The 247,736-nt window shown below is 49.6% G+C and overlaps 5 protein-coding genes and 1 long non-coding RNA gene across 8 annotated transcripts; 5 read left to right on the top strand and 1 right to left on the bottom strand.

The window, feature by feature from the left end:
- Positions 1 to 18,009: 18,009 nt before the first annotated feature.
- Positions 18,010 to 61,142, bottom strand: SPPL2B (signal peptide peptidase like 2B). 3 transcript variants are annotated; one of them, XM_053297029.1, is made up of 16 exons: positions 61,013 to 61,142; positions 54,415 to 54,534; positions 54,075 to 54,257; positions 47,110 to 47,199; positions 43,381 to 43,520; positions 41,231 to 41,373; positions 38,239 to 38,335; positions 35,669 to 35,785; positions 33,761 to 33,842; positions 31,877 to 31,951; positions 31,083 to 31,145; positions 29,946 to 30,045; positions 28,969 to 29,046; positions 27,059 to 27,219; positions 24,177 to 24,261; positions 18,010 to 20,580 (listed from the first exon to the last, which is right to left on the bottom strand). In XM_053297029.1, the coding sequence occupies exons 1-16, from the start codon at positions 61,079 to 61,081 to the stop codon at positions 20,369 to 20,371; spliced, it is 1,815 nt and encodes a 604-aa protein (XP_053153004.1). In that variant the 5' UTR covers positions 61,082 to 61,142; the 3' UTR covers positions 18,010 to 20,368. The 3 variants fall into 3 exon arrangements, 2 of the variants coding, with proteins under 2 accessions (XP_053153004.1, XP_053153003.1); XM_053297028.1 differs by lacking the exon at positions 24,177 to 24,261; XR_008316356.1 differs by lacking the exon at positions 24,177 to 24,261 and having other exon boundaries at positions 20,443 to 20,580; positions 26,988 to 27,219.
- LSM7 (LSM7 homolog, U6 small nuclear RNA and mRNA degradation associated) lies at positions 61,126 to 67,320 on the top strand. Its single transcript, XM_053297030.1, has 5 exons — positions 61,126 to 61,273; positions 61,811 to 61,950; positions 64,048 to 64,138; positions 66,363 to 66,434; positions 66,539 to 67,320. The coding sequence occupies exons 2-5, from the start codon at positions 61,927 to 61,929 to the stop codon at positions 66,679 to 66,681; spliced, it is 330 nt and encodes a 109-aa protein (XP_053153005.1). The 5' UTR covers positions 61,126 to 61,273; positions 61,811 to 61,926; the 3' UTR covers positions 66,682 to 67,320.
- A 5,405-nt stretch (positions 67,321 to 72,725) lies between these two features.
- LOC128346057 (kelch-like protein 23) lies at positions 72,726 to 79,331 on the top strand. Its single transcript, XM_053298934.1, has 2 exons — positions 72,726 to 73,794; positions 78,845 to 79,331. The coding sequence occupies exons 1-2, from the start codon at positions 72,876 to 72,878 to the stop codon at positions 79,258 to 79,260; spliced, it is 1,335 nt and encodes a 444-aa protein (XP_053154909.1). The 5' UTR covers positions 72,726 to 72,875; the 3' UTR covers positions 79,261 to 79,331.
- Positions 79,332 to 94,722: 15,391 nt separating this feature from the next.
- Positions 94,723 to 138,084, top strand: ADAMTSL5 (ADAMTS like 5). Its single transcript, XM_053287839.1, has 12 exons — positions 94,723 to 95,411; positions 103,486 to 103,552; positions 114,660 to 114,814; positions 118,649 to 118,709; positions 122,458 to 122,566; positions 124,353 to 124,480; positions 125,413 to 125,536; positions 127,728 to 127,811; positions 128,707 to 128,870; positions 130,281 to 130,539; positions 136,056 to 136,127; positions 136,929 to 138,084. Exons 1-12 carry the CDS (start codon positions 95,275 to 95,277, stop codon positions 137,231 to 137,233), a joined length of 1,665 nt encoding a protein of 554 aa, XP_053143814.1. The 5' UTR covers positions 94,723 to 95,274; the 3' UTR covers positions 137,234 to 138,084.
- Positions 138,085 to 158,778: 20,694 nt separating this feature from the next.
- Positions 158,779 to 161,477, top strand: GADD45B (growth arrest and DNA damage inducible beta). The gene is made up of 4 exons (XM_053288167.1): positions 158,779 to 159,039; positions 159,196 to 159,297; positions 159,527 to 159,743; positions 160,573 to 161,477. Exons 1-4 carry the CDS (start codon positions 158,996 to 158,998, stop codon positions 160,684 to 160,686), a joined length of 477 nt encoding a protein of 158 aa, XP_053144142.1. The 5' UTR covers positions 158,779 to 158,995; the 3' UTR covers positions 160,687 to 161,477.
- A 2,621-nt stretch (positions 161,478 to 164,098) lies between these two features.
- Positions 164,099 to 189,044, top strand: LOC128342273 (uncharacterized). The gene is made up of 3 exons (XR_008314882.1): positions 164,099 to 164,404; positions 169,604 to 169,724; positions 188,120 to 189,044. It is a non-coding gene; the product is annotated as an uncharacterized LOC128342273 (long non-coding RNA).
- The last annotated feature ends 58,692 nt before the right edge of the window (positions 189,045 to 247,736 follow it).

The following is a 247,736-nucleotide window of genomic DNA, read 5'->3' as shown; positions in this document are numbered from 1 at the left end:
TGGAATGCAGCTACAGCCCCATGGCAGACTCAGGGGAAAGGGCCCTCCTGCTGCCTTTTCTTTCACCTCAGCATCTTTACCAGCAATGGGGCAGCTTTTTTCTGCCTCCCAGAGAGCAGCAATGTGGAGAGTGATCATTTGCGCCCCCCCCCGCCAAAGGGGTTCTAGGGGCCTTTTCTGTTTTCCTGCTTTTTATTTTCCCTCGGCAGCATTCCTATCAATGCAGTGGCTTTTCCCTCAGCACCTCATCATTAAGATTGATGTGGTGTTTTGGGGTAATCCATTTCTTGGTCCAGCCCGGCTCTTGAATGGGGCTTTGGTTACTTGTATTCCCGTCCAGGAGTAGAGGCAGGGCTAACAAATAGCCCGCAGCAAGAGCATAGAAAAGCAGTCTGAACTTGCCTCTCCATACATAGTATCTGTTTCATTAAACTATTAGTATTCCTGATTCCACTCCACTGTCTTGTACCTTTCATACCACAACTTTCCCCCGTGGATTCTGCAATTGCTGTCAACCCTCCAGCACTAGCCTGGAGCCTCCAGGAACTGGCATTATTCTCAGGAGACTCTTGAAAGCAAGCCTGGAAGTTTGTGGAAATCTTTGTGCACAAAACTGGGAAATCCAGAAATGGCTTCAGTCAGGGTTGGCAATGGCACCCCTCACAGAGCCTGTTGGAGGCACAATAAGGCAAAGGAAGAGAAAGACACTCTCCTAAATGCCAGCCTCTCTCCTCCTCTCCCTTACAGGGCACAGGGTTGGAGCAGGGGTGCTTGAAGGCACTAAGAGGTCCTGGGCAAAGGGTCCATTGAGAAGAAAATAGTGTACCATTTGAACTACACGTTTGTGGGGTTTTTGGTTTTTTTTTAAGTGAGGGAATTTAAAACAATTGATTTTTATCCATAGATAATGAATCACAACTCCGGTTTGGCTTTTAGTGACTAAAAATCATGCCATAGCCCACAACCAGCAAAGCTCAACAGAAGACTGCCTCTGAACATGTGTAGAGTGCCTTTCTCTCACTGTGTGGAAATAATTAAGTGGGACACTTTATTTATCACAGAATGTTAAGAGTTGGAAGGATCTTGGAGGTCTTCTAGTCCAATCCCCTGCTGAGTGCAGGGAACTGCTACAGAAAAAACATCTATCTTCACGTCTAAATAATATAAGGTGCTGGGGTGTTGGGAATATGGCCAGAGCAAGATGGAGGAGGCAGGAGGAAGCTTCTCCACTTTCACTTCAGGACTGTGGCCTCCATAGTGGCAATTTCCCTCACTCAGTCATGGAGGACAGCTCTCTTTCCCTCATGAGGCGCAGGGTTTGGAGGCTACCAACTGCCCAAGGCAGCACATGCCCTTAAATTCATGGCTCCTGGGCTGACAGCTGTTCCCCCAAATGTTTCTCTTTGTGACTTCAAAAATGGCCCTGGCTGGACTCTCTTTTCACTCAGCTGCACTGGCAGGAAAAAAGCAGGCTGAGGAGACAGTTGCCAGTGGTGGCTCCTGTTGGCAGCCACAAAATGGCACCTAGTGGTCCATGGAGGCCCAGGCAGAGAGCAGCAAAGGGGAGTCAGAATCCCAGAATTTCAGAGTTAGAAGGGATCTTGGAGGTCTTTTGGTCCAACTCAGTGCAATGCAACTGCTATAGAATCTCTGACAACTGGCTGTCCAGACTCTAGAACAGGGTTGCTCACCTTTGGCGCTCTTGCAGATGATGGCCTACAACTCCCACAGTCCCTGGCTATTGGCCACTATTGCAGAAGATTATGGAAGTTGTAGTCCAAACAAAGCTGGGGGGAGGGCAAAGTTGAGCAGGCCTGCTCTAGAACAACAGCCCTGCTGGATCAGGCCCAAGGCCTATTGTACTGATCAGCCACCACTCCCACTAAAGAGTTAACAGAGAGTGAACCCTTGTCTTGACAGACATGCTGGTGAACTACAGGGCAGCCAATCAGTACACTAGGTGGGTGGGACCTAGAGAGCAGTTGCGGAGAATTCTGGGAACAAGACGACCCCTGCTAACTTGGCAAAGAGGCACCTTTTAACGTGGTGATTCTCTTTATTTAGCAGGGGGAGAGTAATTGGCCCTAGTCACCCCCAGCACAGTACCTCCAGTGACTGTTGGTAGTGTATAGCTTATGTTTCTTTTTAGATTGTGAGCCCTTTGGGGACAGGGATACGTCTTATTTATTTATTATTTCTCTCTGTAAACTGTCCTGAGCCATTTTTGGAAGCGCGGTATAGAAATCGAACAAACAAAGAAGAAGGGCAGGTTTTTGTTAGAGGAGATTACACCACATGTGACCATGGAGGATGGCTGCAGGAGAATGACTGTAGCTCTTGGAAGACAGAACTTCAGGGGCTTGAATCTCAATAGGAGTTTGATGAGTTCAAGGAAAAAGAAAGCCTGGGCTTTCAAGTTCCTTCTGCTGGTCATCCTCTTCTTTCCTTCAACTTTCCCCAGCAGTACCGACTTCTCAAGGGAGCTGGATCTTCGCATAATGTGTCCAAAGTATGATAGTTTGAGCCTGGTCATTTGTGCCTCGAGTGAAAATTCTGGATTGATTTGTTCTATGAGCCATTTGTTTGTTTTCCTGGCTGTCCATGGAATTCTTAAAAGTCTTCTCCAGCACCAACGTTCAAAAGCGTCAATGTATTTTCTATCTTGCTTCTTCAAAGTCCAGCTTTTGCATCCATAGAGTGTCACAGGAAAAACCATTGTCCAAATGATTCTCATCTTTGTAGGTATAGACACGTTACAGCACCCCTGCTAACTTGGCAAAGAGGCACCTTTTAACATGGTAATTCTCTTTATTTAGCAGGGGGAGAGTAACTGGCCCTATCCACCCCCAGCGCAGTACCTCCAGTGACTGTTGCTGGTGTCTATCTTATGTTTCTTTTTAGATTGTGAGCCCTTTGGGGACAGGGATCCATCTTATTTATTTTCTGTGTAAACCGCCCTGAGCCATATTTGGAAGGGCGGCATAGAAATCTATCAAATCAAATATCAAATCAAATCAAATATTTAAAAAATCCTTTCCAAGGCCTTCATTGCAACCCTGCCAAGTGCTAGTCTGTGCGTATTTCTTGACTGCTTTATCCTTTACTGTTGATGGTCGATCCTAAAAGGCAGAAGCTATCCAGCACTTCAGTGTCTTTATTATCAATTCTGAGGCTGGTTTCTGTACCCACTGTCATTAGTTTAGTCTTCTGACATTTAGTCATAGTCCCATTTTTTCACTGTGCTCCTTGACTTTCATTACTAGAGCTTGCAGATCATCCACATTTTCAGCTATCAGAGTGGTGTCATCAGTGTACTGCAGGTTATTGATGTTTCTTCCTCCAACTTTAAAAACATGCTTATCTTCTTCCAATCCAGCTTCTCTCAGTATATGCTCAGCATATAAATTGAATAAAGAGGGATATAGTATACAGCCTTGTCTTACTCCTTTGCCGATCTGGAACCAGTCTGTTTCACCATGTTCTGTCTGGACTGTGGCTTCTTGTCCTGTGTATAGGTTTCTCATGAGAACAATGAGATGTTCTGGGATGCCCATTTTCCTAAGGATATTCCACAATCTAACATGGTTTACACAATTGAAGGCTTTTCTGCAGTCAATAAAGCACATATTGACTTCTTTTTGGTATTCTTTGGCTTTCTCAATTATCTAGCGTGCATCAGCACTTATGTCTCTTGTTCCTCGGCCTTTTCTGGAACCAGCTTGAACATCTGGCATTTCCCTTTCCACGTAGGGCTGTAATCTGCGTTGGATGATCCTGAGCATTATTTTGCTAGCATGTGAAATTAAGGATATTGTGCGACGGTTTGCACATTCTGTTAAGTCTCCTTTCTTTGGTATGGGTATGTAGACTGACCTCTTCCAATCTGTTGGCCACTGTGTTGTTCTCCGAATTTGCTGGCATAGTTTGGTTAGATCCTTGACTGATTCTTCTTATGTTGCCTGCCATATTTCTGTAGCTATTCCATCAGTTCCTTTAGCAGTTCGACTTGGTAATGACTGGAGTGCTGATCTAACTTCATCTTCCCGTTCTAGAGGTTCTTGCAAGTAGGGAATATCTTCTAGAGTATCTTGGACTTTGACGTCCCTGCTGTACAGATTTTCAGTATACTCCTTCCATCTCTGTTTGAGCTTCTCTGAATCAGTTACTATCTGTCCTTTGGCATCCCTTAACATACCAATTAGAGGTTGGAACCTCCCTCTGAGCTCAGAGCTCTTTTGGAAAACTTTCCTTGTTTTTCCATGTCTATTTCCATCCTCAAGGTCTTTACAGATGTCATTGTAGTACTGCTCCTTGTCTCTTCTAATAGCTTTCTGAAATTCCCTAATAAGTTCCTTCCTGGGGGCTATCTTTCTTGACTTTGGCTTCTCTCCTCTTCTGGGCAAATTCCATTGTCTGTTCTGACATCCATTTTGCTTTCTTCTGTTTCTTGGTCTTTGGCAGTCTCTTTTCACATTCGTCCTTAACAACTTCTTTGATTTCATTCCACAGTTCCTCTGGTTCCCTATCAATGAGGTTCAGAACTTCAAAGCAGTTCCTGATGTTCTCCTTGAAAATGGTGGGTACATTCTCAAGATCATATCATGGAAGCTGGATAGCTTTGTTTTTCCGCTTTAGCTTAACTTGGAACGTGCACATGAGCAGTTCATGATCTGTTCCACAATTGACCCGCGGACATGTCTTTGCTGTTATAACTTAGCTCTTCCACCTCCTTGCACCAATAATGTAATCAGTTTGATTTCTGTGTACTCCATTTGGTGATGTCCATGTGCACATGCGTCGCTTTGGTTGTTTGAAGAATATGTCAGCAATGAAGAGATCATTGGCTTGGCAGAAAATAATAAGTCATTCTCCTGCTTCGTTTCTGTTTCCTAGGCCATATAGGCCAACTGTTTTTTCCTCCTTACTTTTTTCAACTTTAGCATTCTAGTCTCCAACCACCAGCATCACATCTTGCTTGCATGTTCTGTCAATTTCAGATTGAATTTGAGCATAAAACTCATCAACTTCCTCCTCTTCTGCATCAGTTATTGGGGCATAGGCTCGAAGAACTGTCATGTTAAAGGGTTGTCCACAAAATCTGATTGATATTAGTGTTGGGAATTCTCTCTGGTAGAGAAACCCTTTTTCATTATAGCAGAGTGCACAGAGGCACAACACAGCAGATTTAGTTAGGCATGCGTGTATGCTGAGAGTAAAGTAACTTAGAGCCAGTTCATAGTTTCAAATAAATATATATGGCATTTATTAAAGAACTCCATTCTAGATAGGAAAGTGAGGAGTTAGGATCTCTAATCTAGCTAGCTAGCTGGATGCAGATGGATTCTGCATCTCTGCACACATGGTGCAGGGGAGAGGAGCTTGCATGTTGCAAGGTAGAAGGAACAAGAAGAGAAGGGAGAGAGGAAGGAGGAAGTGTCCCTGAGATTCGCAATCTACGTTCCAAAGGGATAGTGTCAGAGCAGTAGAGAAGGGATGACCAATGTCTTGACCCTCTAGCCCTCTGACTCACTAGTCTGTCCTCCACTGTCATTGAGACAAGAGACAGCGCAAAGTCCTTAACTTCCAATACCCCCTCTCGATGTCTCGTGACTCAGTTCACAAGATTCATTTTCTCTCTCAGCTTTTCAAAGCAGGGTCTTGGTAGTGGCTTAGTGAGTAGATCTGCAAGCATTTCATTTGTTGGGCAGTAGATCAGCTTGATTAGTCCATCCTTTTGTAGATTTCTCACTACATGATACTTAAGAACATAAGAACAGCCCGGCAGGATCAGGCCCAAGGAGGCCCATTGAGTCCAGCATCCCGTTTCGCACAGTGGCCCACCAGATGCCGCTGGAAGCCACAGGCAGGAGTTGAGGGCATGCCTTCTCTCCTGCTGTTACTCCCCCGCAACTGGTACCCAGAGGCACCCCGCCCCCAAGGCTGGAGGTGGCCTAGAGCCCTCTGACTAGTAGCCGTCAATAGACCTCTTCTCCATAAAATTATCCAAACCCCTCATAAAGCCATTCAGGTTGTTGGCTGTTACCACATCTTGTGGCAGAGAATTCCACAAGTTGATTATGCCTTGTGTGAAAAAGTACTTCCATCTGCTGGTCCTAGATTTCCTGGCAATCAGTTTCATGGAATGACTCCTGGTTCTAGTGTTATGGGAGAGGGAGAAGAATTTATCTGTATCCACTTTCTCCACCCAATGCATGATTTTATAGACCTCTATCATGTCTCCCTGCAGTCGGAAAGGACTGCAAGACTGTGTTAAGCTTGAGGAATGGGGTACCGGTATTAATGTTGTTAAGGAGGCTGATGAAGCTTTGTTGGCGAAACGGCATATATCCGGAAGAGCTGTTCGACTTTGATTCATTAACGACTTTGATTCATGAAGTTTGTTTTTCTCCATATGGGCATGCAGTGGGCTTTATCTTTGATCCATGATATCTTATTTATGGAAGCCATGCTCGACGGGTTCTCTGCAATCAGCATGTTTGTGATTTGAAATCTTCACTCTTGTGTGGATGGTCTTGAGCGTCTCGCCTACAAGCCAGCACCCCCCCTTTCTTTTGCCCTTTTCTACTACATTTGTACATGTTCAGTTTGCATTCTCCTAAAGGGCATAAAGGGGTATGCTCGTTGACTGAGGACGTCCACACCTCTTTTTGAGATTATGTCTGATGCGGCGTTTTTGTCATTTGGTATTTCTATCATGACACTTGACTTCGCCCATTTCATCCAGCAGCCCTATTTTTGCCTGGCTAAGTTACACCTCCTTTCAATATTTCTGATTGTTATTGCACATGCTTATATTCATGTATTCTGTATCGTGAGAAGGCATTTTGTGTATTATGTGTTATGAGATGGCTTGAGTATCACTGCATACGTTATTTTTCTTGTTGAATTATTTAGCTTAGATTCATAATTTCTGCTTATTAATGTTATTGATTATTTATTACTGGCTAATTGTTTCTGAATATATATTTCCAGTGTTTATATAGATTTTCAGTGTTTGGCCATTATTTGCACATTTGTTGTGTGGTTTTTTGGTTTTTTTGGTGGGATTTCCCCTTCCCCTCTTTATTGCTTTTTTCATTCCGTGATTGCCCCTGTTTTTCGTTTTGGCCCAGCTAAAGAAAGCAGGCACCTATATTGGGCAGCAGCGATATAGGAAGGTTCTGGAGGCAGACGATCACTTCAGTGACAACGACAAAGGCATCATTAATTCTGCCCGGGAGAAGGCAATGGTAAACCATTCCTGTATTTTACCAAGAAAACCACATGGATAGACAAAATGGAATGATTGTCGATGTAGTGCTGGATGATGGGCCCCTCAGGTTGGATGGTACTCAACATGCTAAATGACTGTGCCCTAGAACAGTTGGTCTTGGAACCGGCCAGAGAGAAGGCAACCTTGGACTTAATTCTGAGTGGCACCCAGGACCTGGTGCGTGATGTCAGTGTCATTGACCCTTTAGGAAACAGTGACCATAGTGCCATCAAATTCAGCATACATGTGGGGAGAGAATCACCAAGGAAGTCTAACACAGACATTTTGAATTTCAGAAGAGGAAACTTCTCTAAAATGAGGAGTATGGTGAAAAGGAAGCTGAAAGGGAAAATCAGGAGAGTCACTTCGCTCCAGAGTGCATGGAGTTTACTCAAAACCACAATACTAGAAGCCCAGTTAGATTGTATACCCAAAAAGAGGAAAGGTACCACTAGGTCGAGGAAGATGCCTGCATGGCTAACAGGTACTGTCAAGGAAGCCATAAAAGGGAAGAAGAATTCCTTCCGAAATTGGATGGCCTGTCCAAATGAAGAAAACAGGAAGGAACACAAACTCTGGCAAAAGAAATGCAAGGCAACAATAAAGGAGGCGAAAAGAGAGTTTGAGGAACATTTAGCTAAAAGCATCAAGGGGAATAACAAAAACTTCTTTAAATACATCAGAAGCAGGAAACCTGCCAAGGAGGCAGTTGGACCATTAGACAATGAGGGAGTGAAAGGGATTATTGAGGATATGGAGGTTGCAGAGAAGCTAAATGAGTTCTTTGCGTCCGTCTTCACGGCAGAGGATACTGATCATATACCTGTTCCTGAACCAGGCTTTTCGGGGATGGCGGCTAAAGAAATGAGCCAGATTGAAGTGATGAGATAATGTTCTAAACTGTCTAGAAAAACTGAAAACTAACAAATCACCAGGGCCGGATGGCATACATCCAAGAGTCCTCAAGGAACTCAAATGTGAAATTGCCGACATCCTTGCTAAAATATATAACTTATCCGTGCAATCAGGTTCTGTACCAGAGGACTGGAGAGTTGCAAATGTAACACCGATTTTCAAGAAGGGATCCAGGGGTGATCCGTGAAATTACAGGCCGGTTAGCTTAACATCCGTTCCAGGCAAATTGATGGAAAGCATCCTCAAGGATAAAATTGTAAAGCACATAGAAGAACAGGCCCTGCTGGGAGTGAACCAGCATGGGTTCCGCAAAGGTAAATCTTTTGGAGTTTTTTGAGAGTGTCAACGAGTGTGTGGATCAAGGTGATCCAGTTGACATCGTATACCTGGACTTCCAAAAAGCTTTTGACAAAGTTCCTCATCAACGACTCCTGAAGAAACTTAGTGGTCATGGGATAAGGGGACAAGTACATGTGTGGATTGCTAACTGGTTGAAAGACAGGAAACAGAGGGTAGGTATAAATGGAGAGTTTTCGCAATGGAGGGAAGTAAGAAGTGGGGTCCCCCAGGGATCTGTACTGCGACCGGTGCTTTTTAATTTATTCAGAAATAATCAAGAAGTAGGGGTAAGCAGCGAGGTGGCCAAATTTGCAGATGATAAACTCTTTTGGGTAGTGAAATCCATAACTGGTTGTGAAGAGCTCCAAAAGGATCTCTCCAAACTGGGTGAGTGGGCAACAAAGTGGCAAATGCGGTTCAGTGTTGGCAAGTGTAAAGTGATGCACATTGGGACGAAGAACCCCAACTTCAAGTATATGATGATGGGATCTGAGCTGTCGGTGACTGACCAGGAGAGGGATCTTGGAGTGGTGGTGGACAGCTCGTTGAAAGTGTCGACTCAATGTGCGGCAGCTGTTAAAACGGCCAATTCCATGCTAGGGATCATTAGGAAGGGGATTGAAAATAAAACTGCTAATATTATAATGCCTTTATACAAAACTATGGTGCGGCCACACTTGGAGTACTGCATACAATTCTGGTCACCACAACTAAAAAAGGACATTGTAGAACTGGAAAAGGTGCAGAAGAGGGCAACCAAGATGATCAAGATGGTGCCTAGAGCACCTTTCTTATGAGGCAAGACTACAACACCTGGGGCTATTTAGTTTAGGAAAATAACGACTGTGGGGAGACATGATAGAGGTCTATAAAATCATGCATGGGGTGGAGAAAGTGGATAGAGAGAAATTCTTCTCCCTCTCCCATAACACTAGAACCAGGGGTCATCCCATGAAACTGATTGCCAGGAAATCTAGGACCAAAAAAACGGAAGTACTTTTTCACACAAGGCATAATCAACTTGTGGAATTCTCTGCCACGAGATGTGGTAACAGCCAACAACCTTGATGGCTTTAAGAGAGGTTTGGATAATTTCATGGAGGAGAGGTCTATTGACGGCTACTAGTCAGAGGGCTCTAGACCACCTCCAGCCTTGGGGGTGGGGTGCCTCTGGGTACCAGTTGCAGGGGAGTAACAGCAGGAGAGAAGGCATGCCCTCAACTCCTGCCTGTGGCTTCCAGTGGCATCTGGTGGGCCACTGTGCGAAACAGGATGCTGGACTAGATGGGCCTTGGGCCTGATGGGCCTTGGGCTGATCAGCAGGGCTGTTCTTATGTTCTTATGCTACTGAGGAAGAGCTGAGGATCTCTCAGAGTAGTACCAATGGTGTTTATGACATGGTTAAACTATGGACTCAATCACAACAGCAATGAATGCATCACTGAGAGACCTTAAAGGCCAAGTTGAAGACAGATCATTCTGGAGAGAATCTATCTATGTGGTCACTAGGAGTCGACACAGACTTGATGGCCCTTAATCAATCAATCAATCAATTGCACACAATATAATTTTAACTGAATGGCAGGGTGGAAACAAATTTATCCTTGGGGGTTGGAGCTGAGAAAGCAAATTATACCATTAGAAATGTGTAAGATGTCCTGCTGCTGCCCAGTGCTGGGTGAAGTCCTTCTCTACCATGCGCCCTGCCTCCACAGGTTGGCCCCTCAAACGGGCACCATGCAAGCACACAAGCCATCTGAGCAGTGGGAGCCGACTCCACACAGAGTACCACTCCTTGCAGTGGCAGGTATTATCCTTTATTTAAAAGGAATGTTTAAAGGTATAACCTGCTTCCCTGCATCACAGAGATTCACTGTGCAGGGGGGCAGCGGTCCCACATCTGTCCCTCCCAAGGTCTGGTGGCCTAGGTGACCGCCCTGGGACCACCTAGCGCAGAGACCGACCCTGCTTGGCTGGCTGAATCAGGCCGCAAGGCTGGAGCCCACTGTGGCTGGCTGCTTGGCTCCCTGCTCTGTCCTTCCTGTACTGATGCTGCTTAACAAGGCTGCTTCCACTCAGCCCCATTTCATCCCATGCTCCTCATTCACCAGTTGCCAGCCCACTGTATTCCTAGAGCTCAGGGTGAGTTATGGTCTAAAAATAACATCGTCAAAGGACTAGTGGCTGAGTGCAGCCAACAGCTGGTGGACAAGAGGGGCCAGAGGGACAGGCGCTGCCAACCTGAAGACAGAGCCAGCCTCTGTTGAGATTCAGGCCTGTTTATCATTATGGATGAGCACAAGAGAACATTGTAATTATCCAAGCCTTTGATTCCCGTCTGCAATGAGTCATATTCAGGTTACCCAACTGGAGCCTTTGAACTGACTGGGAAAGGAGAGCGGGCCCTTCTCTACCCCGCCAGCAGGCATCTGGCCAGGCCAGCTATTATCCACTCGTCCATCTCCGTTTCACAACCAGGGAGTGCCCTGAAAGGCCTCAGCAGAGGAGACTGGCCTGGAAGCCCAGAGGACCCCTGAAGACGGACGGCAACAACCACCATTTTTTTGCAGCATCAGCTGCAAGCTAAGCACCATGTACAACCCTGCCCGCCCCCCTTGGGTGACGCTACCCATGAACAAGTGAGATGTTCTGTTGGGGGTCCAGGAGACTTGGATCAATTCCCTGACCAGCCTATGGAGCAGCCTTCAGGCTATCTAGCTTAGCAGCGTCTCAGGATCTTGAGTGGAGAAAGGTCTTTCTGAAGCCTTTGAGCTGGAGATGCCAATGATTGAACCTGGAACTTTCTACATTCAAAGCAAGCACTCTGATGCTCAGCTATGGCTATTTCCTCACCTTGGAAGTTGTCTTATACAGAGTCAGACCCTTGGTCCATCTAGCTCAGTACTGCCTGCACAAACTGGCAGCAGCTTCTCCAAGGTTGCAGGCAGGCGACTCTCTCAGCCCTCTCTTGGAGATGCTGCCAGGGAGGAAACTTGGAACCTAGATGCTCTTCCCAGAGCGGCCCCATCCCCTGAGGGGAATATCTTACAGCACTCACATTCAAATGAAAATCAAAGTGGGCTCTGCTTAGCAAAGGGGACAATTCATGCCTGTCTTAGCCACAGAATCACCACAGCACCAGCAGGTGAACAAGGGTGAATCCCCAAATGGCACCTGGGAACAGATTCCCTTGACAATGCTTTACAGCACCTTTGTGGCCTCCTTGCTTGCTTTGCGCCCCGTATAATTGTGTGAGCTCCTTCACAAAGCACATGAGATTGGTCCCATGTGAGTAAAGGTGACCAACAGTCTTTCGAAGGGGGACAAGCAAGACTGTTTCTGCTCAATGCACATGATTCATGCAACTACCGGTAGTTACAGTACATAAGCCAGCTGGGGTGGTCAGTGCCAGCTGGGGGGGGGGGACGAATGCTCTCTGTGAGTTTAGACAAGGTCTACACTGCTAGAGATGGAAAAGAGGTGATATAGTATTGCAATATGTTCAGTGTGTGCTCATGCTTTTTGATTGTCCTGACCATCAGGCCTGCAGCAACCACATTTGCAATGGTGTTTTAAGAGCTTTAAAAAGTATAAAATACACAAAGAGGCTATTCTCATGATGGGGGGAAACTGGGCTAAAGAAGCCCAGCCCGGTTTCTCCCCATCGTGAGAACCAGCGGGCGAGCCCAATGGTTCTCTGGCGGCTAGCCCGCCCAAGTAGCCCTCTCCTTAGCCTAGGTTAGCGGAGCAAGCGCTCCGCTAACCCAGTTTCCAATCGTGTGCTCCCACGGCGCAGCTCCGTGCCATGGCGACACACAAGGAGACCCACCCCCCACCAGGAGGCTGCAAGCAGCCTCCTGGGCTTAGAGGGGTCTCTCCATGATGCCTCGCCTGCTCACGCAGGTGATCCTGGAACTTCCGGGGGCTGTGCAGCCCCTGATCCCTGCCACTCCCACTGGCTCTGTGATGGAGCCGGCAGTGGGGCAGGGCTGCCTGTTGATCAGCTAAGCTCGTTCTCTCCACCTAACCCCATCTGGTGCTTCACACCGATCGTGTGAAGCGCCTCAAAAACTACTACTACACTTTACGGATGTTTGTTTGTTTGTTTAAAATATTTATACCCCACTCCTCCATTGCAATACTGTCCGGGGCAGCTTACAACAATAATATAGACACAGATACTAAAGAACCTACCAGATATAACAAAATGATATTATTATATGTTGACAGAGGAATGGAAATGATAATTGGCAGGAATGTCCTCCAAAGATTACTGCATGGAGAGAATCCATCAATGTGTTAATTGTTAACCTAACCCTTTGCTGTAAGGGTAAAATGATTGCAATTTCACCTCAATAATAGGGGAGGGTGGGAGGGTTAAAGAAGTGGTGATAACACAGAGCAAGCTGTAAATGCGAGAATGCGATCACCTGCTTTCCATCTCTAGAGGGGGAGACATTGCCAAAATATCACTGAGCATCCTCCCGCTGAGATGGTACGGATGGCTCACATTTGTCAGCTAGACTCATTCCACAAGTGTGACAGAGGAAAAGGGTAACTCGTGAAAGCCCAAAGCATTCATTTCTCCTTCTCTGTTCACAGCCTTTGCAGCTTAATAATTCTGCCAGCCTTTCCCCACCAGAACTGGTCTTTCTGGTTCTGAGCGCCCTCTGTCCCTTAATGAGACTGTAACTATCCTCCACTCCCCACGAGAGTTTCAGCGAAGCCCTGGCGTCAGGGGTCACCCTGCCATCATTTTCAAAAGCAAGAGGTAACCCAAGAACATTTCCCAGTTGCAGAGTTATTGCTTTGCGCCGTGTTCGTGAGAAGAAAAGCACAGCGTGTACCAAGGAACTCAGGGCGTGAATGGGAGGGGTGCACACAGACACGTAGAGTGGCAGTTGCATCCAGCACCCAAAACGAGGGCAAATGCTGCAGCTTTGAAGACTTGGCATGTCCCAAAGGGGATGGGGCTGTAGCTCAGTGGAAAAGCATTTTTTTGACAGGCAGGAATTCCCAGGTTCAATTCCTGGCAGCATCTCCAGGTTGGGCTGGGAAACACTCCTGCCTGAAACCTTGGAGAAGCTGCTGCCAGTCTGGGTAGATAATACTGAGCTAGATGGACCAGGGTACAAGGCAGCTTTCTATGTTCCTTTGCTTCCTCCAGGAAGCCAGGAAAGTCAACTGAGATGAAGGCTACAATCTTACCTGGGAGGAAGCTCCACTGAACTCACTTTCTGAACAAGCAGGCATAGGATTGTGCTGTAAGCAAGAACCAGCCGCTGCCACCCTTGCTGAATCTCAGAAGCCCTCAACAAAAGGAGCCGCTTGCTTGCAAGACTCCACTGGGAAAGGGTTCAAATTGCCCTTAGAAAAAAGTCACTGTGCTGACCTGCATCTGTTTGCATAGGCAGTTGGGTGCAAAACTCCAAGATATATTGAAACATCTTTACATCATTTAAGCTGGAGTGGGTAAAAAAAAGTAAGCCATTTCTTTTGCTTTTGAAGTGGCAAACAACCAAACACCCTTCTAGCCAGGTGGGGTTTTTAGCTTTGGCAATCCCCCCAGCCTCATAGGATGTCCAATATTAGGCCTTCATGCATAAGAACAGCCCTGCTGGATCAGGCCCAAGATGCATCTAGTCCACCATCCTATTTCCCACCATGGGCCATCAGATGCCCCTGAGAAGCACACAGGCAAGAAAGGAAAGCAGGCCCCTTCTATTGCTGCTGTTCCTCTAAAACTGCTATTTGGAGGCATCCTGCCTCTGCACATGGTAAGGTAAAAGTAAAGTGTGTAATCAAGTCTATTTCAGCTCCTGGTGCCCATGGCCACAGAGCCCTGTGGTTGTCTTTGGTAGAATACAGGAGGGGTTTACCATTGCCTCCTCCCGCACAGAATGAGATACCGTAATGCCTTTCAGTATCTTCCTATATCGCTGCTGCCCGATATAGTACCAGCGGGGATTTGAACCGGCAACCTTCTGCTTGTTAGTCAAGCATTTCCCCGCTGCATATGGAGGAGGGCTATATTTATTTATTTAACATATTTGTATACCGCCCAAAATGCAAGTCTCTATAGCCATGAGGATTAGTAGCCATTGAAATATTTGTCCTCCATGAATTTGTCTAAGCCCCTTTTAAAGCCATCCAAGCTAGTGGCCATCACCCACATCCTGTGGCAGAGAATCCCATATATTTATTATGTGCTGCGTGAGAAAAGTCCTAAATTTTCTGGCAATCAGTTTCATGGTCTGACCCCTGGTTCTAACGTTGTGGAAGAGGGAGAAATTGTTCTCTCCACACCATGTATAAACCTCTGCAATGTCTCCCTTTAATCACCTTTTTGCTAATGAAAAAATCCCAAATAATTCTTTTAGAGTGCTCAGAAATATGGATGCTTCCAGTCAAAATACACAGTTCAGTGACTGACCATTCCCCAGATTAACCTGTCACAGAACTACAGTACTGGGGGATACTGAGGGAGGAGAGCTGGTCTTGTGGTAGCAAGCGTTAATCGTCCCTTTTGCTAAGCAGGGTCTGCCCTGGTATGCATTTGAATGGGAAACTATATTTGTGAGCACTGTAAGATCTTCCCCTTAGGGGATGGGGCCACTCTGGGAAGAGCATACTTGCATGCAGAAGGGTCCAGATTCCCTCCCTAGCATCTCCAGATAGGGCTGAGAGAGACTCCTGCCTGCAACCTTGGAGAAGCCGCTGCCAGTAGAAGTCTGATAGATAGATAGATAGATAGATAGATAAACTTGAAACCCCTTTACTAACTGCTGGTCCGGGAAACTGCGCATGAAGAATGTAGCGGTCCTTGAAATTCTGCACAAAGAATGTAGCGGTCCTTGACTCCAAAAAGGTTGAGAAACACTGCTGTAGACCATACTGAGCTAGATCGACCAATGGTCTGACTCGGTAGAAGGCAGCTTCCTATGTTCGTATGTACTTTTAAAAAGCTTTGCTGAGCAATCAAATACAAAAGCAGCTACTCTTATCACAGCACATCTGTGATGTCAAGCAATGGAAGGGGAAATGAAGCACCAAAAACATTCCTTGCTGCTGCATGGGTGGCAAACAAGGGTGGCAATCCAGGGTTTTCTATGGGCACACAGAGGGAGCCCCATGGCTATGGCAGGTGAGCTCAGGTAGGGCTCCAGAGATGCAGCACCATTTGGGTGCTGGAGTCTAACATTTAGAGCTTCACTGGTGGGTGACAGGGAGAGGGTGGCAGTAATTAAGCCGGAGTTTCAGTGTGCAGAGCATGGTGTAACTCTCTGCCTTGTCTCAGGATCAGCAGAAACAAAACCTGTGCAGAACTGTTTGTATGTGCATTTTTTCAGCTCCAGAGTCTAGCTTGCCTCAGTGCAGGAATTAGGAGGATTTCTTTTGGCATGTGCAGTATTTTCTTGTGCTGTAAGTGACAACGTTTGAAAGAGTCAAGAAGCAACTTTGGAGAGACAGGAGAAAACCTGGACGGTACAAAAAGGACATAACTGAGCGTACATGAACTGGGCCCTTTTGCTACCTCCAACTGCACAAAAAGCACCCTCAAGTCAGGTCAGATTTCTTCCTTACAAGCTGCTCAGTTTGCAGTGGGAACATTCTTATCACATCCCAACAATATCAAATTCAGCACGACCTGGGATGTGGTTGCATTCCCATAGATGTGGTTGCAGACGCATGGTCCAGAGCAACACATAGCCACAGTGGAATCCAGTGGCTGCATCTGGAGGCCCAATGCCAAGCAGCAACGCCAAGGAGGACAAATTCATCCCACATATGCAGTCCACTTTTACCAGGGTCGTTCTCTCCTGCTGATGCCCTCCCCCAGCAGCTTGTACTCAGAGGTAGACTTCTGCTGCTTATGGAGGTTCAATTTAGCCATCATGGCGCAGAGCTATTGAGGAACCTATCCTCTGGGCACATAAGGACTGCTTTGAGAATCCCACCGAAGGTCCACCTAGTCCAGCTTCCTGTTTCCCACAGTGGCCAATCAGACGCCCCTATAGGCAAGGCGCAAAGGCAACAACCAGAAGCGTAGGGAGGCCGACAGCGGCCTGTGTGCGGCCACCGCTGCGGCACCCTGCCCCTCCAGTGTCTGACATCAGATGCAGGCGGCCGGCTAGCCACACCCTGCCTGACATCAGAAGCGGGGGCATAGCCTCCCTCCCAAACAGGGCCACGCGATCCCATTTGGGAGGGAGATCAATTGGCCCTGCTGCATTGGCAGCGAGACCAGGAGTGGCAGGCAGCGAGACCTTTAAGGCAGGGAAAGTCACTCCGGCCTCAATGCCAACACAGCACAGGCCGATTTTGATTCCAAATGGGGCCCCATTTGGGACCAAAATAATGCCCCCCCCCATCTGATATCAGATGCGGGGGCGTGATTGGTGGTGGCCTGGGTTCTTTGAGCCCGTTCTCCCAATAGTGGCTATGCTCCTGGCAACAACCCTCCCCTGCCACCTGCTCATCTCACCATGGTATTCAGAGGTAGGCTGCCTCCAACAAGTTCCCTTTTAGCTTTCGTGGCTAATTGATAGGCTTCTTTCCTCCATGAATCTCTCTAATTCCCCTTCAAAGCTGTAACAGCTCGTGGCCATCAACACATCTTGTGGCAGCCAGTTCCACAAGTTAGCTATGCAGATCGTGAAGACTCTTGTCTGTCCTGAATCGCCAGGCATTTCCCCAAGTTTTGGTGTTTTATGAGAGGAGAGGGGGATACCTCTCTCTCCACAGTATGCATAATTGTATCCATCTCTATCATGTCCTCCCTTTGTCTCATTTTTCTAAACTAAAACTTGCAAACCCTTTCACCTTTTCATTTTGACTGTCCTTTCAGCCTCTTTTCCAGCTTTACAATACCATTTTAGAGATGAGGTGACTAGTACACCGCCACTCTCCAAATCTTGCTATGCCACAGATTCATAGAAGGACATTCCAACAACATATCGTATTTACCCAAACTGAAGGCAACTCTGAATTTAAAGTGACCCTCTTAAAAATAGAGGTTAACTATACATTATACCTGGCCCTGAATTTAAGATGACTCCCCTGATTTCTTATATCTAAAAACTTGGAAATAAAAACCTAGTCTTGGATTCAGATAAATATGGTATATGAAGCTGCTTTAAACTGAGTCAGACCTTGGCCCATCTCGGTTAGTACTGGCGGCTCTGACTGGCAACAGCTCTCTAGCAGAGAAGGGTCTCTCTCAGCCTTACCTAGAGATGGTGGGAAAATGAACCTGGAGCCGCCTGCATGCAACGCAGGTGCCTCTTCACCAAGCTAAGGCCCCATCAACAGGATATCAACCATTTTTATTTCCAGTTCCGCCCATCTCCCTCTGCCTTTACCCCAGGTGCACACCATCCATGATCCTCAAAAGGCTAAGAGAAGGGTGCCAAGATCTAAAAGACTCCAACAGGAACAGAACCAAGACACACCTTTGAAAAACGTGTACCACAACATTGGTCTCAGCTCTGAATGACCTGATGTTTCATCAAGTTTATTGTTTAACCTGCTTTTGTAAAACCAAAGTTCCATATACAGTATTTATAAAATGGCTTAAATTAAGGCATAATTCTGTAGTATCTAAGATAAGCATCCATCCTTCTGCACAAGTGAGCGCCAGGTCTGTTTACCGTCAATACATCCCGCCAAGGAGCCAGCCTGTCTCAAACCGGGGAAGCCTTGAGGCCTTTGTGACCCAGGGGACTTCCCCAGAATAGCGAGGGCCAGAGGCACCTTAGTAGGTGGGATCTGGCAGGATTGCCTGGGAACTCTGCAGAAGCTGGTAAACTTCCATACATGGATTGTAGAGCTACATTTTACAGTCTGGAAAAACAAAGATAACGTGATAAGGGAGGGACACACAAAACCCACAAAGGTTACACTCTTGGGATGCCCAGGGGCACCCTCTGTAATCCATCCAGAGGGGAGAGTCCTTGTTTGCCCAGCGTTAAGACTGGAGGGCCAGGCCAGGCTACGGGTAGGCATTCACTAAGCAAGAGATCCAAGGCCTTCCCCCGACTCCCAGGGTATAGCCACAGCCTCCCCAAACTGTTTGTTGAAGACACATTTCCAGTTCTTCCCACAGATACTTAGACTGGGGGTTGCTTTTTCAAATGGCTTGAAAGGTGCCCTCTTTTTTAAGAAGCACACAGATGTCTCTTAGAAAACCCAACATGTGGATTTCCAGTGGACCTCAAACAAGACAGTAAGCCTGAGATACTGAGAGAAAGAGAGAAGCAGGTCCACCCCAAAACGAGTCACCTCTTGGCAGAACACAGACATCCAGGGAGGGACACCTGGCCAGGGGAGATGATGCGAGAGGCCTCTCCCATTACTCATGGAAGAACAGCCTGGCAGGGCTGAATTCTGGCCTCCAGCAGTTTTTGGACTACAACTCCCATAATCCCCCACTAATGGCCAATAGTCAGGGATTTGGGAGTTGTAGTCCAACATCTGCAGGAGAGCCAAAGTTGTTTGTCCCTCACCTAAGGAAGTCTACTGGTCACCAGGAGTTGGGGGCACTAGACAGGATGGCGGCAGACAAGAACTTTGTCCGCAAAGTGGCCATCAAATTCCTAGAAAGCAGCTCGCGGGGGAGAGATTTATAGCATCGGATCAGCAGGTGGGAGACGCAGTACTGTCAGGTGCATAGTAAGGGCTGGCGATCCAGGCCAAATTAGTGCCCAGAGAGATGTCTCCCTGGAGTCTGTCTGTGTGCCCAGGCAACAGACTTAATCCAAGCCAGCGGATCTTGTCCCTGCCACCCACCCTCTTTGCTGTCGAAGGAGGAGAATCCAGCACACCAAACCATTTCTCCTGCCCAGGAAATAAAGTGACAGCCATAAAAACCCTCCTCTTAGCTTAGGGTTTTAAAGGGTAGCTGGATCAGCCTCCCAGCCTCACGGGTCTGCAGGTTTCTTGCAAACCGTTCTAAGACCATGAGGGCTGGGGAAGCTTCCCAGAAGAGATGCTCAGAAGACAGTGAGACGGGACAGGGCTCCAACGCCCACCGCGCCATGATTCTCCATCCAAACAAACACAAAGACAGAGCTGAAGCCCCTCACGAAGGATTCCAGCCTTCCTAGAGGCCAGTTCTTCTCTCAACAAATTTGTACCGAAATGGTTCAATAGAAGAAGGGGCGGGGGGGGGGTGGAGACGGACCCTACAACACACAAAACCTTCCAGGAGGAGGAGGAGGAGGAGGAGGAAGAAGCTCTTTTTCAAAAAGGAAAATGCCTTTAGTCAGAGACACCCAGGAGGTATGCTCTTCCCACCATGGCCCCAGGCTAAAGCAATAACAGCCACACAAGCGCAAAAAACTGTCTACTGTTTATAAAAAAAATCATCGTAATACTACCCCAGCATTATGAAACGGGGAAGGGGAAAGGCGTCCACTCACCACTTCCTTTAAAAACAAACTGAAATTCTACCAGAACCTTCATTAAGCACCATATTTGGGCGACCGGGGGAGGTGGGGGGGAATCGGGTATGAAATGTTATCTCTTGCGTGTGTTGCCCAGAACTCAGCAGCTGAGTTCTCTTTGCACTGAATGATCAGACAGGCGATGCGCTTCTGTGCCAAGCGCCGATATGCAACCAAACCGTTCCTGGGTTGCGCTTTGAGTTAGTCCGTGATGGTCAGGGGGTGGGAAGGGGGAGGGAGGGAGAGGGAGAAGTGGATGGTGGTCGGGGGAAGCTGCGCCTAGTCAGACGGGCTCGGCTCTGCTTGCTGGTCCTTGCTTTCTGGGGCATCGGCGTCCTTCTGAGTAGGCGGATCTTCTATATGGGGCGTGCTGGGGCCCGACTGGCCGGCCTGCTCCTCAGGAGACCCAATCTGCTGTTCTTCTGTCTCGAGGGAGGCGGCCTGCGACTCCCCGCTGCACAATGGGGTGCTGGTCAGCTCTTCGGGGTGGAGGGCCGGGCCGGTCATTGCTTTGTCTGCTTCTGGCTGAGATGTCGGGGAACTCTCGGCTTTCGGGGGCACCGGGCGGCTGACAGGGGAGATCACCAAGGGAGGATGAGGTAGGTCCTTCTGCATTGCAAAGGAAGAAGAAGAAGAAGAAAACTGTGTTTATGTGATGGGGAGGGTGACGGCCGCACACCAAGGACAAGGGGCATGTCCACACGACTGGTTTAAAACCAACCAAGGAGTCACGAGGCTTGTTCGCAGGACTGCGGGCAGGGTTGGGGGAGCAGCCAGCCTGGGTGGGAGAGTCGAGTACACTCCTGATTGTCGGTTGTCTGTTTGCAAACATTAGGACAGGAGGTGGGAGGAGCGATCGTGTGCCAGGCACCAGCTGGGTAGGATGGGTTCCCCTCCTACCTCAGTAAAAAGCTGGAGACGGAAGCTGGGCAGGGCCCACTCGTCCTACCCAGCCGGCAACTCGGACACGACTATTCTCCCGGTCTCCTGCCTTGAAGTTTGCGAGCACACGGCTGATGACTGGGAGATCACCTGGCTCTCCTACCCAGGCTGGAAACTTTGAATACTCTGCAGGCGGTCGTGTGAACAAGCCTATTCTCTCTTCCCAGGGAACACTGAGACAGAATTCTCAGCACCTCATTTGACTGCAACGCCCAGGATTCTTTGCATTAAAGAAGTACATAAACAAAGCACGTTTGCAATACAAGAAGAAAGCAAGAAGAAACATGAGGAAGCAACCAGACTGGAGCAAAAGACAGGAAGGAAGGAAGGAAGGAAGGAAGGAAGGAAGGAAGGAAGGAAGGAAGGAAGGAAGGAAGGAAGGAAGGAAGGAAACGCTAAAAGGATGCAAGATAAGATATATATGAAATGGTCTCTCTATAGACCCAATGCATTTTGGCAATCTGCCTTCTTCTGGGGCACAAGGACAACTTCTGCCAGAAATACAGATTCCCACAAGTTAGGATGATCCTGGTAATTCTGCTGCCAATAATCCATGTTACTGGAAGAAGCTGACTCTGTGCCCCAGGGGGAGGCAACTTGTTGTAACACCTAGAAAAATAGAATTTCATATTCAATTCCATATTTACATTTCCCCCCTCTGCACATTCTGAATCTGCCTCCTCTCTCTGTTTTTTAGGCAGGGCCAAGTGAAATGCAACTGATGGCAGGGACTGAATTTAATAGAAACTTTCCCAGCTTAGCACGTCCTGCCAGATGCTCCTGGGGGGAGGAGAAGGAGGAGCAACAGCAGCCTGAGATCCAAGCCAAAGGTGAAAGCAAGAGGGCCAACCAACTATCTAGAGGAAGAACAATATGACTGCAACTGCAAAACCACACCGCTGTCCATAAGTGGCTTTGGCTTCTTATGGTGCCGCATTCTGGCATGTTCAGAAACAATGTTCTAATATTTTAGAGGGAAGCTGTACAGAGCGAGGCTGCCACTACAGGCTGGAAAGTAGGCCAGAGCTGGGTGGTGGGCTTGCGGCAGATGACAGCTACAGGCAGTAACAGAAGCTGCTGCCAGCCAGGACCAGCCTCCTCACACCACCCAAGTCCTACACACACCAGTTCCCAGGAAAACAGCACGTGCAAGGAGGATGCTGGACATGAGGAAGAGGGAGGCGGCTAAGGGAGAGGGAGGGGGCAAGGAGCAGCCTGGCTGCACCAGATGCGCTGCACTCCACTCTGCTCTGCTCCCACCTTCAGCCACACCACCAAGCCATCTTGAGCACAGTCCAAGACATCCCACCCCAAGCAACTGGGTGTATGCAGGAACTCTTCCACTTTTGTTTCCCCACCTGGTGCCAGATTTTAAGCGGGGAGAATCAGTGAACCGAGAGAGAATGCAAAAGCATCGTGTATCTGCATCTCATTGGTGCACGTGAAGGATGCACCTTGGTTAACTGAGCTGGCCCAGAAGCCATGGCCCTGAGGAATGGGCTGGCACACAGCAATATTTTTTACCCAGAGCTACCTGCTGTACTGAGGTCTTGGTACAGTGAAGCAGTTTAGCCGGTGGAACTCCCTGCTGGAACATTTGAAGAAGGGCCTACGACAAATCAATTACCCAGAAAACAGGAGAAGCCCCTGAAGCCACAACGGAAAGCCCACGAGGCAAAAGAAGGGCTAAAACTTGTTGCAGAGGCTCCAAATGAAGAGTAGCCCTCATCTCATGAGAAGCTCCCATCTCTGTTGTGCAAGAGAACTGAAGGAGCAGAAAAACTTAGTGGTGAGGAACACAGAAAGCTGCCTTATACTGAGTCAGACCATTGGTCCATCTAGCTCAGCAGTGTCTACACTAACCTCTCCCAGCTCTACCTGAAGATACCGAACCTGGGACATTCTGCATGAGAAGCAGATGCTCTGCCACTAAACCATGCCCCCATCCCCTTAGGAAGCAGATGCAAGCCCTGAAGAAGAGCAGCCTCTCCTTTCACCTGGCAGTGGTGGAATCCCTCAAGTGGCTGCAGGGGGAGCTACAGGGGAAGATCCTTCAGCACCTACAGAAGGGAGAGGACCTGCTGAAGAAGAAGCAGCAGCCACCTAGAAGGACCCGGCTGTACAAGCAAGGCTTTCTAAGGAGGATGCCACCCATCCCACAGAACACCTCCCAACTTCTGGTCTTACCCTGTCAGTGGCAAGAAGTTTAAACCTCATGATCAAAACCAGACCTGTACTATTAGGAGTTGATCAACTGTTGTTAAGGGGGAGAGGAGAGCTGGTCTTGTGGTAGCAAGCAGGACTTGTCCCCTTAGCTAAGCAGGGTCTGCCTTGGTTGCATCTGAATGGGAGACCACATGTGTGAGCCCTGTAAGATATTCCCTTCAGGGGATGAAGCCGCTCTGGGAAGAGCAGAAGGTTTCAATTCCCTCCCTGGCAGCATCTCCAAGATAGGGCTGAGAGAGATTCCTGCCTGCAACCTTGGAGAAGCCGCTGCCAGTCTGTGAAGATAATGCTGAGCTAGATAGTCCAATGGTCTGACTCAGTATATGGCAGTTTCCTATGTTTCCTATGTTCCTAAGGGTCCGTGGTCTGGGCTATGTGTGGGTGGTTTTTTTCTCTCCCTTTCTTTTGGACTGTGGGCACGCACAAACTAATAAAATCTGACTGGCTTCCGATCCTGCAGCATTAGTGGATGGAAGCTGGCCTTTGCCAAATGGACAGGTGGCTCAGCCAGCATCTCAGTTTCTACTCCTGAGTACAAGGGCATCTTCAAGCATGCTACAGTGTGGACAGCCAGAAAAACCTACAGCTCAAGGGAATCCTCTTATACTTAAAGTCAACAGAATGTCTCCTAAAGAATAAAACTTTGTACGCTGCTTTGTAGACTATATTGACAGAACGGGAGCTCCTAAGCTGAAGGGTGACTTTAGTTAATCTTCAGCTGATTGTTATAAAACAGCGCTGCACAACTTTGGCCTTCCAGCTGCTGTTGGACTACAACTCCCATCACCCCCAGCTGCAGTGGCCAATAGTCAGGGATGATGGCAACTGCAGTCCAACCACTGCTGAAAGGCTGAAGTTGCGCAGTCCTGTTATAAAGTGTCCAGATCACCCTATGAAATACGAAGGAGCATTTTCCAGTGAATGTTTGCTTCAATTGATTCCATAAGTAGTCATCATTTGTGTGGAGAAATCATTTTGATTTTTTTTTTGGCAGAGGATTTTTTTTTTTAAATTGTTTTATTTTTGGTAATACTTGCTGATTTCTAGGTAGCTGCAAAAGTCTCCGACTCGGAGGTCACAAGGAGTGACCAAGAATCCATCAGGTGCCCGACTGCAGCTGACCTGGAGTGCAAAGCAAGGATTCCAGTGACCAAAGCAAATGCAGAAGCCGTGAAGCCATCGGAGACGTGACAAAGCAAGCAAGCTGGGAAAGGAAGCCATTTCTCCGTGACTAGCCTAGACGGGCTGCATAAGGGATGCCAAGGAATTTGGGGGACTGCAGTTTGCAAGGAGACTGAAGTCCTCTTCAGACGTTATACAAAAGGCACTCTATAGGCGTAGAGCATCTAAAGCGGGATTGGAAGTCCCACCCTGGCAGCGGTGTTCATCTGAAGAGGCCAATGCCAAACTCATGATGGTGGGCGCTTCTGTGTGGGGCCACATCTCCCAATCAACAAAGTGCCCACCATCAGGGGTGTCATCTTCAGATGAATGCCACTCTCACCACGAGCAGAGCACTGACAGGGCTAGGACTTCTCTCGCCCTGTCTTAGACGATGCTCTACTTCAGCAAATGCTCTGCTTAGATGCTCTACCTCAGCCTTTTGAAGCACATCTGAAGAGAGCTTGACAGTCCTCTGTTAGGGATTTGTAGCCGACTACTTCCAAGGACTACAGCAGTTCTCCAGGTTCTTGGGGGCGGGGCGGGGCGGTGTGCCTCCATGCTGCCCAATCATCCTCTTCGATCCTTAATTCACAGAGCTTGATAAAAAGCATCCAGCCCAGTTTTGCAATTGTTCAGGTGACAACTGCCCACTCTCAGAGACCACAAATGCCTCCCCTTCCCATTTGCCCAACAGGGAGAAGCTGGAAGTGCACCCCAGCACCCGCCAACATCTAGCCTCACTCAGGCCAGAAGAGTCAGCCTCTAGGCAGCATGGTCTTAAGCCCACTGCCAGTCCACCACACTCAATCTGGCTTCCCGGGAGAGAAAGAGAAGGCAGGAGGAGGCGACCACACAACCCCAATACGGCAGCAAAGGCAAGACTTGGTTCAAGACTATCTCCCAGGCAAACCTAGGCGGTCGCCTAGGGCGCCAATTCTAGGGGGTACAGAGGAGGTGCCCACTACCACCCCTTGCAGTATATAGCTGTCCTCTGTATTGCGCCTGGGGTAGTGGAGGCTGGGGGGGGGGGGCGGCAGGAAGGAAGGAAGATTATGCCTTTAAAAAAATCTGTCAGACTGCTGCTGCTCCCCGCCCCGCCCCGCCCTGCACTGCTGCTCAGTTCTGTGTGGAGTTCCGCCCTTGCTGCTCACCTGGCCAACGTGCATGTGCAGCGGCCACTTGACGGGACAGCCCAGTAAAAAACCTTGTTGGGCTGACCCTTTAAATAGCAGCCACACATACACAAGCGGTGGGGCGGGTCATCCGGTGGATGCAGACCCCTCACTGAGCTGAGGAGCAAGGCAGGTCACTGCAACCTTATGGATTTTTAAAGGTATAATCTGCTTTCCTCTCCACCCTGCCCCAGCTTCGCCTAGGGCACCAAAAACCCTAGGGCCAGCCGTGGGTGGCTACAGGCCAGGGCTTGGCTGCAGATTTCCTGTAGGATGTACACCTGGAGAAAGCAAGTCCTTGTTCTTCAACTTACGCTACTCTTCAAAGTGCCTTATACATATGGCATATTATTATTTTTGTTGTTTACACAGTCCGACAGGTGTTATTGACTGGTTTATTTTATCCAGACATCGAGTCCTTCCCAAGGACGGCTGAATTTTATTATCAACGTTGTTGCTGTTACTATTATTATAGATATCGTCGCAGAATATAGGCTGTTCCCAGTAATGTTGCTTTTTGTAATTGGCTGATAGTGATTTCTGTGGCCCCATATTATCATCATCATCATCATCATCATCATCAAGAACTTGAACACCATCTCAACATCTTGGGCATCAATAAAATTACAATACATCAACTACAGAAGGCCACACTACTCAGGACAGCGTGAATACTCCTTGGAAAAGGCCCGATAATTAAAGTACCAAATCCATTCAATAACATCTGGTAGACTGTGTGTAAATAGAATGACGACGACGACGACGATAGGGAAACTGCAAATTTCAGTGATCCACATTTTCAGTTATTTTTGTAGGGAAGGTCATAATATCATCCCCACCAACATGTTTTTGTGTTAACGCCCCGTGATATTCATTTTAGCAATTCACTTGCCACAACAACAAAAAGGGTAATAAACAGGGATGGGCCCGGACCAGTCCAGAGGCCATTGAAAAGGCTTCCGGAACGGTCCGGACCTGGGTGGTTTGGATTGGGGGTGGGGGGTCGCTTTAAGAGCGGCGGGAGGGTTTACGTACCACTCCTGCCGCTTTCCACTGTGGCGCCATAATTAGTAGAGTAATTGGGGCGGCAGGATACCTCCCTGCCGCCCCTTCCCCGCTGCGGCTCTGCAAAGCTCCCAGTGATGATTTGCGCGCGCTTCACGTCACTGACATGCGCGCGCGCAAATCATCACTGGGAGCTTTGCAGAGCCGCAGCAGGGAAGGGGCGGCAGGGAGGTATCCTGCCGCCCCAATTACTCTACTAATTACGGCGCCACAGTGGAAAGCAGCAGGAGGGGTAAGTAAACCCTCCCGCCGCTCTTAAAGCGACCCCCCACCCCAGTGCTGGACCGCAGTGTGGCGGTTCCGTGCACACCCCTAGTAATAAAGCAAACCATTTCCTGAAGACAAAAAGAGAGTGTTAGAGGAGAGGAGGAGAAAACACAACAAATAAAGTGTCCTCGACTATGACTGTTATTACTGTGGATAACACTAAGAATAATTTTACTCAACTTTAATTCTAGTTAGGGGTTTTTCTAACATAAGCATTTTCTCACGGATGCTCATATCAAACTGGTATTCACCGCAAAGCCGCTGCCCGTCCAGAACATGCTGAGCTCCTTGCGCCAAACAGCCACGAGGAAGCTGGTGAGGAGAGTGCAGGGCACGAGGTAGAGGAGCGCCGGCTGGCCCTTCTGCATCAAGGCCAGCGCCACGAAGGTCACCAGGAGGCCAATGCCGTAGGCTGCAGGGGGGGAGGGGGGGAGGAGACGACAAGATGTGGTGGGGAAAGCGGAACCGTTCGTGGGCTGGGGGGTCCTCAGCACAGGCAGTTTCACCGACGACCCCAACGGGTCCAGAAGTCAGCCCCCCCACCAGCAGGGCAGCCTTCAGCACAGAGGGGTTTCAGCACATTTCTATAGGAGTGGACTGTCACAGAAGCCACGGGCTGCAAAAGCGTGGCTGGAAAGCGAGCTCTGGCAAGTGAAACCTAAATGGCTCGGTCCATTTCCCTGGCCACAAGAGGCCCGAGAGCAGGCCTGCTCAACTTAGGCCCCCCGGCTGTTTCTGGACTACAGCTCCCATAATCCCCAGCCACAGTGGCCAATAGCCAGGGATTATGGGAGTTGTAGGCCAACATCTGCAGGAGGGCCCCGCAGATGAGCAGTCCTGCCTGAGAGGAAGGATTACCTACAGAAGGGCCCAAATACTCCACTGGGGCTAGACGAAGGGTGTGTGAGGGAGCTTTGTTTTATTAATTCACTGCCAATATCCAAACGGTGGAGAGAGGAACACACAGAGCTCTGTTCTCCAGAGCAAGCTCTCCCAAAATCTCCCAGTAGCCACTTCCTCTGAGAGATAAGAACATAAGAACATCCTTGCTGGATCAGGACTGAGGCCTACCTAGCCCAGCATCCTGTTGCCCAAAGAGGCCCACCAGATGCCTCGGAAGCCCACAGGCAAGAGGTGAGGGCCTGCCCTCTCTCTTGCTGTTGCTCCCCTGCAACTACAATTCAGAGGCCTCTTGCCTCTGAGCCAGGTGGTAGCCTAAAGCCATCAAGCCTGGTAGCCACTGATAGACCTGGTCCTTCAAGATGAGGGGAAGGGCAGCCGGAAGCATCACTCTGTTGCCCCTTTTCCTCTCCGGCTGAAAGCGGGAGGGCATTGCAGCCCCACTGGATCATGTCTGGAGACGGCCTAGGACCTTCCCCCTTCTCTCTCATACATGGGCATGTATCATCTAAAGACAAAGGGGGAGCATCTAGACTAATTCGTCATGACTGAGCACCATCGGTACGAATGGGACAAGTTTCTCAAGACTAACTTCATCGGGATGCTACCCAAAGGATCCACATGTAATCCACTGTCTGAAACCCGTGTACGGAATCAACCAACAGGCTTTCAGCCGAGTGCACAGCTGGACATAAGCAAACCTTTACAATGCATGATTTAGGAGATGCTTCCCAAAAGGAGGCAGTGCAAGTGCTGGGAGGGGGGGAGAGGGGGGGGCTCTGTGCCAAAACAGCAGTGAGCAAAATGCACCTGGACCAAACCCCAGGTGGGGCGGACTCAGCCCGAAGCAGTCTGGCCACAGAGAGGGAAGCCCCCGTTCCTTTGACTCCTTCCTCAGGGGACTCGCCTGAATCCAGGCCATTTCCTTCCCAGCCCCCCACCACCACCCCCATGTTGCGTTTTGTTTTGAAAGGGAGGGAGGGACCTGGGCACTCGCTCTCCGCACCTATACAAAGTGGCTGTAATTCAGTCAGTGTTCAAAGGGCTCCCACTCAGGATCCGAGAGACAAGGAACCTGTTTGACCAGAGGAAAGTGGGCGGCCGGGGGAGGAGGAGAGGAGAGCTGCTTCTCATGGCTCAATTGTTGGGAGGGAGATAAGAGCCGAAAAGCAACTAACTGATGCGATAAGAACGGTGCTCTTAGGGGCCCTGGCTATTAGCCAAGAGTGGTGGGTGGAAGGGGGGGTGGAGCCAAACCTACCAATAGTGCAGGCTACGAAGTAGACCCGGGAGGACTGGACTTGAATGTCAAACCTGTGGCAATAGGCGACCAGCAGACCTAAGGAAGGCAAGAGGCGGAAGGCGGTTTTGACACATCCAATCAAGGGCCTGTCTCAGAAGCCCACAGCACCAAACACATCTGCCTTCTGCTCAGGGGAGGGCTCCCTCGAGAACCCCAAATCTAGGTCAGCCCTGTCCTCCATTTCTCTCATTTCAGCTCGGCTGAATCAGGCCAAGATGCTCCCCCCTCTCCCATTTCCCAACCTCAGACAGTCAGAGGCCGAGCTGGGAATGGCTGGGGCCCGAGGTCTTTAAGGGAGCACCTTCTTCTTCTTCATGAACCCCACCACCTATTAAGATCATCGGTTGAAGTCTGGCTGCAGTTACCACCGGCTCATTTGGTGGCGACCCCAAACGGGGCCTTCTCATGGGTTGCCCCAGGACTCTGGAACACACACCCAAATGAAATCAGCATCTCCCTCTCTCTGGCTGTTTTTACGCAACCTTTAGATTGCACCTATTTTATCAGGCTTTTAGTCTATGATGTCCAAGTTCTATTGATGGTAATTTTAATTTGCTTTATATTATTTAAGGTTCTAACTGTTGGGTTTTAATCATAAACTGCCCAGAGAGTTTATATGGGGCAGTACACAAATCACTGATATAGATCTATGAGTTCCTCCTTATCTGCCTTCTTTCTAAATGAAGAAGGCCCAAACATTGTCACTGTTCCTTGTAAGGGAGTCGCTGCAACCCCCTGATCATCTTCCTGGGCCCACCTAACCCAGTATCATCTACTCGGACTGGCAGCAACTCTGCGGGGTCTCAGGGAGAGGGAGGCTGAGATCCTACTCAAGGAGATGGAGAGGCCTGCAGGGCAAGAGTTCCACCACTGAGCCGAGCCAACGTCCCTCAAGGCCTAAGAACACAGGCAGAAGAAGATGGCGGTGGCCATACCTGGAACCAAGATGTCCCCGAAGCCCAGAAGAGAGAAGGGTCTGTCACAGAGCGCCAGGGGCGAGAAGTTGAGCCGTGGGACCTTCAGCACCATGGGGAGCTTGGAACATATTCAAATATAAAACATCAGCTCAAACAGCCGCCACAACATGTTATTGCTCTGCCCTTCTTGAGACTTGGGGGCAGATACAGCTGCTGGTGGAATCAGTGAGGTCTCCTGTTGTTGCTATAATTCATGGCCCAGAACTCATTCTGACGTATGGAGGTACCTTTGGAGCAGCTTCTTGCTTTGCACCCATTTTGAGAGACAATTCTTACAAAAGGAAGACACAATGGGATATATTTCATTCTGTAGGATACACCCAGGGTTCACAACCTTCGTAGCTGGGGAAGATGGGAACTGTATACCAACAACAGGGAACCCAAGGATAGGAACCCCTGGGATACGCAAAACAACAGAAATGTCAGTTGTGCAATGCTCGAAATGCAAGGACCATGTGGGCACATTTTATCATTTGTGGTAGACGTAATTTATTTATATATTTGATTTGATTTATATACCACCCCTCCAAAAATGGCTCAGGGCAGTTTAGGTTCACAACAGCAGAGAAGGGTTGGAAACAGAACTGAACACTTCTTGCAAGCATAAATTCTGTGATATTTCTGTTAACCTACAAAAGTATCTCTGTGTGGAAGATTTTCACCTTAAGATCCAATAAAGCACAGCTTCTAAATGCTAAATGCCGGAAACTAAGAAGTGTTTCTTGTAGAGATGGCTAGGGAAATGAAACCTATTAATATGCCACCCTTACTGAATTAACTTATTACAACATCCCAGTTAAAATGATCATCTTTCTTTTAATACTGGGGACCTTTTATTGATTCCATTTGCATCCAAGTCTCTTGCACATGTCTGACTTGATTGAATGTATTTTAAGCAATATAATGAAAGTCTTTTTTTATTTTCTAGGAAGGGTTTCATACCACCTCTGAACTAATTATTGTTAGCCTTCTGTTAGCTCCTTTCAGGAAGTCTGCAAATCCCAGCAGCCCCACCCTCTCGCTTCCTTTGGAGTCCAGAGTGTCCACCGCACTCTTCCCCTCTTGCTCTGGAAAAGCCCCAAAGGTTCATCCTACCTTTTCATGAGTAGCAGAATCTGTGGGGCCAGCTGCCACCTCCACCATGATACTCTCCCCAGTCTGCAACGAAACAGCAGAAACGTCTGCAATTAATGCAATGCAAACACTTTTTGTATTTTTAAAACTATTTAATTTTCTAGATCCTTTCTTATTTGTGGGGTTAACTAAGAGCTTCAGTTCCTTGCCCAGAAGCCTCCCAGACAAAATCAGAAAGAAGGATCTGAGAGGAGGAGAGAAGATGCTGGGAGAAGATGTGACCACTGTGAGAGCAAGCAAAGAAAAGAAAAATCAAATGTGTTCTCTGGACACACTCCCACAACTCTGAACATGTACATACGTGTGTACATATATACACACACACCCCTCCCTTCCCAGACTCCTTGCGAGGGTGTTCCTCCCTTCCCAACTCCGCCCCACTTCAAGCCAGTAATATTCCCTGCCTTCCTCAGAGCAAGGAAGACAGTGGTGTGTGACAATCTCATGTTCCCTATATCTAAATTAAGAGGACAGCAGGGTGAGGTGCAGGAAACAGATTGCACTGGGTGTCTGCAATCCAGCATGGCTTCCCTCTGTGGGGAAGATCTTATAGCAGACAGTGCTCACATGTAGTCACCCATTCAAATATAAACCAGGTGGACCCCACTTAGCAAACGAGACTCATGCTGGCACCTTTATCTGCTCTAAGGCTCAGCATTTTGCCTTATGGGGTCCCGCCCCTTTCTTAATGCAAGCAACTCTCGTCGGCCAAAGAGCAAGGTAACGAGCGCTGCTAAAGAAATCAAGTCACGTACCTTAGTCAGATACGGTGTAATGAAAACAAAGAAGACGTCGTATACGAAGAGGACCAAGAGAAGCAAAGTACAGCCCTGGGCAAAGGGGAGAGAGAGGAGAGTTAACTGTGAGCAGAAAGAAAGCGGAAGTGGCCCTGCAGGAGGAAATCTGCAGGAGATCAGAACCCTCTTCCTCAGAGGAACTCCAAGTGGCAGGAAGCGGGTGGCAGCTCGGCCTCCTCCTGCACATCCCACCACAGGCTGACATCCCTCCGTTCCCACTCAGGGGACAACGCTGCCTTCCACTGAGCTGCTCCATCAAGCCCAGCCTCGGCCTCCTTGGGCAGGGGGAGAGAGTACGGAAGGGGCCTCTCTCAGGCGGGCAAAGGGAGAGCCTTTTTACAGTATTCTTGGAGGCCCCAAAGATGGAATTTGGGACCTGCCTGTCCGTGAGGCATCACTAATAAAAATCCCACCCCCCCCACCCCCCAAAATACAATTTTGGGCTGGCAGGGGCCAGTGGGAGCTCTCCGGAGCTCATTTCCAGGCAGCCCTCACTGCTGGATAACATTCATTTAACTTCCTTGAAATGAACATTATCCAGTGGAGAGGGCTGCCTGGAAATGAGCTCCGGAAAACTGCCTGAAATTGGTTTTTGGGAGGTGCCTGGGGGTGGGGGTGAGGGGGGCGACCTCCTCACTAACTGCTGGTCCAGGAAACTGTGCATGAATAATGTACTGGTCCATAACTCCAAAAACATTGAGAAGCACTAGTCTAGCCCAAGATGGATGCCTCTGCTTGAGACCTTGGGGAGCTGCTGCCGGTCAGAGCCAAGCTTTCCCCAGCACCCCTCTCTCCCTCCCCGAGTTGGTTTCCTCAAACGTCCGAGAGCCCTGGGATGCCCTGCATGCAAAGCAGGTGCCCTCCTGTTGACCCACGGCCCTCCTGGCACCGGGGCTGGCCTCACTGGGAGACTGCCAAGGGTCTCCCGCTGATCCCCGAGACCCCCTCTCTGCCCAGAGCCTGTGTGTGGAGGGGGCAAGGCAACTCTCTCAGGACCCAGTCAGGACACTTTGCTGAAGGTCCCTGAACCCTGCAGCCACCCCTGCTCTGGTCTCCTGGGCAAGGGGGACACCTTCCCAGTCTCCCCTCTGAGCCAGCGGCGGGGAGAGCTGGTCCCTGCTCAGCCATGCAGCCTGCTAGGGGCCTTGGGCCTGGCACCCCCTTCTCAGCTTCACCAACCTCACAGGGTTGCTGTGAGGACAATTAATTGACGGAACTGGCGGCCACGAGCCGTGTTCCCTGCAGCAGGGATTCCCAGCAGGATACTGACGACCCATCATCCCCAGCCAAAGACCCCTGAAGCTGGGAGGATGGGAGTTGTAGTCCACAACACCTGGGAATCCCTGTTACGGGGAACACTGGCCACAAGGTGTGGCGAAGGCACCACTGTGATGGCTTTGAAAGGGAATTAGACAAATGCACCGAGGAAGAGGAGTCTCACAATGGCTACTAGTCAGGATGGCTACAAGCCAACTCCAGGAGCGGGCTCCCCATGCAGGCTTCTGCTGGGCCATTGTGAGAAACAGGAAGCTGGAGTAGACCGGCTTGGCCTCATCCCACAAGGAGAATATTTTAAAAGGATGGAGCGTGGGCAGCAGTCAGGCCCCTGTTTCAAAATGGAGGGAGGGAGGCGAAACCACATGCACCTTCCTCAGCTCCTTAGAGGAAGCCATTCCCTTCATGGTCCCCTCGGCAAGGTCTCAGGATCTGGAGGGAATGCCTTCAGGCCACCCGAAGGCCGGTACTTGGGTCACCCCCTGCCCAGTGCTTTGCACATGCCTGGCACTCAGCACCACCAGCCCAGAGGTCAGCCAGCAATCCTGGGCTGCCCCACCTCCTTACCTTGAAGGTTGGCAAGCGGATGGTCTTCAGCATGTACAGGCAGAAGGCAATCCCCAGGGCATCTTGGAGCACCCAGGCCCACCTGGAGGGAGAACAGTCACCACTGAGCACACTGAGCGGGGCAGCAAACATCTGCACAAAGCCCCACTTGGGGGGCAGAGGCACTCCCTTGTCCTCCCCAGCCTCCCATGACCACCAACAAAACTGATGGACAACTGTCCAGGGGTGGCTAACCTGAGGTTCTCCAGCAGCTGCTGGACTACAAATCCCACCACCCAAATCCCACAGTGGCTGGGGACAATGGAATTTGTAGTCCAGCAATAGCTGGAGAGCCTCAAAACAGGGCGGCAGCCATTGGTTTAGGCCGCTTCAAAAGGCAATGAGAGAAATTCATAGAGGAGGTGGTCCAGCAAGAGCCGTGAGCCATGGGGGCCATATGGAGCCTCTCTGTTCAGAGGCAGTCTACCTCAGAATGTGAGGTGCCGGAGACCAACCAGAGGGGAAGGGCTGCTGGCTTCCTGCTCTGCTCATGGGCTTCCTAGAGGCCTTTGCCTGCCCCTGCCCAAGGGGCCTGATCCAGCAGGGCCCTTCTGATGCACTGAAGAGCAAACCCAGCATGTTCTGTATCCAGGGCAAGTGCTGCAGCCAGCCCGCCACCGTCACTAACTCGGAGGAGGTGGCCACTGCAACCCAGATCTTTAGGCCTGGTACCCCCCCAACCCTAATGCAGAACCTTCAGGGTGGGAGCCGTTGGACACAGCTGCCCCTCAGAAGAGCCCCGGAGTCCTGCCGTCCTGATGGGGCCCAGCAGGGCGCCTCCCGCTTCCACAAAGCCCCCATCTCCCCCACCCTCAAACCCGGGGAGCAGAGGCAATGCCACCAGGGTGGAGCACCAGCTCTGAAGGGGTGCGCCTGACTACACAGAGCCTCCCTTCCAAGGGGAGAGAGAGGCCAGCTCAGGTCTCTCCTCTGGAGCAGGGGTACAAGGAGGAGTGGGATCAGCTGCCTTAGACCACTGGTCTCTCCAGCTCAGTCTGGTCTGCACTGGCTGGCAGCAGCTCCCCAAGGTCTCGGGCAGGAGTTTTTCCCATCCCTGCCTGGAGATGCTGCCAGGAATTGAACCCGGGACCTTTTTCGGCATGCAAAGCAGATGCTCTGCCTCTGTGCTACAGCCCCATCCCGAGGGGAACATCTTACAGCACTCATGTGCAGTCTCCCATCCAAATGCAAACCAAGGCGGACCCTACACAGCAAAGGGGACAATTCGTGCTCACCACTGCAAGACCAGCCCTCCTTTCCTGGCCACCCTGCTGCCTCACCTGACCCGGGTTAGGAACATAGTAAACTGCCATATACTGAGTCAGACCATTGGTCTATCTAGCTCAGTATTGTCTTCACAGACTGGCAGCGGCTTCTCCAAGGTTGCAGGCAGGAATCTCTCTCAGCCCTATCTTGGAGAAGATGCCAAGGAGGGAACTTGAAACCTTCTGCTCTTCCCAGAGCGGCTTCATCCCCTGAGGGGAAGATCTTGCAATGTTCACACATCAGGTCTCCCATTCAGATGCAACCAGGGTAGACCCTGCTCAACTAAGGGGACAAGTCATGCTTGCTGCCAGGAGACCAGCTCTCCTCTCCTCCAACACTGGCCCTCCCCGTTGGTACAAGGGTGTGGCCTACCCCACCTGGTCCATGCAACAAAAGCTGCAAGCCCCACCCCCAGGTCCGAGGGAGAATCCCTGGGCTGCATGGACCCGACTGTGATCTGATGGTGATGGGGCCCTCTTGGGCATGGGAAGATCTGACAGGCACCAGGTGGAGGGGGGGAGAGGGGGGGATCGTAGTCCTCCTCAAGGGATACAGTGGTGGTGGAGGGAAGAGGAGGATGCAGAATACACAGCAGAGACTTACTGGTCTTCGTTTCGAAAGACTCCCCACACCACGCTGACAGCAATGCAGAATCCGGCCAGGAGAAGCATCCGGACCTGGGGGCGCTTGTGAAAGTATGGCAGGTTGTTATCAGGAACTCTGAAAGCAAGAAGGGTCATGTATTTATTTATTTATTTAAAATATGCCACCCCTCCAGCACACTGCTGCTCACGATGGCTTACAATAAAAGCATAAAATCCACAATAAGAGACAACAAAACAGAGTAAGTCATCAATAAAGAACAGTAACACAATAAAGACCAGAAGGAGATAATATAAAGGTGTACACCAGGTAAGACAGCAGTCAGGATTAAAACTAATTGACTCCAGAGACCCAATTACAGCCAGCTTTCAGCTGCTTCTTTTAAGAGGAAGGTTTTCGTGATCTCTTTAAAACTGGTCAAGGAGGGAGACTGATGACGCCCTTCTGGGAGGGCATTCCTCAATGGTGTCATTTGGAGAGTGTTCTTGAGGCATCTTCTATCCGTGTGGCAGATCTACGGAATCACAGAGCACATCTGCGGGCTGGAGCAAGTGCCCGGCCCGAGGCAGCAACACCCTGTACTAACGTGTGTGCACACATCCCTGGCCAGGAGGGAAACACAAGTGGAGCTCAAGACAAATCACCAGCCAACATCTCTTTTCCAAGAGGGACTTTGCACAGCCCCAACATGCCGTCTCTCATCACGAACTTTAACACCTCTCCCCACCTTACTCTGCAGGCTCAAGAAAAGTGTGGCATGTTTAAAAACATTTCCTCCACTGTTCCCTCTAAGGGAACACACATGTGCGCACGCTCACAGATTTTCTGATGTCTGCAAATTAATCTCACTTAATTTTAGATCCCACCCAGGTTGAATCAGGAAGGCCCCACTCTGAATGCATGTGCACACACTGTGCCTTGATATTGCTGCCCGGAACAAGACTCATTCTGCACAGAGATGAAAAAAACAAAATCAGAGGGACCACTGATCTCCTCCCTACCTCCCACAACTTTGAACCACCATTCAAAGCACTAAATGGACAGTTTTTCCAGCATCCTCCTGTTTAAGAATTTACATCCTGATTTTCAACTCCAAAAGTGGGTAACAGTAAAACAATATAATTCAACAAATAAATTATGTTTTATTTCAAATTTAATATATCAATATGTGGGGGGGGGGGGGAAGAGAAGGGAAGCATCCAATCAAAAGAATAAACTAGAGCACACACAGCTGCTCCCAAATAGAAAAGACAAAAAACTCACTAAAAGAACTTATTCACAATCCTGCCCTTCCTCTAGTGAGTGCAGGGAGGTGTGCATGGTTCTCCTCCGCCTTGTTATCCGCACAGCACCCCTGCGAGGTAGGCTGAGAGAGTGAGATTGGTCCAGGGTCACTCAGGGAACTCTGATGGCTGGACAGGGATTTGAACCCAGGTCCCCAACTGGTGTTGGACTGCAACGTCTATTATCCCCGGGATTCAGCCATCGTGGCTGGAGAAGATGGGAGCTGCCCTCCAGTCACCATCTGGGCACCCAAGGTTGAGAGCCACTGCATATATACATAAACACACACACACACGGCTTTCTCTTTTCTTGTGGAATTTGACAGGTGCCTCTCACTCAGAATCCACTTCTTCTTTCCATAGGAAGTGGGCTGATGGGAGTGCTGGGGAGAGAAGGGAGGCCACGCCCTGCTAGAAGGCCAATCAGGAAGCTGCACAGGTCTCTAGGCTTGAGCCCGAAATGGCTCAGCACCGTTTCAGTGGCAGCGGGGTTGGCTCCTTAAGGGCGGGGGAGGGAGCACTTACCCCTCCCACAGCTTTCCCCCGGTGGCACTCCGTTTGTACCGAATTTGATGGGGCGGCAGTGTACCTCCCTGCCGCCCCTTCCCCCTTTCGTCGCCGTAAGTACTGGCTGCATGTGTGCCCATCACGTGTGCGTGCATGCATGGCAGATGGGCATGCGCAGCCTGTACTTCCGGCGACTTATGGCGACAAAAGGGGGAAAGGGCGGCAGGGAGGTATGTTGCCACCCCATGGATTTCGGTACAAACAGAGCATCGGTGGGGGAAAAGTGGTGGGAGGGGTGAGTGCACCCTCCCCCGCCCTTAAAAGACACACCCCCCCGTCCCCGAAACGTTTCGGAGGCCTCTATAATGGCCTCTGAAACGTTTCAGGCTCAAGCCTACAGGTCTCCCAAATTTCAAGGCAGCAGCCTGGGCCCTGCATGTTGAATGGCTGAGGCGCATCGGAAGGAACATAGGAAACTGCCATATACTGAGTCAGACCATTGGTCTATCTAGCTCAGTATTGTCTTCACAGACTGGCAGCGGCTTCTCCAGGGTTGCAGGCAGGAATCTCTCTCAGCCCTGTCTTGGAGATGCCAGGGAGGGAACTTGAAACCTTCTGCTCTTCCCAGAATGGATTCATCCCCTGAGGGGAATCTCTTGCAGTGTTCACACATCAAGTCTCCCATTCATATGCAACCAGGGCAGACCCTGCTTAGCTATGGGGACAAGTCATGCTTGCTACCACAAGGAAACACACGCACAGACTAAAGCAGCCTCATACCTGCATTTGCCCAAAGGGAATCTCCTGACAAATGGAGACAGGCAGCTGTAGAGCCCGATGGAGGCAGCCAGGCAGAAGATCCCAATGATGGCATAAACTGGAAGACAAAGTGGGGGGTGGGGGAGAGGGAGGGACACTTACAGTGTCAGTTCTTGCTTGGTCCCTTCCTCAGCGAGACCACCCATTTCCCTTCTTAGACTTTGGGATTGTCAGTGATTTCTTTCAGCTGCACTTGACTCCCCTGTCAGTGAAAACTGGTTTGATTTGAATCTAGGCATTGCCTACTAGGCTAGACATTGCTGCAGGTTTGCCCTGGGGTGCTCCTTCGCAGCCCAGGGGTTGTATAATTTGAAAGGTACATGATTTATGTGCAATGTCCCAAGTATGTCCACTTCCTGTTCTCCAGGGAGATTGCTTTGGGTTCAGTCTAAACAATCCCTTACCTGAGGTCTCGACTGAGCTGTCCCTACAACTTCACAGGAACATAGGAAACTGCCATATACTGAGTCAGACCATTGGTCTATCTAGCTCAGTATTGTCTTCACAGACTGGCAGTGGCTTCTCCAAGGTTGCAGGCAGGAATCTCTCTCAGCCCTGTCTTGGAGATGCTGCCAGGGAGGGAACTTGGAACCTTCTGCTCTTCCCAGAGTGGCTGTTCCATCCCCTGAGGGGAATATCTTGCAGTGCTCACACTTCTAGTCTCCCATTCATATGCAACCAGGGTGGACCCTACTTAGCTAAGGAGACAAGTCATGCTTGCTACCACAAGACCAGCTCTCCTCCCATCCCTTCCCCAGTAACTGGAAGTTTGAAACTCTCATGGACTGGCCCAGGAATCTTCCTGACAATGGCTAGGTGAGGGTATGTCTTTAGCAACGGAAAAATCAGGCCATGAGGAGGAACTTTCCTCGGGCCAGCCACCTTGGAGAAACCTACCCAACAAATCCCTTGGTAATATTTCCTGAAGTTGTCACTGGCTGGGTCTCTCACGGGGGCCAAAAAGAGCCAGTTCAACAATGGAGGAAATGGAAAACGAAGGAGGAGCAGGCTCAGCTTGGAAGGAAAAGGGGAGACTGAACTTTCACCTCCCTGAAGAGTTGGCTATACAGTGCAGAACGGGAATTTAGTTGTTACAAAGAAGGAAAGAAAAAGAGTGAAGACAATAAAAGGGTGTCTAAATTCAAAGAAGATGAGAACACTGGATGAACGCATACCTAAGCATTTTGTAAGCTATGTAGAATTACAGGGTGAAATGGAGAATTCCTGCAATTGGGAGACACAGGATACTGAATGGATGAAATAGAAAAAGAGCATTTGAGGACGAGAGAAGAGGAGGGGTTTACTAGAATGACAAGAAATAATAATGTTGATGATGATGATGATGATTATAGAGCTCTAGACACTACACAAAGCAAAGCAGTAAGGTCCAATGGAGATTTAACAAAATGGATGCTGGAGAGAGAAGAGGCTAGAATATGGTAGAAAAGGAAGGAAGATAAATTTGTGTTAAAAAAAAAGAAACACAACACCCTCTAAGAGTCAAGACAACAGATCTCAAATGAAACAAGACAAAAATAAAACAGTCAATGCTTTTTGAACAGATGAGAATCCAAACAGTAGAAGAAAAGTAGGTGAGAAGCTGGATTTGTTCTGCATACAACCAAGTGAAGAACCATCTTGCTGAATGTGCAGATTTGTTGATTCGCCACAAGGTGTCAGTGTTCACCAGTGAACACCAGAAGCTACCTGTAGGGAGTGTTTCCCAACCTTCCTCTACCCACCCACCCACCCAGCACACTTGGATTGGGCGGCGGCGAGGGCGGGGGGAGGCGGAGATGCGTTTTGGGTGGTATTGATGCATTTGGGTGGGGTGGGCATGGCCACGGGGGCTGTCCTGGAGAGGGCCTGCACTTCTGAACTGGCAACTACATCACTGATTACGAGGCAAGTCACTTGAGAGTTTGAACTCCTGGCTCTGCAGGTGACTCGCTCCTTTATGCATCCCAGAGAAGGCACCTCCTTCCCTGTCTGTTATGGGGCCATTCCACTGCAAAGCCACAAGTTTAAATCCCCCACATTAAGAGCTTACTTGCCCCATAACGTTCTGGGAAGAAGGTGCCCTCTTCCTGGTGTACAAAGGTGCAAGTCAGCTGCAAAAACTAGGAGTTGACATTCTCGGCTTTTGCAGCCAACCTGCTCCTTTATGCATTGGGTAGGGGGTGCTTCCTTCCCAATGCATTATGGGGCAAGTCGGCTGCAAGGGCAGGCCATTCCCCACGTTTGCAGCTAACGGAGCCGGTCAGCACAGCACATCGGCCAAGGTCCCATGGCACACACTGGCTGGGAAATGCTTTGCTACGGAGCCAGCCCCGTGGTCCATCTAGCTCTCCAAGGGCTGGGGGGCAGGAGGAGAAGAGATGTTCCTTTCCCAGCCCTGCTAACAAGAGATGCCAGGGACTGAACCTGGGACCTTTGGCAAGCTAAGCGGCTGCTCCTGTGCACACGCAGCAAGAATAAGAGAAGGAAAAAAGGGATGCTGTCCTGAAGGCCCGAGCCTGGCCCTCCATAGGATGGCTGCAAAGAGGTGATCCCAACTCTCCTGGGTCTCCCTTATGAGAGTCAGCAAGGTGAGGAGGGGAAACAGTTTTTCTTCCTCACCAAGGGGATTGGAACCTGCCAATTCATGGCCCCTGAGGAGCAGACCTTGCGTCTCCCTTCCTGTGCAGGACCACAAAGAAACTTTTTTCTTTTCTAAGTGCAAGTGGCAGCAAACCCAACTCCCCCTGCTCTGCTTGCAATATTTTGTGAGCGGCTCATCCGATTCAACAATTATTATTAAGAAGCAAAAACAACAAGCAACAGCTGCAGAGGCCAAATAACACCCGCCATGCCTCCTACCCCTGGGGGACCTGACCCACTGGGAAGGCTAGGCCGGAGAGTTCTGGGGTTTCATGGGCCCCAGAGGATGGCAGTCGTGGCCAGATGATGGTACCTAGCTGGTCGTAGTAGAAATACAGAAGGATGAGCATTGAGCAACACATGACCACAAAGACGCAGATCATGATGGGGGTGACGTCCACCGTCTCGTCCTCGTGCTTCTCAGCCCCATCGTCGCGCTTGTGCTTCACGTATCGCCTGAAAGAGAGGAACGCCTTAGGCAGAGTCTGACCCAGCCCACACTGACTGGCAGCAGCTCCCCAGTCTCAGCCCAGTAGGCAGATCAGACAATCTCTCTCTCTCTCTCTTATTTATTTGTAGACCGTCCCAAACTTCTGTCTCTGGGAGGTTTACAACATAAATCAAATTAATAATGAGAATCTTTAAATAATTTAAAACCACAGCCATGTTAAAAGACTTGGGTGGGAGGGGGAAAAAAGAGTCTTCAGGGACTTTTTAAAAAGTTTTCAGAGATGGGGAAGCACTTATTTCAGCAGAAAGCACATTCCAGAGTCTCAGTGCTGCAACAGAGAAGGCTTGTTCCCGAGTAGCCACCCGGAGAGCTAGTGGCAACTGCAGATGAACCTCTGTGGATCTCAATGGGGGGCAGGGCTCATGGCAAAGAAGACCTTCTCCTAAATACCTTGGCCTAAGCTCTTTAGGGTTTTATAGGTTATAACCAGCACCTTGTATTTTACCCAGAAACTTACTGGTAGCCAGTGTAGCTCTTTCAATTCAGGAGTGGCAACTGCAGATATGGCCTTTCCAAGATGACACAGAGCCCAACCTGGCTGCCACATTTTGTACCAACTGCAATTTCCAGACTCTGTACAAAGGCAGCCCCATGGAGAGTGCATTGCAGTAGTCAAGTCTGGAGGTTATCAGCATATGTACCTCTGTTCTGAGGTTGTTCATCTCAAGAAATGGACACTGCTGGAGTATCACCTGAAGCTGATAGAAAGCACCTCTGGCCACTGCCTCAACCTGGGATACCAGGGAGAGGTCTGGATCCAGAAGCACCCCCAGACTGCGTACCTGCTCCTTCCAGGGAAGTGTGACCCCATCCAGAACTGAGTGGGAGAAAACTCCTACCCCAGTTCGGGAGCTGTGCCTGCTCCTGTTTGCCAGTCTGTCAGTGAAAACCAAGGTTGGAGGCGCCATCCATGATCTGTGCTCAGCAGCAGCTGGGAAAGAAAGCTTTCCCTCCTCCCTCATCCAGCAGCTCTGGGTAGGAGGGAGCCTGCTGACCCAGCTGCTGCTTAGCAGACGAGCAGGCGTCGCATCTCCGACCTTGGCTTTCACTCACACACAGTCAGCAAACACCCAACGCCCAAATCAGAGTAGGAGGCTTCTAGCCTCATCATGTGTGTGTGGACTGCCCGGGGGGCTTTCCTTGCCTTATCTGGAGGTGGTGCCAGGGACGGAAACTGGGGCCTTCTGTGTGCCATGCAGGGCCTCACCTGCTGAGTGGGGCCAGCTGAGGGCCGAGAAGGCCACCAAATCGGGTTCCAGGGCCTGGGGGAGACCCTGCTCACTGGGCACAGAGGCCCCTTTTCAATGTGGGGATTCTCGTCACTGAGCCGGGGGAGACCAACTGGCCCTCTCCGTCCCCAGCACAGCATCCTTCCAGCGGTTTGTCGCTGGTGTCTAGTGTTTAAGATTGGGAGCCCTTTGGGGACAGGGAGCCATTTTATTTGTTTGCTTGCTTGCTTATTTGCTTTATTTGTCTCTATGTAAACCGCTTTGGGAAACATTTGTCGAAAAACTGTATATAAATATTTGGCGTATTCGTATGTCAGTCCAAGTGGGCCAGATGCAGCAGATACATGAGCCAAAACAAATAGAGGCTGAAGGACAGAGTAGCAAGCAAGGACCGGCAGTCACGATCCCAGGCAACAGTAAGGACCAAGGAGCAGGCGCTTAGGCACTGCCCTGGCCAAGGGGGCAAGCCCCGAGGCTGGAGCCTGGTGGGCAGGAATTGGCCCCTGGGGGTCAGCTAATGAATGCCTAGGCAGGAGGGGACCACAGCCCCGAGAGTGCCCTCAAAGCATCGTGCTAGGCCTTCAGGGCAAAAGAGATCGTTGGGAGCCCCAGGTCAAGATCCTGCCCCATCCTGGCAGCGCGTTACGCCCACAAGAATCCAGAAGATGCTGTCGTCACCCGGCTAGCTACCTGACACACAGCTGGTCTGCTAGCCCAACTTACTTCTTCACATCTCGGCTTCCTGCCCAGTATCCACCAACGGCGACTGTGCCCACAGCCATCACAAATATGATCACCATGTTATAGTCCAAGACCGGCTCGTTGGGCGCGTACATCGCCACCTTGACTGAGGGGCCAAAACTCTGCAGCAGCGACAGTAGCATGGAGAGAGGGAAAGAAGAGGAGCCATTGAGTTGGCCTGCCATTCTGTCCCCCACAAGCAGGATTTCCCCTTCGCCCAGTGGCACTTGGGCAGTGCCGGCTTTCTGCTCCACAGTTGGTATGGAGCTCCAGGCATGGCAGGAGCTCACAAAAGGTGCACAAGCCATCAGCGAGTTGTTTTGGAAATCAGCAACAGCCCCGGTTCCAACAGTCCCTCCACCTAAACCAACTGGCACCTTCTGCACCAAGACATACCATATTTTACGGACTATAAGAGGCACTTTTTTCCTCAAAAAATATCCACCAAAATTCAGGTGCGTCTTATACTCGTAACTATGTGTCATACTCGTAAGCCTGCCCAACAGGCTCAAGGAAGGGGGGCTATTCCCCGGCAAAGCCTGTACCAATGCTAAAGGATGGGGTTGGGGGCGACCCTCTATTAACCCCGTGCCACCTGGGGACTGCCGCTCCAGCTCACCCTCTGCCGCTTGGGCCGTGGACTCCTCCTCCTCCCCGATCGTGCAAGTTTTACATCACCACCAGCAACACCATCGTTATCAGCTCTCCCTCCCGTTTTACTTTCTGCAAACATGTTCAGCTGCCTTTCTGCAAACATGTTCAGCTGAAGAAAGTGCAAAGAAGTTGGAGAGCCGAAGTGGTGGCCGCTCCCTCCTCTGGAAGTTCATATGACCCCTGCCCGCCCACCCCAAGTATGTGCATTCTGGTGAGGAGAAGGAAAGCTCGAAAACGAAAGAGGTTTTTTGGTTTTTTTTAATAGGGTCAGAAGCGAGGTTGAAGAGAAAACAAGGAGTGGAGTAGGAGCAATTGAAAGAGGACTTATCTGAGGCAAGAAGAAAGGAGAACAAACTGAAGCAAGGCTGAGAGTCCTTTCCTGGAGCTAGCAGGACTTTTTGGTACAGTTTTGATAACAGTTTAATATGTTAAAACTCTGAAAAACTGGATTAAAATTAAGGTGCGTCTTATAGTCTGTAGCGTCTTATAGTCCATAAAATACGGGTAAATATTCCTAGGACCCAGTTTTACAGAGAAATGTTACAAGACAGCTATAAGTTATAAGCACCTAGCTTTGGATATACCTGAATAGAAGACTCCTCCAAATGTAAGACAACACCCTTAAACACACAGGAAACGTAGAGATTATACCTGTATTTACCCGAAAGGAAGGGGAATTTAAGATGACCCCCACCCCCAATTTCTAACATCAAAGAACTTGGAAAAACCTGGTCTTTGATTCAGCTAAATATAGAACATTAATCTTCCATTTCCACATAATGCATTAAAACAAAACAAAAAACAGAGTCCAGCTCTCTTGTTTGTCTTTGCCTACCTGCCTCCTTTTCCCTCCCTCCCTCCCTCCCAGGGCAGGTGGGTGGCATATGAAAAAGGCTCCTGGAAAGCTAACTGTGTGGGGGGCAGGGGACACATAAGCTGATTCCCTGTGTGACATCCTTCTGGTCATCACACCTAGTTCTTACACTGTCACTCCACTGAGCTTCAAGACACCTGCGCTGTTTGTCACTTGGGGAGAAAGAGGGGTTACATAGGAAGCTGCTGCCTAATGAGTCAGACCCTTGGTCCCTCCAGGTCAGGACTGTCTACTTTGCCTGGCAGTGCAGAGGCCTCCTGGAACAACCCTTCCCAGCCAAACAAAAACTGCATAGCCAAACAATCAACTGCATTTCTCACCAAGCCCTTGGCAAGGTTAGATTTATGGAATGCAGGTCAGCTCTTTGGAATCTCTATCACCATCAACAAATAATACATTTGTTCATTTGGCTACATTATCCCAGTGAGGGACGCAGGATTAGGCTTTTCTTTGTTGAGGGTTACATGATGTCTTTATGTGTCTTTTCCAGGGTTGATAAAAATTGACTTTAAATAGCAATAAAATAATCATTTTATAATTTAAATTGGATTTTTTAAAAGAAAAAAAATTTCATAAAGAACCTAGATCAAAGATATCATCATGAATATTAACCATATCTTCTAATTATATCCTATGAACATGTTTTCAGCAGCATATGGGGATGAGAGATAATAGACCTGATCAGTTCTATTCTGCTGGTGGTGTACATGCAGCACAAACAGTCAAGCCCTTGCCCAGCCCCCTCAACCCGTGCAAAGACAAAGAAAGACAATGAATGAACAAAGGATTTGTGGGGATGGAGTAGATCTGAGTGAGGAGGAATCTGGATATAAATGCATGGGATAGGGGAGGGGAGGGGAGTAGAAAGTGTTACTAAAAGCGATTAGAACGTATTCATGACATCCTGAGGAAACTTTTTCTGAGAGAAACACCTATTATGGCAGCAGGCCAAAAGAGAGATCCCGTTTAGGAATATTTTGAAGACATTCCTGTACCTGTGGGTAAGAAAGGCATGCGTGCAAAATGCAAACAGTGCAATGACGAAATGCAAGGCCTGGTTGCCCAAAAGAAACAGCATTATGAGATGTGTGCACTTATTATAGTGTGTACCTACCTTCTAAAAATGAAAGCTACAGCTACCTCTGAATGTATTAAGGTTATATTAGACAACAAGAATATACTTTTATAGAAAATGATGATTAAATAGAATCTTCCTGACTAGTAATTTAAATCGTGAGTTAAATCATTAAAATTGAGTCCTTCTGTGAAGCGATTTAAATCATGGTTTAAATCAAATCAACCCTGGTGTTTTCTTTACATAGGAACATAGGAAGCTACCATATATTGAGCTAGACCATTGGTCTATCTAGCTCAGTATTGTCTTTACAGACTGGCAGCAGCTTGGAGCAGCAGCTCCAAGGTTGCAGGCAGGAATCTCTCTCAGCCCTATCTTGGAGATGCTGCCAGGGAGGGAACTTGAAACCTTCTGCTCTTCCCAGAGCGGCTCCATCCCCTGAGGGGAATATCTTGCAGTGCTCACACTTCTAGTCTCCCATTCAGATGCAACCAGGGCAGACCCTGCTTAGCTAAGGGGACAAGTCATGCTTGCTACCACAAGACCAGCTCTCCTCTCCTATACCCCTCACATGATCTGACCAATATTCCTTTTGATGCTGCAGATTCGCTCTTTGAGCACTCTTGTGTGTCAAGTGCAGTTACACTACTGAATGGGAGATTTTCTGGAGAGACTCCACCTATCTATGTGGTCGCTAAAGAGTCGACACCGACTTGACAGCACATAATCTATCAAACAAATACCTTTTAGGGGAGTACGAGTGAAATATTTAGGGAACTTAAATGACTTGTCTGCCCAATAAGTTGGGATGTGTTAGTGTTTGCCTCCCAACAAGCACGGAGGAAAATGAGAGGAAAATGTGAATGTATTCACCAAGTTTCTCATTACAAACCTCTGCCTGATACAGTCAAGTGGTTTTTTCCCTTATACATAAATTTAATCTGTCAACTGATTGACTCCAAAACAAGAATAACAACAACCCCTGCTAAGCTTTTTTTAAGTGGGAAAGAGCTCTGTTCTTGAGGTCGCCCCCTGCCACCGCCAACCCATCCCACTTGCAACAACTAGGCACACATTTCAAAAGCAGCTGGCGGGCCGGCCCGCTTACCTTGCCAATGTCCAACATGTCAGTGTAGCTCAGCAGGGCCACCGGGATGTCAATCTCTTCATACTGACTTCGGTTGCCGGCGGGGGGAACCTGGGGGGTAGATTTAAGGAGCAGGGAAAGTGAGGGCAGTCTTGGCAGGAAGTAGGGGTGTGCACCGGACCGCGGACCTGCGGCTCGGCACTGGGGTGGGGGATGTGTTAGTGTTCGCCTCCCAACAAGCACGGAGGCTCCCTGCACTTCGCGCGCGCAGAAGGCTCCCTGCACTTCGCAGGGAGGCGCGCGCAGAAGGCTCCCTGCACTTCGCAGAAGGCAGGGAAGGGGGCGGGCGGACGGACAGACATCTCCCCGCCGCCCGCCCGAGCGCTTTAGCACTCGGTCCGGGCGAGATTTCAAGAGCTCAAATGGCTTGAGGGGGCTTCGGGGGCGGCAGGGAAGTATCCTGCCGCCCGATTTTGAAGTCAAGAAGGAGCCCCGGAGCGGCAAGCAACGAGCAATTCTGCGGCGCATTTTTAAAAATAATTATGGCGCCAGAGCAGCAAAGCGCGGGAGGGGTGAGTAAAGCCCCCCCGCCCTTAATGGAACCCCCCACCCCAACCCTCCCGAACCAAAACCACCCCTTGTCCGGATCGGTTCGGAGGCCAGTGGAATGGCCTCCGAACCGATCCGTGCACACTACTAGCAGGAAGGGATGAGCTGCTGGGTGCACACGATATGCTGCTCATGGCCAAGACGACCCATACGCCACAGAACATCTAGCAGATATGAGGCTCTGTGTACACAGAAAAAAGCCCTGGTCAATGCATATGAGGGGAAAGCATGAAGGCAAACTAGTGTCTAACAAAATATCTATTTGGGGGATTGAAAGGAATGTACAAAAAATGAAAATGAAGGAAACATCTATATAATCTATATAATCAATTCTCCAAGATGTGCCACATGGGGATGTGTGGCAACCTCTCACAAGAATGGCGGCACCACTCACGAGAGTTCCAGGCTTTGGGCACAGAGGAGGAGTTAGGAGGCGGCGGGCGGGCAGGCGAATCCGCACCGGCCTGAGGAGGCAGCAGGCAGGAGGAGGTGGTGGCAGGCCAGCTGGAGGAGGCTGCCAGGCAGGCGGGGGGGGCGGGGGGAGAGTCAGGGAGAAGTCAGGGAGACCTAGGGGCGCAAATGCTCTGTGCCTGGTCAGCTAGTTATTTATATTTATAGAAAAACAGAGACCAGATGTCAATGCTTGAGAGGTATTGGCTGCTGCTATAAGATTCACTAGCCTGTGAGAAAAACCAGGTGATTCTGAGGCTGCGGGAGGGTCCGCGGAGGTCCCCCCTGCCCCCCGGCCTCCATTTCGGCAAAAACTGCCCAGTTCGGGCATCCCACACACACACGGTGGCCATTTTGGAGGCCGCTGTGCATGTGCAATGGGCCTCTGCGTGGCCTGGGACAAATGGAGGCTGGATGGGGAACTGCCATTGGACACCCCCCTCCCCCAAGAAGTCGAACCAGTTTGCACATCCCTAGCGTGTATGCTGAAACATTTGTATTGATGTTTACCAACTTTTATTTTTGAGCAATAAAGGGTCTTTTGAAGAGAACTGGTGTCAATATGTGCATGGCTTTGCTGACATATCAACTTATACCATACGCCATAGTACAAACCAGGCTCACAGGGAGGATACAACTCAGGTTTCTACAATGGTGTGTGGTGTGGAAAAACACTTTTGCTCCTTCGTCTCCCTTCACATTGGAGTTCCCTTCACACTGGAACGCCAATGAAACTGACTGGCAGGAAATCTGGGCCAGATTTTTTTTTAAAGGCCTTCGTCGCTTAGGAGAACTCAGAGGGAACTCAGTGCCACAAGATGTAGTGATGGCCATTAGCCTAAATGGCTTCAAAAGGCAATTAGAAAAATTGAAGGTGGAGAGAAGAAGCAGTCAATGGCTACTAGTTACAGTGGCTATAATGGAACCAGTATAGTTCAGGAGCCGTATGCCTCTAAATACCAGCTGCAGGGGAGCAATGGCAGGAAAAGAACTATTTGCCTACATGTCCCACTTCTTCGCTTCCCCGGGGCATCTGGCTAGGACCCATTTTGGTCTGAGTGACACACTTTGGTTTGATCTGGTGGGTCCCTGTTATATTCTCATTTATTCCAACTGCTTCCTTTTGCAACATTCTGCTCAACTTAGGAGCTTCATTACAAGTTCAGTACTTAGATTTAATTAATTACATGTATATCGAATATGGGAAACTCCTATATCAAGGCAGCATCAATATAGGAATATGCTGAAAGGCACCATCTCATACTGTGTGGGAGATGTAAATGGTAAACCCCTCCTGTATTCTACCAAGAAAACCACATGGCTCTGTGGTCGCCAGGAGCCAATACTGACTCGACGGGACAACCTTTCCTTTCCTATATCCTACTCTTGCTCCAGGGAGCCCAAAGGAGTGCACATGGTTATCTTTATCCTCATAACAACCCTGTGAGGTAGGTTAGGCTGAGAGAAAATGACTGGCCCAGAGTCACCCAGTGAGTTTCATGAATGGATTTGAACTTGGGTCTCTGCAGGACACACACATCTGGCAGCAACATGTACACAATGGCAGCAGGAGGTGTTGGAGATGAACTTCCAGTGCATCGACCTTTTACACCAACTGTCCTAATGACCACTAGGGGCATTGGGAGTAGAGACCGTGAGTCAGGGTCTCCCTATCTGTCCCTACTCTATGACCCCTGAACTGACTCTGCAGCACTTCCTGTGCTGAGTCACAATCCTTCCTTTCCTCCTAGAGAGCAGATGGAAACATCTCTCTCTCCTTTAGATTAGATATAGGTCTTTCCTGTCTAAGTGTATTTAACCAATAAATGTTTAGTGTTTAGTCACCCAAGGATCTCCATGTGTTTTCTCTAAATAGCTGCAATATCCAAACCATCCTCTGTAACTGGAGTGTGTGCTCATTCCTTAGTGCTCTGCTGTTTTACCTATTGTGGGTAAAAATCAACAACCTCTAACAGGAGGATGACGGAGAAGTAAGCAGGGGTGATGGGACACGGTTCATAGCCATGAAGAAGGCTACACACCGAAGTTACAAAGTGTTCCCTCTAACAGGGATTCCCAGATAATGTTGACTACAACTCCCAGAACCCCCAGCCAAAGGCCACTGCAGCTGGGGATGCTGGAAGTTGTAGTGAACAACATCTGGAAATCCCAGTGGTAAGGTGGCCCCTGCAAAGTGCAAGAGCAACGCCCCAGCCGGGGAACAGAAGGGGCTTTGGGCAGGCTGCTTCCAGACTTGGGAAAGAAAGCCCATACTCTGTTCTGGACACCAAAGTGGTGTGGAATCCCAGGAGATGAATATCTTCCAAATAATTCTAATTATTTAGAGAAGGCTTTGAAAGAGACATTAATGTTTTGTGGGAGGAAGGCATACGGGAAAAGAAACAAGTTAAAAGGAAAGTCATTCGAGTGGAACCATGCAGGGGCAGGGGGGAGAGCCCAGCACCTGACACAGAGCAAGCCCTGTGAGACCCACATCCAACTCAAAAACAAACCCACCCCACAACCACAAACTAAAGAATGCAAAGAGAGGAAAAAAAGCCCTCCATTTGGGGCTGTAGCATCTGTTTTGCATGCAGGTCCCAGGTTCAATTCCTGGCCTCAGCTCTGGGTAGGGCTGGAAGAAACTCCTGCCTGAAGCCTTAGAGAGCTGCTGCCAGTCAGTGTAAACAGTACTGAGCTAGATGGACTCAGTATACGGCAGCTTCCTCCATAAGGCTGACAGGCTACATAAGATTTGCTTTTTGGTTGGAGGGGGCAGGAAAAGCTAAGGCGTAGGGGTTGGGCGGGATTTGCATATATCGTGACTTTCGTCCACTTGAAAGGATTCAGTCCAAGTTTCTCAGGGCTATTTTTTCAACCTCCTGTTGTGTGTCAAATGTCAAGCTGTGATTGGAAGCTGGTTTGTTAAACGTGGAGTCCTCTGCCTGGATTTATATTTTCAGCTTCTGGCTGATATTGATTTCCCCTCCTTCTGGCTTAGCTCCCTTAATCTTTGAAGATGAACACCCCTCTGATTGGACCCACTTGATCACTGAAAAATTAACAGTATATGGACTTTCAATAGAATTTCTACTCCCCCTGGGCTATAATGCCAGAGTGATCCTTAAGCAGTGTATTATCAATATGGGACACCAGATAGATTTAGGTCAGGCATCAAGCTACAGGTGGCTTGGAGCAGTTAAGCCCTTGCAAAAACCAGCCATCTATCTGTATAATCTGACATATCCAACCCACAGAAGAGCCCTGACACTAGCGTTGAAACAGTAGGTCATGTGCTTTTGTATTGCTCATTTTATCATGATCCAAGTCTTAGATTTATTGCTTCTCTTATTTTTATATATCCAAATAATTCTGATGAGTTTCATATAAACTTCTTTCTTTCTGATACTTATACCGATGTCTTGCATCTGGTGGCCAAATTCTGTACAGCTGCAATTAAGAGCCACCCACGGTGTGTCAGAGATACAGGCTCTTTATTCATTTTGTTTTTATTTTGTCATCTTATTCCATTTTATATTTTATGTATAGTTCTTAATTGTATATTTTATGTGTATGTATATACATGCATGCATGTACAGGTGTCAATGTTCACTTTTGGGGACTCTTGTATCTGGATTTGAACTGCGTGTTGATCTTTGATTGTAATAAACTGAATTGAATTGTACAGTTGTGAATGCTTATGTGGGAGGAGATAGGAAAGTTGAAACACTCATGAAGGAGGTAGTTTATTGATGGCTACTTGAAGACCCCATGTTCAGAGGCAGTAATCTGTCATACAGCCCTGGGCATAGTTTAGGTTTGATAGCCATTGTGTATATTTTGATTTTTAGTGTAATTTTAAATGAAATTTCATTACAGCTATTGGTTGTTTTTAATTTGTTGTATATTGCCCGACAGTCCCTGGACTAGGGCTCATATATGAATGTAACTGAATGAGTGAAATGAAAAGGAAATGAAATTTTCTTTTTTAAAAAAATCCTGAATTTCCATTATATATTTTAAAAAAGAAAAATGTTTTTACAGCACAGGAAAACCGACATCTCTGCCTGCCAGGAAGGGGAGCCTGGAGTGGTTTGGTGAAGGTGCTGTTGAGGAGGCAGGTCTTGCATGGGAGAGAGAGGCACCAGTATCCCAAGTACCTCCAGCATCCGAAGACCATTCTACAACTCTCTGGTGTGGTTGCCTTTGAAATAGCCTGAAGAGTTCTAGCCACTGCATCTCAACAAGGATGACAGAGAGCTAGAAATGGGGCAGAGAAAGGCAACCCAAATGATCAGGGGGAACCACATTTGGAGCACCTTCATTTGGAAGGAGGAGGACTAACATTGGGAAGCAGAGGTTTATAAAACTATAGGCTGGTTAATTGAGTACTCCTACCCAATTAATGGACTGATAAATTAATTGGGTAAGAGAAGACTCCTACTCAGGTTTGGGAGCTGTGCAGGCTCCTGTTTTCCAATCATCTTGAGTGAAGAAAAAAGTAAGAGGGGTTGATTGTGATAGTCTGCTAAGCAGCAGCTGAGTCAGACGGTTCCGCCCTACCCAGCAGATGTACCCAGCTCTTTAACAAGGTAGGACAAAAAGCTCTCTGACAAGCAGACTTTCACTTCCTCCCACTCCTACCTTGTTTTCTATTCACTGGCAATCAGAAAATGGGAGCCCTCACAGCTCCTGAGCTTAGGCAGGAAGTTTCTCCTACGCAATTAATGATTGCAATAAACGGTCCTTATCTGTAGCATGGAGAAAGTGGTTTCCCTCCCTCTTCAAGAGACTAGAAATCAAGGGGCCACACAGTAAAATTGATAGGGAGGACAGACAAAAGAAAAGACTTCTTCAGACATTCTGGGATGAAATTATGGAACTCACTGCCAAAGGATGCGGCAACACTTGCTGGTTTACATGCCTTTAAGAGGGGCTGAGACAAATTCATTGAGCAGGAATGGCCTATCAATGGCTATTACTCATGATGGCTATGTGGAACCTCCACATACAAAGACAGTTGCTCTCTGAATGCCAGATGCTGGGGGACAAAGGACAGGAGGTGACCCTTCACTTTCACAGGTTTATTTCCTACCATTTTGCCCATTTGTGGGCAATTTCCTTGTATACCAATTTAGTTATCTCAGTTAGTTATCTTTCCTAACTTAGTTATCGCAGTTAGTATACAATTTCCTTGTATACCAATTTAGTTACCGCAAATGGTAGTTTCTGTTATTTGTGAGGTTTTCCCTCTCAGGAGACCCCTTTAACTATTCTCTGCCTGGAGCAGCCTGAACACTGGTGGTTTTTTTTAGACAGGAGCCACTTCAGCAAAAACCTTCAGTATGAGAGCCATTTCCCACTGTGCTTGCCCCTGCACAGCACTGCACTTTTCTCAGTGCTTGGGAGGGCCCTTCAAGAGAGACAGAGCCCTCCCTTAAGAGCTCTAGGAGAAAAGCATGACTAGGAAGGACTACACTTCCCAGCACTCTGTGCATGTCTTCCAAGGTGGTGCGGGAGCTCAAGAGGGCTCCGTTTCCCTTAAAGGGCTCCGTTTCCCTCTGACACTGGGCATGGTGCCAGAGGGACCCCACAGAGTATTCAGCTTTGGCCGAAGCTTCACACAGGCCCAATCCACAATGAGCCAGGAAGCCGCTCTTAGGGTTGACTGGCCCCCAGGCCTTACAATGAAGAACGCTGATCTACTCCGACTGGCAATGGCTCTTCAGGGTTTCAAGCAGGGGTCTCTCCCAGCCCTACCTGGCCATGCTGCCAGGGACTGAACCCAGGATCTGCTGCATGCAAAGCACACATTCCTCCACTGAGGCCTGATAAGAAGGGAGCACCAGGACAGAAGAGATGGAGAGGGAGGAGGACTGAGTCCCTCCCTCCCTCAGGCCTCCCTCGCAATGCCAGAACTGACTTACCAGCCTCTCCCGACTGACAATCAGCAGCCCCCGAGCCCCGTTGATCTGCGCCAGTCTGACTTTCTCATAGAAGGTGCAGTTGCCCCGCATCACCATAGGGATCATATTGCTGAAGCCCCCGTCGGGGACATCAGAAGGTGAGCACAAAACAGACACCGTCTGGTCCTGCAGCTGCAAGAGAGACTAGGGAGGAGAAGGAGAACGAGTGAGAGACATCTATCGGAGGGCGACAGAAGCCTTAAAAGCTTCTGTTGGGCCTGGGCCCAAGTTGGGTCCCCATCCTGGGGCCGCGGGAAAGGGCAGGCTAAGCACATGTCTCGGGAAGCAAGCAACAACTCACCGCTTTGCCCAGATCATGGGGGAGGTGGGCCCACAGGGAGTTGAAGAGGATACAGTAATCCTTGCCTTTGGTGCTCCCTTTCTCCGAGAAGACATGGACCATGCCAAATTCACAGGAGACCTGGAAACACGCAAGAAAGATTGGGTTGCTGTCACTCATGCCCTGCTCACATCCAGACTCGTCCACGGTCACATGTTCTACAGAGGAATGCCTCCAAAGTGGGTTTGGGAGCTGCGGCCAGTCCAGGACGCAGCCAGACAAGTGGGGACCAATCCTGCCACGTCACTTCACTGGCTGACAGTTGGTTTCCAGGCCTCATTCAAAGTGGAAGAGGTGAGCTCCAGAGTCCCAAATGCTCTCTGCAGCCATCTAGAAACTCACTTGCCACCCCCAGCTCTCTGGCAAGCAGGACACCCAGCAGCACACGTATCTCATCACCAGAGGTCTCATTTCCATCCCATTTTTGAGCAGGTGAGAAACAGCAAGAATCCTTTCTGAGCAGTAGGAAAGGGGTCCCCCTGTTTCTTACCATCTCTATCTCCCAGTGCAAAGGACAGAAGATCCCTTTCTTTCCTAAGACCTTTGACTACAAAAAATGCCAAAAAAGTATCTGTGGGAAGAGAGGGGATTGGTGGTGACCACAAATAACAGCTAGCTAGTGAGCTAAACCTTAATGTGTGGATCCCTTGCTCTCCTTAAGGCCTGTTCACAGCGACCAGAGCCTGTGATCTGAGACAGTCTACTGGGGCCAGCGTGGTGTAGTGGTTAGAGTGCTGGACTAAGACAAGGAAGACCCGAGTTCAAATCCCCATTCAGCTATGATACTTGCTGAGGACCTCTGGGCCAGTCACTTATCTCTCAACCTAACCTATTTCACAGGGTTGTTGTGAGGAGAAACATAAGTATGTAGTACGTGGCTCTGGGCAACTTGAAGGAAGAGCGGGATATAAAAAATGTAGATGATAATGATAATAATCATCATCTCTTCACTGAAGCCTCTGGGATATCCGCTCAGTTAATGCTGGGTATCTTCTTCAGATGGGTGTGGGGGGGTAGGGAGAAATGCAATTCTGCAAGCAATATGCAAAGGTGGAAATATGACTCTGTGACCAAACTGGGGTGCGGTGCAGTCCTGAGCATCTCAGTCGGGGGGGGGGGGGCGGAATCTTGCCCCTAGCCAGAGTCTTTGTTCTAAACCAGGAGCAATTGTTCTGAACAAGAGCAATTCTCCTCTTCAAGCAAGACCCTGCTTAGCACTTCTGCAAGTGGTTCTCCAGCTATTAAAGCAAATACAAATCCACTGGCCAGCTCACCAGTGGCAAGTGCCACCATCCCTCTGGCAAGCAGGACACCCCCTCACCACACAGATCTCCTCACCAAAGGTCTCGTTTCTACTGCCACTTCTGAGAAGGAATCCTTTCTGAGCAGCAGGAGAGGACTCCCAGCATTTCTTACCATCTCCACATCCCATTGCAAATGAGAGAAGACCTGCTTCTCTCCTAAGCTTTCTGCCTGTGTGCCAGAAAAGGATCAGGGAAGGGAGAGGATTGGTGGCAGCCACAAATAATGGCTGACTAGTGAACTCAGCCTAAATTTGTGAATATCTGTATTTAAACCAGACAAACTAAACAAGTGGTTGGGGAGGAGCATGTTTTCCATGCATTCAAATGTTCCCCTGATCTTGAGAGACAATTTTCTTTTATTTTTTAAAGGAAAGCTCTAGGGAGAAAGATTGTGTGTATATTTTGTGTGCAAATCTTGAGAGAAACAGAGCAGTCAAAGCTCATGCCTGAGATGCACGTCCGTTTCTCCCTCCCAAACTCCTCCGTTCACATCTAGACTCACCTTTATCTCCCCATCTCCCTAACTCTCAAGGGAGCAGCAGAACCCTGCCATTAGGGCTTACTGGTGGCTCACTAGTATAGCATCTGCTTTGCATGCAGAAGGTCCCAAGTTCAATCCCTAGCAGCTTCAGCTAAGGCTGGGAGAGATTCCTGCCTTAAACCCTGGAGAGCTACTACCAATCAGTGTAGACAGTGCTGAACTAGATGGACCAATGGCCTGACTCCAAATAACTCCTATGCTCCTATTTTATATACCCACCTGACTCCTATGTTCCTATGTTATTTGCCCCCCCACACAGCCACTGGGTAAAGGCTGCAGGGGTGGCATGCAACCCAGGGGGTGAAGAGCTTGAACCACCAAACAGGAAGCCATGGGTCTCACCAGAGCCATGAACTTTCTGTAAGGTGCTCTAAAAGTGAACCACACCCCAGGCTTGCAATGTACAGATCCTAGTTTCCCTGTATCTCAGGATTATGGAGATAACATTGTCTGTGAAGGACAAACATGAAGAAGGAAGTGAAACGTTTACAGGTGATAAACAAAGAACAACTGCTCAGCTCCTACGTCACCTTTGTCTTCTCTCCAAAGGGACTGTGTCCAACCCCACAGAAATAGCACAAATAGGGAGCAGGGGTCAGGATTGCAGTTCTAGCATGGTAAGGAGTTGATCACAACACACCTAGCTACCTTCAACAAGCTAAAGTCTTCAGGGCTGGATGAACAGAAAGCAGCTGACAGAATTCCCCAAGTTATTTTTGTTGGCAAACTGGTCAAATGTGGGCTAGGTATTACCATCAGGTAGATTCACAAGCGACTGGAAAATCATACTCCAGGAATGCCCATCAATGACTCCTCATTGAACCAGAGGGAGGATTCATGTGAGGTGCCTCTTGCTAAAGCTGGGATGTGAAGTCAAGACTCGACTCCAGACCAGTATTTCCTCTAACAGGGACTCCCAGATGCTGTTGACTACAACTCCCATAATCCCCAAGCAAAAGCCATTGCAGCTGGGGATTCTGGGAGTTCAACAACACCTGGGAATCCCAGCTAGAGGGAACACTGGGCCAGACCTATCACTGCAGGTGAGTGAGCAGACCATTCTGCAAGTGGGGCTGAGGAAGACTCTCTCTGCCCGAGCCTTGCCAGTCAGAGCAGCCTCTTTGCTTGGAGAGCAGCTGCCAGTCAGAATAGACAAGACAGGTGTTGACTGGATCCAGGAATCAACAACTAATGCAGAGAGGCAGCACATCCATTTCATACATGGGGGAAATCAAGACTGTGCCACCTCAAAGAGCCAGGCAGAGGTCTGGATCAGGACATGGGGCAGAACCCACTCCTTTCCTCAGGAATGACACATGGGGTGGGGGTTCCTGTCAACAGGGGCAAGAAGCCAGATTACCCCTCCGGGTTGACCCAAAGGAAAGCTACTCTTCCCTTTCCCTCCTGTTATGGAAGGTAATGGTGGTGGATTATAGAGATGAATCCAAGCCTGTGGGAAAACAAGGGGGAACTATGTGGAAATAAGGAGCTACTATCTCACTAATTAAGGCTGAAAGGCATTTAGTACAGGCACCCAATTAAATGCCTCCAAAGAACTTTGTGGCGGATTCAGGATTAGTTAGCATTAGAAAGTAAGAATGTCCAAAGAGCTGGGCTCCTAAATCACACCAAGGTGAGTCCACTGAGTCCAGCATTGTTTCCAACAGTGAACAATCAGATCCTTCCACAAGTAGGAAATGAAGGCAAGAACTCCTCCCCTGACACTTGCCTCTCAACTGGCACTTGGAAGGTAGGCTGCCTCGGACATGGAAGTACCATTTCACAATTGCAACGAATATCCAATGCTACACCTCTCGTAATCCCATTTTAGCAGCAGAAGAACCCTGCAGCATCCTACTTCCCACAGCAGCCAATCAGACACTTCCAAGAAGCCCACCAACGGGGCAAGAAGGCAAAAACTCCGGCCCTGCCATCTGCCTCCCACCGATTAGTACTGAGAAATAGACTGCTTCTGCACAAGGAGGCTCTAGATCACAGTTTCTCAACCACCGGTCCCTGGACCGCTGCCGGTCCGCAAAGGGTTGAGTGCCGGTCCCTGACTAGGAGTCAAACACACACACCTCCACAACTGTAAGCAAGGCACTCACTTCCTCAATTTTGCACATGGCACGGAAGAAGAAGAGGAGGAGTATCACGGAGGCGCGGGACCCTGCTTCCGCCTTGCCTCCCCATGCTGCTGAGATCTTCCTACAGCTATCTTATTCCCTATCTTTACAGCTTCAAACTGTATGCGGTGCGGGGGCATGGAGGAAAAGATATGGCAGTGGGCGCCACTTGAAGGGCTGCTGGTTCTTGCATGCTCATTGTCTGCAGCCAAAGATTGATTGATTGATTGAAACCCAGGTGCCTAGTGCGGCCAAGGTGCCTTGAGAGGGAACGCTGTTTCCCTCTTGCATCGGTGGGGTGTTGTGGTCCCTCGGCCCCCTGTAACCCCCTGGTCTGCACCGCCGGTGGAAGATGGCGGTCCCTTTTGTGACCATGCCAAGGGGTAGAATCTCTGGCTGGGATCATGCCGTGGTGAGGGCTAAGCGGCGGAGGGAGGGAGGAGGGCCGCCCTGGCTCCGGCTTTGCAGAAACCTTCCTCAGGGGAGGGGGAGCAAGCACGCGTACCAAGGAGGGCTAAGTGGCAGAGGGAGGCGGCATGGTGTGGGGCAGAGGCAAGAACTATTTTGTGCATTCATGCAAAAGGGTCATTGGATGAATGGCACTGGAATGAAGTGATCCTGGGGATTTGATGCCCAGCGTGGTTCATGTCTGATCCCAACCGATTTAAAACCAGCTGCCTGTTGTAGCCAAGGCACCTTGAGAGGAAACGCTGTTTTCTTCTTGCATTGTTGGAGCATTGTGGTCCCTCAGCTCCCAATAATCCTCTGGTCTGCACCGCCGGTAGAAGACGGCAGTCCCCTTTATGACCTCGCGGGGTCAGGAGGGGGACAGCCTCTGGCCGGGATCATGCCGCGGTGAGAGCTAAGTAGTGGAGGGAGGGAGGAGGGCTGCCTTGGCTCGCCTTGCAGCTACGCACGGTCAGCATGTGGGACCATGTGAGCTGCATGGCCCCCAAGGCAGGCTGGCGTGATTGGCGCATGCAGGGGAGTTGGGAAGGGGGCACAGAGGCACACACTGTGAGAGGATGGAGGAACACCTGCTATACTCTGGTGCGCAAGCACAGGGGCGGCAGCTCTTGGACACAGGCGACCTTCCAAGCGCGGTCTGGTGCACCATTGCCTCGCCCACCCTGAACAGTGCCTCGTCTCCCCACCGAGGAAGATAAGGCATCCACCACTACAACACCCCACGCCTCCGCCATCTCAGAATCGCCCCCTTCCCCTTAATGCCAGGTCCCCACCACTCTTCTTCACATTTTATTTCACCATTTTAAAAAACCCATTCCCAGCGCCTGCCACGTAACGGGTTTTAAGGAGTTTTGGAGTTGCTGTGCGGGTTTCATTAGGTCCACCTCACAAAGTGCACATCTAAGAGCAGGATCCAGATCAAGCCAGGTGATCATGACCAAGCAGCATTGACACAAATGAGAGATGACTAAATTAATTTCAGTGGGTGGTCCTGACTGATGTTGTCTTGATGCGGCCCTGCGACTACACAACTCCTGCTAAAACTCCACCTCCATTGTGAGAGGTTTAAACTGTAGACTTTGGGCTCTACAGACAACTTGCCCACTCTCCTCTCCTCACCTCCTTTTTGCTTTGCTTGACATCCAGCCTGATGAAGAGTTTTGGGGAATTCAAAAGCTTGCTTGTCTGTTGTTTTTGTTGGCCCCATGTAGCTTTTGAATTTTTCTAATGGCCCAACATCCCCTCTCCATTGAGTAATCACAAGCACCCCCTCCCTGCACACACTGAAGACATACTGGAGACATATTTGTTCACCCAGGCTTTTAGATTCAGGGGTTCTCAACCTTGAGTCCCCAGATGTTGGTGGACTTCAACTTCCATAATCCCCAGCCATAATGGCCAAATGCCATTGTGGTTGGGGGTTATGGGAATTTAAATCCACCAACATCTGGGGACCCAAGGTTGAGAACCCTTAATATTCCATGTTTGCAAAAGATTCCCAATTTAAATATTTTAATGCTTATATTATTTTAATTATAAACTGCCCAGAGATGCAAGTTCTGGGCAGTATAGAAGTCTGTTAGACAGACAGACAGACATACGGACATAAACTTGATACCCCTTTACTAACTTCTGGTCCGGGAAACTGTGCATGAAGAATATAGTGGTCCCTGAAACTCTGCTCGAAGAATTTAGTGTACTCCAAAAAAGTTGAGAAACACTGCTCTAGATGCACACTATGCCTAGGTGTAGCCACCGAACCGCCCCTTCTACAGACGTGTCTAATCTCATCTTAAGGCCATCTGCACTAGCTTCAAGACTACACGAGCAGGGCTTGCTTTATCTTTGAAACCCGTACCTTCGTGGTTTCAGGGCTGCGAATAATAATAAAAAAACTTTATTAACGTCTCATATAAATAAGAGAACGCTGCAGCCTTGAGCCCATTAAACAGATGGGGAAAACTGGGGGGGAGGGGGAGGAGCCAGGCTCCCCTCCTCCACCCGCCCCTCCCTTCCTCCCGTTCCGACTCGAAGGAAGACTGGAAACAACCCCAGCCCAGCCCAGCCCAGCCCAGCCCTCTCGTGCACACTTTCCCTCGGGGTGGGGCAGCCTGCATCACCTGGGCGATCAAGAGCGACACCAGCAACCACGACGCGAGCAGAACCAGCCGCCCCGAAGTAGCCGCCATCGCTGCTTCCACCTCTCGTCCTGGCTAGAGTCAGGAAGGAAGAAGAAGGAAAAAATAACTTCCGGTCCTGGCAGGAAGTGGGCCTCTGGTTACCCAGCAACACGACCCGGAAGCTGTTCCTGTCTCTTCCCCCCGCCTTCCGATTTGCTGTAGCGAGAGGACGAGGGACGGAGGTCTGGCAGGAGCTGCTAAGTAAAACAACCTCAAAACCACCCGTCCTGCGCCCTTCTCTCTATGCTCTCTTGCTCTCTCTCATAGGCTGATTCCCTTAAATATTTCTTTATGTGTATTTATTTGACATGTTTATATCGCACATTTCGACACATAAGAGAATACAATATATAAAGCGATAGACCGCCGCGGTTCCTCTGAGCGGTATATCACAGTCTCAGACAAAGCCACAGTCTCAGACAAAGCCTTCCAACGGCATCGGAGGGCAGCCTTGTACCACGGAGTTGCCGAGGCCTAGAGTGGCCTAGGCTTGACAGTTTAAGACCATAGAGATAAGAAAGGAGTAGAGTGACGCGCAGGGGTTCCTCCTGTCCGTCAATGGGAGTCGCCTCTGACACGGCTGCTCTCTGGGCTACTTCGAGGGTGCTGCCCCGTGTATGCACCGGGACCGGCTCGTTCCTTCTCTGCGTTTTTGCTTCTACTTCTGTTGGGAACTGGAAGACTTGATTGTGCCCGCGTCACTCTAGGCTTTCGTTTCTCTCTCCCCCTCGCTCTCAGGTGACAGGAGCGAAAGGGGCGGGACTGGTAGCGTAATCGCTGGACGCCGATTGGAGAAAAGGTGGCGGCAGGAAGCCGGAAGTAACGTTAGGGAGCGAGCGAGGCTAGAGGGTGGGATGCCGGTGGAAAGCAATATGGCGGTGAGTAGAAAGGCGGAGCGGGAGGTTGGAGGCACAGCAAAGTTACGATAAACGAGGCGCGGCTGCCACTCGTCTCCACATGCAAATATATTTACGTTTTTATTGCTCCATTAAGTAATGGTATTAAGTTTCTACTTATATGTAAGCGCAAGTTTAGTCAAATGAAGGAGGCATTGGTTCTTGTGTAAGTATCAGCGAGGCAGCCTCTCGCGCACTTATGCAAATTCACACGGGCGTGTCTGGAGCTGCGTAGCCAAACTTATTCCTGAGATGTTGCTTATCTTGTGTATATGCAAGTCTGTTCAGATAATAGTCGGTGTCTCTGGTCTGCAGATAACAGACTTATTTAGACAGTGCTAAGTGGGGGAGAGGTATTCTTTGCTCATATTTATTTAATTAATTTATTATACCTTTAAACTGCTTAACACAGAGATCTCAAGGCAGTGTATATATTCAGACGAAACATGGGTAGACTTATCTCCGTCCCCTCTCAGAGCTTCCTGGTAGGCATTTGAAGGGCTTCTCATGGGTGGCCTTTTCCTCAAGGGCATCACCAACTGGTGCTTGGTGCTGTACCCATGAGGGATGGAAGTGGCACAAACAGGCTGGTGAGTGGAATGAAAATCATCCTGGTGGGATCAAAGTATGTTGTGAGGCCTTGAAAAGGTGGCTGGTCTGTCACTACCCCACCCCCCACCCACATCTCCTGGTCTGATAGAAAATGGAAGGAAAATGGACACCCTATTATTATTATTATTTTATTATTGAGGTAATAATTCTTATGTTCCAGGGTTGTTGCAAAGATGATACCAAAACAATAAATGCAAAGCTCTTTCAACACTCAAAAATGCTATTCATATGGTATTTTTGTTTGTTTATATTTCACCTTTCTGTCAAAAAGAGTCTAGAAGATATCTGGCCATCCTGTTTCTCATGGAGGGATCCCAGTAGCCTGTTTATCTTAGGGTGCTGTTCTTCAGTGCAAGGCCCAGGAGCCAGTGGTGGCCTTCATTGACCCTGTCTTGTTTATTAGGCCTGTGCAAAGCTTCAGCTGAAGCCAAACACTCTGCACAACTCCCCTGATACAGAGGCGACTGTACCAACTGTTCAATCCTGCACTTTTCCCACCCTTTAAGGGAAATGGAATCCTCTCAGATCCTGGCGCCATCTTGGAAGGTGCACATGAAACAGTGGGAAGTGTAGTCCTCCTCCGCACTTGACGAATAGAGCTCTGTGTATAAAGCACTGGGAAGGACCACCCTTCCCAGAAATTCATGTGCGCTTCTGAGATAGTGTTTGGGCTTAACAGGACTCTTTTTCTCTTAAAGGCTAACCCTGCACTGGGAAAAGCTTCTGGTTAAAGAGGTCAGCACAGTGGGGCTCTCACAATGGGAGGTGTGTGTTTGTTTTTTTAAACCAAAGTGGTTCCTACTTGAAAAATAGTGCATATCACTGTCTTAGGCAGTGTCTAGGGTGAGGAAGGCAATATGCTATTTATTTTTCACCTGTCTTAAAGGGATCTGAGGTAAACAAGGTGGGGGGGGAATATCTCTGATCATCCTGGACCCTTTGGACAGGTGACTGTTGAAGAAACTTCATCAGTGGAATCTCCTGGCTCAAGGAGATTGAAATTGATTGCCGGGAAATCTAGGACCAACAAACGGAAGTACTTTTTCACACAACCCATAATCCACTTGTGGAATTCTCTGCCACAAGATGTGGTGACAGCCAACAACATGGATGGCTTTAAGAAGGGTTTGGATAGCTTCATGGAGGAGAGGTCTATCAGTGGCTACTAGTCTGGTGGCTCTAAGCCTTCTCCAGCCTCAGAGGCAGGATGCCTCTCAGTACCAGTTGCAGGAGAGTAACAGCAGGAGAGAGGGCATGCCCTCAACTCCTGCTTGTGGCTTCCAGCAGCATCTGGTGGACCACTATGCAAAACAGGATGCTGGACTAGATGGGCCTTGGGCTTGATCCAGCAGGGCTGTTCTTATGTAAGGAGCAGAGAGCGTTTTAGATAATCTTCTGAGTCTCTGAACTCTTTATAATGCAAGCTGGACGTTGGGCTCATGAGTCCCCTTTTTGCTTCTGCTCTAGGACAAAGAGAAGAAGAAGAAGGAGAGCATTTTGGATCTCTCCAAGTACATTGACAAAACCATCCGTGTCAAGTTCCAGGGTGGACGAGAAGGTAAGGCCAGCTTGAGCTGCTCTTCCTTTGCTGTTCACTTTGTGCGTGCTTGTGCCACTCTTTTCTCATAGAATCTCTTGATAAGAATGTCAGAAGAGCCCTGCTGGGTCAGGCCCTGATGGATTCGGGATGCTGGGCTAGGTGGCTCCAACATTTGCCAACCAGATGTCTCCAGGAAGCCCACAAGAAGGCATGAAGGCGATAGCCTCTCCCAAGCAACTTGTTTAGAGACAGATCGCCTCTAAACAAGGAGGTCCCAAACAGCTATCTTGACTTAGCCAGTGACTGGTCTCACTTCCATGAATTTGTATATCTCCTTTTAATGAGAGGCAATTCTCTTCTGGTGTCACAAAACATGTGTTCCAGACCTTTACAGTAGAAACACCTTTAACTGCAAGACATTCCCCCAAGGAATTGTTTTGCAAAGATGCTGAGAATGTTCTTTGCCCACCACTGGGGCAGAGGCAGAAAACAAGCTGCAGATGTGGTGCTTGCTGCTCCTGTTCCCCACCCCACCCCTGACCATCTATCCCACCACCACCTTGCCCAAGCCCAGAGGACTGTTAAATTGCCCAGTTGGGGGTTGAATTCTGCAACTTGGGGAGTTCAGTCCCCAGCCGGATGAATTATCTGCCTGCTGGGCTCACGGCAGGGAAGATGAGAATGGCAGCCAGGGTGAACTGTCCTTCCGTCCTGAAAGGTGCGCATGGAACGCTAGCAGGTGTACTGTTTTTAACACATTTTTATACTGCCCCATACACAAGTCCCAATAGCTCTGGAATGTGAGAAGCATTTTGGCTGATTATTCTTATGTGAGGTGAAATGCATGAGATAAGTACAGTGATAATTTATACCAGCAATAATGGGTTACAGTACAGTCTTTCCAGCTGAACTCAGTTACTTAATATACATAATGAGATGATAAATCCCAGCCTTGGTTCATGCCTGAATGAATAGAATCAAATTTCCAGATAAATTCTAGTTCAGTAGTTTCCAGCTGAAATCTCCTTTTGTAGTTTCTTTGCTGGAAAATTGTGAATTTCAGCTCAGCAGTAGAATTTATTATATTTCTATACAACCCCATCCAAAGGCTCTGAGCGGTGTACAAGTAAAAAAACAAAGGCAAACACTACTTAAAACAATGTAAAAACAAATTTTAAACAATTCAGAATCCTTTAAAACCAATTAAAATGCTTAAATAATTAAAAAACCTTGGAGGGCCCGGCCAAACAAGTAAATCTTTAGGGCTCTCTTAAAAGTCAATGACAAATCCAAACTACAGATATCTGTTGGGAGTGCATTCCACAAACCAGGAGCAGCTACAGAGAGGGCCTGGTTCCGAGTTGCCACAAGATGTGCCAGTGGCAACTGGAGATGTACCTCTCTGGAAGACCTCAGCGTGTGAAGGGGATCATACAAAAGAAGGCGCACTCTAAAGTAACCTGGACCTAAGCCATTCAGGCCTTTAAAGGTAATAACCAGCACTTTGTATTTTGCCTGGAAACATATTGGCAGCCAATGCAACTGCTTGAAAACAGGCATAATGTGATCTCTCTGGGTTACCCCAGAGACCAGTCTGGCTGCCTCATTTTGGACTAACTGAAGTTTCCAAACTATGTACAAAGGCAGCCCCATGTAGAGCGCATTGCAATAGTCAAGCCTGGAGGTTACCAGCTGATGCACCACTGTTTTGAGATCATTCTCTTCAAGGAATAGATGCAGCTGTCGAATCAACCAAAGCTGATGGGAAGCGGTCTTGGCCATAGCCTCCACCTGAGATACAAGGGTGAGGCCTGGATCCAAGAGCACTCCCAAGCTGTGTACCTGTTCCTTCTGCGGGAGTGTAACACCATCCAGCACAGGAAGTTCTAGCTCATCCGTCAAATTCCAATCTCCCACAATAAGCACCAAATTCCAATCTCCCACAATAAGCACCTCATTGTTTAGTCTTTCCCAGTGCTTTCCCCATAGAACTCTATGGAGAGAGAGTGCTGGGAAAGACCACACTTCCCAGCAATCCTTGCATACCTTCCCAGATGGCACAGCTTGAGAGGACTCCATTTCCCTTAAAGGAGTCCCACCAGTGCTCGGGAAAGTGAAGCATTGCACGGAAGGTACAGTTGCCTCTGCATGGTGCCAGGGGAGTTCTGCAAAATATTTGGCTTGGCCTAAAGCTTTGCTTAGGGTTCCTCAACTTTTGCCTTTTTTCTCCCTCTTTCAATAGCCAGTGGTGTCTTGAAAGGATTTGATCCGCTCCTAAACCTTGTGTTGGATGGTACCATTGAGTATATGAGAGGTATGTATAAGGTCACACGAGCAAGGAAATGGAATGAAGGGGGATCTTGAAACTTCCTGCCTCTGGAGCTGCTATTTAGGGCTTTTTTGGGCTTTCCCTTTCAGATCCAGATGACCAGTACAAGCTCACCGAGGACACTCGTCAGTTAGGACTGGTGGTTTGCAGGGGGACCTCTGTGGTTCTCATTTGCCCACAGGATGGCATGGAAGCTATTCCCAACCCCTTCATTCAGCAACAAGATGGATAGCTGGGACTTTCTGCTGCAAAATCTGGACTGGAAAGGCCGGAAAAGGCCACTCCCCACCCCCAGAAGAAGCTTCTTTACATGGGGAGTTATTTTTTTACATTTCTTTTATACAAGAGGAGGATTTGTTGTTTGCTTTGCTTTTGTTTTTTACTATTTGTGGTTTGGCACTGTGTGTGGCAAGAAAACAGGCTTGGGGCTTAGGAGTGTCTTGACTCTCCTTGAGCAAGTTCCCTCTCATGCTGCTGGAAACCTTTGACTCAACTCCTGTTCTGAGATCCATACTCTTGGTAACCAGTGAAATAGCACAAGTAAGTTCAATAAAAGGATTACATAGGAGATTCCTGAGAATTGTTGGCCAGGCCAGACCAGGAACAAGAACTCCCCCAAACCAGCTTGCTCTTCTCTTCCTGGCACTTGAAGGAAATGTCGATCTTTCTTTTGAGGGTCTGAATTACTTTCTCCAAGTAAGGACATGGGCTAGGAAGAGAGAGCAGAGGTTAGCCACTCCCCTCAAGCTCTAAACAAGATGTCTAGGATTATTCTGTGTGAAAACTTAATAGTGGTGAATATCTCTCCTGCTGCTTATGTCTGGAATAAAATAATCCATGTATTCATAAATAAAATTGGTCCAAAAATTCACCACCTGTTCATATGATTGTGCTGCTTTGAAACTGGAAAGCTATCAGATGGTCCACATCAGACATACAACTAGGAACATCATTATTATTCACATTTATATCCTGCTCTTCCTCCAAGGAGCCCAGAGCGGTGTACTACATACTTAGGTTTCTCCTCACAACAACCCTGTGAAGTAGGTTAGGCTGAGAGAGAAGTGACTGGCCCAGAGTCACCCAGCAAATGTCATGGCTGAATGGGGATTTGAACTCGGGTCTTCCTGGTCCTAGTCCAGCTCTTATGGGTGGTGGGGGGAGATAAGGAAATTAATCTGGGATAACTTTTTTCCCTTTAGTACCCATCGTAGGAATATGGGCAGCTGCTTTAGACTGAGTTGGACCATTGGTCCAGCTAGTTCGGTTTTGTTTACACAGACTGACAGAGACTCCAAAGTTTCAGGAAGGAGTCCCTCCCAGCCGTACCTTGCACATGCCAGGATTGAACCTTGGACTTTTTGCATGCAAAGCAGATGCTCTACCACTGAGCTACGACCCCAGCCACTAAGGAATATCTTAAAGCAGACAGTGTTTACCTGTAGTCACCCATGTAACACTACATAAACTACATACATTTTCCTATGTAAATCACTTTGGGTACATTTATTGAAAAGCGGTATATAAATATTAGTTGTCATTGTCACTCATCCAAATGCAAACTAGGACAGAGCCTGCTCATCAACGGGGACAATTCATACTCTCTATCATAAGACCAGCTGTGGGGATCTCCTCTCTGTACAAACCACCAAATCTTTTTTTGTACAAAGAATAAGTTCAGCTTCATGTGGCACAGCTGAAGTTTAGATTTTGTAGTTGGTGTCTTTAAAAAACTCTTGTTTCAAGGGGTAGAATCACATGCCCATCAGGTGTCCTAAAACACATGTTTAGAATGGAGCACAAGGCCCTATAGACGGAAAGAATATAAACCTTTTATCATATGATCTCCAACTCCAGTCACTTTCTCCATACACTAAAAGGCCCCAAGCTTTCCTTGTAGGGAAGGTGCTCTAGCCCCCTTCATTGTTTTGCTTGCCTTTTTCCAGCATTACAAATACCCTGTTCTGAGGTTGGACAGTAAGAACTCTATGCAGAATGTTTCCACATTCAGCCCCATCCTGAATGTATACAATGAACTTGTGAATTGGCTTTCTGTTTTAGTTTCCTCCCTTTTCCTAATGATTCCTAACCTTGAGTTTCTACTGCTGCTGCCACCACATGATTGCACGCCAAACTTCCTCTGCAATCCAGACCACCAAAAAAGAGGTGGCTGCAGAACAGGTGCTGATAGATGACTCAAGTGAGCAAGCCAACCCATGTCAGAAAGCAAGCTTAATTGCTCCTGCTCTTGCTTAGACCTTCTTGTCTGCCCCATAATACAGGTAGTATAGCTTGGGGGGAATGCAGGTTTTATGTGGGCTGAAGTCTAAGCAGCAAGACAAGAATAAAGCACTTGTAAATTGAGTGTGTGTTGAGTCCCAGATCCTCTGTATCCAGATAACTTGCTTTGTGCATAAGAATCCCACATTCTGCACACTTGTCTACTAGGTTCTTAATGCAGCATGCAAAGTAACAGTGTTGCTGTTCATAATTATATACTTTGAGTCCAGCATGTGCTTTGTGAATTGGGGCTATGCAAGACCCAATGTTGTTTATTTATTTCCCCAAATATTTATGTACCATAAGAACAGGCCTGCTGGCTCAGGCCATCTAGTCCAGCATCCTGTTTCTCACAGTGGCCCACCAGATGCCTCTGGGAAGCCCACAGGCAAGAGCTGAGGGCATGCTCTTCTGGCTTGCTGTTACTACCTTGCAACTGGTATTGAGAGGCATCTTGCCTCTGAAGCTGGAGGTGGCCTATTGCCCTCAGACTAGTAGCCATTGATAGATATGTCCTCCATGAATTTATCTAAAGCCCTCCAGGCTGTTGGGTGTCACCCCACTTTGAAAGTACTTCCTTTTGTCGCTCCTAAATCTCTTGGCAATCAGTTTCATGGGATGACTCCTGGTTCTTCTGTTATGAATGAGGGAGAAAAATGTCTATCCACTTTCTCCACACAATGCATGATTTTATAGACCTCTATCATGTCTCCCCTCAGTTGTCTTTTTTCTAAATTAAAAGCCCCAGGTGTTGTAGCCTTGCCTCATAAGGAAGGTGCTCTAGGCTCCTGATCATCTTAGTTGCCCTCTTCTGCACCTTTTCCAGTTCAACAATGTCCTTAAGATATGGTGATCAGAACTGCTCGCAGTACTCCAAATGTGAGAGCCAGCGTGGTGTAGTGGTTAGAGTGCTGGACTAGGACCGGGGAGACCCGAGTCCAAATCCCCATTCAGCCATAAAACTAGCTGGGTGACTCTGGGCCAGTCACTTCTCTCTCAGCCTAACCTACTTCACAGGGTTGTTGTGAAAGAGAAACTCAAGACTCTGGGCTCCTTGCAGGAAGAGTGGGATATAATAATAATAATAATAATTAATGTGACCACACCAACATTTTGTATAAGGGCATTATCTATATTTATTTATTTAATTTATATATTGCTCTTCCAAAATGGCTCAGGGTGGTTTACAACAAATAAAAACAAAGTCAATTCAACAGTTAAAATCAAAACTAAATCAAAAAATTAAAATCATGTAAACATTAAAAAAAACATTAACATTAAAATAATTTAAAACCAACATTAAAAATTAAAACCATAAATCGAATTAAAAGCCTGGGTGAATAAATGCGTCTTCAGTGCCTTTTTAAAAACTGCCAGAGATGGGGAGGCTCTTATTTCAACAGGGAGCGCATTCCAAAGTCCAGGGGCAGCAATGGAGAAGGCCCGTTCCCGAGTAGCCACCAGACGCGTTGGTGGCAACTGCAGGTGACCCTCTCTAAATGATCTCAACAGGTGGTGGGGCTTATGGTGAAGAAGACGTTCTCTTAGATACCCAGGGCCTAAACTGTTTAGGGCTTTATAGGTAATAAACAGCACCTTGTATTTTGCCTGGAAACGTATCAGCAACCAGTGTAATTCTTTCAACACAGGAGTGATATGGTCTCTCCTAGATGATCCAGAGACCAACCTGGCCACTGCATTCTGAACCAACTGCCGTTTCTGGACTATGTACAAAGGCAGACCCACGTAGAACTCATTGCAGTAATCCAGCCTAGAGGTTACCAGCATATGGACCACCGTTTTGAGGTCATTCATCTCAAGAAACGGACGAAACTGGCGTATCAGCCGAAACTGATAAAAAGCACCTCTGTCCACCGCCTCTACCTGGGACACCAGGGCTAGATGGCCCAAAGGTCTGACTTAGTATAAGTCAGCTTCCTATGTTCCATATGAGAAAAAGCAACCATGGGGTACCTTACAATTGTGCAACCATCTGAATCTCTGGGTCTTCTATGCACAAAGGGTGAGTGAGTGGGTGTCTGTCTGTCTGTGTGCACATGTGCACTAGGCTGATTTCTCTGATATGCTAGTTATACAGATATGGGGAAGATTTATGTTGGGAGGAGCCTTTTGTGATGTGAGCTTGCAGTGAGAGGTGACACAGCTGAAACAGTTTGGCCACCTCCCAGAGGCTAGTGTTTCTCATTTGGGCTCAGCGCCACCATCCCTCCCAACCCAGCACCCACCACAGTTCCACAGCAGAGCATACAGCCATGCATATGGAATCTGCTGTGGCATGCAAAGGTCTGTGGACTGCAGCAAGGATCCAATGCAGGCATGAGATGTCTCTGACTTTCTCCTAAGGCAGGGGAAGCCAACATAGGGATATATCCTTAGGAACATAGAGATATAGGAGGCTGCCTTATACCATTGGACCATTAGTCCATCTAGCTCAGTATTGTTTACACAAACATAAGAACAGCCCTGTTGGATCAGGCCCAAGGCCCATCTAGTCCAGCATCCTGTTTCGCACAGTGGCCCACCAGATGCCACTTGAAGCCCACAGCAGGAGTTGAGGGCATGCCCTCTTCTCCTGCTGTTACTCCCCTGCAACTGGTACTCAGAGGCATCCTGCCTTTGAGGCTGGAGGTGGCTTGTAGCCCTCCGACTAGTAGCCGATGATAGACCTCTCCTCCATCTAGTTATCCAAACCCCTCTTCAAGCCATCCAGGTAGCTGGCTGTCACCACATCTTGTAGCAGAGAATTCCACAAGTTGATTATGCGTTGTGTGAAAAAATACTTCTGTTTGCTGGTCCTAAATTTCCCGGCAATCAATTTCATGGGATGACCCCTGGTTCTCATGTTATGTACACTAACAGGCAACGAATTCCAAAAGGTTCCAGGCAGGAGTCTCTTCCAGCCCCTCCTGGAGATATATTTTTGTTAAATTTGTTAAATTTATACCCCACCTTTCATTAAGAAAATCCCAAGGTGGCTCACAATAAAATTTAAAAACAAGATTATTAAAAAGACACATTAAAACACTGAGCTAAAAAATATAAAACCAAATCTCATTTAAAAAAAATTAAAACACAAATTTGATTAAAAAAAAAAATTAAAACATGCCACCAGGGAGTGAGTGAACCTAGGACCTTTTGCATGCAAAACAGATGACCTACCATGCTCTGTCACTGAGCTATGGCCCCCATGCCCAATGCTCTACCCTTAAGCTGTGGTTCCTCCCCAATCCAGAGCTGGTCTTGTGATAGCAAGCATGACTTGTCCCCTTAGCTAAGCAGGGTCCACCCTGGTTGCTTATGAATGGGAGACTACATGTGTGAGCACTGTAAGATATTCCACCCGGGATGGAGCTGCTCTGGGAAGAGAATGTAGGTTCCAAGTTCCCTCCCTGGCATCTCCAAGACAGGGCTGAGAGAGATTCCTGCCTGCAACCTTGGAGAAGCCGCTGCCAGTCCTTGTAGACAATCCTGAGCCAGATGGACCAATGGTCTGACTCAGTAGAATGAACTTAGGCAGCTGTTTTCTGCCCAGTCAAACTCTTAGGAACATAGGAATCTGCCTTAGACTGTGTCAGACCCTTACTTAATCCATCTAGCCCAGTACTGTCTACACTGACTGGCAGTGGCTCTCCAAGGTTTCAGGCAGGAGTCTTTCCCAGCCCTACCTGGAGATGCTGCCAGGGATTGAACCTGGGACCTTCTGCATGCAAGGCAGATGCTCTGCCACTGTGCAATATCCCCATCCCCTAAGGGGCGTATCCTACAGCACTCACATGTCGTCACTCATCCAAATGCAAACCATGGCATATGCTGCTTAGCAAAGGGGACAATTCAGGCTCACTCCTGCAAGACCAGCTCTCCACCCCTGCAAGGAGCAGCTCTTCCCCACTCAGGTTGGGACAACGTTGCTGCAAACCAACCAGCCAGCTGCAATAGCAGCTGCTTGATGGGGGAAGTCCAAGCAAGCAGGCAGAGGATCAGGAGAGAGTGGGTCTATTTATAGGGTCAGACAGTCACTTCTATATTGGTCCCAGACTGCCAGCCACAATTCCGAGGCCTTTATGGGAACCAAGAGCACTGAACAGGGAGGACATAATCTGTGATCGGCCTGTTTGTGCAGGCAGCATGGCCAGCCAGGAGGAGTTTAAGGAAACAGCACTCCAGGCAAACCCAGAAGGTGACACCATCCTGGAGGTGGGAGGGAAGCTGTTTCCTGTCAACAGGTGGGCTCTGGCATGCCACAGCCGGTACTTTGAGGCCATGTTCTTTGGGGGCACCAAGGAGCGCACCGAACGGCATATTCAGATCAGAGGGGTTGAGGTGGAACCGTTCCAGGCCCTTCTGAGCTTCACACGGACGGGCACCATCCACATCACGCGGCACAACGTTACTGACCTCCTGGAGGCCGCTGACTTCCTCCAGTTTGAGCGTGCCAAGAAGCACTGCGAGAAGTTTCTAGAAAGGGAGCTCCATGTCTCCAACTGCCTCAGCCTGATGGCCTATGCCCAGCACTTTGCCTGTACAGAGCTCTGTCCGGCAGCCCTCTACGTGGCCCTCACTCACTGGGCCGAAGTGGCCACCCAGGAGGAGTTCGAGGAGCTCTCCAAAGAAAAGTTATTGGAGCTGCTGCACAGCGACGACCTCTTTGTGGCCCGCGAGGAAGTGGCCTTTGACACGGTGATACGGTGGGTGACCACGGACCTGGCGGGCCGGGAGAAGGACTTCCTGGAACTGGTTGGCCTTGTCCGGGTCCCTTTCCTGAGCCTCTCCTTCCTGGACCTCCTGGTGAAGCGCAGCAAGCGCTCTGGGGGGGACGCCTCGGCTCAGCTGGTGAAGAAGCTGGACAGCTGCCCGCCCCCCAGCTGGAGAGACGTGGCCCAGTTGCCCTGCAGCAGCCGGAGCTACGAGACTCTCTACGTGCTGGCTGGGAAGCATGACAAGGAGCAGCAGGAGCTCTTCCAGTTCCACCCCAAGACCGGCACGTGGCAGCCTTGTGCTCCCCTCCAGCGCAAGAACCTTACCCAGTGTGCTGTGGCTGCAGTAGGTAACTCCTTGGTGCTTGAGAGCAGCAGTGGGCGGGGGGGGGGGGGGCTGACTGGCAGCATCTGTCCTAGTTTCCACATCTTTATTGATTAGATTTACAAACCGCCTGATATGAGACCTCTTCAGGCAGCTTACATACAATTCAGACATTTAAAAACAGTCAACTATTAAAACAATGAAAAGCAATGAAAACAGTTAAAACAACACTATTAAAATGTTAATTGAAAGTGTGAAGAAACAGGTGTGTCTTAATTGCTTTCTTGCTTTTCACATTCCAAAGTCCTGGAGCGACCATGGGGGAAAGGCTGGTTTTGAGTCACCACCCAATGAGCCAGTCAGGGGCATAACTATCATAGGGCAAGGGGAGGCAGTTGTCTGGGGGCCCACTGCCTTGGGGGGCCCCCAGAGGCAAGTCTCATGACTGACTCCCCCAGCCGCACACCTGCCCAGGCTTCCTTCAGTTGTCTTTATCCTCCAGAATTGATGTGAGTGTTAAGACCTGGAGCTACCAGAACAGCATGTTTTTCTCTAGTACCATTAAATGCCTTGCATCGTCCACAATTTACAAAACCTTTGTAAAAATAATTTAGGATGATGTTCTATTGTGGCACATAGGATATATCTCTGTCTCTGTCTCTGTCTCTGTCACTGTCTCTCTATCTAAACTATAAATAAATGAATTTTACTATGCTTTTTGTTACCACTATTCAGCCTCATTTAAGATTTTTTTACTTCATGAGCTGAGCTTCAGTGAGGGGGGCCCATTTTAAAATCTTGTCTCTGGGCCCACTCCAACCTTGCTACACCCCTGGAGCCAGTGGCAACTGCAACCAGATCTCTCCTGGGTGCTTTCCAGGCTAGCTACTGGAACAGCAGCAAAATGCCTCTATTTGGGGGCAAGTCACATTCAGAATGTAAACAGCAGGGAGAGCAGTCTTGCAGCAACTAACAACCCGAAAAAACAGCAACTTTTCCACGCTGGATATATGACGTCCTTGCTCTATATCACAGCGATTAAATTCACAACAAGGCATAGGAAATGTGAACGGCACCCTGCTGTCTGTGTAGGGACTGGGGTGTCACGATGCAGGAAGTGTGGAAGCACACTTCCGAGATATGTCCTGACCCCATTGTAGGGTCTAGTCTGGAAAGCACCCAGATCTCAGTAGGTGGCAAGGGGCTGGGGTGGTGGGAGAGAGGTTCATGGTGCTTGCTTTCTTTCTTAAAAAATAATAATAATAACATACTTTTTATTTTTCACAACTATTAAATATCATGGCTTAGCCAAAAAAGAGAAAAGCGGGGGGGGGGAGCACAATTATAGGTCAACTATATTAAATTACTCCAAATGAAAAAGTTGATTGTCTTGTATCTTGTTATTCCAGAAATTGATAAGAAGGAGGCACTTTCTTAATACCATGGGTGCAAGCTGTTAAAAGCTTTATATGTAATAACCAGCACTTTGTATTTCACCCAGATAATAATTAAAATCAGGAACCAATTAAAAGCAGATTAAAATTACAATTAAAGCTAAATACCTTTGACAGCCGGGCTAAAACGATGGGTCTTGAAAGCTCTCCTGAAGGCCTCCAGGGAAGACAATCCTCTCATATCCATAGGGAGCGTGTTCCCCCACCTAGGGGCGACAACCGAGGGGTCTCTTTAGGTTGCCCCAAAGACCAACCTGGATTCTGCATTCTGCATCAGTTGCCATTTCTGGACGACATACAAAGGCAGCCTAACATCATAGAGTACACACCACAATAGCCAAACCTGAAGGTTACCAACTGTTTTAAGGCCTTGGCAACTGAGCCCAGGAAGTTGCCGTCTTCTGAGTCAGTGCTCGGTATTATCTGCTCTGACCAGCAGCTGCTCTCCAGCCAGCTCTCAGGCAGAGAGAAATACTCTTTTCCCAGTCCTGTCGCTCAGATGCTGGAGATGCTGGCGCTTGAATCTGGGGCCTTCTGCCTTAAACGTCTGTGCTCTGCCACTGAGCTGTGTCCCCACCAGCTAAAAGGAAAAGAGCAAAGTTGTAGGGTTTTGCTCATGGTGAATATCTGGTGCTATCATGTCTATACTGTCAGTTCCTTGGTCTGCCTCATCCCTTCCTATGGTCTCTCTGACTGGCAGCAGCTCTGCAGGGCCCCCAGTGGAGAGACCTTTTCTAGCCCTGTTGTCTTTTTCACCGGGGGTGGCTGGAGCTAGGATTTTCTGCATGGAGATGAACTGCTGTGCCCCAGAGCTATGGCCCACCCCCAAGAAGATATGGATCTGCCTTACGCTGAGTTGGACCCTCGCTCCTCTTGCTTGGCGCTGTGTCCTCTGACTGGCAGCTGCAGCAGGGGTGTAACTATGATAGGGCAAGGGGAGATAGTTGTCTGGGGGCCCACTGCCTTGGGGGGCCCCCCAGAGGCAAGTCACATGACTGACTCCCCCAGCCTCACACTCACCCGGGCTTCCTTCAGTTGTATTCATCCTCCGGAATTGATGTGAGTGTTAAGACCTAGAGCTACCAGAACAGCATGTCTTTCTCTGGTACCATTAAATGACTTGCATCGTCCACAATTTACAAAACCTTTAAAAAAATAATTTAGGATGATGTTCTATTGTGGCACATAGGTTATATGTGCCACAATTTTACTATGCCACTATTACCACTATTCAGTCTCATTTAAGATTTCTTTACTTCATGAGCTGAGCTTCAGTGAGGGTGGGGGCATTTTAAAATCTTGTCTCTAGGCCCACTCCAACCTTGCTACGCCCCTGAGCTGCAGCTCTCCAGATCTCAAAGAGGGAGCGGTCTCTCTCTTCCTCCGCCTTGCTGCCAGCCAGTCTTTGAAATGGAGGTGTCTATGCAGGATTTTATACACTCCAGGGTTTAAGGCATTTTGTGAAGGCTCGTCCCACACAAATACCCAGTGGGACACGCTGCAGTCTCCCCTGCTGCCACCCATTTGAGTACTCCTCAGATACTTCAGCGCCCTGAGGAATTTCCTCCCTTTCAATAGATGGAGTGTTGGCATTGGTGTGGTTCCACACAAAGGCGCTTTCCAGATTACACCCTACAACAGTGTCACTGTTAAGTGTGTCCGTACTGCCTGTGTTTCAACATTGCAGTTGCTGCGCTGTTAGCAAGGTGCCGTTCACATTTCCAATACCTTCTTTCGGATTAAACCTTTGTGTTACAGTACTACAACGTTGTAAAAATAAAGCTGTATGTTCCCTGTTGTGGGAGGTCTGCACAAGCTAGAAAAGACTGCTCCCTCGGTTGGTGGCTTTGCGCAACCCCCTTTATTTACAGTTTCAAGACAATCCTGCCAGGCCAAAGTAAACTACCGCTGAACAGTAGGAAAGCCCAAAGTGAGATTAGCTACTACTCAGGGGCGTAACTATAATAGGGCAAGGGGAGACAGTTGTCTGGGGGCCCAATGCCTTGCCCCCCCCCGAGGCAAGTCACATGACTGACTCCCCCAGCCACACATCTGCCCGGGCTTCCTTCAGTTGTATTCATCCTCTAAAACTGATATGAGTGTTAAGACCTGGAGCTACCAGAACAGCATGTCTTTCTGTAGTACCCTTAAATGACTTGCATTGTCCACAATTTACAAAAGCTTTTAAAATATAATTTAGGATGATGTTCTACTGTGGCACATAGGTGTTATATAAAAAAATAAATTTTACTATGCTTCTTGTTACCACTATTCAGCCTAATTTAAGATTTCTTTACTTCATGAGCTGAGCTTCGGGGCAGGGGGCATTTAAAAATCTTGTCTCTGGGCCCACTCCAACCTTGCCTCGCCCCTCTACTACTGTTGTAACAAGACAGTAAGTGGATAACTAGGTGTATTTAAGCAGGGAGATTTGAGTATATAAAGCTGAACGCGGTATGTTCTGTCTTAAAATGTGTTCAGGGTAGCTGGGCTTCATCCAGATCCCCATCAAAACTCTGCTCCGGGTTCCCTCTGTCCATCCCAATAACACTCACGCATGGCACTCCCTCCCTCACTGGGGAACCTTCTTGACGCAAGCCTCCAGATAAAAGGGAGCTTTTAAAATGTCCTTCGCTGGCCTCTGAGGGCAGGTAACATCAGCATGCTGTCCCCAGGGGCGTGGGGCCTGAGCACCTCACCAAAGGAGCTTTGCCAGCAGAGAAACCTTACCTTCAGGGAGCCTGGCAGTTAAAGGCCCCCACTAGAGGAGGATTAGACTGAAGTCTCCAGGGCTGAGGCAGCACGAAAGGCAAGGCCCAGGACAGCAGGTGGGCAGCTGTGGCAGAATTTTTTGGGCTCAACCAGTTGTGGGGGGAGCAGCAGTGCCATGCCCCCTGTGTCCATGTCAGATGCAGGCAGAGGTGTAACTATAGGGGGGCAGGGGGGGCACGTGCCCCGGGCGCCATCTTTTCTGGTCACATGGGGGGCGCCGCCATGACAAAATTTTTTTATTTTATTTTTTTAATTTTTTTGTTAATACAAATGTTTCCTGCTCAGTGCAGCAGCGCTGCAGCAGTCAAGGGAGCACGTCAGAGCCCCCTCCCCCACGAGCGGTCCCTTCCGCGCCGCCCACGCCCCCCCATTGCTTTGCTGGCGTCTGGCGGCCAGTCAGTGGCCTGGCATGGCGGCGGCAGCGGGCGCTTGTGAGGAAAAACCTAAGTATAATGTAGTATGTTGGGGGCGCGGGGGGGCGCCATTTCAGCGCTTGCCCCGGGTGCCGTTTTCCCTAGTTACACCTCTGGATGCAGGGGGAATGGTCTGTGCCGGGATGTGTCCATTCAGCCCCATTGGGAGCTCACACAGCTCCCAAACCTGGGTAGAAAACACTTTTTGATTGTGTGAATGACTTCAATGGATGTCTGAGATGGACCCTTCAGAGGACAGGTTGAACTATCCAAGACAGGAAGCGCCTCCTCGGTCATGTCTATGACTGAGAACGATGGTAGAAACCTGTGTCTTATAAAAAGAAACAAATAAAGGAAGACTGCTGTTTTGGGGGAAGCTTCAGTGGGCTATGACTCCAGCACAACACGCAGAACCCTTGTTTCCTTCTCTCACCAGGGAACTTCCTCTTCGTGACGGGTGGCTACTTCCTGGAGGAGTTTTTCTGGGCCACCGTGGACTGGGTGCTGATCTACAACAGCTGGGACGACAGCTGGCTGGAGGGACCAGCCATGAGGAAGGCTCGGAACAGCCACTGCGCGGTGGGGGTCGGCTTCCACCTGTACGTGATGGGGGGAAGCACCGAAGAGGGAATCGTCCCAGATGTAGAACGCCTGGCACCGACGGATTCCGCGTGGGAGACCAGGAGTCCCCTGGTCCACTCGGTGGAAAGAGCTGGGGCGGTCAGCGTGGGGACACGAATCTATGTCATCTGTGGCCTGGATGAGAATGGAGATGTCTGCCGGGCAGTGCAGAGACTGGACGTGGAGACTGATGTTTGGGATGTCATTTCTTTCTCGCCGCTGCCTAGGTGAGGCTCGACACAGCTTCCCCCATGGGATTCTAGGACAAGTCGGGACCTGCCACAAAACGTTGTGGTGCTTCTCCACCCCTTAAGGGGTCTGTTGCGCCTATTCAGAGTTCTGGCTAACCTGGAACAGGAGCCTTGTAGTGTGGTTTGTGGCTCGCAGAGGTTGGGGAAGGCTTCAGGAGTAGGGGAAAGGGGAAAACACAGCCTAGAGATGTCTATATCAGGAGGTATAGAAACATAGATAGCTGGATTAGATTAGATTAGATTAGATTAGATTAGATTAGATTAGATTAGATTAGATTAGATTAGATTGGATTGAAGGGAGACTTTTTTCCTTTCTTTCTCCTGAAACCTTCTCTAGCTGGCTGTGCTATGAAGTGCTGAAGGACTCAGGTTTGGGGCTGCCTGCTTTGTGGGTACAACACCTTTCAGGCCCATAGCCCCACTAAATGTTGGAGAGGGACAAAAAAGGGGAGAAGGAGCTTATCTGGTCCCCGTCAGTCATAAGTGTTAGCAGCAACGTTCAGTTATTTAAACAATATTTGTTAGTAAGACAATTAGAGGGGCAGGGAAAAATTGGGAGGGTAGGCCCTCTATCCCCCCTGGCTTCTGCACTTTATTGCCTATAGAGAGCAGCTTTGTAAGAGTTGAAAAGAAAAAGAAACTATCCTTTCCCCTTTCTTCCCTTCTAAAACTATCCCAAATGGTATGGAGAGGAGAACTTTACATGTGCATGTACTAATCCTTCCCTCCAGGACACTGTAAGCCAACAGGGGCTCAAGCAAGCCGGTCCTCCTTCCTTCCTAATATTCAGTTTTCCACCACCCGCTCCACCTTTTCAACTGTGACCTTCTGCATTCTACAGATCGTGGGAGCCCACAAGTCCCACAATTGTCCGGCTGAAGCTCTCAATTTGAGGTTTTTTAAGCATTTATTTTTCTTTTAGTTTACAACATAATATACTTCTGCATACCTGTAGTCTCCCATATTTTTGGACTGTGGTGTTTTGTTTCTAAACTAATAGGCACTGGACTGCCTGAGTTCAGAATTGGTGCAAAGGACCACAGTAATATGTTTCCAAAGATCTTCAATCACTTCTCCCACAACTGATGATGCTCCCCTTCCTCTTCCTGCCTTCTTCAGGTACGACCTGTGTGTCACAGCACTGAATGGCGCCATCTACACCATTGGAGGGGGTGCCCTTCGGTTTGACATGGACACAGGCGAATGGACCCCAGTGGAAGCGGAGTGCTTGACCCGCAAGTTCTTCAAGGGTTGCAGCACAGTGAATGGACGGATTTACCTCCTGGGGCAAAGGCAAGGGAACGCGGCCATCCCAAACATGGTGCTCTTGGACCCCTATCTGGATACATGTGAAGAGGTGGACAACAAGCTCCCCTGCCCTCTTCCCATTCACGGGACAGCCTCTATACGGAGATTTGACACGTGGGCATAAACGGACATACCCATTTCTCCCAAAAGGCACACAATAGCTTGGCAGGCTGGTTCAGATTGTGCACTTGTCCTGATCGGTCTTTTCTGCACTTCTCCTGTCCCCCACCCCCAATCCTAGAAGAGGGACGTGTTCTCTGAGGCCCTACCTTGGAAGCCCCAATTCAAAAGAGAGAGAAGAGACTGTTTGCCTGTGTACAGATGCACACCATGATGATTTCAGCAGTGAGCCTGCTATGGAAGCACCCTCCCCGCAGCTGTGACGCACCTAGGACATTCTCCCCGGATCAGATTCAAGGGAGGGACCTTTAGTCCCTGTCTGAGAAGCTAGATTTGCACAGCGTTGATTGGCTAGCCCTGGCATCAGTCACAAGAAGGTGTTGGAGAATGTCCCTGCATTGTGTCTGACACCCCCCTTTCCTCACATTTGGGTATACTGTACATCCTTTTTGGTTAGAAATCTTCAGAAACATTCTGTTACTTCTTCCTATGGATTTGCCCCTGAAATTGTCTTACATGCTCTCACATGCCTCTCTTCCTCCCTAGGTGGTCAGCGCAAATTTTCAGAGAGCAGTAGGCTTGTTGACATGATTATTAAAAGCAGTCGGCTCATTCACTCCAGTCCTACCCTAGTGCAGGAGCTGTGCACACTCCTGTTTTCTGATTGTCAGAGAGTGGAAAACAAGGTTAGAGGAGGGGAGTTTGATTATGCACTAAGCCCCAGTTGTGTAGGACGAGCACACCCTACCCAGACTCCGCCCCCAGCTTCAGAAGGAGGTAGGAGAAAAAACAGTCCTACCCAGCTGGGGCTTAGCGCACGATCACGCTCCCTGCCTCCGACCTTGATTTCAACTCATAGAGGATCAGGGAACATGCACAACTCCTGAATTCCACCCTGCCCAGGGGTGTTGTGCTGCAAGGACTGGCAAGGAAACAGTCCCAGCACTTTTTCTCTCCAGAGTCTCAGCAGGGATGTAAAGCCCTTTGCTTTCTCAATGGAAATAATCTGCTGCTCTTGCCATTCTAGGTATCTATTAGCATTCTTCCTGTCTTAGGGACATAAGAAGCTGCATTAGATTGAATCAGACCATTGTTCCATCTAGCTCAGTCTTGTCTGCACTGACTGGCAGTGGCTCTCCATGGTTTCAAGCGCAGGAGTCTTTCCCAGCCCTACCTGGAGATGCTGCCAAGGATTGAACCTGAGATTGTCAGTATGCACATCCTACGGTAGACCACTGTCAGGGCATCCTAAAACGAATGACAGGAAATGCCCACTGAAATGCATTGGTCCCTTCCAAAAGGCTATGGAATGCATGGAATTGCCAAATGGCCATTCCTATGGCATTCCTATGGCCATTTAGAAGGAACCAGTGCATTTCAGTGGGCACTTCCTGTCATTCATTCTAATACATACCCCTAGAGTCTACATGATCCTTGACATGATCCTTGAGCCTCCCAATTATTGTATTGAGTGGTGTGGCCATTAGGATGGGCATGATTGTCTTGGTGGGTGTGGCTATGGGGGCTTTCATGGAGAGCGCCTGCATTTCTGAATCTGAGACTACATCACTGGTCCTGCCCCATCAATCATTGTGTGAAAGAGTCTAGAGACTATTATTAGGGGTACATACAGTAGATGCCTTGTGGTTCTGAGACAGTTTGCTATGAGCTGAGAGGTGGCCCAAGGCAACATTCTCCCTGCCGTCTCCCTCCCCTCATCTTTGCACTGATGCCCTGACAGTGAGTTTTCTATGCAATGGGAATTTGTGGAACAGTGCTTGTGGTTCTTAGTTTAGACACTAGAGGGTATCCATGCTCTTAAGCCACAGGCTCTGGGAGCCAGTGTTCCCTGTAACAGGGATTCCCAGAGGTTGACTACAACTGCCATCAACCCCACCTGCAGTGGCATTTGGCTGGGGATGATAGGAGTTGTAGTCAACAACTTCTGGGAACTCTTGTTACAGGAAACACTACCTGGAAGTTTTTCACACCCAGCTTTTAGTTCACATCTCTTCTAGAATGAAAGTGTGTGTTCACATATTGGCCAAATTTACCCTGAAGTCAGTTCAGGTTTTTCATCGGGCGTTAGAGTGTAGCCCAATTTATATCTGCAGTTTTTAAAAAATCACTTTTTGCGTTGGTTTTTGGGGGCAACTTCGAACTCGCAGTGAAGCCTCTCAGAAAACCTGTGGTAAAGCCTGCTGTTTGGGAAAACTCCCAGGACTGACCTTCACTGAGAACTCATCCACTTCAGCACTAGGACACTCTTGGTGTGATCAGCACCTTCTGGAGAGAACGAATGCTCATTGTGACCTTTTTGACAAGGTTTACTCCCCAGAGAAGGAAAATAGGCATTGCGAGATTTTCTGTTTTCAGTGTGCTACGGTTTGATTGTCCTCACCATTGGATCTGTACTAGTGGCCGAGTTTGCAGTGATGTTTTGAAAGCTTTTTAAAAGTTTAAAAACACAAAAACGACTATAAACATTTATTGATGTCAGAGGAATGGAAATGAAAATTGATAGGAATGTCCACCAAAAATTACTCCATATAGAGAGTACACCAGTTTGTTCATTGTTACCCTACTCCTGATCCTAACTCTTTGCTCTGTGCAAAAATGACTGCAATTTTACCCTAATCGTTTGAGGGTGGAATAATGAAGAGGTTATAACACAGAGAAAGCTGTATCAATGCTATCACATAATCTCCATCTCGGGCTGTGGTGGGGGGCATTGCCAAAAATCACTATGAACATTTGTCCCCTGAGATTTATTTATTTATATAACAGATTTGTATACCACCCACTACCGAAGTCTCTAGGTTGATTGTCTTGTATCTTGTTATTCCAGAAATTGATAAGAAGGAGGCACTTTCTTAATACCATGGGTGCAAGCTGTTAAAAGCTTTATATGTAATAACCAGCACTTTGTATTTCACCCAGAAATATATCAGTAGCCCGTAAAGTTCTTTTAGAACAGAAATAATATCTATCTATCTATCTGTCTGTCTATCTGTCTGTCTGTCTGTCTAATTCATATATACACACACACACACAACCCCCCCCCCCCAAATTTAACAATTGAAACATAAAAAGATCAAATCAAAATACCCATAAAAACTACAAAATACCTTAAAAGCTTAGCGAAGAAATGTGTCTTTAAAGGTTGATTGATTGATTGATTGATTAAATGCCGTCAAGTCAATGTCTCCTCTTAGCACCCACATAGATAGATTCTCTCCTGGATGATCCGTCTTCAGCTTGGCCTTTTAGTTTTCTCAGTGGTGCATTCATTGCTGTCGTAATCGAGTCCATCCACCTTGCTGCTGGCCGTCCTCTTCTTCTCTTTCCATCAACTTTCCTCAGCATTATGGACTTCTCAAGGGAGCTGGATCTTTGCATAATGTGTCCGAAGTATGATAGTTTGAGCCTGGTTATTTGTGCCTGGAGTGAAAATTCTGGATTGATTTGTTCTATGAGCCATTGGTTTGTTTTCCTGGCTGTCCATGGTATTTTCAAAAGTCTTCTCCAGAACCAAAGTTCAAAAGCATCAATGCTTTTTCTGTCTTGCTTCTTCAAAGTCCAGCTTTTGCATCCATAGAGTGTCACAGGAAAAACCATTGTCCAAATGATTCTAATCTTTGTAGGTGTAGACTACGGCATTTAAATATCCTTTCCAAGGTCTTCATTGCAACCCTTCCAAGTGCTAGTCTGTGGCGTTTTTCTTGACTGCTGGATCCTTTACTGTTGACGGTCAATCCTAAAAGGCAAATGCTATCCATCACTTCAGTGTCTTCAGTGTCAATTCTGAGGCTGATTGCTGCACCCCACTGTCATTAGTTTCGTCTTCTTGACATTTAATCGTAGTCCCATTTTTTCACTGTGCTCCTTGACCTTAGTGGTTAGGGTGGTACTAATGGCCGAAATGCGTGGGCCTGGCTCATGGACTACAACTGCTTGCTCAGTTGCGGTCCAAAAATGCACGTTTCAGAGTTGGGTGAGGTGCCAGGCACTGTAATGTGGCCTTATGTGCAGGATACACTGTTGCTTCCTAGCAACTGATAACCAAGACTTATTGCCGCTTAACATGGCGGTTCCGTTGCACCAGCTATCATCATCTCTTCTCCTGCTGGATCAGAGGAAAGAACCATCTGGTACATAAGAACATAGATAGGAACAGCCCTGCTGGATCAGGCACAGGGAAGGGCCTGTTTAGTCCAGCATCCTGTTTCACACAGTGGCCCACCAGATGCCTCTGGAAGCCACAGGCAGGAGTTGAAGGCATGCCCTCTCTCCTGCTGTTACTCCCCTGCAACTGCTACTCGGAGGCATCCTGCCTTTGAGGCTGGAGATGGCCTATAGCCTTCCAACTAATAGACGTTCATAGGCCTCTCCTCCAAGAAGTTATCTTGGGGTCATGGTGGACAGCTCGTTGAAAATGTTGACTCGATGTGCAGCAGCTGTGAAAAAGGCCAATTCCAGGCTAGGGATCATTAGGAAGGGGCCTGAAAATAAAACTGCTAATATTATAAAGCCCTTATACAAAACTATGGTGCAGCCACACCTGGAGTACTGCGTACAATTCTAGTCACCACATCTAAAAAATGACATTGTAGGACTGGAAAAGGTGCAGAAGAGGGCAACCAAGATGATCAGGGGCCTAGAGCACCTTTCTAATGAGGCAAAGCTACAACACCTGGGACTATTTAGTTTAGAAAAAAGGCGACTGCGGGGAGACATGATAGAGGTCTATAAAATCATGCATGATGTAGAGAAAGTGGATAGAGAGAAATTCTTCTCCCTCTCCCATAACACTAGAACCAGGGGTCATCCCATGAAATTGATTGCCAGAAAATCTAGGACCAACAAACAGAAGTACTTCTCCACACAACGGATCATCAACTTGTGGAATTCTCTGCCACGAGATGTGATGACAGCTAACAACCTGGATGGCTTTAAGAGGGGTTTGGATAACTTCATGGAGGAGAGGTCTACCATTGGCTATTAGTTGGAGGACTATAGGCCACCTCCAGCCTCAAAGGCAGGATGCCTCTGAGTACCAGTTGCAGGGGAGCAACAGCAGGAGAGAGGGCATGCCCTCAACTCCTGCCTGTGGCTTCCAGCGGCATCTGGTGGGCCACTGTGTGAAACAGGATGCTGGACTAGATGGGCCTTGGGCCTGTTCCAGCAGGGCTGATCTTATGACTGTCTGGCTCAGGATAGAGCCTCTCCCACTCCATTTCCATCTCAGATGTTCTCAGCTTGAGGCTACAAAAAAGGCCTTTCATTTTGTGGCTGGTGGGCTATTTGCTCCTGCCCCACTTTCCCTCACAGTCCTGCAGCTGCCCACCCCCATCAGAGGCCTCTAAGGGGTCTTAGGTGAGGACTATATGGTGATATATGATGCCACATGTTCCCACATGTTCCAGCGGCCCCTATGTATCCCTCTCTAAATATATCCTGGCCAGTGGCCATAATCCCAGTTACGTAAATCTCTGTCCCATTTCCCCCCCCTCTGTTTGCCTTTTGGGGGAAAGGCAGGGGTGTCCTCCTTAAAAGGTGGGAGCCCTTGGGGGTCCAGCTCCCACAGCAGATTTCAAGAACATGATGTTTTCTGCCCCAAGACAACAAACACCTTCTTGGGTCTTTAAATCAGTGGGGAATGAGGTCTATCTTAGAGGAAAGGAATGCAGTAGGCAGAAGATTGAGGACCTTCAGCAAGGTGCAACTAAGGTAAAGTGTGCCATCAAGTCGATTTCAACTCCTGGCACCCGAAGAGCCCTGTGGCTCTCTTTTGGTAGAATACAGGAGGGGTTTACCATTGCTATCTTCTGCACAGTACGAGATGATGCCTTTCAGCACCTGCCCTATATAGGTGTTTCCCATAGTCTGGGAAACATACCAGCGGGGATTTGAACCATCAACCTTCTGCATATTAGTCAAGCATTTCCCCACTGCGCCACTTAAGGTGGTCTAAGGTGCAACTAGAAGGGAGTTAATTAGAAGAGAGGTGTTTCCAGAGGGTCCCTGTTTTCACCTGTAAAACCTTGGAGGGGCTGAGCTATCGGCACAGAGTGGTGGCATCTGGCCTGGAGCGCTCCCAGCCAATCCTTCAGAGGGGACACTGCCCACTCCCCTGACCCCTGAGCTAGCCGTCTTATCTAGTTGTCTGCCAACATCTGCCTTTTCCAGACAGATTCAAGTGTATCTTCCCAGCTGCAAAAACTCTTTTTAAAAATAGTTTCCCCAGAAAGCTGGAAGTTGTTTTGCACGCTCCAGCAGTCTGCGGTGCATGCTGTTCTTTGGAGTTCCTGAAGTTGCTCTTTGCCAGCCGCTTTGCTGCGTGTGTGTGTGTGTGTGTGTGTGTGTGTGTGTGTGTTCGTGCTCGTGCTCGTGCTCGTGCTCAGACTCATCTCACAAACTTCTCGGCTGTGTTTCAGCTAAAACCTGCCCATACCCTCAGACCTCAGCACAACTGGTTCTCAGGGTAGATGCTGTATCCAGCGCCCACTCGGGGCGCAATTGGGTGGATATGTTATGAGAAAATGGGTCATCCCAAGAAGAGGGGCCACCGAGGGCCCTTCGCCTGTCTCTGTCCCTCACCTGACTCATAAGAACATAAGAACAGCCCTGCTGGATCAGGCCCAAGGGAGCCCATGTAGTCCAGCATCCTGTTTCGCACAGTGGCCCACCAGATGCTGCTGGAAGCCGCAGGCAGGAGTTGAGGGCAGGCCCGCCCTCCTGCTGTTACTCCCCTGCAACTGGTACCCAGAGGCATCCTGCCTTTGAAGCTGGAGGTGGCCTGTAGCCATTGATAGACCTCTCCTCCATGAAGTTATCCAAATCCAGACTCTCCCGCCTGTCTGCCCTCCTCCTGCTCCTGTCCACAGCCACCACTTCTCAGCTCCCTTGCACAACAGTAACAGGCTGTGTGTCCTCTTTCCTCTCTTGTTCACTCAAGTCCTTACCATTTTACGAGCCAGCTGGGAGGTGGCAGTCGCAGCAGTGGGCAGGAGCAGGAGGAAAAGCGAGAGCAACCTAGAGTGGCCAGGTGCCACACTGCCCCATAGACAACGTTGTGCTAAGTGGGAGGTGTTGTTGGGGGCACTTTGTGGCCAGGGCAGGGGATTGCATTGGCAGCTGCCGGCACACACAAAAAGGTTTAAAATGTAGGGGGTGCCTATGGTGCTTCAAAGGGGTTGGGGAGCCAACATTGAACATGGGCCCCTGACCAGTGGCTGTGACCATCTCTGACCAGCGGGGATGGATAGGGCCAGTTGCTCCCCCCCCACACTAAATAAAGAGAATCATCACTTTTAAAAGGTGCCTGTTTGCTCAGTTAGCAGGGGGAATGGGATGTCTCTTAATATTTACAGGGGTCAAATCCTTAATGTTGGCATGGCAACAGCCTGGTTAAGGTGCTGCTCTTCCATGGATCCCAAAGTCTGGGGGTTGTGTGTCTGAACAGAACAAACAGAGCATGGGCTCCTGACCCTGCTATGCCGCTGCGCCCACTCTTCCATTCTGTGCTTTCCCCATTCAGACAGACCACTCTGGCAGCAGGTTGTCTGCACGTTTTTAGTGGTGCATCTATATTTATTTATTTTTAAATTAGATCCAGATGTTTTCTACCCGTCCAGGCAGCGAAAAACATACAAAAATACATAATAAAATAATCAAATGCCATTATCCAGGAACATCATGCGGTGCGAAGCAACTGGGCAAGAGAGCTCACAGCTGGATGGCGTTAAAAGAATTAGCTTCAGTTTGCATAAGTTGTTTGGGTAGCGTTGGCTGCATGTTTTGTTGTTTTGTTTAGGCATCCCCCCCCCACTACACCCACATGCACGCACACAGTTTTCCTGCAGCATAGGGCACACTTTGCCTTTGTAGGGAATATAAAAGGTATTCCCTTTATAGGGAATACGAATATGACGAATAGTTATATACTACAATGAATATTTATTTGCTGCTTTTCAACAAAAATTCCCAAAATGGTTTACATAGAAACAAACAAATAAAATGGCTCCCTGTCCCCAAAGGGCTCACAATCTTAAAACAAAAACAAAAAAAGACAACAGCAACAGTCACTGGAGGGATGCTGTGCTGGGGATGGATAGGGCCAGTTGCTCCCCCCCACTGCTAAAGAGAGAGTCACCACTTTTAACAGGTGCTAACTTTGCTCATTTAGCAGGGAATTAGGGATGTCTCTTAATATTTACAGGGGTCAAATCCTTTATGCTGGCATGGCAAGAGCCTGCTCTTCCATGGATCCCAAAGTCTGGTGGTTGTGTGTCAGAACAGAAGCCACTGAGAGAGCCTGGAGAATCCAACAGCCTTTGCCTTCCATGTGACCTTCCAGTGAACTGACACATTTTCAGGTATTTCCTCTACAATTCTGAGGACTTGGCAAAATGAAAGCCACAAGACATTACTGTGCCAGAGGAGATGCTCTGTAATTTCGAGCTTGTCCTATGCACAAGTCAATGATATTCCTCACTCTGCACAGGAGAAACACCTGACTGGGAGTGGAGAAAGTGTCCAAGGAATCGGAGGTCTCTTTCTCACCATGATGCACCTCCCAGGGGATTGTAGTGCCTGTCCCAGAGTGCAAGATTTTAAGGATTAGAAACATTCCAATGGAAATCTGGATCCTTCTGCTTAGAACCATCTGGAGGTGAGTGAATCCAGGGCCAGTTCTAGAGTTTTAGCTGGCAGCTGCCTTAGGCAAAATATGACTGTGGTGCTTTGGGTTAATCCATTCCTTGATCCAGGCCAGATTTTGAATGGGGCTTGTATTCCAGTCCTGGAGTAGAGGCGGAGATAACAAATAGCCAGCAGCAAGAGAACAGAAAAGCAGACTGCACTTGCCTCTCTGTACATAATATCTATTTCATTAAACTATTAATATTCCTGATCCCACTCCACTGCCTTGTCCTTGCATACCACAACTTTTTCTCTTGGATTCTACAATGACTGAGAAGTGTGGAGCCCTGTGTGTGCCCAGTGGGCTGTAGGGCAGAGACGGGACTCCACACTCCTTGTCTGGGGTGTTGGCGGGGTGCCAGGTGCGGAGGCAGGCTGGCTGGCTGCTGGCTGGCAGCAGCCTGTGTTTGGCCTCTGCCATGGCCCCCTTGGCCCCGCCCCCCACGTCAGACGTCAGACGCCAGAACTAGGGGACTGGCTAGCCACAGACCCGCATCTGACATCAAATGCAGAGACGTCGTCTCCCTCTCAAATGGGGCCACGCTGCGTTGGGCAGCGTGGGCTGGAAGGACTCTCCCTGCTGCCAATACAGGGTGGGCCAATTTTGGTCTCGAAGGGGGCTATGCAACCCCATTTGGGAGCAAAATAACGCGCGCGCCCCTGTCTGAAGCTGTGAGGCACGGCCCCTGGGGGCAGCAGCCCGGGTTCTTTGAACCTGCTCGCCCAACGGTGGCTCCGCCCCAGGGGTGCCCTCCCTGCCCCCAGTCAGTTGCTTGCTCTCCTCGTCTGCTTAGCAGCCCCCCACCCAAACACAGCCCCCCCCATCACTGCTGCTGTGCGCAGAAGAACTTTCTCCTTTGTTGCCAACTTCTTCTGTATCCTGCCCTACAACAGCTCAGGTAACAAAGTTCTTCTTCTCTGCATGGTGGGTGTGGTGTGGGCTTTGTTTGGACAGGGGGCTGCGAAGCAGGCTAGGAGAGCAAACAGCTGGCTGAGGATACATGTACCACCACCACCACCCAGTCAAGAAATGCAGAGTTTTAAGGGGAGCTGAACCTGGGGTACCCTTTAAAACCTGGCGGTCTAGGTGACTGCTGTTGGAGTTCCTTGGAGTTCCAGTGCATCGACCTTTTGCACTGACTATCCCGATGACCACTAGGGGCATTGGGAGTAGAGATAGTGAGTCAGGGTCTCTCCCTAGCTGTTCTACCTGTCTCCACTCTATGACCCCTGATATGACTCTTCAGATATTTCCTGTGGTGTGTCAGAGTCCCTTCCTTTCCTCTTAGAGAGCAGATGGAAACTCATTATGTAGTTCTTTAGATTAAAGATTAGGTCTTTCCTATCCAAAGGTGCCGGGGGCATAGCTAGGGGGGAGGGGGCACATGTTCACCCCTCTCCCCAGAGGCCCCTTGGAGTGAGGGAGATAATGAAGAAAATAGGGAAGGGTGGAGCTGGGGGCCCCTCAGGAGCTAGAGGGCCCAGGTTCTTTGAACCCATTTGATCAATTGTAGCTACACCCCTGCAAAGGAGTACTTCACCAATAAATCTACTTAGTATTTTATTCTACAAGAATCACCTTGTGTCTTCTCTAAATAGCTGCAACAACTAAACTCTGCATTCTACTCTGTAACTGGAGCGGGTGGCTTCTTTAGTGCTCTAATTAACTGAATAAAAATTACAACCCCCAACGACTGCCTAGATCACCTATACGGGCAGGCCAGCCCCGACCAAACCCTCTGCTGCAACTGGACAGCAACAGACAGACTCTGAATCTCCTCCTTGTGGCTTCCCTCTCCCTTCTCTTAGATCAAGCAGAATGGACCCCCCACACCCACCCAGTTTCCCCACTGCTCCCCTGATGAGGATGCTGGACAACCCGGGGTGTGTCACAAAGCCTACAGGTGCACCCCAGCCTGTTTCCCAGCATGCACTGGAAAGAGATCACTGCCTCCCTTTCCCCTTTCATCCCTCTTATCGCCTGGAAAAAAAAGTGTTATCTTATCTGGCAGCTGTTCTGTCAAGTTCCTGGACTCTTCCCCTAAGGGCTGGAATTAAACCAGGACGCTCCCATCTCCACCCTCCTCAGCCCTGCATGGCTGTTCTTGTTTTTCTGTCCTAAAAGTGAGTTCTTCTCTCACTGGAGGGGAAAAAGAGAAACTTGGAGTCTGAGAAACCGAGTCGAAACCAAGGTCCGTGAAGGTCTATGTTTGGAAATTCAGAAACGGAACCTACAGGCCTCTGCCCACGGACCCATGCTGAAACCAAAGCCCATTAATCTAGTGCAAATATTTTCAATTCAGATCCCATTTCTAAATTTGTCCAAAGGCCAAAAGCACTTTATCACCATGTGCCAAAGCTTAAAATAGTAAATTCTTCCTCTTCCCTGCCCCACCAGGCCCACATTCTGCTCAGTAAATTTTGGCCTTAACTGACTTGCAACTGAACTCTTGCCAAGTTGATGCTGCATTTCTAAGGAACAGGGTAGGGATGTGCAAAACTTTTCTACGTTGATGTGTCGACTCGAAATGGGCCGTTTCAAGCTCGAAACAAAACACCCTTTTAGAACAAAACAACCCCGTTTTGATTCTAAATCTTTCCAGTGCCATTGTGTGTGGGGGGTGTGTGTTTTCCCCATGCTGATTGGTTTTCTGGCACTGACTTCCGATTGGCTTGTGATCTCCTTGTTTTTTACAAAATTTTTAAAAATCGCCTGCTTGGTCATTTCTTTTGTGGGTTGGGTGGTAGCTCCCATCATGTCCTACCACCCAACCCGCTTTGGTGTTCCTAGGAACTACCCATAGGAAACAATGGGGTGTTTCGAGTTTCCCCTAAATGTTTCGAGTTTTGTCTTGTCAAAACAATCGAGTCGGCTGCTGTGAAACGTTTCAGCCGTCTGCGTTTTGTTTCGAGCTCAAAATAAAACACACAATCCATTTTGTGCACATCACCCATGGGTGGCCCTTCCCCGAGTGGAAGGCAGTTGCCACAGACAAAGGCGCACCTAGGCAATTTTGGAGCCTGGACCTACAGCCTTTGGAACCCCCACCCCCAACTGCATCACCCCCCTACACACACACACACCATGACACGCGCAGTATTTTTAACGCGCGGGTTCTTGAGGGCACCAACAGCAACGGCACCTTGGAGAGAAACCTTGGAGAGCTACTGCCAGTCAGTGTAGACAGAATATTGGGCTAGAAAATTCAAGCCTGCTCAACTTAGATCCCCCCCAGCTTTTTTTGAACTACAACTCCCATAATCCCCAGTCACAGTGACCAGTAGCCAGGGATGATGGGAACTGGGGTCTGACTCAGTATAAAGCAGCTTCCTTTGCTCCTGCGTTGTAAATCCACCTGCCAGGATAAGCCTCAATCTGTTTTAAAATCTTGATTCAGAAAGATTTTAAAATGCATCCCACACTCATGCAGTCACTGTGGGAGAGAAGCTCAAAAGTCCAGGGCAGAGGCATTATGACCCCTGGACCTTGGGGTCCTGGTCCGTGGCCTCTAAGGTCCGGGGGGGCTCCGAATGGCCAGGGGGGCCTCCTGCCGCCACCCCGTGCCTGCCCCATTGAGCTGAACCTCTGGTTTTTTTCTTCCATAATTTCAGCCACCATGTGTGCAGCCCGTGACATTACAGGCTTGCGACGATCTATTCCAACTGCACAGGCATGCTGGAGCACCTTGCAGTTCTCAAGAGTGCTGAGCCAGAAGGGAAGCCTGCTTGGCTCACCCCCGGGCCACCCCCCCCCCCATTTCAGCACATGGCAGCTGAAATTATGAAGAAGAAAAATTGGAGGTTGGGCACAGCGGGGCCGGGAGTGGTCTGGGCACCAAAATTACCTGGGTCCTGGGGCACATGGGGTTGGGTCTAAACAAGTACTATGACATGTCTCTGTTTCATCCTCCTGCTTCTGCCTCCACCTCAGAAGGACTCCCTCTTCTTCCATTCCCCCGCATGATCCTGGCCCACAACGTGGGAAAAGACGGCATCCAAGGTTTCTCTGGAAAGCAGAGGCCTCATTCTCTCCAGCGCCTGCGGCAGAACTGGGAACTCTGCCTTTTGCTATAACAAAACAAAGAAGAGGGTGGGGCTGTTGCTCAGTGGTAGAGAGCATCTGCCTCCCATGCAGAAGGCCCCCAGTCCAATCCTGGGATAGGAAACACCTCTAGGTAGGGCTGGGAGAGACTCCTGCCTGAAACCCTGGAGAGCTGCTGCCAGTCAGGGTAGACAATACTGAGCTAGATGGACCAAGGGTCTGACTCAGTATAAGGCAACTGCCTATGATCTTAAGACTGGGTAGAGAGCCGCTGAGCAGAGCTGCTTGTGTTTCAAAGCACACCTGCTGTGGGGAGAGACCATAGCACAAAGGGGATGGGGCCGCAACTCCGTGGCAGAGCATCTGCTTTGGATGCATAAAGTCCCTTGCAACATCTCCAGGTAGGGCTGGAGGAGACTCTTGCCAGAAACCTTGGAGAGCTGCTGCCAGCCAGTGTGGACAATCCTGAGCTAGATAGACCAAGGGTCTGACTCAGTATAAGGCAGCTTCCTAAGCGCCTATGGGACAAAGTTGTGCTTTTTGTATCTGGAAAGCCGGTTTGAAGACAGCAAGGGTTGGAATGAGACCAAATCCCGGAATCTTTCCGCCTTTCTCCCATGCCGATGCGCCTGGGCTTGCTGCTATAAACTCTGAGTTTTAAGTGGGTGTGATTATTTATACTTCCCCTAATGCACGCACACACACACACACACACACACACTGCCACTATCAGTTGTCAACACTTGCAAATTATACTGGAGACAAAACAAGGAGCCCCAGGGGCGGGGGCAATCATATTTTTTTCGTTATGATCGATGTCCATTGATTTATTTGGATCGCGCGCGGCTTCAAGTGACTGCGTTTTCTGAGTGTAAGAGGATTTGATTTCTCTTTGTTGTTCATGACAGCATATTAATGATAGTAATACTTTTTTAAAAAAATCTTCCTTCCACTTCCGGGACATTTCCACAAGCACCCCTGATCTCCCTCGCCCCACAAATGGGATATTTGCACTTTGGTGGAGTTCCGGCTCCGTCGCCTTCTTCAGCTCGGGAGTGAACCCTGGCTTGCCTTCTCCCCCCCCCCACTCCCCCCCTGCGATGCGGTGACATTTTCCACCTCTCCCCCTCCCCGGGCGTTTATTTATAGCGTCTCTTCCATGCACGTGTTTGGCAGAAAGCCTGGAAAATGATCTTGGGGACCGAGGGGTTAATATTAATCCCCTTCGTCCTTCCACTCTCCCAGAAATGAGCCGCAGCCTCATCTCGGCCAAGACTACAGGGAATGCGTTTGCCTTGCGCCCCTCGTGCCCCCCCCCCGCCTGCAAGGGGGGCAGAAAGGGGGTGGCCGCCGCCGCGCCGCTATTCGTTGCCACTGCATTGAGGGGAGCCCTGCCAAGGAGGCGGCGGCGGGTTAATGCGAGAGCCGCCTGTCTGCCCGCACCTTACTGAAGCAGGAATCTGAATAGTTGCTGCCTGCAGGGCTGGAACTGAAGGCTGAACACGGTCGGGAACATCGGCGGGCGGGGGAGAGAGGAGGCGGCGGCGGCGAAAAGCCAGCGGGGGATTCCACACAGAGCCCTTGCTGCTGCTTGCTGAGACCCCACCCTGCTCCCTCCCGCGGGACGCGCTCCAGCCCGGCCGGGACAGGCAGCTGCGCGCAGGCATGCGGGGCTTTCCGCGGTGCGGAGCTGGCGGCAGGAGCCTCCGCTACCAGGGCACCTGGGCTTGATCCGAGGCGGGGCAAACACGCACCCCTCGCCAGACTGATTCCTCCAGGCTCCCGGGATCAAAAGGGGCCCGGCTCCCCCTGGCAGAGACGATGCAGGTGGTGGAAGGCGGGCCCTCGAAGGAGGGGGGCGCCGGTCTTTGGCGGAGAGGCGGCCCCCCGTGGGGCAGCAGCAGCAGAAGAGGCTGGAAGCGGGAGCCACCTTGCCCGCAGCCCCTGAGCGCCTGCTGGTGAGTCGCTTTCCGCCTACCCGGCCCGGGCCACCTCTAAGCTCCGCCAACCGGGTGAGGGAGAGGGGGCAGGTTACAGCGGGGGGAACGGAGGCTCAGCAAAGGGCAGGAGCGCAGGGGAATGCGAGTCTGCCTCACATCTTGGGGCTTTTATTTTTAAGGAACACGCCCCCCCCCTTCCCGAAAAATTGCACCCGGCTGCTGCTCTCTTGTGCCAGAGCTGCAAGGGGCGCATCCGTCCTCCCTGTGGCTCCGGCTCCCTTGATGATGAGACGCTGGCTGCCTCCCGGTGCTCCTCGGGGAATATCTGCAAAAAGAACGCCACCAAGTGCCCTTTCAGAGGGGAATCCAGGACCCAGGTGTCCCCCGGCGGTGGCGGCTCACGCCCTCCTCACGCCTTGCTAGTGAGGAAGGGTCAGAGAGACCAGAATGGAGAACTTGGCTGGATGAGGCTGGGAAGGATCCCGGCCAGGCGGATAGCCAGAGAGGGGAAGAAGCCCTCATACAGGAAGGCAACAGCTCACCTCAACAGCTCGTATCCGGACGTAAGACTGCCTCTGAACACGGAGGCTCCATTCAGCTAGCCTAGGACTTGCAGCTCCATTTCACAGATTCTGTGAAATGGAAACGGAAGCGGACCCACTTAAGCGGAGGGCCCTTGTGAAAAAGCATGAGGTGTGCAAATTGCTTCCCACATTAAAAGTTGAGAGAGGGTGAATGTTACTGAGGAAATACCTAGAAAGGCAAGGCATGTTTTGAAAGAAAGGAGAGGCTTCCTCACTAAAAGGGAACCCCCCTCTCCTGGTGCCTGTTGCTCCTGCGCCCCTTTCCGAGCTGGTGGTAGTCGCACGGGGGACCCACCAAACTCTGCACCCGAGCGTCCTTTCTGAAAGCACCTTCGGGACACCTTGCCTGGGGTCCAGCTGAGCAGTCATCCCGCCGGAAATGTATAGAGGTCGTGGGTGACTCTTTAGGATTCCAATCCCCGGAGTGCGCTCCAAACCTTCCAGAAACAGCGGGGGGGGGGGAGGACTGGGCGCCGCGGTTGCAGAAGAAAGATGGATCAGAGTCTCACCTCTGTAAATCCGCGAAAGGAGGCTCTCGCCATGTCGTTTTGGGGCCTGGAAAGGCCGTGGGCCCGCCCCTTCTTTGAATCTGGAGCTCACTTCAACCGTGCCAAACTTGGCCCCTAGGTTGCTGCACTTGCCACTTGAGTATCCCGCCTTGTGTCCTTAGCGCCGCCTCCATTGGTGTCAATATTTGAACAAGTGCCCACAAAGAGAGGGCATAGAATCCTCCGCTCGAGTGACCTTGGAAGCCCTGCTCGGTTTCCAAGATATGCTGGAGATAACACCTGAGGAGGACGGAGGTAAAGGCATTTTGTTCGTGCTCAGAGGCCCGCTCTCCACCAGTTCCAGGAAAGGGCCAGAACGAGAAGCGAGTCTAGTTTTCCTGCTCCATAACCTGCTTCTGTTCTCTGCTCTGCAGACATCCGAGGAGTGTTTTCCACCCAGGGCCTACCACGGTCCGACTCCAGGCCAGGCCCCGTGCCCTCCCCTGGCGCATGATGAGCCACCCAAAGGGCAGGCAGCAGCAGCGCATGCCGGCTTCTCTTGGTGCGCAAGGGAAGGGACTGGAGCGCCTGCAGGGCCGTCTGGGCAGCTGCCTCCCGCCGGCCAGCCGCTGCCGCCCCGGGTGGGCTTTCTGGGGGAAGAGGATGAAAGGAGCTCCGCTTCGCCTTGGCCGAAGCCAGCTCCGATTCCCAAAGGGGTTTGTGCCACTTCAGTGCCGGCAGCATAAGGTGGGACAAGCACACTGCTGGCTGAGTCTGCACGTACCGAGCGGGAGGACCGCGGCATTCCGCGAAGGGCTCTGCTTGGCCTCCTCCCTACGACTGCTTGCTTCGCTAATCCCCAGAAAATACCAGCGTGGCTTAACGCACGGAGTGCTCCGCAGCGCTGCAATGCCGGGCGCGGGCTGTTTCCGTTCCCCGTGGCCTTTTGGCCTTCGCTGCTCCCTCGTTGGCACGCAGGCAGGGCCGCTTGGCAAGGAGCCCGTCTGGGCCCTGCGGGACGGGACTCGCGGCTGACTCCCTGTGTTTGGCATGGGGGAAGGAACGTCTCAGGAAAGACGCCACCCCTCCTTCGCCCCCCGCCCTGCAAACCCAATGGCGCCTGCAAGAGGTTCACAGAGCTGAAGGCGGGACCAGCCATTGGGCACCCCCGGTTTCAGTTCAACCCCCCAGGGGCGGGGGAGTCCTCTTGGTCTCGATTTCCCCTGTGTGTACAATGGGTATAAGACATGCGCGTCTCAAACGTGAACTCGCGTGTCCTTTTCTGAGAAGAATGAAATAACTTTTGGCCAAAGCCAGATCTGCCCCCAAACCCGGCTGAGGATGCTCGGAGGAGAGGGAACAACGCCTCACTTTGGAACTATCTAAACTTTGCCACGTGTTGCGGGTTTCTGCCTATTGCGCTGTACAAATAATTAAAACACCCGCCCCTGTCCCAGTGAGCTCCCTATCGAAAAACAAGCAAGCAGGCAAGCAAGCAAACAAACAAAACTAACAGGTGTAGTTCTTAAATCCATCTCATCTCCCACAAGGACTAGAAACTTGATTTGCGGGAAACTTGGGACTTTCCAGATTATTCTTCCAAGCAGAGCCCCTTCCTGCTCTCGAAATAACTTGAGGAAGCTGAGCCATAAATCCATAAACGATTTTGGGGTGGGGGAAGGGTTGAGAGACGCCAGAGCTCCGCACTTTCCCGGGGCGCACGAACTCGCCAGGCGGCGGTGAGTCACCCAGGGCTGCTCCCAACAGACTTGAGGCTCGGAGCAATGACAGACGAGATCTCGCCGGCTTTCTCCGCTGGGGATGGATGATGGATGACCTCGGGGAGCAGCCAGCCTTCTGCAGTCAGAAGAAACCAGGAAAAAAAATTGAAAGGGGGCACAGAAAGAGCAAAGTGCATGTAGGGGTGGGCGAGCTGCGTCCCACACATTATATGTTTGGAACAGAAATGGGATGGGGCAGACTGCTCTTCTGAGGGGGCTCTTGCCCACGCCCCAGTCGCCCTTGCAGCCCTCCGACCGCGGGGGTCTGCTCAGTTTGCCCTTAGACGTCAGGCCGTTGCACCCGGGAAGCAAGATGCAGGCGCCGCTCTGGCGTTTTCAGCCCGCGGGGGTCTGCTCTTCCGCTACCCATCCGCAGATCCGGTGGTCAGCGTCCAGAGCAGAGGTGCCAAGCAGGGGGCAGCCCTGCCTGGCTCCCACTGCGCCCCACCCCTCGTCGCCTCCTTCTCGGGGACGGACTAGGAGCCGAGTCTAGGAGAGCCTTCTGCACATGCTCAGAGGTACTCTTACTCCCCTTCATTCAGAAGCCCTGGGAATTGAGACTGCAATGCCAGACTCGACATTTGTCGTCAGCTCCCAAACAATCCGCTACTACGCCGCCACAACACCCCCGAAGGCCGGAACTGAGGTGTCGCTTGCCGGGACGCATCGTCTGAATGCCGAAGGGCCTGGGTCTGGGCTTGGCTTGTCGGGCTCTGTTTTCAGCCTCCCCGGGGCGGGAAGCTCGAGCTGCCGCCTTGGGGCAATTCTTCCCCGCCCTTTCCCACCACTCCCAGGGGGGCGTCTGCACCGCCTCTTCCTCCTCCCCCTCTGCCTTCTTGGGGCCTTTGCTTTTGCTATCTGGGGAGCGCCTAATAGGCCCGAATCCACTGCGCTCCTCTGTGGCACCAAAACCCACCTTGTTCGTGCAGCTCAAACTTCCGGAGGACTAGAACTTCCTCCATCGAGTGTGGAAAGGTGGAGAGAGAGCGAGAGCTGGACCTGGATGTGGACTGGAAACAAAAAGAGATGAGTAGCAGCCAGGCCAGAATGCAAGAGGTACAGCTCCTGAACTGCCCCCCATGAGCCCATGGGTTGCAAAAGGAGTCCAGGGACCCACTCCCAGCAGTGGCCCTTGATCGCCAGGCAACCTTCCTGAGGTAGCCAGGCAGATTTTTTTGTATTTATTTTCACATGTAGGTCCCGCTCTTCCTCCAAGGAGCCCAGAGGTTATGCCCATGGTTATGCTTATCCTCACAACAACCCTGTGAGGTAGGTTAAGCTCAGCTGGCTCTGGCCCAGAGCCACCCAGTGAGTTTAATGGATGAACTGGGGATTTGTTCTCGGGTCTCCTGATCCTAGTCCAATATAACCATTACACCATGCTGGCTCATGTGAGAGCATCATTCAAAAGGCAGGGGTATACAACTTCAAAGTAAATTAAACAGAAGGATTAAGGGAAATTGCCAGGAGACGGACGGACTGACTGACAGACAGAAAGGGAATTCTACTAGCGGGGAGAGGCCGGTGTTCCTCAAATGTCTAGGGCAGGGGTGGGCAACTTTTGACTCTCCAGTGGCTGCTGCTCTTCCACTATTGTGGCTGGGGAGGATGGGAGTTGTAGTTCAGCAACAGCTGGAGTGCCAAAGGTTGCCTACTTCTGATGTAGCACATGGCCAGATCAGTGGTGGGGCAGAGGCTCATGAAGATTCAAGGGTTTGTGGCTGTCGGAGAGTGTGTCTGAGAGGAAGATGTTCTTCCAGGGCTCAGCAGGCCACAGACCCATGCAGGATGAGTGCTGATAGGCCTAGGGACAACATGTAAGGCTTAGGGAAAATGTTGGGCACGGAGGTGGGTGGAATGGGGGTAGAAACATTCAGGAGCCCCACACACTGACTATTGAAGATGCCCCTCCTGGATTCCACACACCCCTTTGCTACCCTTTCAGCCGTCTCACACGTCTACAGGCATTTCTGCTCTTTTGTGGGGGTGGTGCCACAGTTCTGGCCCACCCATAGGATTTGGAAACCCCCCACTTCCCCCCCCACCCCACAAAAAAGCGCCGGTTTCCAGAGGCTGCATGGCAGCTGCCTTGCGGTCCTGGGTTCCCAACTCTCCCTTGAGCTGTGTGTGGAGCAGGGGAGAAACGCTGGTCGTGGTGGCTTTGCTTCCATTAATTGTTGCAGTGTAAACACATTGCAAAGAGGAGTTCAGGGCAAAACACACACAGCCTTTGGCCTGGGCTGGAACTGGCCAGTTTGTGTTGAAATGTGTTTTTCAGCCCCATGGGTGAGTTTCCAAGGGCCGCCTCCCTCCCGGCCTCCTCTTCATCTCCTCCAGATGACAATAAGAGTGATTGTTCAAAGTGATATGATGAGACACAGAAGTTGTTCCGCTGGCTGCAAGAGCACAGAAGGCGAAGACGTGGCACGTGCCGCCAGCTTCAGCTTGGAGCCCTCACAGAGGCTGCCTTGGTGCATTTGCTAAGGTCGGCGGAGGCTGTCACTGCTGTTAAAGGGACACTCTCCGCTGACCTTAGCAAATGCTTGCTAGGGCTGTACCACTGAGGGAGGCCAAGTTCAAAGAACAAGGAGGACACCTTGGCAGACCTTTCCATGGTTGTCCCAATGCAAACTTCTTTCCAGGCCTGTCTACCCGTGGCTTCATGCTCAGTGGTCAGGACTAAATTTTGATTGAATTTTATACTGCCTTGATTGTTGCTGACGCATCCTGAGTCAGGAACTGAATGTAAAAAGCAGCTCAATAAACAAATAAGGAAAGCCAGCTGAGTTGGACCAAGGCTAATCAGATGCCCCCCAGGCAATGAAGGTAACAGCCTTCCCTTCCCCACACCGTGTTCAAGGATATACTGCCTCTGAAAATGGAGATTCCATCTCGACATCATGATTTAACAGCCACTGACAGGACTCTTGTGCTCCTCCGCAAAATTATCTGATTCACTTGTAAGGCCATCTAAGCCCATGGTAATCAGTACAACTTGTTGTGGCAGTGAGTTCCACAAGTTTAATTTAGCACCTGAGAAATGAATTAATATATTGGGGCTCCAGAGCGTTGGTCCTCGACAGCTGCGGAGGGCTGTACAAGTTCCTCCTTCAGCAGCTGCGGCCCAGTTGGCTCCAGTTTCCCTGCTTCTGATGACACTGTGAACATCTGACACTGCCATCCTGAGTCAGACCACTGGTCGGTCTAGCTTTGTACTGTCTCCTCTGACCAGCAGTGGCTCTCCAAGCCTTTCTCAGTCATGCTCCCTGAGATCCTTTGGACTAGAGATGATGTCAGTGGCTGAACCTGGGACCTTCTGCATGCCAATCAAGGGCTCTACCACAGAATTATGGACATGTGGAAGAGCATCTGCTTGCAGGGCGTAGCTGGGGGAAGAGGAGGAGGCCCGTGTTTGCCTCTCTCCAATCACTCTTATTGCCCCTCGGAGTAAGGAACATAATGAAGAAAATAGGAAGGGGTGGAGCTGGGGGGGGGGTGTCTCAGGATCTGGGGTGTTTGGGTTCTTTAACCCATCCACTCAATTATAGCTTCGCCTCTTGTCCCCAGTTCACTCCCTGGCAGCATCTGCAAGACAGGGCTGAGAGAGACTCCTGCCTGAAACCTTGGAGAAGCCGCTGCCAGTCAGTGTAGACAATACTAAGCTAGGTGGACCCATGGTCTGACTCAGTATGAGACAGCTTCCTATGTTTCCATGTCCCTCTTAAAGCACTTTCAAACATATCTCTGAGAAAGAGCTGCAGTTTTAAGTGCATTTTAAACATGCTCATGCTTTTAAACGTGGATTAATGGGACTGCAGGAAGGCAGATTTATAATTTGGGGGTGGGGTGGGGTTGTGAGCAGATCTAGTGTATGTTGGGCTCACCCATTATTTCCCCCCATAGTGTTGTATTTATTTATTCAACATATTTATATCCCACCTTTCTCCCTCAGATCAGAGGTGCCAAAGGCAACTTGCATTAAAAGTGTAAAAACCCATTATTTTTAAAAAAAATTAATCATAGAGAGAGAGCAGAGGAAAAAAATAAAATGACAAAGAGGCAATCCATCAAAATCAAATGAGCCCCAGCAGGCCAAAAGCCTGTCAGAACAAGAAGGCCTTTAGTTTGTTCTGAAATGTTGTCAGGGACAGAGGCAGATTCATTCCCTGGGCCCAGGAGTTCCAAAGTCCAGGTACAAAAAACACAGGAACATAGGAGGCTGCCTTCTGCTGAGTCAAGACTGTTGGTCCGTCTAGCTCAGTATTGTCTACACTGGCTGGCAGTGACTCCAACATTTCAGGCAGGAAGTTTCAGGCACTATCAAGGGTGCCTCTAGCCAAACACCACTTGCACACATTTGGGGATAGCACTTTTCCACATTTCACCTTCCATAGGATTTGGGGGGGACTTCAGGAGTCGTCTAGTTCACCTCCCTGATCAGTGCCAGAATCTACAACAGCATTCCCGTCCAGCTTCTGCTGGAAAACCTTCCGTGAAGGAGAGTCCCTCATTGTGCAAGGCAGACTGTTCCACTGCCTGACTCGAGGGCTGTGGGCCACCTCCAGCCTCAAGGGCAGGATGCCGCTGAGTACCAGTTGCAGGGGAGTAATGGCAGGAGAGAGGGCCTGCCCTCAACTCCTGTCTGTGGCTTCCGGCGGCATCTGGTGGGCCACTGTGTGAAACAGGATGCTGGACCAGATGGGCTTCCTTGGGCCTGATCCAGCAGGGCTGTTCTTATGTTCTTACGACAGCTCTTGTGGATGGTCAGGAAGTTCAGCCTAATGTCTAGCCTAAATCTGCTTCGTTGTAAGTGGCAGCATCTCTAGGTAGAGCTGGAGAAACCCTGTCCAAAATATGGAGGGGCACTGGCAGTCCGAGTAGGCAACACTGAGCTAGGTGGACCAAGGGCCAGACTCGGGAGAACATAGGCCTAGCACCACAGAAGGCGGCTTTGGATGTTCTCCCACACTAGTTGAAGGGGTTTGGAGTGACACACAGAACAGTAATTAAAGGCACCTTAATGGAAGATTCCTGTCTAAAGTGCCCATGTGGCTTCAGCCGTAACCGCCTACTCTTTGGGAAGTGTAAATTTTCTCTCTGTGTTTTGTTGATGCAGTAGCTCCATGTAATGGGGTGATGGGCATACCGCATGAAGAACCCACTTCCTTTGGGGCTGGTATACCCCACAAAAATGGTTTTGGAAATCTTCATTTCAGCGTGTACTTTTCATTTTCCACAGGTGCATCTTCCCGGGGAGGTTCCTCTTTCTCCTCCTCACCTGGTTGACCTTCTCAGGTGCCGTTCAGGTAAGTCAGAGGGATCAGGCCATGCATGTAGATTTGCCTCCCCAAGGGAAATCCCCTTTTAATTGTGGCTTAAATCTGGGAGACACACCCTGAAGTGTTCTCTCTCTCTCACACACACACTCACACACCGCCGCCACCACCACCACAGTAGCTTTCTCTTTTAATAACTCATTTTCAAATTTACATTTTGGAGTGGAAAGGATGTCCCTCTCTCACCACCAAGTCACCACAGATGCGGGTTTCCACCAACCACACATTCCCATTGAAGCGATGATGATGTCCCTCCAGACTGACTCTCTCTCACTCTCTCTCTCTCTCTCTCTCTCTCTCTCTCTCTCTCTCTCTCTCTCTCTCACAGTAGATGGTCAAAGTTCTAGTATTTCCACTCCTAGAAATCCCCAAGACTTGGTCTCCAATTCCTTCCCTTGACATAGATCACCAGTGCACAGGTTGCTGTAAGAAGGGAGGCACATCCTGACTCAGCAGCATTTTCCTTGCCTGACTCAGCATCAACTCAGGCATGGACAAACTGAACAAACTGATCAAAGTCTGTGCAAGGGAGTGACTGTGGATCAATAACAGAGCAGGTGTTTTGCACACATAAAGTCCCATGTTCAGTCCTCAGCACCTCTAGTGAAAGGATCTTAGGCTGCAGAGCTGGAAAAGGCCAGATGCTGCCAATCAGAGCAGACAACGCTGGAGTGAGATGGGCCAGTGGCCTGACTGTCTGGCAGCACTGTGTGTTAATTAGCAAAAATTTGCACAACTCAGTGGTAGAGCTTTTGCTTTGCCTGCAGAAGGTCATGCTTTCAGGATCAGTTCCCAGCAGCTCCAGTTCAAAGTGTCTCAGGGAGCAGGGTTGGGAAACCAATCTCTGCCTGAGATGCTAGAGAGCTGCTGGCAGTCAGTGAAGGCAAAGTTAGGGTAGATGGACCAGTGGCCCGACTCAGGGTTTCTTAACCTTGGGCCCCCAGATGTTGTTGGACTACAACTCCCATCATCCCCAGACATGCCCTTTGTGGCTGAGGATGATGGGAGTTGTAGTCCAACAACATCTGGGGGCCCAAGGTTAAGAAACCCTGGTCTGACTCATTAGAAGACAGCTTCCTATGTTTTTGAGCTAAATCTCCTGCTCTCCTTTTAACCAAAGGGGTTGTAGCTTAGTGTATTATTTGTTTGTTTAGTTTTACATTCATATCCCACTCGTCCTCTGAGAAGCCCAGAGCAGAGTACATGTTTATGTTTATCCTCACAGCAACTTTGTGAGGTTGGTTAGGCTGAGACAGGCCTGCTCAACTTTGCCCCCCCCCCGCTGTTTTTGGACTACAACTCCCATAATCCCCAGCCACAGTGGCCAATTGCCAGGTATTATGGGAGTTGTAGGCCAATATTTGCAGGGGGGCCGAAGCTGAGCAGCCCTGGCACAAGTGGCTGGCCCAGAGTCACTCAGTAGACCTGTTCTCACAATCATTGACTGGGTAAGGCAAGCTGTGCTCACTCCCAGAATCCAATTGTGTGCTTATAAAAAGCCAGGTAGGAGGCAGGGAGATGGATCGCCTGCTCAGCCCCAGCTAGAGAGGATGCATATGCCCTACCCCATTCCATCCCCAGCTTCTGAAGGAGGTAGGAGGAGAAACAGTCCTACCCAGCGGGCTGAGCAGGTAAACTTCTTGCCGCCTAGCTTGCTGTTTACAAGCACATGGCCAAAAACCTGGAGTGTGCCCAGCTCCTAAAACTAAAGCTCCTAAAACTCCTAAAACTAAAAAGCTAATGATGGTAGAACAAGCTTAGTGAGTTTCATAGCTGAATGGGGATTTGAACTCGAGTCTCCCAGGTCCTAGTCCACAGAAAGACCTCAGCCAAATGAAGGCTGTCAGCTGACAGACCTGAGAAAAGGCCTCCTCTGCTTCCCCATTGAAGTGGATCATACTGAGCTCGATAAGGCAGATTTCCATGCCAGCAGTGATATAGGAAGATGCTGAAAAGCATTGGTTCATACTGTGTGGGAGGAGGCAATGGTAAACCCTTCCTGTATTCTACCAAAGAAAACCACAGGGCTCTATGGGCGCCAGGAGTCAGAATCGACTTGATGGCACGCTTTACCTTTAAGAAAACCCAGAAGAAGCAGAGTCAGAACATCTGGCCATAACCCTCTGGGCAGAGTTCCTGCTTTGCATGCAGAAGGCCCCGGGCTCAATGCAGCACAGACAGTGCCCATTTCATGGACAGAAACTGCCGAGGCACATTTTCAGCTCTTGATAGCCAATTGAGAGGGAGTGAGGCATTTCTCTTTCTATTCAAGCAAGGGAATTCAAGCAAACAAGATGAGGGAAACAGCTACCTGGCCTCAGTCCATGCAGGTCAGACTGCAAGGTCAGATGAACGGATGCTGCATCAGGCAGAGGCGGGAAGGGCCTTGAGGCAGGTGTGAGAGTCAGTAGATTCAGGCCTTGTTATGAGGAGAAGAATGGCGTTGCCCTGCTGTTCATCTGGGGAATGCCAGAGTTAGGATCTGTGGGGCCCCCTGTGGCAACCTCCCTGTCATGGCCTCGGAGCTCTCGGGGCTCAGCCTTGGGCCCCCAGATGTCATTGATCTCCTGCTCCCGTTAGCCCCAGCCAAAATGGCCTTCAGCCATTGTGGCAGGGGGATGATGGGCATGGTAGTCCCAACAACATCTGAGGACCCAGGGCTGAAAACTCCTGCTCTGGATTGTTTTCATGGCTCCTGTTGTCCTGTCTGCAGGGCGGATGGGGCAGGAGACCCCACGGGCGGGTGGATCCCTCCCTTCTGATGAAGGCTGGGCTCTCCGTGGGGGAGATGGCTGGAGCTGAGGCCCCAGCCTGCAGCCCAGAGGGGTTGGCCGGCCTTCCCTCCGCATGGGGGCCACGCTCCACTTTCTCATCTCCCAGCCCAGCCGCTGCCAACTCTCTTTATCCCAGTGTTTACTCTCCGCTTCAGCCTGACTTCATTAAACTCTGCAAGTGTCCAGAGGGGTCAGCAGCCCCCCTTGGGACTCTCTGGATTCTACTGAATTTCCAGTGGATTTCTGGGAGGGTTCGGGGATGTGGTTTTTCAGACACATGGAGCCAGTTAAGCGTCACTCCTTTTCTGAACAACAGTGCACTCTCCCCTTGCTAAAAATGACTCACGCTTCTCCCAGAACCCTTCCCGGCAGTCCCAGATGTGCAGCAGCTGCATGACAGAAGGGAGTACTTTGCACATACCCAGAGGTTATGGTGACTGCCCATTTTGCTGGGCTTAGCCTTGGCATTAAAATCAGACTGGGAGCTAAGGCGTTGTTTTCAGAGGCCACGTAGGAAGTTGTCTGATGCCGAGTCTAATCCTTGGTCCATCCAGCTCAGTATTGTCTACTCTGACTGGCAGCAGCTTCTCCAAGGTTCAGGCAGGGGTCTTGCCCAATCCTACCTGGAGGTACCAGGGAGTGAACCTTGGACCTTCTGCATACAAGGCAGATGCTCTTCTCCTGAGCTACAGCTCCATCCTCTAGGGGGAATATCTGACAGCAGACAGGGCTGACATCTAGTCACCCATCCAAAAAGCAAACTGAGGCAGACCCTGCTTAACAAGGGGGCAATTTATGCTTGTTAGAACAAGACCAGCTAACAGAGGACCATCTGCATATCCCAGATGTGCAGCTGCTGGATGACAGGAGGGGATACTTTGCACATGCCCAGAAGTTATGGTTTCATGTGTTTCTGGACTTAGCTTTGGCATTAAAAACAGGCTGGGAGTTAAGTTTTCAGAGGCCACCTTCCTCTGAGTAGCTTGTGCTGGGAGGGGCTGTGTTGCCTTCATGCCCTACCTGTGGGTTCTCCAGAATAATCTAGGGGGCTATTGCCAGATGCACAAGGCTAAATGGAGAGTTGGGCCTGACCTCTGAAAGCAATTTTTATATTGGATCTAACAAAGGCTAATGGCTGCTAGATATGGAAGCTTAAAATGGAACCTCCACTTTCAGTTGCAGTCTATCTCTGAGCACTCTATCTCTGAGCACCAGCTGTTCAGGAGAGTAACGGCAGGAGACAGTTATTGTTTTCATTCCCTGTTCTTTGGCGCCCCTTTGGGGCAAATAGCTAGCCATTGTGGGGAGCAGGATCCTGGAACTGTAGAGGTCTGATCTGGCAAGGTTCTCCCTGCCAGTTGAGCCTGTCTCCTTGGAGTGAATGGGAATAACTCTCGAAACCCTCAGCTTTAGGAAATCTAAACGTGACAGCCAGAAACCTTCCTCCCTGTCCTCCCTGACCTCAGGGGCCCTGACAGCTCAAAGCCATTAAAGGAACTGGTCATGTTTAAAACGAGAACCACTGTGGGATGTTTTAGGGATTAAAACAGAGACATGCAAAGCAAGTTTCTTTCTCCACCAGTCCTGCCTGTAAATTCTGTTCATTTGGCGCAAGTGGACAGAAAGCAGCCGATTTCCCCACAAACCAGGGAGCAGAGAGGAGCTTGGCCCGAGCCATCCTGCTGTTGACTGCAAATGAACTTATTTATAAATTAAATCGATTAAATTAAATTATGACATCAGGCAACCTGTGGAAGAGCAAAGTTCCTGGCTGTGAGCCAGCAGCTCAGCTCCTTCAGCCTATTAACTCAGAGCAGGGGTGGAGCTATACAGGGGTTGATGTGTTGTAAGACCACAAGGCAGGCACCCAGTGTTTGGAGCGGCCTCGCCTTGCCTCGCCTCTCCCTTTCCTGCCTCCGCCTCCCCAGGCTCCTGGGCCAGCGGGAAAGTAACAAGAAGATCCCAAACAGGGCCATCTTGCTTCCCACGGGTCCAGAGCTGGCTGGGAAGGCACAATGTGCACTGTGTCTGCTGCATCAGTGTGCATGTGCATTCCCAGCTAGCTCTAGGCCAGGCTTTCTTGCTTCCCACTGGCTGTGTGGGGTGGGGTGTGTCTGGTGATCAGGCAGGAGTGGCAGTGCCAGCGAGAGCAATGAGGTGAGTCCTGCTCTGCCAGGGGGGCAGCCATGCTGCAGAACTCCCCATGTTCGCGTTTTGAACATGGGCCTTTCTGCCCTCCCTGTGCCACTGACTCCAGAGTAAAACCCATGAAGCTGAATGGGGTTTACTCAGAAAGGAATCCCACTAGGTTCCATGGGGCTTCCTCCCAGGGAAATGTGCATAGAATGGCAACCATAACCTCACTTTCCAAGGGGAAGGCGAGCTGGTCTTGCAGTCGTGAGCCTGAATTGTCCCCTTTGCTAAGCAGGGTTTCCCCTGGTTTGCATTTGGATAGGCGACTACACGTGGGTGCTGTCTTTTGTAAGATATTCCCCTTAGGAAAGGGGTCAGTAGCTCAGTAGTAGAGCATCTGCTTCGCACACAGTAAGTCTCAGGTTCGGTCCCTGGCAGCATCTCCAGGTAGGGCTGAGAGTCTCCTGAAAACTTGGAGAGCTGCTGCTGCCAGTCAGTGTAGACAATACTGAGCTAAATGGACCAATAGTCTGACTCTGACTCAGGCAGCCTCCAATGCTCCTAAGGTGCAGGGGTTGTCTCTGGTGCTTCAGTGCTCCCCTTCTTTATGTCAGCTAAACTCAAGGGCAGAGGTTGTCAACCTCAGGTCCCCAGATGATGTTGTTGGACAGCCGTTCCCATCATCTCCAGCCTGGGACTTTTCAAAGGGCAGGAGCCCTCGATAAGGCCCCAGTCAGGGGCATCATCAGGGGGTGACCCATGGGCCACAGGCCCCCAGTGAGCTGCTCAGAGCAACCAAATCTCACCAGCCACCTCCCTCCTCCAGGAGCTCTTCCCGCAAGGAAGTACCGCAGTGGAGGTGTCTGCACAGAGCAGCGGAGAAAGCTCCCAGCCTCACCCAGCTCTCTGCTGCTTCCACCTCCAGAGTTGCTGTACGGGGCTGTGACATCCCCAGCAGAGTTTCATTTCCCCTGTCAGCGGTTGGTGGAATCAACCAGAGAAAAGAGCTCCAGGGAAAGGAGTCTCCATTCAGCTATTCCACCAATTGCAGACAGAGGAACTCTGCTTTCACAGTCCCACTCTTGGCACTGACCCCGCCCCCAGCATCTGATGTCAGACGCAGGGGAGGAGCCAATGCCCAGGGGAAGGAGAGTCCATCCTTCCCCAGTCAGCGAGAAACACTGCCTGGAGAGGAGAGGGGCATGCCTTGTGCTCCCAGCTGGCGAGCGCTTTCCTTGCTGCTGGGTGCGGGAAGGGGGCAAGGGCCACCCTGGCCAAGGGTGTGGTGGAACCTTGCCCCCCCCCCAAGACCCTTGGGTCCTGGAGACAATTGTCCCCCACTTGCTCAATAGTCGCTACGCCCCTGCTGTGCAGAGAGTTGGGCAGGTGGGTGTCCAAGCTCCTCCTGGGTCTGCCGTGTGTCCCTTCTGCACTGTGACACCCCCCACCCCCCCCATGCAGCACCCAGCAGCCCTCTCCTGGCACGCTCTGCTTTCCCTTGGAAATGGCAGCAAGATGGCTGTGGAGATAGGGAGAGATTAGCAAGGGACGTGCGTCATCTCGGAAAGAATTTAATGCACTGCAGCCGAGCTGCAGAGACATACTCCAGACCACAGCGTGTGCATTTCGATATCTGAGCAAACGGGGCTGGAATCCCTCTGGAGAGGTGCTGTTCCCAACACACAGATACTCGCCGCCGCTGCCCCCCACCCACCCCCGAGTGCTGCACGGCTGTCCCAACTGGGAACTTCCAAGATGTGCCAGTCTGGGATGGGGCCTTGCCAGCCCTCTTGGAGATTCATCGCTAAAATGAGTGGTTCCCATCAGATCACGTTTGCCACGTAAATCTTTCCTGGCTAATTCTGGGTATGTGGCAGAAGGGAAGCCTTTTTAAGACACATGGGATGGGTGCGTGCAGTGATTGGGAAAGGGGGCGGGGGGGGAAGCCCTGTTTACCCCAAGGCTGGTGCTTTGTGGGAGGACAACTGGTCTTGTGAAAGCAAGCATGCATTATTTCCTTTGCTAAGCAGGGTCCACCTTGGATTGCATTTGGATGGTTGGCTACATGCACCCAGTAAGTACCTGCCTGCTGTAAAATATTCCCCTTAGGGGATGAGGCCGTAGCTCAGTGGTAAAGCATTTGCTTGCGTGCTGAAGGTCCCAGGTGCAGTCCCTGGCAGCATCTCCAAATAGGGCTGAGAGAGACTCTTGCCTGAAACCTTGGAGAGCCGCTGCCAGTCAGTGTAGACAACACTGAGCCAGGTGGACCAAGGGTCTGCCACGGTAGAAGGCACCTTCCTATGTTCCAGTGATCAGTGGTGAGCGCTTTGCCTCCTGGCTTCCTTCCAGAGAAGGAGCTGGGCCGAAAGGGAGAATGTTTCCTTTCCCCTTTCTTACGAGACTAGAATTTGGAGACACCCAGTAAAACGGATGGGCAGGAGATTCAGGACAGACAAGGGCATGTCCTTCACCCAACATTCGTCATTTGCTTTTGGAACTCCACACCTCAGGATGTGGTGATGGCGACTGGGCTAAGATGGTTTTTTAAAGGGGGTGAGAGAAATGCACGGAGACTGACAATGACTTTGAGTCATGAGGGGCTCTGTGAACCTTTTAGGTCCAAAGGCAACCCCCCTTCCAATATCAGTTCCTGGGGGTCAAAGTACAGGGGCGGGTTGTTTCCTTCATCCCCTGCTTCTGGAGGGATTGGTTTTGGTCTAGTTCGAGAGGTGAGAGCGGGTTCTCAGTTCCTTCTTCAACAAGAGCCAAGGTTTACGTGCCCTGGAACCCTAAAATAACCTTTGGGCTACCTTGTATCATCCACGTCTGTGACTGGGGGACTGCAGCCTTCGACATGCACCCATATTCTCTGCACCTCAAAAGGGTTAGGGTGTGCACCAGTAAACATTATTTTAAGTGTACATAAGCCAGCTGTGGGGACGAATACCCACTGTGAGTTTTGACAAGGTCTGCAGCCCTACCGTAGATAGAAGATGGGGGTTAGCATTGCAGCACTTCGAGCTTTCAGTGCGTTGTTATACTGTTATCGTCCTGACCACTGGGCCCGCAGTGGCCACATTTGCAATGGTGTTTTAAAAGCTTTAAAAAGTTTTTAAAACACAAAAGTTACTATAGAACTTCATTGATTTGTCAGAGGAATGGAAACTGATGTCTTCCAAAGATTACTCCATGGAGAGAGTAGAACAATTTGTTCACTGTTACCCTAACCCTGACCTTAACCCTTTCCTTTGTGCAAAAATGACTGCAATTTTTCCCACCTCATTTGGGAGTAAGGATAAAGAAGGGGTGATAACACCCCCACAAGCTGTAAGTGCAACAAGGCTATTGCCTATTTTCCACCTCTGGGGGGCTGGTAAATGTTGCCCAAAACCACAATCAGCATTCATCCCCCAAGATGATACCGATGGCCAAAATTTGCCGGCTTGCTCATAGACTATGAAGCAAATATGTCAGTTCAGGATCCCTGAACACAGACCAGTTCTGCTTTAGCTGTGCGGTGCTCCAGTGGGAGAGGGCTTTTGTTTTAAAGCACATCTGTGGACCAGGGGGATTTGGATTTAAAAACAGTAGAACAAGAAGCATCTTTGCAAGATGAGGTCAGCCCACCCCTCCTATATGCAGCCCTGAAGCACTCTCCACCTGCTCCCCCCCCTCCCGCCCCCCACTCACTCACTCACACTCACTCACTCCTCTGCGTGGTTTCCCCTGCTACAGTCAACCTCTCCTCCACACATGCTGGATGTGCCTGTCTTCTTGTTACTTGTTGCTTAGTCCAGCGATAAATATTTAATTCTTTTGACCTTTTCCTCCATAAACAAAGGTGGCTCCTTCCCAGGCTCAACCTCTGGGTATGAGCCTCTCTCCACTCCCCCATGCCCAAATCCACATCTGGACAGCTTGACTTTGGGAGTGGGGGGGCTTCCTTATCTACCTTCTCCAGTTTCCTGGAGTGAGTGTGTGTGTGTGTGTGTGTGTGTGTGTGTGTGTGTGTGTGTGTACATCTGCACTTGGCTCCATACTGGTGCAGGATCTCTTGACAGGGAGACCCGCTACATAAAATCCCACTCCAAATGTCTGGGAAGAGATTAAGCAGGCTCTGGAAAGAGACTCCAGAATTTAATAAGAGTGTGCAGGATGGAAAACAGAGAAAGAGATGCTGATTAAGACAATGGAGGAGGGGATGGGGGAGAAGGAAGGTTATTTTTTCCTGCTTCTTGAACTTGAGGACTGGAGTCTCCCTCTAGATTGGTCAGCAATGACTTAAACAAGGAGGAAGGTGCTGGAGGTGATGGTCCAGGATGCTCCCAGTGGGCTTGGATGGTGGCCTGTTTCTCTGCTGCCTTCACTATCCTTCCCAGCCCTACCTGGAGATGCTGCCAGAGAGTGAAATGCTCTACCACTGAGCTACGGCCCCATCCCCTAAGGGGAATATCTTACAGAGTTCACACATCTAGTCACCCATCCAAATATAAACCAAGGCAAACCCTGCTTAGCAAAAGGGACAATTCATGCTCACTACAGACTATGGGAAATGCCTATATCGGGCAGCAGCGATACAGGAAGATGCTGAAAGGCATCATCTCATATTGCACGGGAGATGGCAATGGTCAACCCCTCCTGTATTCTGTCAAGAAAACCACAGGGCTCTGTGGTCACCAAGAGTCAACACTGACTTGACGGAACACTTTACCTTTACTGTAAGACCAGCTCTCTTCCCCATGACTGTTGGCTTGGACATCCATGCTCAGTTTGAGAATTGGTTGTTACAAAAGTATCCCTGTTTTCATCTGCAAAATGTTGGAGGGCCTGTGCTTGGCTCATCTGTATTGGTTGTCTAGAATGTTGTGTTCTGCGTGCACTTAGAACATAAGAGTAGCCCTGCTGGATCAGGCCCAAGGCCCATCTCGTCCAGTGCTGTTTCACACAGAGGCCCACCAGGTGCTGCTGGGAAGTTGACAGGCAGTTGCTGAGGACATGCCCTCTCTCCTACTGTTTCTCCCTTGCAACTAGGATTCAGAGGCATCTTGTTTCTGAGGCTGGAGGTGGCCTATAGCCCTCCAACTAGTAGCTGTTGATAGACCTCACCTCCATGAGGTTATCCAAACCCCTCTCAAAGCCATCCAGGCTGTTTGTCTGTCACCACATCTGTGGCAGAGAATTCCATAGATTAATTATGCACTGTGTGGGGAAAGTACATAGGAACGTAGAAACATAAGAAGCTGCCGTATACTGAGTCAGACCATTGGTCCATCTAGCTCAGTATTGTCTTCACAGACTGGCAGCGGCTTCTGCAAGGTTGCAGGCAAGAATCGCTCTCAGCCCTGTCTTGGAGATGCTGCCAGGGAGGGAACTTGGAACCTAGATGCTCTTCCTAGAATGGCTCCATCCCCTGAGGGGAAGATCTGACAGTGCTCACACTTCTAGTCTCCCCTTCATATGCAACCAGGACAGACCCTGCTTAGCTAAGGGGACAAGTCATGCTTGCTACCACAAGACCAGCTCTCCTCCCAAAAGTACTTCCTTTTGTCGGTCCAAAATTTCGTGGCAATCGATTTCATGGGATGACCCCTGGTTCTAGTGTTATGTGAGAGGGAGAACAATTTCTCTCTCCCCCCTTTCTGCACTCCATGCATGATTTTATAGTCCTCTCTCATGTCTCCCCACAGTCGTCTTTTTTCTAAACTAAATAGCCCCAGGTGTTGTAGTCTTGCCTCATAAGGAAGGTGCTCTTGGTGGCCCCTGAGCCTCTTGGTTGCCCTCTTCTGCACTGTCTCCAGTTCTACAATGTCCTATACTTAATTACCTGCTTTCCATTTCTGGCATGCTTGTAGTCAGAATTGCACACTGTGACTCCTAGGTTGTTTGGCCATGCCCCCTACATGTTCACACAGGCATGTCCCTGTTTCAACAGTGAAATTTGCGAGGCTGTAATTATTATTATTATTTAAAATATTTCTATACCGCCCAAAACTTGTGTGTCTGGGCGGTTTACTCTCTAGGTTATGGGGAGAGTAAATGGTTATGGGGAGAGTAGGTTATGGGGAGTGTGTGTGTGTATTCCAGGTGTGCCCCTTTTTCATGGTGCTGTGCCATGTAGCAAGGACGCTCCCCTTCCGAGAGTGGTGACTTTGCCATCTTCCTTTAAGTAGGGGACAGACAGCGGGGTGCTGGGGCTCGGCCTGGCCCCCCAGCCCCGCCACAGGCGCCAGCTGGGACACGGGACCTGGACGCACTGGGGCAGCTGGAGCGCATGCTCGAGTTCGTGTGGGGACGGCGCCTCCCTCCGCTCCAGGAGGTGCATCCGGTGAGTGGGAGCTGGGAGGTGTGGGGGTTTGCCTTTCCAAGACTGCCCCCTGACGCTTGTGCAGTGGCCGAAGCAACATCTGGCGGGAGCGACGGCAGCAGCCCTGTGGCCCCCTGGCTGTGGCTGGGCTGGGCAATCTGAAGTGCTAACAAGGGGACCTTCCCAGGCTGGGGCAGGGCTGGAGCTCCCCTTGAGCGGCTGCCTGAGATGAACGTGTGCCGCTGGGAGTGCTGGACTGCCGAAGGGAGCTGCTGCTGCTGCAGGCCCTGCCACTCACTGTTGCCCACTGCCAGATTGAGGGACAAGCTAAGGAAGCTGCAGCTGAGGGCTTTGCATTCTGAGGGGCCTCTGAATACCAAATAATGACTAAATTTCAAGTTTCACATAATTGTTTGAAAAATAAAGGAGACAGGGGAAACTACTCTGAAACATACGTTATCGTTCTAGTAAGACAAAGATTTAGTTTTGGTTTGTTTGTTTTGTTTGTTTGTTTGTTTGTTTGATTGATGGATTGATTGATATACCACCCTTTCAAAAATGGCTCAGGGTGGTTATATGGCTACACAATTATTTATCATACTAAGTTTATAACAAAAAATAACTGTAAGTTATGCCAACATTTTATTAGACCAGGGCCTGCTATCATATAAGAACAGCCCTACTGGATGAGGCTCAAGGCCTATCTAGTCCAGCATCCCGTTCTACACAGTGGCCCTCCAGATGCCCCTGAGAAGCCCACAGGCAAGAAATGAGGGCATGCCCCCTCTCTTGCTGTTGCTCCCCTGCAACTGGTATTGAGAGGCATCTTGCCTCTGAAACTGGAGGGGGCCTATGGCCACCAGTCTAGTAGCCATGGATAGACTTGTCCTCCCAGAGTTTATCTAAACCCCTCTTAAAGCCATCCAGGCTGTTGGCTGACAGCGCATCTTGTGACAGAGAATTTCATAGGTTAATTATGCCTTTTGTGAAAAAGTACTTCCTTTTGTAGGTCCTAAATTTCTTGGCAATCAGTTTCATGGGATGACCCCTGGTTCTAGTGTTAGGCAAGAGGGAGAAAAATTTCTCTCTAAACACTCTTTAAAGACAATGCATGATTTTATAGACCTCTATCATGTCACCCTTCAGGTTTCTCCCCTCTAAATTAAAAAGTCCCAGGTGTTGTAGCCTTGCCTCGTAACGAAAGTGCTCCAGGGCACTTTCCAGATTACCCACTAGAACTGTTGTAAAATGCTTCACCTTAGCAGGATCAAATTGAAAACCTGCTAACTGGGCAAAGAGGCCCCTTTTAACATGGTGCTTCTCTTTATTGAGCAGGGGGAGAGTAACTGGCCCTATCCACCCCCAGCACAGTCCCCCTCCAGTGACTGCTGCTGGTGTCTATCTTATGTTTCTTTTTAGATTGTGAGCCCTTTGGGGACAGGGAGCCATCTTATTTATTTATTACTTCTCTGTGTACACTGCCCTGAGCCATTTTTGGAAGGGCGGTATAGAAATCGAATAAATAAATAAATGAAAACGATCCCCAGAATCTACAGGGGAAAATACAGCTACTTTTTTGCAACGGACGTACGACGTTATTTATTTATTTATTTATTTGATTTGTATACCACCCTTCCAAAATGGCTCAGGGCGGTATATAGCATTAAATCGCAGTGATGAAATCCGAAACAAGGCATCTGAAATGTGAACAGCACCCTGCTGCAGGGGCGTAACAAGGTTGGAGTGGGCCCAGAGACAAGATTTTAAAATGGGCCCCCCCTCACTGAAGCTCAGCTCATGAAGTAAAGAAATCTTAAATGAGGCTAAATAGTGGTAACAAAAAGCATAGTTAAATTTGTGAGTGTGTGTGTGCGCATGCGTGCGTGCCACAATAGAACATCATCCTAAATTATTTTTTTAAAGGTTTTGTAAATTGTGGATGATGCAAGTCACTTAATGGTACTAGAGAAAGACATGCTGTTCTGGTAACTCCAGGTCTTAACACTCACATCAATTCCGGAGGATGAATACAACTGAAGGAAGCCCAGGTGGGTGCGTGGCTGGGGGAGTCAGTCATGTGACTTGCCTCTGGGGGCCCCCCAAGGCAGTGGGCCCCCAGACACCTGTCTCCCCTTGCCCTATTATAGTTACGCCCCTGCCCTGCTGACATCATAGGGACTGCGGTATCACAACACAGGAAGTACAGAAGCACACTTAGCAGATACATAAAGATACGGCGACCAGAACTACACACAGTACTCCAAACGTGGCTGCACCATCGATTTGTAGAAGGGCATTATAATATTAGCAGTTTTATTTTCAAACCCCTTCCTAATGATTCCAAGCATGGAATTGGCCCTTTTCACATCTTCCAACCCATTTTATAATGCTGTGGGGCCTTTTAAGTTGGACATAGCTTAGGCCCTCAGCATATCATAATCCGGCCCTGCCACTGCCTCCTGCCCACCCAACCACCAGCCAGCTGCTCCATAGCCCCTGCTCACCGCTGCTCCCCACCCCCCGCCGCCCTTTGCCAGCCAGTTGGCTGACATGGTGTAATGATGTTCCCACCTGGCATCTGAGATGGGCTCACGCCCATCAGTGATGTCATTATACCAAATTGGCTGGCCGGCCAGCTGGCAAAGGGGGGAAGCAGGTAGCCGGCAGTGGCAGTTAGTTAGTGGGGGCTGCAGAGCGGCTGGCAGGTGGGTGGGGGGTGGAGGTGGTGAATAGCAGGGCCAGCAGCTTGTAAGCGGAGGCCCCTGCATGGCTGGCTGCTGGCTGCAGTGACAGCAATGGTGGCAGTGCCTTGAAAAAGTTTGCCAAAGAAATCCGGCAGTGCCTAGGTCACTGCAAAAAAACAAGAGGCCATAGCCTCTCAAGTCTAGCACATGGGCGCCTTCCAAGGCCCTTATACTCCTGCCATGGGGGCATCTGGGACGTTTCTAACAAATCCATCCCTTGATCCAGGCCCATAATTTGGAAACCCTGGGTTAGCCTCAGGCAGCTGAGTCCCTCCACGAGTGGCAAGGGAGGTCCTAGAATGACGTCCTCCAGAACTGTGTTGCCTGCGCATCATGTGGAAGGGCTCTGGCTCAATCAAAGCAGACGTCCGCTGTGATCCTCGGCACACTTACTAGTCAGTCAATCCCATGGGATTCGGCTGGACTTGCTTCCCAGTAAGCATGCTTACTTGTGGATTGATTGCATGAGCTTTAATTGATTCATCAAATATGTTTTCACAGACCCTTGAGCAGTTTCGGGTCCTTTCATTTTTTCTGGAACATTTGGTTCTCTAGTTCCAGAAAGGTGATGAACTCCTCAAAAAGAAGTTGAACTTCCAGTCACCAACCAAAGTTTCTGTGTATTAATCCACCAGTTAGCCGATAAAGGGTAATTAGTGTTGGAGATGGAGTTCCAGTGCATTGACCCTTTGACCACGAGGGGCATTGGAAGCAGAGGTAGCTAGTGAGGGTCTCCTTAGCTGCCCCTGCTTGCCTCTACTCTATGACCCCTGCCTTGAATCCTCAGGTACTTCCTGTAGTGAGTCACTCAGTCCCTCTTCCATCCTTTCCTCCTAGAGAGCAGATGGAAACATCTCTCCCTATCTATTCATTATGTAGCTGATACATAGAATAGGTCTTTCCTATCTCAAATGTACTTCACCAGTAAATCAGTTTAGTGTTTAGATTGTACAACAATCTCCATGCGTGTTCTTTAAGTAGCTGCAACCACTAAACTCTGCACTCTGCTCTGTAACTGGAGTGGGTAGCTTCTTTTGTTGGTGCTTTGCTAAATAATCACAAACTCCAACAATCAACTCGCCCATTGTCTGGGTTTCCTCTTTGGATGCAGGTTCCCTGAAGAAGAGATGTGCCGAGGGAAGCCCAGGCAGTATCGAGTATGTGAACTGGATGTAAGTACCCTCTCGTCCACAAAGGGGGTGCAGATGCTGAGGGTGGGGCAGTTTAATGGGGAAGGCTTTTGGATATCAGAGGGGTTTACTGTGCACTGCAGAAAGCTCTGAGGGCTCCAAGTTTGGAAAGCTAGACAAAGATGCTTTAGAACGTCAGCCCTCCTGTAGATGTTGGACTACAACTCCCATCATCCTCGAATACCAACATGACAAATATTTATATACCACTTTTCAACAAAAGTTCCCAAAGTAGTTTACATAAATAAATAGATAGATAGATATAAAATGGCTCCCTGTCCCCAAAGGGCTCACGATCTGAAAGAGAAACCTAAACTAGACACCAGCAACAGCCGCTGGAGGGATTCTGTGCTGGGGATGGATAAGGAACTCTTTTGTTCAGTTAGCAGGGGTAACTATTCGCCATTGTGGCTGGGGAGAATGGGAGTTGTCGTCCAGAAACAGCTGGAGGACTGGAGTTGTGCAGTCCTGCTTTAGAAAGATGGATGGTGCTGCCTAGCAACCGCCAGAGAGGAGTAAGATGAGCATCACAGTCAAGAAGCACCTGCAGAAACAATTCTTGGGAGAGCAGGGGACAAGGCAATTCCCCTTAGAAGATGGGCTGCCCTGGGAAGAGCACCTGCATGCTTGCGTACAGAAAGTTCCAAGTCCCCTCCTTGGCATTTCCAATATAGGACAAGATTTTTTTATAGGACAAGATTTTTTTATTGAACCAACAAACTACCAAAGCATACAGTACGTTGCCAAAGCACAATTATATACAAAGTGGTTGTTTGTACATGATATATCTACAAAGATTTACACACAAGGGTTTGGAAACCCACAAGGTTATGAAGTATATGCAGGTAGTACTGTAATTTGGGGGTGGGGGATTACAAGGCACATCAGGTAATCAGGGGGGTTACGTCCGTCCATTTCCACAATTTGTCCCATTGCTGTTTAGAAGAGATACTCTTGTCTTTTTGCACATAACCATACAAACTTTTCCAGAAGAGATTTACTGTCTCATCTGCGTGAACCTCTTGGTCGTGTCTTCCCTCCCTATTCCTATGCAGGAGCATTGCATAAATGACATACAGGTTTACTAACCTGTTTACAAGAAGGGGAACGTTCCAATTCCCTAGTATGGGGGCACCCGTTTCATCCTGTTTCCTTGAAGAGAGACTCCTGCCTGTGATGTTGGTGAAGCTGCTGCTGCCGCAGTCTATGCAGACAATACTTAGCTAGGTGGACCAACAGTCTCTCGGTATATGGCAGCTTCCTGTGTTCCTGTGAGGAATTTTGGTGCTGGTGAGGCTCTAGTTGAGCTAAAGGCTGCACTACAAATCAGGAACTCTCCCCTTTCTCTGCCCTGAACAAATTAGGTGGCTTTAGGCTGGTCACTACCCTTCAGCCTCAGCTGTTCCTTGGATATTATAAGGTTTGCTAACCTAAGGTTGTGATAATGATTACATCAAGACAGGACATGTGAAGTGCTTTGAATACCTGGAAGCACTTTATAGAGGCAAAGTATTATCCTGGTACAAGTAGTGCCAATATAGCTAAGATAAGGCATAGTTATAGGCCATTATAAGACCCGAACATTCTATTGCTCATAAAATCAAAAGTATCCATCCATCATTATTCATTGAGGTATGTGTGTGAACTGTGTGTGGCCTGCATTGTTCAACACATCTGTGCATTTGTCTTGTGCCTATGCCTGCTTTTGGACACACCAGCTTCCAACCAGTCAATAATCACAGCCATCAAAATTTGTGGTGAGTCTTCATAAACTGTTAGGAAGGGAATACTAAGGGTCTGATCATTTTCTTGGCAGAAAATACCTGGGAGGACCTGAACCAAAGTGTCTCTGCTGAGGTTGTGGCCAAGCCCAGAGAGAAACACTTAAAATTATTAAAATCAAGTCTCACAATGGGAACACAAAAAGCTGCCTTGTGCTGAGTGAGACCCTTGGTCCATCTACAGGTAGCTCAGTATTGTCTACACTGACTGGCAGATGCTCTCCAAGATTTAAGGCTGGAATTTCTCCCATCCATAACTGGAGATGTTGCCAGGGAGGGAACTTGGAACCTTCTGCATACAATGCAAATACAGAAGGTCAGACGTTCAGTCCCCGCCATCTTCCAGAGCTTTTCAGACAGAGACTTTACCATGACTTTACATGGTAAAAGGGTGGGTGTGCATTCACACATCAGCCAGATTGATTGGTTGATTACATTTTATCTCTCGCTCTTCCTCAAAGGAGCCCAGAGCGGTGTACTACATACTTGAGTTTCTCCTCCCAACAACCCTGTGAAGTAGGTTAGGCTGAGAGAGAAGTGACTGGCCCAGAGTCACTCAGCAGGTCTCATGGCTGAATGGGGATTTGAACTCGGGTCTCCCCGGTCCTGGTCCAGCACTCTAACCACTACACCACCACTCTGAAGTCCATGCAATATTCCAGAGAGCACTTCACAAACGATTTGGGGTATTCCCTCTGTATTGGAACCTAGGCTCAATTTATGCCTGTGGTTAAAAAAAAAAAAATCCTCTTTTTGTCTTGGAGTATCTGTTATGACCCAAACTCACAGTAAAGCCTCGCAGTAAACCCGCAGTAAAGCCTCACTGTCTGAAAAGCCTCCGGGTAAGGCTGGGAGAGACTTCTTCCCTGCCTGAAACCTTGGAGCCCCACTGCCAGTCAGTGCAGATGAACTAGAGCAGTGATTCTCAAACTTGGGTCCTCAGGTGTTATTGGACTTCAACTCCCATAATCCCCAACCAAAGGCCACTGAGGCTGGGGATTATGGGAGTTGAAGTCCAATAACACCTGAGGACCCAAGTTTGAGAATCCCTGAACTAGAGGGACCAAGGGTCTGGCTGGGCATAAGACAGCTTCCTATGTAGGCCCTCATCCAGACTGGTGCAGAGCCAAACAGAGCCTCTCCTCTCACTAGGAACAGAGCTGGCCATGGTTACCCATGCCTTAGTCACATCACGGCTGGATTACTGTAATGCGCTCCATGTGGGGCTGCCCTTGAAGAATATCCAGAAACTGCAGCTAGTGCAAAATGCGGCAGCTGGGGTTTTATCTGGAGCTGCCCGGTGGATCACATCACACCCATTTTGAAAGAGCTGCACTGGCTACCAGTTTGTTTACGGGTTCAATTCAAGGTGCTGGTTTTGACCTTTAAAGCCCTTAATGGTTTGGGCCCAGGATACCTGAGGGATCGCCTGCTCCCAAGGGTTGCTGCCCTCTTGACGTGGTCATCTGAGGGGGCTCTGCTCCGAGTGCCGACTATGAGGGAGGCTCAGTTGTCGTGCACGCGGGACAGGGCCTTCTTTGTTGCTGCCCCCAGACTCTGGAATGCTCTCCCGGTGGGTATCTGCTCCTCAGTCTCCATCACAGTTTTTAGAAAGCATGTCAAATCTTGACTTTTTACCCAGGCTTTTATATGATTGTCTCACTGCTGCTTCTTGTGTTTTGTACTGTTTTTATGCTTGTGTTTTAATTTTTTTTAAAATATTAGATATGTCTTTTTATTTTTTAGCTCAATGTTTTAATGTGTCTTTTATAACCTTATTTTTAAATTTTATTGTGAGCCGTCTTGGGATTTTCTTAATGAAAGGCGGGGTATAAATTTAACAATAAATAAAAATGAAAAACAGGCTCCAGTGTTTGCTGCTGCTGCCTCCTGGGGGCGTGTTGCAAGCCAGGTCATTCAAGGGTCTGCCTCCTTTTTGTCCTTTGCAGGACTGCCCCGCTGGCTCCACCCCCTTCCGGGCCATCCAGTGCTCTCTCTATGATGGGAAGCCCATCCTGGAGAGCCAGACACCGTATCAGTGGGTCCCATTCCATGGAGGTGAGTCCAGGCAGGATGCTGCTGTCTGCCCCCCATCACCACTGCTTGACTCGTCTTTCCTTTTTTGTGTCCTTGTATGTGTGTCTGAAAGTCCTTCCCAAGCCCAGACGGTCTCTCTCCTGCAAGAGGCATCCAATTCGCGCGTCGCCGTCCTCTCGCCAATGATTAGGCTTGTTCACACAACCCTTAACAGGTTTGGAGGAGTGCCCAGCAGTGGTAGGAGACCTGTGTGTGCTCTCGATCGGCGGTCATGTTAACCCGAGTATCAGGATAGGAAGAGGGGAGAGTGATCATGTGTGGCAGTAGCTGGGTACTAGGGCAGGCATGGCCAAACCACATTCTGTCTCCAGCATTTTATCGAGGATAGATGAAAAGCTGCCCTACCCACCTCCTGGCTCCCTCACAATCCCTCTTCCCTCCTCCTCCTCCTCCGATATGTGCATTCACACAACAGTGGACCGGGAGCAAACCCGGCTCTCCTACCCTGTCTGGCTGCTCTTCCAGCCGTGTTGAGGGTTGTGTGAACAATCAGATAGGACAAGTGTCCTACCCATGTCCGGGAGCTGTGTGCACTCCCGTTTTGTGATCGTTTGCTAGTAAAAACCTCCCTGAGCCATTTTTGGAAGGGCGGTATAGAAATCGAATAAATAAATAATATTAAAAAGGAAGATGAGATGTGGGAGAAGTGATCATTTGCAAGGTTCCCACTGGGTAGGGGGGCTCCATCCTACCCAGCAGCTGTATTGTGACAAAATGGGGGTTACTCCGTTCGTTCCTGGGATCTGCCCTCAGTAGAGAGATTGCTCTGATCCCAATCTAGGAGCACGCTGCTCCTTCGAGGTAGGCTGCCACGAGCTGATTGATCAAAAAGCCACTGACCCATGTTTTGTCACATGTACCCATCTGTTTAATGAGGTAGGAGGAAAAGCCCCTCCTACTCAGTGGGAGCCTTGAGGACGATTACTTCCCCCATCTCCTACCTTGCTTTTTACCAGCACACGATCACAAAATGGGAGCGTGTTCAGCTTGGGTAGGGTGCTTGCCCTACCCTACTGCTGGCCGTGTGAACAAGCCTATAATTTAAGAACATAAGAACAGCCCTGCTGTCTCAGGCCCAAGATCAATCTAGTCCACTATTCTAATCCACACAGTGGCCCACCAGATGCCTTTGAGTAGCCCACAGGCGAGAGGTGAGGACATGCCTTCTCTCCTGCAATTTCTCCTTCTCTTGTATATCTTTGAGCCTTGCAAGGAAATGTCATGGGCTACCTCTCTTGTGAGCCACCTAATGGCGCAGCGGGGAAGTGATTTGCCTAGGAAGCAAGAGGTTGTCAGCCCCGCTTGTATGCAGCGATATAGGAGGTGCTGAAAGGCATCATCTCATACTGCGCGGGAGCAGGCAATGGTAAACCCCTCCTGTATTCTACCATGAAAACCACATGGCTCTGTGGTTGCCAGGAGTCAACACTGACCCGACGGCATGATCTTCCCTTCCCTTCCCTTCCCTTCCCTTCCCTTCCCTTCCCTTCCCTTCCCTTCCCTTCCCTTCCCTTCCCCTCTCTTGCATCTGATGCCCTTGTTGGCTCCACTGTCGATGGAAAGATAGATGCTCCTATCAACTGAGGGGAACGCTACTTGCCTCTGAGGAAGTGGGTCTGTCTCAGTCCAAAAAACCCAGTAAATTGGTTGGTGTTCTGGGTGCCGCTAAAGTGTGCTTCTTGCCTCTTCTAAACTGCCCCCACCTGACCCCACACCTTACTTGCCCCCTTCTGCTTCTCCCCACCAGCTCCCAACCTCTGCGATCTCAATTGCCTGGCGGTGGGACACAATTTTTACTACACCTTCGGAAGGGTGTTAGATGGGACCCGGTGCAGCCCAGAGTCTCGAGATCTCTGCATCAACGGCCGGTGTCTGGTGAGTTGTGTGAAATGTAGCAGCAGGGCAAGGCGGGTGGAGGGCAGAACACACCCACATCTCTCTTTGGAGCAATAGGAGGCCGCTGACGGTGCTCTTTTATCATGCGGTTGGCGGCACTGGGGAATGAAAGCACAGTTGTTTGGGGGAATAGGAACAAATAGGAATAGCTGCCTTCCACCAAGTCAGACCCTTGGACCATCTGAAAGAACGGTATTTTCCAGGAGTAAAAGAAGATATCTGATCATATCTTCTCTTACTCCTGGAATGCAGCACACCTAGCTCAGTATGGTCTACCCTGACCGGCAGCAGCTGTCTACAGTTTCAGGCAGGAATCTTTCCCAGCCCTACCTGGAGATGCTGCCAGGGACTGAATGAGGAGGAGAGCTGGTCTTGTGGTAGTGAGCATGAATGGTCCCCTTTGCTAAGCAGGGTCTGCCCTGGTCACCATCTGGATGGGTGACTACAGGCGAGCACTGTCTGCTGTAAGATATTCTCCTTGGGGGATGGAGCCATTGCTCAGTGGCAGAACTTCTGCTTTACATGCAGAAGGTCCCAGGTTCAGTCCGTGGCAGCATCTCCAGGTAGGGCTGGGAGAGACTCCTGCCGGAAGCCCTGGGGAGCCGCTGCCAGTCAGTGTAGACAATACTAAGCGAGATAGACCCAAGCTCTGACTCGGTAGCAGGTAACTTCCTACGGAGTGGCCCAGTTCCTTGAGGGAGTCTGGCTGAGTGGGGGGTGTTCCTGTTCAGGGGCTTTGGGGCTCCAGGCCATGCTGAGTTGGGGTTTGAGTCCTGCGCTTCCACACTGGGCCGCTCATCTGTGCTAGTGGCCTGCCTCTGAGTCCTGGCAGCTGCTCATGGCCGGGGCCATGTCAGGATCCTTCCCTCCTCGATGCGTCTGACGGGCCCCTTCTTGATCTCCTTTGCCAGAAAGCGGGTTGCGATAGGATCCTGGGTTCTGACGCCCAGGCGGATGCTTGTGGGGTCTGCAACGGCCAGAACAAGTCCTGCATCTTCATCCAGCAAGTGTTCCGGGGGGCGTCCCCCTCCTCTGGTGATTGAATGCCCTGACCTTCTCCGTGGGTGAATGCTTTCGCTTTTGGCTTTGATGCTCCTCCCCACCCACCCACCCACCCCCGTGGCCCTCTCTCTCTCTCCCCCCACGCCCCTCTCCTCCCTGTGCCCCAACCCACCCTGTATCTTCTCTGCTTGGAGCTGGCCTTGCTTGGCACCCCATACGCAAGGGCCTGGGGGGCGGGCATCCTTTTGTACCTCAGATTAACCAGCCCCGAAGAACTACAATGTCTAGCTTGCAGTGCGTTACGCCAGGGGGTTCCAAGCCGTTAGGGTTCCCAGATGTTGGACTACAAATCCCTTTGGCCTTTGTGGCTGGAGATGATGGGAGTTGTAGTCCAGCAACCTCTGGGGACCCATGGCTGGGAATCTCTGCTGTGCATATTGAAATGGAAGTCAGTGGCCCTTACACCCAAGTAAACGTGCTTAGAACTGAGCTGTCAGAATCCCTGCTCTTTCCTTATATGGAAACCCTAACGTTTAGCCCTCTTGACTACGAAAGAATGGCTGAAGTGTGGCAACCTTTGTCAGTCAGGGGTACACAGTCTGATCAAATTTGGAGACTATCCCCTTGACTTAAAAAATCAATCAATCAGGAACTTCTTCACACATCTCTTGCATTGTGACTAGATTTTGTTCTGAAATATTTCAATTATTTATTTTTCATATTTCACTTTAGGATCCCACCTTCTTCCATCCAGGTAGTTCTAGGTTTAGGATCACCATGAATGCTATTATTAATATAATTAATATTAACAGAATGCTCACAGCATTCTATTAATAATGCATAATGGGTTTTGGACTACACCCCCTGATAAGCTTCATCAGAGTAGAGATTTGAACCCAGATCTCACGGATCCTAACATAATACTGTCTCCTCTCCACTGCATTGCACACTGCCTTGCTGTTCTTTTGTTGTTTGTGTTAGGGGCAGGAATAGTGCAGAGACAACACAGGTGGACTTACATCAGCACCTGTGGCTCCCGAATGGCTTCTTTGGCTTTGTTAAGCTTTTTTTTTAAAACAATGAGGACTAGAAGGCTGTTTTCCCCATATATATAAAATATATTTTTTTCAGGATTCCAACTCATATGATTGATTCTCACCAGATGCCATTATGAGTGTCACAACTGCAAGCATGCAACATTCTAGCCTGCTAGAATATAATAATAATAATAATAATAATAATAATAATAATAATAAATTATATAATTAATCACATAATAATTAATTATTAATTATATGATAATTATTAGTATATAATAATTAATGTTATAATTATTATATTATAAATATTTTGGGATTGGAGCATGTGAAGTTTGTGGCTTTTCTCTGCTCTTTGTGGCCCATATGCACGTGCACAAGTGTATATAGGTACAGGTACAGCTGATCCTTTGGTGTTTTACTTGTGCACACATGTGCTCCAGAACTCTGGCAGAACACCACACACACACACACAAATGCTCCTCAAAGCACATCAGGAAAACTCTGCCAATTTTTTTAATGCAGTCATACCAATTATTGCATTGGGATTGCTTTCTGTGTGTGTGTGGCGGTGGTGTTTTATGAATGCAAGTGTCCATGTCAGGGAAGTGAAAAAAGCAGCCAATGAGTAGAGAAACAGAAAGCGGCCACAAGCCACGCATGTGATACGCGTGCTCTCTGTACAGAAGGAAGAAATTAAAAAACCAAAACAATGGAGAATTCCTAGAGAACTACAGCTCCCATCATCCCTGACTATGGGCAGTTGTGGCTGGGGATGATGGAAGCTGTAGTCCAACTATAGCTGGAGGGTGGAAATTCTGCAGCCCTGTCCTGGTGCATCATGGGTTCCACTTTAAAAACAAGACAATTCAGAGCTCTCAAACCCAGAGAGAAATTGGGAGGAGGATTCTGAAGCACCCCCTGGTGGCATTTTAGGGAATTCCTTGAGATTTGAGGCAAGATGGGGTGTCTCAGGAAGGCTTTTGTCAGTGCTGTGTGTCACACTGTAGCATTCCTACCAATGCCACTGCAGCATTCTCACCAATGCCACTGCTGTCTCAACACAGTCTCCCTTTCACCCGCTGCCCTGTCTCTGCTGAGACACACCCTGATCCAAGCAACCCCTTCACCTCCCTCCCTGGTGGGTTCTCTCCACTTGGAAACTCAGCCTTCTGGTCCCTTGACAGGTTTCTTTGGCTACAAGAACGTGACCCGGATCCCAGCAGGAGCTAGGCACATCAAGGTGACCGATCGCAGCCGCAACTATCTGGGTAAGAAGCTGCTTGGCTCAGGTCCTCTCCCCCACATCCCGTCCTTTGCGTAGTCCCTGTTTGGAGCCAGTGTGTGTGTGGTTGGTGTAGTAGCTTGACTTTTCCAAGGGCCTAGGACTGTGTCCTGTCTAGTTGCTGCTGTATTCCAGAGACAGTGATGTCTCTGCAAAGCTACAGTCCCTCTCTTGCCTTGCCCTCACTTGCCTTTCCTTTCCCTGCCACATCTATGATGAATGCCAACCAGCGCTACGTCATCAGTGCAGACTAGGCTGTTGACCTGCCAGGATTGTGTTCTGTTTAGTTGTTGCTGTATTCCAGAGAAAGTGATGTCTCTGCAAGGCAACACTCCCTCCCTTGCCTTCACTTGCCTTGCCTTTCCCTGCCACATCTATGATGAATGCCAACCAGCGCTATGTCATCAGTGCAGACTAGGCTGTTGACCTGCCAGGATTGTGTTCTGTTTAGTTGTTGCTGTATTCCAGAGAAAATGATGTCTCTGCAAGGCAACAGTCCCTCCCTTGCCTTGCCCTCACTTGCCTTTCCTTTCCCTGCCACACCTATGATGAATGCCAACCAGCGCTACGTCATCAGTGCAGACTAGGCTGTTGACCTGCCAGGATTGTGTTCTGTTTAGTTGTTGCTGTATTCCAGAGAAAGTGATGTCTCTGCAAGGCAACAGTCCCTCCCTTGCCTTGCCCTCACTTGCCTTTCCTTTCCCTGCCACACCTATGATGAATGCCAACCAGCGCTACGTCATCAGTGCAGACTAGGCTGTTGACCTGCCAGGATTGTGTTCTGTTTAGTTGTTGCTGTATTCCAGAGAAAGTGATGTCTCTGCAAGGCAACAGTCCCTCCCTTGCCTTGCCCTCACTTGCCTTTCCTTTTCCTGCCACAGCTCTGATGAATGCAAACCAGCGCTACGTCATCAACGGGGACTGGGCTATTGACTGGCCAGGAGAGTATGAAGTGGCCGGCACCAAAGTGCGCTACACTCGCACGGCCGATATGCACGAAAGCTTTGAGGCTGTTGGCCCCACCCAGGAGGATTTGCTAGTCATGGTGAGAGACGGGCTGGAAGCTGCAGCTGGATGACAGGCTGCAAACCCTCCCCGGGGGGTCTCTGTGAACAGCCAGCAGGTTACATCTCTGGGCTAGACTTGTGTCTCTTCCCTAAGAGGGTGGCTTTCATTATTAATTAGTTATTGTTAATTATTAATAACATTATCATCGTCATCATCTAGGAGGTGAGGCATGTTGTTGATTGGGCAAAGTCATTTTGTATAGATTACACTTCTAGAAAAGTCCAAGAAATTAAATATATGTAATCGAATGGTTTATTAATGTGCTTCCAAAAGGGAACTAAAAGGGTTTTGTTTTTTTAATTTGTAGGATTTCAATTTCAAGCCTTATTCATTTTACTGAATAATCACTATTCATAGTAAATTTGAATCTGAGAAAGATCTTCTGCTTTTATTTATTTATTTATTTATTTATTATTACATTTATATTCCGCTCTTCCTCCAAGGAGCCCAGAGCGGTGTACTACATACTTGAGTTTCTCTTTCACCACAACCCTGTGAAGTAGGTGAGGCTGAGAGAGACGGGACTGGCCCAGAGTCACCCAGCCAGTTTCATGGCTGAATGGGGATTTGAACCCGGGTCAACCCAGTCCTAGTCCAGCACTCTAACCACTACACCACGCTGGCCTTCTTGGGCATGATGTCATTTTTGAATTACAGATCTGATTTTTGCACGTAAAGAATGTTGAGAACAATACAGTTCAACTTACTTAAAACTTACTTAAACCTTTCCCCCAGCATATTCTGGTGTAAAACACAGTGCATTCAGCTAAGTTAAGTTGCAGGATTGTTTATGAAACATTTGGTATCTGTAGATAATTGGAAAGTATGACTTATTTTTCACAAACAAATCCACACAAACTCTTCAAAATATATCAATAGATTGTGTTGTTATAAATGCATGCCAGTTGCTGAGCCGTCGCCTTTCCGCCCTGCCTGCTGGCTTCCTGTCAAAGCATCAGCTTGCCCATGGTGGCAACAGGACGTTGGGGTTGATGGACCACCTGGGTCTGATATTCCAGGGCTCTTTTTATGGCCTTGTCAAGGGCTAAGTACATTTGGGCATACCGGAAGCCACTAACTATGATGGCTAGGAATGGAGCCTCCACATACAGAGGCAGTCTACCTAGTGTATTATGCACTGGGAGTGTGCACCAGGGGAAGGAGGACAGCTTCGCCTTCAGGCATGAGGCTCCTGGTTGGACAGCGGGTGGAGGGAGCACACACCCGCCCCACGCAATTGGGGTCTCTCCCCCCCCCCTCCCCATTTTTGTCTTAACGAATGTTTTACTTTGTTTTTATCCTGGTGTAAACCGCCCAGAGACGTAAGTTTTGGGCGGTATAAAAATGTTTAGGATATGACAGGTTCTCCCCCCACCTTCTGTGCCAGGTTCTTTTCCAGGAGCACAACCCAGGCATTGAATACCAGTTCTGGCTGCCAAGAGAACAGTTCCGGCACATCCAGAGCGATGCCAGCCCCCTGCGCCAGCCACAGACCAGGGAGGTCGAGGGAGACCCGCCACGGGGGGAACCCCGTCCTTTACTGCAGGCCACAGCAGTGCCCCACTTCCAAAATGCCAGGGCTGCAGCCAGGAAGACACCACAGGTGTGGCCCACGCCTCCCCCAGCCAGGGCACCCACACAACCAGGTAATTTCGCGCTGCAGAGAATGGAGCAGTTCTCTTTGAAGCACCCTGCGGGGTCTATGGACAGCTCTGGCAGCCAAAGGGGCCTCCATAGTCAGAGGCAGTGTACCTCAGTACCGGTTGCTCAGAGGCAATAGCAGGAGAGTGAGGACAGTGTGGCGGATGCTCCATCCAGAAAGCACAGACTGTCTTTTTCTCTCTTGGCAGTCAGCTTTGGGTCTGAGGCCCTCACTTTTTCAATTTCCTAATTGGAGAGGTCAGATGCAGGGTTATTTCACTGACCCGCTGCCATGACCCAGAAAGAGAAACAGGCCTTCACAACACCCATCACTGTTGGGATTAAGCCAGTCTTGCGGTAGTAAGCGTGAATTGTTCCCTTTGTTAAGTGGGATTTGCATTGGTTTGCATTTCGATGGGTGACTACACAAACAATAAAATCCTGGATGTGTCAACCAGAATTTGGGGGGCATGGCTTGGCACAACATAGGAAGCTGCCTTATACTGAGTCAGACCATTGGTCCATCTAGCTTAGTATTGTCTGCACTGACTGGCAGCAGTAGTCCAAGGTTTCGGGCAAGAGTCTTTCCTAGCCCATAGTGTTGCTTATTTATTATTTATGTTTGCATTTATATCCTTTTCTTCCCCCGACGAGCCCAGAGCAGTGTACATGGTTATGTTTATCATCACAACAACCCTATGAGGTAGGTTACGAGATAAGTGGCTGTCCCAGAGTCACCCATTGAGTTTCATGGCTGAAGGGGGATTTGAACCCAGGTCTCCAGTGTTTTGCATAGTCCCAATGCTGTCTTTGAAAGGCGCAGGGATTCTCAACATTGGGTCCCCAGATGTTATTGGACTTCAACTCCCATAATTCCCAGTCCCAGTGGCCTTTGGTTGGGGATTATGGGAGTTGAAGTCCAATAACATCTGGGGACCCAACATTTTAGTCCAGTGTTACAGACACATAACACTGTGCTGGATGTCTTTTGTCACTCATGAGACTATTCTTAAATATGGTTGGTGCAAGAGCCAGTCTTGAGGTAGCAAGCATGGATGGTCCCCTTTTGCTAAGCAGGGTCTGCTTTGGTTTGTAGTTGGATGGGTGACTACATGTGAGCGCTATAAGATATTGCCTTTGGGGGTGGGGCTATAGATGAGTGGAAGAGCAGCTGCTTTTCCTGCAGAAGGTCCCAAGTTTAGTCCCTGGCATCTCCAGATACAGCGGAGAAAGACTCCTGCCTGAAATCTTGGAAAGCTGCTGCCAGTCAAGGTAGACAGTATTGAGCTAGATGGACCAATGGTCTGACTCAGTAGAAGACCACTTCCTATGCTCCTCTGTTCCTAAATATGGAGCTGAAATGCTCCAGGTTTGCAAATCAGTTTTAGCATGTTCTGTTCCACTAAACATCTGGGGACCTATATTCCACCTGCTCTTGTCAAGGGGCGCTTTGGAAGAGTTGTCTCCTCCAGGCCCTGGAGTTCCAGCCCATAATTCAAGGTGAGATTTCTGCCTTGGGCAAGTACAGACAATTTGCCGGCTCCTGCCCTAATTAGCCTGATGGGGGCGATTTGCAACGGTGCAACTCCATAAAGAACGCCTTGGCTTCTTTAGGAGGCCTTTGATGTCGTAGGATACTTCACATTTCAGCACCGTATCTCACTTGGAACTAGCATCTGAGCTTGGAAGGTTTTGTTTTTTAAGTTGAGCAGCCCAGATTGCCTCCTCTCCCTCCAGCGAAATGGAGTGTGGACTGGGAAGAAACCAGCCCCTTTTTGCTTCATGATCTTTATGCAGGTATGGGCCCTGGGAGGATTTTTTGGATAACAAGGAAATGATGGTATGTTTTTGAATACAGTGGCTGGGGAGTCTAACCTGTTAAAAGTTGGGTTCAATTCCAGCTGAGGTTCATTGGGGTTTTTTTAGCTCTGCAGTTTGGTTCTGGTTCAGTCACCTGCTTTTAAAAGCAGTTTGGGAACTGGTTGACACACTGAATCATTTTTTATATAGGCCACACAAAATAGTGTCCAACTTGCAGTATAGCCAGTGGCATAGCAAGCTCTGAAGGGTCCTGTGTGCAAGACTTGTGCATGGGCCCCACTGGATAATTTCCCCATAGGGATCAATAGGAAACCCAAAAATATTAATATCTCTGGAATGGCTGGACAGAAAGCCCTGAAATTTCACATGGAGTTCCTACATGATGATAGCATTAAATGTGTGGGCGTTCAAGGAGATCAGTCTACCTGTTGATTTTTAATGAATTTTCAAAAAGCGTTTTTAAAACTTTAAAAAAAATCATTAAAATAAATAGGTGGACTGATCTCCTTGAACGTCACACATTTAATGCTATCATCATGTTGGAATTCCATGTGACATTTCAGGGCTCTCTGTTTAGCCACTCGGGAGGCATTAATAATTTTGAGTTTTCTATGGGGAAATTATGACTTAAGCTGGCATTTTGGGCACAGCTCCCCCTAGTGGCAGCCCTGTGAACATTTTCTCAATTGTAGATCCACGCCTGAGTGTAGCTCTATAAAATGAATACAATCATAGCTATTTAACTTGAGGAGGGAAATCATTAGCCCATTTACACGACCATTTGGCAGGTGCGCAGGAACCCAGCTGAGATGTTACCTTGTGTGCAACACATGAGCATCCCCTCAGCTTGGGTCTGCAAACACATGAGCACGGCTGCCAAGTGTTCCGTTGCTGAACTTAGCAGCTGCAAGCCTCACCCCTCCATGGAAAGTCCTCCAAGGGTATGTATGCCTTCCCAGCATGCTTTGCACTGCCAGAAGACTGGGAAAGCTTCATGACATCGGCAGCTGCCCTCCCATTGGACATGAAGGAGCAGGAGGTGGACACAGCCCTGCTGCAGGCGAAGCAAAAGCAGGAGAGAGGGAACACCTTCATCTATTGCCTGTGGGATTCCCAGAGGCATCTGGTGGGCCATTGTGGGGAAAAGGATGCTGGACTAGATAGGCCTTGGGCAGGGGCGGAGCCACCATTGGGCGAAAGGGTTCAAAGAACCCAGGCCGCCAGTGGCGAAAAGCCGCCGAGAAAGCCCCGCCCGAGAGCCCTGGCAAACACTTCACCAATTACTTCAGGCAGCTCCGACTGCCCAATAGAACGTTTTTCCCTTCCTCTCCCTCTCTGGAGGGAGAGAAAGGGGAGAACGTCCTATTAGGCAGCCGACCCTGCCTGAAATGATGCACACAACAGGACAAAGTCACATGACAAGGGGGCGTGGCCAGGGCTGCCGAGAGCCCGAACGAGCTCTCAGCGCATCATTTCAGGCAGGGTCGGCTGCCTAATAGGACGTTCTCCCCTTTCTCTCCCTCCAGAGAGGGAGAGGAAGGGGAAAACGTTCTATAGGGCCGTCGGAGCTGCCTGAAATACTTGGCAGAGAGTTTGCCCGGGCTCTCAGCGGCCCGGGCATGGGAGGAGGGAGTTCGCTCTGGGCTCCTATGGAGCCCAAGCCACGCTCCGTGTGTGTGACATCATGTGCATGGGCATATTGGAAGGGGCCGCTGAGCAGGGCTGGACACAGGCTGCTGCTCGGCTGGCTCTGTGCCTGGCCTTGGGCCTAAACAAGCAGGGCTGTTCTTACCTTCTTATGTTCAAAGCTGCTCTAGCCTCAGGATCATAGACTGTGCTTTGCAGGCTAGCACGTCCATTGACAGCAGCCTCTGTAGGCACAACTCTCTTTGGTTTCCATGCAGGGAAGGGCATGCTGAGTGCCAATAGCTGGATAGAAGAAGAGGCATGAGGATTCTCACAATCAGAGGAGCAGGGCTCTCCTTTCCTCCACCCTCAGTTAAAACCTGAGTACAAAAGCTGGGTAGTTCTCAATGTGAGTTCTGATGATCATGCAAATCTGGGTAGCCCACTTCCTACCCTAATTTTAATGGTTGTGAGATCATTATAGGCTGGTGCCTATAGTTTAAATCATGTGGTTTTAAAAAAAATTGTCATGGTTTTTACAAGCAACAAGATAAAGCCCAAGAAAATAAAACAATGTTAGGCTGATTACTGAACTAGCTCCCACGGTTTGCATTTGGAAGTTTGCCTTGAACTTGAACCAAAACCAATGAAGAGATTATAGGGTCAGGTTCAGTTGCTGTTTACTGAAAAACCCTCTTCAGAATCAGCTTTTTGGTTCAGCTTGAATCCCTGGTGATGGGAGGAGGAGGAAAGGCATGGGTTTCTGATGCAAAGAAGAGCTTCTGGGGTATCAGGCCAGGTGGGCCCACCTAGCCACAGTATCCTGGTTTCAACAATGGACAGCTAGTGTCCACAAGCAGAGCTCGAAGTTGTGTCAGAGGTAGATTGTATCTGAACATGGAGGTTTCATTCAAGTGTCTTGACTAACAGCTCTTGACAGACTATTCTTCCTTCTCCTCTTATTTGGACTATTCCCCTTTAAAAACCATCTAAGACTGCACCAAGTGAGTTCCTTAAGTGTATAATGTGTTGCATGAAGTAGGACTTGCTACTTTAAGTAATGAAGGGAGGAGATAAGTGAGAAGAGGTAGCAACCTGGAGTTGTGGTCTAGGTGGAGGGTTTAGAAGAAGACACCATTTTACCCTGAAATACTGGAAAGTAGGAAGAATTGAGGAATGTGGGGGAAATTTGTTGAGGGGTTTGAGGAAAAACATTAAAGTCCTCACACAGCAGAGTATGCTTTGGTGGTAAAGAAGTTAAGCCCAAGAGATTATCTGGAGACAGTAGGCTGAGTTCAAAAAAACAAATAAAGATTTATTAAGAAACTCAAACATCATTTACTGAGAGAGAGCCATAGATCAACATACCCAAACAGGCTCTAGTCTTCGACAACTGAGCAATTCTTACTGGCTCTAAGTGACCCAGACAGACTTCTTAACTTCTCATCATGCCTCCAGTGGCCAGAAGAGGTTACTGCGGTGCTAAGAGCAATCTATATAAATATTTCTTCTGGGTGTGCCTGATTGGCTGGGCGGCGGAGGTGCACCCAGGAGACCAGAGGCATCGGCGGGCCCGGCCACGGGGGGGAAAGCGGCAGCGGGCCTGGCCGCGGAGGCGGCACTCGGTCCAGGGGAGGGGGGCCCGGCTGTGGAGGCGGTACTCTGCCCGGCCGCAGGGTGGCAGCGGCGAGGAGGTGGCGGCAGCGGGCCCGGCCGCAGCGGGAAGGCAGCAGCAGTGAGGAGGCGGCAGCGGGCCTGGCCGCCAGGTTGAGGAGGCGGCAGCAGAAGGGGAAGGGACAGGCCGCCTTGAAAGCTGGCCAGAAACCGGGGGTGGGGAGCGGGCCGGGGGAAGAGGGCACAGACGTTCTGCGCCAGGAAGAGGGCACAGACGTAGTGCTTGGGAATTCTCACTTCTAACAGAACCAACAAAGTGAGCAGCAAGGATGGAGGCAGAGAGACTGGTGTTGCTATTTATGTAAGTGGAGGGGGGACATGCAGCCCAGAAGAGTGCTGGCTTCTGCCCCGTTCCCCCTGATAGCCTGCTAAACACCCTTTTGGCTTCCTTGTCCTGCAGGAAGATGTGGGAAGTGTGACACACCCAAGGGCAAATCCCAGCGCATCCACCATTACTGCCAGAGCGACTTTGGTATGTACTGCTCCTCCTCTAGGCTAGGTGGGGGTGCTGGGAGACTGAACCCACAGGCCAAGGGGTCGCTCTGAGTGCATCCCACCTGGATTGCTGGTGCAGCACATTGTGCCTGGGACTCTTGCCTGGAAGACTGTTTGGGAACAGCAATGGCTTCAAAATATGGCAGGGAGGGTACCAGCTGGAACCAAGGGGAGGCAGGGATGGACCTACCTCCCCGCCCCCCCAGACGATCCTTGGAGTTTCCGTCGGCACGCCACTGCACGCCAACATGGGCTGTGCTGCACCTGACCAGTGAAACGCCTGACAGCTCCTGGCTGCCGTGTCTGAACTCCAGCATTCCTGTTGAATCACATTAAATGGACAGCCACCTGCCCCTCAGCTGCCTGGGCCATTTAATTTTTAATTTTTGTTTGACTAAGACTTGTATAAGCAACTTCACCCTGGAAATAACTGTGTTGGAGGGGCAGGAAACCCACCACGAGGCACCCTCTGGCCCTGTGGGTCCCTCATAGGGGGTTGCTTTTGTCCTCCCTCCCTCTGGTTTCTAAGGGGCAGTTCCTTTTAAATAAGCCCCATAGCCAAGTAAGAGAGAATCTCTCTCTAAATTGGCTACAGGCCTTGTCTTAAGGGACTGCACCCCCAAAACCGGGGGAGGGGGGAGAAAGACAAACCCCCATGGGGGACCCACTGTTGAGTCAGATTGGGTTGGAATGGATCCGACACTTTTGCCCCGTGCCCAGACCGAGCGTCTGTCCCCTTCGCCTTCCTCTTCTAATCCTGGTTTCTCCCTCTCTGTAGTTTTCCGCGCCCGAATTCTCACCAAGCGCTACATTGGCCTGGAGACGCGCTACGACGTCCAGGTCAAGCACACCTACAGGAACCGCTTCCCCATCGTGCACCGGGAGTACGTCTGGGTCTCCAACACCTGCGACTGCCCCCTGCTGGCGGAGCAGCGCGAGTACGTCCTGATGGCCCGTCGGCACGTCAATTATGAACACACCCTCAACCGCATCCTGCTGCAGCACGGGAGCTACGCCCACCCATGGTCGCCCCGGGAGGACATGCTGCTGCGGGAGGTGCCCAAGCGCTGTCCACATAGCTGAACCCGGCCCCTGCTTTCGGGATGGGGATCTGCTGTGACATCGGCCATCTTGGAGAGGGTGGAGACCACGAGGGGGTGTGGGAGGGAGCTGGATCCTGGCTCATCATCACCCCCTCAAAGCTGTGCTGTGCAGATGGCCGAGGGGCTCTGGAATTTGGCCCTTATCAGCCTCCTCACGTCCTGTGGGCCAAGCCACTGGTCCATAGGCCCAACTTTGTAGCCACTCTGGACTGTCGGGCTCCTGTATCAGTGTGAGTGTTACCTTGAGGGAACGGAGAGTCACCCGTGGACACAAACACAGAAGCACACCAAGTCCTGTGAAGTCCTTTAGGTAGAGAACTGCTCAGGGCCAGATGAAAGGAATTGGGAGCAGAAGAAGAGGTGGATGTGGGTGGGCCCAGCTGCTTCTGGGAAGCCCATCACCAGGGCAGGAAAGCTACAGCCCTTTTGCACTGCTGTAGCAAAACTAGCATCCAGAGATAGACTGTGCCTGAGCATGGAGGTTCCACTTTGTTACCAGAGATAACAGCCACTGGTGGTCCTCTTGTCTGCCAGGAATTTTTCTAATCGCCTTTTAATATGAAGAAGCCCTTCAGGATCTGACAGCTCCGTCCTTTTCCCAACAGAGAAGCCGACAAGTGGCCTGAAGGCAACAGCCCTCCCCGCCACCCCAACTCCGCACAAAGGATATTCAGAGGCAGACTGCCCTTGAACCTGGAGGCTCCATTTAGCCATTGTGACTAACTGACAGGTCTCTCTTCCACTATGAATTTGTGTAATCCCCTTTTAAAGCCATCAAAGCTGATGGCCATGCCTTGTGGCAATGCGTTCATAAATCTGTCGTGTGAAGAAGTTTTTGCCTGTCCTGAGCTGGCTTCTGATCCACTTCACTGGGTGATTCCCAAGGTCTAGTTTTCAGACAGAGAGGAAACGTCATTAGGACATCTCCCTAACCACCTTCTCCATGCCACACATGATTTCGTAAACCTCTGTTTTATAGAGCTGTATTTTAGAAACCTCTCTAGCTGGAGTTAGGGAGTCTCTTCTGAATTCCTCCCTGCATCCCAGCCCATGAAGGACCCTGCCCCATCAGCAAGGAGGAGGGAGGGAGGGAGAGGATGGAGGGAGAGGCCTCCTTGCCATGCTGGTGGGATCCTTTGCATCCGGAAACTAGAAAAGCCCCTCCGGCTGGGCCAGACAGTGCCCTAAGTGGTCACCTAAGGCACCAGATCTTGGAGGGGGGTGCCCCCACCCGGTGAATAGCCACCATGGCTCCCAGTGGCGGCTGGGACGGGGTGTGTGTGAGGAAGCAGATGATACCTTTAAAAATTTGTCCTGCTGCCCCCTGAGCCTCCGCTCGGCTCGGCGCAAAGTCCATCCTGGTTGAACGCCACACCTCCCCCGCTCAGCTGGCCAATGTACATGTGTGGGCCATTGGAGGGGCCAGGCCGGTAAATCACTTTGCCGGGCCCCTCAAATGGCCGCCACAGGGATGCATTGGCCAGCTGAGCAGTGGGTGCAGGACATGTGGTCGGGGCAGGAGACTTCTGAAGCCGCAGGGCAGTGGGGCAGGGGGCTGCCGTGACCGATTCACAAGACGTCCTGCCACAGCAGCCCCCACCCCCTCCCCACGGCCCTGCTCCGTGAGAAGTCTCCCCACCACCACCACCACATGTCCGGAAGCAGATGATACCTTTGAAAATTCATTTCTAAAGGTATCATTTGCTTCCTCACTGGCCAGTTCCAACCACCAAGTATGAGTTTGGTAGGGGTGAAGTGTTAAAATTATATTCTGTATGATATAGAATATATAATTTTAACAGATTATTGGAGGGGTGCCCAAGTCATACTTTGCTTAGGATACCCAAAGCCCTAGGGCTGGCCGTGCTTGTTGGGCTTTACATTGCGCTCTCTCACTCACTCACACACACACAAGCTCTCTCACTCTCTCACACACGCTCTCTCGCTCTCTCTCACACACATCTCTCACTCACACACACACACGCTCTCGCTCTCACACACACTCTCTCTCGCGCGCGCACACGCTCTCGCTCTCACTCGCTCTCACATGCTCTCGCTCTCACACACTCTCACACACGCTCTCGCTCTCACACACTCACTCTCACACACACACTCGCTCTCACACACACACACTCTCGCTCTCTCACACACATGCTCTCTAGCTCTCACACACACATGCTCTCTCTCGCTCTCTCACACACACACACGCTCTCACTCACACACACACGCTCTCGCTCACACACACGCTCTCTCTCGCTCTCTCTCACACACACATCTCTCTCTCACACACACACGCTCTCTCTCACACACGCTCTCTCTCGCTCTCTCTCACACACACATCTCTCTCTTTCTCTCTCACACACACACATCTCTCTCGCTCACACACACACGCTCGCTCTCACACACACACGCTCTCTCACACACACGCTCGCTCTCGCTCTCTCTCACACACACATCTCTCTCTTTCTCTCTCACACACACACATCTCTCTCTCTCGCTCACACACACACGCTCGCTCTCACACACACGCTCGCTCTCACACACACACGCTCTCTCTCACACACACTCTCTCTCTCGCTCTCGCTCTCTCTCACACACACATCTCTCTCTTTCTCTCTCTCACACACACACATCTCTCTCTCGCTCACACACACACATCTCTCTCTCTCGCTCACACACACATGCTCGCTCTCTCACACACACGCTCGCTTTCACACACACACGCTCTCTCTCACACACACGCTCTCTCTCGCTCTCGCTCTCTCTCACACACACATCTCTCTCTTTCTCTCTCACACACACACATCTCTCTCTCTCTCGCTCACACACACATGCTCTCGCTCTCGCACACACACACGCTCTCGCACACACACGCTCGCTCTCGCTCTCACACACACTCTCTCTCTCTCTCACACACACACTCTCTCTCTCTCTCACACACACACACATCTCTCTCTCTCGCTCTCTCTCTCACACACACACACTCTCTCTCTCTCTCACACACACACACACACACACACACATCTCTCTCTCTCTCTCTCTCTCTCTCTCTCTCTCTCTCTCTCAGGGGCTCTCTTGTGCCTTTTGCTCAACTGATTTAATCAGCACTTGGCCCTGCAGCAGTGGGGAGGAGAGAGCCGAATCTCCCATCAGAAGGAAGTTTCTATGCTCCCAAAATGCTTTGGGATTATGGAGGTCTTTGCTTTCACAACACCTATGGCAGATCCCCATTTCACAGTTGGGAAACAGGCTGCACCCAAGTGCCCCTTGAAGGCAGAGCTCCTCCAGGTCCATGGGTGTCTGCAGAAGTGTTTCCAGGGCGGGTGCAAAGGCTGCAATCCTATTCCCATTTACCTGGGAGTAAGCCCCACTGAATTCAATGGGACTGGCTCAATCCAGGGAGGGGCAACTCCCCCCACCTCCCCTCCAGACACCCATGCCCAGGTCTGTGTAAATTTTTTACTCTTGTTCTAAAAGTTTTTGCTGGTCCATTCATTCTTCTGCAAGGAAATTAGGAGGGCAAAGGCTCCACAGTGGGGTGTGGGGGGAGCAGGGGGTCTACCTTGCTAAAGGCCTCTCTGGCTATTCCTCTGATGAGGCTGTTGAAAGGAAGGCTGAGTGTTTCAGAACCCTTTAAAAGGTAACTCAGTGAGGGACAAAAAGGAAAAACATTGGCCATTGCAACAGTGCCATCTAGAGCTGATTCCAGAAAATCCAGGCACTTTTATCTTTCTGAAATCCCAGGAGTGGAAAGAGAAGAGACGCTTCTCTGCAGCAACGGATGAGTCTTGCATGGTCAGGCTATCTTCCTGGTTGGGATTGACCTTCATCTCTAGCATGGCCCTTTCCTTCCTTGTAGCAAGGGACAAAGTGCGGGGCTTGTGGAGGGGCCATATCCCCCTCAAAAACCTGGGTGGGGTCCAGGTGGTCCACTAGCAGGATGCAAAGCTTCACAGCATCAGCAATCAATGCTGTCGGAAACATAGCAGGCTGCCTTCTACTGAGTCAGACCTTTGGACCGCCTAGCTCAATACTGTCTCCCACTAGCTGAGCCAGACCAGGGGCGGCCTGCGTCTGGCTGCTGTGGCGACCCCACTCGCCCCGCCCACTACATCTGAAAGCAGACGTGGGGGCTAGCCACACCCCCACATCTGATGTCAGACATGGGGGGCGTGGTCTGGCTCCCCAACAGGGCTGCACGGCCCCGTTTGGGAGTTAGATCCAGGCCAGCGCTGCATTTGCAGCATGGCCAGGAGCGGCTCTTCCCTGCCTTAAAGGCAAGGAGAGTTGCTTCTGGCTGTGCTCTGGACACAGTGCTGGCCATCTAATTCCCGAATGGGGCCACGCAGCCCCGTTCGGGAGCTAGATCGGGGCCAGCGCTGCATTTGCAGCGTGGCCAGAAGCAGTCTCCCTGCCTTTAGGGAAGGGAAGAGCCGCTGCAGGCCGCACTACAAATGCAGCACCAGCCATTTAACTCCCGAACGGGGCCCCACGGCCCCACTCGGGAGCTAAACCAACACCCCCTGCATCTGATGTCAGATGTGGGGGCGTGTCAGGGCCACAAGGCGGGGCCCTTGAGGGACGGTGGCCCAGGTTCTTCGAACCCGGTCGCCCAATAGTAGCTACGCCCCTGATGTCTCCACTGACAGCCATGGCTCTCCAAGGTTGCAGGCAGGTTCCCTTCAACTGCTAACCAGCCCCTGAAACAGAGGTGGATTCAGGCCAGAACTGGTCTTGTGGTAAGGTAAAGTGCCGTCGAGTCAGTGTCAACTCCTGGCGACCACAGAGCCCTGTGGCTTTCTTTGGTAGAATACAGGAGGGGTTTACCACTGCCTCCTCCCACACAGTATGAGATGATGCCTTTCAGCATCTTCCTATATCACTGCTGCCCGATATAGGAGTTTCCCATAGTCTGGGAAACATAGCAAGCATGAACTGACCCTTTGCTAAGGCTTGCATTTGCAGGATTATAAGATATTCCCCTTAGAGGATGGGCTCCATATAGTCCACTAAATATAGCTACTGAGATTGAAAGAATTCCCCACAGAAGTGTGCTTTAAACTTAAAATTTCAACATATCAAATTATGTAGAAGTATATCAATGTGCAATAGAGTATGAAATATCACTGTTAGTCCAATGGATATAAGCAAAAAAATGACCCAAATCTAGAACTCATTCCCACAGAAGGTATTTCAGTTTTTTTCAGATTCGGGATATTCCAAACATTTTTTTTCAAGATAGTTCAAGATATATTTTTTAACACATAGGTTCTTGAGGGCACAAACCACACCACCCAGGACAGACTAAAGAGGATTTGGGGCCCCCCAGGGAGAACATAAGAGTTGCTGGATTAGGTCCAAGGGAGCCCATCTAGTCCAGCATCCTGTTTCAAACAGTGGCCCACCAGATGCCCCGGAAGCCTACAGGCAGGAGTTGAGGGCATGCCCTCTCTCCTGTTGTTACTCCCCTGCAACTGGTACTCAGAGGCATCCTGCCTTTGGGGCTGGAGGTAGCCTATAGCCCTCTGACTAGTAGCCGATAAGGGAGTGTGGAGGCCCTGGACTTCAGCCCTGAAGTCCAGGGTTAAGAGTGCCTCTGAAGCCAAGAAATGCACAGAACAGGCAGGCCAGGCCAAAATGGCTTTTAGAATCTAGGGAAGTTCGAATATGAAACTTGAATGAGTTTTGGGCTGAACAAAGGCCCATTCCGTTCCAAAGGCTCTGTCTTTCTTTAAAAATTCCCCTAGTACAGTACAGAGTGAAGGTCAGTGCTCGGTTTGAAATGGCTCTCACACTGAAGGGTGTTGTGGGTTTTTTTTGCCAAAGTGGCCCCACTTGAAAGATAGTGGAGATCACTGCTAGTGTGAGTCTGCTGAGGGCACAATAGAGACCTGCCTGCTGCTTTATCCTTTTCCCACCACTTGCAGTATGAGTGACGGAGCAACTAATGGGCAGCACCTTCTGCACAATATCCCAAGGGAATTTGGACTTGGCTGATGGAGCAGCAATAGTCTTGCTGGGGGAATGAAGAAGGAAGGGAGCTCTTGGGGAAGTCCGTCTCTCTTCAAGGATCCTCCCAGCACTGAGAAGATTGCAGCCCTGTGCAGTGTGCAGAGGTCCTCAAAGTGGGAAATGGCTCTCACACGGAAGGTTTTTTTGCTAAAGTGACCCCTGCTTAAAAGGTAGTGAAAATCACTGATGTAGCTGGTTAATATAACTGTCCATCCTCATTTTCGTCTTCCACTATGCCTGCATTCATGCAATCCTTCCCTCAATCGTTTTTGCAAACAGCAGAGCCCCGCACGCCATCTTCCCTGCATTTGCATCTTCTAGTGCATGGCTCAGCAACACATACTTTCTAGGTGCTGCGAATCAGGTTCAGTAATGCACTGGGGGCTGGACCAAGGTTGTTGGTTACAGGATGCCGTTCTCAATCCACACTTTCCCTGCCAAGGTGGGTCACATCAGGAACATTCAGGCACTTTCCAGATTACACACTACAACCGGGGTAAAACGCTTCCGCTTGGCAGGATCGTATTGAAAACGACCCCCAGAATCTCAAGCTCCTACAAAGGGAAAATACAGCTGCTTTTTTGCAACGCACATGCAACGTTGTAGCACTATAATGAAAAGATAAGATCCGAAAGAAGGCATCGGAAATGTGAACGGCACCTTGCTGTCAGTGCAGAGACTGTGCTGTCACAACACGGGAAGTATGGAAGCACACTTAGCAGATCTGTAGTGACACTGTTGTCGGGTTTAATCTGGAAAGCGCCTCACACTCAGGATCTTTCAAATGACGCACTGAAAAGGGCCACAGAGGAGATGGTAGTGCACTGCATTTTCTGTTGGACACAAATAAGCCAGGTCAAACTCATTCCTTGCAGTGGTAATCTTCTTCCAATATGTCTTTATTCATATGTCAATATGAATTTTTTCCAAATTCAAAGTATCCTTCTCGGGATTTCCACCATACAAGTCACAAGAATTTTGCAGCCAGAGACAAGAATTTCACAAACAACCGTGATCAGTTCATGAACAGGAACATCTAGTGATCCAAAGAGATGAGCCCAAGTGTGTAACACATCTGAGTTGCACAAGGGTTGAAACACCACTGATTTACCAAACAATGCACTAGCTGCACCACACCTGTAACCAGGGTGCCGGTCTCATTGCACAAACGTCACATGTTTTTTCACACAAGTTGCGGCAAATTGCATCGCAGTGTTCTCTCTAGCATACAGAAGTATAATCAGGATGTAATAATCAGCAACCACTGATATCCTTAGCAACCACTATCACATGCCTGTCTTCTGATAAAGTTAATTCTGCTTTCACAATCAGTGTGACTGCACTGGTTTCAGCATGAATGGCCTTGTGGCCTTGGGAGTAGGCTCCAAAGCCTTGAAAGGGGTTGCTGGTTTTGTCTTCCAATCCTGTGGAGTGGCTCATTCAGGGAGTGGGGAGCGGAGTCTTTCCTCCCCTTTGAGTGGGGGCACCAGCTCCAGTTCCAGTGTGTACAGCAGGGAAGGGGCAGTAAAGGGTGGAGTGGGTGTTGGCTGTGAAATATTTTTAATCCGTGGACTTCCAGGTCTGAGCCAGAGGCAGGTCTTGGCATGCAGCTGGCACAGGCTGTGGGGTGCAGGGAGCCAGTCCTCTTGCAATTCGAGGAAAGGATGTGGTGGGCTCCTAGACCTAAAAGCCCATATCTTCAATCTTTGAAACATACTTTATTCCCCCCGCCCCTGCAAAAGTGTCTTTCCCCTCCTCCCCAAATTAAGTGAGGAGCAAGTTGCTCTTCAAGCTTTTCCTCTGTTTGCACGCTCCTCTCTTAGTCACACCCCATCTCAGTACTAGGGTGGGTCACACACTAATAGGACCATCAAAATAAGGAAGTGGGAGAAACTGGGACTCCCCCGCAATGTGCAACTAGACGCGAAAGGTGCAGTTTTTAAAAGAGTGAAATTCTAAAAGAACCAGAGCCGAATTAACCTAGTAGCAAAAGTAGCATTTGCTACGGGCTCCGGACTAAATGTTTGCAAGCTTTTCTCCTATTCCTATAACCTCCTCTCGTGTCTGGAGATCTCTCCTCCTCTCTGCTTCTGCAATCCACCCTAGCGGGGGAAAGAGCCATGCTCACTGGTCACCCAGCCCTCACAGCTTCACTCATTCTTGTTGAAGGGAAAGTTCGCTTTTCTGCCTAGGCCGTGCTCCAAACGGCGAAAAGCCGGGGCTTGCAGCAGCCCAAAGGAAATGGCCTGACCATTGGCTCTTGGAAATTTCTTGTCACACTCACTTTAGGGCCCCTTTATAACATATGCTACAGGCCCCGCACTAGCTTAATCTGGCCCTGAAAAGAACATTTGGGCCATTCAAAAGTTCAAGTCCTGCAGAAGTTGTATTATGTTAGATTATATTAAAAGTTACTGGTAGTGAGAAAAGCAAAAGTCCAGGCAGCTCTAGCACCCAAATCCTAATCAAGCATCCCCATTTCTCTTCTTGCCAAAGCAAAGATGCTTCCTGCAGACTCCGCTGCTAGGGAATTTTTTTCACCAATGAATATAACACTCTTCTACAATCGTGCTTTCCAGTTCCCAATTGCCTCTTCTGCACCTTTTCCAGTTCTACAATATCCTTCTTAAGATATGGTGACCAAAGTTGTATGCAGTACTCCAGATGTGGCCGCACCATAGATTTGTATAAGGGCATTATAATATTAGCATTTTAATTTTTAATCCCCTTCCTCAGAATCCCTAGCATAGAATTAGCTTTTTTCACAGCTGCCGCATATGAGACTACACTTTCGATGAGCTGTCCACCACGACCCCAAGATCTCTCTCCTGGTCATTCACCAACAGCTCAGATCCCATCAGTGTATATGTGAAGCTGGTGTTTTTTACCCCAATGTGCATCACTTTACACTTGCTTACATTGAACTGCATTTGCCATTTTGTCGCCCACTCACCTAGTTTGGAGAGGTCTTTTTGGAGTTCCTCACAATCCGTTGTGGATTTCACTAGAAGTTTAGTGTCTTTTGCAAATTTGGCCTCTTCACTGTTCATCCCAACTTCTAGATCATTTATGAACAAGTTAAAGAGCACTGGACCCAGTACCAATCCCTGCGGGACCCCACTTCCTACCTACCTCCATTGTGGAAACTGTCCATTTATTCCTACTCTCTGTTTCCTGTCCTTCAACCAGTAACTGAGCCACACATGAACCTGTCCCCTTATTCCATGATTGCTAAGTTTACTCAAGAGCCTTTGGTGGGGAACTTTGTGAAAAGCTTTTTGGAAGTCCAAGTATACTATGTCAACCGGATCACCTTTATCCACATGCCTGTTGACACTCTCAAAGAACTCCAAAAGGTTAGTGAGACAAGACTTTCCCTTGCAGAAACCATGCTGGTTCTCCTTCAACAAGGCCTGTTCTTCTATATGCTTAACAATTTTGTCCTTAAGTATGCTTTCCATCAATTTACCCGGCACCAAAGTTAAGCCGACTGGCCTGTAATTTCCCGGATCCCCCCTGGATCCCTTCTTGAAAATTTGAGTCGCATTGGCTACATTCCAATCCTCTGGTACAGTACAGAGCCTGATTGTAGCACAAGTTATATATTTTTTGCTAGGAGACTGGCAATTTCACATTTGGGTTCCTTTAGAACTCTTGGGTGGATGCCATCTGGCCTTGGTGATTTGTTAATTTTTAGCTTTTCAAGACAGTTTAGAACATCTTTCTTCCCTTGTCACTGCAGATTGGCCCAGTTCCTCAGCTGCTAAACCTGAAAAACTCAATTCTGGAGAGGGTATATGGTCAGTATCCTCTGCCGTGAAGACAGATGCAAAGAACACATTCAGCTTCTCTGCAATCTCTTTATTCTCCTTAATAATCCCTTTCACACCCTCATCATCTGAAGGTCCAACTGCCTCCCTGTCAGGTTTTCTACTTCTGATATAGTTAAAGAAGTGTTTGTTATTCCCCTTGACACTTCTAGCTATATGCCCCTCAAACTTTCTCTTTGTATCCCTTATTGTGTCCTTGCATTATTATTTTTTTGCCAGAGTTTATGTTCCTTCCTTTTCTCTTCATTTAGGCAGGACTTCTATTTTTTGAAGGAAGTCTTCTTCCCTTTTATAGCTTCCCTGACTCTACTTGTTAGCCACACTGGCATCCTCCTGAACTTGGTGATACCTTTCCTCCTTCTTGGTATACATTCCAACTGTGCTTCTAGTACTGTGGTTTTAAATAAGTTCCATGCTTTCTGGAGTGATTTGACCCTCCTGACTTTCCCTTTCAACTTCCTTCTTACCAGTCCCCTCCTTTTTGAGAATTTTCCTCTTCTGAAGTCCAATACATCTGTGTTGGACTTCCTTAACAATTCCCCACTCACATATATGCTGAATTAGATCACACTATGGTCACTGCTACCCAATGGTTCTGCAACTCTGACATCTCGTACCAAATCCTGGGCACGACTTAAGATTAAATCCAATGTCAACATTTCTCTGGTTGGTTCTGCGACTAACTGTTCTAAGGTACAGTCATTTAGCACATCTAGAAATTTGGACTCTCTGTCATTACCTGAATGTGAACATACCCAGTCTATGTGTGGGTAGTTGAAGCCACCCATTATTACTGCCCTGTCTCTCTTTGACGCCTCTCTTATTTGTTTCTCCAACTCCAGGTCACTCTCAGCGCTTTGATCCAGAGGGCAATAGCACGTCCCTAGTAACACATTTCTGTTCAGTCCTCGTAATGTTACCCATAATGATTCTGTGGAGGACTCTGGTCCACCTAGGTTTTCTAGCTTATTGAAATCTATCCCTTCTTGATATGCAGTGCCACTCCTCCCCCAATCTTCCCCTCCCTGTCCCTTCTATAGACTTTATATCCAGGAATAATTGTGTCCCACTGGTTCTCACCATTACACCAGGTTTCTGTTAGACCCACTATATCTATGTTTTTGTTAGTAACCAAGTACTCCAGCTCACCCATCTTAGGAACATAGGAAACTGCCATATACTGAGTCAGACCAACGGTCTATCTAGCTCAGTATTGTCTTCACAGACTGGCAGCGGCTTCTACAAGGTTGCAGGCAGGAATCTCTCTCAGCCCTATCTTGGAGAAGCCAGGGAGGGAACTTGAAACCTTCTGCTCTTCCCAGAGCGGCTCCATGCCCTGAGGGGAATATCTTACAGTGCTCACACTTCTGGTCTCCCATTCAGATGCAACCAGGGCAGACCCTGCTTAGCTATGGGAACAAGTCATGCTTGCTCCCACAAGACCAGCTCTCCTCTCTCATCTTGGCTCGGAGGCTTTTGGCATTCGTATATAGACACCTATTCGCTGGGTCCCTCACCTGGTGTTGGCATGTGCTATCCCCCTTACCATCGTTTGACCTATTTGGCAAGCTGTCCTGTGTTTCCTTCTGCTCAACTCCTGGCTCTGCACTGTCCCCTTCTGGTTTATCTGAAACATGTTCACCCTCACACCTTAGGGGATTTTGCCGACCAAAGCAGATACCACCTGCTCCCACTGGCAATCCCCCAGGCGTCATTTTAAAAGCTGCTCTGCAACCTTCTTGATTTTTAGTACCAGCAGTCTGGTTCCAAGTGGAGCCCGTCCCTTTTGTACAGGCTTGGCTTTCCCCAAAATGTATCCCAGTGCCTAATGAATCTAAGCCACAGTCATTGAAGGAATCTAGAGATCTGTTGTGTTTGTCATGAACTGGATATGAATTTACCAATTCCACATGACAATAATTGAAGTCAACCATTATTACGACATGGATGCCTCCCTGATTTCTTTCTCAAACTCAGTATTATCTTCTGCATTTTGATCAGGAGGGTGATGGCATCTGGTGGGCCACCGTGTGGAACAGGATGCTGCTGGACTAGATGGGGCTTGGGCCTGCTCCAGCAGAGCCATCCTTTTAGGTTCATCCTTTTAAAGTCCCACGGAGTACAAGTCAGTACAACGGCCTCCATCACCACCTGTCATTACTGAAATCGCTCTCTGAACATTCCATATATGGTTGTTTCCCTGACAACCTCTGCTCTCTTCCCTCTCCAGCACTCCACATGTATGTTTCTTCACACAGAGATTCATTTTGCATTCTATAAGCTAGCAACATAAAATAGTGGGAGGAAAAAAGACAATGCGGAGTTGAGCAAGGAAGAGAGAGAAGACTATTTTGGACTGGCTGCTTCTGCTTGGAGTGTGGGGAAGGGAGAGAAGCCTATGAACCCTGCTAACTTGGCAAAGAGGCACCTTTGACCGTAGTGATTCTCTTTATTTATCAGGGGGAGAGTAACTGGCCCTCTCCACCCCCAGCACAGCATCCCTCCAGTGACTGTTGCTGGTGTCTATCTGATGTTTATTTTTAGATTGTGAGCCCTTTGGGGACAAGGATCCATCTTATTTATTTGTTGTTTCTCTGTGTAAACCGCCCTGAGCCATTTTTTGAAGGGTGGTATAGAAACTGAATAAATAAAAATAATAAATAAATATGAGGCAGGATCTATGAGGGTGTGATTGCCAGCCTTCTTTGGGTGGTTTCTTTTTCTCTTTAAAGCTGAGATTTCTTTAGGGGGGGGGCGAGCAGCTCAGTTCTGGTGCAGCAAGTTTTCCCCACAGGATCAGGGGCACCCTATCCATGTCTACTTGGAAGGAAGCCCCATTGTGGGGCTCATTGTGGTCAATGAGACTTACTCTAAGGTAAGTGAGTGTAGGATTGCAACCTAAACGGACAGGAAAACACTGAAATGATTAAACTCAAATGGGCAGAGATCATGGTCTTCCAGCAATGTCACAGCTAAAATTTCCTTCTTCTTTTGTAATCATTACCCCCATGCATTTGGACACTTGAGGCAGTGTGGTGTAGTGGTTACAGTGTTGGACTAAGATTGGGAACACCTGGGTTCAGGTCAGAGATGTAGCTACCATTGACCGAATGGGTTCGAAGAACCCAGGCCACTATGCTCCTGGGGCTGCTCTTGGTGCCCCAGCCACGCCCGTGTCTGATGTCACATACCCTGCTTCTGATGTCACACGCAGGCCTCGCAGGCCTGTTTCTGCATTTTGCCACACCCCTGCCTGTGATGTCAGATGCAGGGGGTGTGGCTGATCAGCGAGGCCATGGTGGCTGAACAGGGGCTGCCAGCGGCCTCACTACTCCACTGGTTCAGGTCCTTCCCTGCTCAGCCATGAAATTCTCTGGGTGACTTTAAGCCAGTCACTCCCTCTCAGCCTAACTTCCCTCAGAGCATTATTGTCAGAATAAAAGTCGGTTGGCGGATGGAGAATCGTATCTATCTATCTATTATTTATATCCCACTATATGGAAAGTGGGAAGTTCAGGAGGAGAAATGAGTCTTTCCAAAGCTCTTCAGAATGGCCAGGTGAACTCCTCCCTCAATGCTGTTTTGTCAGAGTCCCGGCTGCCTCTTGAGGCCGGGATCCTACCAGCCGAGGCCTCTGTGGGCCAAGGATGCCCCAAAGGGAGCAGCAGGTGGGTTCCAGGCCTGCCCTTTCTCACTCCCAGCTGCTGTTGCTGCTTCCCACAGATCCACAGTCAGATTCCGCCAGGAACAAGATGTGGACGGGGGTCGTGGCGGTCGTGCTGGGGCTGGTCTTTCTGCTACCTGGATGCATCCTCTACCTGAAGAGTAAGAAAGATTATTAGAATGCCTTTTTTGCGGGGGGAGGCACATTGGGACTGACCAAGACCCCCCTTCTGTCCTCAGAGAGATGCTCTGGGAACTCCTAGGAGGTCTTTCCAGGTATCTGAAAGATAATATTTAAAAGTGGTCAGGGCTGAAAATGTCCCAGGGTTGGAAGAAAATGCAGCATCTCTTAAGAGTGTTTGTGATTGGTTTCTCTGTTTTTAACCACTTCACAATAACTATATCAATGCTATATCAGTTTTGGGCTGACTCATCATTTCTGGACAGTGTTCCACATGATCTATGTTCAAATGATTAACTACCTGACTCCAGTTCTGGGAGGAATACTAAGGAAAAGGATCTTTCAGTGTGGAGCGAAAGGCTATTGTGACATCATGTGCCAGTACACCAATCACATCACTTATCTCTCTCCCCAATTTACATGACGGAACATTCCAGACTGGAAAAGACTTCACCTTTGGAAAGGACCATGCAGCCCTGCATTTCGTCACCAGCCCTTTCCGAACACACCCACCATTTCCCCTGCATCTAACTCAGGGCTGTAAAAACATGCAACTTCAGCATTGTGCAAAATAAGCGGTGAATTCAGTTCTAAACTTTCAAATTTGTGAATGCTTTCTTGGGTCAAAGGTACAAAGACTGTAGACTGAATAAATGATTATGCCTCAGAACTGTGACTCCTGGAACCGAGGGGAGGGGAGGAGAGGGACCATGGATATTATCTCAGGCAGAGTCTAAAAGGAGGCCTCCTTTGAGGAAAGAGGCTGCCTTTTCTGGACAGCCAGCTGTGCCTCCTCAGTGCATCAACTGACTGTCCTATTAGCTTTGTTCAAGGCAGATGTGAATTGACTGAACAACATTCGCTTGCATTCAAATGCATGGTGCAGTTCTTGCTCTGAACTGTCAGGAGATGGCGCTGTGACTTTACCTAATTCTGCTCGAAGACACACTGATGGGAAAAGAGACAATGGGGGGGGGGATTTTGAAGGCCCTGGCCACTTGCCTTCCCTGACCCTATAGGTGAGGGCTGCCCCATTCCCCCAACCCTGGCAGGAATGATCACTCCCCTTTCTCCACCTTCTGTGCTCAGTGGCAGCACCAGAAAAAGAAAAAGAAAATCAAAAGGGACTTAGTGCATTCCTAAGTGGGTGGGTTGTGTCCCACGTCAGATTTTTTAAACAGAAATAATAGTATATTTCATGTTAACACTGTCATCCTGAACATATTTTCAACCCTATTGAGTTCATGGATGGGGGGGTGGGGATTGGGAGCAAACTAATTGTCTTTTTTTGGGAGGGGATTTGCCCACCCATGCCCCTCTCTCCCTGGAGCCACTGTTGACTGCACTCCACAGTGATGGCTTGTTCTTTTCTTTCTTCCCTCCCGGCAGGAATGATGAGTTCACGCAGGATCCCACAGAGGGAAACAAGCTCGCTCAGGATCCCACAGAGGGAAGAAGCAATTGTGTTGCTCCTTGCAAAGGACTGCCTTTTCATGCTCGGAGGATGCACAGTCACAACAACTCCCTCAGGATCCCACAGAGTGTAGAAGTAATTGTGTTTTTTCCTGGCAAACGACAGCTTTCCCATGCTTGGAGGATGTCAAGTTTGGAAGGAGCACAGGAAGGGCAGAAAAGAACAACCACAGCATCCTCCCACCCGGCAAAAGCACCACAGTCATGTCTGCCGTTATAGGGTTGCCATATTCAAGCTCCTCAAAGCCGGGCATCCTAATTTGCATGGCTGTGCACAGTGGCGCACCTAGGCAGACTGGGCGCCCGGACCACCCCTGCCACGAACCCCCCCCGCCACTGCGAGCCCTCCTTTCCGATATTCCAGCCGCCCATGTGCACAGACGGGGGGGGGGTGAGGCGAGCAGGCCTCCCCCTGGCCTGTGGTGGTGGCGGCAGGCAGAGCGGGAACAGCCGCTGAGCCTGACCGCCCAGCTCAGCGGCCTCTGAGAACTGTGAGGCACTCTGGTGCACCTGCACAGTTAGAATACACCATGTGGCAAGCCCATGAGGTCACAGAAATAATCGATGGAATTCTCTGCCACGGGAAGTGGTGATGGCCACTAGCCTGGATGGCTTTTAAAGGGGCTTCGACCAATTCATGGAGGACTGATCTATCAATGGCTACCAGTCTGAGGGCTAAAGGCCACCTCCAGCCTCAGAGGCAAGATGCCTCTCACTACCAGCTGCAGGGGAACAACAGCCTGTGGGCTTCTGGAGGTTCCCCCTCCCCCACCGGCCTCTGTTAATGTACAAATCGCCTGGTTCAGGTGATATTCAGCCAGTTCCAGGCCTGTCTTCCATTGCGGGGGCCATTTTGGAGGCTGCCACACAGGGGCGTAACTACTATTAGGCAAGAGGAGGCGGCTGCCTGGGGGCCCCCACGCCTCGAGGGGCCCCCCAGAGGCAAGTCACATGGCTATATATTGTGAAGTGTGTGTGTATCAGCGAGGGGCCCATTTTAAAATTTTGTCTCTTGGCCCACTCCAGCCTTGTTATGCCCCTGCTGCCACACATGCCCAATGGGCCTCTGCGTGGCCATGCAGAGACCCATTGTGCATGCATGGCGGCCTCTGAAATGGCCCCCGCAATGGAGGCAGAAGACCACCCAAACCAGGCGATTTGGACATTAATGGAGGCCAGCAGGGGGAGGGGGAACCTCAGGAGACACCCCCTGCCCCACGGCCTTGGAAAATCCCCCCGGAGTGGCGGTGGTGAGTTATAATAATAATTTTACTTAGAATCCCCCGAGCAGGCGGGGTTCAGTTCGATATCAAACCAAACCAGGAGTGTTAGTGTTGGTTCGATATATCGAGCCATTGAACCGAACTGGTTCGATGTCAAACAGGTTCGGGATCAAACCTATTCACACATCCCTATGCTGGACTGGATGGGCCCCCTTGGGCCTGATCCAGCAGGGCTGTTCTTATGTGATGATAAAAGAATCTTTCTAGCTTTGCTCTGCTCACTGAGTGGCTGTTGTGTATTTCTTTCCGATTCAACTCAGAGCAGGGCCTTCTTTTCTTGTATTTAGTATAGGTACCTAGGAAGCAGCAGCCTTAACCTTGGTCCATCTAACTCAGTAGTGTCACTCTACTACACCAAGCCTGCTCAACTTCAGCCCTCCTGCAGGTGTGGGCCTACAACTCCCATAATCCCTGGCTATTGGCAGCTGTGGCTGGGGATTATGGGAGTTGTAGTCCAAAAACAGCTGGGGGGGCTGGGTTGAGCAGGCCTGCTCTACACAGACGGGCAGTGGCTCCTCCCCAAGGAGGTTTCAGGCCTGAGTCTCTCCCAGCCCTACCTGGAATGCCAGAGACTGAACCTGGGCTATTTTGCATGCAAAACAGATGCTCTCCTACCACTGAGCTACAGCCACATTTCCATGGCAAAGCAAAGCAGGTTGCCCTATTGCCCATGGCCTCTGTGTTTTATCTCAAATGCATTCGAACTTTGCATGGACATTTCACAGACGAATGCGACACATATATACTGCTTTCGAAAAAAGTACCCGAAGCAGTTTACATAGATTCAAACATATAAATAAAAGGACTCCCTGTTCCCAAAGGGATCACAATCTAAAGACTGGACATTTTGCATTTTGGCCTTTATGTTGGCAATCTTGGCTTCCTCATTACCTATATATATGTGTAAGTGTCTGTATGTACACATCCATCATCTGAGGAAACACAATTAGACAAGGTGAGCACCAGTCTATAAAAGCTTCAGCCACAACAAATCTGCTGACTTTCAGATGTCACAAGACTCCTTGTTTTGGCTGCAATACCATCTCAATGCACCATTCCCAGGGATTCTGAAGCCTTGTAAGTCCAAACATGGACAGCAGGTGGCAACAGCCAGCTAAATTTCCTTCCCCTTTTAACCTCCGAGCAGTAACTTCTGAAGTTTGCGACAGCTACTTGCTCCTGTCCCACATTTAAGCCAGCCCCCTTTCCCTCCATCTGGCCTGCCTGGCAACCTCTTTTCCAAAGCCCCTTGCCCCATTTGCAATGAACCGCTCCGATTCCCACCTCCACACCAAAGCTCAAGCAAACACATCCTGCCTGGACAGTGGTGGTTATTATAAAGAGCAATTAAAAACCCAGCCACAGGCAATGTTCACTTGTCCTCTATGTTCTCTTTAAAAGGGGTGGCAGAGAAGAGATCTGCCAAGGTCCCATTGCCCTCAGAGTACTAGGCTGGGTGAATCAATATTATGAGTTGCCAACTGACCAAGGGAAAAGGCACAACCTGGCCTGCTCCTGTGCCTTTCTGATGTGGCCAAATTGTGAATGCAATTTTCATTTGGCAGGAACTTACTGTTTATTTGTCAAATTTGTACACCGCCCCAAACTTTCATCTCAGTGGGTGGTTAACAACATAAAACAAGTTAAAACATACACAAAAATGTTAAAACAAATAAGGTAATCTAGAAATTAAAAACAGGTTAAAACTTAAAAATTTTAAAAGCTGGAAAAGCTTGGCTGAAGAGGTAGGTTTTCAAGTGCTTTTTAAAAATTGTCAGAGATGGGGAGGCTCGTATTTCAGTAGGGAGCACATTCCACAGTCGCTACAAAGATCACTCCTCCATGGAGAGAGTCTGATCATCACTTGTTTGTCGTTACCCTCACACGAATCCTGACCCTAACCCTTTGCTGTGTGCAAAACTGATGGCAATTTTACCCTAATTGTTTGGGGGTAGAGATCAAGAAGGGGTGATAACAGAGAAAGCTGTCAGTGCAACAATAGTATCACCTATTGTCCCTCTCTAGTGGGGTAGATGTTGCCAAAATCACTATGAGCATAGTCCTCTGAGGTGGTACCAATGATGCCCAAAATGTGTGGGTCTGGCTCATGGACTAACTGCATGAGGCAGGCAGGATGCTGGACTGGATCGGCTTTTAGCCTGATCCAGCAGGGCTTTTAAAAATAAGTTTGCTGAACAGTCCAAAAATGGAGGAAGAGGAGAAGGGCTATCAATGGCAATTAGTCTTGATGGCTATATGGAGCCTCCATTTTCAAACACAGTCTACCCCCAAATATCATATATCAGGGATACAAACTGCAGTGGGTGGGTTGCTTCTTCCTTCTCTTCTTATGGGACTCTAAGTGGCACAACTGCTTGGCTGTTGTCAGAAAGAGGATTCTGGACTAGACAAACCCAGAGGCAACTCTTATGTTCCTAATTAACACGAGATCTTTCTTAGTTTTTCCAAATAAACAGCTTCTGAAATCAGTTAGGTTGTGGCATCAATCTGATTTGGATATAAGAGAGTTCTGTAGGGAGAGCAATGCATTACTCTGCAACACAGGAACATAAACAGCTGCCATATGCAGAGTCAGACCATTTGTCCATCTAGTTCAGTATTGTCTACCCAGACTGGCCATGGAAGGTTGCAGGCAGGAGTCTCTCTCCGCCCTCTCTTGGAGAAGCCAGGGAGGGAACTTGGAACCTTTATTGCAAGCATGCAGATGCTCTTCCTAGAGCAGCCCCATCCCCTAAGGGGAATATCTTTGTCTCACAGGTCTCCCATTCAAATGCAAACAGGGCGCACCCTGCTTAGCAAAGGGGACAATTAATGCTTGCTGCCACAAGACCAGCTCTCTTCCCCTTACTCCTGGAAATTATATCATCCCTGCCTGCCAGAAGAAAGAGAACAACAATTCTTAAGAATCCTGTCTTCGTATACTGCATTCCAGAACACAAGGAGGAAAGAATCTCCCCACCTAAAGGCGGGGTAGAGGCTGTTTCACCTTTGGCCACGAGGGGGCAGGCTCGCCCTTCCAGAGTTAGCCGGCAAGCCTGCGCATTGCTCCTACCCTGAGCTGGAGCAACCTTATTCGCTCTGCAAGCGTCCCCCTTCCAATATATTCCTCCACACATGAAAGATTCTTCGATTCTTCGAACGAGCTTCACTAGGAGTTGCATTCACAGACATCTGCATGTATAAAATATAGACTATTCATTTAAGATCCCGTCTTTCCAAACTCATTTTACAGTGGCTAACAGTACAATACACACATACGGTTATCAACCTCTGGCGTGATCGATGAGGGTTATAAAATGTTGCATGGGATGGCGAAAGTGAGCAACAAGGGAGATCTTTCTCTTCCAATTAGTAGCAGCTCGGGGTCATCTGATGACATCGAAACGGAGGAAATTCAGGACAGACAAAAGAAAGGAATCACGATGGAGTGTTGTGGAACTCACTGCCACCAGATGTGGTGGCGGCCACTACCTGATATGGTTTTTAAAGGGCATTCGATAAATTTCTGGAGCAGTGGCCCAGTCCAGGCGGCTCCATGTCCAGAAGCAGTCCATCTTTGTGGGGCTTCTCCCACAACGGGGGCATCTGACTCCCCACTGTTGGAAACAGGATGCTGCTGGGCTATAAACCCTGCAGGGCTCGGACTCTTTCCACCTTCACAATACCACCATTTTTATTGGTTTTTAATTAGTTCCCACTCCACGTCTGTGGGTCAACAACGACCTTTACTCCAATCCGAAGTGGGCCTGGGTTGCATGTTTGGGTTGCCAGGCGATTGTGCAACCGGTGGGTCACGTTCGTGAGTGACTCAACCGGTGCGCAATCGGGTCACTGGCGTGCAAGAGGCCAGCGCGACCTCTCACCCATTTTGTTTGGCGATCCAAAAACACCCGCCACGCCAAAAACAAACAAAAAAACCCCCACCAACCCTACTGCCCTAATTAGCTGAGGCAACCGTTGGAAAGATGCTGGCTGGTGCCAGTTGGCATAACTCCCAGTCCAGATCTCTTTTCATCCCCTCTCCCAAGACACACGACTACCTAAGCAAGCACCATGGAACTCCGTGGTATTACTTGCGAGTAAACCTGGCGATCGGGCTGCAAAGATCTAACCCCTTTTTCGGCACAACTTTGGGGGAGCATTCAGCGTGGGGTGCGGAGAGTAAGGACAGGCTCGTTTGCAAATTTGCAGACAGGACGATATTGAGAGGAGCCCAGAGCATGCGTGGGTTTGTGTGTGTGTGTGTTTGCAAACGACGCGTGATTTATTTTATATACATGCAAGCTCTATATATGTGTAAAAATGCATGGGTGGATTTTTTATTTTTTATTTTTACAAGCTGCACAGAGACTGAGAGGGAGGTTGAACCCTACCCGCTTGCAGCTCCAGGCTTCTGATTCACGCCCGCCTCCCCGTCCCTCCCACGAGCTCTGCGGCGGCGGGGGGGTTGCAAAAAGAAACGAGCCCCCCTCCACCCACTGGTGCATCCCGCCGTGCTTTCTATTTTGCACCGAGTGCCCTTTCTTCTCCCCTTTCTTGCAAAACATAATTTTGCAAAAACAAAAAGAAGTTTCCCACCCTCAGCAAAGCCAAGGGAAGGCTTTTTATGCATGCCTTTAAAAATCCCCACTTTCCCGACAGAAATTTCCCTGGTTCCTAAAATAGCCACCCAAAAAATCCCACCCATCGCCAGGCGCCGGTTTGCTCATGTTGTTGATTTTTCCTCCTTAATCACTTGAGAGAGAAACTCAGAAGTTGGCTTTGCAAGAAAAGAGAGAGAAAGCGAGAGCCCAGCCCACTTTTTCTCTGGAAAGACCAGCTACTACAGGAACTTCTATTGCTGGGAAAAATCAACCGAAACTCTTTCTGCAAAACACACGGCTTGCAAAACGTCCCCCTCCCGCACGCGGTGGCTCCTGGCAGGCCACCAATCACACGGCTCTCCAGGGTTCCTTTGTGGCATAGGGACCAATGGGGAGAGAGAAAGGACTCCCCGGAGCCACGCCCACTGAGGAGCTTCTATAAGGAGCTGTCAGCTGCTTCGCGGCAGCAGTCGCTCTCCTGCCGCTTCAGATCGCTTCAGAAGTCCGGATCTGGTTGTGTGGGTTATTTTTCTGTTCCGTTTGCCTTCCCCTGCTTGTGGATTACTTGCACGGATTTCTGGGTGGCTTCCTGGTTCGGCTGCATCTCCCCGCTGGAAACTCTCGCTTGTGGATCTGTTACTTTCGGAGAGCTCTGCCTCGTTGTTTTTGGACGCCACTGTGGATTACAATTGCAATATGACTCTGGAAGACTTGCTGACTTGCGATAACACGGAGAAGAAGTAAGTGTGTTGTCTCCTCTTTGCGGGCTTCCTAGCGGGGCAGACCGAGCCTCGGAGAAGCCTTGGCAATCCCTTACTTCGCTTCAGCCGAAGGGTTTTTGACTCCTGCGCCTGTTCTCACGATGCTCATTTCTTCTCTCTTTCTCTCCTAAAAAGGATGAAGTCGGTCAGTGAATCCGTGGAGCACCTTCTGGTGGCTGCCCAGCGTCAGGGCTGCCTGACGGTTGGCGTGTACGAGTCTGCCAAGCTCATGAATGTGTGAGTACCTCTTCCTTGGCTTGGGAAATCGTTTTGCCTCCTGAGTGGCAGCACGGGTGAGGGGGGCGTCTTTAGCACGCTGGGGGGGGGGTGTTCGTGTCTTGAATGGCGAAGTGAAGCAGTCTGGGGCAGGGTGCCGGTGGCTGGTTGGGGGTGTCTAGATGGGGTGCTCTGGGGAAGCCTGCCCAGCTGCCTGGTCCCTGACCAGCTCTCCTCTTCTCCTCTGCAGCGATCCGGACAGCGTGGTGCTGTGCCTCCTGGCCATTGATGAAGAAGATGAGGACGACATTGCCCTCCAGATCCACTTCACCCTCATCCAGGCCTTCTGCTGCGACAATGACATCAACATTTTGCGGGTGTCTGGGATGGAGCGCCTGGCGGCCGTCTTGGGCGAAAGCCCCGCGGACAGCTCCGAGCCACGGGACCTGCACTGCATCCTGGTGACGGTGAGTTGACACGCGGCGCCTGCATGCTTCGGCTCTGCCCCGTGGGTTGCCTAGCAGTGGGCACCTGCAGCACGTCAGGGGACCCGGGGGAAATATGTTGGCCTTGTGCCTGGCGATGAACTGAGTGGCCCTGAGGGATGTGACGCAGGGCACTCTGGGAGGCTTCCAGAAATGAGAAAGAAGTAAAATGATATACTTTGCACCAGGCTAGCCTAAGCATTATTTTGCAAGCGTTGAGCTGCACAGAGTTTTCTTCATCAGGCAGACAAGGAATTCTGTGGGATGCCACAGCTTGTATACTAAACCAGCCTAAGGTGATCTAAAGTATCAGCCTTATAAATAAGTACCCAGCTTTCTTTATTGTTGTTGCCTTTCTAACACAAAAGGTGTTGGGGTTGGATAAAATGGAGCATGCACATTTATTGTGGGGGTGGGGCTGTCACAACAACCTGTCTTTTTGGAGGGGCGTGGACTGGGTTTGTCATCCTGCCATGAGGTTTGTTAATGGAATGGACAATCTAGCCTGACTGGGATAGATCAGAATGTCATTCCTACTCCCTGGAGGGGGTGGGGGTGGGGGTGGGGGAAGAATTCTTGAAATGCCATTTTGACTAGGCTAGTTTCTGGCATGTCCCTTTTATTAGTGTGGCCAGATAAAATCAGCAAAGTGAAGAAGACTGGCTGTTTGGCTGTTGTTGAGGTGGTGCTTATTCAAGTTAAAGTTGCAGGCTTGCCCCTGGCTCTGCCTGAATGGAGATGCAAATAGCAGGAGGTTTTTAAAGCAGGCAAGCACCTTCACTCATGGTTGCATTTCTTTTCTTCCAAACAGAATCCCCACACAGACTCCTGGAAGAGCCAAGGGTTGGCTGAGGTTGCCAGCTACTGTGAAGAAAGCCGGTGTAACAACCAGTGGGTCCCCTACATCTCTCTCCAGGCACGCTGAAACGGCGGTCGACGCTGCTTTGTTCTTGTGCCGAATTTCACGTATTGGGGGGAAAAAAGCATATTTGAAAAGAGGAGTTCTTTTTAAAAATAAAACAAAACAAAAATGCCAGCAATGGCCTGTCGTCTTATCCGAAGGAGAAGTGGTGAGTGAGTCACTGGAGATGGGCGGTGAAGAAGACAGGATGGCTGACGGCTGACGAGGATGCTGGAGGCGGGGAGAGGCGGCGGTTGGCTAGGTGGCCCGGCTGCTGCGTCGTTGGCTGACTGCTCAGAGAGGAGGAGGAGGAATGGAGCCAGAAAAGGCTCGCAGCTTCCCAACTCGACTGTGTTGTCTGAGGACTGGCAGAGAATTACTGTTGCAGTGTATGAATGTGGCAACGCCGATGGTGTTTGCAGAGGGCGGATCGCCCAGTGCGAGGGACAACTGGAGGTCAGATGGACAATCCCCACCGCCCTGCCTTGTGTTTCCCTGCAGATGGAGGAGGACTGAGGAGAGGAGGCGGGAATTGCCTCCTTGCAAAGGACTCTAAACTGGAGAGAAAGCAGGAGGAGGATTCTTAGCCCCTGCTGGTTTATGCAAAAGAACTGATTGTCAAAGACAGTTGCAAATAAACTCTTTATTATTATTATTATTTTTTAAACTAGATACATAGGTCTTATTTATCTAAAATCATGCCAGTTTGTCTTTTTTTGCACTTAAAAGCCTCTAACAGAATCATCAAAGACAAATATATTCTTCTACCTGATTTAAGAAAATTGCAATAAAGCTCTTTATATTCTGAAAACGAAGCCTGTTGCATGTTTTTGCATTTGACTTCCTGTTAAAGATTTGTCAGCTTGGAGCTGAGGGCTCTTCCCTGTGTCTCATCTTCTTGCAGTGCAAACAAGCTTGTAGTCTGAATTCCTTTTGCAACCTTGTCCGTGATTGTAATCAGTGGGCAGATCTCTCCAAGTTACTCTAAATGGGGTGAGTTCAAATGCTGGTAATAGGATCCAGTGGCATTTCTGGAGGTGCCTGCTGCAGTTGGTCTCAACTGTGCAGCATTTCTAGTATGTAAAATACTTGATTTCTGGGAGATTTGAGATCAGGTTCTTGCCTACTGGATCACACTTGATCTTGTGAGATTTTCAGGGACCATCTAAATTGGCCACATGTCAGTGAGTCTCTGTCCTCCTATCCATCTGATAAGCATCTTGCTTTGGAGGGGAAAACGTATCTCAGATTTGACTTCTGCAAAGTGCTGCAAATTTCTTTTCCTCTTCTCCAGGTGCTGCTGGTACCTTCACCTGGCATAGATATTTTCTTCTTTTGCAAACAAGCTTTAGGTATTTGTGCAGCTGGTAAAAATTGCAACACAGAGACTGTCAACCTCCCCCCCCCATCACCGAAATGTGTGTTGCAGCTTGTTGCCTTAATCCTGCTCCTCAGAAACATGCTGTGCTTGGTTTCAGGGCGGGGAAGCCAGAGAGTAGTGTTAATTCTCTGCCTGGGCTACTTCTGCTGCTGCTTTCACAGCCAGTGCAAGGCAGACTTATATTTAGCTTGCCACTGGTTAGCAAATGCCTGAGCACAGAAATCCTAGGCTTGTTCCTTGCCTGACCTTCTCTTGCAGAAAAGCTATGAAGCTTGGGTTGTAAAAGTGTGGCTAGGCACGCAGTTTTAATTGAGAAAGCGCTTTCCTGGCCCTCGTCCTGCTTTGGCTTCCTGCTGAATCCTGTGACGAGAATCGGTCACCAGATGAGCTCATTATAATTCCCCCCCCTCTGACAGAAGAGCAAACTGGGCTTGCACACTTCCAACTTCTTTTTCTGTATTTTAAACATTTCTGTCCCACTTTTCTGGAGCCCTGAGCAGGGTACATGACTTTATGTATCCTCACAATAACCCTGTGAGGTAAATCATATAAGAGGAGTGACTGGCCAAGAGTCACCCAGTGAGTTTTGTGGTTGGACAAGGGATTTGAACTCAGGTCTCCCTAGTCCAACACTTTAACCACTACACTACACTGACATGTCTTTTCCATGGCTACCAGCCTATCTGAGCACAAACCTTTGTCATTCTGAACCAGGATTGTCATATTCTGTAAACTACAGAATTTAGTAGGGGGCATATAGAACTTCGCATTTTCATAATCATCTTGGGAAAACCTACTTTCATTTCTTAAGGTCTAGAACAGTGGTTGTTTTTAAGCAGAGGTGCACTGGAGCCTGTGACCTAAAAGCCTTTGGAGATCCCCCTGCTGCTAGAGCCACCCACCTGCCTTGCTGCAAGTTAAGCATCATCCCTGTACACACCCAGGGGCGTAGCTAGGGGAAAGGGGGCTGTGTTCATCCCTCTCTCTGGAGGTCCCCCAGAGTGAGAGAGAGAATGAAGAAAATAGGGAGGGATGAAGCTGGGGGCCCGTGTTCTTTGAACCCACAACAATGTAAGAAAATACAACAGGTATATTTATGCAAATATGCATATGCAGAAACATTTCAACAAGCCACTTAACATATTCCCATCCCACATACTTCTTAACCCATAATTTGGCTGCCCGGTCACCTGACATCAGCCAGGACAGAAGGATTTGGGGGGCTCCGGGGGAGTGGAGGCCTAGGACTTCAGCCCCAAATTCCAGGGGTAAAAGTGCCACTGTTTTTAAGGGCTGGCTTGGAAGTGTGTGTACATCAGCAGGGGAACTCTCAAAGCCCTTGAGAGCTGTGCCAAGATTTAAACTAGTCTGGGAAGAATTCCATTGGTGTTGTGTAAAAACGTTTGTTCTGTCCTTCAGAGCAACAGCAGGAGATTAAGTTATGCAAATCCTAGGAATTAATGCCCCCCCCAAGCAAATTAGTCCATCTTTTGCATATTATTGACTTCCAGGCAGAGAATGAGAGTGAAGCAAACACAACAGGGTTGGTCACCTTTGCTTCCTTTGAATGTTCTAAACTTTTCCTTTGGTGTGTGTGTGGGCGGGTGGGGGTGGGTGGGTAGGTTCCCAATTCTGGCTGGTTCAGCATGCACACACAAAATATTTGGCATATTTGTATTTTGCCCAAAACTTAAATCTCTGGGTGGTTTACAGTAAGACAACACAAATGAAAAACAAAGTTTAAAAAGAAACAACGACGAGAGATTATATGAGTCTAGTAAAAAGTCTAAGGGGGGGGTCATCCCTCCGTGTGCACCTTTGAGTGCCCCCCACCCCGAGTGTGCGTGTGCTGTGGGGCTGTTTTCGCTCCACTGACTGGAGAGGGCTGACATTTCCAGCTCCCCAAATGTCACTGGATCTCCTGAGGGTGGGCGGGGAACGGGGAAAGACACCGACCCATGGCTTCACCCATCATCATCACCCCCTCGGCTCTGCGCAACGGAGGCCCCCCGCCCACCTCGCCTAACCGCAGCCGGCCCTGCTCTTTCTGGGGATGCCTGTACGAGTGGAAAACCCACGCAGCTCAGGGTGCCGCGACGCCACCCCCGCCAGTGGAGCGCCTCGGGGCCGGAGGTCGCTGCTCCGTCACGGAGCCCACGGCGGAGGGGGCCGCCCCAGCCCGGGACGTTCCAACCGCTTTGCAGATGCCCGGAAGAACCACAAACAAAACATGGTGACGCCGCGACTGTTAAAGGAGCCGCGGCGGCGGGGGAGGAGACCGGGTCTTGCGGGAGCCAGCCCCAATGGTCCCATCTGCTAAGCAGGGTTTGCCTGGGCTTGTATTGGGATGGGAGACGACAGGTGAGCGCCGCCTGCTTCTTCTTCTGCTTCTTCTGCTTCGGGCAGGGAGGGATAGGAAACGGCGACTCTGCAGCCGTTGTTGAACTACAACTCCCATCACCCCAGGCACAGCGTGGCTGGGGATGATGGGAGTTGTAGTTCAACAACCGCAGCAGATCCAAGGTTGCCTACCCCACCGGACTGTAAGCTCAGGGGTAGAGCACCTGCATGCTTGCAGGCTGAAGGTCCCTGGCTCACTCCCTGGGCATCTCCAAGTAGACACTCCAGCCTGAAATCTTGGAGAAACTACTGCCAGCCATAGGAACATAGGAAGCTGCCATATACTGAGTCAGGCCATTGGTCTATCCAGCTCAGTATTGTCTTCACAGACTGGCAGCAGCTTCTCCAGTAAACCAGAGCTGCACAACTTCGGCCCTCCAGCTGTCCGGCTATGATTCGCACCATCCACAGCCACAGTGGCCAATAACCAGGGGTGATGGGAGTTGCAGTACTGCAACAGCTGGAGAGCCGAAGTTGTGCAGCCATGGACTAAACAATACTGAGCTAAGTGGGCCAAGGCTCTGACTCAGTAGAAGGCAGCTTTCTATATTCTTTGAGAGAGGGATCAACCATGGTTGCATGGTACTAGCGCCCCTGCTTTGCACGCAGAAGCCGGTGCTATGTTCACTCCCCAACACAGGGGCATAGCAGAGGCAGAGGGGGCCGTGTTTGCCCCCCTCCCTGGCGGGCCCCTCTGAGTGAGGGAGATAATGAAGTAAATAGGCAGGGTGGAGCTGGGGGGCCCTCAGGAGCTGGGGGCTCCCGGGTTCTTTGAACCCATCCGCTCAATTATAGCTAAACCCCTGCCCCCACAGCATCTTCGGGTGGGACTGGACAAGACTGAAACCTTGGAGTGAGTGGTTTTGGACCACAACTCCCATAATCCCCAGCCACAGTGGCCAGTAGCCAGGGATTATGGGAGTTGTAGGCCAGCATCTGCAGGAAGGCCAGAATTGAGCATCCCTGGTGTAGACTAGAGCAGGGATTCTCAACGTTGGGTCCCCAGATGTTATTGGACTTCAACTCCCATAATCCCCGGCCCCAATGGCCTTTGGTTGGGGATTATGGGAGCTGAAGTCTAATAACATCTGGGGACCCAATGTTGAGAATCCCTGGACTAGAGAGTGCTGAGATCATGGACCAATGATCTGACTCCAAATAAGACAGCTTATACTGAGGTGGGAGAAGTTTGCACCAGGAGGTTCTGCAGTTAAATGCAGAGGAGCAGGCTGGGTGGGGGTTTTCCTGGCCAGCTGGCAACCCTAAAGCATATTAACGTAGTAGCAAATGTAGCATTTGCTACGGGCCCCGCGTTTTCAAGGGCCCTGCAAGCCCGGCTTCCAACTGGGAATTAAAGTTAAAACTTTACCTGTTTTATTTGGTCCATGTTAGATAAAATATCCCTTTTCTGCTAAATGTGCCTTTTAAGAGAAGGCCCAGCACAGCATTTGTCCAGTGGCTGTTGCTGGTGCCTATCACATTTTTCTTTTTAGAGTGTGAGCCCTTTGGAGTCAGAGAAAAATCTATCTACTCTTTATTTTTCTATGTAAACCACTTTGAGAATTTTGATTGGAAAACGGTATATAAACGTTCACTGTTGTTGTCGTAAGTGTGAGTTTGTGGCTTGGTCTCCCAAACTCCAAAATATAGCAAATGAAAAAACTGAATTACTTTACTGTGCAAGTAAATAATGTATGTTTTAATATTTATGTGCATTTTTAAAAAAATGTAGGGCCCCTTTATAACATATGCTACAGGCCCTGCACTGGCTTAATCCGGCCCTGGCAGCCCAAGACATAATTGCTTCCCTCAGATAAGCCTGCTGCGGTCCAAATCTTTGCAGACTAAACAGGTCAGAGCAGCTGCAGCTGCAGGTTTTGCAGAGGGTTCTTTACACTGGCACTCCGGTGTCAGTTTGGCTAAACTCCCTTCCAAATCTACCACCCCCCCCACTCTGGGTTCAGTCAGCGGCCCATCTCGGCTGGGCTCCAGTCCTGTTTTTGCTGAATACACTCGGAAAGGAAACAGGCTGGGGTTTTCCCCTGCAGAAGGTGTTCAGAGTGCAAGGGGAGAGAAAACAAGGGAATGTTTGCACAGGAAAGCTGGGCAAATCAGGTGCCCTACGCAAATGCTTTCCAGATGGCCTAAACAAGCTGGGGGTGGGGGGGAAATCCCTCCCAGCCTCCACCCTCTAAGGCCAGCCCAGTTCCTGACATCAAAGCCCTGCTTGTGGGCTACCCAGGGCCAGGCAGGATTAAGCAGGCCCACTCTGAGAGTTGTCTGTGTTGTTTTTGAGGGGTAACACTGGGGTGGAGAGCTGGCCTTGCGGTAGCAAGCATGAATGGTCTCCTTTGCTAAGCAGGGTTTGCCCTGGTTTGCATTTGGATGGGTGACTATGGGTGACTACATGTGAGCACCACAAGCTATTTCCGCGGGGGGGGGATGGGGTCCCAGCTAAGTGACAGAGCACCTGCTTTGCATGCAGAAGGTCCTTCTAGGTGGGGCTGGGAAGACCTCCTGCTTGAAATCTTGGAGAATGCTGCCAGTCAGCGTAGACAGTCCTAAGCTAGATGGACCAATGGTCTGACTTGGTATAAGGCATCTTCCTCTGTTCCTAAGGAGGTACTCCTTATGGCAGAAGTTATCGAACTTGGGTTCCCAGATGGTGCTGGATTACAACCCTAACCCTGCTAACTGGGCAAAGAGGCACCTTTTACCATGGTGATTCTCTTTATTTAGCGGGGAGAGAGTAACTGGCCCTATCCACCCCCAGCACAGTACTTCCAGGGACTGTTGCTGGTGTGTGTCTTATGTTTATTTTTAGAATGTGAGCCCTTTGGGGACAGGGAGCCATCTTATTTGTTATTTCTCTTTGTAAACCACCCTGAGCCATTTTTGGAAGGGCGGTATAGAAATTGAATTATTATTATTATTATTATTATTATTATTATTATTACTACTACTACTACTACTACTACTCCTTATGGCAGGAGTTATTGAACTTGGGTTCCCAGATGGTGCTGGACTACAACCCCATCACTCCCCACTACAGTGGCCTTTGGCTGGGAATGATGGGAGTTGTTGTCCAGCAACATCTGAGGACTGAACTCTGAGAGTCTCTGCCTTGGGGGATGGGACTGTAACTCAGTGGCAGCAAAGCCCCTGCTTGGCATGCAGAAGGTCCCAGGTTCAGTCCCAAGCAGCATCTCCAGATAGGACTGGGAAGGACTCCTGCCTGGGATCTTGGAGAGCAGCTGCCAAGCAGAGTGGGCCAGTGGTCTGACTCAGTGGGCAGCAGCTTCCTGTGTTCCTGTCGGCTGCTGTTCTTGGATGTGAAGGAACATGTTCCTCCTCTGCAACAGATAAGAGGGATGGTGACACCATGCTCCTCAATGCACTTTAGTGCTGCTCAGCTACTTCTAATGCACTTCAACGTGAAGCGATTAATCTTGTTGAGAGATAGATGGGCTGCTGCCTCTTACTGAAGGTTCCACTACGCAATGACCACTTAGTGAGGTGGGCTTCATGGCAAGCCCTGGGGGCCAATGGCAGCCCCCATCAGCCCTAAGTGTGAAGCTTGGGCCAAAGCGGAATACTCTGCACAGTCCTGCTGGCAGCATGTGGAGGTGACCTTTCCCATTGTGCAGTACTGGTGGGGCTCCTTGGAAGGCAACGGAGCTGACTTGAGCCCCTGCACCATCTTGGAAGCCGTGTACAGAGTGCTGGGACTTGTAGCCCTTCCCAGGAGGGTTTTCCTCCTAGCTCTCTTAAGAGAGGTCTCCACCTCTCTTAAAGAGACAGCATTGAGAAATGTACAGGACTGTGTGGAGGTCAGCACAGTGGGAAATGGCTCTCACGCTGGAAGCTTTTTTGCCAAAGTGGCCCCCACCTGAAAAATAGCAAGGACCACTGACTTAGCGGTACCAGCAAAGATGGCACAGATAGTGAAAGGGGCCACAATGGGTGCTGCACAAATTAGAGGGCTTCCCTCCAAATTATCATGGTGTTGAGAATTTCCCTTCCAGACAGTTTCAACCTTATCCTGGCCTTAAGCATGGGTATCCAAGGTGAGACCAAAAACATATACACACAACGTGCCATTTCCTTAACCGATAAAGAATCCAGGTTTCTCTGGAATATTTATGTTTGCTAACACATTCTAAAAATTATTGAACCTCCCAAGCACTAAATGCCTTTTTATCTCCACATTGTAAACTTGTAGACAGATGGAAGTTGGAGAGCATTCCCTATGTGCCAACTGACTCCTCCTAGTTAAACCAGAGGAGATGGAATTGCATGTATGTGTGAAGGTCTTATCTTACCTGTGTTACAGCTGAACGCTTTGCAACACTGTTGTGTTGATATATCCACTTTCAATACAGCTGATCTTTTACAAAGCTCTCTGGTTCAATGGAGCAGCTCAGCTTTTGCAAAACATGGTTTAGGCTCAGTATTATTGTTATTTATTATTATTTATGACATTTATAAACTGCCCCATCCAGAGGCTCTGGGCGGTGTACAACAACTTTTAAAAAGACATAAAAACACACAATTCAAAACACAGTGCTAAAAACAATTAAAAAACAATTAAACCATTTAAAACCAATTAAAATACTTTAAAAAGCATCAACATTTTACAAGCCTTGGAAGGCCAGTCCAAACAAATAAGTTTTTAGGGCTCTCTTAAAGGCCGTCAGCGAGTCTAAACTGCGGATATCTGCTGGGAGTGCATTCCATAGACCAGTAGCAGCTACAGAAAAGGCCCGGTTTCGAGTCACCACCAGACGTACCAGTGGTAACTGGAGACGGACCGCTCACATACATAGGAAGTATGTATGTGTGAAGTTTTAATTTTAATGGTGTTGTAGCCAGAAACATTGCAATGCTTTAGGGCTGCCAAATTAACTTGCAGTGCAGCTGATCTCTTGCAAAGCTCTCTGGTTTGATGAAGCAGCTCAGCTCTTGCAAAACATGGCTTTGGTTCCTGAAGGCAGTTGTTGATAAACTTTTACAGTATGCTTCAGCAGTTTGGATGCCTCCTACACTGACCTATATGCCTGTGTGCCTGCCCTGCCCCAAGATCTTGCATTCCAGAGGGAGTGCTTCCCTTCTGACCTACACACTTGAGTTATTCCTGTCCTCTCGACCAACTTCTTGCAGGACAACTTGTTTGTGATTGCCTGAATCCAGTTTACCAAGGAGAAGAGCTGCTGGTGCAATAACCTAGAAGTCTTCAGATGAAAGTCTGGCTGCTTGGGCCCCACCCTTGCCATGGTAATAGGTAATTTGCTGCAGAAGGTATTCTGGAAGCTTGCAAGGAAATGAGCTGTTGTTTTGTTGGAGCAAGCAGGTGATCTGAGGCCTTCTTCAGGCCTTCGGATCCTTAAGGAAGTTGAACCCCTCTAGCCCAAGGGCGGTTTCAGAGGGGTGGCATGGGCAGGCTAGCACCCTCCAAAAGTGGCTTGCCCCTCCATCCTCACTCCCAGTTTTTGTTTCAGAAATCTAATATGGGGGACATATGCTTTTTCACACGACGACAGAGAATTAATCTATGGAATTCTCTGCTACGGGATGTGGTGATGGTTCACTAGCTTGGATGGCTTTAAAAGGAGCTTGGACGGATTCATGGAGGACAGGCCTCTCAAAGGCTACTACCGGTAGTATGATGGCTATAGGCCCCCTCCTGCCTCAGAGGCAGGATGCCTCTAAATACCAGTTGCAGGAGAGCAACAGCAGGAGAGAGGGCCTGCCCTCACCTCTTGCCTGTGGACTTCTCAGGGGCATCTGGTGGGCCACTGTGTGAAGCAGGATGCAGGACTGGATGGGCTTTCTTGGGCCTGATCCGGCAGGGCTGCTCTTATGTTCTTATGACACAGTTTGCCTACCCATAAATGCACTGTCTCTTCTGTGCCCAGCCCAGTTTTTTTTTTTCCTGGTACCACCACAGCTCTAGCCTTTTTGGGGGTGTGGGTGGGGATGATTAACACTCTGTCCAAACCCTCTTCCAACCTGACTGGGAGCTGATATGTTAACTTTTTGTTATTATTCATAATACATATGTTAAGAAATGGTGCATTGCATTTACACATAGTAAACAAGAGGACAGCTCACTGTCCCAAGGAAGTTACAGTCTTCACTTGAGGAACCGGGCGGGGGAGGGGGAGATGGAAGTGAGAGGTAACAGGTGATTAATTTATCTGCTACACTGATATCCTGCTCTTCTGCCAAGGAGCCCAGAGCAGTATACCTTGTTGTACCCATCCCCCATCTTTTGGCCTAAGCTGCCTCACTTGGCTGTTGTTAGTATTTCCCATGGGGAAATGCACCCTGCCCTGAGATTTTAGGAAGAAGCACTGCTAGAAATGACACAGATTTAAAAAAAAACAGCCCAGGGATGCTTTTTTGCTCAGAGAAACTGGGATCTCATTAGCCTCAACTTAAAAGAAATAACAGAATGTTTAAAATAATAACAATTAATCACTGAGGCTGTGTGCATGAACTGAATTTTGCAGTTCGGTTCGAATTTGCACGGAATTAGAATCACCCCACTCGTCTGTGAACCAGTTCAGTCGAACCGACAAGCTGGTCCAGTCAGCTAGCTCCGACAGGTTCAACCTGGTTTGACAGTCCGAGGGGTCATGCTTGTAAAGGGGAATCTAGTGAGGATTCCCCTTTACGAGCCAAGGGGAATGTAGGTGCCTACCGATACTGCAGTGGCAGGGTGGTTCCAGCCTCTGCACATCTGTGGAGACCGGAACTGTGCCACTGCCACAGCTGGAGGATCGGTAAGCAGCTGCTTTTAAAGTGACCTTCTTGGCAGCACCCCCACCCCCGGCCGCCCTTAGAAGCCTTTTAAAAGCAGGATTCCCCTTTGCTTGTAAATGGGAATCCTCACCGCACAGGCCCTTGGGCCGTCAAACTGAGTCGAACCAGTCCATAACGGACTGGGCTCGGTCCGGTTTGATCACAGACCGAACAGCCTCTCCTGGAGGCTGTCTTGGTTCGCGAACGAACCATCGAACTGGCCCAGTTCATCACGGACTGGTTCATGCATACCCCTAGGCTGGACTAAGAAAGCTGAATTCTGCAGTTGTCTAGCACAAGGACACCTGCATAATTAATGCCTCTAATTTCAGCCTGGTGCAGGCGGAGAGCTATGCAGGACATCCGGCCTGGCTTCCGTTCCCATACTTTCACTCCTCTTGTCACAGCCTGAGGACTAGAAGCTTGCTTTGCTATTTTACAAACAAAACAAGGCTTACAGGTTGCTGAGCCTGCCATCCAATGCCCCAGTGCAGTTGTGGAGCAGGAACACAATCTTACCAGGGGATTTCCATGGGGAAAAAATCATTTCCACTTGATTCTGAGCTCTGGTGAGCATCGCTTCAGAAACTCTTGGCCTTGTCCAAAGGTGCTTTAAAAGGGGGGGTTAGGTCCCCACTCAGGCAGAGGTGGCCCCTCACCTGGCTGATGCTCATGTGCCACAGCCAGGTGAGTGGTGGGGGAGCAGGGCATAGATGCCAAGTAAAGCTGGGCAGTGGTATAGGGTGGCAGCGGCAGCTTTACGCATTGTACAAGGTATATTCTTCTTCCTCACCGCTCCCCCCCCGCCCCAGCTGACATGCAGAGGGTGGCAATGCAAGGCCAAGGCGACAGCGCCCACCCACAACCATCCCCCCTCAAGAATGGGTGCCCTAGGCAACCGCCTAGGCCCACTTAGTGGATGGGCTGCCCCTGCACTCTGGCCACAAGGGAGGCAGAGAGGTCCAGGGCCCCTCCAAGCGAGTCACACAGCTTGTGGGAGGGGCCACATTCCGGAAGGAGCCTCCGTCTGGAAGCAGCTCTTGAGAAGACAAGGCTTAGACCAGGGGAGACAGCAAACTTTTGTTTTCTTTCCTAAAGAAGCAAGCAAGCAAATCAATCCATTTCCCCCTCAGGAACATTTCAGACCCCTCCCTTCGATTTTAATCCATCTTTTTAAAGTCTCTAAAAAAAATTCCATTCTGAGTTCTGAGCAGAGTGGGAGGTGGGGAAATACTGGTAGTTTTATCAGTTAGGCTATGAGCCACTCAATAAATTTGTTTATTTCAAATATTTCTATCCTGCTATTCTGGCACATGCTGCTTGCAGTACAGACACAAAAACAATAAATGAGAATAAGGACAAAGATAAGAACAAACAGGGTGGGCAGTGTTGGTTTTAGTGACTTAATATCAAATCTTAGTTGATATTAATCGTATGACTTTTAAGTTGATGAATAAGAAGCAGGTCAAATTTGCATGTGTGAGAAAGAAAGGGGGCCTGCCTCTATTAGGATAACATGACCCACCTGTAGGTGATGCACCTTGATGCACAGATGTGCCAGCAGAGGTGTGTGAGAATTAAGAGGGGCCACCTCTTCTCAGATGGCACCTGCCACTCAAAGGCGCTGCCCATTGTTTCCCCTGAATATCCAGAGATAGACTGGCTCTGCATCTGGAGGCTTCATCTAGCGCTCATGACTCAAAGGTGCTGATAAGTCCTTCTGACAAGACAGGAACATCCTCCTGTTTGAGCCTTCTTTGGAACCATTCCAGCAAACAAAACACTGGAAATTGGGGAAGGGCTGTAGCTCAGTGATTGGAGTGCTGCAGGCAAAAGGGAAGAGAGCTGATCTAGTGGCAGTGAGCATGAATTGTCTCCTTTGCTAAGCAGGGTCTGCCCTGGTTTGCATTTGGAGGGGTGACTACCTGTGAGCGCTCTCTGCTGCAAAATATTCCCCTTAGGGGATAGAGCCATAGCTAAGTGGCAGACTCTCTGCTTTGCATGTAGAAGGGCCCCCACGTACAGTCCAAGTTGGGAAAGACCTGGGACTCTGGAGAGCTGCTGCCAGTCAGTGCAGACAATCCTGAGCTAGAGGGACTAAAGGCCTGACTCTCCATAGGCGGCAGCTTCCTCTAACTTCAGCTGGGCCATGAGTCCCCTGATGGTGGGCCATTCCCTCCCTTCTCAGCCCCCCACCCTTTGGGGCCCACTCCCATTGCACAGACACCCAGCAGCGTGTGCTTTTGAGCATCTACCACTCCACGGTCATGGGCCTGCAGTCTCTGCTTCTGCCCATCCCAGCACTCACAGGAGGGGGCCCTGGCAGGTGTCCATCCTGCTTCCGCTTCCCAGCAACCTTGGCTTTGATGCCGGTCTCCAGGCAGGGCTCCAAGCAGCAGCCTTTGTGGGAGGAAGCCGGCAGCAGCAAGGAAGGTGCATGCAGGCCCTATGTGTGTGTGTGTCTGTGTGCGTGTGTGCGCGTGCGCGCTGAGCTAATTACACACTCCACCTTCCCAGTCAGCACCTTCAGCTCCGAAAACAACAAGAAGACGCTCCGTTTTAATTAGGACAACTTCCTGGAAGGCGGAGGAAGCCTGAGGCAAAGGGACCTGCACGTGGCCAGGCCATGAGGCCCTGAGAAGAGGGACCCAAGAATCCTGGCTCCCAGAGTGCTCCTCACCACCGAAACAGCTGGCTCTTTAATGGGCAGTGCGCTTAGGCCGCTGCATCACAACAGGAAGGGCTCCTGGCCTTCAGAAGATGGCGTCGCCAAGATCGGGCAGAGACTGAAAGAGGCTCCTGCCTGCAACCTTGGAGAAGCCGCTGCCCATCTGCGTAGGCCGGTTCTGAGCTGGGTGGGCCAAGGGTCTGACCGGTAGAAGGCGGCTTCCTCTGTTCCTAGAGGCAGGGACCGGGGGGGGCAGCGGCGGGGAAGTGGCACCTTCTGGATCTGGGCCTGCTACACAGCTGCGGAAAGGACAGAGAGAGGGAGAGCGGCTGCGGGCCAGGCTGCATGGAGAGTGCTGGCCGAGATGGACCGAGATGATGGAGATGCCTCCTGCATGGCTGGGAAAGGCTGTCCTCTGCCAGAGACCTTGGAGGGTGGCAGCCTGCTCCTCAGAGAAGACGGCAGGTTATCTAGGAAGCTGTCTCCTCCTGAGTCAGGCCCCTTGGCCCATCTAAGTCAGTACCGCCTATGCTGATTGGCAGAACTTCTCCAAGGTTTCAGGCAGGAGTCCTCCCCAGCCCTACCTGGAGGTGCCTCCCTTTTAGGGAGGGGCCACGGGCTGTGGTCCCTCCCTAAAAGAATACAGGAAGCTGCTTTCTACTGAGTCAAACCCTTGGTCCGTTCAGTTCAATATTGTTTACTCTGACTGGCAGCAGCTCTCCATGGTTTCCGCCAGAGGTCTTTCCCAGCCCTACCTGGAGATGCTGCCAGCAGAGACTTAACCTGGAACCTTCTACACGCAAAGCAGATGATCTGAGCTACAGTCCTTCCACAATGGCCGTTGATGTTGCTCTCCCTTGCTCTAACCAATAGACTCCACACTAGGCCCTTCTGCATCAGCATGTCTGTGGAGTAAAGCATAAGCAGCTTCCTATGCATCTTCCTCTGTGCAATCAAGACAATGTCATGTTGACAGCCGCAGGTTATGAACCCACAGCAATATCACACATGTGGCAGCTTGGTTTAAGTGTTTGCAACCGAATTTGAAACCAGCACAGATTCTTGCCCCCACCTGTATGTATCTCTCCCACCTGTTATCTTCTTTTGGAGAGGAGAGCTGGTCTTGTGGTATGAGCATGGCTTGTCCCCTTTGCTAAGAAGGGACTGCCATGGTTTGAATTTGGATGGGAGACTACACATGAGCACTTTAAGATAGTCCCCTTAGGGGTCAGGGTCATAGCTCAGTGGAAGAATATAAAAATCAAATAAATAAATAATAATAATAATAAAATAATCTGCTTTGCCTGCAGAACATCCCAGATTCAGTCCCTGGAAGCATCTCCAAGTAGAGCTGGGAGAGACAGACTCCTGCCTTAAACCTTGGAGAACCGCAGCTAGTCAGTGTTGACAGTATTGAGCAATGCTCTTACTCAGTATAAAGCAACTTCTTCTGTTCCTCTGGCAACTCTGCTGTATTGCATTTTAGACTGTAAACGCTTTGGGGCAGAGATCTGTCCTCTTGTTCGTGTGCGAACCATCATCATCATCATCATTATTATTATTATTATTATTATTATTATTATTATTATTATTACATTTATATCCCACTCTTCCTCCAAGGAGCCCAGAGCGGTGTACTAAATACTTAAGTTTCTCTTTCACAACAACCCTGTGAAGTAGGTTAAGCTGAGAGAGAAGTGACTGGCCCAGAGTCACCCAGCTAGTTTCATGGCTGAATGGGGACTTGAATTCGGGTCTCCCTAGTCCAGCACTCTAAGCACTGCACCATGGCAATGAGTGGTGTAGATTTCCGTACAGGCTGCCAGATATATGTGATGAAGTAGCCGGGTTCATTTCATTTGGGGACACCCCTGGATTAAATCTGCCCCTGTCCTTCTTGTTCCTCAGTCCAGTCATGGTTGACCAATGGGAGGCAGCGGGGGCACTGTAACACATGACTTGGTCCCATTTGGGAGCCATTGTCTTACATGCCTCCCAATATGTGAAAGTAGGTTGCAGTATGGGAGAAAGCCAAAGGGTGGGAAAACCAGGACCCTGTTAGGAACATAGGAAGCTGCCGTATACTGAGTTAGACCGTTGGTCTATCTAGCTCAGTATTGTCTTCACAGGCTGGCAGTGGCTTCTCCAGGGTTGCAAGCAGGCATCTCTCTCAGCCCTATTTTGGAGATGCTGCCCGAGAGCTAACTTGGAACCTATATGCTGCTCTTCCCAGAACGGCTCCCTCCCCTAAGCAGAATATCTTCCAGTGCTCACACATCTAGTCTCCCATTCATATGCAACCAGGGTGGACCCTGCTTAGCTAAGGGGACAAGTCATGCTTGCTACCACAAGACCAGCTCTCTCCTCTTCTGTTTTCAAATTCCCAGGCACTGGGGACAGAACTCAGAAAGTGGCTTCTGCTCTCAGGATTTTGCATTCAGTGGCCAAACTCCAAGACCCAGGAAGCAACCGGGGGTGAGCTCTGAGGCACAGTGGCTGAACTGAGCACCAACATCCCACCTTTGCCCCTGTATTAAGCCCGTGCCACATGAATTGCTCTTGGCGATGTGCACAGAGGAGGACACACTCCGCCCTTGGCTTTCCTTTGCCATCAATCATGCCGGATTTAGGCACAAGCGAAGTAAGCTACAGCATAGGGCAGGGCTGCACAACTTCGGCCCTCCAACCGCTGTTGGACTATGACCCCCATATCATCCCCATCTACAGTGGCCAATAGTCAGGGATGATGGGGTGATGTAGTCCTACAACAGCTGGAGGGCTGATGTTGTGCAGCCCTGCCTCACATGAGGGGCCTCTGAATGCCCCCAAATGGCTACATTTCAAGTTTGACATAACTGAAAAATAAAGGAGAAGGGGAAGAAAGACCCCTGAGACAACAGTATACTTCTATGGCTACGCAGTTATTTATCATTTCACGTTTATAGACCTCTGCAGAAATAACTGTAAGTTATATTGAAACTTTATTAGACCAGGGCCCAGTGTAGACCCAGGCCCGTTGTCATGGTTACAGGCAGTGTGTGCCTCTTCAGACAGATGCTGCTGTAACCATGAGGAGCATGACGAGGGGTGGGGGCGAGTGGCGTGCCCCGGGTGGGACTTTTGAACTAAGCTTGGCAGACCTTAGGACAGAGGGGCTGTACAACTTCAGGATGACAACTCCCATCATTCCTTCCTCCTGGCCACTGTGGCTGAGAATGCTGGGAGTTGTGGTCCGAAGCTGTGCAGCTCTGATGTTGGGTCATAATCTGGTTGGCCCTGGCCGTGAAGTATGGCACTTCCGTTTCCCCAGAGAAGCATCCTGTTTGAAGCCTCTGCCACCTTCTTCTGGCACTCCTCCCAAACTTGATGAGATTTTGCACGCACAATGAATGCCTCCCATGAAATGGGCAGAGAGCCACTTTCACAGAAGGCTGGCCCGCCTGGCCCAGATAGAGCCACCTTGAGATTGCCACAGTTCTGGGAATCTGGGGGCTAGCTGGGGCTTACTTTACCCAGGCCCTTGCCTGGGGGCAGGATCTGCCAGGCACACAGCACATACTTAACCTGTGGAATTCTCTGCCACTGGATGTGGTGATGGTCATCGGCTTGGATGGCTTTAAGCAGGGCTTAGACAAATTCATGGAGGGTAGGCTACATCCAGGTTCAGCGGTGAGATGCTTCCAAATACCAGTTGCAGGGGAGCAATGGCAGGAGAGGGGGCATGCCTTTATCCCTTGCCTGTGGACTTCCCAGAGGCATCTGGTGGGGCATTGTGGGATTTGGGAAACAGGATGCTGACTACATAGGCCTGGGACCGGATCCAGCAGGGCTGTTCTTATGTTCTTAGGAACAAAGGGCCATCTAGCTCAGTATAGTCTACACTGACTGGCAGCAGCTCTCAAGGTTCCAGGCAGGAGTCCTTCTCAGCCCTACCTGAAGATGCTGCCAGGGAGTGAACCTGGGACATTCTGCATGCAAAACAGATGCGCTAGCACTGGGCTACGGCCCCATCCCTTTATGTTCCCTTTACGGACATTCTTCTGTTCATGCACACACTCATGCATGCACCACCTGTATAGCTTGAAAGCTCACACCTACTGCTGTGGCTTGGCCCCCCGAAGACATTCACTCAGCTGAGATTCTCTGGTGGAAACGAAACAAACGAACCCATGCAGCAGACGTGTGTCCCAAGCAACTGCTTTGGGTGCTGCTTCTGCAGCCAGATTAGCAAGGGGATCCAAGGACACAGCAGGCCCGTCCTGTCCTCACTCTTGGGCCTATTTATCAGCTTCGCTTTCGACCGTTGGCAGCTCACAACTAGCAAAGGTTCTCGGTGTTCCTGCCCCAGAACAGCCTCTCCTCCTGCAAGTGACAATTCCCTTCTTGTACTCACCTGACAGCTTGTGAGAGTACAAGTCGGATGCAGGATGATGGGGGAGGGCAGGCAGTACACCACTCCTGTTTTTCCCACCTGCAAAGAGTGACTCCTAATGAGGTCTTCGTTCAAAGCCTGAACTGATTTAAAGCAGAAAACAAGTCCTTCCCCCCATGTTCCTCCCCTACTACGAGGAGCTCCGAGCCAGCGGTTTTTAAGAAAGTCTGTTCTGTCTGACAAAGGCAGGAAAATCCATGTCATGGATTTTTCCAAAACAAGACAAAATGGAAATGTGTCTAGAGTATGAATGTTGAAATATCAGCGTTAGGAAAACAGTGGCCTTTCCAGGATTCCAAGTTGAAACCAGAAAAATGTCAGCCTCACTCCCTAACTGGCTAAATCAACATTTTTGTACTGACATTTAGAAAATAGCCATTTGAGTCAAGTTGCACAGGGAGCGGGGGGACATGCAGGGCATAGGGTTAATGTTTTGATCTGAAAAATTATTCTTTTTTTCCAAATCAGTTCCCTAAAAGACTTGGAGAAATTTATGCAGAAATTTCTTCAGAAGTGGCTGTGGAATCAAGGGACTGCTTTTGTCTTAATTGATGTGTCATGCAGGCCAGCTGTAAAAGGGGAAATGTGCAAGACGGAGTCTAGGATGGCCAGCCAAAGACAGGAAGAGAGCTGGTCTTGTGATAGTGAACACAAATTGTCCCCTAGGGATGTGTGTTTCGTTTCGGATACAAAACGTTTTGTGCACAAAACAGGCCGTTTCGGCTGTTTTGTAGCCAAAACAAAACACCCAATGCTTAAAACAGAAAATTTTATAGCCAAAACAAAACGTCCCTGTTTCGGATACAAAACGTTTTGTTGTTTCGGCTGTTTTGGAACTCCATTTTGCAATCACAAAAAATCTTTCGCCTTCAGTCTCCATTTTGAGTGTTGACATCTGTTTGAATTTCCGGCCCTTCCAGCCTGCAGATCGGCCAGCAGGGGAGCGCAGGGTCTTGGGTTGGGGAGCGCAGTGCGGGGTCTGGGGTGGCAGCAGGGGAGCGCGGGGCTTTGGGGTTGCAGCAGGGGAGCACAGGGTCTGGGGTTGCAGCAGGGGAACACAGGGTCTAGGGTTGCAGCAGTGGAGCATGGGCTTTGGGGGTGCAGCAATTGAATTTAAAAATTTGTGTGTGATGTTAGTTGTTGTTTCACACTCTTGTGTGTGGATAAATTGCATTTCTGGGGGGGGGGATGTGAATGTGCGTGACCAAAACTTGTTCTTTGCAAAGCTCTGCAGGTGTTGTAGATGTGTGATGTTGATGTTATTTTGGAGGGGGAAGAGTGGGTTGGGTGGTTGTGCCCCAATGGGTGCCTGCTACCACCTAGGTTTCAGAGTGATTGGGCAAAGGGCTCAATATTATTTGATTTTTGAAGTGAAGTTTACTCTTTTCCCCCATAGTGAAGAATGGCCACTTGGGTGGCCCAGAGAGAGTGGTGGCATAGTGAACATAGGGTGCCAAGCACCCCCATGGCTTGATAACCCATGGTGTATTGGGTTCTGTTGTTTTGGAAGTGTTCTGAGTGTAGATTCTCTGGTTGCATATGAGATTTTCAATGAGAAACCATGAATCCACTCTCATTTGCTACTGCTACTAGCAAAAAAAAAAAAAAAAAAATCTTAAAGACACATAAACTTAAAAAAAAAATTAAATCAACCCTTTGCCCATTTTTTTTGGAAATTGGGGTGGTAGCCTCCACCCATTAGGCACTACCACCCCACCCCACTCTTTTGACCCCAAGACCCATTTTTCCGATCAAAATAGATTCGGATAAATTTGGATCCAAATCGAATCTGGGCTGATTCGGATGGGTCAGATTCGGACACAAATCGAAACGGGGGTGTTTCTATTTGGGTACAAATCGAATCACAAAAAATCATTTCGTGCACACCCCTATTGTCCCCTTTGCTAAGCAGAGTCTGCCCTGGTGTGCAATTGGATGGTGACAACATGTGAGCACTGTCTGCTGTAAGGTATTCCTCTTAGGGGATGGGGATGGGCTGTAGCTCAGTGCAAGAGCATCTGCTTTGCTTTCAGAAGGGCCCGGGTTCCTCCCTGGCAACATCTCCAGGTAGGTCTGGGAGACATTCCTGCCTGAAACCTTGGGAGAGCTGCTGTCAATGTAGACAATACTGAGCTAGATGGACTAAACATCTGACTCCATAGAAGGCAGCTTCTTTGACAGTTCCTTTGACAGGCCGAAGAATCCAAATGTGCGTACAAAGGACCAAGTGACGACAGGAAGAAGATGCATTATCCATTTTCTAATATATTGTAAAAGGTGTCAGAAAGAAGAGGCAGAACAATTTTTCATCCTTCCAACCAAGGATAGTATGTTCACTCAGATGTAAGTTCCATCATATGCTGCAGGGATTACTCTTAAATAAATGCCTGAGCTTGTGGCTTGTGTCTTTTCACCATAAGAACATAAGTTCTGAAGGGGTAACAAGAATTTCTTTGTATTGTGATAGAGTCATTCCCACCTGTGTAGGAATGCCTCTACAATGGCATCAAACAACCACTGATACTGGAGGGGGGTGCACATCTGTGTCAAAACAGGCACCATCTTTAAAGATGCATTCTCACCTATGTGTGTGAGAGGAGAGGCAATGCCTCTTCTGAGAAAGCACCAGCCACCATCCTGACACTGTGTGATGATGATCATGTATATATGGGCCATAGCAACTGCCTTCTTAAGAGGCATTCTTTTCTATGTGGGAGATGTCCTTGACTCCAGCAACCAGACGAAGCCTTCACAGTAAGTGAACCAATGCTTTGTTCTCTGTTGCTGGGGTCAAGGACGTCTCCAAGGATTATACCTCTCACAAGCTCCAAGGCAGGAAAGGGAATGCCTCTTCCAAGGTGGTGCTTCGCTGCTCATGGCTTTTGGAAATTCTAGCATTCGAAAGCATTTAGACATCTGCTGCCTGATTAATGGTGGGGAACTTTTTGGACTACTGTATTCAGAGATTTCCAAACAATTCATCTGCCTGATTAAATGATGGCTAAGCAGTGCAACTGTGACAGAAAGGTTAAGGATTCATCCCCTCCTAAACAGCACTGAATCACAAGGCCTCAGACAAATATCAAGCAGGAGGGACGATGCAAGGGTCTCGGTCCCTCAGCAGAGGCAGAGGTTAGGAAGTGGTCAGAGGCGAGGAGAGGGCAGTAAGGGCTCTGTGGTGGTTACCTCCTGTGTGCTGCAGTTGTGGTTCACTTGCCTGACCTCAAACAGGACGCAAGAGATACTGCAGAATTGACAACAGCAGGAGAAGTCTGGGAAAGAGGAACCTGCATAGAAGTGAATGGCTCATAGGAACATAGGAAGCTGCCATATATTGAGTCAGACCATTGGTCTATCTAGCTCAGTATTGTCTTCACAGACTGGCAGCGGCTTCTCCAAGGTTGCAGGCAGGAATCTCTCTCAGCCCTATTTTGGAGAAGCCAGGGAGGGAATTTGAAACCTTCTGCTCTTCCCAGAGCGGCTCCATCCCCTGAGGGGAATATCTTGCAGTGCTCACACATCAAGTCTCCCATTCATATGCTACCAGGGCAGACCCTGCTTAGCTAAGGGGACAAGTCATGCTTGCTACCACAAGACCAGCTCTCCTCTCCTCTCCTTAGGAGCGGGCGAACCAGAAGGTGTTCAGAAGCACTGTCGAAAGGGGAGGAGAGATGGTCTTGTAGTAGTGAACATCATGAATGGCCCCCTTGCTAAGCAGGGTATGCCCTGGTTTTCATTTGGCTGGGTGACTACATGGGCATACTGCTGTAAGGTATTCCCCTTAGGATATGGGGCCATGGCTCAAGAGAGCTGGTCTTGTGGTAGCCAGCATGAATTGCCCCCTTTGCTAAGCAGGGTCTGCCCTGGTTTGCCTTTGAATGGGAGACTCCATGTGTGAGCATTGTAATAACTTCCCCTTAGGGGATGGGGCCACTCTGGGAAGAGTATCTGCATGCTTGCATGCAGAAGGTCTCAAGTTCCCTCCCTGGCATCTCCAAGATAGGGCGATTACCCTCCACTGCTTTGTATTCCCAGTTCTGGATTGTCCAGTGGGACTGGGGGAGGGGAAAAAGAAGCCCTGGTGGCCAGGACTCCTAGGTTCTTTTCAGTACTTCTGGGAAATACATACAGCACAGGACAGACTGCAACCTGGGTGTGTGTGTGTGTGTGTGTGTGTGTGTGTGTGTGTGTGTGTACACCTACCTGTAAAAGGTGACCCAAGGACACAGAGGCAGAGCTGGTCCATTAGGAAGGTTATTCTGGGACAGGAAACCCAAGTGCTCTGTGTCCTCATTTGTCTCTACAAAGGTGTGTCTGATCAGGACACAATTCTGAAATCAGCAGAGATTCTTTCAGATCTGGGGTTCGAAAACTCAGCCTAGCCTGTTCCGGTGCCTTTAGGAAAGTTTTGACCAGTGGCAGGGTGGAAACCTTTTCATGGCATGCGTTTTCACTTAATTGCTGCATTACAATGCCAGAACTAACAGTGATGAGCTGTCACCTTCATGCTGGTGGACACCCACTGTGGCAGCCAGCTGTCCCCTGTTGGAAACAGGATGCTGGTCTAGATAAAGCCATCTAGGTCTGATCCAGACCCCAGATGTTCAGATGTTAATTAGACACATTCATGGAGATGGAGGAAGAGGAGGAGGAGAGGACTCACCTGCAATTAGCCATGAGAGTTAAGAGGAACCTCTATGTTAAGTGGTAGTCTATCTCTGAATAGAGCCACCTAATGGCGCAGTGGGGAAATGCTTGACTAACAAGCAGAAGGTTGCCGGTTCGAATTCCCGCTAATACTATATGTACTGAAAGGCATCATCTCACACTGCACGGGAGGAGGCAATGGTAAACCCCTCCTGTATTCTACCAAAAGAAAAGCACAGGGCTCTGTGGGCGCCAGGAATCGAAATTGACTTGACAGCTCACTTTACCTTTACCTTTATCTCTGAATACTAGTCTCTGGGAGCAACAAAGAGCAAGAGAGGTCTGATGGCCACTTTGGGAAGCAGGATGTTGGACCTGTCTGGGCCAGATCCCTGCTAAGTAGGGCCCACCTTGGTTTGCATTTGGATGGATGACTACGTGTGAGTGCTGTCAGATATTCCGCTTAGGGGATGGGGCCATTGCTCAGTGGCAGAGCATCTGCCTGCTTGCCATGCAGAAGGTCCCAGCGTCACTCCCTGGCAGCATCTCCAGGTAGGGCTGGAAGAGACTCCTGCCTGAAACCATGGAAAGCTGCTGGCTCACTGCCAGAGCAGACAACACTGAGCTAGATGGACCCATGGTCTGACTTGGTAGAAGGCAGTTGTCCATTATCTGAATGGGACTTACTTCTGAGTACAATGCACAGGCTTGCATTGCCAAACTTGGGGAGGAGAGCTGGTCTTGTGGTAGCAAGCTTTATTTACTTACTTACTTACTTATTTATTTATACATTTATATCCCGCTCTTCCTCCAAGGAGCCCAGAGCGGTGTACTACATACTTAAGCTTCTCTTTCACAACCACCCTGTGAAGTAGGTTAGGCTGAGAGAGGTGACTGGCCCAGAGTCACCCAGCTAGTTTCATGGCTGAATGGGGATTTGAACTCAGGTCCTAGTCCAGCACTCTAGCCACTACACCACGCTGGCTCATGACAAGCATGGTCCCCTTTGCTAAGCAGGCTCCACCCTGTCTTGCATTTGAATGGGAGATGTGTGAGCAGAGGCACACCTAGGTAATTTTGGAGCCTGAACCTGAAGGTCTTTGGAGGACCCCTGCTGCAAGTTAAGCATCATTTTTTAACATGTAGATTATTGAGGGCATAATCCACACCACCCAGGACAGATTAAAGACAATTTGGCGGGCCCCAGGGGATGCGGAGGCCCTGGACTTCAGCCCCAAAGTCCAGGGGTAAGAGCGCCTCTGTGTGTGAGCACTGTAAGATATTCCCTCTAAGGAATGGTTCTAAGTTCCCTCCCTGGCAACATCTCCAGGATAGGGCTGGGAGAGACTGCTGCCTGTAAGCTTGGAGAAGCCACTACCGGTCAGTGTAAACAATACTGAGTTAGATAGACTAATGGTCAGACTCAGTACTAGGCAGCTTCTGATGTTCCTTTGATGTCCTCCTGATGTGGATGGGCTCTCAGCCAGCTTGCTCATCTCTGGGATGAGCAAGGAAGGAGCCGCCTACCTGACTTGATTGCAATCTTGTTGTCCACCCTCAGCGTGGGGTAAGAGGGGTTGGAGGCAGCAGTTTTCTGCAGAGGGGAAGCCGCCCCACCCCAGCATGCCTATCCCTAAACAAGGCCCCGTGTCTGTATCTGCCCTTTGTCTGTCCTCCTGCCATTTAATGGCCCTGTTGGTGGCAATGCCCACTCAGCCTCAGCCGTCAGTTTTCGAGCCTCCAATTTCCGTGGGAGAAAGAGAAAATTTAGCCCTCTATACATAGCCCGGTGTATAAATAGCTGGAAGTATTCAAGGATAATTGGGAGCCTTTTCCGGCACGGCTACTTTTATCTGCTTCCTGCTGCCAAAGGAGGGCCTTTTTCCACGACTTGTCAGGACAGACCCCAAACCAAACAAACAGGGCGACAGGCCAGCCCTAAAAACAGCTTCCATGCCACATAATCAGGTCTAAAGGCACTTCAGCCTGTCTGGAGAACGGCAAAGGTGGAGGCCTGATAAACCTAAAAAGGGTAGAAATGCTCTGCGCCAGATCAGGCCCCTCCAAACTCTCGCAGGCCTTATCTCTGCACTCAGCCTGCCGAAGTGAGGGGGCATTTCAGGACTGGAGGCAGCTGCAGCCTCTCTGGGCCCTGCCTGTGGGTCGGAGTTGTGCAGAAGAGAAGTTATCTCCAGCCAGCCAAATGGGACACTCCCAGTTCTCAACAGGCTTACTCGGCAGGAAGCCGGGCCAGTTTTCAAGTAAACGTGCTCTGGGAGCAGCAGCTGGGTTTTCGGCACGTAAATCCAGCAAGACAGAGAAGATGACGCGTCTTTCTGCACCTGTGCCTCAGTGGCTCAGGACTGAAGGGAAAACAAGAGAGTCATGCACTTGTGTTTTCCCCCTTGGCACATGATATTCAAAATATTACAACACTGTTTAAAAGAACACTTCACAGGATAAAAACAATCCCAAGATGAAAGGGCAGCTAAGCATCCGATGCAAAACAGGATTTGTCGCCTTCTCTCACCAGACCGGAAGGTGGGGTCTGCAAGGATGCTGGTGGGCAGGACTTTCGAAACACAGACAAAAGGAAGGCCTTTGCTTCCTTTTACCATATTTACCCGAACCCAAGACTAGTCTCCACCCCGCAAAAAATTATTTGACATTAGAAATGGGAGGTTTGTCTTAAATTCAGGCCTCCTCCTTTTGAGCACATACAGGTATAACCTGTTTTTTTTAAGGGGTCGTCAAGTTCAGAGTTGTCTTCGGTTCAGGTAGATAGGGTAATGTGTATGTGGAACTTACTGCCACAAGATACGGTGGGAGTGGGACCTAGGGTTGCCAACATTTCATTGCCAGAACGAGAGACACAAGTTTGGGGGGGCTGGGCCGGGGAGGTGTATGCAGTGGTAATCAAGAGCCTGAGTATCAATGCCGTATATGTTATTGAATTATATGCTATGAAATAATGCCAGCATTGTTATTATTTAGAACATATTCAGGTTATACTACTTTTCAACCAAAATAGTTCTCAGAATAGTTTGCATAGCAAAAGGAATAAAAGGCCCCCCTCTGCAAGTATTGTTCACTGCCACTGCTCGCCTTGCCACCCAAATGCAGGACAAATGCTGTCCCTATAGGGACCAATGTTTCATCCTTGAAATGTGGGACGTCCCGCATAATGCAGGACAGTTGGCAACCCTAGTGGGAACACTGGTGTGGAGGTCTTTCTAAGGGGAATTGGGCAAATAGATATGATGGAGGAGGAGGGTAAACAAAATATGGCACCAAAAAAGAGTGAGACATACTTTTCCCCCCACTAGCCCTTTTCTGTTCAAAGGCACTAATTATTGAGCGGAATTCTAGCTTTCATGCAATGTCACAGTTTATATTATTACACATGGCAGACCCAGCCACACACTCCTGTCCCGTAGTTGGACGGGGATGCTACTTTACTTGCTTCAACACGCTGAATGTTTGAGGAAAGCTGGTCTTGTGGCCGTGAGCATGAATTGTGTCCTTTGCTAAGCAGGGTCCACCCTGGTTTGCATTTGGATGGGAGACCACATGGAGCACTGTAAGATATTCCTCTTAGAGGATGGGACCGTAGCTTAGTGGAAGAGCAGCCAAGGTCCCAGGTTCACCCCTGGCATCTCCAGGCAGGGCTAGGAGGGACTGCTGCCTGCAGCCTTGGAGAGCTGCTGCCAATCAGTACAGGGTGTTCTAGGGGAAGGCAGTGTGTGGCTCTGGACATGTTGCTGGACTAGAGTTCCCATAATCCCCATCTGTCATACGGCCATCCCTTGCCAACTGTGAGGGTTCTGTTCCGGGAAAACCTCGCAGTTGGTGAATTTGTGTTGGCAAGGCATTAAAACCAATGAGAAATGGGGCGTTAGGGGAACTGCAGTCACCAAAGGACTGCAAATACAGTGACAATGGTGGGGGGTAAATATAGTTTTAAAACCCCTGAAAATCATCCAGAACCCCCAGAAATCACCCCCTGACCCCCCAAAGTCACCCCTGACCCCTGAAAATCACCCTGATCCCCTCAAATAACCCAAACTCCCAGAAATAACTCCATACCCGTAAATCACCCCCTGACCCCCGGAAATCACGAAAAAACCCTCAACGTTGCAAAAAAACCCGTCGATACTTGGGTTGTGGTTGGCGTGATGTGCCACAATTTCCCGGTCGTGGCTACTCAAAACCGCAATTGGGAAACCCACGGTTGGCGAGGAATGACTGTAAATTGTGGCTGGGGGTTCTGGGAATTGTAGTTCAGAGCCATACGTTGTCTACCTAGGAACATAGGACGCTGCCTTATACAGAGTCAGACCATTGGTCCATCTAGCTCAGTATTGCCTACCCAGACTGGCAGCAGCTTCTCCAAGGTCCAGGCAGGAGTCTCTCTCAGCCCTATCTTGGAGATGCTGCCAGGGAGGGAACTTGGAACCTTCTTCATGCAAGCAGGCAGATGCTCTTCCCAGAGCGGCCCCAATATCTTACAGTGCTCACATGTAGTCTCCCATTCACATGCAAACCAGGGTGGTCACTTCTTAGTGATTCAGCTTATCTAAGAGGACACGTTCATCATGGTCTAATATTGTGCCATCTGAGCCAATCTATTTTTATTAATATTTATGAACATTTTAACTCGTTACTATAACAAACTCAATATCAGTTTTTTTTAAAAAGTATGTCTTTTACCAAATCTTCTTATTTGCAGCTCAAAGTTGGGAGTGTGTGTCACATTTTAGTCCAATAGATATGCACATACAAACATTTTCTGAAACTTATCAAATGCCAAAAAATTAACAAGCATCTAAATTTAAGGTTCCCTTGGAGCTTGAGGGCCAAATTTGAACACAGGCAAACACACGACCTCAAACACACCACTCTGGCAGACACAGAGCAAGTGCCTTTCAGCAAAGGTGTCTAAATTAAGTTTTACAAGAATGCTTTTTCACTCCACCCACACTCAGGATTCTGTAATTGTCTCTGTTGGAGAATTAATTTGTTTGCTGGTTACACCATTCAGTGTGGAGCTGTAAACTTGTTTTCCTTCCTTCTTCCTTCCTTCCTTCCTTCCTTCCTTCCTTCCTTTCTCTCCTCCAAATCTGAGGCTTTCCAACTACACAGCACTCTGGAAGCATTGCTGGGTGAAGACCTGTCTAACTCAGAAGCTTGTGACCAAAATAGCAAGCTTGGTGGTCGTTGTCATCATCATGGTCCCACAGGGATATCTTAAAGTGTCATTCTGAAGAAGAGCTCTGCTTGACCCAAAGGTTTGCTGCCCTCACATTTTGAGTTGGAGGATTGCTAACCTTTTTTCTTTCTCCTGATAAAGCCTACAGGCAGAAATTGAATTGAGAAAGGGAAATCATTCCTGCCACTTTATGATTTTGGGGTGGCTGCATCGGTCAGGTTTCTCTCTGCTGTACTGCTTTTTAAAGGCAGAGGGGCACTGCAGGTGGGTCGGGGGGAAGGCACCCTGCAAGGAAGTGGGGCTGCACCTGTTGGATTTCTGAGTGGATACCAGATGGTTCTTGGGTTGGATGCAGCAGGGCTCTCCTTAAAAGAGGATTGGACAAATTCATGGAGAAAGAGGGGGAGTATAGTATGACAGCTAAATGGAACTTCCATGTTCAAAGGCAGTGTACCTTCTGAATGTTAGACGCTGCGGAAACCCAACAGACAAAAGCAGGGAGAACACCTATCTGTTCACCTCAGGACACAGGATGTTGGATTAGATGGGTCTGATTCACAGGCGTCATCTTATGTTTTCGTCTTCCTACGAACATTCGTTTTATGTATTTTGCATTTAGTTTTACATTTCTATTCCACTCTTCCTCTGGGGAGTCCAGGGCGGTGTGCATGGCTTATGTTTATCCTCATAATAACCCTGTGAGGTAGGTTAGGCTGAGAGAGAAGTGACTGGCCCAGAGTCACCTGCCCAATCATAGTTTACAAAAGAGAAAACAATCTGTTTGGCTGCATACTGAAATGTATAATTCTACTCTGTTATAAATAAAACCCATTATTTTCCATCTGAGTGCAAGTCTTTTATTGGTTTCTCAAAATAGGACAACTTGGTCAAGAAGGCCACGAGGCTAACAGGTTTATTCCAGCCGATTAGCCGTGGATGTATCAGAGATTTCCCAGCCGAAGCAATACATGCTAATAAACAAGGAATCGAACTTGCCTTGTGGTAGGGAGCATGAATTATTGCCATTGCTAAGCTGGCTCTGCCTTGGTTTGAATTTGGATGGGTGACAACATGTGAGCACTGTAAGATATTCCCCTCATGGGATGGAGCCATAGCTCAGCGGAAGAGCGTCTGCTTTGCACCCAGAAGGTCCCTGGTTCAATCCCTGGCAGCATCTCCAAGCAAGGACTGGGAGAGACTCCAGCCTGTAACCTTGGAGAGTGGCTGCCAGTCAGTGTTGACAATATTGAGATGGCTCAATGCTCTGACTTGGAATAAAGCAACTTCCTTGTGCCTGTGATCCCGTTTTGTCATCAGAGACAGATCGACTTTTAAAAGAAATTTAAAAATAACTATCACTGCGAGTGTCCCTTCAGCTCATAAAACACACTACAGTGCAACCCCAAGCAGGTTACTCAGAAGTCAGTCCCATTGTGCTCAGTGGGATTTACTCCACCGGAGGAAGTGTGCTCCACATGGCAGTGAAAGCTTCTTGTAAACAAGCCTGGCTTGAATCGGGCTGGCCCTCAGGAGAGCAGCAATTGCATCAGCAAGGGCTTCCTCCCCACTCTTCAACCCCCCCCCCCCGCTGTGGAAGAGGAGCAGAGAAGCCGGGATCAGGGCCAAGGCGGGGTTCATCCTCCTCCCTGGGCTGGCCCCCAGCCATGGGCTCCGAGTCCTGCGCAGCCAGTCTGATGGCTCCGCCCCCTAGGCAGCAGGGCAGGTGGCAGAGGCACCATCCACCCCAAGGCCGACGGCACACTGCCGGATTTCCGGTGTGAGGTGCAGGGTGGGGCCCCCAGAAAAACAAGGTGCACTTGGGAGCCACAGGCACCCTGCCAGCCTCCATCCCGGCCCCAGGCCAGCCCCGAATATTGTTATTCACTGTGGTGTGGCCGTCAGGGCTTCCTTTTCTGCCAAGGCAGATGGGCGGTTTTCTCTGAGTCAGCTGCCCCAACGCCAAAGAAGTGCAGAGAGAGCAGTTCTGCACACGGGATTCGTCAGCTGCAGCAGGGCCCTGGAGGGTGGGCGAGAAGATCCTTGGCTCAGCCCCTCCTGGAAATCTGCACCTTCTTTCTGCCTGCTCTGAATCGGTTTGGGGCACGTCCCAGCCAGACCTAGGAGAACATAAGAACAGCCCTGCTGGATCGGGCCCATCTAGTCCAGCATCCTGTTTCACAGAGTGGCCCACCAGATGCCCCTGGAAGTCTACTGGCAGGAGCTGAGGGCGTGCCCTCTCTCCTGCTGTTACTCCCCTGCAACTGGTACTCAGGGGCATCCTGCCTTTGAGGCTAGAGGTGGCCTTTAGCCCTCCAACTAGCAGCCGATGATAGACCTTTCCTCCATGAAGTTATCCAAACCCCTCTTCAAGCCATCCAGGTTGCTGGCTGTCACCACATCTTGTGGCAGAGAATTCCACAAGCTGATTATGCGTTGTGTGAAAAAGGACTTCCGTTTGTTGGTCCTAGATTTCCTGGCAATATCTCCCATCACTAGGAGGTTGCTGAGGAGGGCATCAGTTCTTGGGTGTGTGTGTGTGTGTGCACATACGCAGTGCCAGAACAGAGGACTCCCCCTCCCTTGTTTTACACCCTTGAAGTACTGCACAGTGATATAAGCATGAATGATGGAATACTGCCCCCTGCTCCCCAGGGGGCATTCTGCACCCCAAAAGACTCAGGCCTCTTCGCTCCTTGCACCTCAGCTCCAAATAAACAGCTAGTCTCTTAGGCTGCACTACAAATATGAATTACATGCCTCAGCATTCATTTCGAAAGAGAAATGGTCGGGATTTTCAGATTCACAGCATCATTTTTTAATCTCTGAAGTGTTAGAGTCCGCCCTCCGCCCCCAATCATATCCTGGAAACTCTTTCCCACCGTATCCTCAAACCAGCGTGGGCGAAGCATTTGCTGGTCATCTGTGCAGACTGGTCATTCGACCTCAAGTTAAAGATGGGACTCCCCACTTCTCGTCTAGGGAGAGGGTGCTAAAACATTGCCTAGGTTACCAAAAACCCAGAGCTGGCCCTGCTTTTGAGCAGTTTGTCACTTTCTCCAGGGAGAGTTAGCAAGAATATTTAGCAAGTTCTGTGCACTGCTAAGAAAACACGGGGCAAGGGGTCCATCTAGTCCAGCATCTTTTCACCCACAGTGGCCATCAGCACCACCTCTGGGAAACCCACAAGCCAAAGACGAAGGCGTGCTCTCTCTCCCATCATTGCTACCACTAAGATTTATTGATATACTGCTCCTGAACCTGGAGGTTTCACAAGTAGCAGCCACTGACAGATCTAGTCTCCTCCTCCAATCCTATTTAGGCTAGTGGCCATCAGAACCACACCTTGTGGCAATGAATTTCACAGGTTAGTGATGTGCCCTTTGAAGATGGGCTTCCTTTTGCCTGTCTTGAATCTCCTGACTGTCAGTTTCTGTGGATCATTCTGCAGAGTCCCTGTGCACTGCAAGAGGGAGACGTTTCCATTGGGCATTCAGGTGCTCTCCATGGAGAGATGATGGGAGCGACCACTGAAACATGATTCTAAGGACAGTGCCAATGCACAGTGAAACAGCAGGTGGATTTAGGCGTGCCCTCCAGAATGTTGCAAATGAAAATTGAGGGACACACCCCTCTTCTTGTGCCAAGAATGACTACCTGAGCTCCCTCCCAATTAATCCGTGAGCACACATTTTGGCCACGGGGTACCATCTGACTGGAAGAATGCTCATCGTAGTTTTTTTGGCAATGTCTACCTTGCTAGAGATGGAAAACAGGTGAAAGCATTGTTGCACTTACAGCTTTCTCTGTGTTATCACCGCTTCTTTCTCCCTACCCCCAAATGATCAGGGTCACATTGCAGTCATTTTTGCACAGAGGAAAGGGGTAGGGTCACGGTTAGGGTAACAATGAACAAATCATTGTACTCTCTTCATGGAGTACCCTTTGGAGGACATCCCTGCCAATTCTCATTTCCATTCCTCTGACCACATCGATAAAATGTCATAGTAGTTTTTGTGTTTGTGAAACATTTAAAAATGTTCAAAACACCATTGCAGATGCGGCCATTGCAGACTCCATGGTCAGGACAATAAAAGATGGACATCTTGCAATGCTTTCACCTCTTTTCCTTCTCTAGGGGTGTAGAGCTTGTCGGAAATGACAATGAGCATCCGTCCCCTCAGATGGAGGAGAGCTGGTCTGGTGGTCGCAAGCATGAATTGTCCCCTTTGCTAAGGTCTACTCTGGTTTGCGTTTGAGTGGGAGACTCCCGTGTGTGAGCACTGTAAGATATTCCCCTTAGGGGATGGGGCCGCTCTGGGAAGAGGTGCTGCTTGCTTGCATGCAGAAGGTTCCAAGTTCCTTCCCTGGCAGCATCTCCAAGAGAGGACAAGATTTTTTTTTAATAAGACAAGATTTTTTTAATTGAACCAACAAACTACCAAAGCATACAGTACGTTACCAAGGCACAATTATATACAAAGTGGTTGTTTGTACATCATATATACAAAGATAAACAAGGATTTGGTAACCAACAGGGTTATAAAGTATATGCACACAGTACTGTAACTCGGAGGGGGGGAGGATTTCAAGGCACATCAGGTAATGGGGGGGGGAAGGTTACGTCCAAAGTCCATTTCTACAAGTTGTCCCATTGCTGTTTAGAAGAGATACACTTGGTTTTTTGCACATATCCATACAAACTTTTCCAGAAGAAATTTACTGTCTCATCTACGTTAACCTCTTGGTCGCGTCTTCCCTCCCTATTCCTATGCAGGAGCATTGCATAAATGACATACAGGTTTACTAACCTGATTACAAGAAGGGGAACGTTCCAATCCCTAGTATGGGGGCACCCGTTCCATCCTGTTTCCATGAAGGTTTCTTTCTGGGACCTCGAAAAGAGGTTCTATCGCTCAAACCTGAGGTTAGATCTTCCCAAGTCTGTTTTTCCAAATCAGGCCACTCTAACAACTTGCTTACTCCCTGCCACACTCTTTTGGCTACCACACACTCTTTTAAGAAATGGGAGTGGGTTTCCCTGAATGTCTTGCCTAGCTCACTAGCTTTCTGTTTGCAGGTGATTTTAGGGCACTCTTGCTGGTCCTCTGGGAGTCATGGCTTAGCTGAGTTAAGTGACAGTACTTGGTGGTATAAATGCTGCCTCGTTTCCCATAAATGAAAAGGGACCTTTTTCTCCTTAAAGGGAGCAATAGGGTGATTGGGTTGCAACAAGTGTCTGTGTTGACAATGCTGAGCTGGATGGACTGTCTGACACGGTATAAGGCAGCTCCCTATGCTCCTATGGTACTGACCACCCCAGCTGGCTCATGCACTAAATCATATGACACAGAAAGAAGGCCCAGCTCTGACTTCTACCTGCTGCCTGCTGTGTTCCTTATATCCTCCGCGGGCTTGAAAAACTCAGGAAGAGGTTTGCTCTTTGGGTTAATATTGTCTTGCAGTCTGTCTGTCTTATCCAAATGCGCCTCATCAGCATCTGCAATGACAGACCTCGCGGCCGGCATCTGAAAGTGTAAATAAGTGAAGTGTGTTTATTTACATGTTTGTGCTCCGGAGGCCTCCTCCTCCCCCTCTGAGATTTAATGTCTAGAGAGATCCCAGAAAAGCAGCTGAGCTCTGAAGAATGATGAAAGACACCAGCAAACCTCTCCCTCTCTCTCTCTCACACACACACACATACACTTCCTTTTTGGAGTGCAATTATGTCATATCGAGTTGGAAAGGGCTTGAGGGACCTTCTAGTCCAACCCCTTCCTCAGGGGGAGGAGAGCTGGTCTTGCAGAAGCAAGCATGAATGATCCCCTCTGCTAAGCAGGGTCTGCTTTGGTTTGCATTCAGATGGGAGACTACTTGTGCCCTGCTGTACAGGGTTGGCGCACCCACTAGGCAGACCTAGGTAGTTGCCCAGGGCACCAATTTGTAGGTGGGGCGGGTGCGACGTGGCTCCCTTTCCCTCTCCAAGCAACCATGGACATGTCCAGCCTGCTGGGAGTGTCCGTTCATTCTCGTCCTCCCTGGAGGGGCAGTGGTAGAGTAGTTGCAGGAGGGAAAGACAGAGCCAGCTTTGCCTTGCTCGGCTTCTTTGTGCGCTCTTCCGTTCCGGCAAATAAGCCGCCTGTGCAGCTCCAGTTTAAGCCTGGACTCTGCACTCTCAGTGGGGTGGTGACCAAAGTCAGATTCGCCAAGGGCACTAAAAGCCCTCTGGCCAACCCCGCTGCTCTAAGCCACTCTCCTGAGGGGGTGGGGCTGCAGCTCAGAGGTAGAGCATCTGCCGTGCATGCAGAAGGTGTCCCAGGTTCAGCCCCTGGACGCCTCTCCAGGGAGGGCTGGGAGGGACTCCTGCCTCCTGGAACCTCAGAGGAGCTGCTGCCGGTCAGTGTGGCCTGCACAGCAGAAGGCCTGGGGCCCAGATCTGGCCCACGGGGACCTTTTGGCTGGCCCCCAAGTAGGCATATCTTACAGAAACAGCAGGAGCCATGAAGAGCGCTTGGCTAGTCCTGCTGATGAGTAGCCGTGGCATGGGCGGCCTCAGGGTGGGGCAAGGGGGGCAGTTGCCCCCTCCCCCAGATACAGTCACTATTGGGAAGGGGGCAGCTCCCTCCCTCTTCCTACCCTCAGCAGTCAGCACTTGGTTCAACGCTGGCCGGGGGCTCCTTTCTCTGCCTCTCTGAGGCAGAGAAGAAGAAGAAAAACCTGGAGTCTGCGCTGAATGAAGCGCCCCCTGCTGAAGAGGGGGAGAGGGACGGAGCTAGCCCTCCTTCCCACACTGGCCACGCCTCCCTGTGTCTGATGTTGACACAGGGGGTGTGCTTAGGGGGCGCACACTGACACACTCCCATTTACAATTGGGTAGGGGCCCGGGGCCACCAGTGGGGGCTTGTGCTCTCCCCCCGCCCCGCCCAGGAAAGGTCCTGCAGACACCCAGGAGCAGGGGCTCCGTGCCATGCGACGCTTGAGATGTGGCAGTGATGGACTGACGGGCAAGTGAGCCAGTTGGGGCTGCTTCAGTAGCAGCTGCGGCAGTGGAGGGAGAGTGGGCTTGAATGGTGGCAGCGGCAGCAGGGTGGACACAGGCAGAGTGCACCCCAGAAAGGGACCTAGGAAGCTGCCATATGCTGAGTCAGACTCTTGGTCCATCTAGCTCAGTATTGTCTACCCAGACTGGCAGCAGCTTCTCCAAGGTTACAGGCAGGAGTCTCTCTCCGCCCTATCTGGAGATGCTTCCAGGGAGGGAAGTTGGAACCTTCTGCATGCAAGCAGGCAGGTGCTCTTCCCAGAGCGGCCCCATCCCCTGAAGGGGAATATCTCACAGGGCTCACACGTGCAGTCTCCCTTCAAATGCAAACTAGGGTGGACCCTGCTTAGCAAAGGGGACCATTCATGCTTGCTACCAGAGGGTTCCTCTTCTCAGAGCAAGCAGGGGGGCATTCTCACCGGAAACTGCCTTACAACTTCACCCTTCTGCATCATTACTTGGCAATCTGTCCCACGGTGCCCCCCAGTAAGGCTGACTCCCAAGGAAGCATGCCCAAGATTGGAGCCTGAAAGCAACAGCCGTTCAGGGAGAGGAGAGGACTTGGCCTTTGTTTGGGGCTGGTGTGCACTCCAGGCCCCCCCCCCCCCCCAGATTGAGCAGGGACAGGGGGCTGTTTCCTGCTGGCCGCTATCCTTGGTGAATAGTGTGGCTCCCCTGAGATCCAGAAGCAGCTACGTAGTAACAGCTTCCGTTCATACTGTATTGTGAATTGATTTCATGTAATCCTGCACTGAAAATTGACCTCCCCCCACTCCCGGTCCCCAAGTCAGGGTTGGTTCCGGCCAGTGATGCCGTTGCCACCCCAGAAGTGCAGGTGCTCTCCATGGCCATGCCCACCCCTACAGCCAGAGAAGCCAAGAAGTATCGGCACTCCATCCCTGCGCACCCCTCAACCTCCACTAAACTCGTTTCCGACCCACCAAGGCATTTGAGTGGCGCACACACACACACACACACACATACACACGGTGTAGACAAGACCAATCTAGATGGATTAAGAGCCTGACTCTGTGTAAGGCAGCTTCCTCTGTTCCTATGCTCAGTGCAAGGGATGCAGCAATTTCTTTTTGTGGTGTGTGGGGTTTTTTTTAAGATGGGGCCACCACCTGGCTGCTTTTTTGGAAGCAGAAAGGCAGTCTAGAAAAGATTAAATGAATGCAAAAGAAGATAGTCAGCAGAATTTTAACAAGACATTCTCCAGGGACAAAATAATAACAATAAAACAACCATTATTATTTCTTGTTTACACAGTCAGGCAGGTGTTATTGACTGGTTTGTTTTATCCAGACATCGAGTCCTCCTCAAGGACCTGGAATGCCTGAATTTTATTGCCAATATTGTTGTTGTTGTTGTTATAAATATCATCACAAAATGTAAGCTGTTCCCAGTAAAGTTGCTTTTTGTAATTGACTGATGGTAATTTCCGTGACCCCTGTGGTATTGAGGTCTTCAAGGTGTTTTGGAAGGAACTCATTATTTTGTTGTTGTTGTTGTTATTGTTGTTGTTGTTGTTGTTTACACAGTCAGGCAGGTGTTATTGACTGGTTTGTTTTATCCAGACACTGAGTCCTTCCCAAGGACCTGGGATAGATGAATTTTATTGTCAATGTTGTTGTTATAATTATAGATATCGTCGCAGAATATAGGCTGTTCCCAGAAAAGTTGCTTTTTGTAATTGGCAAATGGTGATTTCTGTGGCCCCTATGGTGTTGAGGTGCTCTTCAAGTTGTTTTGGAATTGCACCTGGAAGAGAAATAACATTACAAATACTTGGGCATTCTCCAGGCTAATATCATCATCATCATCATCATCATTGGATTTACCAGGGAGAAGGACCAGAAATTAGGGAAAGTGATAAATGTAGAGATGGTTTGGGTGAGGTTTCCGACAGAGTTTGGACAGCCACCTGGCAGAGATGCTGCAGCAGATTCCGGTACTGAGCAGGGGGTTGGACTAGAAGACCTTTCAAGGCTCCTTCCCACCTCTAACATTATAAGTTTTTTCTGTGTGTGTGATTGAGACTGCATCTTAAACACATGTGAGAGTGGAGCATGCCCAACTGCATGCAGCAGGCATTCCTTGCAAGTACATCTGCTCAAGGTGGGGCTGTCAATTTGCCGTTCTTTGTAAGGGGATGGATGGGAAACGTTAGGAGAGGGTGAGGGGTCCCTGACACCCCTTTACCACTTCCTGGGAATCATCCCCATAAATGTGGACAGTCCACCTAGAATCATCGTCACTTCAAATGCTGACTCACTCCACACTTCCCAGAAAAAAAGGCTGAGTCATGTTGCCCAAGGGCTCCGGGAAAGGAGCTTTGCAGGACAAACTTTGAGCAGGTTCCCGCATGCAGGAGAGAGCCAGGCTTGGGCTGCTGCCACGGGGCTGAGCTTCTCCCATGTGGCTGGCTTTTGCAGGCCTTGATGCGCTTGCCTGCTTGCTTCCCTCTTCTTGGTGCAGAGCCAGATTCAGCACAGGGGCCTTTGGTAGGGATATGCACGGAACCGCAGAGGTGTGGTTCGGCGCCAGCGGGGGTCTCCCTTTAAGGGCGAGGGGTTGCACTTACCCCTCCAGCTGTTTTTCCACCGCCGGAGCTCCGTTTTTTCCAAAATGTTTTGGGGGTGGCAGCGTTCCTCCCTGCCGCCCCCCTCCCGCCCCGTTATTGGCTGGAAATACCAGAAGTAGCGTTCGTGCCTGTGCCCACCACTGCGCACGCCTGCCCACCCCACACATTGCATGTTGCATGCGTGGCGCACACGCGGGGGCAGCAGGCACATGTGTGAACGCTACTTCCGCTTTTTCCAGCCATCAACGGGGGCAAGGGCGGCAGGGAGGAACACTGCCGCCCAATTTTTTTTCAAAAAAATAGAATGCCGGTGGGGGGAAAGCGGTGGGAGGGATAAGTGCATCCCCCCGCCCTTAAAGGGAGACCCCCGCTGGTGCCGGACCACACCTCCGCGGTTCCGTGCACATCCCTACTCCAGGCAGCCCAGAAGCAGGGCATGGGGGCAACAGACCTTCTCCATGCTATGCTCTTTTGCAACTGGCATTCTAAGGTAAAGTGCTCCTGACCGTGGAGGTTCTCTCTAGCAGCCATTAGGAACAGCTGTTCTGTCAATCTGTCAAATTCTTGATAAGACCATAGGAACATAGGAAGCTGCAGTATACCGCGTCAGACCACTGGCCCATCAATCTCAGCATGATCGACACTGACTGGCAGTAGCTCTCCAAGGCTTCCGGCAGATCTACCTGGAGATGCTGCCAGGGATTGAACCTGGCCTTCTCCATGCAAAGCAGAGCTCTACCACTGAGCTATGGTCCCACACCCAATAATAAGAGAGGATGCCTATTAGGAACACAGGAAGCTGCCGTATACTGTGTCAGACCTGTAGTCTATCTAGCTCAGTATCGTCTGCACGGACTGGCAGTGGCTCTCCCAGATTTCAGCCAGGAGTCTCTTCCACCCCCACCTGGAGATCCTAGCAAGGATTGAACCTGGGGCCTTCTGCATGCCAGATGCTCTGCCCCTGAGCTACGACTCCCTCCCCTAAGGGGAATATCACTTGTAGTCTTACATGTAGCTCCCATCCAAATGCAAACCACAGTGAACCCTGCTTAGCAAAGGAGACAATTCATGCTCACTACCACAAGGCCAGCCCTTCTTCCCGTCAGAAGAACCCTGTGGGACCCCAGCAGGGATCTTGTTTGTGCCCCCTTGTTTGTGTTCCAGTGACTGGTGGAGGTTTCGTGTAGCTTTCATGGCCCATAGAGAGTGATAAACATATGACAAAACTCTTCCCTGCAGTCGAAAAAAACAATCTCGAAAATATTGGCCGGGCTCTCCCCATCTCTTGCGGCAAGACAGACTTGTTTTTGATGTCTTGAAATGTGCTTGTGAAGTTAATCCAAGGAGACAGTGAGGCCCTGAGCCCGCCTGAGGCAGGAACAGCATGCCATGGGAGAGGCACCCAAGCCAGAGCCCAGACCTGCTGACTGCGCCGCTCTGGGCAGCCGACTGGCAGGATGGGGCCCGAGCCATCTCCAGCCCCACTTTGAAGATTACACTGCAATTGCCTTCATCGAACATGCTAAACCTGTTTGTTTCTTTCTTTCCGAGAGAGGTCCAAAACATGTTTAGTGGCACATCCAGTGCACATGGTAAGAGCTAAGCTGCTAGCGCAAACTAGAGCTCTGCAGGAACCTAAAACAGGCTAGATCGGCTTGGCAAGAGCTGAGCCGATAAACAAGATCAGCTCTGCAAGAGCTAAATAACTAAGCTAGGTTAGCTTTGCAAGAGCTGAAGACAAATGCACAATCAGCTCTGCAAGAGCTACAGAGATAAGCAAGATACACTTTGCAAAAACAAAAACAAAATACGAATAAATAAGCACGGTCGGCGTTGCTAGAGCCAAATAAATGTGTACAATCAGTTTTGCAAGAACTGAATAGATGTCAGCTTTGCCAGAGCTCAGCTGCTGGAACAAATGAAACTGTCAAATAAGAGTCTTTGATTACTCTTCCATTTCTGCCTACTATGGTTCCATGTTGAAGAAAGTGTGCTTAAAAACAGATATGCAAATAAAGCAAACGCTGATGTATATACTTAATGCAGATGTATGTTTAACTGTGTGTCAAACCCAAAATGCACCAGGGGAATGTTCCTTTCCTTATTTTCCCAGAGTTTGGTAATTAAACCTTGGGTACTGAGGCTGGTATATGCATATTTGTTTGGGTATTGAATCATGCCCAATGAATCACATGGGACTTACTTCCAAGTAAACGTGGCTACAATAGGGCTAACAAGGTGGGGTTGCAAAGATCTCCAAGCTGCACTTTTAAAAGTATGAGGGACACGAGCCAGATACAGTCAGGAATTCCAGCAAGTGGGTGGGCGCCCCTTTGGTTTCAACCCTGCCAACATGTCTGAGCCATCCGGGATTCTTCTTAGCCATGAGAATGAGAACTACATGGAGCCTCCATATTAAAAGGCAGTCTACCTTCGTGTAGCACATGCTGGGGAACAAGCTAAACAGCAGAGGGATCTTGCTGCCTTCCTGCCCTGCTTGTGGACATCCTGGTTCCAGAGGCTTCTGGCTGTTGGAGACAGACTGCTGGTTACGTAAAAGCACCTTTGGGGTCCAATCCACCAGGCCAGTCTTCTATTTTTATGCATCCTAGATAAAAAACCGGGTCACTCTTGTACATTTGTGACACCCTGATTGCCACATCCCTAAGCCATCCCCACACACCCCATAGCTTGCTGAGGGAGTTTACTCTTGCCAGAACCCGGATTCAATTTATGATGCTTTTGCGGGTCTGGCTTGGATTTCTGAAGAGGTTGCAACATTCTCATCATCACTATTAAATGTTTATTCATTTTAACACAATTACGAGTACACAAATTCCAAGCAAGTTGACAAATTGCACATCTGTAATACAACACTCACCAGAAAGATGTACTCTTTTCTTTAATTATTTTTTAAAAGATCAACACTTAAGAGTGCAGAATAGAAAATATTTAATAGTTTTCTAGGTGTAGGAATTTGAATGCTCCTTCATGGGGCGGGGGAATCCCTGCAGTAGAAAGCTAGCATATCAGGATGAAGGCTCAGTTAGAATTCTCTTTAGCCCTATTCACACATTGAGACGGGTCTCATGATCAATGAGACCCACCTCCATAGGGTTTGCAGGGAGAGTGGGATAAGCCATATTATGCCTTTTTTGAAACAGCCGCACTGGCTGCCAATATGTTTCCGAGCAAAATACAAAGTGCTGATTATTACCTTTAAAGCCCTGAACAGCTTAGGTCCAGGTTACCTTAGAGAGCACCTTCTTCGGTTTGATCCCCACCGCACGCTAAGATCATCTGAGGAGGTCCGGCTCCAGTTGCCACCAGCTCATCTGGTGGCGACCCAGAGGCGGGCCTTCTCTGTAGCCGCTCCTGGACTGTGGAATGCGCTCCCTGCAGACATCCGTAATTTGAATTCTTTATTGGAATTTAGGAGAGCCCTAAAGACCTACCTGTTCGGCCTGGCCTTCCAGTGCTCTTAAATTGTTTTAAAGGGTCTTTGATGTTTGTGAACCACCCTGAGCTATTTTGTAAGGGCGGTCTAAAAACCGAACAAACAAACAAACAAACAAACAAATAATAAATAAGCCTGCTCTCCCCGCAGATAAGTCCGCTCTCCCCGCACAACTACCGGCTCCGTTACGGAGCTGGCGGAGGCTGGGAGGATTGTGGGCCGTGCTGCCCCGTGCTTTTAAGCCTCCCAGTCGGGAGTCTACTCGTGAGTAGCCACAGCGTGGAGCTGTGCCACGGCAACTCACGAGCAAAAAAAGGCTCCCTTAGCCCGATTTTTGCAGACCATGTGAATAGCGTCATTATATTGTAAATTTGTCCATGTTTTTGTGTGATTTAACACTCTACCTGTGTTCATTTTAAAAGCGAACCTGGGAACGAGCCCCTCAAGTGCATGATGCAGATAAAAAGGGTACTGCTGTCCTATAGTGTTCAGCATAATGTGTGAATAACTGAACCTGTGTATAGATCCATACCTGTGGACACTGTTCACTTGTTGAATGAGTGTTCATTATAATGTCTGAACAGGGCTGTCATGCTCATTTCCTAGATACAGGGAATTCAAATGCTCCTCCATGCAAAACCCCCAGTACCTTGAAAGCTAGCAAGTCAGGGCTAGGTTTAAATAATTGAACTTGATCTGTTAGCTTTCTGTGTGGAAGGAAGGGAAATACTCCCCCATGCAATGCTATCCCCTGCCCCTAGAAAATTAGCAGGTGGAGGAGAGTTGGTCTTGTGGTCGCAAGCATGAATTGTCCCCTTTGCTAAGCAGGGGCCACCCTGGCTTGCATATGAATGGGGACTACATGTGAGCACTGTAAGATATTTAGGGCCGCTCTGGGAAGAGCACTTCCCTGCTTGCATGCCGAAGGTCCCAAGTCCCCTCCCTGGCAGCATCTCCTAGATAGGGCTGAGGGAGACTTCTGCCTGCAACCTTGGACATGCCGCTGCTAGTCTGTGAAGACCAGGGCTGCTCAACTCCAGACCTCCTTCAGATGTTGGCCTACAATTCCCACAGTCCCTGGATATTGGGCACGATGGCTGGGGATTATGGGAGTTGGAGTCCAAAAACAGCTGGGGGGAAGCCTAAGTTGAGCAGGCCTGGTGTTGACAATATTGTGAGCCCGGTGGACCAATGGTCTGACTCTGTAGAAGGCAGCTTCCTAGGTGATGGTTGGGAGAGGATAATTCTCTCTGACACTCTAGCTTTTCATATCAATGGAAATGAAGCCCAGAATCAGCCTGTCAGGGAGAGAGTGATTTAAACTCCTCGGTCCCATGGGAAAACCTGGTCCCTCTCGTCTCCTTGCTGCCGCGTGCTGGGAGTGAAGCAAGAACCCCTGCCTCCCGGGGGCCCTTTCCCCGCTCCCGTTGGCAGCCTGCCTGCCTGCAGGTGCCGTAGTGGCTGGGCCCGGCCTGGATGGGGCCTGTTTACCCGGCTTGCCAGCCAGGTGACAGTGCAGAGTGTCACGGAGGCAGCCAGCCGGCCAGGGATGGGTGTCTCCAGCAGCACCCAGGAAACACGCGCCTCACATGGACGCTGCCAAGGCGAGAGGGCCATAAAACGAAACGCTGGGACGACTGCCCTGGACGTCGGTTGCCCCCACTCCTGGAGGAGCTGAGCAAACAGCAGGCCAGAGGCCCCGGGCGAGCGGGGCAGGGAGGCACACGCAGGGCCCACACGCACAAGCACGGCGCCCCACCACACACGGCTGCAGCAGGGAAGCTGGCACCGACCACATGCACACGCACGGAGGCCTGTGGAGGGGTAAACATGGAAGGGGAGCCTGCCAGCTCTTCCCTTGGCAACGCAAGGGGCCTCTGGCTTGCAGAACAGCAGCGTGGCGTAGGAAGGAACACAGGCAGTTGCCTCAGAACCAGGCAGACCATTCGCCCATCTAGCTCAGGACTGCCTCCCCAGGATTCTTCACCGTAAGGCCCGGGGGTGGGGGGGCATTGGGCAAAGTGGCTTGCTGTCAGTGTATTAGTCCATTCAGCCTCGTATTGTCTGTTCTGACTAGCAGCAGCTCTTCAGATTGGGCCTTTTCTCAGCCTTGATACCTCCCAGTGCATCTGCTTTGTATGGAGAAGGGCCTGAGAAGAAGAAGAAGAAGAAGAAGAAGAAGAAGAAGAAGAAGAAGAAGAAGAAGAAGAAGAAGAAGAAGAAGAAGAAGAAGAAGAAGAAACAAAGGAATCACCAATGTGCAAACGTCCACTCGAATTTTGGGGAGATAAGGCCATAGTTGAGTGGAAAAGCATCTCCTTGGCATGCAGAAGGCCCCAGGTTCACTCAGGGGCATATCTAGGGTGGGGCAGGTAGGGCACGTGCCCTGGGTGCCACTTGAAGGGGGCACCATTTTGTAAAATTAATTAAAAAAAAAAAAAAAGCTGCCGAAAACAAAATCGCCACCATGCATGCTCAAATGGCCTCTGTGAGTTCCTAGGTCATGCCAGGCCTTGCAGAGGCCATTTGAGCATGTGCGCTGGCCATTTTGTTTTCAGTGGCCATTAAAAAAAAAAAAGATTATTTTTTTTAATGGCCACTGCACATGCTCAAATGGTCCCTGAGAGGCCCTAGAGACCAGTGGGGCGAGGGGGAACCTTTGCAAAAAACAAAACAAAACAAAAAAAAACCCACAGCCTTTAGGAAGCCCCCCAAAGGGGCTACAGGTAAAAAAAATTAATATATTATAAGACACGGTACACATATTCAGATTGGCACTATGTACAGAGAATCAAGGCTTGTGAATACTGAGCTGAAGCTTATGAGCTAGGATTGTATTCATTTGCTCTTACTTTGCTTCTTGTGATAAGCGAGTTAAATGTGATGTCTTGCTAATATGGCTATTAATGGTGAGCTTGTCTTTGAATCACTGTGAAATCCTTAGTATTAAGGCCCACTGGGAGTTTCTTGCTCTCTTTCTCTCATTTTAACTGTCTTTCTGAAAGACTAGAATATATTCCAAGCAGTGACACAGTTTACTCTGCATATCCTTTAATTATTTTTTCAGAGTATCTGGGGAAAGTCAAATTCTCCATTTATTTTTAAAACTTATGTAATGGTGATGCTACAATGCATTGTAGAGAATTAGACAGGCACTTCTGTTTCGTTTTCCAAGTACACCTCCACATAGTATTTGGGTATTTCATGAGCCCCAGCATACTGAAATTTGTAGTTTTCCAGCATTTTTTGGTCCACTGCTAAATAGTTTTTGAAATATTAAAAGATTAACGAGCCTGACTTGTATTTTTCATCTGATATTATGGTAAAGTTATCTGAAAGATGGGTGTCAGATGCTTGGACAGGGGGCGCAATTTCAGTGCTTGCCCTAGGCACTATTTTCCCTAGATACGCCTCTGGGTTCACTCCCTGGCAGCATCTTCAAGTAGGGCTGGGAAAGATGCCAGCCTTCAGTCTTAAAGAGCTGCTGCCAGTCAGAAGAGACAACACTGAGTCTTTCGGGATCTTGCTGTAACTCAGAGGTAGAGCTTCTGCTGTGCCAATACAGGTCAGCAGCTCCAAGTACGACTGGCAGACTCCTGCCAGAAATCGTGGAGAACTGCTGCCTGTCCGTGTAGACGGTTCTTAGCTAGAACGACCAAGGGTCTGACGGAGAGGAGAGCTGGTCATGTGGTAGCAAGCATGACTTGTCCTCTTAGCTAAGCAGGGTCTACCCTGGTTGCATATGAATGGGAGACTAGAAATGTGAGCACTGCAAGATATTCCCTTCAGGGGATGGAGCTGCTCTGAGGAGAGCATCTAGGTTCCAAGTTCCCTCCCTGGCAGCATCTCCAAGATAGGGCGGAGAGAGACTCCTGCCTGCAGCCTTGGAGAAGCCGCTGCCAGTCTGGGTAGACAATACTGAGCTAGATGGACCAATGATCTGACTCAGTCTATGGCAACTTCCTGACTCAGCATAAGGCAGCTTCCTGTGTTGTTGGGCTACAACTCCCATTATCCTCAGCTACTGTGCCCTAAAGGAGAGATGATGGGAGTCGTAGTCCAACACCATCTGGGGACGCAGGGTTGAGAACCCCTACTATCATAATGAAGGAGGTTGGGAGTCTGGACTCCTGGGTTCTTCTGCAGGAGAGGGGTTGTGGAGGCTGCAAGGCCAGACTTTACACACGATGAATCCTCAGCGCGCTCCCCTCCCCCCCGCCACACCTTGTGTGTTTTTGCCTTGCACCCCCCCGCAGGGCACACAAGCCCCAGCGGAGGCTCTGTTCAGTTCCAGAGTGCCAAGGGAGCCCAACCAGCACTGCAATCCTCCTCCTACGGAACATGTTGCATAAGCAGCTGGGCTCAGCCTGAGGTCTGGAATGAGCTTCCACAAACAGCTGGCCGCTTTCGCTCACTGCCTGTTTGTAATTCAGCTCTGCTGTCGTAAGACAACCGTAGCTCCCAGGGAGGGGAAGCTGGGAAGCTGGCTCAAGGCCCACTGCCACGGCAAGCTCTGCTGCTGCCCCGGAGCCATGCCACCCTGCAGGGGGGCTCCTGTGGCCCGCTCTGTTCATGTCCAGCCACATGGATGGCCAAGAGAAGTCCATCTAGTGGCCCAGCCACCTGCTCCCAGGAGGGAATAGCTGAGTGGCCCCACAGGCAGGACATGAAGGCGACTGGTAGTCTCAGGCATCCCCCAATCAAAAGTAGACTGCCCCTGAACATGGAGGCTCAATTTAGCCAGCACGGCTAAGAGCCAGGGATAAATATCTCCTCCCTCCTCCTCCTCCCCACATTTCCTCACCCCCTTTTAATGGGCAAGTGGGTAATTTAAAAAAATGTCTTAACCTTTCTTAACCCATGGGGAACAATGGTGTGTTTTGCGTTCCCCATTGTTCCCTATGTTCAGAACAAGCAGAGTGAACAAATTTGCAATCCTGCCTTGAAGAACACTGCAGAAGCACACAGTAAAAGGGAATCCTGACACAGATCACACATTTCAAACCAGTCCAAGAATGGCCAAAAAAAGAATCACTAACCCAGAACCCACTGCCAGCCACAGTACCTGCACTGCAGTAACAACACTGGCAAAAGTTGCTCTCTCACACACATAACTATGACTCCTTAGTTCAGCATTGCAACAGCTGCCACAGCACAACAGCACCCATAGTAGCAGCAAGCATAGTCAACTGCAACAAAGTCTTCAGCCACATTTTGACTGAGTACACCTTGCAGTGCAGAATGCAGATTGCGGAGCAGACCAGAGCAGTGAGTGAAGCACAAGTTAGTCTCAAGGCCAGACACGGTGCACAACTCATAGCAATCACCAAGAAAATATGACAGAGAGAGAGAGAGAGAGAGACTGCCACTGTCCATTTCTTGCCACAACACTATCTCACAAACAAAACAAACCACAACTCAAGGAAGGCAAGCCCCCAAGTTCTGCCTTTGTCAGTCTGATATCCAGCAAAACCAGACAGTTATGCAATAGCACAGCAAGCATATTATACTTACTCAGTGCTGAGGGGAGGGGGGGAAACACAACTTTCCTGCCTGCCTGCCTGCCTGCCACAGAGAGATGAGAGGACAGGGCATTCATGGCCTGATGGACCAACAGTTTGACAAGAAACAAAGCCAAGAAACAGAGCTCCTGGTGGCGCAGTGGTAAAACTGCTGCCCTGTAACCAGAAGGTTACAAGTTCAATCCTGACCAGGGGCTCAAGGTTGACTCAGCCTTCCATCCTTCCGAGGTCGGTAAAATGAGTACCCAGAATGTTGGGGGCAATATGCTAAATCATTGTAAACCGCTTAGAGAGCTCCGGCTATAGAGCGGTATATAAATGTAAGTGCTATTGCTATTGCTATTATACACTTAGCATGAGAAGAATGCTTCTTTCTTCTCTTCTTCTCCAGTGTACATCCCTGCCTGCCTGCCCGCCTGCCTGCCTGCCTGCCTGCCTGTGTCTAGATTACACCATGGCCTCAGATGGTGCTGGGCCCTGGCTGACAGCCTGAGACCTGGGTCAGGGGCACCAGTCCATCATCTCATCATTGGCCATGGAGGTGGCGTGTCTGTCTACGTGTGTCAGCAGCACTAACGGGCATACTTGATGCATCTGCTTTGGGGGTTGGCCAGGGTGGGGCAAGCTACCAGTTGTGTTGCGGTGCGTCGGGGTTACCATGAGTTACTCACCCTCCATGGCCAGCCCTAGATAGCCCAGTAGAGGGAGGCTGGCCTTCAGGAAGACCAGTTCCTTCATCACGTCAAAATCCAAGAGTGCCTGATGGGGTGTCACTACGTCCCCAGCCACGAAGGACGCCCTCTTGCTCTAGATGCTGGTTGGTGGGCACGAGAGGAACTGTCTGCCAACTGTCGCCCAAGTCATTGCCCAGCACTGGACCAGCTCCATCTCCCAGCCCGCCACCGGCTCCTGTAAGTACTACAGAACACGCTGCTCAGCACTGCTGCAGGGCACCGTGGACTCCTCCTGCGCCCCCTGGCAAGGCGCCATGGAAGCCCTCTGTGAACCACCAGGCGGCATGCTGAGGCAGAACGACAGGCTCGCTTGGCCCTCCCAGGGACACCACACTGCTGGACTGGGAAGCAGTGGTGAGGGTGCTGATGGGGTGGAGGGGGCGCTGGGGACTATAATAATAATAATTATTATTATTATTACATTTATATCCCGCTCTTCCTCCAAGGAGCCCAGAGTGGTGTACTACATACTTGAGTTTCTCTTTCACAACAACCCTGTGAAGTAGGTTAGGCTGAGAGAGAAGTGACTGGCCCAGAGTCACCCAGCTAGTTTCATGGCTGAATGGGGATTTGAACCTAGTCCAGCACTCTAACCACTATACCACCCTGGCACTATACCAACAGGTACTCCAGCAACCTCTTTCTGGTCATGTCCTAGTCTCCTCTCCTCTGTTGGCTGGACCTCTTCGACCAGAAGGTCCCTCCACCTGGGCAACTGGATGGGGTGGCTACTTTGCCCTTCATCCCACTTTGCCCTTCATCCTCGGGTCACATAGGCAGGACGAAACATGTGCTGCCGATGCACCCAAAGGTGTCCTGAGCCGAACCACCACTCCACATCTGTCATATTGTCCCTTTTGCTTGCCCAGGAAACAACAACAACAACATTTATATATAACTTTTCAACAAAGATTTCCAAAGCAGTTTACATAGAGAAATAATATATAAATAAAAAGCATACAGGGGCAGTAAAAGCATACAGGGGCAGTAAAAGCTCCATTTTCAGGGTTTTGGCAATGCTTCACTTTTGGGCAGATGGTTGCCACATTACTTCACATGGTTTCTGCTCTGCACTTGCTTAAAAAAAAATTGGAGTATTTTTTAAAGACTATTTGTGCACATTCACTCTTTTATCACAACAATAGTTTAAAAAATACAAGCAAGTGTGGAGCAGAAACCAAGTGAAATAACCTTGCTCAAAGGTGATGCTCAGTCAACCCTCCCCATGACCCCTCCACCCACAAAAAAAACACTGCTGTTACATCTCTGGAAGGAATGCCCAGCAACAACTGAAGTGTGTTTACCAGCTTGTGAAGCAACACCCAGTTTACACACACCCCAGATCACACACAACACAGACGTTATATTATGCCTGGTGGGTCTGCAGGCTCATACAAATAAAAGTAAGGACATATACATCATACAAATATTATTTTTAGAATTAAAAGGGTGAAATAAAGAGGTGGACGTACAAGAAAGCACCAGCAAACACCAGCGAGCGAGCTAGTGACCGGGAGTGGACTGCAGGCCACAGGAAAAAGGTGTGTCCAGGTGTGGAATGGAGCTGGCGTCCCAGTTGGAACCCACACTCCCAAAGGCAGGTAGCACTACACAACTCCGACTCATGCTTGCTTAGTTTTCCTTGGGGCTGCTCCTAACTCCTGCAAGATTCCACTCTGACATTTTAAGGACTGTTTACAAGTCCAGCTTGAAGACTGTTATTTTACACACTGAAGAGCTAATCATCAGGGGGGAAAGATGGGAAGGGTCGTTCTCCATCTGAACACCCTAAACTGTTTCTTTTAAAACCTGGTAACCATAGTGAAGTAGCTATAAAGCAACTTCTGGGTTGCTCTAAGTTTGATTGCATTCATTTAGGACTCAACCAAGATCAGGGTTGTCTGTTCTGCTTCTCAAATTAAAGATTAGCAGAGCAAAAGTAGGAAGTTGCCTTAGTCTCAGTAGCAATGGGGCTTTCTTTGTATACATTAGAGCTTTGGGTTAAAGTGTCACAGATTGGATGTTTTGCATTTCAGGGCCTTTTCGCCTCACAACCGGCAATTTAAAATCATGTGTGCTACATAATGAGTCTGCCACAGATGGATGTCATTTGATATCTTTGATCCACAAAAGCTGCAGGCTATTTATATGTAATACTGTTAGAAATCTGGTTTTGTCTACAAATCTCTCTCTCTCTCTCTCTCTCTCTCTCTCTCTGGATTTCTGTGTTATTTTTGTGTATCGTTTTTTGAAAATAAACTATTTAAAAATGTGTTTGCCTTTAAAGTGCCACAGGACTCTTTGACAGTGGTGTAGTGCTACAGGGACAGGAAAAGATGCACTCCCAGTATTTTTCTCTCCAGGGTTTCAGCAGGGATGCAAAGCCCTTTGCTTTCTAAATGGAAATAATATGCAGCTCTTGCTGTTCCAACAGTTCATTACATACATGAATGTCAGACTATAATTGATTTTGTTAGCATCCTTCCGGTCTTCTGTTACAAGGGGTATCCTCCACTTGTTGTGGCTGACAATCTGGACCACTTTTCTGGGTGCATAACCACATGAGATTTAAACTCTGTAGGATAGGAAACTATCCTTGACTATCCTTGTCACAGAACCCCCTATGATTGCATCTATCTAAGTGGGGCGGGGAGGGGCTCAGGTGGGCATGGCTATGGAATGTGGCTCTCAGTGGGGTCAGTGTGGCTATGGGTACTGCCATGGAGAGCGCCTGCACTACTGAATTTGCGAAGACACCACTGCTTTTTGAACACGAGAATGAGTGCATTCTAGGGATGTGCATGAAATGAACTTGTTTATTCATTTTGAATTTGAATTGAATTCCAAAATTTTGTTTTGAATTTTAATCAGACTTGAATTTTGTCAGAAAATTCGATTTGAATTCAAATCAAATTTAAATCAATTTGACCCTGTTTTGGTTCCTTTTTTAAAAAAACCAATCAGGGGGCCTGAATGGTTTTTAAAAGGTGCCAAATGGTTCTCAAATCCAATTCCAATCGAATTTCAAAAAATTGTTTCGAATTCAAATTGAATTGCCCTTTTAAGGGGTGACTTGATTCAAATTCAAATCACTTGAATCACCTAGATTCAAATCAAATTGATTCAAATTCTGGTCAATTTGCCAATTCCAAGTGCACACAGCACCAGCTTTTCTGGGGACATGCCTGGGGGAGGGGAAAAATACGAGTGCTGCACACCCAACACAGCCAGCCAAACGTTCACAAGACCTCTCTGCAATGACCCCCACTGAGAGGCGGGTCTTCAGCCAGTGCTTTGTTTCCCCTCACAGTACAAGGAATGACACGGCCACAGCTGGTGACCTCTGGCCATTCTTGGCCTGCCCGTTTTGGACTGGCCCCTGGATTTCCTCCTCTTGCACGAGCACTACAACCACACTGCCCCATCCGCTGACGTTAGTTTGAGAGGGGCTGCCAGAGCGGCTTCTCTCCCCGAGAACAATTTGAACGTCATCCTCAGCTTCTCTTAAGTCACGTGTGGCTACTGGGGTCACATCAACACAGCCCTACCCTTTGGGCCTAGAGAAAAATGCAACCCTTTCCCCTTTGCTTGGAATAGTATGCTGGATGATTGTGTGTGTGTGTTTTGATCAGCACATACAGCAAAGGTTTATTTCCCATGGAGAGCAGACAGTTCCCCTGGGACCTTCTTTCCCCTCCAAGTTCACCCCCCCCACTCCGCCAATTCTCTCCTTCTTGCTGACTCAAGCAGCCACACACAACCTCTCAACTGAGCACAATGCAAACGTCAACAGTGACTCTGCAGCTTTCTCAGAGGGCTGCCTGAGGCCACGCTCCATACCAGGGGTCCCTGTGGGAAACTGGCCAGGTTCCATTCCATCTTATTCAAAAAGTAGCTGAGCACTTTTGTAATGCTGGTTGCAGGACAGGACGTAATTCAGGATAACGAGGAAGGGCCCTCTGCAGGAAACAGAGCTAGAAGGACACATGTTTGGGATGAGGCTGTAGCTCCTTTGCAGAACATTTGCTTTGCATGCAGGAGGTCCCAGGTTCATTCCCTGGTAGCATCTCCAAGTAGGTTTGGGAAAGACTCTTGCCTGAAATCTTGGAGAGATGCTGCCAGTCAGTGTAGAAAGTACTGAGCTATATGGACCAGAGGTCTGACTCAGTAGATGGCACCTATATCCCAGACTCTCTGGTTTGCAATAATAAACAAGGACCTGCTTTATAAGGCTTATAACAACATAAATGTTTGGTGGAACCCTCTAAAGATTATTAAAATGTCACAGAAACTTTCAGTACATATCTTCCACTCTCAAAATAACCCAGAGCTTAACAAATCCCAGGCACCAGGAAGCCATGGCACCTAGAAATCTAATTGTGTCTGTAGACTAGAATATTCCAAGGAAGAGCTCTGTAACAGAATATGTATTTGTCCCAGGCAGGGGATGATTGTGTTTCATTGTCAAAAGGGGAGATGTGGGCCTGGATCTTTTAAGTGCCTAGCAATGGCCCTGCTCCGTTTTCCATGCTCAGTTGTACGACGGCGACAAATATTATACCACTTTTCAAAGTGGCTGACATCGAGAAACAGAAAGAAGTAAAGATGGCTCCCTGTCCCCAAAGGACTCATAATCTAAAAAGAAACACAAGATAGACGCCAGCAACAGCCACTGGAGGGGTGCTGTGCTGGGGCTGGACAGGTCCAGTTGTCCTCCCGCTGCTCAATCAAGTCTGCTATATCGAACAGAGTGCATTGCAGAGAATGCAGAAGGTGTTGGGAATTCTCTCTGGTGAGAGATGCCCTTCTATTACAGCAGAGTACACAGAGGCACAACACAGCGGAATTTGGTTAGGCATGCATGTATGCTGAGAGTAAAAGAAACTTGGAGCCAGTTCATAGTTTCAAGTCAATATAAGGAGTCTTTATTAGTGAACTCCATTCTAGATAGGAAAGTGGAGAGATGGGATCTCTAATCTAGCTAGCTAGCTGGATGCAGAGGGATGGTTTCTGCATCTCTGCACACATGGTGCAGGGAGAGAGGAGCGTGTGTGTGTGTTGCAAGGGAGAAGAGAGGAATTTGTCACTAATTTGTCCCCCTGTGTCATTGAGACATGAGATAGCGCAGAGTCCTTCACTTCCAACAGAAGGTGTTTACTGCAGGTCTGCATGGGCAGCTTGTAAATATATGGGCAAGATAACCATGCAAAATGCAGACTCTCACACACTTTGGTTGGCTCTCTGCTCGATGATCTGTAGGGAGCTGTGAGCTCCACAGGCGCCTTTCCTGATGTGATAGGCACATCGGAGACTGACTTCTACTGAGTCAAGGCCCTTGGTCCAGCTGGCTCAGGATTGCCTGCCCTAACGAGCGGCAACTCTTCAGAGTTTCAGAGAGGGGTTTTCCCCAGCCCTTCCTGGAGATGCTGTCAGGGATTGAACCAGGCATGCCAAACAGAGGCTCTGCCACTGAGCCATGGCTTTCATCCTTCCTTGAACGAATGCATCCAGTTACAGGACTGGGGTGTGTGTGTGTGTGTGTTTTAAACAGAGTAGTTACTGAGTAATATATGTGTGCATGCAAAACAGGGACAGTGAGAGAGTGCCAGAAACAGAAATGAGAAAGGCAAAGGAGAAGAGCTGCTAACTCTGGATCAGCTGAGAGTTCACACAGTCAGGTGCATCCGGGTAATCCTATGGCATATAGACTAAAAACTCTAGACAACTACCTAGCCTTGTGGCTAGACCCACACAACAATAATATATGTCTTTCCTACTTGCGTGCATTCTAAACCCATGATACTCCCGTGACAGCATGAGAGGGTGGTGAAAGACATTTGGTCTGTTTGGAAACAGCTCCACAGGAAACAGTCTGAAGGAAGGAGGAGCAATCTGGAGGAAGGAGCGTGCCATTTTACTCAAGCCAAGCAGGTCTGATGGGGTCCTCTGAGTCCCTAGGACTGATTCAGAAGCTGATCCCGGCTATTTCGAGAGCTCAGGGGCGAGAACAGAAAACAGCCTGAGCGCACAAGTGCACCCACAAACTGTACAAGCAGGAGGAGAGTGAAGAAGTGGATGGCTCCACCTTCTTTCAGACTGGTGCAAAAGTCCTTCACTCTCAGTAGGGACCTGAGTGCACCATTCCAGGCTGGCTAGATGAATTTCCTTGCTTGGGGCATTCCTTGTGCATTGGTCACACCACCTGTGCAGAATGTCCAGGGATGGCTGAGCAGGCCTTGTGCCTCCCTCGTGCAAAGGAGTTTCTTACCATGCATGCCCGTGAGTCATGGCCACTGCCAAACCAGATTTCCAGGTTCCCAGGCTCAGGGCCTGGTTCTATAAATAGTAACAGTGAATTCCTCAGAGGCAATCACGGGTTTAATTGGGGAAGAGGCAGGTGCTTATCTCAAGTTTTCACGAAGAGATGATTGTGTGGAATTCGACAAAGCGCTCCTGCCAGATGAGAAGTTGCAGTCCTTCAGCTGGGTGGGCAGCTCCTCCTCACAACTGAACAGCTGGATGTTGGTGGCCCTGTGTCTGCTTCTTCCCTCTGGAGAGTACTGGGAGTAGCGCAACATGGAACTCACCGCCACAAGATACAGTGATGGAAACGGGCTTAAAGGGCTTGAGAAGGGGTCAACACATGGGGAAGGGGGGGGAATCCACTATGATCGCTAAATGGAACCTCCATATCCAAAGGCAGCCTACCATATGTTGAAGGAAAGCTACCTTAGAGGGCTGCTCCTTCATGCTCTACTTGTGAACTTCCTGAGTCCACCATTCTTGGCCGCTCTTGGCCACTGTGAGAAACAGGATGTGCAATTAGTTGGAGGTTTGTGCAAACAGAAGCTCCAAGGTTCAGTCCCTGGCAACACCTCCAGATAGGGCTGGGGAGAGATTCCTGGCTGAAACCTTGGAGAGTCACTGCCAGTCAGTGTAGACAATACTGAATTAAATGGACCAAGTGACTAACTCAATAGAAGGCAGTGGTAGTCCAACAACATCTGGGGCCCAAAGTTGGAAACCCCAGCATAGATTAATCTGTTCTTAAGAACAGAGGTGCACCTAGGTAATTTTGGAGCTTGGACCTAAAAGCCTTTGGAGGCCCTCCATCCCCTGCAAATTAAACATCATCATGCTCCGTCGGGTGATCACACCACCCAGGACAGAAAGAAAGAAAATTTGGGGGCCCCAAGGGACTGTGGAGGCCCTGAACTTCAGCCCCGAAGTCCAGGGGTAAGAGCGCCTCTGCTTAAGAAGCATCCTCTGTGGGACACAGGGCTGGCCTGTGCACAAGGCAAACTAGGTGGCTGCCTAGGGTGCCAAGTGGGGAGGGGGGCGGGTGCTGACAACCCGGGTCACGTGCCATCTGGCAAGCTAAAAGCACCCCTGCCTCCTGTGCCCACACAAGAGCCCCCTACGCAGGTAAGCATGTGCACCTCCCTATGCCTGCGAGAGTGGGTAGGCATCCAAGCGGGCTCTCTCCATCCCTGTCACCTGCTCAGCCACCCATTTACTCCCCTCACCGCCTCTGCCTGCCTCTCCGGCTGCTGACTGCTTCTGGGCAGCTAGCCTGCCATGGTGCGTGATACTCACATTGCCATGACACAATACCCTCCAGGTAGGGCTGGGAACGGCTGGTGAACTGCTACCAGTCGGAGTAGACATTACTGAGCTAGATAGACCAAGGGGATGATTTGGTAGAAGGCAGCTTCATGCAGAGATGTAGCGAGATAATTTTGGACCCTGGACCTAATGAGCTTACCCCACCCCCTCAAAAGTAAGCATCCCTTCCCTAGGTGTACATTTCACCACAAACCCATAGGTCAAGGCCAGAGTGTATTTGGCGGGGGTGGGGGGAGGACTACACAACCCTCAAAGGAGCCATACATCTTCTTGATCATTCACCACAAACCCACAGATCTGGGCCAGAGTGCATTTCCCAGTCCCACCCCCCACCCCACCCCCAAACCTACACAAGTCCCAATGGATTCACACAGCTTCTTGACCATTCATAAACTAACTGGGACACAACCCTTGCTAAACACAGTTCAAACACAAAGCTAACTTGGACATAAGGGGGGAAATTTAAAACCACAACACATGCCCCTGTTCTCATGCAGACCTTTTGGATCACAAACCAACTTGGGCATTATGCATTTTTTTTTTAAAGTGTGTTTATTCAGATGTAACAGTTCCACTTCCACTAGATGTGAAGTAACTCTTTCTGGCAGCTTTACTGCAGTAGGAAAAATTCATTAAAAATCACAGGATTGACCAATTTATTTGAAATAAAAATACACAGAGTCCTGCCTTCCTGGGCTACATGTGTGCCCATTTTAAGAACTCTTCCAGCCATTCTAGAAATTTAAAGGGTTGGGCAAGGGGTGGGGGCATGTTGCACTTTTTTATGAAGGCAAAGGGCAGGTTCCTTCACATTGGGGTGGAATTGATGGTTCAGGGGCGGGTGTGTGTGTGTGGTTTCAGGCCAGAGGTTTTTTGAATTTTTCTGCCATGAAACAAGCAACTTATAGACTTTGGACTTTGACTTTTGAAGTTCTTTTTAAATTAAAAAAATCATTAATAATCAACGGAGTGATCAATCAATTTCACACACAGAGTCCTGCTAATCTGCCCTACATCTGAGCCCCATTTAAGAACTCTAGGACAAGTCAGTCCATAAATATAAAAGGGGGCAAAATGGGGTGTGTGTGTGTGTGTTTACACTTTTTTATGAAGGCAATGGGCAGATTCCTCCATATGGTGGTTGAATAATGGTTTGGGTGGGGGGCAATTCAAGAAGATTTTGTAAATATCTGCCATGAAACAAGCCACTTATCGGACTTTTTAGAAGTTTTTTTAAAAAAATTTAAAAATAATTAAAAATCAATAAATGGATTGATCTGCTTCAAAATCAATACACAGAGTCCTGATAACCTGCCCTACATATGTGCCAAATTTAAGAACTCTAGGTCATGCCATTCCAGAAATAGAAAAGAGACCCTCTTTTCCCCTTGGGGAAAATCATGGGGCCCTCTACGAGAGTGGGCACATGGACCTGGGCCCCCAGGTCCATGCCTTACAGTGCCCCTGGCTTCATGTATCCATCAGGAATATACATAGCTGAGTAGTAGAGCATTTATTTGGCATGCAGAAGGTCCCAGGTTCAGTCCCTGGCAACATCGCCACGTAGGTCTAGGAAAGCGCCCCCCCCCATCTGAAACTTTGGAGAGTTGCTACCAGTCAGAGCGGACAATACTCAGCATGATGTACACACAGCACCAAAGGCTGCTTCATCTGTCCACAGACCTCATTGCTGCCTCTTCCCCATGGATATCATCCCCTGGGGGCTCTCTCCCCACCCTCTGTGCCTGGAATGGGCCCCCCTCTGCTGCTCCTTCCTTCTAGCCCTCCATTTTTAGTCAAAGATTTCCGGCACCATCCTGGCCTTGCCTTAACAGGCTTTTGGGGGAGGGGGCTGCAGAAGTGACCCCTCAGCCTGTGCGTTTCTAAGGGGCTGGCTCTGTCCCCAAAGCCCCGCCCACCTCGGACACTGGCTCTCTGCAGAGCGGTTTTATTGTGGCTGGGGGTGGGGCGGTGAGGGGGGTTGCAGTCCAATATCTGGGGGTGGGGACTCAAGATCGGAACATCCTGGCCTAGCCTAGGCAACGGGGTTGCATACAATGATTCTGATCATGTCCTGGGCCTTTTGATTTAGGGTCTGCCTCCTTCAGGGCGGGGAGGCAGGAAGCGGGGGGCGGGATGGTCGGGGCCTCTGCCGTGCTGCATTGCTAGACAGGAGAGGGGGACCTGAAGGATGTCTGGGTTCTAGGGTGAAAATGGGGGAAGCACTTGGAAGCACTCCCGTGGTTTGGATTGCCACGTTGTTGGCTGTGATGTGGGCAGAAATCCAGCAGGTGAAGCTTCCCCCTCTCTGCCTCACCACCATGCCAAAGGATGTTCCTGCTTCCTGGGAGTCTTTTGAAAGATTCCTGTTCCTTGGGACATGGGCTAGAAGTGGATGGGTGTCTCCCCCCCCAAGAGGCAGATGCCACATGACATGTGTCACTGGCATGGGGCATGAATGATGCTGGAGGTGCGTGGCGGGGGGGACGACTCCATGTTCCGCTTGAGAGTCTTTCATCCCCGTGGTGGGGCTGACGTGGCTCGTCTGGGAGTCCTGGCATGCTGGCATCCATCCTGGATGTTGCCTCTGGGTGCTGTCTGGGCTGGCCCTGACGTAACGGTGCAAATATCCTCTCTCGGGATCATCCTTTGTGTGCTGCCTGCCTGTCATGCTTCCCCACACCTCTTTTCCCTCCCCTCCCCCACACCCCCCCAGGGCTCCCCCTCCCCGCACAGGATACATGCAAGGTGAATTACAAAGACTGAGGTCCTCCCCCCGCCCCCCCCCGCCTGACATCTTCTTGGGAATGCAAAGCAATCTTTTGCAATTAATCACCCGCACGGCTGTAGCAGGTTAGAAATGGCATTCACGGAGCGTTTGAACCTGGCACCTTCTGCATGCAAAGCAGATGCTCTCTATCACTGAGTGACCGATGGCCCCACCCCCTAAGGTGCTCACATGTCGTCTCCCATCCAAATGCAGACCAAGGCAGACCCTGCTTAGCAAAGGAGATGACTGGTGCTCGACGCCACCACAAGACCGGCCCTCCCCCGCCCCTCGAAGGCCAACTTTGGCCTCCGCGAGGGAGCTGTGCTGCTGCTGCTGTGCTCTTGCACCCAGCGACGGAAAAGCAGGGCTTTGGGCCTGCTGCCTCCCGGGAAGGGCCAGTGTGCGGAGGGCCGCCTCCCGCGCCTCCATCCTCGGCCCCAGCGGTTTCTTTCCAGCGCAAAGTCAAACCATGTGTGTGGGAGCGTCGTCTGTGCGCCTTCCCAGGAGACGGAGGCTGCGTTTGGGAGTCGTCTGGGCGGGAGACCAGCTGCTGATCTCTGGGCTGGTGACCAGCTGAGCGGCCCAGTCACGCGGCCCGTCTCCCAGGCGCGCCGCTGGCCCAGGGGGAGGAGGGAGCACGCGGCCCCCACGCAGGGCACGCCAACCCCCCCCGCGCGCCCCACGGTCTCGCCGGCCCGGCCCTGACTCAGCATGGCTGGCCACCAGTTTGGGATGTTGCTTTCCGGCCAGGTCTGGAGCGGTCTGAGGAAAGGCTGGTGGGCGGTGGGCGGTGTGAGTCCCCGGCACAGACAGCAGCTCCTCCGAGGGGCTCCCACCAAGCTCCCAGCCCCTCCAGCTGCCTCGGAGTGACTGACTGACAGGCTCAAGAGAAGATGACATATCACAGAGCATCAGCCAGCGAGTCACAAGGAGAAGAGGCGGAGGAGGAGGAGGAGGAGACAGTTGCTGTCTGACACTCCTCCTCTCTCCTTTTTCTCTTCTGAAGCTGACCCAGGGCTGAAAAGATCTACAATTAGAGCAGCATCAGGACCCTTTTTCAATCTTGTGCTCCTTAAAAAGAACAGGGTAATACTACAATAGTCCTTTATAAAAAATGCATCCTTACCGTTCTTCTGCAGCAAAGACATGTCAGAGGGAGAGGAGGAGAAGGCAGGGGCCCATTTTCACTCGTATCCTAGGGCTCCCTCCAGCCTTGCTGTAACCCTGGCTGGAGAGGAAGGAAGCATCAAGACATGAGTGTCTGATTTGGCCAGCCTCCTCCTCTGGCCTTCTAGGATTCTGACCAACAACATTTTGGACTCTGACCACAAGAGCTGGTCTTGGGGTCACAAGGATGAATTGTCCCCATTGCTAAGCAGGGTCTACCTTGGTTTGTGTTTGGATGGGGGACTACATGTGAGCGCCGTAAGATCTTCCGCTTAGGTGATGGGGCGATAGCTCAGCGGAAGAGCCTCTGCTTGCATGCAGACAGTGGCCGGTTTAAGGAGAGGCACAGTAGGCACTTGCCAACAGCACTCCTCAGATTTTGCTGTGCCCCTCTGGGGACAGCAGCTGTTGCAGTGAGTGGGGTGGTGGTGAGGGGAAAGACCCCCCCCATTTACCTTTAAAATGCCACTGCCTGCACAACACTGGTGGGATGGGGCGGCAGCAGCTGCAGCAGGGAGGGTGGTGGTGGGGCGAGGGGAAGGTTCCCCCTTTTAGCAATGCCCGCTGTTGCCCGGAAGGATGGGGTGGCGAGGGCAGAGCGGGATAGCTCCTTCCAGCTCCCCTCCTCCCTCCGAAATGACTGCACTCTCCGCCTGCAGTCGGTTATTATGGGCCTTTCTCTGCACGTGCTTGGAACATGCGTGACCAGTTTGTACCATCCGAGGGATGGACGCGTTACAGCCCTTATTTTAATAGCCCTCAGATGCCTGTACACTCATTCATGTTTTTGTGTGAATGACTGTCCCTGAGTTCTTTTTAAAAGCGAAACTGGTATAGGCCCCTCAAATGCATACTGCAGCAGATAGGAAGTGTACTGCTGTACCTGTGTTTAGCATCATGTGTGAATAACCGTACCTGTGTACACATCTGTACCTGTGTGCACTGTACACTTGTCCTATGAATGCTCAGCATAATGTGCGAATAGGGCTAACAACACACACACACACGCACACACACACACTTTTAATCATTTAATTAAAATGTAAATAACACTTAAATTGTGTAGGAGCCTAACAGTATTATTAATATTATGAGCTTTCTGTAATAAGTCAAGGCTGCACTTTTACACACACACTTACTCCGGAACAAGTCTCACTGGATAGGACTGATTTCTTAGGAAGCTTGTCTCTGAGCTGCCTGGGCGTAATTTCACATCAGAATGGCTTGCATTTAATCTTTTGCTGTTTCAAATGATTTTTTGCTTGTTTTATTTTGTATTCCTCGATGGGGATTTGTGTTCCTCAAAGGGAACCCACTGTGGTTTAGTGGTTAGAGTGCTGGACTAGGACTGGGGAAGAACCAGGATCTCATCCCCACTGAGCCATGAAACTCAGGCTATTCACAAAGGTCCCGCTAACCCCGGTTTGGTGATTGTGAGTCGCCGCACCATGGCAACTCGTGAGTAGTCCCCGACCGGGACCGCAAGGTTGGCAGGTTTGGCTTTTTAAAAGCCAAACTTTGGGTTACAGCCCATTTGACCCACGAGTATCCCCCTTAGGTTCAGGCCTAAAGCAAGCCTAAAACAAGCCTTCAGGCCCGGGGAGTCTCCCCAGAATGTCCCAGGCACTCGCACAGGGGATCCTGGGACTTCCAGGGGCCAGGTGGTCCCCGATCCCTGCTGCCCCTACCGGCTCTGTGACGGAGCCAGCAGTCGGCCAGGCCCAGACGATGGGTTGTCTGCGGGGAGTGACTCGGGGCCAGTCACTGAGCTCTCAGCCTCACCTACCTAACAGGGTTGCTGTGAGGGGAAACATAACCATGTCCACCACTCTGGGTTCCTTGAGGAAACAGTGCGGAACCTTTTGGAATCAACCAGTGAGAACAGAGAGAAGATCAGAGAGGAGATCTGGAGATAACTGCTTAAAGTCTACAACAAGTAATCAGGCACGGAGCCAGACCGCCAGCGGCCTGTGTCCAGCGCCACTGCCAGCCTGCTCACCCCGCCCCCTGCATCTGATGTCAGACGTGGGGGCTAGCCATGCCCCCCGTGTCTGACATCAGATGTGGGGGGGGCGTGGTCTGGCTCCCGAACGGAGCTGCATGGCTCCATTCGGGAGCTAGAGTCTGGCTGGCACTGCGTTTGCAGCGCGAGCCATTTAACTCCCTAAGGGGCTGCACAGCCCCATTCAAGAGCTGGATTGGGGCTGGCACTGCGTTCGCAACGCAGCCAGGAGCAGCTTTTAAAGGCAGGGAAGAGCCACTCCTGGCCGCACTGCAAACGCAGCGGCTATTTAACTCCCAAACGGGGGCCACGTGGCCCCCACTCGGAAGCGAAACCAGCACCCCTGAGTCTGTTTTCAGACATTGGGGGCGTTTGGGGGCCGCGAGGCATGGCCCCTGATTGGCGGCGGCCTGGGTTCTTTGAACCTGTTTGTCCAATGGTGGCTCCGCCCCTGCACGTAACGGTGTATTTGAAGAAGTACCAAGTTCGATACAAAGCCTGCACCCTGTCCTAGCTACCTCAAGGTGGAAGGAAGAAGAAAAAAACCAGAGCGAACAAAGAAGATGGGAGGGTCCTAAGAATGTCAGTCTACCAATCAGAAGAGACTTACAGCAGAGATACAAGAGAGGAGAGGAGAAGAGAGTGTCAATCTACCAACCACAAGCGACTTAGAGCAGAGTAACAGAAATAAGAGAGAACAAGGGGGCAGCCCCATACTCTTTACTCCTGAAGTCCCTAGTGGTCAATAGGAGTTATTGGTATTGGGAGTCAATACCTGTAGGTCACATCTCCAACAATAAATAGTGGGGTGGGGTGGGGGAATAGACATGCACCCTCCCCCTTTAAAGCAGCCCTGCAAGGTAGATTAGGCGGAAGGAGACAGAGCAAAGGCACTCTTACCCCTGGACCCCCCCCCCACACACACAATCCACTTTAGTCTGTCCCAGGTGGAGTGGTCACTGCACGGCTGGCCCACAAATCGGGGGGAGTGGGGAAAGAGATATGTGGGACTTGAATATGTTAAGTTGCATGTTGAAATATTTCTGCTCATGCATATTTGCATAATATATACCTTTTTAATAGTCTGACATTCTTGTGAGTTCTGCTTCTGTTTGTGCCCTCAAGAACCCATGTGTTAAAAATACTGCATGGTGTGTGTGTGTGTAGGGTGATGGTGCTTAACTTCCAGTGGGTACGGGGCAGGGGTGTAGGTAGGGGAGAGGGGGTCCCCCAGAGTGAGGCAGATAATGAAGAAAATAGGGAGGGAGGGATCTGGAGGGCCCTCAGGAGCTGGGGCCCCCGTGTTCTTTGAACTCTTTCACTCAATTATAGCTACGCCCCTGGTGCAGGGTGTGTGTGTGTGCATGCAGAGGTGCACTGAGGTAATTTTGGAGCCTGGACCTAAAGGCCTTAGGAGGCCCCCCCCTCCTGCAAGTTAAGCATCATTTTTTAACATGTAGGTTTTTGAGGGCACAGACCATACCTCCCAGATCAGACTAAAGAGGATTGGGGGGGCCTCAGGGGGTGTGGGGGCCCTGGACTTTGGCCCCAAAGTCATGGGGTAAGAGTGCCTCTTCTGCGGGGGGGGGGGGTGCCTTTAAGTCCAGGCTCCACAATTACCTAGGTGCATCTCTGAGGCAAAGACTGCCCTCCGTGTCCCCTGTGGGCTTTCCCACATGACAGCATCTCTTGCTCTCCCTGCGGCTTCAAAAGACGGACTGGTGCGTGGAGGAGGTTGGCACTCGGCCTGCAAAGCGGGACTCCTGTGGCTGGCGAGACTGACCAGTCTTGAGGTCAGGTCTGGAGAAACGCCTTGCCGGCTTCACACGCACACACACAAATGCATCGACACAGACACACAGAGACACACACACCCATCCCACGCTGTCTGCGTCTGACCAGGGGCTTCCCTGGCCTTTGCCCGGGACGGACTGTGTGCAGCTCCCTCGTGAGAGCCGCCTCCTCTTTGGGGCTGAGCTGTCAGGCTCTGTGGCGGTGGCGCTCAGCCGCCTCGCCCTGGGTGCTGGGTGAGTCCTCGGGCAACCCCCACCCTGTCTGATTGCAGCGCGGCCTTCAGACACTCAAGGCCGAGAAAGCGTCGGAGGAACAGGAGCAAACCCCCCCTAATTGCAGCCCTCCGCCTTGTCTGCCAGGGAGGGTGTCTCCTTGCAGACTGGCCGGGTCCTCCGGGAGGCTGCAGCCAGCCAGAGGCCCCCCTGGATGGGCTCTGGCCCCAGCTGCCCCCCCTCCCCGGCCCTCCTCCAGACTTGGCACCAGAGCAGAGAGGAGGGATCCAGACGGCTGCCTATAAACAGGGCCGCCGCTCATACAGTCTCGGCTTGTCTAAGCTCTTTGCCCTGGGCCAGGAGCCAGGAGGAGGCCCACAACCAGACACCAACCGTTAGGCAGCAGCAGCAGCCTGACATCATGTATGCTTGTGGGGTGGGGAGAGAGAGGCCTGTGTGAACGGGCTGCATTGCGGCCTCAAACAACGCGGACTTTGCATGCTCATAAAGGAATGCACACTTTGCATGTCCACAGAGTGACTTTTCCCCTGAAGAAAGCCACACCTTGCTTCCCCTTCCACATGTCAGCGTCACTATCCTTTGTGATATTCTGAGAGCCTGTCACCTGATCTGAACCATCCCAAGCCAATTAACGGCATGCCTTTTCATCAGTTACTTAATCAATTGCATCTGCACATATTTTGCATAGGAATTATAAGCAATGCTACTCAAAGGGGGAAGAAGCACGCTAGATTTGTCTCCAGATATATGCAGGCGTGTGTCTCTCCAGCTTAGAAGAGGCATGGACACTCCGAGCACGAGAAGAAGAGCACCTGCCACCTCTGGCCTTGCATGATGAGGCCATGTGGGTGTCATATTGGAAGAGGCATTCCTTCCTGCAGGGGCACCATAGGAAGCTGCCATATACCAACCGAGTCAGATCCAGGGGCGTAGCTATAATAGGGCCAGGGGAGACAGTTGTCTGGGGGCCCACTGCCTTGGGGAGACCCCCAGAGGCAAGTCACACGACTGACTCCCCCAGCTGTGCACCCGCCCAGGCTTCCTTCAGTTGTATTCATCTACTGAAACTGATGTGAGTGTTAAGACCTGGAGCTACCAGAACAGCATGTCTTTCTCTAGTACCATTAAATGACTTGCATCGTCCACAATTTACAAAACCTTAAAAAATATATATTTACCACTATTCAGCCTCATTTAAGATTTCTTTACTTCATGAGCTGAGCTTCAGTGCGGGGTGGGCAGGCATTTTAAAATCTTGTCTCTGGGCTCCCTCCAACTTTGCTATGCCCTTGGTCAGATCATTGGTCTATCTAGCTCAATATTGTCTACATAGACTGGCAGTGGCTTCTCCAAGGTTGCAGGCAGGAATCTCTCAGCCCTATCCTGGAGATGCCAGAGAGCTAATTTGGAACCTATGTGCTCTTCCTAGAGCGGCTCCATCCTCTGAGGGGAATATCTTACAGTGCTTACACTTCTAGTCTCCCATTCAAATGCAACCACAGCAGACCCTGCTTAGCTAAAGGGACAAGTCATGCTTGCTACCACAAGACCAGCTCTCCTCTCTAGACCATTAGGGGGTGGCCCATGGGGCATGGCCCCCCCCCCAGTTAACTTCCCAGAGCCCTGAATCTCATCAGCCACCTCCCCACTCCAGGACCTCTTCCTGCAAGAGGGGCATGCGGGGGGGGAAGTGCCCCCTCCCCTAAAAGTGGCTCCCCTCCTCACTGCCCCGCTATTTCTGTTTCAGAAATCTAATACGTAGGGCACAGCTGTCCCATCTATGAATGCACTTCTCCTCACATTTTTTTCTGGTGGTTCCACTGCTGCACACATGGAGTTACCCAGCCCAGTTCCTGGCCAGGAAGGAAGTGAAGGGGTTTAGGGATGTGCACGGAACCGTGGAGCTGCGGTCTGGCACTGGTGTGTGGGGCTCTTTAAGGGTGGGGGAGGGTGTACTTATCCCCCCCCGCCGCGTTTCCCCCACCGGCGCGTTCGTTTTGTAAAGCTTTTGGGGCGGCAGGATACCTCCCTGCCACCCCTTCCCCCCGTCATCGGCAAAAGGCTTCAAAAAGCCTTTTGCGCATGCGCACGTCGCGCGCGCACGTCACATCTCTGCAATGTGCGCATGCACGTGACACGGAGACGTGACGTGCGCTCGCAACGTGCTCATGCGCAAAAGGCTTTTTGAAGCCTTTTGCTGACGACTGGGGGAAGGGGCGGCAGGGAAGTATCCTGCCGTCCCAAAAGCTTTTCAAAACGAACGCACCAGCGGGGGAAATGCAGTGTGTGGGGGGGTAAGTACACCCTCCCCCACCCTTAAAGAGCCCCCCACACCAGTGCCAGACTGCCGGACCGTCCTCTTGACCGGACTGGTTTGGAGGCCTTCAGAATGGCCTCCGGACCGGTCCGGGCTCATCCCTAAAGGGGTTGTCCTGGCTCCTGGGAGGCTGGAGGAGTCTCCTACCTAGCTGGCTGCACTGGCTTCTGCTGAGGAAACTAATTAGGCTTCTTTAAACAATAGAGGCCCTTTACAATAATTAATTTAAGCTGTAGGACCATAATATAATACTACTACTACTACTACTACTAATAATAATAATAATTTAATAATAATTTATTATCTTATTAATTTAATAATAATAATTTATTGTTAATAATAAATATAATAAAGAAACAACTTTTTTTGTTAGCCGCCCCATAACAGAGGCTTCTCTGGGCGGCTCAGATGACTGACACTTTGCTGTAAAGTCCCAGTCTGGTGGGTGGGGGAGGGAAAAGAGAATGGGGGGATATTTTGAGGAGAGCACCCGATACCCCTTTTTACCCCTTGGAGTCATCCGTGGTCATCAACGATGGGCACAATCAAGCCACACACACCAAACATCACCATTCCGGTTGCAAAGGCCTCCGAGATCCCAGAGAGGAGGGTGATGCCTCCCAGGGCAGGGCCCTCCCCAGTCCAAAGGGCAACAGCTCAGAGGCTGCTGGCTTCTCAGGTGCTGCTCAGCATGTGCACTTTCCGGGGACATGATGTCAGCCAGGGACAGAAGTCCCTCCTGAGAGCAGCAGCAGCACCACCGTGGGATGACAAAGCTCCAAGGCATGTGTCCAGGGACAAACTGCATTTGGGAGGCCAAGGGCGGAGGCGTCTCTGCTCGCGTGACACACATCTGGTACTGGTCCAGAGTCTCAGGCGGGGCACACCTGCGAGGCTTCGTGGCCGCTGGATCTCTCAGAGGCGCTGAGGCAGGGCTGGGTGATGCAAGAGGAAGTGGATGGGAAGGTGCAAGCAAAACCGTGACAAGCAGTGACTCTCACTTGGCGAGCAGAGAACGGAGAGGAAAACAGGGGTGGCGGCTTCTGAAGAAACTGCCCCCCTCCCCTGACAATCCGGAAAGGACTAACAAATAAGCAGAGCAATTAAAAGACACCCTCTCTGGCCTAGATGTCCAGGAACAAAACAAAGGGTTTTGCATCAGGATGGCCAAAATAACAACAACAACAACAACAACCCCCAGTGAGGCACTACCTTGGCGTGGTTGTGGGGCTTGCATGCTCTGAGGAAGGTGAGAGCTATGCCAGAGGTCCAACCATACTGGACAGGTCGCACCAGAGGAGCCAGACAAAGAGTGCCTCTCCCATCAACAATATGGTGAGACGTAACTTTAATAAATCTATACCGGATCGGTCGTTGCCCGGGTCAATAAGGACCGCGCCAGGTGCTGGAGTCCCTGGACATCTGGTGGCAAGTGGGCAACAGGACTCAGGATCTTCAGTTGAGCAACCAGGGCTGGAGACTGCAAGGTTACTGGAAGAAACGTCGCTTAACCGAAAAAAATATACAAAAAATGCCAACAAGGAAATAGTGATCTGCTATTACAAGTCTAGTCCAACTAGAAGAGGTTATTTAAAAAGAATGTACCAAATTTGGAAAGAGAAGCATCCAGATACAGAAATAACAGAACAAAGGCTAGCAGAACAGAGAAGATACATAATAAGAAATAAAGTATTCACAGGAATTGAGCTGGAAGAACTGCAAAGAGCAACACAGGCTCAAGATATGGAAGAAGAATTACCACCAACTGAAGCAGTTGCTCAGGCGCAGGTGGAGGAGGTGTTGGAAATCGAGGATGCCACTGTTGCTGAACTGTTTCAAAATCAAAACCAGGCAACCTCCCCTTTGCATTCACCTCAAAAACCCGAATGCCATTTAACAGAAAAGCAACAAGAACTAAAGCAAAAAATAACTGAGCACATGAACCAAACAACCACCAGGGTTTGACTTCCAGCTCTAAAAACAGTTGCCAAAAAACAACTTGCTCAGGCATTAAAAGATGCCAATGCTGCACTTGCAGAAATAACAACCAATAATTTGCAAGAAACAAACCAACTAATGTACAGTGCAGCAACAATAACAACACAAGAGCTCGGATATAAGATCAGTAGACCTGTAAAAAAAAGAATGCAGTACATCATCTAAATGGAAGATTAGATTAGAAAATAAAATCTCCATGCTTAGATTGGATCATAGTAAATTGAAAGATATGAAAGACAAGAAGCTGAAGAATGAAAACACCAAACAGTATCTGATCCAAAAATACCACCTAGATTCAAGGAGAATTAGAGAAGTCCTGGAAATAATAAAGCAGCAAATAACAGCAGTGTCAAAGAAGATTAGCAGATACGAAGCCAGAATTACACAATACAGGCAGAATCTCCAATTCCAGTCGAATCAGAGACATTTCTACCAAAGCATAGAAGGAGAAACTGCAAGAAACGTAGAAACACCAAATAAAGAAGAAACAGTGCAATTCTGTGGGAAATTATGGGACAATCCAATAGATTATAATTAAAAAGCAGGCTGGATGAAAGAGGTCAAAAAATGTAACCAACAAATGCAAGATCTAATAATAACACCAGAATTAATAAGTGAAAGAGCAAAGAAAATTAAAAATTGGACTGCACCAGGCGACGATGAACTGCATGGCTTTTGGCTTAAACACCTAACAAGCCTTCATAAACAACTATCAAAACAGTTCAATCACATTTTGCAAGGAGGTGATATTGAACAATGGCTAACAACTGGGAAAACTCATCTCATCATGAAAGACCCAGCAAAAGGTGCAGTTCCAAGTAATTATAGACCGATAACCTGCCTGCCAACCATGTTCAAATTATTAACTGGAATAATAGCAGATGAAGTGATGCAACACTTATTAACTAACAAACAGCTTCCAGTTGAACAGAAAGGAAATGGCCCGAACACCAGAGGCACAAAAGACCAGCTGCTGATTGACAAAATGATTTTAGAAAACTGCAAGAGAAGAAAAACAAATCTAAGTGTTGCATGGATTGACTACAAGAAAGCCTTTGATTCATTGCCTCACACATGGATACTAAAATGTTTAGAAACAACTGGTGTCAGCAAAAACATTCAGATATTTATAAAAAAAGCAATGAGCATGTGGAGTACACAGTTAACAATCAATGGCGAGACACTTGGACAGGTTAGCATTAGAAGAGGCATTTTCCAAGGGGACTCACTATCCCCTCTGTTTGTAATCGCCATGACCCCACTTTCACAAATACTAAACAAAACAGGCCTTGGATACCAAACATCTAAAACATCAAGTCAAATCAACCATCTGCTGTACATGGACGATCTGAAGTTGTATGGAAAGTCCCAGTCAGAAATCGAATCACTGCTAAACACTTTCTGTATATTCAGTAGCGATATAGCAATGGAGTTTGGACTAGACAAGTGTGCTGCATTAATAATGAACAGAGGAAAAATAACAAAAACAGAAGGAAAAGAACTGCCCAACGGAAGCAACATCAAGAACCTGGAAGAGAAAGAACATTACAAATACTTGGCATTCTCCAGGCTGATAACATTGCACACACTGAAGTTAAAAGAAAATTTGGAAGTGAATACATCAGGAGAGTTAGAAAAATCCTCAAGTCCAAACTCAATGGCGGGAACACCATATACGCCATAAACACCTGGGCTATACCTGTTATCAGATACACTGCAGGAATAATAAACTGGACCCAGGCAGAGCTAGAGACGCTAGATCGTAAGACCAGGAAAATCATGACCATCAATCATGCTCTGCACCCCCGCAGTGATGTAGATAGGCTATACCTCCCTCGCAGCTCAGGTGGAAGAGGAATGCTGCAAGTCCAACAAACAGTAGAGGAAGAGAAAAGAGGCCTTGAAGAATATATCAAGGACAGTGAAGAAGATGCACTTCAAATGGTCAATAACACAAAACTATTCATCACCAATGAAACAAAGCAGGCCTACAAGAAAGAACAAGTCAAGAACTGAGTAGAAAAACGGAAAAAGAAGCCCCTGCATGGTCAATATTTGCACAATATAAGTGGAAAATCAGACATCGCCAAGACCTGGCAATGGCTTAAGAATGGCAACTTGAAGAAAGAAACAGAGGGTTTAATACTGGCTGCACAAGAACAGGCACTAAGAACAAATGCAAGAAGAGCAAAAGTCGAAAAGTCAACAACAAACAGCAAGTGCCACCTTTGTAAAGAAGCAGATGAAACAGTGGACCACCTAATCAGCTGTTGTAAAAAGATCTCCAAGACTGACTACAAACAAAGGCATGACAAGGTAGCCGGGATGATACACTGGAACATCTGCAAAAAATACAAGCTACCTGTAGCCAAAGATTGGTGGGAGCATAAAATTGAAAAAGTTGAAGAAAATGAAGATGTAAAAATATTATGGGACTTCCGACTACAAACAGAGTTAAAATAATCAACATAGCAATACCAGGGGATAGCAGAATAGAAGAAAAAGAAATAGAAAAAAATCACTAAATACAAAGATCTACAAATAGAAATTGAAAGGCTGTGGCAGAAAAAGACCCAAATCATCCCAGTGGAAACTGGCGCCCTGGGTGCAGTTCCAAAAGACCTTGAAGAGCACCTCAACACCATAGGGGCCACAGAAATCACCATCAGCCAATTACAAAAAGCAACTTTACTGGGAACAGCCTATATTCTGCGACGATATCTATAACAACAGCAACAACATTGACACTAAAATTCAGCCACTCCAGGTCCTTGGGAAGGACTCGATGTCTGGATAAAACAAACCAGTCGATAACACCTGTCTGACTGTGTAAATAAATAAATAAATAAATAAAATAAAGGTATCCCTTCAGGCTCAGATGGGAGAGGAGAGGAGAGAAGGTCTTGTGGTAGCAAGCATGACTAGTCCCCTTAGCTAAGCAGGGTCCACCCTGGTTGCATATGAATGGGAGACTAGAGGTGTGAGCACTGCAAGATATTCCCCTCAGGGGATGGAGCAGCCGCTCTGGAAAGAGCAGAAGGTTCTAAGTTCCCTCCCTGGCAGCATCTCCAAGATAGGGCTGAGAGAGATTCCTGCCTGCAACCTTGGAGAAGCTGCTGCCAGTCTGCGTAGACAATACTGAACTAGATTGACCAATGGTCTGACTCAGTATATGGCAGCTTCCTATGTTCCTATGCTCTCTGCAGTTAATCAGAAAATGAGCGAAGTCCAGCTGGATTGTCCAGAACATCCTCTCCTCACAGTAGTTCTCCACACGCAGATGAGGCACTGACTCCAGGGCTGGCCCATCCACTAAGCAGACTAGGCAGCCATCAAGGGCACCAGTCCTTGCCAGAATGCAGTATAGCTTGCCGATTATTCTCTCTCACCCTGAAGTACTGCACAGTGGTATAAGAAAGTAGGACACAATACTGCCCCCTGCTCCCCAGAGGGCATTCTGCATATGCTGCCCCTCAAAAGGACGCAGGGTTTTTTGCTCTTTGCACCTCAGCCCCCAAGAAACAGCCAGTCTCCTAGGCTGCACTCACTCTCTGGAATAGGAATCGCCTGCCTCAGCATTCATTTCCAAAAAGGAATGGGCTCAGGCCGGATTTCCACATTCACAGCTGCAGCTTTCCGTTTTTGCAGTGTTAGGGTTTTGCCCCCCTAAAAGCCTGGGAACTCTCTCCCACTGCATCCTCAAACCAGTGCAGGCTAGTCATTCGCTGGTCATCCATGTGGGCTGGTTGCTGGATCTTGTGAATGAGCAGCCTGTGCAGCTCAACCTAAAGCTGGGGGTCTGCATTTCTTGGCTGGGTGGGGGCACCAAAGTCAAGCTTCTCCTAGGGGGCACCCAATATCCTAAGCCTGGTCCTGGCTGATACCACAACTGCCATTGGCTGTTCACTCACTTTTACAGGAGGACTTCTAAATTTATGGGGGATCTTACACCTGCTAATGGGGCCAGGAGGCACCTTTTCAAATGGGTCGTCTCTTATATTTTGTGCGTTGTGGCAGGGTGGGCGGGTGGGGGACAGCAATGGTCCCTCTGCAGCTCAGCATCATGTTTATCCAGCAGCTGTGGCTGGGCACACCTGAGGAACAGAGGAAGCTGCCTTATACTGAGTCAGAGCCTTGGTCCATCTGGCTCAGGATTGTCCACCCACACTGGCAGCAGCTTCTCCAAGGTTGCAGGCAGGAGTCTCTCCCAACCCTCCCTTCTGCATGAAAGCAGATGCTCTACTATAGACTAGTAGAAACTATAGCTCCATCCCCCCAAGGGGAATGTCTTACAGTGCTCACATATAGTCACCCATCCAAATGCAAACCAAGGCAGACCCTCTTTAGCAAAGGGGACAATGCATGCTCACTACCACAAGACCAGCTCTCCTCCCCAGACTTTCATGTTTGATTCTCAGTTACCATCAGATCCCACTTTAACAACGTGTTTATTTTCCTAACCAATTACTGAAATTAGTGCAATGGTGCTTTTTCCTTGACTTTAAATAAATGGATAGATAAATGAAAAAACAAACAAATACACACACACACACACACACGTATATGTGTGTGTATGTATATATATATGTGTGTGTCTATCTATCTATCTATCTATCTATCTATCTATCTATCTATCTATCTATGTGTAATTCACCCTATATATCATCAGTAGGATTGTGCTAATAAACATGAAATATGAAAAAGGTATGAGGAAATGATGGGGTTAGGAAATCAAACAGTTCAGGAGGGATGGGACAGGAGAAAACCATTTCAGGAAATGATGAATAGAGGTTTTTTTCAGCCATTAGCTCAACGTGGGGAGAAGCAGGCGAGACTGTAAACAAAGGATGGACCTTTGGTGAGTGAAGGCTGCTGTCTTTAGCAACATAGGAAGCTGCCACATACTGAGTCAGACCCTTGGGCCATCTAACTCAGTATTGTTTACACTGACCGGTAGCGGCTTCTCCAAGGTTGCAGGCAGGAGTCTCTCTCAGCCCTATCTTGGAGATGATGCCAAGGTTTGAAATTGGTTCGGTGGTTCGAGGGGGCATGTTTGTAAAGAAGAATCCAGTGAGGATTCCCCTTTAGAAGCAAAGGGGGGAACGCTGCCTGCCTTAAAAAAAACTCCTAATGGGGTAGCAAGAGAGCACCTCATTGTTGGAGACGGAAGCGGCAGCGGTGTGCCTCCTCTGAACTCTGGACTGGGTCCGGCACCCCCATGCAGCCTGGTTCCAGTCTCTGTTCATGTGCAAAGGGCATTCGTGTCACCTGCACACATATATGAAAGCCACTTGCGTGAAGATGTGCATTTCATCACACAAATGGCCTCTGTGCATGTGTGGAGTCTGGAACCAGACCATGCTGGAGTGCCAGACCTGGTTCAGAGTTTGGAGGAGCCCCACTGCTGCCTCCGATGACAAGGTGCCCTCTCACCATCCCCATCAGTAGTTTTTAAAAGACAGGTAGGGTTCTCCCCTTTGCTTGTAAAGGGGAATTCTCACAGGATTCCTATTTACAGGCATGCCCCCTCAAGCCGGATTGGATCGGTTCTGAACTGGTTCTGCCTGGTTCGACCCTTGGTCCAAACTGGAGCCGGTGCAACTTGAACCGGCTTGCGGCATTTTTTGAATTCGGCTCAAATTAAAACCAAACTGCCAAAATCGGTTTCTGTGAACACCTCTTGCCCGATCCCCTAGTATCTTATAGTGCTCACATGTAGTCACCCATCCAACTGCAAAGCAAGGTGGACCCTGCTTAGCAAAGGAGACAATTCATGCTCACTTCCACAGGACCAGCTCTCATCCCATGTGTATATGGTAAACATATACCAGCCAGCATAGTGTAGTGGTTAGAGTGCTGGACTAGGACCGGGGAGACCCGAGTTCAAATCCCCATTCGGCCATGAAACTAGCTGGGTGACTCTGGGCCCGTCACTTCTCTCTCAGCCTAACCTACTTCACAGGGTGGTTGTGAAAGAGAAACTCAAGTATGTAGTATACCGCTCTGGGCTCCTTGGAGGAAGAGCGGGATATAAATGTAATAATAATAATAATAATTAATAAACATAACATCACCCAAAGAGAACCCAATGCACACATGGAGAAAAACAGAGTTTTTGCAACAGAGTTGCAGCAATCTTCCAGCACCAAAGTGCAGCATGATATGCCACAGGCCAGGCTGGTTTTTAAAACCTTCTTGAACAGCCCTCCAGATCTCATTTCCAGGCAGCGCTTGCTGCCGGATGCATTTATTTCCCTTCCTCTCCTGCCAGCGAGGGAGAGGAAGGGAAATAAACATGATCCAGCAGCAAGCGCTGCCTGGAAGTGAGTTTGGGAGGGCTAGGGCGGGCCTTCTGGTGATTGGACCACTCTCCCTTTGTGCGTGACATCACAGGCAACGCGGGCTCCAGCGGCCCTTTCCATTGGCAGCCCGGGTTCTTTGAACCTGTCCACTCAGTGGTGGCTCCGCCCCTGCCACTGGGAATGGTGCTGCTGACTTGCCTAGACCCTGTGATGGAGACACCGAAGCATGACTGGGAGGCAGGACAAGAAGGCAGCTGCCCTCTCCTGCCGTGGCTTGTCCCCAAGGACCAGCAGGCAGAGGCAGGGCCGAGTGCCTGCAGCCCCTGCCCCTCTGCACACCTGGCGGCATCCCCAGACAGGTCCCAGCGGCTGGGCTCAGGGCTTGTGAGGTGCCTCTTTGCTGCCTCCTTCAGCAGAGAAGGAGGGTGCTTGGAGAGTGGGTGGGAGAACCAGAGAAAGCATTTCCCATTGTGGACAGGACAGGAAAGAATGCTGCTGCTGCTGCTGCTGCTGCTGCTGTGGGTGATGGTTTGGGGTTGGCTGATCAATATCTGGGCAAGCCTGCTTTTGTCCTGCCCGGGGCACACAATCTGCCCCGTCAGCCGAGAGGAGGTGAGCCTCACCTCTTGCTGATCCAGCTCAGCCGAAACCAGCAGCTGGGGCTGAGTCAGGAGCTGGCAGCGGTGCAGGGAGCCCCGGCATCGCGGACTCCCTCCGCACCTGCTGCAGTCCCTTCTGGAGGCTGGCAGGGGAGAGTGGCGGCCGGCCGTGTGTGTGTGCAGGGCAAACCAAAGGCCAAGGCAGGCATGCTGCAGGCCGGGAAAGCTCTGCCTCCCAAGGCCAAGCAGCTGTGTGGACCAGATCTTGCGGTGGCCCCTTGATTTCTCTGCCCTTTGACTTAAAGATAGAGTCAAGAAATCTGGGTTGATCAGTCATCGGAGTTTTCCTATTGATGACTGAGGTTTGCAAAGTCCAAGAGGGCATGCCTCGGCCTTGAGGCATTTACAATCTGAAAAAGAGCACAAAGGAGACAGCGGAGGGAGGGAGCTGGAGACCCGGTGAACAGGGGGAGGTGATGCAATTCTTTCCAGTAACAGTTACTTGTAGCTTCAGGAGGGGATGAAGTCGAGGGAGATGTGCCAAAGGCCTGGAAATGAATCCATTACATCTGCAGAATTCGTATGAGTAAGTGCATTTGTTCTGACGCTTAAGGTGCATTTGTTAGATGATGCACATGGGTTATAGCAGGCATAATCTGGGAAGAGGCTTTCCCTCCTGTTCATGTAAGGGGAAGGGGAAGGCCTCTTCTGAGATGGGACTAAGGGACCACCCACCCACTGGCACTGCATGATCATGCACGGCTGTCTCAGCAGGCACTCTCTGAGGCGTTCCGCCCTGCCTGAAAGAGAATGAGGAATGCCTCGTGCAAAATGGCACCAGCCACCTGCAAGTGTTACCTGATAATGCATGTATTTCAGGGTCAGCCTCTCCACTAGGCAGGCATAGGCAGTTACTTAGGGCACCATTCTTGGTGGTGGTGGTGGTGGTGGTGGTAGTGGGGGGGCTCATAAACAGTGCCAGAATATAGCAGCAGCACTGCATCCTCAAACCAGTGTGGGCTAGTCATTCAACTGGGCGAGTGAGCCCCCTGCATGACTCCAGTGAAAGCTAGGGCTCTGCATTTCTTGTCTCAGCTGTGTGGTCACACTTTGCCTAGGACACCAAAACCCCTAAAGCTGGCCAGAATCTGTGATCTGAAATCTCCTCCTCCTGGTCAGTAGCCACATCGGGAAACATCACGTCTGAATCAAAAAGACAGTAGTGTCAATTGCCTTTTGGTCACTTTCCAACTTTCCATACAACATTATTCTTGTTTAAAGAGAACGCAATGCCATTGCTCTGCACAAGGAGAAAAGAGTCATTTTGTTCCCTATCCAAGGTACTCTATTTATGTGCAGAAGCACATTGACCCAGGAGCTTTGAATATATTGTACGGTGTTGCTCAGGGGGATGGCACTTTGCACATGCTCAGAAGCACCAACTCAGAAGCAGCCGCCATTTCATGTTATTTCTTTGTATCCCACTCTTCTTCCATGGAGCCCAGAGCAGTGTGCATGGTTCTGTTTATCCTTACAACAAGCCTGTGAGGTAGGTTAGGTTGAGAGAGAAGTGACTGGCCCAGAGCCACTTAGTGAGTTTCATGGCTGAAGCGGAATTTGAACTCAGATCCTCCCGGTCCTACAACCACAACCCCATGCTGGCTCAGTGTGACTAGTGTTCCCTGGAACAGGGATTCCCAGATGTTGTTGACTACAATTCCCAGCAACCCCAGCCAAAGGCCATTGCAGCTGGGGATGATGGGAACTGTAGTCAACAACAATTGACTACAACTGGGAATCCCTATTACAGGGAACGCCCAGTGTGGACAGAAAGACAGAAGCAAAAGGCACTCCATTGGGGTCCTCCAGCTGTGACAGCCTCCAAGCGACAGAAGCCATTCCATTTCCACCTGCTTCATCAACCAGAGCCAGGGATGGATCGATGACTTGCCATGGCACATGGACCCACTTTCTCCCATCTCAGCTGTTGTTGGACTACAACACCCATCATCCCTGACGGTTGCCCACTATGGTGAGGGATTATGTGGTTTGTATTCCAACTGCTGCTGCAGGGCCAGGGTTGTGCAGCTGTGCTAAATAGATGACCCTTAGTAGATGACCCTTCCTTAGTAGACCAACCCTTTTCTCTGTCATTATGAAGTGAGTCCATTCATGTACACAGATTGTCTTTATTTATTCTTTAATAGGGGTCCTCAACCTTAAAAAACAACAACAGAAAAAGTGTACGCCTTCTGTTGCAAACCTTCAGCTCAGGTACTCCACAGAGATTGTATGTGTGTGTTTGCGTGTGTGTGTTCAAATCTAAGTGTTACAGTTATGAGGCAGGACACACCAGCCATGGCTTTCATCCAGACTATGTTACTCATGAGTAAAAGGTCAAGTTGTGCCATCGAGTCAGTGTCGACTCCTGGTGACCACAGAGCCATGTGGTTTTATTGGTAGGATACAGGAGGGGTTGACCATTGCCTCCTCCCGCGCAGTATGAGATGATGCCTTTCAACACCTTCCTCTATCGCTGCTGCCTGATATAGGGGTTTCCCATAGTCTGGGAAACATACCAGCGGGGATTTGAACCGGCAATCTCTTGCTCGCTAGGCAAGTTACCTCCCCGCGATGCGGCCTCAGTGGTGATGTGTCTGCTGCAGAAGGGGAGAGAGGAGGGTGAAGACTCTCTTCTTCTATGTGGTGTAGTGGTTAGAGTGCTGGACTAGGACTGGGGAGACCCGAGTTCAAATCCCCATTCAGCCATGAGACTAGCTGGGTGACTCTGGGCCAGTCACTTCTCTCTCAGCCTCACCTACTTCACAGGGTTGTTGTGAAAGAGAAACTTAAGTAGGTAGTACACCGCTCTGGGCTCCTTGGAGGAAGAGCGGGATATAAATGTAATAATAATAATAATAATAATAATACTCCTGATTGGCTGGCTATGGGCTGGTGCTCAGCATGCCCCTCCCCTCAGCCCAAATGGCAAGTCATGGAAATGACCACTGAAAGTCCCATTGAAATTCACGGGACCAGTTGACTTGTCTCATTCCTTTCCCTGGGCGTCCTCAGTGTGTCTCTTCTGAAACCTGCCAGTTGGGCTGAGGGGAGGGGCATGCTGAGCACCAGCCCATAGCCAGCCAATCAGGAGCAGAAGAAGAGGCTCTTCGCCCTCCTCCCTCCCCTTCTGCAGCGGACACTTCACCGAGGACACACCGGCTTCCGGCTGGCCATCATCAGAAGGGGAACAAACAGCACGGCTGCAAAATGGGTGGGCAGGAGGACTCTCGGAGGACGCCCTGGAAGCTGTCAAGTACTCCTCCTCGGGGCATTAGTACCCCCTATTGGGAAGCCCTGGCTTCGGAGATGTGCTTTGCTTGGAACGCCATGGAGGGGGCAGGCTGATGCTGAGCACATGCAGCCCTGAGGCGACGGTGGGAGCAGTGGGTGGGTGAAGCACTCCTGGGTCTGGAACTGGAGTGTTCCCTGTTTTCATTTGCAAACCTTTGCCGAGGACAGCGCATGCTGTGCCGAGAATGGGGCGTTCTGACCGGCCTCTGGCCCTTGGCCTGCTCTTATCTTGTGTGCCTGCACAGACCAGCAAGATCGGGGAGTGGTCCCCCCCCACCGCCAAGTGACCTGGCATCCAGCCACAGGGCCATGCGCCCAAGAGAGCTGCTAGGCAGGAGGCCTCCTGCACATCAGTAGGGCTGAGACAGAGACACCGCAGCCCTTCCGTCGGGCCGTTCCCCTTCCAGCCTCCCAAATTGGTCTCCCATGACCGCCGCTGCAATTTTTAAAACCATGAAAATCAGATCTGCGGACGATTGAATGCATGTGCATCTGACAGAAAATCCAGCGCATGGTAAAACATGAGTGGGCAGGTGTGCTTTGCTCCTCCAGGGCTCCACAGAGCACCGCCCACTTCCAGTTAACAAATGGGCATTTTTGTCTGTTGCTTTTGCCCTAGCAGCCAAAGGGGCGGGAGCGGCCGGTTGTCGTACACGCTCATCTTCAGCGGGGGGAATTCCACATTCCCTCCGACGCGCAGTGTAAAGCATTCCAGCAGCCATGGCCATGCCGCATAACAGTTCTCAGTGCCTTTTTGTTTTGGGACCTATGCCAATCAAAGTATTAAAGGATCCTAGTGACCAACTAATCTGAGAAGGCTTTTAATTGCTTAACTTCTATTCAGCCAAAAGATCTTTAACATGTGGACAAGTCTGCCTGAGATGGAAGCTTGTTCCTGTTTCTCTTATCCGCATCTTGGGTCCCTCCAGGCTTGACTACTGCCATGCACTCGATCTGGGGCCTGCCTTGAAGACTGTTCAGAAACTGCACTAGATGCAAAACACTGCTTTGTAAGATGCTCAGCCTATATGATACCAATTTGACATCAGCTCTATCAGCTGCCGTTTGCTACTGGGCTCAGCTGAAAGTGTTGGTGTCAGCCTTTACAATTTTACAATCTTCATCTTAAGGATGTGTTTGGCTATTTGGGCAATCCACTTTGTTTAAACTGACCTGCACAGCAAGAACTCTCCAACACTCTGCAACCTCAATGAAGATAAAGGCCGCCGTTTCCTGGGAAATCCTGCACAAACAGGTCCAGTTGGGTTGCTGCCTGTGCTAGGTTTATTGACATGTCTTGTTTGTTTTTAAACAGAGATATTTCTTCTTTATCTTTAGACCAAGCTCCGCTCATATGTGTATGCCTGTTAGTCTTACCTTAGGGCACAGGGTGGCTGTGTTTATATTTTTTGAACCTCTTTTTCTAAGTAGATAGCTCACGTTAATCATGTTTCAATAAAGAACACATAAGAACTACTCCGCTGCTTCTGTGCCTCTCCCATGCATTTAAATGGAACATAGGAAGCTGCCATGTACCGAGTCAGACCATTGGTCCATCTAGCTCAGTATTGTCTACCCAGACTGGCAGCAGCACTCAAGGTTTCAGGCAGAGGTCTCTCTGAGCTCTATCTTGAAATGCCAGGGAGGGAACTTGGGACCTTCTGCATGCAAGCATGCAGATGCTCTTCCCAGAGTCACCGCACCCCCTAAGGGAAATATCTTACAGTGCTCCGATGTAGTCACCCATTCAAATGCAAACCAGAGTGGATCCTGCTTAGCAAAGGAGATTCACTCCAAGGTTTGTGCTCTTGAGCAGTTCAGACTGAAAAGTTGGAGAACAACAACAGCTTCAACCAGAGTCGGCACATCCACTAGGCAAACCTGGGGCACCAATTATTGGGGGGGGGCATGGGGTGGACACCGCCACCCCCATTGTCAGTAACTGCCCTCTGCATGGCAGTTGGGCCGTGAGAAAGGAGATGATCCCTTTTAAAATCCATAAGACTGTCGCTGCTACCCCATAGCACCCCCCAGTTCAGTGTGGAGTGTGCACTCCCCCGCCCCCGCCCCGTGCCCTGTCCCTGAGGCTCACCGGGCTGGTGAGCATGCCTAGTGGTCATGTGAGGGGTCAGCGTGGCAAACCTGACATTCGATGCTTGCCGGAAACCTCGGAGAGGCCACTGCCAGGCAGAGTAGCCAAGACGGAGGTCGATGGTCCAATGGTCTGACTTGGCAGAAGCAGGGCCGGATTAAGCCAGTGCGGGGCCTGTAGCAAATGTTATAAAGGGGCCCTACATTTTTAAAAAAATGCACATAAATATTAAAACATAAATTATTTACTTGCATAGTAAAGTAATTCAATTTTTTTTCATTTGCTATATTTTGGAGTTTGGGAGACCAAGCCACAAACTCACACTTACTACAACAACAGTGAACGTTTATATACCGTTTTTCAATCAAAATTTTCAAAGTGGTTTACATAGAAAAATAAAGAGTGGCCAGATGATTCTCAGTCTCCAAAGGGCTCACACTCGAAAAAGAAAAATGTGATAGGCACCAGCAACAGCCACTGGACAAATGCTGTGCTGGGCCTTCTCTTAAAAGGCACATTTAGCAGGAAAGGGATATTTTATCTAATATGGACCAAATAAAACAGGTAAAGTTTTAACTTTAATTCCCAGTTGGAAGCCTGGTGTGCAGGACCCTCAAAAACACGGGGCCCGTAGCAAATGCTACATTTGCTACTACGTTAATCCGCCTCTGGGCAGAATGCAGCTTCCTCTGTGGGCCGATGTAAGTGAACCTAGAACAGGATCTCCAGGGTTTCAGGCAGAGAAGGGTCCCTCCCTGGAGCTCCTGCCAGGGATTGAACTGGGGACCCTTCTGCAGGCAAAGCCGATGCTCTTCCACAGGGCCGGGGCATAACAAGGCCAGAGTGGACCCAGAGACAAGATTTTAAAATGGGCCCCTCGCTGATACACACACACACACTTCATAATATATAGTCATGTGACTTGCCTGGGGGGTGCCTCGAGGCATGGGGGCCCCCAGGCAGCCGCTTCCCCTTGCCTAATAGTAGTTACACCCCTGCACAGGGCTCTGGCTGTGTTCATGAGGAACACGGGAAGCTGCCTCACACTGAGTCATACCCTTGGTCCATCTAGCTCACGACTATCTGCTCTGACTGGCAGCTGCTCTCCAGGGTCTTAGCGGAGAAGGTGATTTCTCAGCCCGATCTGGAGAATCGAACCGGGAATTGAACCGGCGGCCTTCTGCAAGCGGAGCAGAAGCTCCGCCTCTGAGCGACAGTCATCCCAAGTGAAAAGCACTGACGTGGGAGCAAACCAAGCCAAACCAAATGGGCACGTGATCAAAAATCACATGGACACCCCCCCCCCACTCCCGCTTAGCTGGGCCAGTTGGATGCCCACCCAGCCAGGAACATTTTGGAGGGTTTCCAGGTTTGGACTGGGGCAAAGGTTGGCTCTCCTCTGGAACATCATGCAACTGCACTCACTTTCTAGAGCCACCTGGGCCTGTTACCTTTTCAGGGGGTGTCTCTCTCTGCAGTCAGGTGAAGCCTGAGGGCAGCTAGTCTTGTTTTTGGGGCAGGGACATATGTCTGTGTGTGTGTGTGTGTGGAGAGACAGTCCTTGACGGCTTCACCCTCTGATTCTACAGGCAGCTCGGTCCGCTTTGCAGAGATGTTGCTCGTGACCTTTCTCTGCCATTTCCCGGGCTGGGCCCTGCCATTTCCCAGTCCAGCCCTCTTTCCCAGTGACACCATGACTGGGCACAAGTCGCTGAGTGATGATGGGCGTGAGGATTAGCAAAACAATCGCAGAACCAGGCGGCTGGCTCCAAGGCTCCATCTGCTGCAGGGCCCCCCCCCCCAAGCTGGCAAATTTCCAGAGAAACAACTGGGATGAAAAGGAAAGGTGGAGGGGGCGGTGGGGGAAATGTGTGGCGTGGCCTTCCTGCCCAGCGAAGGGAAGGGCTGGCCTGGGGAGAGGCGGACTCCCCTATCTCTCTTGGGCTGATCCACCCAAACAAAAGCAGACCCCCCAACTCGTGGGCCTTTGGCCACGCTCCAGTCCCACCTGCCAAGACACGTGTGTAGAGCCAGGGAGGCAATTTTCCACAGCGGGACCAGCGGGGTGGGGGGAGGCTGGCTTGCTGAGGTCCATGGGGGCACTTGGGTGTGGGGGGTGACAAGAGCACATGACAGACTTGACTGAACAGCAGATCCAAGAGTAAAAGGGCAGAGGTCCTTTGACAGCATCCTTTTTAATTTATCTGGTTATATTTGATGAATTGCTTGTGTTTAACTGCTTTGCTTTTGTTGTTTAGGGACACAGGGAGCTGCCTTATACTGAGTCAGATTCTTGGCCCATCTAGCTCAGTCTTGTCTACACTGACTGGCAGCAGCTCTCCAAAGTTTCAAGCAGGATTTCTCCCCCCAACCCTACCTGGAGATGCTGCCAGAAAAACCTGGGACCTTCTGCATGCAAGCACATACTCTACCTCCGAGCGACAACACCATCCCCTAAGGGGAATATCTTGCAGCAGACAGTACTTACATGTAGTCACCCATCCAAATGAAAACCATGACAGACTCTGCTTAGTAAAGGGGGCCATTCATGCTTGCTACCTCAAGACTCGCTCTCCTCCTTTATTGAGGCTTTCAATTTTTTAAAAATTGCAAATGTAAAAGGTTTTTAAAATCAAGAACATAATTTTGCATAGGTTCATTCATTCGTCACATTTCGCAAGGAGATGCAACTGACATCCGTTTGGAGCTATGATGATCTTCAAAGGTGATCAACAGGCTATTCCAGTACTTGTAGATTACAAAATATGTACCTATAACTTTAACTCTCTGGGCTGGTGTTTATATCTTTTTATGCATCTGTGACAGTAATAAAGGGGAGTTGTTTCTCTAAAAGTGCTGTCCTTGTGTTTGGTATTAATATTGCATTTAATTTGAGATGAAATTTGTCAAGCATTGTACCCTACCAGATGTTTTCAGAACAGTATGCATTGCCTTTGTTCTTGCCATGGATGTATTGTATGTATATTTGTAAATAGGCTTACAGTAGAATTTAGAATGCTCATGTCAGTCATCAGTTCTGTAGCCTGATTGGTCAGTTGGTATGTCTGACTGGACGCTTGTTATTTTTCTATTAGGAGGATCTTTCACTCAGAGTAGGACTGCTGTTTATAATTTGGTAATAGCTAAGTAATAAATCTTAGTAACTTTGTTCAATAAAGTTAAAAAGTCTCAGTTTCCACTCTGTGACCCTCCACTACATTTAATACATGAAATAATAATTTGAGCATGAAATGATCGGATTTTAGGGCAAGTCCACGGCATATGATGGCATGCTCTATTTTTTCAAATTTCTTAGCCTTTTTGTAAATTTTAATAACAAAGAAAAACAAACAAAAGTAAGGGAGTGTATCACATTTTGAATTCCAAAAAGTAATGAACAAGATTCATCATTGCACAAATTTGTCTGATTTTTAATTCAATACCTGATCCTCTAAAATAAGTGGATTTTGTAAGTACTACAATGTTCTAAATATGTTTATATCAATCTATGAATGAGAATAGATGTAAAGATTTCCAGTATGCTGAAATATAAAGTATTTCATATGACTCATAAGCCTTGTTCACATGTTATGTTCAATGCATGTACAATCTGTGTTCAGTGTATGTATATACACTTATTTGCACAATATGTTCAATGCACTGTGGGGAATAATCTGATTGAATAATCAAGTGTATGAGGAAGTTGATCAGGTGTGGGCTCCATATAATTGCATAGCCCACTCCAGATGTCTATATCAAGACTGTGAGCTCTTTGGGGCAGAGACCTGCTCTCTCATCTGGTAAAGTGCCGTGGAATGGATGATGCCATGTCAACACAGGCATAGCACTACATCCCTACATGACATGGAAACACTCCTGGGCTAAGTGCACAAGCTGCGTGCATTGGGTGGGGCACAGGAATACCCCTGCAGGTATCCTGTGGAAACTGGCTGGTCCAGACACACCTTAAGTCATGCTTTTATATGGAAGCGATGAAGGAGGAGAACACCCCAAACCTCTCCCTAACTCTGTGGCTGGGATTGCCACTGGAACAATGTAGGATTTGCAGCTTGCATTTTGCTGCCTGTGTCTTACCCAGGCGGAAAGAGAGGGCGTGCCAAGCGTGCTGTCCCTGTCCCGGGCGTGCCCTCCAGGGCAGCCGAGGACAGGCCTTTGGAGCCAGAGAGAAGCCGCAGAGCCCTACAGCCAGTTCCCCAACCAGCACCTCCTGCCTGTAGCTCTGTAATAGATCTCCAGTTCCTGCCTCCAATCCTCTGGAGGCAGGTTACTGGCAGAGGCGCTCTGCAGCATACCCCCCCCCCCCCGCAATCCTGTTTAGAGACAGAGGGTGAAGTGGGGAAAGAATATGTTGAGTGTTGAAATGTTTCTGCTAATGCATATTTGCATAAATATACCTTTTAAATATTCAGTTTGGCAGGATGACAGCCTGCTCACCGGCTCCATACTAGGGCTGCCAACTGACCTGTATTGCGCAGGATGTCCCTATTTCTGAGAGCAAAATGCTTGTCCCATTTGGGACTCAATTTCTCCCGTGTTTTGACTTTTTAAAAAACTGTTCAGAAAATTTTTTTTAAAAAAAGTTTTTTAAAGCTGCCACTGGTGACAGGGGCGCAGCAGGGACGGTGGCGAGAGCTCTGCCCGCCTACCAAACCCTGACAGGTGAGGTCGGGGCAGATGCGCTGGAGGCAGGTGGGAGAGACGGCAGCAATGCAGCTCCTCCCCCGGGCCCGCCTTCCTACCAAATGATGCAGATTGGGCCAATTTCAGGCCTCTGCACACACAGAGAGCGTCTTCTTCTGCATGATCCCCAACCCCATCGTCCACTACATCAGGGGAGGCTCGTCTGTGGCTACCTTCATGTTATTTGGTGGCCACCCAGGGGCGGGCCTTCTCTGTTGTCGCCCCGAGACTTTGGAACGCACTTCCCATGGGAATAAGAGTCTCCCCATCTCTAGTGGCTTTTAAAAGGGGTCCAAAGACTTATCTTTTTACCCAAGCTTTTTATCTTTTTATCTTGTTAACTTTTAATTTTCTAAACTTTTGATTGTTTATTATTTGTTTTAAATTGTTTTTAGTATTTTTTTGTTGTGAACTGCCATGAGACCTTGGGTTAGGGCGGTATAGAAATGTGCTAAATAAATAAATAATAAATAAAATAATCATCGTGCACATTGGGGAGAAAGGTGGGCCCGAGGGAGAAACTCCTTTGCCGCCGTCTCTCCTGCCTGCTTCCAGCGTGTCTGCCCTGATCTCACCTGTCAAGGTTTGGGTCTGGGAGGTGGGCGGAGCTCTTGCCGCTGTCCACCCCTCCACACCCACACAGCAGCCACTCCACCACCGCCAGGTAAGTGCTCCTGGCAGCCTGAGTTGGGCTCCAGAGGGCCTGGCTACACCCTTTGAACATGGGGCCAAGTCCTGCCCCAGGTGGCCCCGCCCCCTGAGTCCCAGTTTTGGCCAACTTAATATCAGCAACCCTACCCCATAGCGTTGGGACTGATGTGTATCTACGTGGTCTTTGTTCTTGCTTCGGATGTATTGTGTGTATCTCTGTGTTTAGTCCTGGGAGAAAGTTTAGAATGCTGGTGTCAGTCATCCCTTCTGTAGCCTGATTGGTCAGCTGGTATGTCTGACTGGAGGCTTGTTATGTTTCTGTTAGGATGACCTTCCACTCAGAGCAGGCCTGCTGTTTATAAGTTGGTAAGAGTTAAGCAACAGACCTTAGTAACTTTGGTCAATAAAGTTAACAAGCCCAGCTTCCGCTCTGTTACACTCTGCTCCACATAGAAGGCCGGCCGGCCACTCTCCGCAGCATGGGTCCCTTTTCCAGCTCCCCCCCCTGATTTCTTCCTCCCCCCTCCCCTGACACTGCCTTGGGGGGCTCCTGCCCCCTCAGTGGCCATGCTGGGCTTTCAAGGGGGTGCTTCCAAAGGCCAATCTAGTGATGCCTCATTTTAGTCAGCTTGCTCCTTTGAGAACTGGGCTGAAAAGCCACCTTGCCAAGTGGGTGCTTTTCTGTTTTAGCAACTGGCCCTGCTCAAAAAAAGCATAGCATCCCTCTCAGGGGAGCCATCTTTTCATGGGTGTCCAGAGCGGGGGGGGGGGCAAGGGGAGGCATTCTGATTGATCCTGCACCTGTCCCAGCACCCTTTCCCCCACGCCACCCCAGGTCACAAAGGGGGGCAGGCAGTGCTGTTGGCAACTTCATGTGCCGGGCGCTCCAGTCAGCAAGCAAGGCAGGCAGGCAGGCAGGAAGGACGCGGGTTCACTCACTCCACTTCCGGGCTGTGTGTGTGGCCATGCAAGAGGAAGAAAGGAGGGAGGGAGGATACACCACTTGACTTACCTCAGCTCTGGAAAATGGTGGCAGCAGCGAAAAGGGATCTGGAGCATGGCGTGCCAAAAGGGATCTAGAGCATGGCGTTCTTCCCCCCACCCCGCCTGCCCCCCCCAAAAAAGTCCCAGAAGCCTTTGCTTCCCCTGCAGGTGCCCATGCATCTTCTCATTCTTTCTTGCTGCATCAACCATCCTGAGAACCATTTTTGGGAGTGCAAAGCAGAATATAAAGAGAGAAGAGCTGGTCTTGTGGTAGCAAGCATGACTTGTCCGCTTAGCTAAGCAGGGTCTCCCTAGTTGCATATGAATGGGAGACCAGAAGTGTGAGCACTGGAAGATATTTCCCTCAAGGGATGGAGCAGCCACTCTGGGAAGAGCAGAAGGTTCCAAGTTCCCTCCCTGGAAGCATCTCCAAGATAGGGCTGAGAGCAATTCCTGCCTGCAACCTTGGAGAAGCCGCTGCCAGTCTGTGAAGACAATACTGAGCGAGATAGACCAATGGTCTGACTCAGTAACTGGCAGCTTCCTATGTTCCTATGTAATGTTGAATGGTCATTGTGCATGGTTCCCCCCTGCATTTATTATAATTGGGTGTTGTATGTTTTGCACTGGACCCCCATCCCTTAATATCTTACAGCGCTCACATGCAATCTCCCATCTAAATACAAACCAAGGTGGACCCTGCTTAGCAAAGGGGGCAATTCATGCTCACTCCCCCAAGACCAGCTCTCCTCATGTCTCCAAGACATGAAGGCTCGATTCCTGCAGCCCCTGGCCAGCATCTTTGGGGTCACTTTCTAACCTGGTCTCCTCCGGCAACAGCAGCACAGCCAGTGGCAGGGAGAGGGTAATTATAGCTACAGAGGAGCTAAAAATAGCTCTGGCAGGAACAAGACAGAGGGTTATTTATAGGAGCCGCCGCCGCCTGGGCTGAACTTTGTTCCACCAGCCACAAGTTTCCAAGCGGCTCTCGGGATGGACAGGGCTCCTGGCGCACGAGCCGGGCACAGAGGCCGGGCAGGCACTCAACTCTCCCCCTGCACCCTGACCTGGAGACAGGCTGGAGGTGGTGGGAGGCGGGGAAGAAGGGCAGCCTCCCTTGCGGCCACGGCGCCCAGGGGCTTGCTTCTGTGCATAAAGTTGCACAGTGTGTCTGTGTAGGAGGCAGCAGCTGGAGAGCTCTTTTTCTGCTGGCCTTGAGCCTGTGGCCTCAACGGAGGCTTCCTTTGCACAAAGCAAAAGAGAACAGGGGACTCAGAGGAGAGCTGGTCTTGGGGGGAATAAGCATGGATGGTGCCAGTTGCTAAGCAAGGTCTACCTTGTTTTGCATTTGCATGGGTGACTCGAAGTGAGAGCTGCAAGCTAGTCCCCTTAGGGGATGGGGCCGCTCCGGGAAGAGCAGCAGCCGCATGATTGCAGCTCTCTAGCACGCTTGCCAGTTCCCTCCCGGGCATCTCCAAGATAGGGCCGAGAGCGACTCCTGCCCACAGGTCTCTGCAGTCCATCCTGAGCTAGATGGACCAATGGCCTGACTCCGTACAAGGCAGCTTCCTCTGTTCCTGTCAAGGCAGCTGGCCAGCCAGCTGAGG

The sequence above is a fragment of the Hemicordylus capensis genome, chromosome 2 (assembly GCF_027244095.1).
Source record: "Hemicordylus capensis ecotype Gifberg chromosome 2, rHemCap1.1.pri, whole genome shotgun sequence".
In the NCBI taxonomy this organism is placed as follows: Eukaryota; Metazoa; Chordata; class Lepidosauria; order Squamata; family Cordylidae; genus Hemicordylus; species Hemicordylus capensis.
This window is presented reverse-complemented; position numbering and strand designations above follow the sequence as displayed.

Excerpts from the sequence above, each read along its gene's own strand:
- SPPL2B (XM_053297028.1), bottom strand. The coding sequence starts at position 61,081 with ATGGCGGCTACTTCGGGGCGGCTGGTTCTGCTCGCGTCGTGGTTGCTG. Across the intron at positions 33,843-35,668 it reads GTCTTTCGAAACGAAGACCA|GTGGGCCTGGGTGCTCCAAG; the intron begins GTAAGTCTCTGC and ends TTCTCCCTCCAG. Across the intron at positions 20,581-27,058 it reads GGACGGGCAGCGGCTTTGCG|AAGGACCTACCTCATCCTCC; the intron begins GTGAATACCAGT and ends TTTGCAATGCAG.
- LSM7 (XM_053297030.1), top strand. The coding sequence starts at position 61,927 with ATGCCGGTGGAAAGCAATATGGCG. Across the intron at positions 61,951-64,047 it reads CGGTGGAAAGCAATATGGCG|GACAAAGAGAAGAAGAAGAA; the intron begins GTGAGTAGAAAG and ends CTTCTGCTCTAG. Across the intron at positions 64,139-66,362 it reads GTTCCAGGGTGGACGAGAAG|CCAGTGGTGTCTTGAAAGGA; the intron begins GTAAGGCCAGCT and ends CTCTTTCAATAG.
- LOC128346057 (XM_053298934.1), top strand. The coding sequence starts at position 72,876 with ATGGCCAGCCAGGAGGAGTTTAAGGAAACAGCACTCCAGGCAAACCCA. Across the intron at positions 73,795-78,844 it reads GTGTGCTGTGGCTGCAGTAG|GGAACTTCCTCTTCGTGACG; the intron begins GTAACTCCTTGG and ends TTCTCTCACCAG.
- ADAMTSL5 (XM_053287839.1), top strand. The coding sequence starts at position 95,275 with ATGCAGGTGGTGGAAGGCGGGCCCTCGAAGGAGGGGGGCGCCGGTCTT. Across the intron at positions 125,537-127,727 it reads GGGGGCGTCCCCCTCCTCTG|GTTTCTTTGGCTACAAGAAC; the intron begins GTGATTGAATGC and ends GTCCCTTGACAG. Across the intron at positions 130,540-136,055 it reads CAGGGCACCCACACAACCAG|GAAGATGTGGGAAGTGTGAC; the intron begins GTAATTTCGCGC and ends CTTGTCCTGCAG.
- GADD45B (XM_053288167.1), top strand. The coding sequence starts at position 158,996 with ATGACTCTGGAAGACTTGCTGACTTGCGATAACACGGAGAAGAA. Across the intron at positions 159,298-159,526 it reads TCTGCCAAGCTCATGAATGT|CGATCCGGACAGCGTGGTGC; the intron begins GTGAGTACCTCT and ends TCTCCTCTGCAG. Across the intron at positions 159,744-160,572 it reads TGCACTGCATCCTGGTGACG|AATCCCCACACAGACTCCTG; the intron begins GTGAGTTGACAC and ends TCTTCCAAACAG.